The sequence below is a fragment of the Columba livia genome, chromosome 21 (genome assembly GCF_036013475.1).
Source record: "Columba livia isolate bColLiv1 breed racing homer chromosome 21, bColLiv1.pat.W.v2, whole genome shotgun sequence".
In the NCBI taxonomy this organism is placed as follows: Eukaryota; Metazoa; Chordata; class Aves; order Columbiformes; family Columbidae; genus Columba; species Columba livia.
The window spans coordinates 1,194,770-1,438,584 of record NC_088622.1 but is presented as its reverse complement, the minus strand read 5'-3'; the positions used below and the strand labels follow the sequence as shown (position 1 = coordinate 1,438,584).

Sequence of the window (243,815 nt, the reverse complement as noted above, 5' to 3'; positions counted from 1 at the left end):
TACCTCTGCTGAGCGTATACGAGATTCCCTCGGAGCAAAGCCTTTAACTCCCAAACGTAAATGTGATAACACAGAGTTGTGATGACTCCTAACGCCGGAGGTCAATGGTTTCAAACTCGTGTCCTGTAGTTTGTCAACCCCCATTTATCCTAGCCAGCACCGCACAAGAGCACAACACATAGATCTTCCAAAAATGTGTTCTGATCTTTCACCTACAAGAGATTAAAAATAGCCCAGAGTAAGAGCTTTTAGCATTTTGTCATAGCAATTTCTCCATCATGTATGATAGATAGCCAGCTACATGGGAAGAGAATGAACTGGGCCAGAGATCAGGTAACGAAGGAGCCTGAGTTACACCTCCAAGCAGGACGTGTCCTCGTGCTGGGGGTGCCCTCCGCTCAGCAGAACTCGGCGCAGACACCCAGCAGAGCAGCTCTGCCCACTGCCATTTCCATTCCAACCTCCTCACACTTGTGGGAGCTCAAGGGAGAGCCTCCAGTTCTGGTTTGGATTTTCCAATCTCCTAGCATGATCTTGGTCAGAATTCCCCTTTCAATTTGTATTTATATATATATATATAAATAAAGACAGGTGCTAACTTGGGCTATCCAACATAAGAGCTTCAGCCACTCGGATCTTCTCAAAAATCAGCTGCCTGAAGTGCCTCAAGTTACAAGCCAGAAAGTGAACATCCGAAACAAAACACCCTCCTCCCATAACCCTGCTGGACGACCCTGTTGTTAAGCCTCGCAGCTCTAACTTCTGGTGTCTTGTGGTGATCTTGCAGCAATGGGGTGCACATCACCATTAGCAAAGCACGTCACACCTCCTCACTACCAGTGAAGGAGAATCTTGACAGCAGACTGTCCTGACCCAGGGCTGCCAGGTGCTAATGGTTTCCTTCCAAAAAGAAAAATCAGGTTGGGATTTATACACATTCATTCTCACTAACCTCATTTCAGGCAGTTCTGACAATGTGTTAAGTATTTATTTTACTGTAAGTTTCTTGATTTTGTACCATCAACAATTCTGTGAGCTAAACGAGTAAGAAAGTGCCCCAAAACGTACTCGAGCATCAGCAGCCTCCAGCAGAGGAGATTCCTTCTGATTATGAACACTCACTAGCCGGGCGCGATAGTTGAAGAAGTACCACTAAACCCAAAGCAGCACTTAACTGCCTGAAGGAGAATCTGTTTTTCTAGTGTTATCAGTTGGTTTAATAAAAGTTGTTGTCTATTACTGTAAACTACACTTGACATGTATCTTTAGATCACCGCAGTCACAACTGCCAAAGAGGAATAGATGTCCGAAGTATTTATTCAGGAAACTAAAGCTTCCAAAGCTGCAGCTGCTTCCACATGAATTCAGAATGATGCACACTTTCCCAGCAGCTTATAAACACTGGAACATCTGTTTACCAGACACCTTTCTGACATCTTGCCTCCCTGAGCAGCGTGCTAAGATTTAGAGACATCATGGTAAATCTTGCAGAGGTGCTAAATAAACTGCACACACACAAAAAGGCAGAATAAAGCACAGGATTGCTCACAACCCTCCCCTCCTGGTCTCCAAAGACTCAGCAGCACAACAACCCAGGTATTTATCAAACACAAACAAAGCAGTAAAAGCAGACATTAAATCCTACTGGCAGCTGTGTCTCACAGACCCTCCTGCGCATGTCACGCAGCACAGGACACCCATGGGAGCTCCCAGAGGCTCCTGGGAGACAGAGAAGGTGGTTGGGGAGGGGGCAACACGCAGAACAACAAGCCAAAGGAAACCCGACAACGCTTTGTACCCAAGAGCTCGGGAAATGCTCGAGAAGCTAAGAATTCCTACACTCTCCAACAATCCAGGTCCCAATTTTTGAGTTTTCCAGAGAGGCTGGTTGCCCTTCTACTTCAGACTGATCTCAGAGCCCATTTTGTTAGAACATAAGTAGACACAGCATTGTATATTATACATATGTTAACGGCAAAACCGAAAACCATGTGCGAAGCCCTCAAGACAGCCCCTGTAACAGAGATCCGCAGCACAGGTCTTACTCACTCAGGTTACCCAGAGCAGCACTTCCTTCCAGAATCACGTGAAATTCAAAGTGGAGTTTCGGGTATGAATCAGAACGGACCAAAGGCTACCGAGTTTTACCCATTACTTCCAACTGGCTCCACTTTTTCAAAACACATTATCATCGCGGTCAGATTTCACCTTTGGACCAGGAAGCGACAGTCTGTCTGCTTCTCTTCCACCATCACAACCCTGACAACAACGTGAGGAAAAACATATTTCACGTTCGGACTAGACAATCTTTAAACTTCCAACACAACCCATTCTGTGATTCTATGCCACTCCTAGTATTTGTGTGTATGTCCTTCCATAGGCTTTTTTATTTGCCTCAGGGAATCACTTCCAGGGCCAAACTACCGTGGTCTTCACATGATGGTATCATGCGTTCATTTCGGTTTTGACGTGCTTATGTTATATTTATGTTATTTTAGCCTCGTGAATGGGCGTATGGAAGGAGAACAGCCTATGAGAAATGAACACAAAGGCCAGGATGCGTGGGTTAACTCAGATTTCACTGAACACGACGGCACCTTGGAGGGGCTGGGCAGGGGCGGCAGAGGCTCCGCAGTCCAGGTAATAACAGCACAGATTTCTGTGTGCTTGACACTGCAGTGTTTTCTGGCTAACGTAGTCACACCAGAAACTGTCTGCCACACAAAAAAGCTGCGATTTCACATCCTGCAGCACTGAGAGAGAACACACAAAAAACAGGTACAGCTGCTAAACTTCACACCAGAAGCCAATCCAAACAGAGGAAACACGGGTGATTCAAACCAGACACAAAAGCATCATTAAATGAAAAAGAAAATAAAGGAAAACGTGTTTATCACAATTCTACTGAAAGACATTTGCGATTTTTGTTACTTGTATTTTGGTACATTGCTGATTATTTACCTTTGGGCAGAATTTGGAGGATCAAACTGAGTGTGAGGTCCAGAGCCAGCCCCACGCCATTTCTGACGCAGAGTTATGTCAAACCAAGTGTCTGGAGAAAGGAAGGACCCGACTCTCCCAACACCACCCAGGCGAGCGCTGGCGATGCACCGCACCTCCCAGCACCAACAGCCAGCGTCGCCTCATTTTCTGCCAGTCATCGTAATACCTTCTTATCTGTATTCTCAAGACAAATCCCATATGCATCAGAGACCAAAGGGCTCTGACAAATTCCAGCTAACGTACAATAAACAGCTCAAGTGCAAAGGGGGATGATTTTCTGCCTCTGCTCACAAAGCTACAGAAGGTCTCACATCCCCCCGCGCCATGAGAATCCAGTGGATCCCAACAACGGAGGCCAAACAGCTCGTCCTCTCGTCCGTTCCTGCGCGTAGCCGCACATCGTACTAAGTTTCCATTTATAAGCAGTCTATATGGAGGCAATAAACCATTCACAGATGTTATAAACGTTTTACAGGTCAGGGTACTATACAGGCTAGGGTTAACAATTATTTACTAAAGCAGCTATTAATCATTTACGAAATACATATGAATTGAAACTCAGTATAAGTCATTACTACATATAACGACCTTTATCTGTGTGAGACTTGTGCTCCCATCAGCCATGAAGCAAGGTACTCTATCCAGGGAAATGCTTCTGGAAAAAAGAACACAGTTCTCCTCCCGTTCTGCCAAAGACCTGGTTTTATCTCTCGCAAGCAGCCGAAGTTGTGGGGACCCAAAGCCCTAAACCATCTGGCAGGAATCGCCAAGGCACGGGTTTGACTCGCTGTCACAGGACATGACCTACAACCACTGCCAACGTTCATGGGCCTTTTTCTCTTTCCCAAAGCAAACTCAATTACAAATTGCAAAAATCCTGCGGGGCCGAGTGTCTGTCACCTCTGCAAGAGCACACGGCGAGAATCCCCAGCTGCTGGTTGGCTGCCAGCCCCGTTACCTCCGGGACTACAGAAATATCGAGCACTTCAGTCGGGGGGCAAGAGAACGGGTGACCTAGTATTCCTTCCACTAAATTTACGCCTCGATTGCTAACTGCACAGGCCGTGTTAGCACTGAACACTGGTGTCACCTCTACAAGAGCCTTCTGAAATATTAACTGTCTCTGTTCCTTAAAAGCAACATTACTTTGTCCTGGTAACACTGTGCCCATTGATCGGGTTTTCCTGTGGATTTTTCTTCCTCAGCAGGAATGCAAATCATGTGCACTTTTGCCATATTTCAGTTACCCAGTACATAAGCGAACTGCAGTACGGCTGATTTGGTTAGAGTTTACAGTACAGTGTGTCTGCACTACAGCACTTTCTTCAGCACATTTTCCTCTGCCAATATTTTTCGTGATTCAAAACCACTTGTGTTACTACCGGGAAAACTGATACTTGCTCCTCTCCAACACCACCACCTGCATTAGGTGCACACTTCTCACGTTTAAGTATGCAACATCAAAACCCATTTCCATCCTGACAATTACATCCTTTCTGCTCCTGTACAGATACATACTTATATAAATCAGCCAACCTCCAGTTCTTATCTGAGTAAATGTTTAAGTATATTCTTAACAAAGCCAAAGAGTAAGGGCATTACCACTAAACGGGACTATTCACTTGCTTAAGCGTTTGCTGAAACGCTGTCCTGGATGGAGACGGTGTTGACCCACAGGGCAGACGAGTCTTTAACGTAACCCTGGAGATCCACGAGAGCGTCCAGGCGGCATTTGTGCGGTCTGATAAGCACTAATCTGATAAAGACTTCACCACGCAGGCTGCATGCGTCAATGAAGACAGTGTAGCAAGTGGATATTACAAGGATCCTGCTTATCTGGCTGAGAACAAATGAAAATTCATTCAAAGAACTTGGTGCTTTAGAGATAAAAGCCGGGAAGGTCTTGTAGGGTGGACACCAGAAGATGAGGTTATCACAACACCAGGCAGGCTTAAAAAAATCCCACCCCTTTATTATCGTGGCAATTAAAAGATAAAGTCACAGACTTTCAAAAGCTGTAGAGGTGTCTCTTCCAATTTAAATCATGGGACAGCAAAGCACTTACAAGTCTGAAAATCTGGATCCTAATGGCACTGATTTTGAAGTGCAATCAAATTTAGAATATACTTTTAAAAAAAATTGTCTGTTCCACATTAATTCTTCATGAGTTGTTGGAACAAATTAATCTGTAAATTTAGGTAATCAAGGGAAGCATCATAAGGAAAGCATGCTCTGTATTTCATATTGTCCCACACACGAACGGAGAGAACGCACACTGTAACCCAAAACGTGACGGTTCCTGACACGCTGCAGGAGACTGTTCCCATGTGCTCGGGAAGCCCGCACACAGCAAACCTACGAGCTGCCCTGGTGAAAGGTCCCTTCGAAAAATACCCGACTCAGTCTGCGAACAGGGACACTGCATTTATTCCAACAAAAACCCGAAGCTCTGAATGATCCTCATATGGACCCTTCTACTGGGATGCAATTCGGCTGTGACGCAGGAAAAGAACGTGAAATAATGCTCCATGTCTCTCTAAATTAAGCCACTGATGATTAGTTCTGAAGTTTCTCACAGAAGTATTTCCCTTCTCAGACACGTCAGGGCTAAAGGAAATTTTTAAAACCTCTTTCTTCTTCCTGTATCTTGACAACTTCCCTGTAACGAAGTCCAAACAGAAAGGGCTGCGTTCTCACCTAGTGAAACACCGCGCTGGCCAGTTTCATTTCCCCGCTCAAATGCCTGAATTCCCAGCCTTACAGAAGAATTGCAACTCTGAGCTAGACTCAGTGGTTTCAGTTCTCAGGAGGTTTGTTTCCCACAGCTGCTCTTCAGCCAAGCTGTGAATGAACCTGAAAATTCATCTGAAAAACCCTCTATGGTTTCTCATGCTTTCACAATTACATTATAGCTCTTTCATCAACATTTATCACCGCCCCCTGCAGGGAATTCCCCCGACACATGGGTAAAATTTACCTGGAAGGCTTGTAAACCTTGATAAGCATTTCATCTCAAACAATGCAAAAACTTGGTTTCAAATAAGCCTGGGAAATTTTCTTTTACAAGCTCAGTGATTTTGTTATGGAAGCTCTGACTTCTGAAGTTCTGCCCTGTGGGCTGGATTTGGAGCCCCCTGAGGCAACTGGGACTCGTGTTAATGTTCAGGGGCTGCAGACTTTCCAACTGCTAACACCCGCCACTCTGCCCGTGACCGGGTAGGAAAGAGCTGTGTGAGGTGAGCCTGGGGACAAGCACCCTCGGACCACGGGCTGGGGTATTGTGTATGAAATGCCAGATGAGCCGCTCTGGTTCTTCCCCGCTGCCAGACAGGAACAGGGTGTGCAGGTCTCGGTGCCAACAGTGCGACCTCACTCGACCAGTTTTATTGATACTAGTCCTCAGGTGATCACTGAGGTCACAGCATTTGCACATCAGAGTAACAGTCACCATGGGAACCAGTCAACTGGCATCTGCCTGATGTCTTCTTTAAAGGAGCTGGGAAGCTGCTTGCACTGGGGTAGGAGAACCCACACCCCCCCGTGCACAGCTCCCAGCGCCGGAGCCTTCACTGCTCTCAGCTCTCAACCACACATGCCGCCCCAGCTTCTCCCTGTTCCTGGTCCATCCTCTGTGCTAAATGCACCAGATGCTCCCATTCACCTCAGTCACTCGAGCCCATTTATTACCACTTCTTTGTTAGAGGGGTAAGATTGTACCAGAAACTAATACGGAGTCAACCCCCATTTTAATTCATATTGACAAATCAAACAAATTCTGAATTATTCAGAATGTGTAAGCACAATCTTGATCATCACCTTACTTATTATATGCAATATATTAAAAATATATCTTATAATTATATTGTCTTTAAATCTAGCTATTTCTAATCAGAGTAATACATTCAAACAATGGTAAAATGAAGATACAGAGTAACTGTTAGTTCCTGATGAACACATACAAAAAACACACCTGCAATCTATATATTGAACCCACACCTATTTCACGTGTGCATTTTCCGAACATAGAGGTGCCTGAACTTCACGTTAGCCACTACCATGCCTTTCCTGGACCCTCAAATAAGCAAAAAGGTGAACCTAAGACACTGTTTACAGGTTAGATTCAAACTGTAGTATTTTGTGGGTGGGAACTTCCTACTACCGATGATCATAGCTCTAAAAAAGTACATCTTTGATCTTCCTTTACAGCCAGCACATCACAAAATAATTAACATTGTTCAAAAGTGTATTACATATTCACACACACTGCTGCATAAAGTTCATGCCTGGGAACACCCGTTTAAATCACCGTAAGAATTCCTGCCTGATCAAAGGAAATTACTGAACACAGAATCAGCTAGAAAGACACCCAACGGAGTACAACTTAAAATAAACACCATGTAAACAACCTCCTGAAATACGTTCAGCGGTACTATCACATTCTTTAAAAGTAAGGATGACATGGAAAACAAAAAGGCAGGGGGAGGCGGATTTTAACTTAGTGTAACAGACACTTACACTAGTAAATTCAATGTGTGCAGGAATGTTCCCAAACGCCGAGTGCAGCTGACACAGAATGGCTCACGCCCAGATCAAAGCTCTCTCTTCAGTCTCTGAAACATGGACACTGCACGTAAACTACTTATTGGGAATGGTCTCCAACTTCAAGCCATACCTGGGAACAGTTTAGAAAAAGACTTGCTGGCATGGGCCAAAACGCTGCCAAGAGACATTCCGGCACTTCAGTAGTACAGGAGCGTGTTCCACGTTTGAGGAACATTCCTGGGAACATTCCCAGGCATCCTCCATTTTACCAGCACGGACCCAGCCGACCACTGCCAGCCGCTCACTAGAACAAAGCTGAGCTCCTGGGACACTACCTGCCGAGCAAAGAGCCCACGCAAACCAAACACAGGCTTTGTGGAGGCAGAAATGAGCACTGCAGTCAGCACCGCTTCCTAAAAGGGATTCCAGGTCCCGTCTGGAACAAGCACCAGAGTCCCCTGCTCGCCAGGCCTCTGTTCTACACCTTCCCACGGCCGCTGTCCTGGGGCAAACGATGCCAGCAGCACCGCAGACAGACAGACAGACAGACCATCTTCACTGGGGCATTTAAAAAGGGATCTCAAAGCACAAAACAACGCCAGCCGCAGTGAGAAACGTTACCAAGAGTCCCTGCTAGTGAAAGCACAAACAAACTAACGCTGAGGCTTCCCTTTTCCTGCTTTTCGCCTCTGTCACCCTCTTTTGGTCAGCACAAAGGTGTCATTTTAACAGAGAACCCACCTGCAGCTGCAGCACAGCTACGGCTGTGGGTCGTAACAAGAACTTCTGTGAAAACAGCCTAACGTTGACATTCAGAAAGGCAAAAAGAATGTGAGAAATCACTAGAAAGCGAAAACAAGCCAGATAGTGTTCTTACGTCACAGGGTAAACGTGTGAGTACGTCGCCATGTGGATTCAGTACTGCCCTCTTCCCCCCTTTAGGAAATCAACCAGTAGAAGAATTAGGGTACAGAAAACAGAGCAAAGGACCAGTAAAGACACAGAACAACTTCTATGCAGAGAGCAGTTCAGTAAACTGAGACTCCTCGCCACAGCACAAAAGTGAAGTGTGGGGTTTCTTGTTTGGTTGGTGTTTAACAATCCTTATAGGATTTGTTTAACAAATCATGCATTTGAAACTTATGCAAAAAAGCGCTATCAGAGAAATGTATTGAAAATAATTAATCTGACCACAAAACACTTTCTATATAGAAATATCTTTAAATGGCTTAAATATCTTGACAGTTATTTGAAACAATACAATTTTCATTTGCTTCCTTTGATTTCCAACTCCTGGTGTACTTGGATGGTATTTTTGAGAGTGTTTCCCCTCCACCTTCACCAGGCACAGCAATTCAGCTTGTCAGACGGGAAGCCAACAGTCCTACGACACGACCCGCGGGGGGCCTGACAAAACCCCCAAGTATCGTAACGGTAAAAATAAAAGAGCTGGCAAAATACCTCAGATTTGAAGAGGTGAAGAAACGTGAATGGCACGAGACGGACTGGAACAGCCGTACACATTTCAGCCCAAGATCTTAAAACTTCTGTCAAAATATTGCAGTGAAAACCCAACATTCGCCATGGAAAACAGCCATTTTCGGTGAAAATGCTATTTTATCAAAACTCTGTTTTCCATTAAGTGCAGTTTTGACAGAGATTTTTCAGCTACCCTTATTCAGTGTCACGCTCTGTGGTTGAAAACATGAGCAGGTTTTTCAGGCCATCTCTACAACTGCACAGATTCGCAGCGACTCGGTAAAGAAGGAAAACGGAAGAAAGAAAATCTAACTTAAGAGCAGCGTCTCTGTCCCTTCATATCACACACCTCCCTGGAAATTATTTTTACTTAACATTTAATAGAATACATGACAGGCTTGAGAACATTTGGGTACCGTATTTTACACAGCACTCATTCTTTAAGCTTCCCAAAATGTACTGAGATGGTCTGGGGACCCCGCAGCTGCTGCTGATCCTTGCCTAAGCTAGCACGCACTTAGGAACAAGGCTGAGCTCACCAGTAGTGAGGCAAAAGAGACACTATAGCTATGAGCTTCAACCAGCTTAGTCCCGGCCTTTGCCCGGGACTGCACAGTGAAGATGAACTGGTAGAGGCCTAGAGGACTCACAGCCAGTTTGCAAGATAGGCGGATGCCAGCAAAAAGAAGGCATTACCCGTATACAGAACATTTTGGACCTAAGGAAAACAAAAGGAAAACCAAGCCTGCAGGCAGGTCTCAGGAACGGAATACTCCCACACAACGGCTCTCTGAATAGAGCAACTGAAAAATGATGCAGGGAAACAGCAGCGTGTTTCCAAATCACAGAGATGCGCACACACAGGGGTTTTGCCAATTGTCTCTATGGAACCCCTAAATATCCACTGACATTACTATAAATCCTTCCTTCCTGCAAGCCAGCATTCCCCAGCCCGCTCCATCTCTCACTTCCCCCACAGAAATGACAGACTGACTCTAATCTCCCACCTGCATAAATCTCCTACAGACAACCACAAATATTTTAGCTATGCTGATTTATGGAAGCACAAGCAAGACTAAACCAGGAGATACATCCTCCATCCACAATGACTGATGGCTTGCTGCAAATCTTTCCATTTAAAGCGCTGTCACTTTTGCAGTTCCATAGAGAGAGTAAAAAAGGAATAAAATAACGTGCAGTAATGCAACTTACAACACGTCCTGGGCAAAAAAGAAAAAGCATTTGTGCAAACTTGGAAGAAATCAGGTTTCCTGAATAAAATCCTTGCTACTAATTGAAGAAATTCTGTTTGAGAGGGGATGTGAAAACAGCTGCAAGACCCCGCAGGCCTTCCTCCTCCCCCTCCAACCAGCCCATTTTCTGACTTCAACTGCCCATGGCAATCCTGATTTACAGCCGATGATTTTAACCAATGCTCTGCAGCTGATGCTGCCTGCTTGAGTACCCCAGTTTGAAAGAATGAGTGAATATGGGCATTCCCTCCTCAGATTCAACTACAGCAGCCTCCTGATTCCAGAACAGTTAACGGCAAAGTCCTTGAATTCAGTGGACTGAGTTTGAAGGCCACGAGGTGCAGGCAGCTCCCCGACCTCAGAGAATAACCATCCCAGACGGGGTTAGTCTGACAAGAACAAGATCAGGACCACTGAGTTTACCCACAGCAGACAAGCAAAAAGACACAGTGTGCGCAACAAGAGACCTGTCAGCACCTGGTTCAGCGTCTGTGCTGCGTGAGGGCCCCGCACAGGCAAGAGCTTCCAGAGGAGACCGAATTCATCGAGCCGCCCAGAGCAGAGCTGTTCTCAGGTTTGTGTTTTGCACAAGGACATCAACAGGGACAAATAACACTTGTGGAAACACGTTATTACTCCTCTGCTGAGCACTGACAGTCACAGTTTCAAAGAGCTGGGCTGAGATCTCAAGTCACAGAGAAGATAGAGCGGTTTCTGCATTCTTGGCTCCACTGACACCGTTTCCTGCTCCGCACCTTCCTTGCGGGTGCTGAGCCCTCCCCGCCAGCCTGTGCAAAGCCACGGTTCACCTGTTGCCACAAGCGTGTTAGTAGTGACACCCGACTCAACAGCTGGACGCTTCCTGCTCGACTGCAACTAATTGACCAGAAAGTACAGCCTTACAGCAGGATCGCCCATCATACTCCTTCTGTCCAAGTCCAAAATTTAATTGACTTACCAAAAATTCCGCTGGACACAAGCCATCTGTGTTCTCACCTCCTGGCTCCGAGACGTGAGCTGGAAAAAAAGAGAAAGAGGGATCGTTGGTTAACATGAAGAGAAACAGATACTTTATTTCTGTGGAATGCAGAGCAACACAGGCATATCTGAAATGTAACGCTTATTTTAGGGCATGTTACTTGTCTACATGGTCTATTATACAGAATTCTGGACTCAATTTCCTCCCCAGGCTCTGTGAATAATCACTTCCTTTCTCTACACTGTAACTTCCTCAGTCAGTAAAATGGGGAAAATTATACATACTATCCTTAGCAATGCATTTAATGGCAAATATTTATGTTATAGCTAATTGTGCAACATCATTAATAAAGGAGCAGAGCAGCTGCCAAGTATCTTGGGACATACTCCCATCCATTTCGCTGACAAGGTTCTACACGTTTGCTTTAGCTTTCTCATCCCACACTCACTAGTGAAACTTGAGGATACCTGTTCTACCAGGGAACTTTGCTTTCCCTGGCTGCGAAGAAACAAACAAACAAACACCAAAACAGTGCTAACATTGTGTCCTCATGTTTACCAGCTTCTAAATCCAACTCAAAGATATGAAAACAAAATCCTTATTTGAGAATTACAGAAAAACCCCAGGACTCCGTGCCAGACACTCCAGCAAGGCCCTAAGACTTCACTGCACATGGATTTTCGGTTAAGTGTCATCCGGATTCTGTTCTAAAAGTAACTTTGTAGATTGCTTGCAGATTTCCATAGGTCACCCACTTGAGGCAGTGAAATAACGCTTGTATTAAGCAGGATCTTAATAAGAAACAGTAGAAAAAGAGATTAAAAAAGATCCAATGAGGATTTTGAAAGGTTTGGCAGTGGGATACACTGATCATCAACATGAGGGCGGCAGAATGCTCCCCACCTTTCCATCTCTTACTATCTTCTAGCACAAAGAACTTCTCGGTTCATGCGTCAGACTGATAGAAAATGACTTGGACAATTCCGACAGCTATTTGTGTTTGTACCATCTAGAGGAGAAAATACTAATTTCTCCAATCTGTTCAATATGGCAGATGTTGCTGTTACGAACCAAGTGCCCATATAAGGGCACAGACGCGCCATACGGCTTGAAGTGACGCTCCCAGGGTGGTACTTTGTTCTTCGCATCTCCCAATCCATCCTGTCCATCCCTATGGCCGTACTGCGATAGTACGGTTGGGCTAATGCAAGAAATAAAAGGAAGGCAGAGACAAGCACAAATTTTAATTAATGTGCTCGCTGTGAAGTAGCTGCTGCCAGGAAAAAGTGAACAGAATTTTGGCTTAAATAGCCTAGACATCAAAGAACAGTTCCAAAGAGGTCAACGTAAAAAGCTGTGTGGTAGCAACTCAAGGGAAAAAATAGCAAGGTCTTAGCCAAACCATGAAACATCAAGGAAACGGAAAGGAAAAAAAAAAAATCTATTGCTTTTTTATTCCTGCTAGTCTTCTTTCGGACACATGGGCCATGATTTCAAATAATCATACGTAATACTACTAAAGCCTTGGGTTATGTGCGAACCCATACATGTTAGAACAACAGAAAACAGGTACACAAGATGACGATCCCTATGTGAGAAATTCATGTACTGTGTCCTGCTCTGGCAGCGGAGATCTAGGAACACAAAACGTGGAGCCCACACTCCTGGGCAATGCCCGCCTCGGCGCTCTCTGTGTCCCCCGCAGCCTGCGTGATCTCGCTGCTGCAGCCCCGACCCGGGTTCAGTGCCTGGACCGGGTGTGCTCCGCCTGACTCTTCAGTGCCTGGACCGGGTGTGCTCCGCCTGACTCCTCAGTGCCTGGACCGGGTGTGCTCCGCCTGACTCCTCAGTGCCTGGACCGGGTGTGCTCCGCCTGACTCCTCAGTGCCTGGACCGGGTGTGCTCCGCCTGACTCTTCAGTGCCTGGACCGGGTGTGCTCCGCCTGACTCCTCAGTGCCTGGACCGGGTGTGCTCCGCCTGACTCCTCAGTGCCTGGACCGGGTGTGCTCCGCCTGACTCTTCAGTGCCTGGACCGGGTGTGCTCCGCCTGACTCTTCAGTGCCTGGACCGGGTGTGCTCCGCCTGACTCCTCAGTGCCTGGACCGGGTGTGCTCCGCCTGACTCCTCAGTGCCTGGACCGGGTGTGCTCCGCCTGACTCCTCAGTGCCTGGACCGGGTGTGCTCCGCCTGACTCCTCAGTGCCTGGACCGGGTGTGCTCCGCCTGACTCCTCAGTGCCTGGACCGGGTGTGCTCCGCCTGACTCTTCAGTGCCTGGACCGGGTGTGCTCCGCCTGACTCCTCAGTGCCTGGACCGGGTGTGCTCCGCCTGACTCCTCAGTGCCTGGACCGGGTGTGCTCCGCCTGACTCTTCAGTGCCTGGACCGGGTGTGCTCCGCCTGACTCCTCAGTGCCTGGACCGGGTGTGCTCCGCCTGACTCCTCAGTGCCTGGACCGGGTGTGCTCCGCCTGACTCCTCAGTGCCTGGACCGGGTGTGCTCCGCCTGACTCCTCAGTGCCTGGACCGGGTGTGCTCCGCCTGACTCCTCAGTGCCTGGACCGGGTGTGCTCCGCCTGACTCCTCAGTGCCTGGACCGGGTGTGCTCCGCCTGACTCTTCAGTGCCTGGACCGGGTGTGCTCCGCCTGACTCTTCAGTGCCTGGACCGGGTGTGCTCCGCCTGACTCCTCAGTGCCTGGACCGGGTGTGCTCCGCCTGACTCCTCAGTGCCTGGACCGGGTGTGCTCCGCCTGACTCTTCAGTGCCTGGACTGGGTGTGCTCTGCCTGACTCCTCAGCGCGTTGTTCTTTTGCTGCCGGGTGCACTTCTCTCAGCATCCAATGTTTTTGGTTTTGCCTTTAAAAGCCGCAGGTGGAATGGAGAGGCTGGGAATATTTTTCATGCAGAGGAGAGGAAAATGCATTTCAAACCGAGCAAGAAAGCGGCCATTCCAAACACTAAGAGGAAAGGCTCGTGGAAGAAAACTGTGTATTTTGCACATGTAAGAAAACTCTGTCAAATTGAAGGAATCAATAACTTTGCAACCTGGAGTTTTACCCCCTGTCTGGGGACCAAGGACACCGCTGATCCGCCCCAGGTGTGGATTCTGCGTGCCGAGAAAGGCAGATTCGTTAAGTGTGCATCTGCCTGCTCCTCTCGCTGCCTGTTGCAGAACTGATGTTATCACGGGCAGACTTCAAAACTGCAAAGAACGTTCCTTAGAACACAGGGGTCAGATGGTTCTGATCAAAAGAAAATAAATCAAAAAAGCAAACAAATGCACTCAGAAAGCCAAGTTTCACCATGAAAGGCAAGAGGGTCTTTTTTTCTTTGCCTGCTATTGCCCTTATCCTTGAAATAATAGTTCTGGGAAGAAGATTTCACTAGATGCCATAAAAAAGCTGTGGCCAGCCTACAGAGCACGTTATCCAGAGGGAGGGGTGAGCTACTCTGGATGTTCTACCGAATGAAATGATTTAATAACATCAGCCAGCGTAGCTCACTCATATAAACTTTCATAAGCTTTAGCACTGCGTTTGACTCACTTGAGAATTCTTGACAGCTGTTAAGACACTTTCCAGCTATCCAGTTAGGGCAGAGGAACAGTACAATTCCAATAATTCATTTCAGAATTTGTCAGAAAATTAGAGAAAATTATCATGACTTTTTAAAGGAAAAGGTATTCTATCTGACACCTAAAATATTTCTTGAGGACTGGTATTAAGGAGATATTTGCACACGGCAGACAGGCTGCAGTCTGGCTAAGAACAAACCCCGGTGGGTCCCAGGGCTGATGGAAGTTGCTACTCGAGACACTCACAGGCAACTAGGAAGGTCTGTTGCAGGTTTTATTTTTGGCTTGGTTAAATGTGATATATAATCTTATCAGATGTGCTGCAGAGAGATAAAGCAGCATAGAACAGAGACAAGATCCAGGCTATTTAATGAAACACCTTCTGTTAAAAATTCAGCTACGTAAAAGGGCCGTATCCTGCACACTTCGACAGGCCCAAGCACAGGGCCTAACCAGCAAACAGTTATTTGTATTTATTGATGATTTTATCTAAGTACAAACCCCTTTTCTTGAACCAAACTCATTTTTGTTACTACTGCAATCACAAAGCCTGATGTAGCGCTTCGATCCCAGTTCTTGGCCTGTGTATTGTGGAAAAACGCAGTCTATTTCTCTGCAAGGTACGGCAACGCTGCATCATATTGTAAATGCCAAGAAAGGTGATGGTGCTGGGTCTGAGATAAAGGGAACGTGCTACTGTGCAGACGGCTAACGTGGAATTGCTCGCGGCAGGGCAGGAAATCATATCAAAGATCCCTCCGTGATCTTGGTGCCTCCCACACAATCCTCATCCTCCGCACTAATGCTCATGGAGCTGCACGGTGGCGACAGCTCCTGTGCTTGTCCGGTGGGACAAGGAACAACAGGCTTGAGCAGAATGGTCACGGATGTGAGCTGCTGATACTACGTGGTGAACTTGACCATTTTTCTAACATCTCTGCTCAAGAACAGTCAGCTGGTCTCTGTGCGGCCAAGATAACGAATCTCGCTCACAATGCAAGGCAAACAGAGGCATTCTGAAGAAAGAATGGTGAGATTTGAAGTCAAGATACATGTTTTTAAAGGTTGGGCCAAGTGGCATATGCCTGTCCGGTAATTCCTTCTGCCTTCATCTTCTGAACTGTGTAACAGCGTGTGACTAATATCAGTCCTCCCACTTCTCCAGCCTAGTCATTTCAGCTGATATTTTACAGCGTACCACACTGTGCTGACATGCCTCCACCCTCCGCCAGCTTTCCTGTTCTAGAGAGAGACACAGTGACTCACGCATCTCTCTTACTATTCAAGCCTTTTAAGCAAATTCAAATGCAAGTTTTAAAGGTGCTCTCTTGATTTGGGAATGCCTGGGCGGGGTTTTCTTTTTCTGTGTGTGCTGTTTCGTCAAATTATAAGTAATTTTCCAACCTCTGTGATGCTGAGACATTTTAATAATTCATGAACCTTTCTGACACTGTCAAATTGCAATTTGGAAATGTCAGAGGTACCCACCGGTATAGGCATTTGTTGATGCTTATGGGAAAGCAAAGAGAAAAAAGAAGGATGGCAGAATTAGGTTGCTAAATGCCTTGTCTGGCTTGCAGTGTATTTGACAGCCACCATTAAAAGCTGAGCTGGTGGAAAGAAGGAAGTGAAAAACCCGAAGTGAACGCATTTTAGACCTGATACCAACGCAACCCGCTTCAGAACGTCCTGAAGAGAAATACTGCAGATTGTTATTTAACTTCCAGCACATTTATGTCAGATTTAAATGCAAAGTATTTTATCACCAACTCTGGGCATCTTCAAGAGATAGATGTATGATAATTACAAAACCAAAGGTAGAGGAGCAATCAACCACAACTGCAAAACCAGGGAAGAAACAACAAAACTCTCGGGGAAACATGGAGTGAAAGTACATCTCTAAGTTTCACAAAACTTGAGCGACAGTGAAGGAGCAGGCTGCATTTCAAGAGTAGATGAAACGCCCATCAGGAAGCGGTCTGCCGGCAGCCCCTGCCTGCAGCGTCACCCAAACACAGCTCACCGCAACAGCAGGACACGCTACAGGAAAAAGAGCTGGATCCCTCCAAAGGCAGATCCTCAGCCCTTCTGGCTGCGCGGTCAAACTGAGCTCATCTGGGACCGGCTGTGGCCGTGCGGCCGTGAGGAAGCAGACGGGCTGACACTGCCGTTTTGGAGAGGTGTGTAATGCTTTCAGGGGTACGCCTGATCCTGGGGTACACGGGCCAGCTCTGCTGGAGGTGAACATGCACATGGCTGGAGGCCTGCTGAGCCTTCCTGCTCTAGACATTGTGCTTCCTCTACAACAACCCAAGGGCAGATTCTAATGGAATACTTCCAGTCAACCTCACCTCTTTGATTCGCTTCCCTAAGCTGCCCTGAGGAGCGGGGAAGGTGCGTCCTGAGCCAGACCCATCAGTCCAGGGCTGAGCGTGGGGTGAGCACCCGCAGCACGGCCGGGGCTCCTCGCACTCACTGCTCACTGAAGGGCGTCCTCTGCTTCGCCCTCGGCCTCCCCAACCGAACACCAAGCGCGGCTGAGGCTCCCTTCTAGGGACGGGCCTTCATACCCGGGCGGCTCTCTTTCCATGCACCGTTTCCCAACACAGCTGCCATCTTCCCTCCACCTGCAGGCCCCTCAGCAACACGAAACCCCCAGCAGACGCGAGAGCGACGTGGCTTGTGGCCGGGGGCTCACGCGCAGCTCCGGCCGCGTCTCCCCCAGACATGGCGGCCGCGCCGTGAACAGCCCGGCCCCGCAGCTGGGCCGGGGAGCGGCGGGACCCGCGCTGCGCTTGGGCTGCTGCCAAGGGCAAGGCCGGGGAGGAGGAGCGGAGCCGCTGCCGCCGGGGCTGCCCCTTCCCCGGGCCCCACGCTGGGGCTCGGCCCAGGCCAGCAGCGCGGAGCGACGGCCCCTTTAAGAGCCCCGGCGGCGCCCCCTGGCGGGCAACGCTTGTCCCGTGGCCCCGCCCGCCTGCCCCCGGTGTCGGGGCGGCCGGAGCCGCGGTCCCGCCGGCACCCGGAGCGCGGGCGGCGCCGCCGGCTCGGCCGCAGGCGGGCGGGGGAGCGGCGGGGGGCCGGGGCCGGGCCGGGGCCAGCGGCTCCTCCCGCCCGCAGCGGACGGGGCGGGGCGGCGGCCGCCCGGTGGTTTTTACAGCGGGCGGGTCCAACCCAGGGGTTTGATTCATTACAACCCCGCACAAATGGGTGCGGGTAAAAGAGCCGAGCCTGGAGAAGCTGGGGGCGAGGTCTCCCCCCTAGGACCGGTGTTTGCTTCAAGCTCAAGTCGCATCTTCGAGCACAGATACGGGGAGGGGGACTAAGGCTGTTTCCAAACAGCTTTGTGAAAAACTAGAACAAGCTCCCCCAAAAGCTCTTTGCAGTTACAGCAAGTGAAAAAACAGGAAAGCCTTTGCAGCTCAGTGTCACAGCCCCCGACGGGAATTCTGTCCCCCCACCCTGGATGTGCGCAGCCCCGCAGCTGCACCGGGAGCCCCCGGCCCTGCCCGGGCCCAGGGGCCAGCAGCCCCGGCGGGGCCACGAGCCCACATATGTCAGTGACTCACCAGGGCCTCCCCAATTCATTAGACCATTAACTCCTCTATAAAAAAAAAAAAAAAAGCCAATAGCAGTGCCTAAAAAATAAAGAAGGGCCACAAAAAGCCCCCAAGTGCATCAATACTCCCAGCCGGCATCCCCCTCCCCACAGGCCAAACTGTCTGAATGGGGAGGCAGCATTTTATCCCCCAGAGACCGCAGGCTGGGTTGCAAAGCCTGGTCCGAGGGCTGGCCGGGTGATGCGTCTCTCAGCTCAGAGGGGCGATGGAGGTCGATCTGACAGCTGCGAAGCCCCCAGGATTCCAGCCCCGCAGCGCGGGGAGCAGCGACAGACACGGCGATGCTCTGAATATCAATGAAGCTCTGCCCGGGAATAATGCTGAGGCAATCCGAATTGCACGTGTTCAGCTGGAAGGTTATCACTATCATTATAGTTATTAATTATTGTTATTATGACTTCTATTATTAAGACATAAAAGAAGGCAAAAGCTCCTCTAGGTCTCCCAGAAAAACAGATGAGCTCCCGGTTGTGACCCACAAACCGCTCTCTCCATTTCGTGCAACCGGATCGATGGACGTGGAGCTACAGAGGGTTAAGAAGATCCCGCACCATAAAAAAAGCTGGTGACTGCAGATCTAACAGCAGAATTCGGCCCTCGGTATCTATCAGATGGCAGTTTATTAGCTTAAAATAACAACATACGAGTCCCTGTCACTTGGTTTCTTGGGTGGGTGGCAATAAAACTGAACATCCTTTTCTGCCACTTGCAAATACAAATGATCTCATGTGAAAGCCAGTTTAGATTCTCTGCTTATTTTAACTTCTTTGGCTTCCTTGGGAAGTCCTGGGCAGTTGGTTCAAATACATTTAAAGTTGAAGTGAAATGCAGCACTTGTAAAAAAGAGAGAGGGACATTAAAAAGGAAAATGGCTTTCGTGCTCCTATTCAAAACTCTTTTTTTTTCCATTGGAGAGAAGAGAGGTCAATTAAAGCATTATACTAGAACCTGCTTACATAGCAAATTTATCCCTGAAATATAGATTTACAAGGGAAACTAAGCTCAGCGGCAACACCATCAATTCAGTCAGAAGAAGCAGGATTGTTTGGCTAAAACTATGGCAACTGCGCAGATACCAACATGCAATCCTGCTTTATTAAATCAAACCTCTAGTGAATCTGTTATCACCATAGTAACACTGTAGTTATTACATGGAAACATGTTGAACTACGGTTTGATATTAGCATCTGGTTAGCATCTGCACAGTTTCTTATTCACATTACTAAAATTATAATCCAGGCAGAGAAAAACTTAAGTAAGACTAGAGCTGTAAGGCCAAGTCCCAGTCTCAGGTGCACTATATTTAACATATAGGTCCATGATACATACCCTATATCTGGATTTACAATTAGGGTCTTGGTGTGGTATTCAGAGGTTAGTTTATGTATCTCCTAGGATGCAAATACACACACACTGGGTTTTGTAATAATATCCATGCAAAAAAACTGCAAAACCATATGATAATTGCAACTGACCTTCCCAGGAGCGCTCCCAAAGCAACCCGGCTCTGCAGAGCTGCTTCAAGCCTCCGAGCACTTTCAAACACAGCTTGTTTTATTCTTATTTATTTTAAGCCACCTGCCACAACATTTTTCCTGTCTTCTTCCTCCCACACACAGTGTGGCACTTTGTATTCAGGCCAGTGCCGTTTTGTGAATAAAGTTAGGAATTCTGCAATCTGAGAGAAGTGAGAGGTTTAAGGCCCAAAAATCTACACACAGTTGGGATGAGAAGTGGCTGAGTTACAGCACTAGAAAGAGACATTCCTGGATTTAAAAAAATCCCAAAACTCCAGAAAAATAATGGTTTTCTTTTGGGCTAGTACTAGGTTGGGATATATTATTCCCCCTCCCCAGAAGTTTGTATAAAACACAGCTACATTTCCTTTGCCCACATACTTAGACTCCCAGCAATCAAGTTTCTAGATTTATAGGCAGAAGATGGAAACTAGTAAATATTCTTCCAGTTACTAAAACAATTTCTTTTTTGCAGGATGTAGCCTACAGAAGATATAAACCAGAATGAAGTGCTGCACACTGTTCAACATACGCCTGTTCTCGCCTGGGCAGAGTCTGCTGATCTTTGCCATGCCCGACACAAGATGGAGAAGCAATTTCAAGTATGCTACAATTTTAAGAAAGTCAGTAAACTGAAACACTCATCTTCTCAATGTGTCTTTAGCGAAGTGAATGAAGTATCAGGAGCCAGTAGAAATAATCATGCAAGTAAAGCCTGTAATATCAAACTAATTATACAAATAACGGGGAAATGTGGTTTATAATTGTCACCCATGAGTTCGTTGCCTGTCTTCATTCTCCATGTTTTCCTTCTCGTTCACAAAACCGGGTGTGATGCCATGGGAGAAGGCAGCACAACACAGAAACACAATTTCTAGTACCAATTTGCTGCCTCAGACCCCACCATGTAAACCCAGGGATGATCCTCACCTGCACGGTCTGTGAAACCAACAGCTGGTTCCTGATCAGCTCCAATCACGCCCAACACCTGAGCTGCTCCAGCAACAGAGCAAACCATGCACCGCAGGACAGGCCGTGCCCTTTTCCCCCAATAGAAGATCTCATAAGCAAGAAAGCACAACTGGATATGACATCTAGATAAGAGATATTTCCAGTGCTTTTTCTCAGGAAAATAAACCCAAACCCCACACTTTCCAGAGACCGCATCTCTCACACAACTGGAATAGGTGGCATTTCGTTCCTCTGTCACCACAGAAATCTGTTACGCTACAGATTTCACTGTGTGTCATGTTGCAAAGGCAACATATGTGATCCCTGTATCATGCAGTTATTTCCATATGGATCACAAACCCATTTCTTTGAACGTACGTAGGCAAGATACATAAATTGAGTTAAACTGACTATGTGGACTAACTTGCTGCTTCCCTTGAAGGTATGTAATATAGATGCAGAACACATTACAGATAAACAGCTGGATTCCAGTGAGTGCTTTCTTAATATTCCACTTTTCAAGGAAACAAGAATGTTTTGACCAGGTTGCACCTATCCTCCACTTCTGTAAGGAGGTGGAGTACACAGCAAGTGGCGCACAGTTAAGTCCATAGCTTTTAGAATTGCTGCAGTATCTAAACCTGCAGATAACACTTAGATTCTCAAGAGCACACAGGTATCTACTTGCCACCATAAACAGTGGGCAGCAAGACATCCCGGTGGTCTCAAAAACCCTGCCAGATGTAGCAGCTTTTATAAAAGAGGCTAACACCTTCCAGTTAATACAGTCCTACGCATTTGCCAAGTAGGAATATATTTAAACAATTTTAAATGCTTTTTTGATTATGGCTGTCTGAGCTCAGACCCGTAAAAAGCCAACGCAAGCAGAGGTCGGACCTGGGCTGTGCTCAGGAGCTCTCCAGAAACTCACCTTACCCAACACACACAAACTCCCCACAAGGAAAACACAGCAGTGCAACCGTGGGGTGACGGGGGGCAGGGAGCTGGGGCTGAGCCCGCCCGGCTGCTCCACCGTGAACCCCACGTGCTGTGTGTTCACAGGGGTTTCGCAGCACAGCTCACACACGTTGGCTCCTCTACGGTTGCTTCTTTCTTGCCCTTTTTTAAAAAAAAACAAACCACAAACAAACAAAAACCCAGGATGGAAAGCACAACAAGGACCCACATACTGAGCAGCCACACCTCTAAAGGTAAAAATGATGCCTCATACATACCCCTGCTAAACAAAACGCTCCACCACGCCAGGACCAATCTCTTGCTGCACTTCTACTGCTCCTTTCTCCACTATTCAGTTCACCTTTCAGGGCAAACTGCTGCTTCCAAATGGCAACTTCATAAGCACCTGTGAGAGAACTTAATTGGAACTAATTATCTGTTGGTTGTCTGGGACCTGAGGAGTCGCAGCAGTTACTTCAATTGAGAAACACCTGGGGAGGGCGTTGCTTCTTTCCAGAAAAATGAACTAAGCTACTCCCTAAATGAAAGTTCTTAAAGAGATGGGACCTGTCAAATACAAGTCAGTATTATTGAGTGATTTATTATTACCATTAATAATCACATCTCTAATAGATGTGCTCACCAAAAATAGGTCTTGGATGTGATTACAGAACTGTTATCACCACAGACAAGGCAGATGCTGCCACTAAGATACATAAGTAAAGGGAATAAGGAGATATCAAGCAGCATCGGATAATTTTGAGCATGGGTCTAATTGGGAGTTATTTATCTACATGGAGAAACAAGGGAAGGCAGAGGTGAGAGGTTAAAGAAAGAAGGAAGCTTAGGAGAAAAGGCTGAGAGCTGGAGGAAACAGCTGAGAGCCCAAAGCAGAAAGAATTCAAAGAAAACTGCAGAAAATTCTCTGGTGATTTATAACTGTACAGTTCTCGTGCTGTGAAATAACGATAACTGAAATTAAGTCCTCTTTTGACACTACAGGACATTCCTTTGTGATGGAGATAAATCCCTGAAGAACTGTGAGGAGGAGCACGAGCCATGGTGAAATATTTCTGGTTCAGCTGAGAGTGAGCACATGGACTCTGCAATATACGTGGAGCACAGGTGCATTTTAACCAGGACTCCCAGGAGAGTTGCCTAAGGCCAGACTCTTGCTGTATATAAAGAATAGAAAAGAAATATGTTTTAGTAAAAGCAAAAGTAAATTTGGCTGGCCTGCTGCCTAATGGGAGAAAGAAAGAATACTACAGTTTTTCAGAAGCAGCTCTCCAGAGTCGGGTTCCATTGGTTACGCCTCCCTGCACACACACGCTTGGGAAGATGCCGGCCAGGTATTTATTTTCAGTGCTGTTGAAATACAAACACAAAGAAAGGACAAAGCAAAGCGGTTTACAGAGCGCAGGGCTCCAGCAGCAGCCCCGGCAGAGCCCGCGATGGGTGACATCAAGAAGCATTAATGCAGTATTTACACTTAGCGACTACGTTCTTAAACCAGTACAGCTCTGACCCCAGTGTCTGCAGAACCGAGCAGAAGACGACCAAAGGAGGAGACAGCGATGGTATTCGGCAGTGGAAAAAGTGCCAGGGAAAGGAATAAAACTGTGAATACATATTTAGGGCAGGAGTTGTTTTGCTGGAGGATGCCTGTTGATTTTGGCTGGATGACAATAAGGTCCAAGAGCCCCCGGGGACTCACTGAGCTGATGAGAGTTGAAGTCTTGGACTCTGTAGGGAGCTCTGAATCCTGCTGGATAGGACCCGAAAGGCCTGAGAGCCAGAAGCAGGGCTGTGTTTCATGGGAGGCCTCTTTATCCTGCCTCCTGTCTGTTGGGTAATTTCTATTAAAATCGGCAAAAAACTTCTGATAGAAACCTCACTGAGAGCAAGGAACAATGAGGAGGGGGAGAAAAGGACAATTTGAACAGCTTATATATGACTTTCCATAAAAACCATGGTTTTCCTTTCTGCATAACTTACACAAAGACCTTGAAGATGATAAATTAGGGGAGAGGGAATCAAAGATAATTTGCATAAAATGGAAACAGAAAAAAAAAGAACTCTACAGAATACATTATATTCCACTGCAAGGGAATGCACAGACCTGTTTCTGTAACCTTGGGAAGGAAGCCAAAGAGGACTAGAAATACACAGAAGGCTTTGAACAATTGATCTTACTGGGAGGTTACACTGGTACCTTTTATCCTCCCGGAACCCAGATGTTTCAGAAAATACCCAGAAGTGAAACACTTGTAGGTTTCTAGGAGAGCAAGTGGAGAATCGCTCTTGTCTTGCCCCTCCAGCCGTGTCCCCAGCTCCCAGTGACCCTGCTCCCCTCTTGTCTTACCCCTCCAGCCGTGTCCCCAGCTCCCAGTGACCCTGCTCCACTCTCGTCTTGCCCCTCCAGCCGTGTCCCCAGCCCCTGGTGACCCTGCTCCTCCTCTCATCAAACCGGGCCCAGGTGGACGTGCTTGGCTGCTGAAAAGGAGCATCCTGAGGAAGATGTTTGTGTCAAGGAACCGCTACTGGACAACACCATGTTTTACAAACAACCCTGTGACAATCTGAACTTTTCATACCTGCAGCACAGAGATGCTGGAAAGGGCTGCACTTCAGCGGCGGCCGATGCCTTTACGAATTTGGAGCTATGGCTTCAATTACATACGTGACATTATTGCTCCAGCTTTGCCCTCAGAAACCTCAAGCGCTGGATGCAGCCCCCAGTCTGCGCAGTGTTATAAACACTCCAAGATGTTTTATCTCCAACTGCTAGGAGGTTAGCGTCGCTCTGCCCTGTTAAGTACAATCCGATGTGCCTTCTTGAGACAGATTTCAGTGAAGAAAACCCCTCTGCCAGCCCCTGCCCCCTTCGACATAAAAACTGGAGCGTGGCTCTTTAAAACTGGCCTATTTAGGCCACAGATGCTAAATGAATTCAGCAGACAGACGGAGTAATGGAATGTCAGTGTTCCAGTCTGCTGCCTTCAAGCAATAGGGGTTTTTTATTATTAATTTCTCCTCTCATTTTCCAGCGCTGCCTCTGGGCTCCGTGCTTTCCATGCAGTATTCCTGTCAGTCTCGCTAACCCAATTTGGAAATAATTAAATTTTAAAATATTAAAGGGATTATAAATACTTCTCACCCCTCCCCCGCCCCATTCCCTTTTATACTGTCCCTCTAAAACTGCTGAATTTTGCTTCAGGACTTAAAATGCGTTACTGCAGAATGTGATTTGTTACTGCAGTTTCCTTTGCAAAGGCTGGAGAATATCCGAAGGGAAAAGAGCCCAGAGTTAATTCCAGTCAAAGGTGCCCAGGGGCTCTATGAGATGAAGAGCTTTCTGCCATTCTGCCATCTCGGAACCTGATCTCCCTCCCCTTTAAATTAATGTTAGGAATCTCACGTTCTTAGAAGAGAAAGATTTTTGGGTGACAAACAAGGGTGTAGTTTATCTCGGAACCGCTGAGGTTGAGCTCCAGCACGGTCAGTTCGCTCAGCACCGTGTTCTAATTGTTGCCTTTATTGTTTAAATAACAAACTTTTAGCTTACCTAGGTGTGCTCAGCTTTGGCGGTTGGTTGCATTTAGCCTCAAAGTAGGAGGAAAAATCTCATTAGGCCTCATCTAAAATCTGCAATAACTGATGCCAAAATTTTCAAGCTGGCTTAGCATCTGCACCAGAAGTCAGAATCCAACCCCCTGTGTTTTCTTCTCAACATCTGTGAGAAGTGTCCAGATTTTCCAGAGTTCAAACCCAAGGATCTCCCATTGAGAACAACACATAATATCCCCTCATTATGCCCTGCTTCTGGAGAATAATACAATTTCCCTGTTCACCTTATGCTGATGGATAAAGCCTGAAGCTCTGGTTGCTGAGTATCTGGACACTTACACAGGCTTATAGATTTTTATGGCTGGGAAGAACAGTCTGTCCTGTGTAGAGCATCTCAGACAGTAGAATCAGGTATTTTCTTCTCTTATATGTTCCACAAATAGATTGTATAGGTACACATTTACAAGTCCTGAAATGGAAGCTGAATTACTCTGATAATGTGCCTCCAGCTCTGACTGTTGGGATCTTTGAAAAGATGGCTCTCCGGGCTTAGAAAGGCAAAGTCTCACAATAGATGAAGGTTTCCTAACCCTCGGCCTTGCCCTTCTTTGGGTCCAACATGCTGTTATTATTTTAAAGCTCCATCTGGAATAGAGCCTACAAAAGAAAAGATGAGACCGTTACCAGCTCATCTATGCCATCTTTGTCCCACATTTCCAGCTTGAAAGCATTCTGTTGAGCTTCAGATCTTTCTGGGTCACCAGTGGTTTGTTTCCACAACTGTTCTCCAGGCCTCGTGGAGACTCAACCGCTCCCTTTTGTTCAGGGCTTCCGTTTCCTGCACGTTCTTCTCGTGGGTTGCACTCCCCAGCTCACACCACGTCTCGGATGGAAAACAAAGGGAACCCAGAGTGTCACACACCTCCTGTGTGGCACATGAGCCGAGGTTGCCGGAGCACGGGAATGGCGGTCCAGAACTTACACTTCGCCTGGAAATCAGCAGAATCCAATCGAATGCAGGTTCGTCTAATGATTCAGGTGCAAAACCCTGACACCGCTGAGAAAAGACATTCAAACAAACAAGGTCACTGGACTAGTCCAAGGACTCTGGAGACAATTAAGATGTGCAGAGGGCAGATTTGTGGTTTTTCACATCCAGAAAATGAAGTTATAGGACATGGAAATATTGTATGTTGAACAGGGCTTGGTCACTGTTCAAGATGTCGCTGAGAATTGATACATATAAAGATGTGTAAATGATAATTTATCCAAAGCTGAGTTAAAGTGCATTGCAGCTTGTAGCTTACACTGGAGCAAAACCTATTTGACTTTTTTCTCAGTTTTACAGTATAGAGGGAAGTAGTTGAATGTGGGCACCAGAACACAGAGGATGTAGCTCTGTTCCGCATTCGAGCAAAATCACCAGGTACTAGTGGGCAGGTCAAATGAACTGCGCCTCTAGAAAAGCCAGATACTGGAAATGTTATCCAGCCTTTCTGAAGATGATGCTTTTAGAAGTTTACCTTCCAAAAAATAACTTGCTTTGTGAGAGGATCCAAAGATACATTCTTTAGATTACTTGAATTTCTCAGTTCTTGTAGAATCAGCGCCTGTGTATGAATCACCCGTTACGCTGAATATTTAGGTCAGAACAAAGCGTGCATACTGACAACATGGGATGTAAAGCTAAGGGCATTCTATCAGTTTCTCTGTGACATGTTTTTCTTGGGGGTACCTCTAATTAGCAAATCTTCCTGCATTGCTTATTGTTTTTTGGGAATCGGTGTAGTCGGATGCTATGAAAATGGGGTTTGTAATCAGTGTAAATCCCGTGCAGTTTTCAGAACAATTGTATGGCATGATTTAGGAGAGAAGCCCTGGTTAAAATGGAAGTGAAGCGAGCGGCAGTGGGAGCACCGAGAGGACAGGAACACCACACTTACATTATTGCAGGATTCTGCAGTTGTAAAAGCACCAGCGAGTCTGTCTTGAAGGAAAGGGATTCCTCGCCTAGAGTCCCTGGTTAGGCGGATGACAGATACCCATTTTTTCTGCATCAGGCAAAGGAGGGATCCGTAATACAGGGAGCTATACTTGGGCTGAAGAAAAACGCTTTTAAAAGCTAGCAAGTGATGCCATACGTTTTCGTTCTGGAGCATGCTATGCAAAGATCTGGGGAGTCAGCTCCCACCAGCCATCTGGAGAGAGAAGTCACTCAAACTGAAGTGCTGAGCCTGCTGTGGTAGACAATCGGTGCCAGGGAAGCACTCACCACTCTCCCCCTGTCTGTTTTCCTGCCTTTTGCTGCAATAGAGCCTTAAAATAAAATAAGCTGGCTACCACTTCCCAAACAGCCGCTTCCCAACAGCCCAGCTTCCATCTGCAGATTGGCTTCATTCATCGGACACTGCCACAGAGAGACCTGCACGGAACGTCTGACCCACCGGGAAATGCCAGAGGAAGGAAATAACACGTGAATAAATCGCCTCTTCTGCACTGAGCTCCTCATGGCCCCGCGTTAAACCCCCATTGCTGTTCTATGTCTCCCCAATTCCTCCCCAGTGTTTAATGTCTCTTTTGACTCCTGTTAAAAGCTTCCCGGGGCTGAGATCTTGGGAACGCAGCAAGCGCGCTGGGTTTGCCTTATGAAAACCGACTTTAAGTGCCAGGGAGGGTTTAGCAGCTTTGAAATAAAAGGAACTTTCAACCATGTTGCCATAAATTGCTTTGTTGCCTGTAGTCAGCAAGAATCAGTTTGAAGACTCCTGGAGCCTGAGGGTATCAATTGCTTTGTTTTTTCCCTCTATCAAATCTGTCCTCCAGTGACTTGTGTGACACTGCGAGCTGCTCTGGGATGCTCAGCAGATGCTAAATGGGGCACAAGAGACGTATCAAGCCCCTTGGCATGTATATATTTTTAAATCAAATAGGCAGACATGGGCAAAAGAATCTGTGATGGTGAATCGAATGTTCCCAGCTTGCTCCGTTGTACAGTCAGCCTGGCTCCCCGTGGGACCAGACAGTCTCTGCGTGACTCAAGTCTAAATAGCTCGGGATCAAATGCTGTGAGCCTCGCTTGGTAAGTACCAGTTCCAGTGGGCTCACTGGGACAGCTTGTACTATAGCAGGTCATTTCATGGATGAAGACCTATGAAGAATATTCGTAGGGGGGAATAATCTAATGAGAATAGAATACTGGTTATATCAATTAGAGAAACAATTTGGTGTACATCAGCTGTGAAGAAAAAACAAGTAGGATATGGAGTGTTGTTTGCACAATAGCAGCTCCTAAACAGGAGAAGAAATACCGAGCAATTTAATAAGGCTGGGATGCTGAAAACCCTACCAAATAAAGGGGCTACTGGCGGCTTTTTCTCCTTTGAGCTTGTCTGCATGCACAGATTGCACTGAATCAGCCTCAGTGAGACAGGGATACTGGTAGCAGTCTTACCGATTGTAACTCTTCCTAAAAAGCAAATAGGAAAAAGACAAATGAAAGAAGATGAGCTCGCTTCACTTTACCAATTGACTGAATACACCTACCTAAAGGCGGGAGAATAAAGCCTATTGGGAACAAACCTCCGGTGCAAATGAAACTTATTTGTGAAAAAGAAGCTGACATAACTGAAACATAAATAATTAGCAATATGTATAGATGACATATTTGCTGTAAATTTTCACCTATGGAGAATGTTGTATGGAAAAACCGAAGCATTCGAAAAGCATAACTTATTTTTAAAATGTGGATCTCTGCAGCTGAAGTGTGGGAGCTGTTCGGCGAAGCACAGCCAAGGCCGGTGCAGCGATTCCAACGCTAATGCCGCAGCTGGGAGAGCTGGATTCACTCGCCTTTGGCAACACAGATCTTGCACATGAGCTCTGCCAACTGATTTGGCTTTCCAGGGTGGCAGATTCCTGTTTAAAACGCTGAAAGAACAATTCTCTCCTATTTACCAAGGATGAGGAGTTGGTAAATACATTACAGATTGTGAGACAGTCAGGCACTATAAGGGTGAGGATCATGAAAGGCCCTGACATGGGCTGGGAGTGTTACTTGCTTGAGAGCATGTGCTGAAGAAATGACAGACTAAGGTTATTGAGTCCAGTGTTCTGTGCCCTGATGCCACCAGAGACAATGTGCTTGGTGTGAAAAGTCTGAAAAGTCCAGTTTCGCATTCAGGTTTTTCACTATCAGTTAATATTTTCGGTTCTGGAGCTTGAACGTCAGTAGAGATCATATGCATTTCACTAGGAGAAATAATAGCTTATGCAGCTACAGCTATGCCAATAAACTCAGGGACAAATTACCTGCCTAGAACTTCACTCAAGTCAGTACAGCTATAGGAAACAGCTGCCCTAAAAGAGCAGTTCTTAGTAAAGAAACACCTGCTTGGAAGAACCTCATGGCTGTTGTTCCTTTTTCACTTCCACAACATCCTCATGGACGGGCATGGACTGTGTGCACTGGGTGAGGAACTGCAGGAGAGCAGCGCGGAGACAGCCCGGCTGCTGCTGCCGTGTCTGCCTGGCTCCACGGCTCGGAAACATGTGCAGCTCCGATTAATAAAACAGTGTGTACCGGTGGAACGACGCCAAATCGCTCCCATCTCTGCGCTTCCTCATTTCTCCCGTAGCGCTTGCCCTCCAAGCAGGAACAAAGATCTCCCCTGTCTGGTGCTGCCAGCCGTGGAAAGGGGCTGTGAATTATTCAGCATGTTACTTTGATGAAGGCAGCGCGTTGGGAAGTGCAACCACTAACCCAGCCCTTCTTCTTCCTCCCTCTTCCTCTTCCCCCAGCAGCCAGATGCCGGGTTCGTGGCCCAGGTGCGCACCCCCGGGAAGGCTCTGCCGTCCGTGTCGCGGCTGGCGGGAGATGGGCCTTGGTTTGTGTGTGACACACAATGAGATGGTGACAGCCAGAGCTGCTCGTTTCCTGCAGAAATGCCGCACGGGAGCCGTTGTCCTCAGCCCCGCGAGCGCAGCGCCAGGCGTCTGCCCAGGAAAAGGAGCTGCGACTAAACAGCGGGATCCCCACTGCTGTTGTGTACCCAGCGTTAGCACCGGACATTTAGGACACGGAGAGTTTAAGTGGAAAGAGAAACTCTGAAAAGTTTACAGGAAATGGAAGCATGGGGATGTTTAGTGTTTATGGAAGAACGAGCTGGGAAAATCCAGAAACTGCAAGTCACGGACAATTAAAACCTGCTTTAGGCTTTCCTCATGGTTGCCTTGTCTTAGCAGAACACTCACTGTTTCCCACATGTTCGCCATCCTCAGAGGGGTGTGCTCGATGCAGGGAGAGAGGAGGAAGGTCAGGAGTTTGCCATAAGCTGCTGCTTCATCTTTTCTCAGTTACAGAACCAGGGCTCGATGAGCTAAGTGGTCCTTAGGAGTTACGGATCTGAGAACTAGAGCAATAATCAAATCAGTGATCGCAGTTAATCTTTCTCCAGTGTTGGCCTTGTGTGGCTGTTTGCCTCCCCCAAGCAGGAGTCAGACACGGTGATTCGATCATGGTGGCCTTCAGGGTCCGGCCATGGCGGTTAATGGGGGCTCTGTGAGCAAAAAATGCACCATACAGCCTGTGTTAGTGTCTCATTTCCCCTCCTGAGCTGACAGAAGCATCAAGTGCACTTGTGCTCTGAGGTCTGTCCTGTATAAATATCCCCAGGAAATAAATAAATGCCAGTGCACTTGTGCATATCCCTCAGATATTCTTCTCCCCAGCTGCTGTGCTGACAGGACTTACTGGGAATCAGGCATTTCATCCTGGCTCCTGTTCTGCTGGAGGGAGATGGGAACAAGATGCTCCTGAGGCAGGGGAGGGAGGGCAGCAATTCGCTTACCAGAATATGGGTCTGTTCATTTACAGATGCACATACACACACACACACAACGCTATGTAGAAAACTGGAAACGAATTTGTTCTTGCGCTGAAACTGAAGGGGAAGAGCTGAAGACTGAAATCTTACTCGGGGGAAGAGCTGTGAGACAGTAGAGCGGAGAGTTTAGCACTAGGGTTTTAATTATCATCCAGATGGGTGCTGAGACTACATACCTGCTGTGAGGGGTGAAAGAGAAGGGGATTGTCGCAGTGATTCAGCTTTCCAGCAATTCTGGCCACTGTTAACAATTAAATGAAACCTATAAAATGGGGCTGACTCAATTATTCTGTATCAGTCTATTGATTCATGTCTGTCATGTGTGATCCCCTGCTCCACCCTGCAGTAAAACAGAGTTTAAAGCCCAGGACTAAATACACAACATCTGCTTGGCTGTGGTTACCTGCAGAGTCACCGAATTCTTGGGGCCTGACCCAGAGCTCTACAAATGCCATTAAGAGCACAATGAATTGAATAGGTATTTCTGAACATCATCAGAAGACACAAATCAGGCTTCTATTCTATATTCTGTGTATTTTGTGTCCTAGGTAAACTGAGTCACTTTTGGTTGCCTTGGTGACCTATCTAGAGAGCAAGAATTCTCACCTGTCTTTCTAGAGTTATGAATTAAATTACTGGAGCACACGCGTTCCTGCTCTTTCCCTGGACACAAAGTCACATCCCACCGAGTTCTCACATGGCTTTGGGTATTACACGCAGGGAATGCAAACGCTTTCTCCTGTGTCGAGCGTGCAGGATACGTGCACTGGGTGAGAACAGCCGGGTTTCAGGGATGCTCCTCCAAAGGGAGACAGACCTTCCCCATTTAGCTCCCCATTAATTATTGTCAGGTCATCTGGTTAAATCTCTAATAACAACAGACACACACAGTTAATTTCCATGGCAATCTGGATTCTGCTGTCAACATCAAATGCACTTGCCAGTGTTTATCACTCCCCATGGCCCTCAGACTAGGTCGAATTACCATTTTAGCTGGAATGTATTCCATCAATCAGAATCAATGGCGACTGCCCCATAAAACAGAGTTGTGTGGGCAGAGTTGTGTGGTAGCTCCAACGGAGATGGGAGATTCTGCACACTCAACGAGGCCTCGATGGAACCAGCGCACGGGTCCTGCATCTGCCTCTCGCTGTCCTTCCCGCGCACCATCACTCCCAATGCAAACGAATATCAAACTAGGGCCTCTCTTGGTTTCTTTTTGTATGTTGTCCTATATGAATGAAAAATGTAGTATAAACGCCAGGGAACAGCCTCTATGATATGATATACATCAATGCGATTTCATTGACCTGACATTATGATTTTTGCCAGAAGATCCCACTGCAATGCCTAAGCTGCAGCACAAGATCCCCTTTTCTTTATTCATTGTCCTTTCACTGGAACGTAGCCACGTCCTTCTTGGTGAAGAACTGACCCCAGCTCAAAGAGCGACTGCTGCCAGGAGAAAAGCACTTGGTTCCTGACCTCTCCGTCTTCCCGAGCCTGTCTTTACACAGGGATCTGTGTATTTTGTCTAGTGCTAATGAGCCGGCCTGTGTTATCTCTAATGTCATTTCCCAATTAAATTAACCCCAGACCGTGGGTGTGTGTTTGCATGGCGATAGTTAACGTTGGGAAGGAGGATGCCTTGGGCGCACACAAGAAACCTGCAAAGCTCCTCCGTTGGCTTTGGCTGCTGTGCTGACTGGCACCACCCCAGGGAGAGTGTGCCCGTGCATCACAAATCTGCTTTTTGGTTCCCCTTCCACCCACCCCTGAGCCGAGCTCTCTGCCAACTCAGCTTCTGTAGAAATCAAAGGGAAATATTCTCCCCCTCCTGTTTTTTTCTTTTCCTGAACAGATTGGATGTCATTATGTGCAGCTGAGCTTGCTGAGGGGGAGGAGGGGACAGGAGGAGCGGTGCAAGAAGAGACGGTTTTAGAGAAATGCTCGCAGTCCATCAGAGGGGGAAAACAGCCTCCAGCTACGCGGCACCAGCACTTCACACGCACGCTGATTTACTGGGGAAACCCAGAGCGCTTTAATATTTAAAAATTAAATAGAGAGTCAGGAACAAAAAAAGAACTAGAAGGGAAAGGATGTTGTCCCTGTTGGTGGAGCAGTGAGACCGACATCGCAGGGCTGCGATGGGGGAGCCCAATGTCAGAACATCTTCTCAGAGGTCTGACGTCTCGGGGGTGCTCAGGTGGGAATTTCTTGAGCACACGCAATCCTACAGACGTGAGTCCAGGTACAGACTGCACGAATAGTCCCGATCGGTACACAGAAAGGCTTCCAGCTCATCTCTTCATGAAGTGACTCCTCCCAGCCAAGTTCTTCACCATGCAGCCACTTGCCCGTCATTACCGAGGGGTTCACTAGGTGAGAAAGAGGGAAAAAGAAAGGGAAGGGGAAAGGAGAATGGGGAGGAAGAAAGAAGGGGGCAGGAGAGAGGGGGGGGGAGAGAAAAGGGAGAGAAAGGAGGAGTAAGAGAGGGAGAGAAAGAGGAGGGAATGGAGGAAGAGAGAGCGAGCCAGACAGTGAGGAAAGGAGGGGTGCGAGCCAAACGCATGGCATTCAAAAGAAGCAGCTTTCAAAAGCTTTGGCTGGGATGCAGATTTGCAGAATCTCTGGCCCCATAATTCCCTGGCACACGGAGCTTGCTGGAGGCATCAGTGTGCCCAAAGGGGGCTCGCAGAATAAACAGCAGATAAAGAAACCAACACCCACAACAGGCCTATGAATGAAAAATGAGGGCAAGGGAACCAGCTGTGCTGCCAGCTGCAGGTGACCCCATTGTGGAAGCTGCACATGATCGTGTCCACTAGTTCTGAAATAATCGGCACGGACAATAATAGCTGGGAGGAAGAATACATTCCCCAGCTATATTAAAGAGAAAGTAATTGCCCATCTCTCTGGCCAGCTGTATTTTAATCCAGAACTAAATTACGCTGAACATTCTGATAAACTTTTTATGTTACAGCATCTCCTAAAAACTCATTTGACACTACTAAAAAACACAGTTCTCATTTAAGTTGAAAGAGCCAGAAGGATGATTATCCACCGAGATTTGCCCAAGAGCACAGGGTCTGTGCCAGTATCAGGAACAGTCCAGATCTCCTCAAGTCTCGACCTGGAGCCCTAAGCAAACAGCTACGTTCTCCCAGTTTTTAGATGCTTGTTTAAATGAGCAAAGATCGCATGTGAGAAACAAGAAAGACCCCAACCCTGTAATTCAGTTCGTAGATGTGGTTCTCCAGTTAACAATTATCCTCAGCTTCAAGTACTTGGTACCGCAGCAGAGCAGTATCTTTCGCATCAGACCATAAAAATAAGGTAACAGTATTGAATAGATGCTATTGACTCCACTTTGCAGATGGGGAAACCAAGTCAGAGGGTGGAATAATTTCCTTCAGTGTTTCACAAAAAGTCAAAGGCAGAAGATGGAAACAGATGTTATACAGCTGTGTTATGTGCCACCAAACCAGAATTTTGCATTCACCAGTTTCACTGGCACTATTATGCAACCGAGGCTGAAAAAGGAATGTCTCAAAATGCACAAACATTCACTAATCACCATCTCCCAAACACATAGCGTGGCATGGCCAACTTTGGAATGAAATACAGCAGGTTTTTAGAAAGCAAGTTGCTTTACTAAAGATGCAGAGCAATGGAGGATCAAAGTCTGCTCAATCTTTAGAGAAGAAAATTATAAAGAATAATAAACCCACATGGGAATATGAAACAAAAGCAGTCGTTAAAAACTGCTTCTGAATTGGTAGGTTTTTGTGAGAGAGAGATAATTCCAGAGCTATTTGACAAAATCAATTCCAAGTGCAGTTCTTGTGGGTTGTGCAGAGAATGGAAATGGTCCAGCTCCGGCAGGGGCCTCGGTCCTTCCCAAAGCGCCGCACGTGTGCGCCGGGACGCGCTGCAGCTTGTCGCGGGGCACTGAAATAGCCAGGGATCGCGCACCGCCGAGTAACAGTCATTTGCTGCTACCAAAATAGTTTACAGTATTTAAAAAAAAAAAAAAGCTTAATCTAGAGATAGTTCTGTTGGCAGCAAAAATCGTCCTTGTGCCAAGAGAAAAATCATTTGCATCCCTGGTGTCAATGGTAATACTACCACGTTGCCTGAGCGCTCCGGGAGAGGCAGCCAGCCCAGCTCTGCTTTCAGCAAGAACATCTCCGAAAATAACACGGAGAAGAAAAGAAATCCACATCGCAACTGCATCAGTATCGAATCTGACATCAGCAGGTGATGAATCATCCTTTAGTAGAAGCATTTATCTAATGAGACGTAACTCCGGTGTTTGGGAATGGCGTTTTTCCTTCGTTCCAATGAACAGCCCTCAAAGAGTTAAGTTTTCAAGAATATGGTTGCCTTGGTATTATGCTCTCGGCTGTGATCAGCAATACGTAACAAAAATCAATACTTAAGTGGTTTTTTTAAAGTATTTCCCACTGTAAATGTGTAATTAATTAGCCTTCCCCTCCCCTCTGCTCGCACGTCCAGACCCGCGGGGACCCTCCCCGCTTCTTCCTATGGAGTTCAGACAGTGACTGGGAAGTGAATGATCCATCCAGCCGGAGGTGTAGCACGTCCATTAAGTGATGGACACTTTAAGCAGTCCCGCTGCTGTTCAAAGTTTAAAGAGAAAAGTAGAGCCCAACAGGAACATGGAAAGTTCTTGTCTCTTAAACCACTTGTTTGATCACACGAACCGCGCACGTTTTTGTGAATCAACCTACTTGAATGAAAAAGGAGCGTTTGTGAGAATGGCACATAAACAAGAGCACCTGTCACTCATTAAGAAAATACCGCGATTCTAAGCATTAGTTACAGCTTTTGTTCCAATGTGTCTAGTTGAATATTCTTTGTTGTGATGGTTAATTTTATGCACACTTTGCTGGAAATCCGTGGCAAGTGAATTTCATATTGACAATCACAGAAAATCATATGAAGATGAGTCCTGTTTAGTCCTCATTATCATTGTATCAGAGAACCTCATGCTAGAAATTATGTACAGCCAGTCAAAGAACAAATTAGCCACAATTAACAACACTTTGTAGCACTTCTGATTAGATCTCAAAGTGCTTCAAAGTCTTTAATTTTCTGGCTGTTTCTGCGGTATAAGGCAGTGCTGTTACTCCCATTTTACCGCTGGGGTTGTGCAGTACAGAACCGGGACCCGCACGGTTTGGGTGCCGTGTGCGCCGTGACCTGCCCGTCCAGTCATCCCAGCCGCGAACACGAGTACTGATTACGTGAAGTACCAAGTTGCCAGTACTTACAACTTCATTAGCAGTACCATCATATGTGCTGTTTCTCTTGAAGATGCAGCTGCTTGAATGTCATCTGAATACCTCAGCCTTTACGAAAAAGTGCTCTATTTTTAAAGTCATAATTATGCCACTCATGATTTTGAAGTACGGGCTTATGCCTTTATTAGTATAAGATTGGCAATACTGAACTTAAAAAAAGCCCAAATCCTGAAATACCTGGAGGTATTTTAAGCAAAGGCAAAGCCTGGAAGGAAGGAGTGGCAGGATTGTTCCCCCAGCTCTTGCACCATGGAGTCAATGGTACCCAGACTCGGGGACGAAGCTGCCGACGCTCCCAAGTCGGGGCACAGAGAAGCAGTAGCAAACAGCAGCAGAAACCATCACAATTCTGTGGGACGCTCATTACTCTGGGCTGCTTCAAGGCAAGCAAGTAGTCAAGGCTGCCCAAAGAAGTTCTGTGGGTTCTAGAGCAGGAGGCGTCAGTCTGGTAGAAAACAGAGGTCACTTACAGTGCCGTGTTCCCACCGCTGCGCAGGGAAATGTGTCCCTGGGTGTCCCCCAGCGCGGGTCAGCTCTGCGTCGCCACAGCGACATTCTGCCCCGCAATCGGTTCTACCCACACAAACCTCGCTGCAGAACCGAGCAGTTGATTCCTGCGACTCCTTTTTCGATCTAGATTTGAGTGGCATCGTCTTCTTGACGAGAAGCCCCACTTGCTTAGAGCGGAGTTTTCCTGATAGTTTTCTTTCTATGAATTCCTCCGTCAAAGGGCTGTCATAACAGACTGTTTGCCAATTTGAAATCCAACAGTTTGTCTGGTTTAAGTGTTAAAAATGTTGTCTTGGCAGTTGGGTTTTTTGGTGTTGGGTTTTTTTGTGGGTTTTTTTTTTTTTTTTGCATTAAGTGACTTGATTTTTTTTCTATTTTTTCTACTTTTCTTTCACTTCTAATAAACCCCAACACAACCCTTGCATTCAGGAAGCAATTTTTAACTATATAACCTCTGCAAAACTCAGCATGTTTTTGCTGAAACTTATGGCCATCACTGGTAAAATACAGCAAGTTGTTTTAAAGCGGGATTAAAAGAAAAGCAAGATAGATGTGTGTTTTAGTTAGCGAGAGAGAAAAATTTGAGCCTAAGAGCTGCCCCAGGCTCTAGTCTGTGAGACAGTGCTCTCCGTGACAACTCAGGTTGCTTTAAATGATCTTTTACCACTTCACCTTTTCACTCGCTACAGTCAGAGCAGCAGGAGCGTGTGCGCAGCTGCATCTGGGCGTCCTCAGCATCTGTGGAGGGTGTGGGCAGAGATTTCACGGGGAATGTTCCAGAGTCCTGGTTCCAAGTTCCGAGGATGGGTGATGACGGAGGCGCCCGTGCCTGCCCCCCCGGCAGCGCTGCGGGGGGTGACGCTGCCGTTCCGCTCACAGGGGGCTCTGCCCCTGCGATTTCTTTTTAAATGATTCATGACTCCCACTTCTCACTTCATCTGCCTTTGTTTTCCCGTGCGGCGCAATGTGTCTGATACATGGCAAACCGTGCTGTGCTAACGCCAGCCCTGGCAATGGTTGTACTTTCATGTCAAGGTAACGACGTCTGCAGAGACGGTACACTGATGTAAATGGACTTGGAGAGGGTTTGGATCCCACTTCTGTGGCCTTGTAAAACTGTACAAACCAGGAATACAAACAGCCTCCCCAATGAATCATTTTTCTTCGGTACATACTTTTTTTCCTCTTTCTTTTCCCAGTGTCCTGAGCTCAGCTTTAGCAATAGCCCTTCCTAGTACTTCACCAAATTCCTGCTTCTTGTGGTACTAAAATCCAGGTGGCAACCGGTAATTTTCTAGACCAGCTTTCATATGTCTTTACAAAGAATCAGCAGCCCCCAATAAGGATGGAAAAACTGAAGCAGAGAATTAGGAAACACCTTGGCTAAAAGCATTCAGCAGGCTAGCGGAAGAGCCAAGAATGAAACGATGATTCCCTGATGTTTAGCCTGATCCTCTCAATCGGGCTGCCTCACACTGAGAAGGTGCTCAACAATCAACCTTATTTATATATTTACCATTCATCTATGGCATGTTCTCACATCTTTTATTTTCATGCTAATTGTGTTGTGGATCTTCTCCACCCACCCCCCCGTTTCCTCCAGTACATTTGTTCTGCAGCTATTTGTGTAGAAACCAAGCAATTTCTGCTCCACCTGCTCATAAACACAATGAGAGAGGGAACAGCGTGTTCCAGCAGAGCCTCTGCCTTAGCAACAGTTCACAGCATCGCTGGGAAGGAACAGAGACCTTCTGGAGAGGAGGAGTGCCCTTCGTCTCCCGAAAAGCAGCAGCAGGCAAGTTCTGCCTTTAATTCTATTTCCTGCGAGCCCCCCCTTTCGCTGGAAGTGTTTGGTAGCTGTAATAAAGAATGCAAAACCTGAGCGCAGTTTGCCCCTCGCACTCCGTGAAGACAAAGTGGGGTTGGTGACTGAGCAGACCGTCTGCCACGCGGAACACGCAGGCCCACGCTGGAGCCCTCAGTTACAGAGGTAAATTATTTGCAGTGTCAATTATTTATTCTGTTTAGAGACCAAGCCCCTGGTCTCTCAATGTCTGGCAGGGCAGGTCTCCTACAGATGTACAAGGGGAAACAGAGTGTAGCCCACAGCCCTGCGCACCTTGGATTCCAGAACCTGAACGAACATACCACAAGGATGATATGATGCTGAGTTATATGAAAAGGTCAATAGTGACATAAAACAAACAAACAAAAAAGACAAAATATTTTTTTTCATTGTCTGGAGATCATATATTTCATTAAGCTGTCTGCCTAAATTAGAGAATTAAGGCTATTATCTGTCAAAGGATTTTGATGCCAAAGAAAAAGGTCTGGGCTCATAGCTCATCTAGTCATTATATGACTGGAAATATGGAGCAAAATATGGAAGAGGTAAGAGGAGATACAGAAAACCTCTGGCATGGAAGTGAGAGTGAAAAAGATTGTGGGAGAGCAGTGAACTTGCATGCATAAAGTCTTTAGCTGCTGAGATCCCTGACACAACACAGTGTCCTACAGCTGCGGAACACAAACAAGCAAAGGCTCTCTGAAGTCTGGCCACGGCACTTCCCACAGAGGGCAACCTGAACACATACAGCAGCGACAAAGACTCAACTGTCGCCTGACTCGCCGACTTGTACCCAGTCCGCGGTGTCACCCTGACTTGGGTGTGACACACAGACGCAGCGTGAAACAGCCCTCACTAGTCTCCCATGTAAAATCTGGTTTTGATGAGGTCCCTACGATCCGTGTGTGTTGCTGGGCTGCGAGTGGCACCGTGCCGGCTCACGGGGACATCGGGGCTGTCTCACGAGGACAGAGATGTCACAAGGATTCGCATGGGCAGCACACGGAGCTCAGCACGCGCCATGGTTCTGGAGGAAGTCCCTCCTCTGACGCATTGTCACCACCTGTCTCTCTACACTTGATGGCATCTGTTGGCATTTTTTATGTGCCAAAGCATTAATATCAGAACAGTGCGGGAAAGGGAGATACCAAGTTCTTGGGCAGGCAGAGATGCCAAACGCCGTGTCTGTACCGCCCCGGGGGACCAGGCTGTCCCCCCCAGAACCGGGGGACAGCAACTCGTGTTTGTCTACGGCGCCACCTAAAAAAATGGAGTGGCAGGCGATTCAAACAGTTTGCCACAAGGAATAGGGGAGAGGAAGGCAAATTATCTTAAAAGTAATAAAGAATGTAATGGCAGCATCAGGTACCAGATGGGTGGTAGAGAATTCCTTGACTTGTCCCCAAAGCGGGTAAAGCAGACGAGCTTTCCTGACATTGCTCAGCCAACCGTGAGGAACCACCAAGACGAGGCAGATGGCCATTCCATCGTGAACCGGGCTGGGCCTCGGCTGCCGCTGGGAACGGGTGCGGAGGGGCCAGTTACCGCACTCTGAACGGCGGCTTTTGTGATCCAGACAGCCATAAAGCTCATTTCACAGAGAGTGGCAAAATGTCAAGATAACAACAGGTTTTGATAAATATCCAAAATAAGTAACTATAAACTCGGGCAAATATCTTTAAAAAACAAAAAATAGAAAAAAGCGGAGCAAAGTGATGCCATATAGTTCAGAACAGGACTCTGTTACTTCTACAAAGGCACAGAGAAGATATTAATTAATGGCTTTAGTCACAGTACTGCTGTTGCTAGATGTTGAGACAAATGTGTAAACAGAGGAGCCCTGGGAATGTCGCAGTAATTTAAAGTACATAAACCTTCAAAGCACTGCCTGTGATAGAGTGATACATTGTCTTATAATTGGGCAATTGCTTTCATTCCATGATATAATTAGCACACAATTACGGTTATGTGAAAAATCGTTGCATCTCCCTCCCTTCCAATTTGTGCCTGCTTAATCTAAGTAGAGAATGTATCTTTTTTGCTGCATTACCATTAGGTTTGCTTTATCCTCACCGTTCAGCGGTGGTAACGCTGCCTTTCACCTGGCCAACGTAACCATCAAATACTCAAGACGGGAATTCAAATCATGCTATTTGTATAAAATATTTGCTCTTAGTATTTTTTCCACATCCTAAAAATACGTCTCCTGCTGCGACAACATAAAGTTAGGTGACTCATCGCACAAGCACCAGTAATCAGTGCAACAAAACTGCGGTAGAGTTTATACGGCATGTGCTCTCTTGTCACGGCTCTGCTAGAAAAGCCGGTTTTGGCTACAACATCTGTTCTGAGGGCCAGTGCTCAACCGGCAGCCGTTTGCTGTGAAGCAACGCGAAAAAATTTGGGGCTCCAAATGGCAGAAATCTCACTGATAGAGTGATTTCACGCTGTTTCTGCTGTCTCAGGCTGATACGGTACGAGGGGCAGCATGTGCCAGTTGGAAATAAGAGCTCCCAGGTTCCAGCAAAACCCTCCACAAAATGATCTTTCCTCCAAATGCAAATGTTTTCATAAGTCTTGTGAAAAGCATGTGTTTCTAAATCAACAAACTATGCCCAAGTTAGGGCACGTGCGTTATACCCTTGCTCAGTCATCCATAGGTACAAGACAATATTTAATGGTTAGGCTTCAGATCAGATCTTTACCGGCTGTGTGCTGAGGGTCCTGCAGGCTGTGGACCTCACCTCTCCAGCCGCCTCAGAAGGAATGGTTATCTTTAGATAACTGGTTGTCTTTAGCAGAACTGGCTGCATGGCTTGTAATCAAATCTTAAAGAAAAAAATTCCTAGTGCGTCTGTTTCTGCTGGGGAAGAGATGAATGCCAAGGCTCCTCGGGCTTTGCTGTGCAGGAAGGAGGGCCAGGTTATTACCTCATTATAGCGCAGAAGCTATGGATCCGTATCACGGTACTATGTGAGCCATTACTATCTCCTACTCTGGTTTTGGTACCATGGTCTCAATTCTAGATTTGTAGACCTTGGAATACTATTTTAAAAGTGAGGGTAAATGCTGCAGGACAAATACTGTGATCCATACTCAATCCATTCCTTCAAAGAAGTCCAGGGCAACTGGTTTGTATCCCAGCTGTTGAGCTGCCAGCTCTACTCTTCAGTTTTTACTGCCTGACCTCTTCAAGTCCTTAACGCTCATACAAGGACTGTCAGTCACAACAAAAGGGCTGCCTGATCCTTCTGTAGCCCAGGATCCCCCGATATTCCCCAAACTGTCCCCCAAACACACATATATCACCAGACACACCTTGTCTTCCTACAGCTTCCCACACGCATCCCCAAAGAGGGGAGCACAGACATAAATGTAAGGGGGGAAAATGCATTGCAGATGGAAAAGAACAACCACCACCACCTCTCACATTGTCTGTAGTCAGTCCTGGGGGAGATAACTTATCTATGGGAAAAGCTTTACAAACTCTAAGTAAACGAAGAAATATATTTTCATAACATTTGGGAGGAAGTGCATCTTAATGGAAAATAGCTAGAGAAAAATAATCGCAGCTAGTGAGCTGAAGGAACTATATTCTCACTGACGCGCAACAACAATAGAAGCTAATGCGAGTCGTTTGCAGAAGGAAAAGTGAATAGCTGCGGCATATTTGCAAAGAATGTGTGGCAGTTTCCCAAAGGCAGAGCTCCAAGGAACAGCAGCTGGGCCATGGGAAGGAGCTGGGCAGGAGGGAGGCGGAACAGCCCGTGGGACGCTGGCACCAGCGCTTCAAAGCGGCTCCTGCAATGAGAGGTGCCTGAGCCCAGAGGGGACACCAGGGGCTGCTGCCCCAGAACGCTACAAAAGACACACGTTTGCATGTTTTTAGCATGTTTTGAGCTGGCAAATTTACCCGTTATTAAACCAAAGTAGTGAATTAGATTTTATTAATAACTACTCTCCTGTTTTGATCAGAAAGCATTTACTTCAAATAGTAGTTTAAAAAAATCAAATCTTTCTAATTAGAACACGTTCCATCTGCGGAACATACATCCTACTGGCTTTGTACTTTGACCTTATTATCTGCAGCCGAGGACGGCCCATTGTTTGGTGCATCATCAGCCCTGCATCTTAGCAACACAGGGCGAAAAAGCTGAGTAAATAAGAAGGCATCCAAAATGCCATAGTAACATACCACTTATCCTGACGCTTGAAAAAGTTGCTTTCCATGTTTGGATTTGTCTAACGAAGGAAGCTGCCTCTGCCAAAAACATTTACAAAGTACATCCTAAATTTCGAAAAAAAAAGATTGATAAACTTATTTCTAGCCGAATGTAGATTTTAAGCAACACAAACCAAATTTCGCGTGGTTTTGTACTCAGGACCTCGGTGGTGGTGGTTTTGGTCACTCCTTAAAGAACATTTGGCTACAGCTCTAGGATTCCTCGTTTTTAAGGTTTTACTAAGGGGCTCAAAAATTGCAACAAATAGCTTAGAAAAGATAAAAATCATGTCACTCTACTTAGTGTAGTTATGGTGCAGTTCAGTACAATGTGATCATTGGTCTCCTGGGAATCGTTCCTCAAGTTCATACTGTGATATAGCATGAAATAAATCCGAGCCAACCATACAGTTCTAATTCCATCAATGGGTATGTTAATCTGATTAAAACGAGCTTGTTGGTAAGAACAGAAGTTACACTGGTGGGGGAGGAAAGAGGGGGTAGATTTAGTAAGGATTAGTAGAATCCACTTCCCATTCCCATCTACAGCTCTCTACACTACAGATCCAAGATCTGTGTTCAAATTACTGACAAGGTTACCAGCTGGAACTTTACATTCGATTCAATTATTTTATATTGTACCTTCAGGCTCCATTCCAAAGTGACTCTTAAAGAATAATCAGACTTATTCAATAGGCAATCAGAATGAAATTACTTTATGTAAGTACAACAAGGTTACAGACTTGGTGCAGTCTGTGTGTTATATGCTACTCATTTTCAGTGCTTTCAAATTCTTACTCTGATTATCTGTGATGTCCAGGCGTCAGCAACCAGGACAGGATTTCCTCACGGTGTCTTTTCTGTGGTAAAACTCCCAGAGAGACTCCCACGAGCACACGAATTGTTTCATCTTAGTCATACAAAAATTCTAACGTGGTTTTATGTATTAAAACCCTTCTAAAGCTCTCATGCACAACTATTCCCTTCAAAGGCCCTGGGACAGGCAGACCTAGAGCTTGATACGGTTATTTTGTCTAACCAAACTACAAGGATAATGAAAGATTATTAATGGTGTATCATTTTGATATAAAATCATTAACCTGCCTCTGCAGGGGCCACAAACAAGCTGAGCTGTTTCCAAAGACCTGGCCTGTCCTCCACACTGTGCTTTCCCTGCGCCAGCGCTGAAGAAACCGACTCATCTTCCTCGTACATCAGTCTTGGGCAATGCATCTTCAATGATCAACTCATTCTTCCTGTTGGGCCACTGGTCATCAGGTTTACTGACAGGGAAAGATCCACTTTCTCATCCGGCTGCTTGCCTGGCAAGGAGCTGGACAAAGCCGAGTCAGTGAACTGGAGAACGTGGTTCTTGGCTGTAGGATCTGCATGGGGGCTGGTGGATGGCGATGGTACAGACAAGGTTTGGTTGAGATAAGACCGAGCGTCACATCGTTTCACTGGAGAACGCAGCCATGCAACCCGCGATCCTCTCTGTCACGGTTCCAGAGCGCAGTTCACAATGCAACTGAGAATGAGAACGTTTTGCTGCACCTTCTGTGGCCCCAAAAGCTTGATTCCAGCTTTCCATCGCAAATCCACACTAAGTCAGTTCTTGGTCCTCTTGTACCAAATCACTTGGCTGCTGCTTCCGATTGTCATACCTGGTCTATAAAAGACACTTCTCCTTGCTTCTCTCTTTTAACAGCTATCTCAGAATTCCGTCTTTTGCCATTCAGCTACCTCCACAAAACAAAAAGTTAATGGCAACAACTTTCAAAACTGTGGATTTTAGGATTTTATGTATGCAAGCTGATTTAGCCGGAGAATAGCAACAAATGAGAAATGGCAATTAACTCTCCCAGAGTAAAGCCTGTTATTTCTCATGTTCTTCAACCCCCTCTCACAGAATGCTGTCAGAAAGAAGGCAGCTGATTCTAGCAAACAAGGCTACGCACTTCGTAATTCCACTCCACTGCAACCAAAACTCTGTAGGAAGAACATTTCAGTATAACTAATTAGCAAGCTCTGTGTCCTCATCCTTGTTAATTCAAGAGACACCTCTAAAAGGCTCCTTGGGGAGAGGTTCTACTGTTATAATTTTACCCCCCCGTTCCAGTCCGGACGTCTACTTCGAAGTTCCGCAAGGAATAATCCCCAGGAGCGCAAAGGGTGAATATCCAGGTGCTATTTGAGAGATTGCCCTTGTCTTCATAGTGGAATTTAGCACGTACACTAAATAATAGCTCAGGGTATAGAGAGTTGTTGGGAGTTCCTCCAAATCAATTATTTGCAAATTTCAAACCTTTAGAAACTTGTCCATCATTAATCTCAGAGATAATAATATCTGCTTGACGAAGATCACACCGACATCTGTGACTGTGTGCCTGGTGTGCCCTCACAGCTACTCGGAATAGAGCTATGAACACATTTGGGTAGGAAAGCAGAGCTTTGGTAACGCAGGGAACTTGTGTAAGCTTCAGGTCCCATGGGAGTTCTGGGGCCACCACCATCTACTGCCAAACAAGCCACATTCTCCCTTTTGCGCGGCGTTTATCTGCGCTATTGCAGGCAGCCCAGCCACCACAGCTCAGAAATAGTCATTCCCCTGCAAATTAGTTCACCTCATTTCATGGCCAAATCATTCACTCGTCAGTTTTCCCTTTGGCCTTCGCAGTTAATGGGATCTGCTATTAGTCAGTCCGGGGGGATTTCTTACTCCCATTAGGGAAAAAAAAACCACTCTGAATTCAAATGGAATTCATTTCCCTAAATATACAACCACACGTGGCCACTCTTTTGTTTGAGACCAGTAGATTTGGGAATGGTTTGAGTTGATTACAAATGAAAGATCACTTTAAAACTCAGAAGGAGAAACGCGCTGGTTTTCATTCAAGGACATCCCGAAAAGAAATACCTTCCGCCTTCTCCATTTTGTTGCTTTTATCCCTCCATCAGTATCACCAGTACCAGTGACCTTGTGGGAGTTATTTCAAAGTACTGAAGGAAGCCCTGGTCCAGGTTCCTTCTGCTTTCTCAGCACATCACCCCGAGGCTCCACCGAGAGCCCCGGCCCTGGGGCCGCCCATTCCAGCTGTGGAAATGTGACATTTGCCCTGCAGACAGAAGCCTCAAGGGCTCCGTTCAGTGGCGCAGCAGCCTGTGCTCTCCTGAGAAACCGCTACAATCCCTGGCCAAGAGATCCCCCCATTTTCAACCTTATATATATGCTTTTGAACTGTTTTATGAATCCGGCCCCACGTTTCATGCCAGGCATCTTGCCATGTGCCGTGTCTAGTTTATATAAACCTCTAGGGCTGGCTTTAATCTGCTTTCCCAGAGTCCCTAGGTCTGAAAACCTAGATACCAGGAAGAAAGAGGGGAAGAAAACAGAGAAGAGCAATCAAAGCACGGAGTGAGATCACTTCTGAAGATCGCAGTGAACACGGATCTGAGGGCTGATCCGGTTCCTCAGCTCAGGTGCTGGGGTCACCGGGGGCTGTTTTCCCCCTGCGATTGCGTAAACGAGGAAGCTGTTGACTCGCTCGGCGCTGCACAGACATATGTGCCTCATTAGCTGGATTCCTTGTATTGTTTCGGCTTGTCGCTGCTGGCTGGGAACATGCAGCCTTGAGCTGTTCCCGCTTTGAAAATGCACTTCTTTCTGCCCCGGATTATTGCCAAGCGGAGATTTAAGTACACTATTACTTTTATGGAGAACTATTAAGAGTTATTAGATCCCATTAGAGCAGACTATGCTCTTTAAAAAAAGAACCCTTTCCTTTATTTTTGAACAACCATTTATATTCATTTAAATCTGACAGAAAGTTTGTATCAACGCAAACACAGTTAATTATATCTTAAATCAGTGGGAATATTTCTTGTTTATTTTGAAAAAATGTTTTACTAGTCTCCCCTAAAGACCGTGTCGTACTTATGTGGCTTTAAAGTGACCGTCACGGGTGCTGGGGGCACCGGGGGTTCTGGCATGGATGCCATAAGGAGAGTCGGGGAAAAGGAATTGGAAATCGAACCCCAGCACAATCTGTACCTGTTTTTTATTAGGTTCGGATGAAGTCCCCAGCTCATGGACACTAAAATATCAAGGGGAATCTTTATATCAGTAGAAACAGGATCAGACGGTACATTACATTAAGAATATGACCTAATATTATTGGCAGAAGTCACTACCAGTAAGAACTGCACAGGGCACCCGCTCCTGGGTGGCTGTGACTGTTTAAGCCGGGGTGAATGCCTGGATTAATTGCGGGTCTGTTCCAAGTTTAGTTCACGCCTGCTCCTTTTGTTACAGTTTACATCCAGCTCTCTGAATTTCTGTGCATTAGTAATTTGTATCAAGCCGATTTCAAATAAATGAAGAAAACATCTCAAAGGAGTAAAGAAGTCTATGTGCTGACATTGTGTTTTCTGAAATACATCTGAGATTAGCTCTGACTTTATGCCTTCCCTTACAGCAGCACTTGTTTTAAGCAACGTTCTCAGCAGCCCAGACCTTTGCGTTCGATCTGCTTTAGCTGTAATTCGGATAACGCGCTTTGGGAAGAATGTGATGTCTTCCTGGAAAACTCTCAATTTTTCCTCCCTTCCCTTCCCCTCCTTTCCCTGACACACTGTGAGATGACTAAACGCTGCCACAGGAGGGAGAAAAACAAACAGGAAAGAATTAAAAGGGCCTCGGATAGGGCTGTGAAGCAAAAGGCATAAATTATCCGGCTCTCCCCCGCCGCCGAGCTCTCCTGCAGCCAGACACGCACGGCACCTCCCTCCCGGCGCAGCCCTGGCACGGCGCGCAGCCACGGCCGCTGCGGCGCGTTCCCCAGCAGAGCATCGCTTGGCACGGCTCGCACCAGAGTCCCTCCCGAAAGCCTGGGAAGAACCGAGCTGCACGGCCCAACGGTAGCGGAGAGGAGGGAGGGAGCGAGAGGGGGAGAAACACCTTTGTTACGTGGGGAACCGTGTTCGAAACGCACCTGGGAGCATAAAGCAAGTCCAGGGTTAGAGGTGATTGTTTGAAAACATATATGCTCCTGGAAAACTACCTGTAGGGATTTGTGCAGGAAAGAACGCTGTTCCTGTTTTTCAGGGGTTGGCTGCACGAAACAATCAGCCACACGAAAAGGCAAAGAGTGGAATTCTCACATACGTTGTTTGACTTTTTTTCATTATTGTTTTTAAGGCATGCTCTAAGGAAAGCGGTTGGAAGAACAGCAGTTATGCCTGAATCATAGCTTTCCTGCCTTAACTTGGTCCTGTCTTAACTCGGTCCTTTTGTGTTTGGTTTTTAGAGCCCTTAGGTTTTGTCTAGACTAGGAAAAAAAAAAAAGGTGTGTTTTTTCCTAGAATTATAGCTCAATTGAACTTGTTTAACTAAGCAAAAGCCAACACTTGAACATGGATCACGGTTTAGCAGCTTTAACTCAGTTCAAAAGGCGGAACAGGACTAAACTAGGTAAACTGTACCGACTCCTCCAGCTCTTCTCCTAGTTAGACAGCAGGCAGCAGACTGAAAACCTGAGGAAGCTGCGGAGCATTCGCAGGCTCCTCCTGCCGCGTTCCGCCCGAAGAACAGCAGACAGGAAGCTCAGCCTTGGTGGACCATTCAACCTTAATCTACCAACCCATCTGTCTAGATATGTGAATTTTTTATACTATATTTGGACATTAACTGATTGAAAAGCCACAGAATAAGTGATATTTTTCGAAGTGAACACGAACCATTCTGGTGCCACGGCTGAGACCCACTCGACGGCTGTGCGCTGGAGCCCTGGACTGGCGAACCGCCCCTCTCTTCCGCAGCAGGGACAAGGCACCGCACGAGCCTTTCCTCCACCGCTCATTCTCACATTGAAATCTCCTCTCGGGAAATGTACTAAGCAGATAATAATTCACTCTGCTTACGCCAGGAATTTTCCATTTTGAGTTGTATCTGTTGCTGGGTTTTGGCACTATTGAACTGTAAAGGGCAAATTTAAAAATAATTGAGCAACTGGCCTCCTGGATTGTAGTTTTGGGCTTTCCTGCAGAACACAAAAGCTTTCTGATTCAGAAAAACTCTTTGATTTCCAATGAAGCTTGCAGGTATCTGTTGTAGCTTGCAGATAAACTCTACACGGTTACCGGTGATCTTTCTTCTGCTGTTCTGTCTCTGCATTATATCAGTTTTCCAGTAAGGCCACCAAGTTGATTCGACTGCTTTATTGTGATCAGGTTTACACCCTTCTTTCTTTAGATCTTTCTTTGGCAGTTGCAGCTGCCTACACAGATAATTGCTCTTCATCTGTCCCCCAATGTACAACATAAATTTTTGATGGTTTAAGCTTCCAGTTCTTTACTTTCCTGAGTAGTGTGTGTGAGCTGAAAGGAACAACATCTGGACAGGTCAGTTCAGCAGGAGCGGTAGTTTACAGAAACTGGAACAAAAACTGGAATTACAGTCGTTCTTTTTTTCCAAGGGAAGAAGGGGAATGGAAATGGAAAAATGTCAGTGAAAAAAATATATAGGGCCCCAAATGGAGAGCTGAGGACGTCTGCAATGGGGAATCTGGGTGAGACAGCTGTGCTGAGCCTCACCTAAGGCTGCCCGAGCACCTCCCATGATGTCATATTTTGCTCTGATGGGCGATTAAATGAGTTTGTTGCTCCAGCCCTTGCTCCTGACACCTATTAAATCTGTAGTCTGGAGCTGTCAGGGAGCACAGCGTTGGACACCAACAGAACCCCTGTGGGCCTGGGGACCGGGACAGATCCTGCACAGCAGCTCTCTGCTCGGTTTTGGCTGGCTTTTCAGGATATTTTTCTTCTATGCGCATTCAAGGATTGGGTTAGAGAAACCAAGAAATAACCTGCTGTCCTCTGTGTGCACTGGTTAATGGCAGATGAAACGAGGAAAGCTGGGCCTACACTGTTCCTCTGCAGTCTTGCAGGAAATATCCCTCTTAATTTCAAAAGAACAGAGGAAAAAATATTTAATTCTACAATGTTTATATTATTAAAAGTCCACATAGAGGATTCATTCATATTTACAACAGTCACAAGAACTTGCAAATATTGTGTCTTTCATCCCAAAGTGACCCGCAGTTACCTGCTCTACCTCTGTACTGTAGACAACAGATCTTACACAACATTCCAAATCACGAGGTACTTGTAAGGCACAGCGCTTGCTGAATACAGATCCCACCTGCTTTTCTGGCAGCAGGCACTCGTAGGATCTTCTTAAGGATGCCAGAACCCTCGCGACAGGACGGAATTCAGGAAAGATCTTCTGGAAAACGGAGAGACCAAATAAAGTCTCTAAGCCTGGGCAAGTCAATAAACTGTCACAGTTGCCCAGGAGGAATTGGCTTGTCTTAGATAAACTTACAAAAGGCCCTGAAAAAACAGAACTTTATTTAATAGCAAAGATTAATTTTCTGACTTCAAAGTAGTAATACAGAGCTTGGCTAAGGTTTACTGCACAAGCAGTTTCCCCCCGAGCAATGATTTCAGAATCTGCCTTGTTTGAAGGCTGGCATTTGCTGCAGCTGCAGACCTGGAGTATTTTTGATCCCCTCTGAGTGCTGGAACACTATCCAACAATTAAACCGCAGCCCAGAAACAATCACACATCTGTTTGGAGGCAGGCTGCTCAGTGACTGCCACTCTCCTGCCAGCACAAACGCCGCAGCTGCTGAGCGATTCCTGTCTTTGGTGTGCGTGTCTACGTACGCGCTGCTTGTGGGGCGCTTGGTCCTGCAAGCAGTGGGATTTCGTATGCGTAAATCTGCTGCAGAGCATTTTTATTGCAATATATGAATGCACCCATAATCTATTTGTGGAAGTACTTTTGTTGATGTCAGCACACGTTTGTGCTTTTGGATGGACACCTATTCTCCACCTGATCTTCACATTTCGCCTTTGAACTCATCGGCTACTTGGGCCACAAGAGTTGCTGCCCATTATTGTTGGCCCAGGAAGGGAGATAAACTGCTGGAAGGAGTTGAGAATGGGAGTCAAAAGAACAGCTGGATCTGGCCCTGATGGAATCTCAGTCTCTCTAAAGCTAAAACCCCTCATTTCAAGAACCCTCTTGGGACTATGGCTGGGACTCTGAGGAGGATTTGACTCAAGGGCTTTGGGAATTGGGATGGGGTGAATACCGACGATAGGTCTGTCTTCCTGGAGGACAAATTACCCTTTCCTAAAAGCACTTACAGACTCCATGCAGGTAGCTGCTTTTGTCCTATTTTATTTATAGACTTCAAATAACCACAGGCTGTTGATAGCCAGGTGAAGCGCATGCAAATGGCATTCATTCCCCACAGGAACTGCCTCCCTATAAAACTAAGACCAGCTTTCTGAAAACGCCATTGTTCCCACTCCCAGCCAAATGACAGCTTGTGCTGCTCCCGCCAGCGCCCCCTGAGCCCCCAAGGTCCACAGAAAGCTGCGTTGCCATTTGTGGTGTCTTTGCCTACCTAGCAATAGATGAGTCACTGCAGCAAGTGCTAGCCACAGCCTGCTTGCTTGACAACATCAGTATCACAAGTGACAGAATCTGGGCCACCCACTGGCTCTATTTCTGGAGCATTCCTCTGTCTAGGAGAGAGCAGCTGGAGCTTTTTTGCTTTAGACCATTTATCAAATATCCTATTGCTGAAGTATAAGAACATGCCATTACAGGAAAGAAAGACTTGATGATCTTCCCACCAGGAGCCCCTCAGCTTAACTTATTGCTATAATCATCTATTCTCTTGTACCAGGCTTGTTTTTCTTTTCTCAATTTAAGCTGGGAAAGTTTATCAGAGGAGGCGCTGGTGCTGGGCAGAGGGTGGTCAGAGCACCAGTGTTCTGCTCTGCGCTGCTGCCCAGGTGCTGCAGCTTGCGCTCAGCCCCACTCGAGCTCTGCCCCTGCTCACAGCTGCAACAAGCTGCGTGGGCACGAACTGTGAAGCTCCCATAGGTGAAGGTGCCGCATTCTCAAGCCACACATTGCACAAGCTACATCTGCTTGCCCGGGGAGAACAGGACTGATCTGCAACATGCAACGCAATTTTCACCTGACTGTCTGAGAAGTGGAGGTTACCCAGATCTGGAGAGGTATTTGCCACGCGAAGTTTCATCTAGGCTGAAACCAGCAGCTTCCCAGCCTCTGTGCTGGGGCAGGGGGTGTCAGATCCTCACATCTGCCGTCCCCCCACAGCTGTGGCTGCTCGGGGATACCCACCCACCGCCCAGCTGCCCCTCCATTCACTGTCACTCAACACCCAGCTATTTCACAGGCCTCACTGGAAACAATAGGACCTTTCAGGAATGAAATCAGATCTCCACTCTGATAGGAGGGCAGCTGCCAGACACATGAAAGCTTCTGCTTGCTGTCTCCTCCTGGACTCGCAGGGTTCACATTCAAAGAAACGCAGTAAAACATCCACAGCCCCTTTGCAAGGGTCAGGGTTGCAAAGGAAATTCTAAATGTTCGGTACCCTGCAGAAAGATACACATAAATAGCTCACTAACAGTTTAGATGGATAGAGAAGAGGGATAAGTATACATGGAAATGATATAAAAAGAAAAAATAGACCAAGAAAGAGCATTGAACTTCACTGCTTTTTTGATCCCGAAAGAACACCCCATGCGCTTTATGAACTTGGGGTATCACTTCTCCCATTGCTGATATTTAGTCACCACTGAGGCAGAAGCTTTTATCAGTACCCAGTTACACTATTCACCAGCCTGAAAAAAGCACCGTGTTTGTGTAAATGCTGCTTCTTCCAGTACAACGTGCATCCTGCAGTTCACCCGACTGCGACTTTGCTGGTGGGGTAAGATTTTACTTCTGATAACAGAAGCAATTCTTTAGTTCTTGAGAAAAGGATTTGGGTTTTCAGTTCTGAAGCTCAAGAGCTCAATCCCACTTGTGACCCAAGGGCGGAGCTGTTACACAGGATCCCATCCCGGTTTCCATCGCTCCAGCGGTGATTGGTACCTCATACATCATATTGCCTTTACTAGAGAACTCACAGTTCCTCACAGTCCACACTTTAAACATGCGTTTGGAACAGGTAGGAAAGATGGATTACAGTGAGTGACGTGACAATTCCACTGTGACAAAATTTTAAGACAAAAAAGCTTAGAGAAAATAACTTAAAAGCAAAAAGAGAATATTTGCGAACTGTAAGAGCATTTAGTTATTGGGAAAACATGCAACATCACTAACAGTAGAGAATGATAAGTTAGTTAAAACCAAAGCCATTTATAAACCACCAGGGATGCAGAAGTAATCATACAGCTGATTCTGCAAAAAAGAACAGATAAGGAAACCAGAAATCACTACAAATTAGAGTTCAAAAGTGTAGAGAACTCATAACAGAAACAAGGAGAATAATGAACAGTACTTATCACCTATAACAGAAAAATGAGTTACTCTGTAAGGTTTATACAGAGGGTTTTTTTTTTCCCATTGTATTCAAGTACAGGCTTATATATTTGGAAACAATGAGGAACAGCAAAAGATGAGTTGTTGATGCAATACCAGTTCCACTTCCAGCACTACTATTGAATCGGAGGCAGGAATGAATAGAGGGAAATTACACAACACATGACAGTTTTTTCTGGTCTTAATATTCATATATCTATTAATTAGTAGGTAGCCAGGGTGACTATGCTGCTGCTGGCAAAAGTGCAGCTGCATGGTCGCTGGAAAACAGGCCGATCTCTGTACGCAACCAGTGCCAGTGTTCAGCACGCCTGCCCAAACCTCTGCTCATCCCTCTGCTTTCACCACTGCACTAAAGTCTGCTGAGCGGCACCGTGTTCTGGATCAGGGTTCATGCAACACCTCGGTTCTAATGAAAACTGAGCACAGCACTCTTATTTCATATACCCCGTCACGCATCTGAAATGTGGCAAGCTGTAGTAAGCCCACTCGCAAGAAAACATCCCTTTCCAAAACTGTTCATCTTTCCTTGTGACATGTTTTGGAACACAAATGTATCCAGAGGGGGTTTATTCAGCAATATGCTGTGTTCATGTAAGTGATCAAATTGGGGGTTTATTACAGTGGTACATGTGTTAACAATAATTCAAACTTTTATTCACCCTGTTTCACCAGCACAGCTGCTCTTGGTTTTCCCCACCCAGCGACACTTGGAGCACACGCAGATACACGTATGGATGACAGGGGGTGATGCTGCACATCGTTAGTGCAGAATTGGGCTTTTTCGTTTGCAATATTATCATAACAAGCTCATGGCTACACGCTTTCTGTCACTGTATTACATTCCAGATATGCTGGAATCAGCAAAATTAGAAGGCAGATCTGGTTTCTACATCTCACTTCTGATTAATTCTGGCACTAGAGACTGAGCACAATTAGAGCCTCCGGCTGATCCCGGTTCCAGCCGGTTGCGCGTCTGTCCCACCAGTGTGTCCAGTGAAGCTATTTAAGGGTCTGTATAAGTGAATGTACGTGTAAGTGAAGACAACAGGGACTTACTAAGTTTATTATTAACGTGGCTTATAAGTGATAAATATTTCCTGCAAAGTCCTAAATAAAACTCAAAATTTCATATATAATGCAAGACAAATTAACCACCAGCAACAGGATCTCTTTCTGTAAGTGCATGACCATGTATGTGAACACAGCAAGAAAGGGTTTAGCAAAGAACTATAAAACGAAATGGGATGATCACAGGAATGTTCAGGTATAGGATAAGAACGACCAACTCCTGACTTGGCAGTCAAATCCTTTAACCTATACAAGAAACACGCAGAAAGCATCACAGCATCAATACCCTCACAATACTCTATATTCATCTCACATACTGATGAAGGTACTTTAGGAAAGTCTTACCATTCGAAGACCCAATATCAGGATTTTCTGCCTATAACCCAGTGCTACTGCAAAATGACAAGTGACTAATGACCAGCTCTCTGATGGAATCTCATGAGAGGATCCACCCTCTTGCCCAGATTCCTATTAATCAAATATCTTCCCAATTGATTCTGTACCCAGATGATGATAAATGGGTCCTCTAGGTACAGACCTACACATTTGAGCTTCAGAGCCACATTTACTGCAGCAAAAGGCAAGGTACTAATTAATGTACAGTGGGTAAACGATGTCTGTCTGCAACGTATGAGTACTGCAGCAGCACAGCAAGATGCAGACACCACCCCTCCAGTGAAGAAGTTCTGAATGTTAGCCTGGGGTTAGGAGCAGAGTCTGCGCCTGATGCACACAGCGAGCTCACCTGCAGTACTCGCCGGATAAAGCACATGCCCTCCCACCAGCAGCTGAAGAGCTACGAACCCAGGCGAGAGCTGCAGAGCTCAGACGGAGTCCCACGGAGTCGGGTGAAATCACCACAAATGGGGAGAGCAGCGTGTGCTGGAGGAAAGGATGGAATTCATTACAAATGCAATGACAGTTCATACTCCTGACAATGAGCAACCAATAAAATTGAGGTTTTGTTTGTTCGTTTATTTGCTAGAAAGATCTTGTAAACACTGAAAATTGAGAAGTAGCTTAGTGACAAACTGGTAAATGCAACCTCTTTTACAAGGGAACACTAAAGCAGATTTTAAACATTTGGCACCTTATCAGAAGCCAGAGGAAGATTAACTATGTGAGGGAAAAATCAGGCCAAGAAACCAAAACCAGCTTTTCACAATGAAGAAAAGCCAAGGAGGAACTGAGTCTAAAAAGCACTTGGAAAGAAATGTTAAGATTGTTTCAACGTTAAGATTATTAGTTTTGTGCTATCTACATTCCAACAACTTTACATGCCAACCACCAAGAAGGCAAAATTCCGCAAAGCTGAGTCTGGGGCAGCAAAAATTCTGTGTGGCAAGAATATGCACTTGAGGACTGCACCAAAATGTAGCATGAAAACAACTTATCAAGAATTAGTACAGTATGTTGCACCCTGGAAATAACAACTACATAACCACAGCTAATGGAACGCTGGCTTCTGTCTCGTAGGGAAGGCACTGAAAGCTTGTTTAGACTGAACAAGACACTATTATTACACGGAGTCTGTGCGCTCTTGCTGTGGTACGTCGTACTCACGGGAACCGAAGCAAGGAAAGGCTTCCTTCTGCGTGCAACAAAGAGCAAAACATTCAGCACCACTTGATGTTATTAAAGAAGCTACAGCATTAGAAGTCTGGGTTTCCAGCTCTGTGTTCAACTCCAAATGTAACAAGTATATTCCATTTCCTACATTCCCATGGAATTCCAAAGCCCACAGACTCTTCACTCTATTTTAAACATTTGCGTTTTAAGTTAAAAAGCATTTGCCTTTCCCTTTGGTGCTGGATGATCCCCGCATCCCGCTCACACACGTTCCTGGAGGAGTTGTGATCGTGAGTAGAGTTTGGGACAGGCTGAGCTGCTGCAGGTTCTAAACTCGATCACTGTGTCCCCAGCACTGACCGGTGCAATAGCTTTTAGAGTCCCAAAGACAAACATGGTTCCTAGTAAAACCTTGCACTTGCTCTATTCCTCTAAGGAACTTTAAATTTTTCAGAGGACTAAGATGAGGCATTACGGAGACTTCAGACACACTTCACATAATAGGAAAAAGAGAAGTGAAGCCAAAACCTCCCTCTTTTTTCTGGCTGATCTCAAACCGTAGGAATTCCCCGATCACAAAATGCTCTGCTCTGGCTAAGGAAATGCTGCTGATTACAAAAAAAAGTTCCAGATGTTAACTGAAAGCAATTTCAAGACAAAAGGAAAGTGGAAGAGAGAAGGCATGTGAGGTGACCCCAGCCCGGGCAGCAAACCCAGCAGAGCCCTGTCCCCTCCTTGTCCCCTCCGCTGGGCCGCAGCCAAACGCTCCTCCTGCTCACGCTGGGCTGTTCGCCTTCCCCAGGACAACATTTCCACTTTAACCCCATCAGCTCTTTGTGTCCTTTCTGATCTGCATTATCAGCTAACCTGCAGAAATTCTCAGCTGCTGTTTACTTCCTCAGCCAGTTACCAAAACCAGAAAGTGCAGGCTTGGTCCTAAAGCCCAAATAATTTATTCAACAAAAAAAGCCATCTGCTCTTATTGTTATTACTAATATTTGCATTACAGAGTAATATGGATACAATTCAAGGGGAAAATATTGCATGTGTATTAGGAATTGAGGGCGTGTATCAAATTTGGGTTAATAATACTTCTTAAAAGCCAGAGATGGGCATGAAGATGCAATGAAAGCAAAGTCTGGTCTTCATTTAAAAGCCCAGTGAAGATGTGACCAGATGATATTAAGCAGAAAGATGACTTAAGCTTGTCACTGCTACAAAGCCACAAATAAATGTTCTGAAATCATGTTTTCTTTAGCATATCAAGGCAAATGTCTCTTTCCAAAGCAGAATCAGTTTCCAAAATTTCGGAACTTTTCTCCTCCTGCAGGTGTCCTTGTGTAATGTATTTTCTAAAGCATTTTTAAAGTTAAAAGTAATAAAAACTAATGGTGCTTTCTTGGCTATGGACATCAGAACAGTTATGAAAGAGCAATAAAGCAACCTTCCTCTTTCAGCTGCCAACAGCTCCAGAAACATGTTTGCTGGAACTCTGACCCCTTGCACAGAAAACATCAGAACAACTGCAACTTGATACAATTAACTGGTATTAGATTCAAAGTTTGTGAGGCCAACTGGCTTTTATGACATATTTCTTGGTACTTACATACTAAGGGAAACACTCCAAACTTTTGAAAACTATATTCCAGATAGGCTGTTAGCTCATTTTTTAAAGCAACTCCTTGTCCTGTCTGCAAAGAATGAAAAGCAGACAGAATTTCTCCTGCTGTACACCCAAGGAACTCTGCATCAGCTCTCCCTCAGAGCACATTAACAACGGCAATATTTGAAGTGTCATGGATAAAGCTTTCACTGCATTTCTCAAAATACAAGCACCACAGTTGTAACATTTCCCAATTCTTCAGTCCCTAGCTTAATATTGAGAGGCACATAAATCTCATGCTAAACCAGAAAGCCTTCAGCTACAGCCTGTTTCTGTATGACAGAAAAGGGGGGCATGGACCAGAGTAGTAACTGCAGCAGAAGGATGATGGTTCCAGACCATGAAGCTCCTAAGAGCGTAATTCCTCTGTGATGCTCCCCCTGCTTCCAAAGGGGACCCGCCGCCACCACCGCTCAGTGAAGGACACAGAAGGTTGAATTGGATCCCACCAACCTAAAGACCAGGAGAATTGTACAACGGGTGTTGCTGCTACTTACCACAGAGATTCAGCGACAAATGAAGTTGATCGGCTTCTGCTGGATACTCGGAGGATTGTTCACAATGATTTGGAAAACACAACCCAGCTGCTAATTCCCAAGGTACCTATACCACACCGCACTGGTGAGCCGGCTGGCGGCCGCAGCAGCAAAGTGAACTTCCCAGAGTGGAAGTGACGAGTTTATTCTGCTTCTGCTCCTGAAATACCTCACGAAGCAGTGTCCAGAGCTGTCACCCCAGCACCACCCGAGAGCAGGCATCGTGTCACCCTGCCGAGCACTCCTGCAACTGCCAGTCCACGAACAATCCGCTCAGTTTCTGCAACAGATGTGTCCACTCTGGTTGCAATTGTTTTCCGTGCTTTCAGCTTTTTCAGGATAAGTCCATATAGTTGAAAAATGTCAATTCATTTTCTGTGTTGCTACTTGATGTTGGTTTGTTTTGAAATAAATTGAAAGGAAGCCAAGGAAATTAGTAAAGCAATAATCTGAACGTAGTGTGGGAAACAATACCAAATACTTTGACAAACACAAAGTCATTTACCTCATTGGTATACACAGCCCCAAAGAGAAAAACGAGACACATCACTGCCTGGGGGTCATTATCTTGGGTACACTATTGCCACAGCATACAATTGCAAAGCTGCTAACAAGGTCAGATCTACATGCCTACTTCCATAAAGAATCTCTCTGTCCATCCACCTTATTGTCTCAGTTAATAAACTATTCAATGTTATAATGAAGTGTAAAAATTCCTCTCTTGCTACAGGCAGATTTTCAGCATGGCATGTCTGTGAGACAGGGTGCTGGAAAGACAATGCCAAGATCTCATTCACAGTCACTTAAAATTACAAGTTCAGAAGTACTCATGATTTACAAGAGAACAACTCCATATGCGGCAGATACCCCCATCACTGAAACACAACGATGTTGTCTTTATGCTCTTTTAATTTACCATGTAAATAATCACATAAACCTTTGTGACCATGATCAAAACTCACAACAAACAACCAGAGCAGAATCTTCACTTCGGTTTTGGCCAATGATTTGACTATTTACAGCATCCATCACAAAACTCGTACCTTACCATGGCAACCACGGCACCCGCGTGCTCCCACCAAGACACAGAAAAGCACTAACCAGGGCCACATCATGACTCTGGAACAATTTGTTTCCTGGTTTCCAAGCACAAATTCCTCATTGTTGATCATGATGGAACATTATTTATTGCTCTTGTGTTACATATTGGTCTCTTCATTTTCTTCATAGAAGCAGAAAAGGAAGGACAGTGGTGGTTATCTGTACTAGGAACCCTAATAAATAGAGGTTTGTATTTTGAAGCTCATGTTATACCCTGATCTCTACTAAAGTCAGCTCAACTACGCCAACAGAACCAGCTCCAGTCCTGGACATTCATCTTCAGCTATTTTTCTGTTTTCTCCTATTGTGTTGTTTCAACCTCAGGTTTTTGTTAGAGTTTTGCTTTTCTAATTCCAAACATATACTGAAGAATAGAACTGAAACATTTTTAATCTGCATCTCAAATCTCTGCAGAGACTATGTTGCTTTCTTCTAAAACGTTAGTAGTAAGAAGGCAATCATGACATGGATCTCTGTCCATTCTTTAGATCATTATAATTTTCAAAACCCTGACCCTGCAGGAAAACCCTTACAAGGGTGGCTGGGATGCAAAGACTGAATCCAACTTCCACTGCATTCAGTGGGAAGCATTCCATTGATTTCAGTGACAAGAGCCCTGGCTGGGGGGTTTGATCCTTTTTACTCGCTGGTGACTGTGAAAGAATCTTTGTTCTTGGTTTCAGTTTTCTCTGGAAAGATACGAGAGTTTGAAGGCAGATGTGGGAGCCTGGCCCAAGAAAGGGGGCATGGTCACTTCACGGACCACAAGTACCATAGTGGCCTGAAAAAGATAAGGGAAAGTTGGGAATTAAACATTTCAACTGGGGTAAAAATAAAGCAAAGCCTCCCCCAAACAAAACAGTTCCAGTACATAACCAGGGAGAAGTGACAATCATAACAAGTATTAAAACAAAGCACGAAAAAAATTACACACCTCCAATGCCAAATCCTGTTATATCTGCTAAATTGCAACTGGAAGACAAGTGTAATCACTGATCAGACAGCATGACGATTTGTGTTACCAAGTCGGACTATCATTTATTAGCATACGCAATAATTTCCCAAGACAATACACAGCTAAAATAGTAAAGACACCTCAATGGTAATTTGAAGAATGAGCTATGATAACATAGGATTTTCATAATACCTCGTATCTGTAGGACACTTTCTCTCAAAAGCTCTCAGGTAAACTGCACAATAGGCCACTCCTACAGGCCTATTCATATACATCAAGTTGGATGAACACCAATATACACACAACTGCCATGAAAAGCTGCCATAACTACACAAGACCAACACAAACAGGCCACCAAACCACTACAAGATTCGTAATAACAAAAAAGCTGCAAATAAAGTTCAACTGAGGGCTCCTAGAAAAATGGCCCTAGAATGGCCATGGACACCAGACGTACGAGCTCAGAACCTTCTAGAAAATAACAACACCCTTCAGAAAACAGACAGACAGACGAGAAGACAACCATCGGTCTGGGTTAGCGGATGGAAGGCTAAACGCAAAGTCATGGTGGTTGTGCAGTGCAGAGAGCCATGGCTGGGACGTCTGAAAATCCGAGCAGTATTGCCCAACGGAAGCAATTCTACAGGAACTCTGCCTTCCCCACAGAGCGATGGTGAAAAGCAAGAAACAGCACAACATCTCTGAAAGAAAAATTTTACGATACTACATGCATTGCATTGACACTAGGGAAGAACCCTAATTTACAGTCACTGTTAATAATATAACTTTCCCTTCAAAGAATTACTTTCACCTTATAAAGTCAAAGCTTGTAACCTTCTCAGTCTTTAATAGAGCCTACAACAATTACCGTGAGCACAGAGGATCTACAAATTGGAAGCCCTGTGCGATTATCTCTTTTTCCAACAGACTCTTTGGCCGATCATAAATAACAGTAAAATTATCATAAAAATTAATAGTACTACAGTTAAAGAAAATCATTATGTAAAGGTTTATGAATTTTGCAGCCATTAATAGACATAAGTTAATGAGCCATAGACTTTCCAGAATATGGTATCAGATATTTTTCCACCACTGAAACTTTCACAGTTCCAAACCCTTCAGAGGTCACCAACTTCAAAAATAGAATAGAAAGTTACTGCTTAATACTGCTGAGAATAAAAATGAATCAGAAGTATTATGGCAAGTATGCATGGCAACTTGGAGAGTCTAGTAAAACAAGAGAAGGAAATCTACCTTGTCAGCAACCTGGAATGAAGACAAAACTAGAACTTTCAAGATAAATAAGATGTATTTTGAACTCTGTATATTCTAAATTCAAATGTATGAGGATTCATTAATTGTAGTAGGCAATTCCCTTCTGAGAGGGATGGAGGGCTCAATCTGCAGAGCTGACCCTCATGGTAGGGAAGAGTGCAGTCTACTGGAGCTGGATCAGGGACATCACCAGGACGCTCCCCAACCTGGTGCACCCACCGGACTCCTACCTGCTGCTGATCTTCAGACAGCTGGGGAGGAAGCTGCGTCCCGCAGGCTGACGGGAATGAAAAAAGATTTCAAGGCCTTGGGACGGATGGTAAAAGAGTCTGGGGCTCAAGTGATTTTCTCTTCCCTCCTTCCAGTTTTGGGTGATGATATGGGTCCCTTCCAATCCCTAACATTCTGGGATTCTGTGTGATTCGTAGCTTTAAGCTAGAAGGGAAAATTACCATCAGGGTTTATCTTACAGACACCAAATAATGAAGAAATTACAATGCCCCTTGGAAACATGTTCCAAAAAAGGTTATTGTAAAGAATGTGCATTTAACAACAAAAAGATTTTTACCTTGTAATGTCTTAGAATTCTATACAGAGTGCTGATCCTTTTGTAGTTGGTATTCTTTGGATGTCACGTGCGATCTAAAGGTTAGAATAAATATATTGTTAGTACCAATAATGACACTTCCTTCCAGGCTGATGAGACAGTTGAAGACTCTTCCTCCTGTAAAATGTTTTGTACCATTCACTTTAACGCCAAATATTCAGCCACTTTCAAAACAATATAATAACAAGCTTTGGATCATTTAGGCTGCATTTTCAAAAGTATTCAGTATCCTGAAAGCCATCTCCATGGAGGAGATTGGATAGGAATGGTATTTTTAAAAGACAAATCAATTCGAGGTCAACTACTGAATGTTGGTGTTGCATTAGAATCATATACAAGTAAACAAAATAGTTTATATGACCTACTTACCTTGTTACGCTTAGAATTACAGTTTAAAAAAAAATCAGATACCACATCTTAAACATACTTATACATTCAAACTTTACATGTACATTTTTTAATGTTAAAACAGTGAAGACAAAAGAAAAATGGCATCACTTTAAAGGGGGAAAAAAAAAGATACATCCCAAGAGTCAAGTTAAAGATTCAGAAGTCAGGGCTAGGAGGGAAAAGGAAGATAAATAATTTAGCACTAAGTATAACTAAAGCCTGTCAGCCTGCCAGCTTGAGGAGAAATAAAAAGGTTTACAAGGATCCTGAGAGTTTTTACAGAACCTCTAGGGTTTTGAAAAGATAAATCCAGAACAAGGAAAGAGTTCTGAAGTATTCCGCATAAATAGGTTTTTAAAGACACAGATGAGACTGTGAGAATTATGGTATGGAAAGATTCCTGCAGCTCCAAACGAGCCTGTTCTGTGCTGCTGCTGGCCCTGCCCTGGCCAGCGGCACCACGGGCAGCTCTGTCCCTCTGCACCGCGGCTCACGGGACACCAAAACGCACCACCGGCGTTTCAAGTACCACGGATGCGCCTGCGCTTGGCATTACGTGTACAGACACTGCATAACATACACACGGCTATTCTTTTAAGATGAACCATATGTTTGTGCCTAAATACCAGTTCTGATTGCCTTTGAGTTGAGTCGTTTCTCTGTTTTGTAGTGTCAACATTCATGGCTTAATGTAAGTAGTTAAATAGCAAAACCTGCACCCATGTAAAAAAAAAATCCATATCATCATCACTTTTTACTTCAAACTAAGACGTAACCTTGTACTTCAATGCTCAGACAATGTTAACTGTAGGAGAATCACAGAAAGGAACCTAGTTCATTTAAGACATGAAGCAATTTTGAATTGCATTGATTACAGTGATCAGTCTATCACTTTAATGTCATCTCAGCCGGCATTTATTAAAAAGACATACATGTGACAACCCATTGATCCTTAACACTGAAGCAGAGATAAAAAGCCTATTTGCAAAGGAAAATTACTTCTTTAATTAGAAATGGAGTATCATTTTCTCTCTTCTTTGCTGGAACTTCAGCAGCCACAGATCAAATGTACCATGGGAGGGGTTGTAGAATCTGCCATGAAGTTTGATTTAAAAGTCTTCACAGTTAATCATTCAAAGTGGTACAAATGAGCACTTGAGATGGGAAAAGGGGCATTTCCAGCCGTACGCGGACACTCAGCCCACGAGCAGGAGCTGCTCCGCTTCCTGCTGGACTCTGCCACCAGACTGAGCCCCGAGGTCTTCCAGACCCGGAATTTAGAGTCTTTGTGCAGTATGTAACCTTTGGGGTTTACTTGAATTGCTGCCTACGAATAAACTACCAGTAACTCATCATCTAGTCATAAAAATAATTTAATTGGACTGTTACTAGAAATTTAATTGCCTTCACAGCATTTGTACGGCATTTGTTTATAAAACTGTAAATAATATTGCCCAAATTCATCTGAGTAAATATCCATTCCCTTAGAACACTTGACAAAAATCTGCATTCCTGTTTTAACTTTCCCCAAGGTACAAATTTAAACTTTCAGGTTGCAGATCTTTATTTTGCTATATACCCTCTTTATGGCAATACAAATTGTCACAGATGATGGCTGTTGAAGCACCTGAGTGCGTATTTCCAGCCACGGTGCAGGGAACAGGAGCGGTGCAAAAATTCCCTGTACAAGCTCTAAATATTTACCTCCCAAATATGTAGAAATGCAGGACTGGCAAATAATTTTTATCTTAAGACTTACCTGGTGAACGACTCAGCTGTTACCAATCAGTAAAAGCATTTCAATCTGACTGTGGCTATTTTACACAAGACAGAAATTCAGCCCAAATCTTGTCGCGCTGTTTGAAATAGGACCATACGACATAAGAACAGAAATGAAGTCTCGGCATCCAGAAGCATGGCTCTCCATACAGGACACAGCTGCTGTACAGAGAGGATGACTGATGTGAAAACATTAATGGATGGAACTCCTATCCGCTCCAGTTCCAGAACCTAGTGTAGGATGATGCTAATGTAATCTAATAATATCAGGATCAAAGATGAGTGGAATAAAACTTCCAATTTTAGATGCTCTTTATCTGCAGGTGTGAATGTATAATGAATTCTCACCACTGGCTCGCTATTAAAAATCCAATGATTTTGTACTCTATGACAGCAGTTTCTACAATTTTCTTTTGGCACAACCTGCTTGGAATGTATGACAAAGCAGCAGGGTGCCAGAACGTTTTTCTAAATTATCTACTTTGCAAGACAGCTTCCAAGTGTGACCCTGATGAATCTTAGCGTTACTCTTGGAATAGAATAAACATGAAATAAAGAGCCCACAACTTTACTTAAGCAGGCGTTTCTTTTACATACTACTTCACATCCACACCAAAGTATTCATTCCAATATGCAAAGCATTTTAAACCCAGCTTAAACTAAAAAACCATTATTGGGTGGGGTAGAATGGCACTATGCCTATTTTTGAACCCTGCTGTCTCGGACAAGTGTCGGGAATCATCTGGTGTCATCTCAACTACCGCGTTAGCTTTAATCCACTAGATTGCTCTTCCCATCCATTCCTTGTATGGAGCTCCCAGTTTCAATGGCAGGTTTTCCAGTGGACAAAGCCACGCTCCGGCAGACTCCACAGGTCAGGATTCAACAAGATTCAAGCTACAGAACAAAGATGACTCTCCATTTCAATTGAATATTGGGTCATTTTAATGGTACAGAGAGGTATTTCATTGCCATTTATAGCGATGATTCAGTGTTTAATTGGGAAGAAGCATTTATGTACAAAATCCACATCAAAAATGCAGAGGGGATCATCATACACCTCCAAAAATAGCTCCAAATTAAGGTAGATTCCAGCTGCAACACAAATTTTTGAGACGCTTCTCATTTTCTCATCCTAGCATGACATGCCTTGCTGCCAGCACCAAGGAACTGCCAGTGAGGGTTAGCAGAGTGCATCACCAAGGCTCCTGACGTACACGTACGAGTGAGGGAGAAACGAGCAGAGTTCACTGTGGTTTGTTCCCTCCTCCTTTCTCAGCCTAGGAACTCTTCCTCGTGCTGCGTTCTATTTATTATTTCTGCGTTGCATCAGGAGGGAAACATTCAAACGGAGTCAAAGGGATTAAAGCCTGAAGCTCTAGAGAAGTCTGATCACATCCGTCATATCCAGCTGTTTTCAATTCCAACACCTCACACCCGCTTTTATTTATTATTCCTGGGCTAGACAAGACAGGGCTCATTTTTTAATTTTTAAAAGACAGACACAAATCAGTCTATTCCTTTCCATTTCACCTCTGCAATAGCCCACCAAGACAACGTTAACACAAACCACTAACATGCTGAGGATCTCACCTAACGTGAAGCCAAAGACGGAGGCTGCGCAGCAACGTCTCATCTCCCAGCATGGTGACAACAGCCAAGTGGGACAGAAACAACCTGACAGTGGGGATATCCGGAGCAGCCAGACTGCCTCACCGAGGACTACGCTTTAAGTGAGCCTGAACTCCAGAAAACACAACAGAAAACCAAGGCATACAGGTGGCAGTGGAAGCCAACGGGAAAACAGCTGGTTGCTTTTGAAAATTTCACTCCCCATTACATCCTGCAAATGAAGACTGCAGAGAGCCAACCGAAAGGAAGAACAAGGCAATTCCTTGTTGGGCACAAGAGCAGATCTATGAAATACGTACTGCAGACGTTGCCTCGTATCTTTCTCTTCCAAGTAATCCCGGACCTGCAAACGTGTTCGACACAAAGCACGTGTTGATCTAACATGGATGGGGATCCCTCAACTCCTATGATTTTGAGCAAGTCATTTCATAGCTATATCCACCTCATTTTTTGAATCTGCCAAGTAGATGCAAAGTCTTCCCATGTCAAATGGAACAGTTCCTTAAGTTCATAAAACATCTGAAATTCTTGCACAAAATTTAGCACCGAAAGACCAAGTGTTACCATTTGTACCAGCAAATACATCAGGAGACGCTGAATACATTTGCTTTAAAACGCAACTCTGCCCTACTATCCTCTAAAAAATACAGGATGTTCCATAACAAGAATGAGCATCAGTTTGAATTCAAAACCAAACTGACTCATTACAATTTGGGTAGCATGTAATAAAACACACCTAGAGTTGCCGTGACAGTTTTTGGAAGAATAATGTACACTTCCTAGATAGACATCAAGGCAATTGCCCATGATACAACGTAGAAAAAAAGATTGTGTGGTTTGCAGTAGCATCAAGTCTCTATTCAAGTGTAAAAAATTAATTGACTCCATCTGTATCGGCCTAATGACTGATTAAATGACTAATCACGGAAGTCTTAATTAAAATCATTTTTCTGTAGAGAAGAGGATGGAGGGAGGAAGGCAATCATTAATGTGTTCTAATGTATGTCGGATTCCATTTGTGCCATTTACTAACAGCTATCAAGTGAGTAATTATGCACAAGGTCATTCTGTAAACTTTCTGCGTACATCAGACTGATTGGATTAGGGCTTGGTGCTCGGCTGGGCTCTGCCTGTGGCACAAGACAGATAATTAATATTGCTCAGAATAAATAACAAAGGAAGTTGACATCTCCTGTTCCATCCCCACAGCAGCCAACCCCGTCCATGACCGACGAACAACTTCCATCCATGGGTGGGTGAGTCCTGAACCTCATCCATGAAATCAAGCCCATCCTCAGCTACTCAACGTTCTCCATGAACTGACGGGGTCTCTGTCACACAGTGAGATTCTGCAACATGCCAGGAACTTTTCCAGCATGGATAAAGTGACCAGGCAATTAAAATAATTCATTCCAAGTAAAGCAAGACGCCAGTAGAAAATTAAAATATTATTTTAAGTTTTATTTGTCAGCCATCTGACTACTCTGATGCATAGTGACCTTTGCTACGGAAAAACAAGAAGCTGCTTCTTCCTCAGCAGCTGAAACCAATCTACTTAAACCAAAGTATTAAAAAGTACTGGAATAAAAACACGCATCTTAATATTAGACAAAACTTTCCACTTGCGTGTAACTCATACACAGGACCTACACTTTGTGAGGAAACTATTCTAAGTCAATCAATTCACAAAACACACCCCAAACATGTAAAGCTACAACAGCCAGCTTCATCCAGATTTCAGGTCAATAATACAATTAGTCTGAATTAATTATAACAAAAAATGTAGCCAAACTTGACACAGCTTACCACATACCTGAAGAAAAAATGACAACTAATCTCTGCAATAACTATCAGTGTTCCATTGGAAAGAAGTTCATTTTAGTAATAAAGGAAATGGAATTGACTGATAGATTTAAAACTAAATTCAGCTATTGTATAGATGTAATTCAAAGTTTTAAGGCAGCTCTCAAAGCTTAAAACCAGCGCTGAGACTCAAATGTGCCACTCTGAGCTTCTGGAGAATTAATGAATCTTAGTTTTCTCTTCTTTGAAGACACATACGTTTAAACAACCACAAGACCCATCACCACCAAACCAGAACACTCCAGAGTAAACAACATACCTATGGCACAGTAAACCTTGCAAAACCTGAAGATATTTTTACAGAACAGTTCAATAATATCTGCACTGTTCTGCTAATGCAAATGCAAACTTGCACAGCTACCTAAATTACAGGGTGGTGAGCCGCTCTTTAATCTTCCCAGAAATGTAGGAGTTCCTGTTTCAATCACTTGTATTGTTTGAAATGCACCAGATGACAATGGAGTGGCTGTCACTTCCAGGCAAAGGTGACAAATGACTCCACATACAACTTACTGTAGGGTTGAAGGAGTTACTAGACAGTGGGAGGTCAATGTACCAGACAGTTCAAGCACATTAAGTGACCTGTCTGAAACTCCAGCACCATCTTTTTTCTGTGTCATTATACAGGCTATTCCTGATCCTTGATTGTGTAAAATATTTAAAACAAAGTCAAGCATTTCAAGTACCTCTCAATGACCTGAAAAGGTACATCCCCTTCTCAGCACACAAACCCATCACATCAGAGCATAAAAGTCCAACTAAGCTTCACTGAAAGGCAGCCTTCTCTCTCTTTTTTACTTCAAGTATTTTACACCCCAGCTGCTATTCTAGATCCAGAAGTCTGGGAATTTGTGACACTAGAACACTTAATGGGATAATGCAAAATAGCTCCACACTAAGGGGTTGGAATGCACCCAAGCAAGGCCATTTAAAGAAAACCACGACAAAACAAAACCCATAACAGCCTACAGTAAATTCCCTGGTTATGCTGCAAAAATGGGGGAGACAGTTGCTGCATGTGGTAAATGAGCATTTTTGAAAGTGCTTTAAATAGCTGGGCATATCTGACTTCATAAGCCACTGCACATTGTCCTGCCTCTTCAGACATAAACGTGTCTTCTCATATTGGTTAAACGTGACTAAATGCTTTGTCTGCTACAGAGAAGCCACTGCAGATCAATAGGACCAGCTCTGACCATGACCGTGAGCCAGCACTGGGCCCTTGTGGCCAGGAAGCCAATGGTACCTGGGGTGGGTTAGAAGGGGGTGGTCAGTAGGTCAGAGAGGTTCTCCTGCCCCTCTGCTCTGCCCTGGGGAGACCACACCTGGAATCTTGTGTCCAGTTGTGGCCCCTCAGTTCCAGCAGGACAGGGAACTGCTGGAGAGAGTCCAGCGCAGCCACCAAGATGCTGGAGGGAGTGGAGCATCTCCCGTGTGAGGAAAGGCTGAGGGAGCTGGGGCTCTGGAGCTGGACAAGAGGACACTGAGGGGTGACCTCATTCATGGGGATCAATATGGAAAGGGGGAGTGTCAGGAGGATGGAGCCAGGCTTTTCTCAGTGACAACCAGTGATAGGACAAGGGGTAATGGGTTCAAACTGGAACACAAGAGGTTCCACTTAAACTTGAGAAGAAACTTCTTCCCAGTGAGGGTGGCAGAGCCTGGCCCAGGCTGCCCAGGGGGGTTGTGGAGTCTCCTTCTGTGCAGACATTCCAACCCGCCTGGACACCTTCCTGTGTCACCTCATCTGGGTGTTCCTGCTCCATGGGGGGGTTGCACTGGATGAGGTCCCTTCCAACCCCTGATATTCTGGGATTCTGTGATCAGACCCTGGCATCGCTGGGCCTGTTCATGTCAGCAAGTCCCATTATCGTTATTTTATGCTATTAGCTAAACTAGTGAAAATGGAGAATTAGTCATCGTGGCAGATTTGCTCAAGTCAGAATTTTAAAAAGCCTGTAACCTATTGTACGGTAAATAAATTAAAGCAAACACTGGAAAAGCTATCCATAAGCAGGCTACAATAAAAGTCACTTTTGTCACAACACAAATAATAGGAAAGGTAAAAAATACCTTTCTGTTACTGCTGCAACTGTCATTTGTCTCAGAGGATATCTCCATATTCATTTTGGCAGTTAAGAAATGCAAATTAGATCTCCCCTATTCTTCTATTTGTTTTGTACAGTGAGCACAATTTCTGCACGAACGTCCAACTGTATTTTCATCCTCTTTGTATCACAGCAACCTCATTTACCAGTCATTCTTTTCCATATGAAAAGATCTATAATGAGGAGTCTCTGTCACTGCCCTGCTCCTCTGAGTCAGGAGTTTTCATTTCCCCCTAATACTTGCTGCTGTAGCTGCAGTTTCATTGACTGTCATCTCATACCACAGCCTTGATGCAAGCACATCTGTGAAAAGACGCAGTATTTCTTTCAGAGTTGCATATCGATTAAACCTGATCATTTATTTACTATGTTCTCACATGGTACTTACAAAAAGGTTTATTCACAGAATCCCAGAATGTCAGGGATCGGAAGGGACCTCGAAAGCTCTCCAAATTGAAGGACTGAGAAATGCTGCTCTTGCAAACACAAGCCCATGTGATAAGGAAGTCAAAGCTGTATTGGCATACAACGTGAAAGGCAGTTATTATGGACAGGGGGCAGGCAGAAACAGGCAGGGCCAAGGGATGAGGTGGGCGAGGCGTGGGGTGTTGGAGACCCCCGCTCCGGGCCGGCAGCCCCCAAGCCCAGCGCAGGACGCTGACTCCACGTACCTGCCGCTGCCACTGGCTCCTGCAAGACTCAGCTGCTCAGCTTTCCCAGCGGAAATCCCACCGCTCAGCTTTCTGCTTCATTTCTACAGGAGGAGGGAAAAGACAAAAAGAAGTATTTCTGTAGTGCTTAAGGAAAGTGCCAAAGGTGGTGTGCCAGTATTTTCCCTTGCATCTGTAAGTTAAGAACAAATGCAAAATCATCAGTACTTGAACAGGGTGGATTTTGTTTTACATATATTAATATTCTCTCATGACTTCCTATTTACTTATTTCTGTAAACAGTCACTAAGCTATTTAACAGCGTCCTCCACGGTAACTCAAGCTAAATCATGAAAAAGATAAAAGCCAGAATGTACAACTCAATGGTCAAAAGAATTGATAATCAGAAGTTGTATCAAATTGTCTGATCTGAAACTCTTATAATAATATCCTAAGTGTAATACTTTATTCTAACTAGAATACCTTGTAGTAAGAAATCTCTAGTTGCGAATGCTGCAGTTATCTCCACAGTGCCATAACTTTATCATTATACGGCAAGATAAAAGTTAAGCCTTTACCTCCTCAAGGACATTAAATAACATCTTTCTCTCCATTAGCTCTTGCTGTAGCAGCAGTATTTATTCTCTGGGCAATGAATGAGTAGCACACTGCTCACAGAATAACTCCAGGTTCTTAATGCACTAACACTTTCAGAGAGGTTCCTGTGTCACTAAATTTAACCTTTTTTTTATTAATTGATAGCTCTTGTGCCACCCAGTTTCAAAGGAAACGTTCAACACTGAGCACAGGGCACTGTAGTCACAAGGCCAGCGTAACTGTCTCAGGGATGGGAAATCGAACTCATCTTCATCTATAAAGTCCTCCCACCTTTTCCAAGAGAGTCACTTGGAGAATTTTGCTCCCTTGTTTATTTAAGGGCCTCTTGAACACCAGTTGAAGTCCCACATTTAGATAAGCCATTTATTAACAAAATCTTCATGCCCATCTTTAGCTGAAATGATCTCCGAATAAGCAGCTGTTCAGAGACAGGTGTTTAAGATCAATGGTTTCAAGGCACCTGAGAGGATTTCACATTAGTCACCTCTAATCTTAAACATCTACTGCCACATCTCATTGGGAATGTGGCACAACGACGCATTAAACAGCAAAGGAGACAGACATTAAAAACTCCCTACCCAGACCCTACCTGAGGACCTTTGTAAATTCCAGTTTCACATGCTTTCCAAGTGAAGCTGAAGCACCTGAATCAGAGAATCACTCCTTCAATACTCCCTTCATGTTAATTTTAATTACAACAATTATTACTTTCAGCAAGACAAAGATCATGTGGCACCTTCAGGGCTAAGTGCCAGCAGGATGACTACAGAACCATTTGAGATAGGGCAGCTTGACCTCTCTGGGAGTGAAGTATCAATTAATTCTCTTTTTACAGCCAACTCAAATACAGCACACTAATCACTTGCGTAGGAGATGGAGCCAGAAGCTGGGGACAAGGGGGCGGTTGGGGAAAAGAAGGAAAATATACTGTCAGTGAACAACCCTCAGTAAAGATGACAATCCTACGGTTGCAGATGGAATGTTTATTAACATCCTGCAAACACTTATTAGCTGTTTATAGCAGGCTAAATGCTGGAATATCATCTTCATTTAAAGGAACTTCTTTAAAAATAGAGTTATTGGTCCTAAGGGTAAGAGACATTTCATGTAAAGGTGACCAGACACACTGCATTAGTCTTTAATGTTAGAGTCAATTCACCAAAGAGCTTTGTTCATTAAGGAAAATAAAACAGGAAAGGTGATCTATTCAGCAGAAAGCAAAATATATTTAACGTCTGTTAAATAAATTAATATAAACTCAAGTTACTGAGGACTATTTCACTACCATACTGATTCCAAAGAAAATTATCAACTGCAATATATCTACAATAACACACTAAACAGAATATCATGCAAAACATAAATTTGAACCTATTTCATTTTTAATTAAAAAACAACCCACCACAAAATCGTACAGCGAAGACTACAAAAAGCTGCTCTTTCTGATGGAAAATTTCCCTTCTTCCTCTGTACAGTAACTTCAGTTAACCAAAGATTTTTCTTGTGAGAATGACTCTCATCAATATCAGAGCATTCTGTGGAAACAAAGACTTCCCTTGGAGGGAGGGTTCACCAAACCCACTAAAATGATAATCATTTAATAAACGTAATGACTACCCTGAATTTAAAATATTTTCCCAGGCAGCACTTTAGCATATTGTGTATTCCAAACAAAGTGCTATTGCATAATCATTAACTCTGCACTGTGGAGATCCTAAGAGGAATATAATGAAGATCCTAGTAAAATAAAGAATACTAAGTTTTCTGATGCATAGAAAACATATACACACATGCACATTAAGATTACAGGCCAGGTTTAAGTTGGTTATAACGTAGTTCAGATGAGATGCAACGCTTTGAGGTGTGCAAAGGAAAATGCCATTATTTTATAGTGAGAAAAGACCAGCAGAAGTATCATCTGTCCAGTATCACGCGGATGATCTGGGCTCAACACAAAACCTTCTTCCTCCCAATCCCACGTCATGTTCCTTGGATTACCACACACCAAACAACTGCCTTTTCAGAAACTACTAGACAGAAATTCCTATAAACACGCAAAACCAAAGGGACTAACAGACATTTGAGAAAATACACAATAGCTGCTGAACCTTATAATCTGCCACTGTGAAGACTATTGTAAAACCGAGTACGTAAAACAGTCTTAGAAATTAGAGGAAAAATTCTTCCTCTTTTCTTTATTGTAAATATGATGTAAGGTTAGCTTCTAATATGGGATTCTTTTTAATGCTCTCAAATCCAATTTGAAAAGAATTGTTTGAGACGTATATGCTGCAGCCAGTCAGACAATCACAGTTCCGCAATTATCGGCACCTGCATTACAATTCACTGGATTTAAATTACCAAGGGGCCGTGGCAGATACCCTACTGACAACAATTAGCATGAAAATGTTCGACGGTTTAAAGCTGTGGGTGGGAATTACAAAAGGTTAACAGACTAAATATAAAAATCTTTTTGAATATAAAATCAATGCGCTTTGTTATCAAAATCTGGGTACTGTAATTTAACCAAAATAGGGTCTGGAGTATCTGGCAATCTTCCATATGTGTGAGCTTGGCTTTTAAGAAAAATGCCAAGCAGCCGATCTGAAAGTTTAAAACAAAACAAATCAAAGACCCCAAAAAGGGAAAGTATTTTATACATATTTTTTAAATTGTCTCAAGCTTAGCACAAAAGTGAACACCACTCTTATCAGGGCTCAGAATGGTCCTTTCATATGGTCAGAATCAAAATCCCAAATTACTTTATTGCATTATTTAAAGGGAACTATTTCAGTGGTCAAAATAAAGTAATGTAGCAGTTTCTGGACTCCGCTGGAGTTCAGGATCTCCTGTGGCAGGAGCAGGAGACAAGCAGAATTGCAACCCTGGATTTCAGCAAGGCAAACTTTGGCCTTTCCAGGCAATTGCTGGGGGAAATGCCATGGGCAAGGCTGCTTGAAGGTAAAGGGGCCCAAGATAGTTGATAGCTCCTCAGGCTACCTCTGTTGATGATGTCAAGAGGTTTAGCACTAGCGGCTTCAGCGGAGGAGGAGGAAACACGGCTGGGGAAGTGGGCTGTGAAGTCAGCTCACAAAGCTGACAAAATATAAACCAAATCATTTTAAGACTTGATCACGCAAACACAAATGTCAAAGGTAAAACTCCTATTGACTTCAGACATGAGCAGAATCAGGCCCTCAACAATGAATCAAAAATACAAATAGATTGTTCAGAGTCTTCAAGATTACAAAAAAAAAATCAAGTTAAAAAAACGCCAGCACCCCACAGTGCTGTTATCCCGTTGTTTAACACAGGTTCTGGCTGGTCAGCTGTCCAGAGTATTCCCCAATATAGTTCGAAATCAAGTATTTGGGGCTGGCGGTTTAGTTTTGTTACTTGCTGCTCCTTGCAGTAATGGACATGATCATCTAAGCAGCATAATGGGATTTTTTATAACAAAACCTTACTTAAGAAAAATCATTCTCACCACCTGTGAAAAACATTTCCTGCTTTTTCACCAAAACCACCACTAACATGCAAAGGACTGACCCGTGGCATTTGCTTTTCAGATATTCTCTCTTGGAAATACAAATGGTGAGTCAGTTGTTATGGTAACTAATTTTTTTTAAACTAACATATGACAGGCTGTGTATCATCTGATGCTGTTCCTGAATCAAGTTATACAATCATTTTTTGTCAAACAGTCTAAAAAGGGTTTCTTGGATACTCACAATGGTAAAATAAGAAGAGGATCAATTCATCCCTAATTGAGATACTTTTCTGAAGGGTCATTACATGTACTTTTGGTGGAACTCAGTGGAGGAGCCGACTAGGAGAGGTGCACTGCTGGACCTCATCCTCACTAACAAGGAGGGGCTGGTTGAAGCGGTAGAGGTTGAGGGCTGCCTTGGTTGCAGCGACCATGAGATGGTGGAGTTCAGGATCTCATGTGGCAGGAGCAGAGCAAGCAGAATTGCAACCCTGGATTTCAGCAAGGCAAACTTTGGCCTTTCCAGGCAATTGCTGGGGGAAATGCCATGGGCAAGGCTGCTTGAAGGTAAAGGGGCCCAAGATAGCTGGTCAGTGTTCAGGGACTGTTTCTACCAGGCACAAGATCAGAGCATCCCAACACATAGGAAGGCAACGAAGGGAGCCAGGAGACCTGCGTGGTTAAACAGGGAACTGCTGGGTATGCTCAAGTGGAAGAGGAGAGTTTCTAGACCATGGAAGGAGGGCCTGGCCACCTGGGGAGAATATGAGGCTGTTGTAGGGTGTAGGGAGGGGTGACCTCATTAATGTTTCCAGATATCTAAAGGGTGAGTGTCAGGAGGATGGAGCCAGGCTCTTCTGGTGATAACCAGTGACAGGACAAGGGGCAATGGGTTCAAAGGGAACACAAGAGGTTCCACTTAAATTTGACAAGGAACTTCTTCCCGGTGAGGGTGGCAGAGCCTGGCCCAGGCTGCCCAGGGGGTTGTGGAGTCTCCTTCTGTGCAGACATTCCAACCCGCCTGGACACCTTCCTGTGTAACCTCATCTGGGTGTTCCTGCTCCATGGGGGGATTGCACTGGATGAGCTTTCCAGGGCCCTTCAACCCCTGACATTCTGGGATTCTGTGAATAACCTTGACTTCCACAAAAATGCATTTAAAAAATATTTTAAAAACAATTAAGTTTTAGCAATAAACAGGAATACCATGCTTTCTTAATACAGAATGCCAGTGATTGCACTGCTGAGAAAAGGGAAAATTAAGTCTAAGTACCCAATGAACAGGAGTGGAACAAATTTTCTCTCTTCAAACATATCCTTACAGTAATCTGAAGAGAATACTTCCATGATTGTGTAGAGATTTCTTCAAGACCTATTCAATTCCTTATTGTTCAGCTACAGAGCCAGAAAAAAAAAGGCCTGTTAAAGTTAACATCTGCTAACTAATCATAAAACAGTCCATCACAACATTTTACAGGGTTTGAACATAGCTATGAATTTTGATTACTACCAACTTTGACCAGATTAAAGAAGCACTTAACTGCGAGACTTATGAAACCTACAAAAACTTCATAGGAAACGTTTCTAAAAATAAAAATTTTCATTCTGGGTTCTAATAAATATGACCTGGCATTACAAGTATATCTAATATTAAAGAAATAAACCAATCTGGTGAATTATATCTTTCTGATTTTGATTAAATAGTTCATTTTTAGGGTTAACATCCTACGGTAGAGATTCTGACATGCAAATATTCTTAAGATGGGCTGCTGCACAGATCTGTTCTTCCAAGTTCCATTTGATACGTTTTGCTACTTGACACCATGTGTACACGCATACATGCTGCATTTTGAGTTTTTGAGATCATTTCCTTTGAGGTGATACATTGATATTGCATAAGGCAATACAAAAATTTACTTATGAGCACCTCTTGACCAGCTGCACTCAAGTTGGAACTGCTATATCCCGTGTAAACAGCATAAACAGTCCCATCATGCACAAGTCAATTGGATTAGAAAAGCTTTCTATTAAGCCATTTCTGTTATGCCCTATGGTGAGATCCATTCCTGCTCTGTTCTTCACAAATTATAACCTACTGCACAATTATTTCCTATTGCCAGTGACGTAATTTAAACTAACTGGGATTACTCCCATACATCTGCATACTGTGCATGCACACAGTTTGTTTGGTTTGCTATGTTTCTAACTTTTAAATCCCAAAATACTTTAAAATTAAAAAGCCACATTATTAAAACCAAAAAACTCTCCCTCATTGCAGGTATAAGAATGCATTACAAGAACATTTGATACCTCACTGTAGTTCTGCATTTAAATGGAATGAACCGCTCCCTCCCTTCAGGAAAGGTCTCAGTCAAACAGAGAACTGTGCGCTCCAGGAGAACCGAGTGCTCAGAGGATGCTGAACACCATAGTCAGATCATATTAATCAAAAGAGGGATAACCAAAGCGTTATGTCAAAGACTCGTTAATAACTGGAGAGCATAAGGAATGTACGTACCAGCAGGGTAGCCATTGATCCACAGTCCATCACAGATGTCACCAGAACAATTCACCACAGCGCCCCGTTCACCGAATACGTCACTTCTCCACTGCCCCTTTAAACAGAAACACACACGGATTTTAAATTTCGACAACAGCACAGCTAAATTACAAAGAAGGGATTATTTCAACCAATTTTCAATAGCAAAGTGGGTGGTCCTCCATGCTTTTTATAAATACCCTTCCAACATTTGTGTGAAAAGTTGAATAGGAGACCACACAACAACCAAGGATTTTGTGGCATGCCTCTAAAGGGAAAAGGGGGGAGAATCAAACATTTCTTGCCCAAGGTTTGTTACTGTGGGATACTATTATGTGAGCTCCTTCAGTTCATATTACACTGCATTAAATTACATGGCAAGAATGAATAACTGCTTTGTCACGTACAGAATCACACATTATTTTGCTTTTTAAAGACTGTGAAAAGTGAAATAGAGTACCAAACTCAATTCCAAAGAGCTTCAGTTATTTAAATCCAGACTGCGTTTCACCCAAGATATACCCTTTACATAAAATAACAATTTAAAGATTCCCAAGGCTGCAAAGCCGAATACCACAGCAGGTTAGGTATGAGCCAATTAAAGCTTCTAGCAACATTAAGCCTGCACATGTAATTGTACAATTTATTACTACATCATGATGAAGGTGCAGTTTTTCTAGTATACCCTTTCTTAGTCAATGTACTACAATCTTGAGATGATTAGACCACAGCCAAAATTTTACTAACGTTAACTGAGAACAGAGTCAACCGAGTCTTCTTTGTGGTCCTACCCCAGGGGAGTTCAGGGAAATCTGCCAGGCATTTCACAGGTATTTGCTGACAGGACAGAAAACGTCATAATCAGGAATAGGGGTTGTTTTCAGAGGCAAGAAGAAAGGAATTATGCCACCTTTTTCAGAGGCTCCTTATCACTACCTGTAAAGGCATTGTGCTTGCTTTCAATCAACTCTGATGACTGCCTACTATTAATGTCACTCATTCTCTTCAGTAATTAAGCCACCTCTTTCGTAGATTCGCCTTTGTCTCTCTCTGGCACATTTCCTTGTCTAATCCTCTTTTCCAGATGGCATAAGGATGAAAGATAAGTGTTGCTAAAAGTTGCTTAGCAATGCAACACATGCAAGGTTTGGAAATGCTGACGTCCACATAAGCACTATCTATACATCACACATTTATGCAGAGAAACAAAGGCGTGAACAACCAGAGCGACATAGGGGCCTTCAGAAAAAGAGCTACCAGTGAGTACACAAAGGGGAGCTGGAAACAGGGAAAAAGAAAAAGCAGTGAGCTTCCAGTGATGGGCTGTATCACACTGTGGGGTTGGTTTGCTTGTGTTTGGCTTTGTTTTTAAACTGGAACAGGAAATTCTGCTTTAAACAAAACAAAATCCCTGAGTTCTAGCAAGGACCTGTATTTTCTGTGATTCAGAGACATACAAGGCAGCAAAACCACTGCAATCTGCTAATAGAGACCAAAACAGAAATAAAGAAGTTCATGATGATATAAATTTTGATGATTTTTATTCAGAAATGAACAACATTTTTAATGTTATTTACTCCCAACATTGGGTGTCAGGGCAAAGCGTTCAAAGACACCTGTTCATGAATATAGAAAAAGATGATGTAAGTGGGTCATTAGTACTTACCACTTTTTTCTATAACTCTGAGCAACCGAAATTCCAGTAATTTATATAAATTTGCATCGAAACTGAAATGGTGACTCTTCCAAACAGGTAACTCATGGCCTGGGGGGCAGGGGAACAAAAGCTGCAGGTGAAGGAGCCCAGGAGGCTTTTGCCACCTGTTCGGTGGGGCTAACAGGTGGATGCACCAGCAGGTCTTCCTCTGGGAAGGGAGACAAGACAGCGCTGCCAAAGCACGCAGAGCAGCAGCAACAGGGCCAGCGCGGAACACGGCATCTGCTTACGAGCAGCCAGAAATAAGGAACCATAGACAGGAAACACTTCCATGGAGAAAATGCATGTTTTACTTCATTAACCTCTGCAAATTTCATTCACCTGTCACTGTTTTCTTCCATTCTCAAATGTGTGCACATACAAATGCACTAAAAGCAGACAAGCCAGGCCACTGTGTATTTTTTTTTTAATTAGCAGCTTTCAGGGGCTTTGTTTTTCATATATTCCCTGGTGTTCAATCTCGCACCTCTTGACATTTTTACTCAATGTGAAATGCTTGCACTAAGCAATTGTCTTTTAATATAATTTTCTGCATAATATAAATACTATATATATATAAATACTAAATAAATCAACGAGATACTGTTGTCAGTACTATCAGGGTGGTTTTTCGGCCAGAGTATCTTGTTACTTTTGAGCACATATCCAGTGTAAACTTCAATATAGTACTAAATGCTTACAACCCTACCGAGATAGACCAGTTACTGAACAAGTGTAAACCTGAAGAGCTTACTAATTCAGTCACAAAACAGATGCTGGAGAGACACCCAGTGGCACGAAACTGCGTGTGCATATACGTGCACACAAATACATATATACATAAAATATCCTGTCTTCAATGTCTCAAGAAACGATATGCTAGATAATGGATAACTATTTTTCTGTCAGGTATACAACCAATTTACTTCTACAAGACACCATATTCCACGCGGTCACCCCTTATTTTCTGTCAGTCTTACAGATCATTGATTTAAGGGCTTAGAGTGGTGGAGAAGTCACTGACCTACAGAAAAATAAACAGAAAAAGGAGAAATCCTCTTCTGGAGCAAGTTACTTGGACAGATCTTTAAACAACTACTTTCTGCTCAGAACGCTGTGAGATAAATTCACTGAAACGTTCTCTTGGTATGCCATGCACAAGCTGAATAAACTATGCGCTATGGATGGGCAAGTTCTTTAAAACCTTTACCATTTCTGTCCAGAATTTGAAGAGCCCTTCATATAAGCACAAGCCTGCACGTGTGTGGACCTTTGAAGCACTGAGGCTGTTACCAAAAACTGATGATACATGTTTCTGGGTTCTACCATTAACACATTTAATTAACTTCCTGAGGTGCCTAGAAGTTAACCCAGCCTAAACTTAGACACCAACAGAAAAACCCGAAAACCACAATTCTCCAATGAACACCATGAAAGACTGGCAGCTTGAACTAAATCAGTTTGGCTGCTTATGATACATGTTTATATATATATATCAGAATTTAATGGATTTTTTCAATGGTGTGTAATTACAAGCTCACCTGTTGATACCCCGTATTGAGATCCATTCTCCATAATTTGTCCCTTGACAAACTTGCCCTCGTAATGACTTCCACCTTTAAAGAACATCTTGTCCTGACCTAGAAAATAGAATAATTGTTCCGACTCCTTTTATCAGACAAGTGTCCACCTCCATTTTCAGCTCAAGTCAAAAGCTGAAATTTTCTCATATTTTTCTCCTTTATATGACTGAATGTATACCTATGCACTGTTAGCAGCTTCAAAGGCTTTAAGCTTTCTTAAAGCTTACTATCTGTCTTTTACCATATTAAGGGTTTAAAGAGTACAAGTGATACTATTTCAAAAAGAAGATAAAACTGACAGGACTGTCACAAGCTCAGGTAACTTGTGCTCCTCAGGCTGCTGCCCTGAGAGCACCCAACGGGCCCCGGGCCCCCGCCCAGCCCCACCTGAGACCCCACACCCACCGGCGACACAGAAAACAACCGAAATCATTCAAATACACACACACCAGGCTGAATATTGAAAAAGTAGAAATGCCAAAGTAAAAGTGCTAATTTTACTTAGGGATACTTATTGCAAAATTGCAATGTAAACAACACTCATGTGAAGACCAATATATTACTTTGCTTACTATCTATGTTTACATTGTAATGGGAACACAGGCTCTTAAATATTTAAAGGTCACGATAAGCATTACAGACTACACAGAAACAGCCAGAGATAAAGCATTAGCGACCACGCTACCTTCGCATAAAACGAGAACTCCAGCACAACAAATAAAACAAACCCACAAGAGGAAAAGCGTTTGTATTTACATCAGCCTGAACACAGGAGCGCGGGTTGGCGGCTCTTCGCCTTAACGAGAGACGGGACTCGGCGGCCGGGGAGGCTCGTCCCGGCCGCTCCAGGCGCGGGGCCGGGCTGAGGCGGCAGCTGGACCGGCCCGGGACTGCCCATCACCTCACGGGCAGCGTGAGGGGACCCACGGGGGCACCAGCCCGGGACCGCCCGTCACCTCACGGGCAGCGAGAGGGTCCCACGGGGGCACCGGCCCGGGACTGCCCGTCACCTCACGGGCAGCGAAGGGGCCCCGCAGGAGCACCGGCCCGGGACCGCCCGTCACCTCCCACCCCGCGAGCCGGGCGCTACTGAGGGGAGAAGGACGGGGCCAGCCGCAGCCCCGCCCTCCACCTCGCGCAGGCACAGAGCGCGGCAACACCCTCCCGGCGCTCATTGGCTGTGCGGGAGCGAGGGGCGGGGCGTCACTGCGGGCGGCAGAGCGGGCTCGCACTAGGACCCGCACCCGGCGGCGGAACGCGGTTCTTCTGCCGGTAGCGCGGCACTGCCCGCAGCCGGGCCCGCAGCCGGGCCCGCAGCCGGGACCGCAGCGCTCGGGACCGCAGCGCTCCGGCCCGCCCTCACACCCGCCGCCACGCTTCTCCCTGCTCGGCGCCGCGGCAACGCCCATCCATTTCCTCCTCTGAGCCAATGGCGAGGCAGCGCCGAGCCTTAAACCCGCCCCTCTTGCCCCGGTAGCGGAAGGGGTTTTCTCCCCGCCCGTGACGCCATATTGGGTTTTGTGGAAGAGGGGGCGGGGAAGCGGAAGGACCCGGCTCGGCCGCCCGTGAGTAGCGGCGGCCCCGTGGGGCCGGACCGGACCGGACCGGGGCGGGGGGAACCGGTACCGCCGGCGGGCGGGGGCGGTGACGGTGACAGTGACAGAGACAGATCCCGGGCGGGCGGGGGCCCTGAGCTCCGGGAGCGCGGGGGCTTCTCCGGCCTCGGCCGTCGCGGCCCGGGCGCTACCCCCGGGGCTGCCGGAGCGCTCGGATCCCGCCGCCCGGGGCCGCTCCCGGTCCTGCTCACCCCAGCGGGCGCCCCGGGGCCTCTCGCTCGGGTCTCGGGCCGAACGGCGCCGCTTTGGTTGTCAGCGAAGTGCCTCGGTCGGCGCCCGGGGCGCGGGAGCTGCCGCTGCCCAGTCCCGAGGGTCTGACAGCCCGGGCCGCCCTGGTGCTGGGTGCAGTTAAACAGCGGCTTCTTTAGGACTAAAAAAACCCCAAACCAACAGTTTGCATAACTAGCGGGTTATTTTCCACTGTTTGCCCGTTGACCCTGTTGTCAATAAATTGCTTTAGCATGTTGTTGCTCCACAGAGATGTCTCCTGTGTCAGATAAGGAAACACGTATGAGCAGTAACGTGTTTTTGCTCGTCATGTGCTTCATTCGTATTTTAAATTTAAGAAAAATTTATATTGCGATCAGGCAGTTGTCTGAAAGTTCTGTGCGTTCCTGTATCTGATGATGTGAGGCGTGAGTTAAATGTCTTTGCTGCCCCGGGTCCTGTCATTGTTAAGAACTTAGAAATGCAGTGGTATTTTTAATGATGTTACCGTAACGTTTGCGGTAAAAGCCGCAATTGTTGATGTCCACGCGTTGGCCTAGTTGCTGTATTTCGATATAGAGAAAAATGTTGTGACATGGTTTAGTTTCAGCAGCAGTTTGTTCTGCTAGTGACAGACCATCCCACTGTGTATTAGTCTTGTGTGTCTTTCTGATTGTTTGCTTTACTGATGTGGCTGAAGGGTTGTTGTAATTCATTACACTGAGCACTGAGTGTTACATTATGAAAGAGGAATTGCTGTTGTTTAATTATTCCCTTGAGCCAATGAGATCTGACCTGTGCTTTTAACTGTAAACCGCCTTCAAAGCAAGGCCAAAAGCTGCTTTTCCTGATTATTGTCTGATTACAGATGTTCTTTCATTAAAGTCTGAACATGGCAAGAAATGTTAACTAAAATTTTAAGTTTGTCACGTGAAATACTTCAGTCTGTGCTGCTTAAACAGAGCCAGTGAGAGGTTTCTTTTCAGTAAAAGTGTCAGCTGGTTGTGTTTCCTGGTCTGCTATGGAAGAGCTGTTGTATTACAAAGAATCGTATGTAATCACACAGACCATAATTCTTACACCAAGCAAAATGCCCGCCCCAACGTAAACCGTCAGTAGCCTTAGAGACACGATTCTTCCCTTGATCTGCTCAGGTTAATGGGTACAACAGTGTCGTGTTTGGTTTGCTGTGGATGTATCTGTAAAATTAGGTGTGAGAATATGGAAGGTGTTACGTTCATGACCTTTAGAGAATTGCTATCTGATCAATAGGTTTGATATCGTTTTGTTGCAGCTTTATTCTTGAGGACATTTCAGAAAAACCCAAACTAAAGCACAAAATGATGCTCAGCTAATAATGCTGAGTAACTTCTCTCTTCTGCAGTGCAGCGAATGGGGAGAACAACAATTATCTCCTTTTGCCTGTACTGAAAAAGTCTCTATCTGTATTGTATGAATTTGTTTGATTTTTCTCTTTAGCTGTAGCTTGAATTAAAGTGGGCTGCAGCTCCTGAAGCCTTGTAATGAATCCCCTTCTCCTTTAAAATGTAGCAGGGCTCCTTTTTTTTCCAATTACGAGTTGTTCCATAGGATGTAGTTTTCAGATGTTTACATAAGAAATACCCACCTTTAAGGTTCTGTGCCTCCCCAGATTGCCCTTGGGCTCAGATTATTTTTTGCAGCCCGTGATTTAAGTTTTTCTGATTTAGTGATATTTCCTGTGTCTGTCTTACCACGTGGGGCTCCCGAGGTGTCGGTGCGGGGCCGAGGAACTCCCGCTGACCCGAGTCCTGCGGTCCCACCCACGCTGAGGACTCCAGGAAGTCATGGCAGGGATTGGTTTGGTGATGTGGCAAAGATGTTTCTGTTTAGAATCCATTTGATTTTGTTTGGTTTATATCTTGAACTGTAAAACTTGGTTGAGCTTAGCTGAAAAGAAAAATAAAGATCTTAAATTGGTAGCAGAAGCATGTCCTAAAAAATCATTCCCTTGGTTAATTTTTTTTACCCGAGTTCAAAATCCTGACCTTTTACTGTACAGCTTTACTCATGCATAAAACTTTCTGTGACTGCTCAGCTCTTTGTGTTCAGGAGACATAAACTCATTGAATAATTCTACTTGCCTTTGTAAAATATCCTGTTCTTTGCTTTCTTGACAGTTTCTTTTGGAAATCAATTTCTTTTGGAATAAACATCCTCTGTTTAAGAACAAAAATAGTTTGCTTCAAACGGGGCAATCCAAAGAGTCTCAATGGAAATGCTGGTTCACAGAATGTGTTGTAAAGCTTCACTGAGCTTAGACTTTTAAGCGTTACCTACGTCTCATGTTTTGTTTCCACAGCAACCATGTCAGAAGGGGACAGTATTGGTGAGTCTGTGCATGGAAAACCTTCTGTGGTCTACAGATTTTTCTCCAGACTCGGACAGGTTGGTTTTCCATAGGGTTTTCCCGGCTCTGTTAGAAGCCGGTCTCACTGCAGCTTTTTGATCTCATTACTCTTTGAATGAATTGTTGAAATGCTAACATCTCTGTGAAAGATTTCTTTTGAAGCCTTTTAAAAATAGGTAACAAATATTATAATATGCAGCTTTAATGGGATATTTAACGTGTGTATATCTGACATTACACAGTGGAAATATATGTTGTTATTGTCAAAAATGAGTGACTTCAGATTTCACATCAGATTCATCCTAAGGAAAGTAAACTTGCTTGAAATATTGTCAATTTAAATTGCTTTACAAAGCTCCAAGCGTTAGGGATTTTCTTTTGCCTTTGTAAAAATATAGAACTTGTCAAATGTTTGTCAGTATGCTTGTGTTTAACCAGTTTATTTGTAATAAAAAACACCAATGTTTCACATTACTCTCCTTCCCAAAATATTGTTCACGAATGCTCACTATTGCTAATGCTGCCCTGTAATAAACTTTATTCATTGTGCATCATGTATTCTACAGATGTACACTTTATGTTTCCTCCTAGATCTACCAGTCCTGGTTAGACAAATCTACTCCATATACTGCAGTGCGATGGATTGTAACTTTGGGCCTGAGTTTTATCTACATGATTAGAGTTTATTTACTGCAGGTAAGAGAACTGGATTTACTGCTGAAGTAGCTTTAGGTATCATTACTGTCCTGTGTCTTTTGTTAAGTGTTCTTGAAGTACAGTTTGCTTTGGAGTTACCTATGGTATCAGCACACGGCAGAAGGTAAATTGGTCTGAAGAACAAAGACATCTGTTGGTGTTAAACTCACAGCTTCAGGATGGAGACTGCGAATGCTTGAGGATTTTCATCTGATGGCACTAGAAAGTGGAAATACTCCATTAGTTCTGATTAAATTACATCATAAACCTCTGAAAACTCCTGCAATTAAGTTTTTGCTTTTATATTAAAGCCGTGTAACAGCTTAAAAATGCTAATAGATTCTTTTTGTCTTGTTTATTTGTATTGCAGTAAGTTTAGCCAGTATTTAGGTAGCTTTAAATGAAAACTGTTACATGTGGCATCTGTCAGTACACAAAAGAAAGAGATTCATAAAGGTGATTTCATCTTCTCACAGTCAGAGTGCTTATTTTATACAGTGAGAATTTTTAATATTTTTAACAAGGCCAGAAAACATTTGTGTTAATGTGAGGATGTGGAAAAGCGCTTCTCGAGGAAGCAAAAAAACAGGTAGTTTAATTGTGCTTGAAAAGTCAGTATCTGAAGATGGTTTTCAGGAAGACTTTAATCTCAGCTCTGTTTCCTCTGCCGCAGGGTTGGTACATTGTGACATATGCCTTGGGAATCTACCACCTAAATCTCTTCATAGCTTTCTTGTCGCCAAAGGTCGACCCCTCTTTAATGGAAGATTCAGGTATGATGACTAGTTCATGGTGCAATCATTTTGAACTTGTTCAAACTTCCAGCTCTTTTAGTCTGATACAGTCGTGTAAAGAAGGGCAATTTTAGCATGACGTTGTATTTCTGGACTTGCAAAACATCTGTACAACTTGACAGCAGGACTTACTGTAAAATTTATCTTTTTTCAGGACTTGAACATAGTCCATATTGTGTTAAGTTTCTGTGTTTTGAAAGGAGGTTTGTGTAACTTAAGTTCTCCCCATGGTAACTCAAGGGACCTGGCACTCATTTTCTTTTGGGAAATCAGTGTTAAGTTACATTAAAACAGCCAGAATCACAGAATCCCAGAATGTCAGGGGTTGAAGGGCCCTGGAAAGCTCATCCAGTGCAATCCCCCCATGGAGCAGGAACACCCAGATGAGGTGACGATGGCCAGCATCCCACCTGTGTGAGGTGTGAGCAGGTGCAAGATCTGCTCTACATGGTTGTGTAGCTTGAGGAGGAGATTGAGACGCTGAGGACCATCAGGGAGTGTGAAAAGGAAATCGAGTGGTGGAGTAACTCCCTGGCGTGCCACTCAGAGTCTCCAGGGGGATACCCCCCAAATGGTGACGAACCTGAGATGAAGGTGATGAAGACCTGAGACAGCCCCTGCCCTGTCACTGTCGGGCAGAGGTAGGGGACATGTCCTTTTCAGGAAAGACAGGCCAGCCAGGCGTGCTGGTGGAGTTGTTCTTTATGTGACAGAGCAACTACAATGTATTGAGTATTGTCCAGGCACGGATGAGGAGCGAGTTGAGAGTCTATGGGTGGAAGTTAAGGGGCAGGCTGGCAAGGGTGTTACTATTGTGGGTGTCTATTATAGGCCACCAGATCAGGGTGAGGAAGTTGATGAGGCCTCTACAGACAGCTGGGAGCAGCCTCCCAATCACAGGTTGTGGTTGTGGTGGGGGATTTTAACTTCCCTGATGTTTGCTGGAAGGACGACTCGGCTGGGCAGCCACAGTCCAGGAGGTTCCTCCAGTGCATTGACAAAAACTTTCTGATGCAAAGAGTGGAGGAGCGGACTAGGAGAGGTGCACTGCTGGACCTCATCCTCACTAACAAGGAGGGGCTGGTTGAAGCGGTAGAGGTTGAGGGCTGCCTTGGTTGCAGCGACCATGAGATGGTGAAGTTCAGGATCTCCTGTGGCAGGAGCAGAGCAAGCAGAATTGCAACCCTGGATTTCAGCCACTGCAACTGGAATCTACGTGCAAAAGTTTTTATTTTTTAAAAATCTAACAAGTAAAAAAAATCTGTAGTCTGAATAGTGTGGAAAATTAGTGTGATTAGTGTGAGGGGTTTATGGTGTGGGGTCTTTTTTTGTTTTGATTTTTTTTTCTAGATGATGGTCCTTCCTTACCTACAAGGCAAAATGAAGAATTTCGGCCTTTCATTAGAAGGCTCCCAGAGTTTAAATTCTGGTGAGTGGATCCGTCTGCCCACGCTCCATTTTTGAAAAATGTAACTATCTGCATCAAGCTGGTGGTAGCTGGGATTGAAGGATTAACTGTTAATATTATTTTTAAGGCACTCTGCCACTAAAGGAATCCTGGTTGCTATGGCATGCACGTTCTTCGAGGCTTTCAACGTTCCCGTTTTTTGGCCAATCCTTGTGATGTACTTCATTATGCTATTCTGTATCACAATGAAGAGGCAAATCAAGGTAACTTGCCAAGGATAGTAGTTTGTGATGTCAGAATGTACAGTACTGTTCCAAGTGGTATTTCATGTATTGCACACACTTCTGTTACCAGAGGAACTGCAACAGCTGATGTTCAAGTGTTGCATACTTGCAGCTTTGAGCAGTTTTTTTCCCGGACATGCAGAAGTTGTGAATTAAAGACGAAAGGGCAGTGAAGAATGAATAGCTCTGTGAAGCACTGATATCTCTCATCTCTCTCCAGTTTTCTCTGGTCCCCCAATCAATAATCTTCACTGTGCTGTGTACATTGTTGGGTGTCCCCAAATTTGAGATTGACAAGATGAGGCTCATACCCCTATTTAGATGGAAAGTCGCATATGATGAGCCATTTTATCACCTTTACAATACTGAAGAACTGTCTTTCTAGGGGACTTTGTAATTTACAATATGTATTATAAAACATGTTTGTAAATATTATGTAAGTTTCTTGCCTCAAAAATGGATCTTTTCTCTTTGCAGCACATGATAAAGTACAGATATATACCCTTCACGCACGGCAAGAGGAAATACAAAGGGAAAGAAGATGTGGGAAAGACCTTTGCAAGCTAGAAGATGCAATCAATCTGTTGACCAATTCTAACTAAAGGAACGATTTTGAGCCATTGTAACAATGCCTTTTTTCTTCATAAAAAATGATTAACAGAGTGGTGACAAAGCAGTTGAATTTTCATTTTAAGAGGATCTTGCTATTTTTATCTGAAATATTGGTTTCTTGAAGAAACTGGCATTCTAACCAAATTGCATTGAGTTTCTTATCTTTTGTAAGAAGTTGGAGAAACTTCGGCTAATCCCGTGGATTTGGGATAATGTATTTCTTTCAAGATCCGTTGCACTGGAGAGATTAATGGCCGAGAGTTGGACATTTTTACATAGTTCTCCTGCTCAATATCACCCTGCCTGAAGTGCTGTGCACATATGCGGAGGAGAAACGTCAGCTGGCACACGTGATGCTGTTTTCTGCTTCATGGCCGTGTGCTGTTTTCATAGAAAAATTCAGTAGACCTAGATAGATGCAGAACTTATGCCAATTTCCTAAATGCATGGTATTACTGAGTTATAATCAAACAAATATAGATAGGAATAAGAAATCTACTAAATTATGGGGTTTGCAATAGTGAGAAAGCACTCATGTAGCTTCAGAAGTAACTCATTTGTGTCGGGTTTTAATGCCAGTTTCACCATTACATCTCCCAGCAGATGCTAAAATTGGGCTTTTTCATGATGACTCAAAACTTTGTTCAAACTCTATCCCAATTTCCTCTGAGGACCTGGAATTATAAAAAATATATATTTTAATTGTTATTAGTTGGAGTTTCTTTCATACTTAAGGGTTTCTTGATTAATTTAAGCTGACTTTGTGCAGCCCCTTCAGAATATGCCCAAACTGGCCACAGCAGACAAACGGTGTGGGGTTTAACACAGCTTTTCATTTTCTATGGGGAAAAAGAAATCGGAGAGAAATGACCTGCATGTAAACTTTTTCATGTGATACAACTGCAGTTTTATCAAGTGACTTTTTAATTCCAAAATTTATTAAAGACAGTGTCCCCCTTTACTTGTTCTCTATCTTTATATACATGTATTGATCTAACCGTATTTATGGCTCCTTTCAGTAGCGGTTACCCTCAATTTATCTTCACACAATGCCTTTTTCAGCTCTCCAGGGAGCATTCACTTGCAGAAAGTAGGAAAATACGAGCTACTGGAAGATTCTGAATGGAAGTTGGCAGGACCTAATTGGAAAACGTAGGTAGGAACACCTTCCTCAGCTTTTGACAAATGAAGTTATTCTGGAGCTCTGGAATTCAGCTAGTCCTGGGAAAATGACAGGGATTTTAGTTCACGTTGACCTGTTCTTTCTTGTTTGTTTCATGAGCAGTGTGGAAACTAATAATGTCAAAATGGAAAGTTACGGAAACACAGTATCCAGAAAGGGCATTATAAAAGTACCAGGTATAGATGCTTGCAGTTTGTTCCCTAAAAATCTGAAAGCCCCAACTTGGTGCAGTTGTCTTCAGGTTTGCTGGAGTTTCTGAATGATGTGGGCAAATCAGGGAGAAAAATACCGTGTTTGTTATGTTTATTAATATTAAACTCAGCAACTGGGATGACTCCTGCTAAACAAGAAAGTGTTAACGACATCCATTGCAACTTAGACACTTGAACCGCCACTTCATGTCAAAACGTAGTGGCAGCTTGAGATTAATGCCTTCTCAGGTAGGAACACATGCTCTACGTTCAGTGAGATTAACAGTTTTCAGATATGGATTGTAGGTGATGTTGGAACAAGGGTACAGTGTTCTAGCTGACTCTCAGCGCACAGCAGCCAGACAAGCTTCATGGCATTTTGTTAAACTTCCTGTAAAACAGGAATGAAGTGGCACCTGGCACAGGCACTTACCAGTTTTAGAATCAAGTTTTTTCTTGGACTAACTCAAGCTGTATGACAACTTTATAAAGGGGTTGCGAGTTGAGGCTGCTGTCTTGAAACAGAATACATTTTTCCTTTACAGTTGGTAGTGACGCAGGTAGATCAGTTTCTGAGGATGAAACTTCTCTCTGCACAGTGGACATTCTGTCTATGAAAAGAAAATAAATTAGGTAACATGTACTGAACTGCTGTATTTAAAAGTTAAAAAAAAATTCAAATATAACTGTTCAGCTACTTCTAGAAGATAATCAGCACCCATAATTTTTTTTTCCCGGACCAGTTTGTGATAAGCTGAAAAGTGCTAACTGGATGGGTGGGTAGTACAGTTTCCGTTAGGCATAGTCATTGTATTCTAATAAAATATAGAGGTCCTGGTAAAGTCTTGTGTGGAGATTTCAGGTGAGAGAAACAGCCAGGCTGATGGGTATTTTCAAGCAGAAATGGTATCACGTTTACCCGTTGCAGTCCCCGTTTGTCCTGTGTACTTACTCGGGTGTTACACCACTCCGTGATGCACTCCCAGCAGAACAGGTGCCCGCAAGGTGTGGCTGTTGTATGTCTCCTTTCCTCCAAACACAAAGTGCAGCGGGAGTGGCGCCCACTAGATTTTTCCATCGTCGTATTTCTAATTAACATAGTTATATATTAATTTTATTTAGCCTGCTTGTAAGAAATACTTGATAACACAGTTCTAAAGTAAACCCCATCTTCAAGTGTTAACCTTTTTTGTGAAGACCCCAGAAACAAGAAAGCAAAGAATGAAATCTAAGAGATGCTTAACATCAAGGAATGCATCAAATACTACATCAGGTTCTAACTGAAGTCAAAGTGTGACTCCAGTCTTCTCCCTGTTCAGGAAAGCTATCACATTGCCCACCCCTGCTTCCACCCGATCCTACTAAGTAAAAATCATCGTACTTGTGATGAGCTAGGTTGCGGTGCAGTTTCCATTCCTGCCTTGCTCTCTGCTTCTGCTTGAAGCTGTACATCTGAACTCCGATTGTTAGAAGAAGATGGAAGAGTGAAATTATTCCTAGAAACTTGTAACTTGATCGAATACTCTGATCTTCTCCTTGTGGTCCTCCAAAATGCAGCTGCATAATTCACAGAAATAGAAATGTTTCGTTACTGCAGTTTGATGAATCTATACATGCTCTCCTCCCCAATATCAATTAACTCTTGATTTAGGTTTCTCGCTTCTGTCAAGAAAACCTGCAGTGCATTCACATATATTAGCCATAAGCTTTCAACCGCAGGAACTTATAACCCCTCTACACAGTATTAAAAGTTTCCCTCTCACCCAGTCTGCTCTGCCCATATTATAATCAGCCACAGCCAAATTCTATCTCCGTTTTACACACATGGCATCCCAAAGAGGCCAAAATGCTGCAGCTGACACCACCTTTAAACAAGAAATACATCCACTTACATATGTGATTCCTGCGATTCTTTTAGAGAGGTGATAAAAAGTGCCATTGATGTAGAATAGTGCCAGATGTAGTCGATGAAGCAAAGGTACGCTTTGCTTAAGAACATACACAATTTGTAAGACTGTTTTCTTCTGCTGCTCTGTCAGCTTCCCAACTTGTTTCTGTACCCAGTTTCGTATTAACGTCCTACTGGATGAGCCAAGCGCTGGGTTGCCCTGTGAGGTTCTGGACTCCTCAGCTTCTGTCTGCAGCTCGTGTTCCAGATGCGATAATCCCTTGTCCAAGCAATAGGGTACTACGGTATGAAGAGCAATGAAGACGGCCCGTCGAAGAAAAGCAGGTACCTTTTTCTTGGTTGAGTCAACTTGAACAATGTTAACATACTCTTCACCCAGAGTCTGGTAACCTGAATGATGTAACAGAAAACACGGTAAGACGGTGACCGCAATGTCATCCTCTGCGTGACAGGCTGCTCCGCTCAGAACACAACAGTTTTAGAAATAGTTGCATTTTTTTGTGTTGAATGAGGTGAACATTGTCTTTACATCTGCAGCAACAGGTTTAGGCTTAAAGCAGGGACACTTTTTAACAGTGTCATGCATCTCTTTTTTAAAAGAACATACGTCTGGGCTGATAAACTGCTGCACTTGAACTCAAACGTATGACAATTTAGTGGTTTTGTATTTAATAAAAGGCACTTACAAACAAAAACCACCTACACTAAAGAAAACCACTGTCAGGCGGTCTCATTGCAGTTGGTGGTTGCCAAGTTACAGCAGGTGCCTGGGATAGACAGCTCATTCTTCACTCTTGGGAGAAATGCCAGATCTGAGGTGACCAGGCCCCTTACCTGACAGAGTGGTGAGGACGAAATAGGCCACGTCAGAGAGCAGCTCGATCTCCCTCCTCCACTCCAGCCACTTCTTGGCACCTGAGGGATCGTTCCAGTCACTTGATGTGAAATTCAAACCGATTCCCCCCAGGCCCCCCAGCACCGCATTAACACCGCCGGCCCATCCCGAGCTCTGAGGGACCCGCTGTCCCCGCAGCCCCGCCCACCGGCGCACGGCGGCCCAGCCCCTCGGCGGGGCTCGGGCTGCGGAGAAGCCCCCACGGGAGGCGTTCCCACGGCGGGGAGTTACCCGCGAGCCCGTGCAGCGCGGAGCCGGCCCCGCTCCGCAGCCCACTCCGGTACAGCTCGTCCTTCTGCCCGCAGCGCACCAGCCGCGCCGGCCCCGCCGCCGCCATGACGGGCGGAAGGACACGCCCCTCTCCCCTCAGCGGGGCGGTGCTGAGGCTGCGCGCCGGGGGACGTAGGGACGTTGCGTCATCACGCACCGCCCACGGGGAGGGCGCGCGGCTGAGGAGACGCCTTGGAAAGGGCGGGAGCGGCCGAGGCCCCGGCCCGTCCCCTCCGCCCTGTGTGGGTTCCCGCCCGCTGCCGCCGTGCCCCTCGGTCCAGGCGGGGCCTCGTCCTTCTGCCGGGCTCCCTCCGCGCTCAGCAGCTCGGCCATGCCGCCCTGGCTGCGCCCCACAGCGCGCTGCTTAGCGCGGCCGCGGAGCAGGCGAGCCCGGCGGCGCAGGAGCCCGGGACGCGTCTGGCTGAGGTACATTGTGCGCTGGTAGAAGGTGGGGCTTGGCTACAACAGTGGCCCTTTTACCAGAGGTAGCATTCTGAAAATATTTGCTGCCTATATGCATCTTGAAGTCTGATACATTCATTTTTGTCAAAACACTTTTTTTTTTTAGCAGATTTTAACGTCCCATAGTTATAAATTAAGTTTTGCAACATGTTTAATTGAAGGGGAAGTTAAACAGTTCTGCAATGTAGTTGGTTTGTTTGAAAAACCTATTATACTTTCACTTAGATTAAAACAGATGTTTTCTAGAAGAGTTTATAGGCTAATATTGCAGGACTTTCTATGAAAATAATGGGAAGGTGTTGGAGCTTGTACTTTTTTTCTTCTCAGAAGGAAAGGGCACCTGCTGACAGGCATACACGCAGGTGAACTGCGTATTTGTCCTCTAGCCTTCAGTAGTCTGTTATTAGCAACACATCTTGTGACATCAAAGTTCTAATTTAACTGCACCAAAAGCTTTAAATTGAAAGCTGTGCTGAATCTTACACTTAAGTAATGCATTCCTATCCCCTCCCTCCTTTCTTCAGGTGCAACTTGAATTTTTATTTCCTAGTGTAGGGAAGGGTGTATAACAGAAGTGAAATCGCAGGTTGTTCCATCCGTAACTATAAAATCGATGCAATTAAGGAAGAACATTAGAACAGTAGAGGGAGCACCTGCATAAGAAAATATCCTATGTGAAATGGATATGGAATGTGAAATTTTCCCATCTAGTGTGCACTTCCCACACAGTGCAGCAAGTGCATCCTAATTGTAGTTTAACCTTCCTGCTGCCTGTGCTAGGAACTATTTCCTTTGTCTTGTGTCCTATAATTTCCTTCAGCAATGAAGAGGTTCATAATTCTTAACTCAATTGCACCTGAGGAAAGTGTATTAAGCTGAAAAAACACAGTAGCCATGCACCTTAGGGACCTGAGGTGCTAGTACCTTTCAAATGCTGCCTGCTAACCAGCTGAAAGTCTCCTGAATACCCTGTATTATGAGAGTTATTGGAGATTATTGGCCCACCAGGGTCCTTTACCAGTGTGATGGCTCAGCTGATACCGGGAGTGACATGGTAAAACACCCCGAAATTGATGTGGTTGATCCCTTCTTAAAATTTAGCTGCTGTGCTTTACTTAAGCTTTTGCAAGAAAATTTTCTGTGCAGAGTTTATTTCCATTGCTTGCTTCCCCACTTTTTCTTTACAACACACCTGATAAGGGAATGGGTTGCTTTGCTGACGTGAACACAAGGAAGTCCAAAATGAAAAACAAACTTGGTGCACAGTAATGATTAACTTTTCCTCTCACGAGTTGCTTGTCTGGGCGTTATTAAATATGATTTTACCTCTGCAGACCTGTTAGTATAGAAGAGGTTTGGAGTGCAGCTTTCAAGCACAGCAACAGGCAGATGTTTCAGTTTCCAACCTGAAGAACAGGTTCTGCAGATGTAAAAGGAACGAAGTGTCTGTTCGGGATTGTTACCACCCTCTGATTCCTTTTGCCTCCTCCCACTTTGAACTTGTTACCCTGGAGCTGAACTGTTTGAATAAGGACTGTAAAAGCTGCTTTGTGATCACGGAGCTGAGAGCCCTTAACATGTAAAAGGGAAGGGTGGAGCCTTCGCTCTCAGACTTTGGGGTTCCCTCCCCTCCTTTTTTTGTCACGCTTATGAAAGTTCTGATGCACCGTGCAAAGAAGCTCAGACAACTTGTCTGCACCGTCCAGAGAGAAGAGACAAAGGTGTGTGGCATTTTTATGCTTGGTTTTATTTTAATTTGCTACTTTCTCTTCCAGGAATCATTTTAGCGTACTTTTAACACTTTCGCTCACTCTTAGAAGTTAGCAACAAATTTTATAATATGCTGCCGGAGGAGTATATATGGCTTTATGACTGCAACAGTTTGCTATTACTTTTGCATTTCTGCATTTAAGTTCAGACTTTTCTAACCGGACAACTGCTCTCTTCAACACAAGAGACTAGTGCATTCATTCTGAAATGATAACCTGAGCCTTGAGCTCTCACAGGTATACTAAGCCAAAACTAAAACCGACTTGTGTAAGAGAAGTTGAACGTAAAATAAGCTTTAGATATTTAAATAAAGTATCAGATAAGTAATATAACCTGCCTGATTGTGTTACTGAACAGTTGGTAAGTGTTAACATGAAAGGGAAGATGCACATGACCCTTTGAAAGGGTATTGTTTGGCTGTTTTGGTCACTGTTTTGGGCTGTGGAAAAGGAATTTTCAGTTCTTTGCTGGTGTGAAAATGTGAGTTAGGATTGTGGAGATATGGCAAATAGTAAGGATGGCCAAATTGCTAGTACTGGTTATGCATCAAATGCCTCAAGCTCCAGAGTTTAGGTGTAGGTGGTCTTAAACATACCCCAGGTCCTAAGGGTCATAATGTCTAGAATCATGTTTTATTTCAAGGTAGAGGGAGGTTCAACTGTTAAAAAAAACAAAAAGATAGACGTACCATAAGATTCACTGCTGACTATGGCAAGTTTCAAATAAGAAATCAATGCCATCTTCAGAATCTAGCTCCAAGTTAAGTTGTTTTCTTATTATTCAAAAGAAGGTGGTCAAAGTTTTGTCTGTTAAGAGAGATTTTTGTGTTCTTACTGAGGGGGGTGGAAAACTTTGGGAGAATTCTTTTTGCCTGGTAAGATAAGGCATGAAGGAATTGTTTAGTCCAAATGAAGGACAGAGGGTTGTGAGGGAAGGTCGGTGACTGCTGATGAAATGCAGTAGTTATCAAGTGCGGGCAGGATTGCATGGTGTCGTAGTTACCGATGACCTCAGTACAGATGAATTAATGCTAACTTGTCTCTGAGCTCTTTGGTATCTTCAGTAGCTGGGCGCCTCGTTTTAGCTTGTCTGCTGCTGGGCACTGGGGGTCATTATACACGGACTAGAGACCATGACAGAGGATAGGTAAATTTGACATGGCACACCAGTTAGCAGTGGACTTTTTTTATAATAAGCAAAATATTTTATCGGGTCTACTTCTGTCATACATGCTTGTATAATATAAGCCTGTATAACTGAATCTTGAAACACTAGGGGGTTGCTGATTCTTGTATTTACTGACTATGCTGGAAAGATAAGCTCCTGGAATGTATTGAGTGTTGATCCTCAGCCCAAAGCATCTATCATTCCCATCACCTGTCTAAGGTGTGGCTTCCTGTCTAAAGACAGAGGAATTTTAATCTGAGAATTTTTTGTTAGTTTGTCTAATCCTTATGTTAGTCTTGGAAAGTGAATTGTTTTCTCTGATTGTCCTTGCAACTCCCTGAGATTCTCATCTTAAGAACCATGAGTCTTCTAGGGCCACTGCAAAATTTTTGAGTCATTCCTTTTGGTTGGTTTTTGTTCTGTAATTTATGCTGAATTAAAAGCTACTCCGTACTTATCCGTAATTGGCTGAGTGCATCTGTGTGAATGTTGTTGCAGGAAGTTCTTCACGCTGTGAGGGCTTGTTGATAACATTCACATGTTGTAAAAAGCTGTAGAGGTGAAAGGTTGAGATTATTTTTGTAAAAGAATCTTTAATCTTAGTTAGGAATAAAATATACAGATTCCTAAGTATAATTCAAAGGAGCCACCTTATTTGTGAATATCACTGGATTTTCTTCTTGTTAGTCCTGTTAATTTGTTTGGAGCTGAGAAAATGACTGTATAAATAAATATGAGTGGGTAATAGGATGAGGCTGAAGAAATTGTTTTTGGTTAAGACAGTGTCTCAGTTACTAAGGCTCGTCTGAATTTACTGCAATACGTTTGTCATGCACCAAGATCTCCGTTCTGCATTAGCTGTCTATAAAATGACCCGCTTCTTCCCATAATAGACTTTAATTGACTTCAGCACACGCCGATACCCAGTAAAATCATCGAACAGGCACCTGTAAAGCTACAGGCTGTGACAAATCTTCACTCATGCTTAGGCGAAGCTCTGACTTCCCTTCCTGTTGTTTTGCTCTACGTTACTGTCTGGCAGACTGTGTGTAAGGCTCTGCATTAATGAGAGAAATTTGGAGTGGAGATATCAAAATGAGCGAGTCTGATGCTTTGGCATTTTGAGAATCTTGGTTTCTGTTATTCTGCAGGAGGCATAATGGCTTAACAATGTCAGGATTTTGCTGCTAAACCTCTAGCTGCTTGAAGCTATCCTGCAGGCCTTTGGCTCTCATTTGTTAGAGCGCTCACTGTTTGATCTATCTGAGGTTTGATTTCCAGCAAGCATGAGGTAAATGTTAGATTAAGCACTGAAATAATTTTAGAAGTGCAGTTTCTCTATGTCCATGGACTGGGAAGCATTAGCTGAGTGACGTTTTGAGATCCATTTGAGTCAGAAATACAGCACACAACTTGAGAGATTGCTTTTGTATATGTGATTGTCATCTGGCCCTGCATTTCTTTATTGCATGTCACAGTCACACTTGTTTCCCTTTAATTAAGGAATGGCTCCTGGAGAATTTTCTGACATCTTCATAGTTGTCAGGGAGCTCTGAATTGCCTCAGAAATTAAAAGGGAAATCAGGTGGGAAGGTGAAGGAGCTTTACATGTTAACATTCCTGGGAGAGTGAAAGTGCTGCAAAAAGGATGTAGTTCCCATCCCCTCCAGGTCTTGTTTGCCGACGGCCATTACGCAGAAACTTGTGATACCACTTTTTCTGTTGAATCTCATGTTAAGAGGATGTCTTTTTGTATCTCTCCTTGCAGGACTAGTTACTATAAAGTAACTTAAAAGAAACTCCTCTGTGCCTCTTCTCCCCTTCAAGGTGCCCCCCTCCCAGCCTGTCATTCCAGATTTCCTAGTGCCCTTAGATGCTGGAACATATTTTCTCTAAGTTTTTTCTGTCTTTAACTGAAAACACCTAATTCTATTATCTTTACCTGAGGAAAAAAAAAAAAAGAGAGAGAGGAATGGAGCCTGAGGAAAGAAGGGAGGCGTGCTATTGGGGTGCCCAGCAGCAGCTGTTTAGCCTGCAGAGGAAACAGTGAAAGCCAAAGACCTTTGGGGTGTCTTGCGTGCTGATATGGGTTATGTGCTGCAATCATAGAATGTAATATATTCTACCTGATTTGCTGTGTCAAGGATATGACCACATTGGATTGTATGGAGGTGGCTGGCTGTGAGCAATGCTGGGGACAGGTTGTCAGAGGGCTGAAGTGGCCAGAAGGACTTGCACGAACTCCGCTGGCTTTGTGGCAAGTCTTTGGTAAAGACAGGGTTTACCAGTTATCACAATGCCTGCCTAGAGCTGGCCTTTGTGTGGACTGGGGGGCCAGAGGGTGTGTGTGGTTTTTGTTCACACTTAAAAACCACTTAGTGGATTTGGTGCTATACACCTTGGGTAGTGAGATTGCAGTCTATGATTTTGGTTTTGGATCACCTTTTGTTAAGTAACTTAAGAGTTGTTTTTGGCTCCTACTGTATAAAGTGACCCATCCCATGTCTTCCCATCCTGTGAGTTTACACAGATTCTGAACGAGATGAGGTTACTGAAGTAATGTTATTTATTGACTAACACAGGACTAAAGTCCATGGTAAGGTGGAGACCAAAGCAGGGCTGTACTTCGACATTTATTGGATTAGACCCTAGAGACTTGCTGCCATGTAGCAAGTCCATGACTTAGTGTTTGTGTCTGTCCCTGCTTCTGGACAAAATGAGGATGGATTGGGTGGTTCCCAGGCCCCTTCCTGCTAATGGGGAAGAGTTTCATTAATTTAAGAAATTAGTTTGGATGTTTGGAAAAAAAAAAATACAGCCTCTTTTGTAAGATGGCTGGAATAAGGTTGGTGTAGAGTGACCAAGACTACTGACAGAATTGAGAGAATTAATGTTATTAGTATTATAGATTTCTTGGTTACGAATGGTATCAGAGCCCACAATCTGCGTCTCCTCTCCAGTATGACTCACAAATTCCCATGTGCGGTGGAAGGTTTTCCAGCAGCCACTTCCCGTCTGCCTCCGAACAAGATCCTCCTCTCCCTGTGCCTTCTCTGAGGCTTTTGGTTTTTCATGGTCAATAGTATGAAACTTCCAAAGTGCTTCTGAGCCAAGCTATTGGGTGAGATCTAGAGCCTTGCTTAATTAAGTTCCCTTTGCTCTTCTACTAAAAGTTTCCAATTCACTCTTGCTAATAAGAAATGCAAATGTTCTTGAGAAGCAAGAGGCTGCTGTGTGCTGTGTTCCCATTGTCATTTCAGGTAGGTCTGGGAACTGGCTAGCACCACCTTATGATTATGAAACTGAGAGATTTTGACAACTCTGGTTAAATAGGAAAGGGGATAACAAACAAGTCTATCCCCGTCTATAGAAATAGTAGCAACTTTCAAGTTTTGTTTTGTAAAGTGAAGGCTAAAGTGTCATGGACAATATAAGCCTGAAATAAATTGTTTGTATTAAATAATAAGTCTCCTTACTTGCATAAGGAAAATTCAGTTACATCATTCAGCAAAAATGCAGGGCTCTCCTGCGTGTGCAGCGCTAGTTCAGGCTGTAAGCGGCAGGTGAAGAAAAGCTGACAAATGTTAAGTGTTCCTTTTAAGTGGGATGACTGCCTTCTGGGTGTAAAGTGAATGCATCAGGCTGCCAGACAGATATTCTGATGCCCTCTTTTCTTCAGTGACTTTCCTGTGCTTTCCCTTATTTTTTAACTGAATCGTTTGCCATAGAACTCTGTATCACATGCCAGTGTCTTCTGCGAGTGCTCTGTCCCCTGGGAAAAAGAATGTTGTATCACACCCTAAGGTGTGGGCTTACCCCCTGTTCCATAGCACTGCAGCAGACTTCTCTCATTTTCCAGTTGCTTTGGATGTGAGGCAACATGCCCGGGCGTGCAAGTTATCTCAAATGGAATTGCCCGGTGAATGGAGTTGCATTCTTTAAAATGAACAGCATGTGGTACTGAACCACAGTAGAGTTTAAAAGCAAACCCCAAGTCTCAAATTCAAATGCTTTAATATTAATATAATATTTAATATCTTATGGATCTGCTTTGTGATCAAACTATTGAGGTTTAAGTGATGACTTGCTGTTTTTATGTTTTGTCCACAGTATCAGCGTATCTGTTCTGGAAGGATATCAGAGCTTGTCTGAGTTCTGGAGGGTGCTACATGATACCCCCCTGAACACAAAAGCAGGTCTTTTCGGGTTAAGCTTTAAATATGACAGTGATATAAGAATTGCTGAAGGATTGTTAATGGTACATGAAGATTTTTTGTCTGTAGGTGATATCTATCCTGTCTCTAAGGTTTTAAGTCCTGCTTTTTAAGGGAATAGGGAACCTCACGGGTATGCTGGAGAGAAGGGAGGGGAAGAGAAGAGAAGTCTGAGGACCTGTACAGAACCTCTAAGAGGTGGGACTGAGTGAAGGAAGAATATATTTTACGTTAAAACAGAAGACATTTAGAGGTCGGCTGAGTCACAATATCTTCAATTTCAGATCAGAAAAAAAGAATAAAGAATGTGAATTCAACATGACTCAAGACAGGAAAATATTCAGTGAGCCACATCCTCATACAATGTGAAGTATTGCAGCTCATCTGCTTCCACTGAAATGATGCCAGTATGTGCCAGCATGAACATCTGTGCCCATTAAGTCTTCCTCACATGGATGTGTTATTTGGTATATAATGAGTCACGGTGATTGAACTTTCTACAAAGGAAATGACCTCTCAAAAAACCCCTAAAGCAAAGAGGTGAGAGAGTCTGGCAAAATAACTACCAACCAGTTCAACTTTCTGAAAAGGAAATGGATAGATCTTGTCTCAATGTTAAAACCGTTTCATCTGTCCTATGAGCTGTGGCTTCCTGGATTAATCTGGGGATTAAGCCCTTAATGTGCGTGTACCAGAAATGGCACTTTGTGGCTAGTGGCTATAAAATTGTGGTTAGGAGGAGAAGTTGCCCAGGTGACCAAAGCAGACAGATAACTCACCTGCTGCAAGGCAGTGCCTGTCAAACGTAGAAGTACTTGCCTGGAGTGTGCAATGGAGTAGCTCCAGAAATGCTGTTGAGTGCGGTTTTGGCTTTTTCAGTGGACATAGTTGATTTGAATCTGTCCGAAGTTCATAGTTTTGGCGTTCCTAGATGTGCTTTCTAATAAACGTATTCTTTGCCAAATGAATTTTGCTCACTGATATGCGAAAAATTATTTCAGGGCCACAGGATACCCAGTGAGATATGGCCTGTTTAAATGTGGAAACAAGTGATTTTAATGATACTGAGTTTCCACAGGATTAATATTGTCTGGTGCTACTGTCCCGTACATGAAGTTGCTGTACATCTGGCTCTGTGTATGGATATTACTTCATTGACTGACAAGCTCCCTCTCAACAGAGGAGATTTTGACAAGGTAGAGAATAGAGAAGGTGAAGCTTGGTCAAAAGGTAGTCATAGAGAGGAAATGTCTTCCCCAAGAGGCTGAATGAGGGACCAAAACAAAGAAGAGACGTACAACTTCAAACTGGCAGATGCTGTAACAGGGACATCTCTTAGTCATTTTTTGCTATGAATGTCTCAACTTCCCCTCTATTTCTACTTCCTGTAAATAATTAGGGATGCCTCACTGCCCTCTCTCTCTTAAAATAATGTCAAACTGGATCTGTGCTTTCACAACAAAACATGTTAGGGCAGTGTTTCAGAGCTCAACTTGTAATTACAAACTGAAGGAGACTCCCATGGAGTCAGTTACCAGCACAAGGTAGGATCCCAGTTTTCTCTTCTACCTTCTTTCTCTGAGGAAGGTATCTGTCAGAAAGTTTTGGCAAGGTGAGTCGTCTTTAGCCAGTGGGCAGGAGATGTGAGGAAAGGGAAGGAGGGTGCCAGGCAATGAGGAAGAGGTGCAGCATGGAGACAGTTGGTGGCCTGTAAGAGGAGAAAAGAACTTTAAAGGGCAGGACACAGAATTGACTGGACAAGCCAACATCACAGCAGCTAGTTCTCAAAGCTGTCCTTTGGGAATATAGCTGATATGTTCCCTTCTTATATAAAATGATCGAGGTAAGCATATGTGTGTATATCAAGTGTGTGTATATGTATATGTAGGAATTAAACCCAGCATGAGCAGTTTGGCTTCTGGAGAAGCTGCTGCTGGCAAAAGCATAGTTTTCTATGATGTCAGAAAATACTGGGGTGAAGGAAAGACGAGTCGGTGCCTTCTGTTGTATGAGGGGCTATCTGGGTGTAAGCAGCTGCGAGCTTAGTCCATTGTATGTCATTCTACCTGTGTTCCTATATGTCATCTAGCTATGTTCCTGTAGTGAATATTGTATAATGAAAAGTTAAAGCAATTTCCATTGTTTATAAAAAATGGTCTTCTCTAGGTTTGCAACATGCAAGAGGCCCTGGGAAGATGCGCTGAATGCTTGTAACTATTTTGCTCCTGGAAAGGACCATCACATCATTCTATCAAGACTGAGCTCAGCAGTAGTTCTTTCTCTGCATGGATACTATAAATTCTGTTCTTCAATGCATGGAATATGTGTCAGCAGAATTAAACCAGGACAGTCTCCTGAATGTGGAATTCCAGAGAAGGCACTTGCTGTGACTTCTGGAGTAAGCCAGCAACATCCTGAAATTCTTGATTTTTCTCAGTTCTAGTACTCGGCTGAATCTTTCTACAGATATCATTGAAACACTTTGTTTGACTTGGAGCAAGCACGGTTGCTAGGCTGCTCTGAAAGCCTGAAATGGCTCTGACATCTCCAAAATCTCTAGCAGGGGATTTGACACAAAGAGAACTCATGCTCCACGATGGAAACAGCTTCCATTTCCTCTCTGCAAACATCATCACAGTAGGTAAGTGAAAGGTTACCGTCCTTTAATCTGATAGCTTGGTATTGAAAAGACTTTTTTTTGGTCCCAACTTACTTTTATTTATTGAGATTTCATGTGGTGCCTCTGGTGTTCCTTACATTTGTTTGAGGGAATTGTGCTTGTATATTCCTCAGTCCTTTCTTTCTGTGTAGTTGGTATGATGACTAGAGTGTGGGTGAAGTTCATTTAAAATAAAAAACAAGGAGGAAAACAACAACAAACCAAAACCCCAAAGCAACAACAAAGAACACACGCCAAAAAAACCCACAACACCAAAACGGGCAAACAGTGTCACTACTCTGACCTCTGTTTGAACTGTTCCAGTCACTGGTGGCCTCTGTGAGACTATAAAAACCTCATATAGGCATTGAATTTTCATGTAACTGGTGACATTGATACTTGAATTAAATGGAGTGTTTTTGCACTGGGGAAACTGACTTCTACTCCCAAGTTAAGGAAAAATACAAATAGTACCCTCACCTAATGTGCCTTTTGTGGCTATAGATAATAATGGTATAGCAAAAAAAGGGGAACATGGCAAAACTCACAGGTTGGAAGGACATCATAAGAGTGCTCTTATTTACCAGACCTTCAAACAGCACAAGTTTACGTCTGTAACAAACTGGCTCTGAATCACTGTCTGAGTTGTGGCGTAACTGGGGTATGTACATTTCCCATAAAATCCCTTCTGATCTTCAACTGACTGTCTCATGGCAGGGAATGTTTCACTTGTTGGTTTGTTAAGTACGTGAAGTTTAAGATGTCTTCAAAGATGAGTAAGCATATTTGGAGGTACATGCCTATCTGCTTTTGAAACCACGGGTGATGTGCATATCATCCATGATCTGCTAACAAAGAATCATAACATTGGTGCCTTTACAGAAATAAATAGATGCAACGCAACTGCTTTCTCAAAGCAAAACATTTTGGGGCCACATATTTTAAAAATGTACATCAGTTTCATAGGATGAGACTGTCAAAACTGATTGCAACTTTTTTCCTTGATTCTTTTAAGTGCTTCTGGAAAACCTGTCTTGAAGCTGAGAAGAGCAGGATTTATAGTGCCTCGGGTTGTGGCTCTGTGCCATGATGCTGTCTGAATTGAGCTGAGAGATACTGAGCTCAAAGAATAACCATTGTTAGCTGGTTTTCTTTTTTTTGAGCGTTGACAGCTTGCACAGAGGAAAATCAGCTCTTCTCTTAGGAAGCTCTGGAGATGACAGATAGGATTTTGCATATCAGGTGTTGACTGGAGATTGGGTAGGAGGAATTGTGTAACTGATGTCTGTGGCAGATGAACGTGTGCTACAGGAGAGATCTGAAAGAGGAGGAGCTGGTTGATTTAGCCCAAGATTTTAATCAGAACTTCATGTATTCAACACAGGACTCTGAGGAAGTTTGCTCTAACACTGTTATGGTGTGCCAATAGAAAAGGATAAATATTTACAGAAATTGCTTCCTACCTCTCACCTGCAGACTGCCCCAACAATGATTAATTTTTTCTAGCTCTTTCTCATAAATTGGTTTGCAAGAGGCTTGAAAAAGAATAGTGCAGCAGTTTAGAGGTGAAATATTAATAGGTGTGTTATATCATTTGTGTGTTTCCTGACACTACAGAAGTAAGATAATATGTTCCAGTTATTGCTATATCATTTAAACTGGCTTTCAGGAAACTTTTTATCTGTAGTATGCATGTTAATTTGTTGCCTTCTGAACAAGAATTGTCTATTATATACTTCTATCCATAAAGCTCAATCAGTGGGCGTAGGTAGGACGAAGTGCAAAGAAATGGCAGAAATAGCTGGAGGGAGAGAAAGTCTTGGTTGTGCCTGGGCAGCACTTCCAGCATTCCAGTGCGAGTGGGTCTGAACCTGAACAAAAGCTGGTCTGCCGCTCAGGAATCCCTTTGCACACTTGTGCAGAACACCCACTTGAGCTTGTTCTTAAATTCCCTCCTTAACTCTTTGTGTGAGTCAGTTTAAATGCTGTGGAGTGCAGTAACAGCTCTTATCTTATTTTGTCTTTTTATTGTAATAAACGCTAAGTGACCTACACAGAAGTGATCGTAATACTGCTGAGCTGTTTTCTTGAGTAACCTGTGCTGTCAAATGTAACACTTCAGCTTTCTCATTTGGGTGAATATATCTGCAAGAATCTTTAAGGATGGATGGAGCTAGAGAGTTAAATCATTAGTTGGAATAAATCCATGCAGTTAAATAAATCCTCAATTGATTGTTTGGTCCCATTGTTTCATCAGTTGAGACGGTTTTCAAGAGCTGTTGCTTTTTCTGGAATAAGAACTCCGCTTTTCTGTGTAGGCTGTACATGGATGAGGAACAAGATTGCTGTGTAAAAAGGAAATCTGAGTGGAATGCAATTAACTTTTACAATTTTTGCTGTATAATGTGATTCAACCTTATTACAGCAGCATTGGGAAAGTCCAAAATCAAGGAGGTATATGGCAAATTTGGTAATCCTCTATTTTTCAAATATGTTCTGGCATGTATGGGCTCACTTTTTCCTTGTAATCTGATGAAAGAGTGTTGTGCACAGACATGCAAAATCCTGTTTGCTTAGATACCTGGTCCATCAGATTAGGCTGGAGAAGTACTTGAGATGGCCTTGAGCACGTGGGTCTGACACTGCCGGTCTGCATGAGCAGAGCCCTGTGCGGCACGGGGCACTGGATGGGCTTCGAACGTCCCTTCCAACCCAAACCATTTCGTGATATTTTATCTGAAGAACAGACATACAACTGCTATTATATGAATTGGCATCAGATGTCTGAAAGTGACCTGAATTAGCGCTAGGTTGCTGTGAAACTGCCCATCAGTTGAAGATAAAATGTGAACTGATATTGTGGTTCTGCTAGTTCTGCATGTATTGCTGAATGACTGGAGAATGGATGCTGGTTTGGGTTTGGTTTTTGTTGATGCAGTCCGATTCAAATCTGAAAAGACACACTGCATTAACAGTATTAATAATTAACACTATCGACTTCATTTGCGGAAGGGGCGTGGACATTGAGGCATTCAGAAGTGCTCTTTCTCTTGTATATCTGTTGCTGCCTGTCAAGATTTTAGTAGTATATAGTGGGAAATGGGACACTTCAAGCAGAATAAATAGTGCTGTTTGCACACACATTCCAGAGGGCAGGATAAGAATGTGCTAATACGATAGTCTGTCTGTATCGCTGTTGCCATCTGCTGGACAAATGCACGAATGCAAAGCTGGCATCGTGAGCACAAACAGAACTAAAAAGGAGAGGAGGCTTTGGAACAAGAAGTTATATTTTTATATATAACCACGGTTACTAGACAGTTCTTGTGAACAGTACAGTGACAGTGACAAAAACATGATGGGTCAATACGGCTCTTGTACTATGTATGACCAGTACTAGTCAGGCTTCCTATGAAAGAGAGAAATCACAGCAGACTGCACTGCGTGTGTGCTCGTATTTACATAGCCCTCAAACATTCCCTTAATCCTTGTCGAATGCAGGTTTGGAAAGTTTTAGGCTGCCTCAGAACCAGCCAAGTCTTGGGAAACGGGAGAGGTGCCTGAGGACTGGAGGAAAGCAAATGTCACTCCAGTCTTCAAAAAGGGCAAGAAGGAGGACCCAGGCAACTCTAGACCCGTCAGCCTCACCTCCATCCCTGGGAAAGTGATGGAATGACTTCTCCTTGGTGCCATCTCAAGGCATATCAAGGATAAGAGGGTCATTAGGGGCAGTCAGCATGGCTTCACCAAGGGGAAGTCGTGCTTGACCAACTTCATTGACTTCTATGAGGACATAACAAGATGGATGGATGATGGCAGAGCGGTGGACGTGATCTACCTTGACTTGAGTCAGGCATTTGACGCAGTCTCTCACAGCATCCTCACAGCTGAACTGAGGGAGTGCGGTCTGGATGAGCGGGTAGTGAGGTGACTGTGACCTGGCTGAAGGGAAGAAGCCAGAGAGTCGTGGTCAATGGGGTGGAGTCCAGTTGAGGCCTGGATCTAGTGCAGTGCCTCAGGGGGCAGTACTGGGGTCTGTATTATTCAATATATTCATCAATGATTGGGACGAGGGAATAGAGTGACTATCAGCAAGTTTGCTGATGACACCAAGCTGGGAGGAGTGGCTGAAGCCAGAAGCCAGAAGGCTGTGCTGCCATCCAAGCTTAAACTTCAAGAAATGGAGCTTAATGAAAGTTCAAAATAGCCGTTTTGTTAGAAGCACTAACATCCAGATCCATGATTGCAGAACAGGTTTCATTCCTACAAGGTAGTAGCAGAAATAAGGAATAGGTGGACAACAAAGTACTGTTTGAAGGTGGTGGGGGGAAAAGGTTGGTTTGTGCCTAATCCAAGATGCTGCCCTTCAGAGGAAAATGGTTAGTTAGGAAAATCTAGTTCTTCTGACTCGTTTTTCTCATGCAGCTGTAGGTGAAAATTTGCATTGGAGAGGTTTTACTGTGGGCAGGGATTAAAAAGCTAAATTCTTTCTTAAGAGATGCAAATATTTACCCAGCATATAGTACTCCCAGGAGAACACTAAACTTGTGAAAACCTTTGTAGTCCTGGTTGGTCGTACTGAACTGGCTATGGGGTGGTGTTACCAAAACTGTGTTTCTTCATTAGAACAGCTGGTTGAGAAAAGTGGAGCAAAATTGTCCTGTCTTATATGACTGTAAATTCACAGCAAAGGAACAAACGTGATTCTGTTCTGCTACCTTGAAAACTTAAGTGTTCAGGGATGAAGGTGAATTTGTTTTCTTTGCAAATGATTGTTCTGTTCTTTTTGGATGATCAGAGTTAGAGGTTTAAAATACTCTGCCTGAAGAAGCAGCAAGCATTAGTTGGTGGAGAATAAATCTCTGTTAGAGATCCCTAGAAGTTTTAGAATCCATGAGTGACTGGAGATAACAGTAAACTGAAAAAGTTCATGGCATTTGTGAGCCTTATTCACTCTGGCATAATTGAAAAGGGACACCTCATACGGTTGTAAGAAATCAGGGCTGTGGCGGTGTCCGTCTGTAGGCTCTTGTTAAGCAGCGGAAGAGAAAAGCTGAGGAAATGTTAGAAAAAGGAGCATGAGCATTAAACAGCTGTCACGAAGAATTCCCTGTTGCCTTAGAGGAACGGATGTTTCAGTGTCAACAGACACTAGAGGTACCAAGGAGGAGGTGTCAGTCAATTAAGAGTTAATTGTTCCAGCAAAAAGTAGTTTAGATAGAATCCTACCTCTTTTCTCTCCCCCGCTTCTTTGGGTGTTGTGTACAGTGAAGGAGCTTGTACCATCAGGAACTGACAGTGATTCCTCAGTGACTGAGCTGATAAACAGGATGAAATTTAAACTGCCTGCTCACGCGAACAGCAAGAGGCACTTGCAGAAGAGGGAGCGAGACGGAGGGAAAATGCTGACTGTTTTTACATCCTAATATAGGCAACTGATAAATAAATATTCTTATTCCTACAAGACAATGGCTTTAGGAAGCCCACCACAGAAGCACAGTAGGTGGATTTATTCTTTTTACTGTATACAGTAGAATTTTAACTACAGGATAAATGGTGCTGGTGCTTGTGGGCATAATTGTGTTTCAGTAGTACTTTGATAACATCACATTAAGCTTCATTTTTTCCCACTTGTCCAGAGCTATTTATTTAGCTACTTGACCCTGCTCATTTAGGGAATAATATTGTTTTAGACCTTATCAGCACACAGTCATTCCAAAAGCTCTTTTATCTCTAACCAATCATGTTTTATTAATTATGACCGTAGTATCTAGATGAATAAAAGGACTGTTAAGTAAATGAAAATCCATTCCACTTACTGTAAATATGTACTGGTTCAGGGAAATGGTAATGCTGAAGATAGAGCAATTTATAATTCTTTGACAAATTTGTTTACTTCAGAGCAGTTTCACAAGCTATAGACATTACGTTTAAGTGCACCTTGCAAACTTTGCTGATGGAGGAAATGAAGGTAGGCTTTTAAATAAGTGCGCTAAACTTTACGCATAGTTTCTTAATTTCATTAATAATTTCCATCTGGAATAGAATCCCTTGTGCTAACTGCCCCACAGTGCTGATGTACCTGCTTTCTCTCGGGGATTATGTGGTAGTTTTGCTCTTGTGGGTTATGCTGATCCGTTTTGATTGTGCAGTCACTCTTATCTCTGTGGTACATAGTTCATGTAAGCCATTAACGTGTTTAGATCTTGAATTTATTCTCCAGTGTTGTGTGGTGTTGGTGATTCTGTATATGCATGTTTTCTGACAACACATGTTTGTATAGAGGATGGTGTTACCTGTACCGTTATTCTGTTTGAGGATGAAGCTATCACATCTGCAATCATGGTTGTAACACCTCAGGTACCTGTGTGATGAGCCATTTTGAGTAGATAATTAGACAAGTAAATGACTGACAAGTAAATTACAGTGAACACGTGGAATGCATCTAACTGTTAAAAGCACCTGCAGACATTCAGATGCTGCACAAATCAGGTCCTCAAATGTTAAATGAGATTAGAGTTTAATCTAAACTCTATTGAACGACCACTTAACTGTCTTGCAGGCTGTAATGCTACCTTGTTTTTTCTGTGCCTGCAGAAACAGCGACCTTAGGGATATTCTTCCAGTGGAACAGTCCTGTTCTTGCACTTTTCTTCTCTCTGTGGGCTTTATATAACCTTCCCTTCTCTTCTAGCATGCATTTGCCACAGTAATATTGAGATGCTTATGATTAGTCCTCTGGTGGGAGGGGTTTTTAGTAGTAGCTTCTTGCAGGTATGTAGGATAAGGGTAAAGTCTGTATTCTCTGCACTGTGTATCATGGCTGTGATGTTCTGTAAATCTAGTTTTGGTATCAGAGTGACTTTGCCGGAGCCTGTGCTGCGTTCTTTACTGTCTGGTTTGGAACCTGATTTTCCTTCCTACTGTGAATTCAGGTGACTTGACCAGCTGTGCTGTGTGCAGTTTGCTCTTTACTTCTCAGTACAAGTTGACTGACTTCACATTACATCCTGGCTATGCAGATTTCCTACTTTTCCTCAAGCTTTATTCTGATAAATAATAAAAGTTGAGGTGTGAGGGAGTTGTGAAGGTCCCACGCTGTTTTTTGTTGCCAAACATGCAGCATAACAAGACAATTTGGAGACGAGATGGTGCAGTGGCAGATTGTTCCATTCATTTTTATGATGGAGAAATCAATGTTTTATCTGTGTTCAGCACCTGGACAAGTGGTGCTCATGCTCTCAGTGGATCAGACACTTTGGCAGGTGCCTGGAGGACACTGGCCTGCACTGGCATAGCTTTTTGCATTGACAGGACGAAACAGAAAGAAGTGCTGCCAAGCTCAGCCAGTTTACGTGGATGAAAGAAAAATTGGTTGTCTATATACTGTTGGGAGGAAATTCAGCGTGCCAGCTAATGATCAGATATCCTTAGTAATGCATCAGATTGTCTAAAACAAGTGCTTCCAGATAGTACTGGATACTTTGACTCCTTGGGTACAAAGTGTAATCAGATAAGGCATCCAAGGATGAAACTAATTCCCCTTTCCTTCTCTTCATTACACTAGAACACTTCCTTCATCCTTTGATCTGTTAAGCAAATTTTGACTCCCTTCAAATTCATTCAAACTTTGGTCTAACAAGCTTTAATTGGATGTTCCGGGAATGTACCTTGGTTGTCTTACATGGAGATACAGCCTAATGCAGTATGTTAATTCCCTTCTGCCCCTTTCCAAAGGTATTGTTTTGAAATACAGTTTTGCAGATGTAATTTAATGCAGATTCTTTTTGCCAGGAGCAGCAGTAAGGTCTCCACATAACTGAAACTATAAATTATTTGCACATGTGTTTAGAAATTTGCCATATAATGAACTACTAAAAATAACATTTGTGATCTTAATAGGTGTGGCTGTGGTTTGATAAGTTGGATACTGTCAGGGTTTGTCACTTGCCTTTATTCTACATTTCTGTAATTCTAAGTTTAGAAACTCCCTTGAGCAGCCATCCTTCACCTTTTGTTTTAATTGCAGGCTTTGTATTTTCAGCTTGCATCAGTCCTCTTGAACCAGAACACTCTGTTTGTGGAATTAACTGCCAATGTATTTCTGGTGAAAGTTATCAATTGTGACCTCCTGTCCCAGGTCAGACTGGTAAGATAGTGAAGACCTTTGATACCCGTGTGCTTCTAGCAAGTTTCTTCATTTGGGGTTTTATTCTTTGCATGCGTTTCTGGGTGAGCTTTCATGCCATTCCCCTGCTGTTTAGCCTTCATGTTCATAAGGGTTGAGTTCTAACCCTTTTAAAAAAATAAAACCCAGCTGGGGTCAGACCTGATAGTAAAGCTTTGATGCTTGCTGCTGGAGCACAGTGATTCAAAGTTTAGTCCCCCACAGTTCTCTCCCCTCAGAAGAGTCTCTTCATTTTTTCATACATTATTTAGCTGGTGATTTGAGTAACAGATGCGTATGGGGGGCATTCATAATTTATTACCAAGAATGAAGAAGCCATGGCCTGTGGACAGTGAGGAGAGACTAAACTCACTGGGGTGTTGGGGACGAGTTTCACTTATGGAAAGAGGAGACATTTTCAAGGCCATTGCTCACCTTTAAGCTCAGCTTTTAGCAACAAAGGCTGGACTGGGTATTTTGTGGTTCTAGTCTCTGACTGACAGCTGGGAGCAGGGGTGAGGAAAGGGGAGGCGAAGTAGCTTTTGGGTATGAAAGAGAGCTTAGGGCTTTAGCTGTGTAACACAGTTTAAATTCCACAACTCTCTGCATCTTGCAGAGAAACCTAATTTTTTTAAATCTCCACAGGCTTCTCAGAGACAGAAGATGCTAATTTTAGAAATGTGGCAGCTCATCTTCTTCCCCACCCCCTTCTACTTGATGCCAGAATGCTTAACAATCCAGTAAACAAGCTGTAGAGAAAAGGGGGAAAATCTCCCTGGCTGAGGATGTTGGCCTCTCGTCAGTGGCGTTTTTGGTGAGGGGCTTGTCCCCCTGCCCCGTGCATCTTGAGTTTGAAACCAATTTAAAAATAGCAGAGTAACAGTTGAACTGTCAGTAAAAGAAGTATTTAAAGGTGTAGGAACCAGGCTAGCAGTCTCTTTTCGCTGACCTCATTAATTCTGTGCCTGTACTCAGGATAGTCTAAATTAAAGCATTGCATAAGAAGAGCGCTAGGAAGTAAACAAGCCAGAAATTTTCAAGCAGGACTTCTGATATCTCATTTGGAGTGTTCGTTACTGAAAATCCGACACTGGAAATTGCACCCTTCTCCCCATACCACCTGCTTAGGGCGTTTAATATATGTATTACAAAAGGTAAAGTACGCTGGAATAACTTCTGCTTTGAAATGCCTTTTTACTGTGCAGAAAGGTGTGTTACTTCATCTTAATAAGTATCCAGAGTCCAACTTAGTGCAATTAATGAACGATGATTTCCACACTCCATACTGATTTCCTTGTGTAGCTGCATCCTTATCATCTGTACTAAAGTTGCAACCATCTAAATATGAGGCCTTATTGTGCAAATTGTTTTGTTCTCATTTTGGTAGCAGGTAGAGTGATCCAAGTGTGTTAGTTAGAATTTGACTGAAGGTTTTCTGTTAGACCTACACAAGATGCGTGTGTGTTTTCTATTTAGAGAATTTACTATTTTATAAGTGGGAAATGTGAGGCACTGAAGTGTTCATTACATTCAGAACACGTGGATAATAAATCTGTTTAAATTTAACATGCAACATAATTTCAAACACCCTCGAGTGTTTGGAAAGTTTAACAAAGCATGAATGCTTCATCTCCTTAGTGCTTATCCAGAGCAATGCGTTTATCTTTTTCGGTTTATTTGGAACAATGGAGCAGAGGGCACTGCAGCTGCTTTTTATATATGCAAACATCTGTTGTCTTCTGTTACTAATTAGTAATTGAGACCACCTCTCTATGCATTTCTCAGCCCTTCATGGCTCAACTGTCTGAAAACCGTATCTCCATTTGGAAATCCAGGCCATAGTTGTGACTGAATAAATCACAAGTTTTGATGTTGGGATTGGAATTGGCTCAGGATGGGTGTCACTTCCAAGGGCTACTTATGACATATATGACAAAACATGAGTAATATGTTCTCTCCTCTTCTGAAAAATGAGAAGACTAACTTGTTTCTTTGTTCCACTCCTGCCTTTGGAACACAACAAAGATGCAATTGATCATGAAGTGTGTCATTACCTCTTTATAAGGACAATTCATGTAGTTTGGGCAGCCATGATTCTCTTCTGGTCGTGGTTGTTTTGCACCTTTTCCATGGCTCTAATACCGCTGACATGGACTCTTGGAGGAAACAGAGCTCTGAGACAATAGATGTAGGTAAAAGTATGTCCAAAGCACTAATGTGACCAAGCCCAGGGAAGGGAGCTGTGAGCGTGCTCCCTTCCACTGCCGACAGAAGGAAAATGGAATAAAGGGATTTGCTAACCCACAGAATATTGGTTCAGTGAACTGGATTCCTACCTAAACTCCAGTATTGTGGATGCTTACAGTATAGTGTCAATTATTAGCATGATGCTCAGCTAAATGATATTTTTTGCAAACCTTTACTCATAGGGTTATTACGTGGCCAGCTCCTCACATTTATCATATTTCTCCCTTCCTGTCTCAGCAGCTGATCTCTCGCTGCCGTCCTTCCCGTGCTTTGTGTTCCATATTCCTGCCCGCTTGCCACTGACAGCCCAGCAGTGAGGTCCTGCTGAATGCTCACTGCGACCGTATCGTTAGTGAAGCTGGTCAATAATCCAGGATTTTACTAGTGACCTAATGTTAAATGTAAAAGCTGCTTGTGACCTTGTGAAGTGGGATTGAGGAGATCCATACACATAGCGAGGGTAAGTGAGCCTGTAGGCGCTGGGTACATGAATGATGTTGGTTTGTTCATCTACCTCAACAGTGAAAGGTAATGGACAGCACACAGTACCACAGCATCTTATTATACAAAAAGTGACAAAACATATTAATGCAAAGCATCTTGTTATTTGCAGCACATCAATGCCAGAAAAATGTCAGTACATTTTATCCTCTATTTTAGCTGAAAATGGAAAAGGTATTACCTCGCAAGCTGTGACAGTTTTGATAGGAAACTTCAAGTAAATTGTTATTTTGGTTGAACAGACTGTTGGTGTTTATTTTTCTGTTTTTTATCCCACAAAGATAATTGTATTGCGAGAAATCTGTCTTGGCACAGTGTGCTTGGGCTTATTTACATTTTTTTTCTGCAGAAAGCACATGCAAAGGTATCAAGGGGACCTGGGGAGTATTTCAAATTACAAAAAAAGAGGAAACAGTATTTCTGCTCTTAATTGTGCAACCGCATGGCATCGTCAGGTGCAAAACTGGAAACTTATCGTTTTACTGGATGTTGTTGAATTTACTGTCCGCTGAATAATAAAAGAATGGAAGGATCCTAGAGTTTGCTGATCTGATTGTGCAAGTCTTGGGAGCTGTCTGTAAACGTTTGGCAATAAAACCTTAATTTGAAACTTCCCAACTCTTCCTGTGTTAAAAGAATGGTGATTTTGTTCTCTGTCTAGCCACCTGCTGTTCTCTCCTGTGCTAAAGTACACTGGTAACTATGGGAACAAAAACTTAAGAACAGACACCCACGTGTGTTGAAGTTGATTTGTAGAAGGTCTTGAAGCGATGCCATGAACTGTGCGATATGGAGCTATCTGCTGTGGAGTTTGATGGCTTCAATGAGAGCAAAGTATTCTACTTTGATAAGTAACTTGGAATGCTCCTGGTATTGTGGCTGTTCCATTCTCCACTTTGTCGTAACTCCAGTCTGACGCTGTTGTGCTCATTTCCCTGTTGCCTTATTTTGGCCCCAGAAGTGGTAATGCTCCTCCCCTGTGCCGGGCAGTCACATCTGTTGTTATTGAAACCCAGCTTCCCTCATGTGCACAGGACGATGCTATGTCCTTCATAAATGTGTTCTACCTGGTAGGTTAATTTATTTAAATGAGACATGCAAGTCTAAATTGGATGGAAAACACTGAAGGAATACTGGATCCTGTGAGGATTTGCTGTGTGCATTCAGAATATATACAGCTGCTGCGTGTATTTTACTCTGAAAATACTCTAGTTTGTAACTTGCTTTTGGTGAGGACTGGAGTCTTTTAATAGCAATTCATTTACTGGCACATGAAAACTATGTTGCTTTCTGTGTAGAGAATTGTCCTTGATTATGCTTGAGTAAGTGGTGTATCAGTAGTCAAGCAGACTCTATATGAAATTATAATATCTTTCAAAAGCTTGAAGGATAATGACTGCCCGATCTCAACCTATTATGCATCTTATAATTTCTTTATATGTAAAAAATCATCCTGAGGAATGCAGGATCTTTGTGCCTTCTGCCGTTGCCACTGCCGTGTCCGTTATGTCAGCCTGAGATTGCACGGCGCGGTAGAGCAGCCGCAGTGTTTGCCCTGAAAAGCAAATGCCGTGGATGCAGTAGGAATAACCCAAATGTAATGTGGTGTAAATACATGATGTCCCAGGAGGCTCCTGGAATAAGTGCTCCTCAAGTGCTCCTGCACTGGGTTGCTCAGGAGATGATATCTCAGGAGACATCACTAATGTTGAAAGCAAGTAAGCAAATAGGATAATGCTTTGCTGAAAATAGAATTGAGCCAAATTCTGAAATCACTCCTTAGACGGTAAGAACAATGGGATTCGTGCCTAAATGAAAATTGAAGGGGTTTTGTGTCAGGTATTGCAAAGATCTTGATCTCACAGGGATGCTTTCTGATGCTTAAAATGCAAAGAAGAATGAAAACATGAGGAAAATCCAGCTGTAACAACTGGGAACTATGAATGAGACTCAACGTTTCTAGTCTGGAAAGACTGAATGGGGTGGGAGAAAGGTAATTGTAAGTGTTACACAGCACCTCACGTACACGCTTAAGTAGGTCAGGATTGCAGTGAGGTGTTACAAGGAGAACAGCACGTGGGGCTGACTCTGCTGGCTGCGCTGGGGATGGAGAGCGGCGGCGCCGCTGAATCGTGCGGGGAGAATGCCTGAGGGTTCTAGAGCAGAAACGCCGGGGACTGCGAGCAGGACGCTGTGGACCTTCTTACCCTGCCCCCATGCAGCCGTTTGCCTTTTCTCACTGAGAGAATTTTTTTTTCCATTCATTTATTAATCCTGCTTATTTAGATTTCAGGTTTCTCAAAGGCACAAATTGTCTTATCCTTTGTATTTCAGTGGTATGTAGGACAGGCAGGAACTGTTCCTGCTTCGAAATTTTAGGCAGCACCATCATATAAAGATACTGGAATTCTGCAGAATTCAGGCAGAACTCAGGAATCTGCATCTGCCTTCTTGTGTGTTGTGTTTTGGGACACAGCAAACAATAACGTGCATTGTGTGCTGGCTATTTTCTGTTAATTCTGCATTTATATTTCCTTGCAAGTTAAAAAGGAGGGAAATATATGGTCTTTGCCAAGAAAAGAAATGAGACAGAAGTCCAAAGAGAACAGCTATTTTTATCAGTAACTGTAGACTTTCTCAAGTTAAGCAAGTATGGGAGGACACTCTGACAATACGCAGGATGCTCTGCGACACAGGGGAGGCATTAAAATCAAAAATACTTTGTCTTCCTTCTGAAATGAAGTGGCACCCTATTGATGCTTGATGCCTACTGAATGAAGTACATCCCAGAGGAATTGAAAGTGAGTTTATTTCCTAGCATCCACAAGTTTTTCCTCCAGTTCTTTTTTGAAGGAGTGAAGCAAAATAAATCCATAGATTTATCTGAGAGTGGGGAAACAAAGAGTTAATAAGCGATTGTCCCAGGTGGCTGAACACTTGAGTTGCAGTGAAAGGCTGGTAACATTCATTGAGCTCTGTGCGGGTTTCTACCTGTCAGCAGCGCCTGATCTACTACTACACAGGGAATCAAAAATGAGCTGGCTCAGAGCAGGAGCAGCGAGCATCCTTAGGAGCCTTCTGGTGCTACATTAAAGACCAACGCGCAGTGTTATTTTTCTTATTATTCGAAAGAGTCTCCTGAAATATCAGTGATGTACATTTGGTCTTTGCTGCTTCCTCTGGCGTTTTGTTCACTTGATTCTCTCACTGGAATATGGATGATGCAAGCACCATCAAATGCCTCAGCCCAGATAAAGGTAAGGGGAAATTTTATTTTAACCACCTTTTGGAGGGTAATTAGTTTCACTGTAAAGAAAAGTATAGTTTACCGAGTTTGCTTGAATACTTGTTTTCTGTTATTCAAACTTAAATGCTGAAAACGCAGCATAAAACGTATAAAATATAGAAGTTGAAGGCAGCCTTTGCTGTACCATACCTTTGCCTCCTCTTACCACCAAACCTTAGATAATAGGTGCATGTCTCATAGCTTCTTCTTCCTGCATGGGGAGTGCAAAGAGTGCACCAGGTATGTTCATGTCCTTTTTCTGCTCATTTAAGGAGCTAGGCTGTCACCATAAGGAAAGGTTTTCTATTTTTAACCGTAGATGATCTGCTACCCACATTAGAAGAGAGAAAAGACTCCCATGCTGTTGTGAGTCAGCTGTATTGTTTTAATTCGTTTAAATCTGTGGTTTGCTTCTAGTTCGATACAGTTTCTTTATGCCCCTCAAACAAGAAGGGTGCACAGAATCATTTGGGGGGGAACGCGTCCCCGTGCAGTTACAGCCGGACTGGCTCAGCCCTCTCTCAGCTGCCTCGAGCTGGTACAGCTATGGGGCAGTTTTCTGCAATCTGAACTTGGAGGTCACACCTCCTGTACTTATGGCTTAAGACATTGTATTAATTCATGACCAATTCTCAAAAACCCAGTTTTTATTTTTTCTAAAAGCTTTATATTCTTGTCAATTTATTTGGTAAAAGCCCAGAGAGAGAAACCCTTACCTGTGATATATTTTAATTGAATCAAATGCATAGTTGCTTGTCTCTAGCATGTTGTATTTTGTGCCTTTCAGACATGTGGTTTGACAATAGTTATGCAACAAGTAAAGAAGTATACTTGTGTGTTCAGGAAAGCTGCTCAGTGTGCACCGGCTGCTGCTTGAGCACTTTCATGCCTTTGGGAAGGCAGAGCAGGAACCCTGGCTCCCTGTATTCTCAACGAGCAGGATACTTAATGTTCGTGAATATCTTGCCATATCTGTTGAAGGACACGTTCATAAAGTTCACTTTTCTTTTGTAACATTGGCTGAAAAAATAATATCTAGATTAAAACCTTACCAAAGTGGAAAAATGCTTGGATCTAACTTGGTGTTTAGGTGTTGAAACCAAACCTGGTGTCTATTAACTCTCATTTTGGCTCCTCTGTGTCTTTATTATTAGTGTACTAAAAGTAAGCTAAAGCAATTGGTGTTCATTCAGCAAACGAGAAGCTGCTGCAGACAGGTGTGGCTGTACCTGTGGAGCCAGTAATACTGCAGCAAATACTGCTCCAGTAACTGAAGAAGGATGTGAATGTGAAAATTATAGCAAATTGCCTTGGAGGAGTCTCACTATAGAGATTTTAACATCAGGTAGAAAATTCTTCTATTATAAGTAGAAATGGCCATTGCTTTTTCTGTAAGTTCTGGTAAGGATATTCATTATTAACAAGAACAATATCAAATCCAAGAATACTTCTAGTCTGGGACAGATTTAATGATTAGGAGAACTATGCAAATAAGGTTGGTAGATGAGTCTCAGTCTGCATCAGGTGACTAGGAGAACATCAACCAATATTTTCTATTGAGATTTGTTAAGAATGAAGCAGAAATGACGAGATGTATTTAGGCTTTGTCAATATTTATTTAAAGAGCAAAAAACTTAAAGCATATTTTAAAACTTGGCATAAGGGTCTATTTACCTGTGCCATATTGCCGACATAGAATCCAGAGATCTGGAAGCATGCAGGGTTTCAGTTAAGAAGATGCTAGAGAGAATGGTGACAAACTACGAGCAAATTTCTTTCTTGTTGCAAGGAAAGGAGGTGTTTTTCTTAAATCTTCATATGCTGTAAATCCCCAAGTTTTGGATTTGATAGATTGAAATGGTACAGTTTGATTGAAACATTTTCATTTAACATACTTGTATTGATTGCATTTTCTAACAGAAGTGTCTCAGGACTGAAAACCAAAATGTTTTTGCTTTGAAAATGTCGTGATGGGACAGCCCGAGTACTCCCAGAATCCCAGAACGTCAGGGGTTGGAAGGGACCTCCTCCATTGTCCTGCCTGCCTCTGGGGCCTCAGCGCTACGGGGCTCCTCACGACATCCTCCAGCGGAGTGGACAGAGACAAAGGAGGCATTTAGTAACTCTGCCTTCTCTGTATCTTCTGTCACCAGGGCACCCACCTCGTTCACCAGTGGGCCTACATTGCCTCTGCTGTTAGTTTTATCTGCCACGTATTGGAAAAAGCTCTTCCTGTTGTCCTTGATCCCTCTCGCCAGGTTTAATTCTAAGGAGGCCTTAGCTTTCCTAGTTGCCTCCCTACATCGTCTGACAACAGCCTCATATTCTCCCCAAGTGGCCAGCCCCTCCTTCCATGGTCTAGAAACTCTCCTCTTCCACTTGAGCATACCCAGCAGTTCCCTGTTTAACCACGCAGGTCTCCTGGCTCCCTTCGTTGCCTTCCTATGTGTTGGGATGCTCTGATCTTGTGCCCGGTAGGAACAGTCCCTGAACACTGACCAGCTATCTTGGGCCCCTTTACCTTCCAGCAGCCTTGCCCATGGGATTCCTCATCTAGTTTTTTTTTTTTTGCTGAAATCTGATGTACCCTTGTGGATTCATTTGTACTTTGAACAGTCAAGGTCCTCGAGGAAGGTACAGTGGAGCAGGCATTTTGTCTCCCAAAGTCTTTCTGACTTCCTACAGCAAGGCTCAGCTTCTAACTTCTGAAAACAGGTATGAGAGAGAGAGGCTCTTGCTTGAGGATCTCCCTGGAGAATCATCCCCGGAGCCGTTGCTGAGGCTCATCCGCGTCTGCAGTCAGTGCTGAGCCCGAGGGACGCTCAGCCCCTCCGCCTTTCTGCCAGACGGTGTCATTCCAACCCAGCTGCTGGAGGCACCTTGAAAACAAATGGTGTGATGGGGAGGAGCCGCTTTGCTTTCATTGATTTATCAGGAGGTTTAGGTTAGTTATAGTCAGGTCAGAGAATAAAAACTTGAGCAGAACTCAGTTGAAGCAGCTCATATATCCAGCTGCCTTTGCGGGAGTGCAGTGGAGTGAGAGGAGCAATGAGCATCAAGCATCTATTATGCAAAAGGCAGATCAGTGGGGGAGAGAAGCTTATTTTTGTCGTCAGAAAACACTTCAGGCTTGATTTCTTATTGACTTGCACCTTGTGCAGTCAATTGTACTTGTAAACAGTAATTGAAAAATGTTTCCGAAGCTCGGTTCTCACCTTGCGTCAGTGGAAGTACTTAGCAAATCCCCTTTTCTCAAGCAGAAACGATGACATAAAGTGCCTCCCTGCTTCGGAATAGGGATCTGAAATTTACTGCAATGCATATTCTGCTTTCCTTATGCAATTCTACCTGCTTGTTGCCAAAAAAGTAGGGTGCAGAGGAATGACCGTGAGTCTAAGGCTATTAAACGACGCTTGCTTCTTCCTCGTGCTTGTTAGTGAACGTATAGTGATTTGATGGAGAAAATTGGGCTCTGTGCATCCTCTTTTCTTGTCAGAAATTTTTGTTCTAATCCAAAGAGCAAATTTTGTCTGTTTTCCTGATGTGTTCAGACACGGTGGGAAGAGCAGTGATTCTGAACAGATTATCTGGTCTGTAGTTTTAATGCATTTCTTCCTGTGGCGGCGTCTTCTTTGATGTGAGTAAATTGGGTATTATTTATAATACAGAGTAAAAGATAAGAAGTCCAGTAGAAATAAGATGCAGTGAAATGCTGCTCATTCGGAATCATCACCCTTTTACACTAGAATGGATTCTTGGTTTTGTTAAGGTGACTGAAACTCTCCAGTCTGTCATGCAGCATCCCATTAGTGGAACTGAGGAGGGAGCCTGCACAAAGTAATGCCTCTGAAAAGAGCTTCTGTGGTCCTTAGCATGAACTGATGTTCTCAGCTGTATTCCTCAGCTGAATTATCAAGCAAATATCTTTTTAGGTTTTGTATAAATAATTTGATTGGAAAATTCTGCACAGGTTTTCATGGATGTAGGATAACGTTTTCCTTTTAACATTTATCTAGATGTGGGAGAATCAAGTGCACAGGGGAAATGAACACTGCAGAACAAATTAAAGGAATTTTTTCTTTATTCTCTTGTAATTAACCAAAATTGTCATATTTTTTAAATGTATATGACATGAAAGGAAAGTCTAGAAGAGTTCTGCATCTTTTACAGGCAGAATATATTAAAATTCACCCCAAATATGAAAGCAAAGTTTGAGTTAAAATCAGTTCATGGTGATGCATGACAGGAGCAGATGTCTTCTCTGAATCTCTTTCAGTCTGCCTTGTTTTCTTGTACCAGTTCTGCCTTGGATTTGTGAGTTCTTAGCGGTGTTTTCATGGGAGGAGTTCAATAATACCGATGGATTCCTTCCCTCCCAACCTGCCTTAATCTCCCTTTCCATGTTTATGACCCATGTCACTGAACAGATGGTAAAGTGCTGAAAGATCTTTAAATGTAAAGAGTTTAAGATCTTACCTCAATTAAGTGTATGGTGACATTTTCTTTACATTTCAGAAGCTGGAAACAAGGTGACCTTAGGGCAACATTTGTAGTCTTAAAATCTTTATTTTATGCTGATGATTTTCTCCAGTCACCAAAACTTCATGATTACAGCTTTGCAAGAAAAGAAGTTCAAGTAGTTTTTAAATCCTTTTTACTAAAGATATCTTGGAAATTGAATTTCCTTTCCAAAACCAGCATCAGAATTCGTATAGAATTTGTTAGCAGACTATTGTTATTATATTTCAGTTGTTGAAGGTTAAACCCATAGAAATATCTCAGAGATGGTGCATGTTTTAAGTGGAAAAAGGTTAATAATATTTCTACAGCTGCATTGATGAAACATGACACAAAAATCTTAATATGTTTATTAAAGAAAACTCTTCCTTTATGCAAAACCTGCTCGAAGGCTCAAAACAGAAAGCCATTTCTCAATTAAAATAATTGCATCATATTTTCAGATGAGCCCAAGAGAACTCAGCATCATGGAAGGAGTCCGGATGTTAGTGCTGCTGTTGCTAATGGGTCCCAGGTCCTTCCAGTATTCCTTCATGTGAATGAAGTAACTCAAGGGATTTCAGGATCAGTTCATTTTAATAATGCGACTTTCTGAACAGTTTTGGAAAGCCCTGGGAATCTGAATATTTGTGATTGCTCAGCTAGAGCAGCTGTCTCGGGGCTCACGCAGTGGGAATCCGCACTGGAAGGACGCGCCGGGACGCACAGCGTTCCAGCCAGGGCTGGTTCTCCTGCTGGAATCAGTGGCCATGTAAATGGAAGACGGATGTATTTCAGTCAGAACTCAAGTATATTCTGAGCCAGTGCAAAAACGAAGCTTTGGAGCCCGGTGGGTGAGGAGCAGAGGGCGGCGCATGGCCTGGCTGTGTGGCTGGGGTCCCGGCCGCAGGTCCCTGCGCTCAGCCTGCCGGCCAGATGGCCAGAGAGCCTGTAGCTCTGTGTCTGTGCCAAGCGGCGCTGCGGGGGGGATGCGAGAATTAAGGGAAAGGCAGCTTATATACAGTCGCAATGATGTTGGGGTCCAGCCTGTGCTCTGGCCTTTCTGAGCCTGTGAATGGGCAATTGAGTGAGCGCAGGAGATTCTGTTATGACTCTCCATGTACCCAAATTTTTACCTTCCTTGGAAGTTACCAAAACCATCGAAAATGGCTGTTTTAGTGAATTCTTAATATAACTAATGCAGACGTATGTAGTCGTTTGACAAAAATAGAAAATATAACAAATGTTGTCTACACTCAAGCAGCAACAACTGCCCATATCCCTCATCTCGGGAAGAGGTCGTGCCACAGGCAGCTTTGCATTCAGACACGGAGCAGGAGGGAACGTAGAGTGCCAGGGAAACCCAAAGGCAAGTGGCTCCGGCAGAGGAGAACCTGAAACTGCTCTCTCTTGGCTAGATCGCGCTGCTTTAGAGCTTTAGGAAGCAGCATTTCTGGGGGAAAGGGAAGAAACAGAAATCGCATGTCTAGAAGCAGTGACCGAGCATCATGAGTTTGGTTGATCATGTCAAACTTTCTATGTTCCTGCTGTTCACGTTCATGCTTCTGTATGTTGGGTTTGAACCTTTACTGCACTTCAGATGTATTTCCAAGCTCTATTTAGTCGTGCGTTTCAATGAGATTTCTTGTTATTTCCCTTAGAAACATCTCAGCCTTCAGAAGACAGTAACAGGCCTCACATGAAGATCTTAGCCTGGGGTGTCTGAGATGTATTATAGCTGTAACTGCAGTTCCTGCAGTTTTTCCAAGGCTTTTTGACTGGTGTTTACAGCTGAAAGTGCAAGGGGGAGGATAAAAGTCAGAGAGAGACAGTACAGATAAAAGGCAGTGTGCCAGGTGACATTTCTCCTTTTATTTTATGGCTTGTGTCGTGGGTTGGCAATAATTTTCTATTTATTCTGCAGCCATTAGGAGCAAGATTTCCCTGGATGGGAAGTGGGAAATAGCGATACCTGTATTGAAGTTAATACGTGTACCACTAATTGCTGCCCATGTGTTTCTGCGTATTTTGGAATCGGCCTCTTGTGATGAGGTTAGTTTGTTAATCTGGTAAACTGGGTCTGTAGTGCGTTCGCACAAGGATAACTGGACTGTATAGCTGGGAGGTTACCAGTCTAATCCGTGTGGATTTACAGGTCAGATACAGTGTCAGGTCTGTAATATTTCATGTCTCTGCGGATCAACATATTGAACTTTGAAAATCAGTTTGTTAAGCATACCTGAAGTGTTTTCTGTGGTATCTTCAACTGGGAGCCAGCTGTATCTGTGTGCTGTTCCCTGATAAGCTTCTTGCTACGCTGTGGGTCTCATTTACCCTTTGAGCTGCTGCTTTGGTTTGTCTTTGCTTGAATCCTGATGTGCAAAGGACAAAAGAGAGATCTGAGTCTGGCCTATATACTGAAATTTCCAGCATTAAAATTGCTAGTTCTGTCTTTTCTCCTTCAAAGGCTATTTGTCTCAGGAGAATCTCCACTTTGTTTGCTTTTTTCATCTTTCAAACTGTATGTATGTTGTGCTCCCATATCTTGTGCAATAACCTCTTTCTCTCTGTGGTGGTGTTTGGCTTTTCTGCTCTTCTTGAAGCAAATATCTTCTTTTGGAAGACTTTTGACATTCTAGCGTTGTTCCTCAAGTGTTCCGAGTTCCACTTTTAGCTAAGCCACAGCCCAGCCTGCAGACTCCAGCACTGTTGGTTTGCAGATCTTTTTGTGGCATGAAAAGCCTTGCTGCGCTCAGAGAACAATATGTTTTTAAAGCGCTGTGGAAAGAAGTCTTTAATCTGCGTGTTGTGTCAGGTGAGCAAGATTTTTCTGAGGATGTCAAGTGAGGCAAGAATAGAAACCCGGTTCAATAGGCTTATATCCTAAGTACTGAGCTCAGGATGCTTAAGAGCTGGGAGGGGGATTGTGTCACATTTAACCCTTTGTTATTTCCTGTTGCTTTCCCACACTGTTATCCAGTATTCAGCATAAGCAGTAAACAGAGGGGCTGTTTGAAAGATTTTATCTTTCTCTGTTTATGTGATCACGGTTTAGGAGACGTGAAGGATGGATCGATAGTGCCAGCTAAAAGGATTTAAGTTAACCTTCTATGGGTGGTCTTTGGATTAAAAATCTGACATTAACTTGAATGTTGAAACAGGTCTAGAACATTCAGTGCCAACTACTGTGATTTCGTTAGATGTACAACCTGGAGAACTGCAAGGAATCCTTCTGATCAGTGCTGCAAGGGAAAAAATGGAGCTGAACAGCCACAACACTTCTGGCTTGTTGCAGAAGTTTACCTTAACTGCATCTTCTTGTAACTGAGGGCTGTAAAGTTTAGTCCTATCTCCTCCCCGTGAGGTACAATGTTATTCTCCCCATGTAAGATCTTATTTCTGTAGCATGAACATTACCCACAAAGCTGTTTACTGATTTATTTAAGAAATTCAGAGAAGCACGGGGCAGAGCAAGTAATTTCACTCATATTTCTCGGGTCTCGTTCTGGACCATTTTATATCTTCCTCTGAAAAAAGGATTAGGATCTTTAGACCAGTATTTCATGGGTTCTTGCGTGCTGCGTAGCAGTTTTCTGTTGTACAGATATATGCTTCTTAGCATTTTACAGAAGAATTTCCTGCTCCTCTGATGTCAATTACTTTGCAGTCATCTCTAAATCGCTCTCGAGAGATGCCTTAGGAGAATGGGAGGCTGTTGCTGGAGTGTTTGAATAGAGAGCAGCCTGTGACAGGAGTGTCATTAGTGCCATTAGTGCCACTGTTGACCCTCAGTGCAGACCCACGTTGTTTTTAATTTGGAATTAATCTGTGGTTAAACTCTGGGAGAGGGGTTGTGTGATGGAATGGAAGGACTCTGGCCATAAGTGGTGAAATAAGCAACTTCTAATTGAGAGTGAATCATCTGTGGAGTTAACTACTCTAAAGCTTTTTCAAACTGTGAAAGGAGGAGTAGGAAGCACTTAATGAATGTGTTTTTAAACGTGCAATTCGTGCTTAGCCCATCAAGCTAGAAGCGTATTAGGCTCCTTGTGCAGATCACAGATGGCAGGAGCAATTGTACATTGTACTTAAAACTTAATGTACATTAAGAGGTTGTGATAACATAAATGACAGATTTCTGTGTTTAGAGTGTAATGGATGCATTTCAAATAGAACGAGGTAGTGACTTGATGCTCTTTAGAAATGAATCCTCACCGTTTATCTCTGCGGGTTTCCAGCGCCTCCCTGTCCTGGTTCCTGCGCAGGGTGTTGGGTGCAGTGGAGCGGCCGGTGCCCTAAGCAGGTGTCTTCGGGGCTCGTGTCGTTGCAGAGACGTTCCTCGCTGTGTTGTGAGGGGGAAGAGGCTGCTGGCAGAGGCGAAGGAGGAAGCACCGTTTTACTGGGTTTTGAACCTTCTTTGTTTTCCTTCAGCCGTAACGTGTCACCCAAATCCCTTGACTGGATAGGGCAGAACCGCGGCTTTAGGATTAGTGCGCATGATGGATTTAGGATTTCAAGCAAACATGTGTTGCTGTGTTTGCATTGTATCTAGCTTTTACTGCCTGGAGAGAAGTGTTCTTTCTTTTAGCAGGCATATATGTTAAAATACTGAGGAGAACCTTCTGAGAAAAGATGGAGACTGGTACAATGATGTTTTGAAGAGCTGTACAAGAAGAAAATGTGATTGATTTTTATTCCTTTGGACCTGGGAAGAGACCGAAGAGCGTTGAGCACCTGGAACGGTTCACAGAGAAAGGCAAGGGTGGCTCAGGAGGGCAGAGAGGCAATGGATTGTACTGCTAACTTTGCACTGATTTGCTGCAATGGATATTGTTGGTTGGTTTTGAGGAGCAATTAGTGCCCTCAGCAAGAGTGGGACTTGCAACTTTGTTAATAATCAAGTATATAAAAGGGGTACCTCTGTGCAGGAATTGCTGTCGGGAGGAGGAAGCAGCGTGGAGAAGCCAACAGCTGTAAATGGATAGAATGTCTTGGTGGATGCTTAGCAGCTGGTAGGAAAAACAGTAGAATCAGGAGGCCTTTCTGTCCAGCAATGGATTCCTGCCCGTGCCATCTTGCCTCACGGCCCTGGCCGTGTCCATCGTCCGTCACCTTTAAAATGCTGAACCGAAACCCACCCAGGCTTCAAAAATAGACATATCAGTGCATCACACAGAATAAAAAGGATTTTGTTGGGAATTTAATATTCTATATCTGGACAGGGGAGGAGCCTAAATTTACAGTGAAATGGCTCTGTAACAACCCGAAAAGTACCACTGGATTTTTAGAAATCTCCGATTATCGCTTTTTTTTTTATTTTTTGGATAACATTTTTACATTGAAATGTGTGCTACAGAATCCTGATCTCTACTAAGGCCTGCAGTGCTTGTGTTCAGTTCTGAAGCTGCCATTTGTCTCAGACATGGATGCCTCAAAATCTCCCTTGCTTCAGAATAAGTTCTCAGTGGCCCGTCTGGCTGAAGAGTTTTTCTGGGTTGGTGGCAGCATCGTAGCTTCTCCAAGATGGAAAATCGGCCACGTTGGTAAGATGCAGGCTGAGTACCTGCCGCTTATTGAACAAGATGGTATCCTCTAGAAAGCTTTTGTGTTTAAATCTTGTCTCGCAGTAGAGTAGAGGAAAGGCAAAGAAGGAGGAACTTAAGACACATAGTCCTACGTTGTTTCGCATGCTTGCTAGTGCAGTTCTTTTGGTCTTCAAGAACCTCTCGGTTAAAATTTGATTATTGATTTCTTTACATTCCTCGGGAAAAGTAAATGCAAAGTAGTATGCTTTGACATATGCAGACCTTTTGAAATTTTCTGTTGTATAGATAGAATCCATCTCCCTCTTCATACCCACAGTAAGGTGGGTTTGCTGTCTGTCAGGATTTGTACATCTCTTAACTCTGATATTTCCTGCAGTATTTGTAGTTTTCAGACTTTGAATCGAGAAGAATCTCTGTGTTCTTCCATCCTAGGTCACTGGGCTCTTGAGAGGTTGTTTTCTGAATACTGACATACGATGGCAAAACCCTTAAGCTTCACTAGCTGTCTGAGCTTCACAGCAGCCTTTCCTTAAATTCGTAATAAAACCAGCAAACGGTATTTGGAAGAGCGGTTGTTCTGCGCGTACAATGAGGATGCGTCTTGTCAGAATCTGTTAGCAGGGCAGAACTCGGCAGAGCTGGGACTGTGCTGTGACAGAGGGGCGGCTGGGCCGGAGCTGCGCGGCGTCGCCCCGACTTCGGACGTGGAGCTTTTGACAAAGCTGGTCCATGTGTAAAAATACCCAGTGACTCAATTCTTCTGACTTCTTTTCATCCTCACATGCTAAAATACTCCCACTCCTTCACACATTTACATCAAACCCAGAAAATCCTAGAAGACAATAACGCTACTGAATCCTAAATGATTAATTAACAGACGTTAGAACATCATTCTAACAGTAAGCAAGGAAGTTGGCTTTTTTATTTTCTTGTATCAGGACAAATTGTAGGGATATATGGTTTGTGAAGCTTTATTATATATTGCTGCTTTAAAATTCAGTTTTTCTGAGTTTGCTTATTAGGATTGTTCACATGCTGGGAGCAGCTTATCTGGGAATTTGTAGAACTGAGCTTCTGAACTTAAGGTGCTTATGAGAAAATTGATATGTTTTCTTCCTGTAAAGGCGATTGTAAAGGGGGCGAAGTCTGACTTATGGTATCACTTTGTTTCTCTCTTCAGTGGAAAGATGTATGAGTTCCATGCAAGCTGGTACCCAGATGATCAAACTGCGTGGCGGCTCCAAAGGGCTGGTCCGCTTCTATTACCTGGACGAGCACAAGTCGTGTATTCGCTGGAGACCTTCTCGAAAGAATGAGCGAGCCAAAAGTGAGTGTCAGCCTTTCTTCCGATTCCTCCCAGGGTCTTGCTGCCTTATAAATGAATGAGCGCAAAGGATTTGGTTCATTCACGGGAGATGAAGAAGAATGTTATACTTGAATTTAAAGGGCAGTAAATGATTTTATGTTTAATAGTTTATGAAGATTAAGTTGTTCTTGTTAGCTATGCAGGTTGCAGTAGTGTAGCATGTTGTAAATGAGTTGCAGACAAAACCCGTGTGGATTGGGGACCTTGCAGTGTGAGGTTTGGGCCCTTTCTCTACAGGATTTCTCTGCAGGTTAAATGCATCCTGCCCAGCTTTGGGCATGCACACAGTCATTAATGAGCTACGTGCTTTTGTCATTCTAGTTTCCATTGACTCTATTCAGGAGGTTTGCGAGGGGAAGCAATCAGAGATCTTTCAGCGCTATGCCGATGGCAGTTTTGATCCCAACTGCTGCTTCAGCATCTACTATGGAGACCATATGGAATCTCTTGACCTGGTATCTTCCAGTGGAGAGGAAGCACGAACCTGGATCACAGGGCTGAAATATCTGATGGCAGGGATCAGTGATGAAGACAGCCTCTCAAAGCGCCAGAGGACCAGAGACCAATATCCTTATCCTATCGGAGAGATTTCCAAGTGATGGAAAGCTATTGATAGCATAGGGATTCCTTCAGGTATTTGTTTGGCTAAATGTATGTGCTAGGCTCAAATCTTCAAAGCGGTTCCCAGTGCATTCCCTGTTTCCAGAGGCCGAGAGGAGTTCTTGAAGAGGATTGTTCTGGGCAAGATTTGGAGATGAATGACTAGAATGGACTGAAAAACACACATATATATTCTTTCATCTGTTACTCCCTATGCAAATCTGTCCATTTCATTTGGCTATACAGGCCAAAGTGTGATGCAACATTGCAGTTCGCTCCGAAGTTAGTTCTGTGCAGTAGTCTGGGTAAATAGCATGTGCTGCACGTTGAGCATAGCAAGTCTAGAAACTCTTACTGAAATAAGATCAGTAGAGCTGTATATTACCTTGAACTTTCTGTCATCCCCAGCCTCATATACAGTCTTTCCTGACATGAAAAAAATCACCTATACATAATGTTCGGTAATATCCCTTGATATTCCGTGTTGTCCCTTAACTCCTGTTCAATGTGGTTGAAGCAGACGTTTGATGAGGCAGATAAAAATGGTGACGGCAGCCTGAGTATCAGTGAAGTTCTGCAGCTAATGCACAAACTGAATGTGAACCTACCCCGGCAGAAAGTCAAGCAAATGTTTAAGGTAAGAAACGAAAATGTATTTTGTTTTCTAAAAGAACAAGGATTGAGCTGCTGGAGAATTAATGTGAAACCTAATAGGAGAGATGGTAAATACTTTGGCAGCTGGTTTGTTTCCACTCTGCTGAGAGATACTACACAGTTCATTTGGTAAATTGAAGCGAGCTCCAGAAACACATCATAGATAAATTGTTATTCATAGAAAAAGGCATTACACCAGGTACTTTCTGGTGTTACACAACATAAAGACGTGCTGTCTTCATTGCTGTAGACAGAACTCCTTCAAGCAGGGTTCCCTATGGAACAAAAAAGACCTTAAAAGTTAAAATGCACTAGCACATACATTTCAGAGGTTCAGTGCTGTTCAAAGTGTTCCTATGACAAGCACCAGCTCAATAAACCAGTCTGTTCTAGCAGGCTGTGGTGAGGAGCCATGTCAGGCAGCAGCAACCTGCATTTATTTTCAATATTGATTTTTCACATGCAGGAGTTTGCTTATTTAAAGTTTGTTCAGGCTGTTGCTGGGCAGTTTGGTATCTCATTGCTGAATCGTTTTGTAATGCAGGAGGCTGATACAGATGATAACCAGGGCACGCTGGGCTTTGATGAGTTCTGCGCCTTCTATAAGATGATGTCAACACGACGCGATTTGTACCTGCTAATGCTCACCTACAGCAACCACAAGGACTACCTGGATGCAGATGACCTGAGACGCTTCCTGGAGACTGAACAGAAGGTAGGACCTGGAGAGGTCGTGTAGCTTTCATCCTTGGGGTGTTTCAGGACCAGACTAGGTAACACACTCACTGCTGCGACCTTGTAGTTGACCCTGCTTTGGGCAGGATTTGGGGCTGGATGAGTTCCTGAGGTCCCTGAATGATCCTCTGCTCTTTCATCTAGAGACTTGTGGAAGATTCTGAAGTGAGGAAAAATAATTGGACAGCAAGATGCAGTCAGTGCAGGGACAAATGCATTGACTCGTCTTTGCCTTTTTCCTCTCATGATCTCTTTTGAAGCTGCATGCCTGTAAGTTATAAATCTCCATCAGTTTCAAAAGTTGCCTAAGAAATGAATGAATAAAAAAGCCACCTCTCTGGCAGTTATCTTTTTAGATGAGTGGCCTGTGTTTCCATTTCATTGGTCAATTGATCCTCCAGATGGTGAGAGGGAGATGAGCACTGGCCACAGGACACAAATCAGCTCAGCTGATCAGTGATGGGGACAACTCCTGCCTGTGGGGCTTCTCTGGTGCTGCCCTTTCTCGGGTGATATGTATAGGGAAAGCAAGTGTTCGTTCTGGGCGTTTGAAGCTGTACCAGAAAAACCTTCTGTTGTTCCAGATCTTATTTTCTGAACCCAGCAAACCTATCCAATATGGGCAAATAAAGGGGCTTTTTCCTTCTTCCTCTTTTACGTTTATTTACTAGGTTTTAAATTACTCCCAGAAAAGGCATTGATCTGGTAGCAGCTATGCTGGTGGTTTCATGTCCCCCCAAGCAAAGATTTAATGTAGCCAAAACAGTCATCAGCTTGGTCACTTTATTGGCAGTTCCCTCTGGTGACAAGGGCTGTGTTCTCATGGGTCACGTACAGAATCTGCTGGAAAAGATTTACCAGGCCACTCAGGACAGAATATTTAATAATAGTAGGGATAATAATTAGAGGGTACATGAACAGTAAATAGCAGGAATATTAAATAAGACTGTTAAAATTCAATTGTTAATACACTGCAAGGTAAAAAAAAACCTACGGCTTATCATAAATTGCCCTTTTTTATGAATGATAACATTTACAAACAAATGTTTCCCTTTGTACTCTTTCCTTTTTCAGCTGAGAATGCAGAGAAGCCTTGAAGTAGCAGATTTCCTCAAGGATCTTTCTGAGAGCATTATGTCCTGGTTCTATCTTACCCTGCTAGTAACTGAGTTTTCTGTCTGCTGCATAAAGATGAACCATTCTCTTATTTTAAACTAAAAACCCTTCAATAATGCAAACTAATCCTTTAATCCTGCAAGAGAAGAAATCCCATTGGTTTGTGACAAAGCTCGTTCTGTTTGGATGCTGTGTGTGCCTAATAATGCTAACCAGATTTGACCTACAAAGCAGAACTCTCTTTACTGGCTGTGATCAGGCGGCTGCCAATAGGACAGGAACTTTTCACAGCGCGCTCTGGTTCTTAATCGGATGTGACACTGATCGACGGGAGTGAGAATCTCACGGGGTGACTGGAAATCCGTAGTGCCGCTGTGGAGGATCTGGCCAGTTGTTAAACCGTATGCAGAGCAAAGAGCCAGCGGAAGCTGTGGTTGTTAGTTAGCATTTCATTTTTGCTACTTTCACAGATGACGAATGTGACTAAAGAACACTGCCTGGAAATCATCAGCAAGTTTGAACCGTGCCTGGAGAACAAGAAGGAGGGAGCTCTGGGGATTGATGGTAAGGTGGCTGGGGGAGCTTTTGTAGGGAAGAGGCAACTGTTCAAATGCTTATGCGAATATTGCATTCAATTGCAAAATCGAGAGTGATATAATTTTGCCATGTTGTACAGGGTATGCTTTTCAGTAGGGGGGGGGAGGGGGCCGTGTGGTGGTTGGTTTTGGTGGTTTTGAGTTTGGTTTGGTTTGTTTTTTTTAATATCTATTATTTGCTGAGGAACCTAAAAGGAAATTGGTACTCTTTGGAAGATCTTTTTCAAGGTCCATGTCATGAAGAAGCAGCAGTTGTTGCAGGTCAGCTGGGGCTGGATGTGTCTTTATTGGTGCTTTTTGAAAATACATTGCATCATTCTTGCAGGCATTTTCGGAAGTCCTTTAAGCTTTAGTGAGAGGAGTGATGTGATCCAGAGTAAACGTGCAGAGGGATGATAAGGAAATTTGTCTAGAAGCGTGCTTTCCTGGCCTCCGCTGACAAAGTCGCTAGAGATCTCCTGAAAGCAATAATCACAGTTGGGCATTGGGACAGTTGGGATGTAGTGGTGTTATTTATATATCTTACTTACATGTTCGTGAATGTAGAAATGAATTTTGTGGCTGGTTTTAGGAAGGCTACAGCAACACAAAGGACAAAACTGTATTATTTATGGTCTTGTTTGCTTACAGGTTTCACCAATTACATGCGGAGTCCATCAGGGGACATATTCAACCCAGAGCACTACCAAGTGAATCAGGACATGAGTTATCCGTTGAGTCACTATTTCATTACCTCTTCACACAATACCTACCTCATGGGAGATCAGCTGATGTCCCAGTCCCGGGTGGACATGTACGCCTGGGTGCTACAGTCTGGCTGTCGTTGCGTAGAAGGTAAGGATCAAAAAGGAATCATTGGTAGGCTCCATAGTTGTGTTTCTCCTCTGTGAAGGAACATAAAGAACAACAAAGTAATTTTGAACAAAGTAATTATGAACAAAGGTTCATGAAGAACAACAAAGTAATTTTGTCATTTAATAGGTACACTTCTTGAGCATGGAAATAAGGCAGAATTTTGAAGAGTACTCTTGTTAGAGGAAAAAGAAAATTGTTGTGGAGAGGATACTAACATTCAGTAGAATGTATCGGTGTATATGCTTTAGAGCCAAGTGTGTGGCAAACAAACTGGCAAACATGGCAGTGATATGCTACACATAAAAGGAAATCTGGTATTTCTGATAGTGAAGTAGGATTCTGTTATGGGAAACGAACTGATACCTGGGCTTGTTGGGTACATGTCTGGCTGGGTGGCTAAAGGGAACTGCAGGGTCTCGTAGTCTTGGTGGCCCCAAATGTTACTTGTCTGATAGGTGTCTTTGTTTTTGTTCTACAGTTGACTGCTGGGATGGGCCGGACGGTGAACCAATTGTCCACCATGGATACACTTTGACTTCCAAAATTCTTTTCAAAGATGTGATTGAAACTATCAACAAATATGCCTTTATCAAGAATGAGTATGTACAGTCTGCCAGCTTTTGAGTCTCAGGGCTATAAACAGACTTGTGGGTGCTTTCTTTCCCAGGAGAGGTTGTAGCCATGGCTGTTGGTAGGCTGCAAACTGCTAAGGAACCAGCTGCAGGCAAAGCTTGGGATTTAACTGTAGTCATCAGTTGGGAAGGTTTTGTCCTGCGGGCATTGTGTGGCTGAAAGCCTGTGGCTGTCAAAAATAACCTTTCATTTTGGAGAGATTAGTGGGATATCAGTTCCGTGTGCACACTGATTTATCCAACCCCTGTGGATTCTTTGGTGATGATGTCTGTTACAGAAATGGCTCGGACAGTAGTAACCCTTGTCTTAATGCTATAAAAGCAATTTGGAGTTGATGATACTTGCTTTTGTCTCTGCCAGGTACCCTGTTATCTTGTCAATTGAGAACCATTGCAGTGTCATTCAGCAGAAGAAGATGGCTCAGTATCTCACTGAAATTCTGGGAGACAAACTGGACCTGTCTTCTGTGCACAGCGATGATTCTACCAAGCTTCCTTCACCAGCAAGTCTTAAAGGAAAAATACTTGTTAAGGTGAAAACCTGCTTCGCTTGTTCCATCCCTCTTCTTGTTTGTGATGATTATGATTTCTGCCAGGTTATCACTTAAACAATTTTACAAAAAGCAGTCTTCAGGAACCTGGCACTTAAGGTTTTAACAGGTGTCTTCTCAGTCAATAAGGATGTGGTTGCGTGCTTTGAAGTTTTTTTTATGTGTGATGGCAAGAGCTGCATGCTGAACCTGCCTGTGTAATCCTTCTGTCTTCTAGGGGAAGAAACTTCCAGCCAACATCAGTGATGATGCAGAGGAGGGTGAAGTTTCTGATGAGGACAGTGCTGATGAGATTGATGATGACTGTAAACTAATGAATGGAGATGTAAGTTAAGCGGCCATTTGAATGTAAATGGATGTCAAGCCTTCCCATCCCAGTGAGAAGAAAACTTGCATGGGTTCTCTGGAATGCAGATGTGTCTAATCTTTGGGATACATCTCAAGTCTTTTAGGTTCTAAACCTTCCTGGGGACAGATTTGACAAAAATTTGTGGCAAAAGTTCTAGTGGTTGTGTTTCAAGTATGGAATTTTTTTGTTTTTCATATTTTAAATAGTAGTATCTCCATTATTTTCTATTGCATCAGTGTTGGTATTGGACAGCACAACGGAACAGATCAGACTTTTTACTAAATACGTGCTGCAGAACACAGCATATGTGAATGAGTTCAGTATGGGGAGGTATCTCAGTAATAACTATTTCTATGTTAGCACGTCCTTGGCTTCTAGCAGACGTTACATCTGAATAGCTCTGCTAACAGTTGGTCTTGGATTAATTAGAACTGTTTTAATTAGTTTCACTCTCATCACTTCAATCTGTTTATGCTTTAGATATAACATCTACTTCAGGGCTTCAGATTCTTCCATACCTTACCTTAAGTCTGATACTGAGCAGCAGGTAACTGCTTCACATTGTGCAAATCAAGAATCTTTTGTGTTTTCTTTTGTTTCTGCACATAAGATCTGAGTTTGCATTAATCCTTGCTGGAATTACTAAGGCTTATTAGATCTCTATCTAGTTTAATGATTCTGGTTTATTTGTAGGCATCTAGTAATAGGAAAAGAGTGGAGAATATAGCAAAGAAAAAACTCGACTCACTGATAAAAGAATCCAAAATCCGCGACTGTGAAGATCCGAACAATTTTACAGTTACCACTCTACCATCGTCTGGAAAGGCTGGACTAAAATCAGATAGTAAGAAGGTGAACACGTTTTACTGTACTTCACTTCCCTCAAGACCTGATCGTTGTTTTCTTTGTCTCTGTAGCTACACAGTACTTTATTTCATAACAAATAATGCTTGTTTTTTCAAAGGCAGATGTCTAAAGTTGGGCTTCTCTATCGGTTTTGAGACTCCCCAGTAAAGATAACTCAGTTTACCTGAGGTGTCTGCAGCTATTGTAGTGTTAATGAAACTCAAGAATGCTCAACACTTTGCTTAAAACAAGAGAGAGAGAGTCACACGATGAATTTTGTGGAGTCTCTTTGGCATTAGGTCCCTGTCTCCAGTGTAGGTTAGTTTAACTGGGATAATTCAACTCAAGAATAAGCAGGTAGCAAAACGTTCACCTGGGGTGTGGGAGATCCACGTTCAGGTCCCCAGTCAGACTTCGGTAGAACTGGGATTTGGAAGCTCTGTTTTCCATTCTTGGATGACTGCCCTGACCACCACAAATTTGGCTCTTTCAATATACAAGAAAATGTGTTCCCTTCTGTAATATTTTGTCATGACATCTTATGGAAACTTTGTATAAAAGTTATACAACTGCTTGTATAAAAGCTGTGTTATAGGCAAGAATACTTTTTGTATTTGTCATTCAGTAGAAGTTTCTGTTTAATTTGCTGATAATGAGATTTTAATTTTAGCTGGTTTTATGATTCGCACTTGATGCAGAGGGATAGTCTATTGCAGCTGAATAATGAAATATGACAGTCCTTCGAAATGTAAACCGAGATGCTGAACACCTCTTTCTCCAAAGTCCAATTACTTTTTCCAGTGACTTCAGAGAAAGGTGTTTTGCATTTTCATTTATTATGTTAGCTTGCTGAATAAATGATGTATTATTGGCTTCAGATTCATAGCTGAATTCATTCAGTTAATGGTGATACCAGGTGAACATCACTGTCAGATACACAAAGCTTTTTTTCCTTGCACACACAGCAACTGGAGCATGAAATGTACACATCAAATGCCTTTCCAACAGAAGGAATTTTATTTTCCATTATAAAAAGCTCATATGAAAGTTGGGCTTTTTTTCCTCAGTTCTATGTTCTGTGCATTTACATTTTATTTTCATTTTATACTAATGCTTTTTTTATAAAAATGTACTCAGCCCACAGACTACGCTTCGTGAACTTGAGGCAATATCATTTTAGAATTTGTAATAAGCCACAAAAAGCTTTGAAGATTGTTGCATGCAAAGGAGAAACATTGGAGATCTGCCAGTAATAAGCAGGTGTACTAACTAGGGATTGAAGCTAGATGAGAACTAAAAATCAGATTCTCAAAACTTTCTATGGCATGAGTTTTGTATGTGCTTTTAAGCCTAATGATTTACATAATCACAGGATGTTAGGGATTGTTATATTTCATTAAATTTTTCCCTGCCCAGCTCTCCAGCCTGTCCAGGTCTCTGATGGCAGCACAGCTTCCAGTGTCACCACTCCTCCCAGCTTGGTGTCACCAGCAAACTTGCTGACAGTCACTCTATTCCCTTGTACAAATCATTGATGAATATATTGAATAATGCAGGCCCCAGCACTGCCCCCTGAGGCACTGCACTAGATCCAGGCCTCAACTGGACTCCGCCCCACTGACCACGACTCTCTGGCTTCTTCCCTTCAGCCAGTTCGCAGTCACCTCACTCCCCGCTCATCCAGACCACACTCCCTCAGTTCAGCTGTGAGGATGCTGTGGAGACTGCGTCAAATGCCTGACTCAAGTCAAGGGAGATCACGTCCACCGCTCTGCCATCATCCATCCACTTCAAGAATCCTTTTGCATAGGTGTTAACCACAACAGTCTGGGAAACAAAGAACGTTTAAATATGCTGTAGCACTCAGGTCTGCTAAATTATTCTTTGTTTGGTTTCTTTAGAATAAACTCGAGGATGATGTGGAGTCTGGGGAAGACTTCAGTACCAACAAAAGGCACAGCCGGTCATTGATGGGCAGTTTTTCTAAACGCAAGGTGAGCCACTTGGTAGACCAGGTCTGCACTAAGTACTGTGTTCTTGGGTAGGTCTTTTCTTTGCACACAGTGTTAGAGAGGAATATCATAATTGCATTGTCTGTCAGAGGCTTGCTTGCTGTCAGACTGCTCACTGAATAGATAGGCTGGATAACTGGTTATAATTGTGCATAACAGATAGTTTCAATTTACATCAAGGTCTAAAAGTATCCAAGATCTAACCTGGAAAAAAAAAATTGCAGCTTTTATCTGCGGATTTATGATTCCTTTATAGAAACGCTCTGACCTCAGGCTGAGTCTTCCCAGTATGCATGCACATGACTCCGCAGTACTGAGTGTTACAAAAGCTGTCATTCTCTGTAAGCAACACACTCATTGGCCTAACGAAGCACAATTGGATCCAGCTGCTCAAACGTTGATCAGACAGTTGTGATATTACGGTTTTATTTCCTTGTGGCACAGAAAAAAGGAAGCAAATTGAAAAAGGCGACAAGTCTGGAAGAGGGTGAAGATGATTCGGATTCTCAAGGAAATTTAGCCAGGAGCTCTGTACATGGCAGCAGGTTTGTTAACAAGTGATTTGGCATTTTTTTTTCTAAAAAGAGATACCTACAGAAATGTACTCACTAAAAAGATGTGCTTCTGCTCTAGAAGCCAATTTGCTGAAGGCTGCAGGTGCGGGACAGGAATCTGGTATAAGGGTAGATCCGATGTCTGCCGCAAGATCATCAGAATGATCTCTTGGTGCCGTTCAGACTCATCAGCAAAGTACAGGGAACCTTGTCTGAATCCATTAAGGTGGATTTGCAGTGTATCAGGTCCCCAGCTTTTTTAAAAATTGTTTTATGATTTGCGAAGTGAAGTTGCATCAACATTCAGGTGATGATTTTGATATTTTCTTTTATAATTGCCTCTTTAAAAATCCTGACGTCGAAGTATGGCTGCTTTTGCTTCTGGCTTCAGAAATAAGAAATCAGATCAAGCAGTTCATGAGGTCACTTTGGAGATTTCTTTGGGAGATCAGTAGATGTGATGTTATTGATAACCCGAGCAAATGAGGAGGATCAGAGCATTAATTTCTCGCTATTTCTTTAGGATTTAAACAGGTTTTTTGTTAGTACTTGACCTGAGAAGTGAATATATATGTGAATAGATACTCCACCTTTTGGTCAAAACGATTTACGCACTCTATTTGTTTATATGTATTTTTAAATATGAAAGATAAAATTTACCCCTTAATTAATGGGAGATAAATTTGTTTTATCTTTCTAGGATGAACCGACAGAAGAAAACAATGAAGCTGTGCAGGGCACTCTCTGACCTGGTGAAATACACAAAGTCTGTTGGCATCCACGATGTTGAAACTGAAAGTAAGTTGAGCTAAAAATCTGCTGAAAGTAATTGCTGTACAAAGAAATGGGAAGATTTATGTTCCTACATATCTTGTTATTAAAGAGTTGTGTGACAGCTTCCATAAAGGAGAAAACATTCCTACAGGTAGTGGTACCCATGTAGTCTTTGCTAGCTTGTGTAGAAGCTGCTACACAACACCTGCATCGTGGGAAATGGCAGAGGGTGTAGTTGTGCTCTTGGGCAGAGTGGTCTGAGGAGCACTTCAAGTGTGGAGTTTAGATTTTCAAGTCAAATCTGTTGCCACCATCCATCTGTTGCTGGAGTATAAGGAAAAGCATCGTTCCCTCTGAGTGGAATGTATTCAAGTGATGCTTGATAGTTATAAGGAACTAGTGCTACGTAGTTTTGAATGCTTTATCTAGTTAATAAATAAATAAGATTACCTCTAATCTCCTCCTCTGTTCTTTATAGTCTCTTCCAGCTGGCAGGTCTCATCTTTCAGTGAAACAAAAGCCCACCAGATACTGCAGCAGAAGCCAGCACAGTATCTGCGTTTCAACCAGCAGCAGTTGTCCCGCATCTACCCATCATCGTATCGGGTGGACTCCAGCAACTACAATCCCCAGCCGTTCTGGAATGCTGGCTGCCAGCTTGGTGAGCAGAGTGAAAACTTGGGGGTTTTTCGTTTTATTTCAAGCAGGATGTTTTATAACAGGGGCTTTGGAATCACCCCTTAAAATACCATGAGTTCTCTGCTCATTGAGCTTTACTGACAATTGAGTTCTCCTTGTTACTGTGCGTTACCTAGATAGACTACCTCAAACATGTGTCTTCCGTGCAAGCAGTTGTCGATAAATGGAAATAAATGAACTTCTCAAATGCAGGAGGACTTCAGAGTTCAGACTCTCTTGGAGAGCTTATCTCTCTGAAGCTGCGATGTGTGTTATGTAGGACAATTCTTCTACAAACAAGAATGTTATTAGTGTACTCGGTAAATAATATCACTTTTTCTTTAAATAGTTGCACTAAACTACCAGTCAGAGGGAAGAATGTTGCAACTGAACCGGGCCAAATTTAGTGCCAATGGGAATTGTGGCTATGTCCTCAAACCAAACTGCATGTGTCAAGGTAAGAAAACCAGCAAAATAAATGGATTACTTATTGCATGAGAAGAGTGGGTGTGGATCCTTATTGTAGTTTGTCTAAAAATGTGTTTCTGATGGTAGAAGCAAATAAGCCAGAAGTTATCTCTAAGGTCATCCCCACTTCTTTCCCATTATGTGACTTCTCGTTCTTACAGGTGTCTTTAATCCAAATTCTGAAGACCCACTCCCTGGTCAATTGAAGAAACAGCTGGTTCTAAGAATTATCAGTGGTCAACAACTCCCCAAGCCACGTGATTCCATGTTGGGAGATAGAGGAGAGGTATGGGACAGCTAGTCATTGTTCTTCTGTGCTTGAGACAGTTTATTTCCGCATTGGCTGGGCTAAGGATGGGGATTTAACTTCCTGCAGTTTTCAGTATTTGTTACTTTGTGTTTTCCAGATCATAGATCCCTTTGTTGAAGTAGAAGTGATAGGCTTACCTGTTGACTGCTTCAAAGAACAAACCAGAGTAGTTGATGATAACGGTAAGATTATGTGGGGTTTTTTTTAGTTAGATCCAACTACGTTTCTTGTAAACTCTTGTGTCTCCTGCAGAAGTGTGTGGGAGCACTGCATTTTCCAGTAACAACGATCAAACTATTAGGAAAGCTAGAATGACGTTGCAGTTCAGGCATTCTTTACATAGGCAGCATTCTTTCTTCTTGCACCTGGTGAATGAAAAACCTAAAAGCTCATTTCTTCATTCCAAGGTTTTAACCCAATGTGGGAGGAAACGTTGGTGTTCACAGTCCACATGCCAGAGATTGCACTGATTCGGTTCCTTGTGTGGGATCACGATCCAATCGGGCGTGATTTTATTGGGCAAAGAACAATTGCGTTCAGCAGTATGATGCCAGGTAAGACGGAAATGCTGACATCCCAGCTCAGTTGGCTTGGGCTTTTTTCTGTGAGAACAGGAGCTGCAAATGCTGGGTTAATGTGAGCGCATGTGTCCGCTGCAGAATTTCTAGTTAGAGCAGGAGACTGGGAGTGTGGACTCTGAGTTCTCTACCTTGGTCCATTAATGATTTATACGATGATGAAAACTAAATCAATTAACTCTATGGGATGAGATTTTAAAAAAATGGTTCAGATTGTTAGGCAGGGTGGCTAAATATTGTGGACTCAAAAGGCTGGCATGCAGTATCTTTACTCCTGTTATCTCATACAGCTTTTTCTTCCATTTTCTTCCTGTCAGTTTTTGAAACACACTGGAGTTTTGGTCTTATAACTCTCAGTTTGGTTTGACAGCAGCAATATGTGACACGGGAAAAAACAGGAAACGGCTTTTTTATAAAATAAAGAGGATTAAAAAATGGCAGTAAAGTTTGTAAGTGGTGTGGCTGTCAGATAACTGAGTGTGGCGAGGTGATGCACAAGCCTGGATGCCTATTTAGAGGAGGAGCTGGGAAAATAGCGTTTAATTTATTTTGCTGTTTACAGAAGGGAAGTCTCTCGGTGCTCTTCTCCCAATCCTTTCAACTCCTTGTCAGCTCTGTTCGCTCTGTTTCAGGTTACCGACACGTGTACCTGGAGGGTATAGAAGAGGCGTCCATCTTTGTCCACGTGGCCATCAATGACATCTGTGGTAAGGTGAGTGCCGACTGCGGGGCACAGCACAGCTCCTGTACGGCAGCGCACCAGCGGGCTTTGTGTCGCACCAGGGAAGCCCCGTGGGTGAAGGTCCAAGCTATAACGTATTTGTTTAACTGCAGTAAGCTTCCTCTCCACGATTGTCATGGTAGCCTGAAACCGTTCTGAATATACATGGAGATAAAGGCAAGTCATAGAGAAAGTTAGAAAAAGAGATTCTTGCAGGGAGGGAGCCACAGGGGAAGGTTATTTCATTGCACTGTGCACACATTTATATAGATAAGTATGGTTGTGTCCAATACAACAAGTATTAGCTTGGAGAAGAGGAGACTGAGGGGTGACCTCATTAATGTTTACAGGTATCTAAAGAGTGAGTGTCAGGAGGATGAGCCAGGCTCTTCTTGGTGACAGCCAACGGTAGGACAAGGAGTAGTGGATTCAAACTGGAACACGGTGCCGTCAGAATCTCAAAGCCAGTTCATATCCACTTCCAATAAACTGATACTGTAATATCAGCACCGTGACAGGAGGAGGCGGCGTTGAACAGGCCGGGAGACCAAAGTTCCTTTTCTCGTGCTGTTCGTGTAAGGGGAATTAAAACTCTTCTTCAAAAGGAAAACAACATTTTTAATTGCTAGATTTTAATCAGAACTTCTATGGGATGAAACAGATAAACCCCAGGAAAGCTTTTTTTTTGTGTTTCTAGGAAGAAGGGCTGTTTCTGGAAAGAATGTAACTTTAGACACTTTAGGTCAGTTCCACACTGTGCACTGATGTGATGGAAATACAAGGATTTGGAAGGAGAGCTTGTACATGTTTCTTTTTAAAATAAAAGCTACTGAAAATGTGAAACAAATATTACACAGCCCTTTCTGTTTTGGTCTCTGAATTATGTTCTGCTTTGATTTTTCAGTTAACAGAAATTTGGGCAGAAAAGTCACCACAGTTGTCAGCCTGGTTTTACCCATCCTTTATTAATCCAGATACTCTAATGCAAGCATTAACCTTTTGGGGCTTTTTTCCTAAGTGTAGATATTCCACCTTCTCAGTAGCTTGATATTACTAAAGCAAAGTCTTTAGATTTTGTTTACACCTTAACTTGTGTTTAACTGAAATCTCTTTCTAGACTGTGCTATTTCCTGGAGACGCTTTTCTTTGTCTCTGTCTCTTCTGTAGTCTATTCACGTATCGCAGAATTTCTTGTGGTTTTCTAGCTGTGCGTATCTCTGAGATCCACCCTCACTGTTATTCTGCCTTTGCTCTGTCTGTTTGTGATTTCAGTGGGCTTCTCTATGTCCAAAATATCTACTTTTAGAAGCAGAGCGTTTTTAGCCGCCTTGAAGGTACCCCCTCCTGTCCCAGGGAGGTGCAGTGACCACCACCACACACCTGCATGCCTCTAACTAGTTGCTTCATTAGCATCAATGTTTCCTTATTAGCATTTTGAAGCTTTTTGACTCATGTAATGTGAATTGCGACATTTGACGGTCAGTTCTGTTGGGCCATTGATGAGCAGAGAGCCCTCCCTCTATGAAGCAGATCCAGGATAAGAGTCCTTCTGTACCCTCTTCTCTCTCTTCTTTGAGTCTCTGCTGTCTTTTCTCTGTACTATAATTCAAACCTTTCACATGGAAAAGAACATTAACAGTGAATTGTTCGCTAAATTGTGGGAAAACCTCTTGTGCTGTTTTTCAAGTCAGCTTTAAAGAATGAAATAGCTCTGTAAAAGCTGGACTAGAGCTGAAAGCACATGTTCTGGATCTCCGTCAAAATGGCTCTCTTTGTTTTTTCCTGAAAACTTTGTTTTTTCCCCTAAGTTAACCAGATTTGTCTTTGGGTTCTTGAATCACCGCACTGATTCAAGCAATAGTGCCCGGCTTAACGAAGATGCACCAAATAAGCTAGAATGATACCCGGGGCCCTGCACTTGCATCACCCATTCCATCAGTGCTTTGCTTTTATTTTTGTTGGATATTATTTTTGTGTGTGTGTATGGATGACAGTTTTTCTGAGTTTTGCAAGTATTTATGTTGTCTGATTTTTGTAGCAACGAATTCGTGTACTTGCCAACTTGTCTCAATTGGAGCACGGTGCTTTTTCCCCTTCGCTCCTTACCAAATGCAAGATCTTGTTTTGAAGCTTTCTGGTGAAAGTGAATCCAGACCGATCCAAGCAGACTGTTCAATCGTCTGACTCTCACATAAGGCTTATTAATATTTAAATTAAATTTTCTCTGACTTACATGGGAAAAATCAATCCCTACCTTCTTTATCTTATCCTGGATATAGTTTTAAAGACCATTTTAGGTCTCTTGTTAGTCATCTCCTCATACTGTATCTTGGCATGTAGTAACTAAACTTCAGTCAATTAGAGCCTGAAGTAATATTCTGAATGCCTTCACTGGGCTTTGTGTCAGACAAATAAACCTTGATCCCATATGCCAGATTGCACAGGACACTTAGGAATGAAAGCAGCTTTTCACCCAGACCTGCTGTACAGTACAGCGAATATCTGTCCACTAAGTCCTGCAAAACAAAATGAGAAATGTGTGAGCAAGCACTCAAATATTTTGGGCTGAAAGACAGACCATTGTAATTTAAAGTAGACATTTCTGTGCCATTGTTTGGCACTGCAGAAATGTGACCTCACATGGCATCACAGGGGAGAAATTGAACTGACAGCAAGTGCCAGCAAGCAGGGATGCTGGTCACATTTTGTAATGGGTTCTTACAGTGCATTTCAATCACAGGCTTATGTGCTCTATTTTTATTCACTCTTTATGCCACAGCTACTAAAGAGGGTCTGATCTAACTGGGAAGTAAAGGGAACAGAGGAGGAGAAGTAGATTAGAAGGGAAATGCCTCTTTCTCTGCTTTAAGTGATTTAGGTGTACAAGGCTCTATGAATAGGGCAAAACCAACATACCCTTCACCAGGCGTCAGCCTGCTGCTTTAAAAGTTGGCAAGTACACCTGGAATGTTCACAGGAATGCTGGAACTCTGTTTCACCAAAATGGGAATCAGTTGTATGATGGGGGGAGGTTTATGATGGTGAATATATGTTTAACACTTAATTAAGTACCGAAGTATATGAAGTACTGCATTATCACCCTGACTAACTTCACTTGTTTATAGTGTGTTTCTTCAGTGATGAAAACATACGTGAGTGTCTTTGGATAAGTTTGGTATGGTAGGAAATCATCAAAATGCAATCGGAGAGGTAGAAAGCAAAATATTTGTTCATTTGTTGTGCATGTAGTTCAAACAACAAACTCCCAGAAAGCTGTATTGCTAAAAAGGAAGCACTTGGACTTTAAAGAGTCTGAAATATGTGGCATTATGAATACCTTGAGCTTTGTGGCTTTGACAGTCACCAAGACACTCTCCAGCTTTCAGAGTTAGATCCTCATAGACTGAAGTACTTAAGTTTTTTTGCTTTCTTTTCAATATCTAATGCTTATGTCATAAGAAGCTATATGGTAGTAAGCAGATTATGATCAATCCAAAGACAAGCCTGGTTGGAAATTTTATCTAAAATCATAGTTAAGCAAAGATGACATGAGATTTTGCAAAGCTGCTGGTACTGATTTTTTTTCACTCTTAATCTCTGTCCTGTTACTGGTTTCATTCTCGTGCTGCTGGTAGGAATGTGGCAGGAGGCTCCATGTGTGCGCATATGTGGACTGGCCATTTGTATGTGAGGTCCTGTGCCCAAAGTAGAAGACTTGCCTTTTCTATTAAGGACTTCTTTTGTTTTTAATTTTCCAGGCCAAACAAGCTCTAGGTCTAAAAGGCCTGTTTCTCAGAAATCCAAAGCAGGCCTCTCTGGACAGTCATGCTGCTGGTCAGCTCCATCGCAAACATTCCTTTAGCAGCCACATCCTGAGACGGACGGCCAGCGCGCCCGCCAAAAGCCAGAAGAAGAGCAAGAAGGGCTTTCCTGAAATTGCTTTTGACACCAAAGACAACAGCTCTGAGGGGGCCGGTGAAGACGGTGAAGTGGATGCTGCCTCACAGCCTCGCTTCGAGCAAGAGCCAGAAAGTCCTTCTCTGTCACCAGCTCCCAGAGATGGTGCCAGTGGGGAGGTACCTGGCAAGGGGTTGAAAGGTAAGACCCACAGCTTTCGTAGCGCCAAAAGCCAGAGTTGTGCTCGAGGGGGTGCTGCTTTCAGTGAACCCCTGCAGAGGTCCAACAGGGTCCGGCTGCAGGAGCACCAGAGTGAGAAGCAAAGCGTCTTTGCGCGCTGCGCCATCAACAGCTCTGGTAGGATTGGAGTGGCCACCAACTGCATGAAATGCATGATTGGTTCCAAAGAAAGCCCAGATTTAGAGTGCAAGTGGAGTGACCATCCCAGCAGGCCTATTGTTAAAGATATACCTCACCAGGAGCAGTATAGCAGTGTAAGTGGAGAAGAGAGGTTAGAGCTCAAAACCTGGGTTGTGCGGGGCCAGCCCAGGCGGCAATCAGATTTGCAGTCTTGCAACAGCCCTGGAACTGCTGATGACCTAACAAGGAGCACCCAGTCTTTTGTGACCCCAGGGAAGAAAAGTGTTGAATCTAAATGTCACGGACTAAAGGCTCATACCCGGCCGCGCTGGCAGTGCCAGTCGGGTGGCAAGTATGGAAGCACTGTCAACTTGGTTGCAGCCAGCAATGGCTCTGTATCCTCCAACTCCAGCAGTCTAGAAAGTCTTGGAAGCCCAGAATTCCCCAAGCGCTGCTCTGAAACTTCTCGAAGGCAAGTGGGCACCCTACAGAGGGAAATGAACGCCTTGTTCGTTCAAAAATTGGAGGAAATTCGAAGTAAATCCCCTATATTCTTTACTGGTAAGACCAGATTTTCTTCACCCTTCTCCACCTTAGATCACATTGTTGTCTCAGCTTCTGCGTAGCGTCTTTACTTAGAAGCTCCTGTATGTTGTTTTGCTATCAAGAGCTCTTTTTCTTTATTTTTGGCACTGATAGAAAAATAGTTTGCATAAATATTTTTATTTTATTGTTTTCCTAGATGTGTCTGGTTTAGATGAGTCCTTTCCGTGCCTGCTCAACCATCTGCAGTAGTGAAGCTGTCAGTAGCCCATGAATGTTTGGATTGCTTGTTCAGGGTTTTTTGTTTCCTTGTTGTTTTTTTTTCATGAATGTGGTATGATACTAAGTAAATTTTAAGATCTAAACCAGAGCATGAAGTAGGGGTTGAATATGGGAAACCCATATTAACAAACAAGATTTTCATTATGGGTATTTGTGTTTCAGTGGGGGGGATATCCACATCAGAAATGATATCTAATGTGTACTCTGCAAACAACAAAACCCTCAAAGAACTTGCAAAATTATTGCTATCAGTTCAGGGATCAAGAGCCCACACTTCACAAACACAGCAGACCTGGTCCTAAATGTTTGAATCCCCAGTACGGAAACATTTATAGATGTTGTGGGTATGATTTGACTGTGACCTGAGGGCACAGTTGCGTAATATAATAGAAAGCAATGTGATGAGATGTTACTTGGCACCAGTGGAGCTGGGCGGACTGTGAACACCTCCAGGTGCAAAGTAAAATGTGTCCACTTAAAGGGAGGCCTTGAGCTACAGTGTTTTATAGCTGTTTCAGGCCAGGAATACACATATAGTCACTGGGAGCACAGGACTGTGCTTTACTCGTGAACTGTATGTTTGTACAGATGGAAAGGAGAACCAGAGGCAGTCAAAGTAGATATTTTAATAAGGAAACCGGCTTTTTTGTCTTCCTAATTTGGCAGGGAAGGGAGGGAAAGGAAGAGATTTTGACAAGTTTTTATCTGTTTCATGGAATTGTGAAGAGGAAGTAAAGAAATACAGCTGCTGTCTAGGGCTACAAGAGCTTCTCCTCAGATCCCTCACCCTCTCCCCCTTAGTTGTCCAAGGAATTTGGACATTGGTGGTTGAACTGTCAGGAGCAGTTCAGTGACTTTGCTTCTCGAGGTGTAATCCCTTTGTTAGTAACAGATTCTCACTGTCCACCTATAGTGGGCTTATTTGAAAGCCTCATACAGAAATTTACAATATCCTATTTGATCAATTTAATCTGGTTCAGTGTCTACAATTTTGCTTTATTTCTCTTTTTTTAATATATATTTTTTTACATATTTTTTCCAATATCTGCTTTGAGCTTTTGGGAAAAATATCAGGACAGTGGGAGGAGGAGGAAAGAAGTTTGCCACTTCCCATGACTTAAAATTAATCCAAAGCAGCAGAGCCCTTTCTGTGTCTAAATTATTGGCGTTAGGCTTTTCATAAGCTCTGAGTAGTGTGACATATGAAACCATTTCCCATTATCAGTGCCAGCTCCCCCGCCAGCCCCCCAAGTCACTAAATAAATATTGTGATATGCTTGAAATTTGATTAAATCCATCTGACTTCTCAAGCATGGAATCAGCAAACCTTTAAAATGGTGCAATAGTTGCTTGGGGGGCTGCTGCTGATCCAGCTTGCACAAACAGCACGCTTTGCCCAGCCGCCGGGAAACCAGGGAAACCAGGAGCCTTGGCCTAATACGGCTGCATCTCATAATTAACATTCTGCTGATGGGAAATGCCACAAAGATGGGACAGGAAGCTATAGTCTCTACTTGTCCTTTTTACGGCAACAGTATGACAGTTTCTAACATTTTGCCTTTTAAGCTTGGCTTAATGTGTGCTGATGGCTTGGGCAGGGGGAAGGAGAGCTTGTTAGTCTGATCAGCACTGGATTCCTGCCAATATTCCTCCAGCTACTGGAAATTCAGCTCTTCCCTTTTTACGCTCCCGGTTGATGTAACACAGGCCAGCGAAGCCCTGTTTCTGTTGGCAGCTTCTGGTCACTACGCTGGACTGGAAATGCTGGCGCTGAAAGGAAAGGCCCAGTAGTTCCTTGGCAGTTTTTGGTGATGTAGATGATTTTTTTCCATAGCATTAGGAAAGGGCTTTGGAGGAGTCTAGCTTCCATTCCTCAGTGCAGTGGAGTGCATTTCTTGAACAATACCAAATATTGCCTTTTATTCTTCTATGACAAAGTAACGAACTTAATACCCATCTGTTTATGGATTCTATTGAGTGCTCTGGTTGGTCAGAAATTCTTAGGATCCTACAAAAGTGTGTCTGTTTCCCTCCCCTCCCTCAGCACTAATTTATCCTGTTACCTGCACCTGCCTTCCCTCCATTAACTGGATTTTTCCTCTGTTCTGTCCTATTATTCCACATGCGCACTCCCTCTCTCTAGTTAAGAACTGAAAGGACAAGCAAGTCAAAGGTAACTGTCTGCTGAGTGTCACTGATTCGAGCACCCTGCTGCCTGTACTCCTGGGGTTTGCTTGTTTACTGCCTTATAATGAGCTGCTCCTGTTTCTTGAGGTCGTTGCCTGGCTTAGTTGTGCTTTGCTAGTTCTCGAGTGCATGTTTGCATTGTGGTTTGGAGACGTGGGAAGCAGTATTTTGGAATGACTGCTTTGGCTCTTAGGGTGCAGGTTATAAACACTGCAGATGGATGGAGCGTTTTCTTCAAGTACTTGGTGGCTGTTGTGATTCTCCATGTTTGAGTGCTGGAAGGAAGGAAAAGAGCAATTCAAGTGGTGCTGGATGGTGGAGGAAGAAAGGATTATGAGAGGGGATACAGGGTCAAAAAGAAAGTGGTGGGTACAGTTGTTTGAATAAGGTGATCAGAAAAGTAATATGGTGCTACTATGCATGGACTGAGATTTTTCGAAAGCAATGGGGCTTTGGGGCAGCTAAAACTGAATGAGCAGAAGTTTTTGCTGCCTTTAGCCAGGCATTTGAAATCATAAGTTATTTTAAAAACTGTTATTATTATATGCAACTACTACCTTAAAAAAAAAATGATACCACATAAAGAATAAATCTTCAGCTAAACTGCAATTTGTAATAGGTAATTAACCCTGTATCTGTTTTTTCTTCTCCTTGTCTTTTTCTGTCTCCCAAATAGATGTCTGCCATTTCTCCATACAGAGGTCAGTCACTTCTTTATGCAGCCTAGAAACGATCACTGAAGAGCCTGTTATTGCCAATGAAAACCATCACGCCGGCCTTTTCTTCCCTCGACCCGTTACTCCTTGCAGTGATTCTGAAGAAGGGTCTGTGTCTGATCATTCCTCCGAATCTCGATCAGAAGTGAGCAGCACGTCCAACCAGCCTCCAGAGTCTCTGCTCACTAGAGAACAAAGAACAAGCCTGGCTGCAGAAGACCACGTGCAGGTAGTCACGAGAGCAGCTGACACAAGTTTAGTAGGCCAAGAAGATGTGAGGACAAGCATGACAGGATGTCTCAGCAAAGAAAATGGTTGGACGCGGGCATGCAGTGAAGCCGAAGATCAGTGTGGACTGGCAGCACGTACTCCAAAAGCCTGGCTGGTGGCAGCAGCAGGTAAGACTGCTGGCCAACCTCTTGAAAACTGCCAGAAGCAAAGTGACAAACCAGGTCAGGTATTAATGGACATGAAAAGCACCATCGAATCCCAAGGCCAAAAACCTGGTGCAGCAGCTGAGCTACTGCAGCAAAACAACGTGATTAACAGCACACAGACAGCTTTGCCTTCAGACGCTTTCCAGAAAGCCCAGGCTGTGCAGGCTCTACCTGTTCCTGTATCTCAGACAAACTCTTACGTGTTAGTAAGAAGGCCAAAGAGTGAAGGACTGAAGATGTCGGACTCCTCAGCCTTAATAAAAGTTCCAAGTAGCCTGTCTCCAGCAGCAGAAGTGTACTTTGATGCCACTGTCAACGACCGGATCTGGAGCAAGCTAGACTGCAGCAGTCATCGTGACAGCATGTCTTCCTCTTCCAGCATGTCCTCCAACGACACTGTGATCGATCTCTCTCTGCCCAATCTAGCTCGCAAAAGCCTCCCGGATCTTGGCATCCGGCATGAAAATTTTGAGCCGCTTGCCATAAGAAAGGGTATGCGCCCCCGCTCTGCTACAGCATCCAGTAACGAGATGCCCATGGTGAGCAAGAGCAAATCCAATCCCAACCTGAGGTCTGGCCAGCTGCCAGCAGATGATTTGTGTCCCCGTCCTCTTGCCAGGAGTCCTCAAGATGCGTTCTCATCCATTCCTAGGAGGCACACCTGGAGCAGGCTGTACATGGAAAGTCTCAGACAGTCTTCTAACAAATCCAAAGCACAGGATATGGTTGGCAATAACCAGGCAAAATCCAAGAGTCTTGGAGACCTTACCTCTGATGATATTGTGTGCACTTTTGAAAGCAAATACCGTAGCATCAGCAGGAGTTTTGTCACGCGATCAATGCGGGAGCAGCGCCGCTCTTCGGGCCTGAGATCCTCCGTCAAATCCCAGGATGAACTGACCGAGCAGCTGAAGAAGCTGACGGCATTTCAGCAGGAAAACGACATCACGTCCCCGATCAGCCTCGATCCAGCCGAGTCTGAGGAGGAAGGGGAGAGCTTGGGCCTGCTGCGCAGGTCTTCGTCTCGCAGCCAGAGCAGGGTGCGGTACATCGCCAACCGCGCCAAGCAAGCGCAGGAGAGACAGCGGCTGCAGAGCCTGGGCCAGCTGGGCGCCAGCCCCATGGAGGAGCGCGGGAACCCCGAGGGAGCCTGCAGCGTTGCCAAAGCCCTTTGTATGGATTTAGCTTCTCCTGCCGCGTTTACACCCCAGCCTAAGAACCAAACTGAATATGACGCTGACACAGAAGTCTTCTTTATGCTGAAACTGTAATTCTGGGCAGCACTGAGGTGATGTTTACATTCCTGTTCAAACAAAGCGTAGTGACCTGAGAGGCACAAAATATCCTCACACGGCTCGGTGCTTCCTGGCCTTCCCTCGATCATAAGGGCACTTAACATCATGACTCCAAAAGAATAGTTGTGTTAAATTCGTCAGCAGTTTGTGGAAATAAAACAATCAAGTGAAATCAGAGACACATTTTTACAGTCCTAGTCATCTGACCCCCTTTTTTATTTTGAATACACTTTTCCCAGCCTCAGATTTGGCCTCCTTTGTGTGTGGCCCCTTCTTTCCATTTGCAAGTTGCTCTTTACTAATTTCAGTAATTGCTTCTTATAGTAGTTAAATCTCTACGTGATGTTAATGACAGCTAAGGTAAACTTTGCTCTTGCAAATTGTGGATCCATGAAAAGAGGCTGGATTTAAAATCATGCTCCCTGTTCTGCTTTCTTTTTTGGAAGATTTTGAGGCCTCTGAGGGTGTCTTCTCTGGGCAATAGTCAAAATTGCAGTGACACTGTTTCATTAGTTAATAATGTAGTAGATAAAGTCCATCTTCCATCATGGACCTGTTTATTTCAATGAAAATCTGTATTGTCTCCCTTGTGGAAGAAGAGCTCTCACTATGTTCCAAAGCAATGCTTTTTTAAACTAAGCTTGTTTATATATATATAACTATATATTATACATCTATGTGTATGCAAATGTCTGCACATATATGGACACATGCACACACTTAAACTGAACTGTGACTGTTCTTGTCTCAAAACATAATCTGTGGGAACAAGACAGGAGAGAGAAGGGAATTACTGAAACCAGACAGGAAATACCTTCTGACTTCAATTCAGAAATGGCTAAAAGCATGCTCGTCTTGTCTTGAAAACAGCACCGGCCCTGCTGTATGGTGTTTTAACAATGCTGCTGTACATAGCACTTTTGGGATGAATTTTACTATTTCTGTATTGCACTGCCATGCGAAAAAACTTTCAATGATATGTTTTAAAAAAAAAGATATTTAATTTTTTTAGATGGATATATTTAGAATTAAATACCAACCTAAACAGAATAATAATTTTTCCTCCCCATTTTTTTTACTTTTTCTTTTTAGGGATGTTCCCCACTCCCACCCCCAGTTATTGTGTCATTTATTATAGATGTACATTTTATCAGTGATGGAGAAGAATGTTTACTGAGATGCATTTTTAAGAGAAACAGAGGTTTAATTTTATTTCAGGCTGCAGAGGGTCCCTATTACTAGAGAGGATATTTTGCTTTTGTTTGTAATGATTCTTTTGTGTATATTGCAAAATCTAAACATTTGTTTGTAAAACCACCTTATGCTACTAAAATAAACATATTTAACCTTCCAGCTCGTGACTCTCTAGCTGTGACACAACACTTCTGTGCTGTCTAGAAGTTGGGTATACAAACGTGGTTAAATCTATCTGCCTGGTTTTAAAAATTGCCTAGTGGATGACATCTGATTTTACTCTTTTTCAGAGCGGTAGCGATTTCAGACCAGCTCAGGTTTTCGCAGGTGCTGGCAGAGCCGGGCGTTGTGTGGTGCGATGTGCAGCACGTGTGTTGTTCCCAGGTGGGCTCTTTGGCAGGCGGGGACTGCTGTGCAGGTGAACATGTTAGCAGAACTCACGTAATTAGTAGCTGAACAGACATAATCCAAGGCTGATCTATTCTGTTACAGCTCCCCAAGTAAGACAGACAGCGCTGTTTCATCATCAAGGTTGAGGAGACCACACAGCAGGCCAGCAGTAGTATGTTCTGAGTGTAGTATTCAGCTGTTGGACTAAACTGCTTCCAAACGCTGTTTTTTTGCTGGGTGCAGCCACCTCCTCTCGTTCCCCAAACCCAAAGCTGCCGTCCGAGCTGGCACGTTCTGCAGAAGCCGCTCAGCTGGCTCCTCCCTCTCTTTTCTCTTTAAAACAGCGAGTAGCGCCTGTGAAAATTCAGTGTTCCAGCAGCTTCATTGTGCCTGTTCATCAAGTTGCTTCCGCTGGTACCCAGGCAGACAAACGGAGCTGGGAGAGGCCGAAGGAGTTGCGGAGGTGAGATATTGCCTTCAGTCGCTGCTGTGGTGGTTCTGGGTGACAAGGATGGATGCCTGTGTGTGACAACCCTCTCCTTCCCCGCTGCCGGGTGTCCGTCCTTCCCACCGCGCTCCCCGTTCCGGAGCCTTCCTCCCGCACTGCGGGCAGAGGGCTGCTCGAGGAGTAACCTTGTCTTTTTGCTTTACAGTTTGAAAGACTGAAAACCTGAGGAGTGAAAGCTGATTCTAGCAAAGTAACTTTTTAAATCCTTGGTTTGGCTGTAAAGCCAGCGTGAGAAAATCTGGTGGTGCCTCCTCAGGTAGATGGTGAATGGTTATTGCGATGGTTAATGTAAACGGGATCTAAGGATCACTTTACACACGGGGAGGCACTAAAACCCTCTGCCCTCCTGTTACTTCTCTCTAACTTACTATGTTTGTCTTTAAATGACTCTAGTGCTAAATTAGAACTGGGGAAGTGTAGTAGCCTTTGCAAAAACTCTTTTTTGCACATATTTACACTCTGTTTGTTCTTTCAGACAGTCAGCAACCAGCATGTTAACAACTCTTGCTTTTCAAGGCGATGCAAGTGACATATTACCTGCTCTGATTAGCTATTTTTTGAAAGAGGGCAATTGAAATAAGATAGTTTTGTAGTATGTACCTGGAAATTGTTGTTTGAATTGGGCCTCTCCAGAGTAAGGTGCAGAAAATCCAGGGTTTTCACCCAGCTTTAACTGCTTGCCTTTCATCTCTAGCAGGAGTTTTCCTTTAGACAGTGGATACTTCTGCTCCGATGGCCACAGGTCTCCACTTCGTGTTCTGTGTGATCACAACCACGCTGCTCCTGAGAGAATCAAGCCAAGCAGGTGAGAAAAATGAGCCAAAAATGCTGGCTGCATCTAAATCTGGTTTTGTTCTTTACAGAGTGTTAATTCTTTCAATCTTTCACTGCTAGAGATTACAGGATTTTGTCTTAATCTAAGAATTTGCTTTTGAATTGCTTTTTAAGATACCAGCAGGTCCTGCCTTGTGACAGCTTGTGGCTGTGACTTTACCATGCTTAGGGAAGAAGAGGTGATTGGGGCTGGTGGCTCTGTAGACAGAGGGAACCCCACGTTCCCCGAGTTCTGCGGGGGCAGCAGCAGGAGCCTGGGTCCCGCTTTGCTTGCCCCAAGGAGCTGAGCTTGCTGGTGCACCTGCGCAGCACATGCTCTAGTTTTAATCCTGTTGTGTCTGCTTGGTGCTGTGTCCCAGACTCAGGCTAAGGAGTAGCTTGGCCTCACAAAATTACTGGAAGGTAAAAATTGGTTCTCTGTTCAGAGGGTTGGAAGAGCGACTTCTCTTCCTCTGCTGTCTCCTGTCCTTCTCACACACGCACCTCCTGCCTGCCCAGAGCTGGGATCGCGGGGCTGCGGCAGCAGCACTTCACACACTTTTGCGTCTGTGCTGAGGGCCACATTCTGAGAATTCTCTCCTCCTGAGTTTCCCAGTGTGCTCCAGAACCGTGATCCACCCGACCCCTCGCTGCCTCTTTAGTTCAGCCATCTCCTGGCACGGGACGCGAAGGCAAGGGGACTAGCCCAGAGAGGGATGATGGGCTAGAAAACTGGGGTGAGGTGGCGGGTTGTGAAGAGCGCTACGAGCTTTTTCTCCATAAGTTAGGCAGGGAGCTGGGCGCGCTCGGAGCAGAAGGCGTAAGGACAAGGCTGATTTGTGCAGCCACAGTCGCTTCCCGCTGCCACCGGCCTGTGGGGAACGAGAGGGATGAGCCTCTTTTTTCCTTTTTGCCTTATGTTTTTGTAACTCTCACAAAGGATTCTGACAAGGAAGACTTGGCTTCTGAGAAGTGTCACTGCCGTGAACTCTGAGTTAGTGCTGCAGCTTGGTTACTTATGGGCCTTTCAGGCGTTTGCACAATGGGGCTTTGAACCGCTGCATCCAGCGGCGCTGCGGGGGGCTGGAGGCCTCGGTGCAGCCTGTTTGCTTCCAAGAAACCACAGCAGGTCTTCCCAAAGGAGCCTCAAAAAGCTTTTACTGGCTTTAATGAGGTTCTAAAGGGAGACAAGAGAACTCCTTTGTGAAGATGTCCAGCTCCCGTGGAGAAGTGTGGTGGAGAGGGGAAAAAACAGGTTTTGTTTTACAATAATTTAGAGTTCAGCACAAGACCAGAAAATGCAAAACTGAAAAATGGATAATACATAATGAATGAATATGTTGCTATATTTAATGGGAAACTCGCAGCTTTTGCTTGAAAGAGTGAAGACACCCTAAATTTTGTTTTATCCAGAGGGATTTTTGGCTTTTGCACTGGGAATTCTTCGATTCCAAAGAGCAATGCTGTGCACATTCTAGAAAAAAATCCTGGGCAATCAGTATTGACACAACTGTGGTTTTAATTTTGTATCTGCATCATTATAGTTTATCAGTCTTGCAGCTGAGGCGGGACTGACTGAGGTTTTCTCCCGAGTATTATGAAAAGGGAAGCTTAATGCTGATGAACTTTTGGTTGTGTACGGGCCTTTTCCTTAGGGCTGTAGGCGAGGTTTTGCGGGAGTTTGGGGGAAATCGTGGTTGTGTGAGGCAGCGGGAGAGCTGGATTTTCACCTTGTCAGGGAGGGCGAGAGGGAACTAAAGCCGTTGATTCTGCAGAATTCCCATCCTCAGCGTGTGAATGACAGCCATAGTCTTTAAGTTACAATCAGAACCTTTTGTGGCTGTTTCTGCTCCTGTTTGTCACTAATTCTGTGCTGTGAACGGGGAAACCAACTTGGCAAAACTGCTGCAAGTCGCCTGCACTGGGAGCTTGTGAGTCAGGGGTAATTATTCTGTTTATTTAAGTGCAGTATGAAATCAGCACTTGAAACTTCACTTTTAAGGAGCTGCAAATATAAGCCCTGCAAGAACTCGTTTTTTTAACTCTTTCTTTTAGGTGCTGCGAGGAAGGACGATGCCGTGAGCAAGGTATGTTTGAGTGCATTGGTGCGGAGTTACTGATGAAGGCTGATGGGAAATCATCTCGAGTTGTGCGGCTCTGTGAGGCTGGAAGATGTACTGGTGAACTCAGCGTTCCACGAATCCGTGTTTCCTCTCCTCCTCCTCTCACGTTTCCCACTGTTCTATCTCCTGGAATTGCTCTCTAATGAGACCTTAATTAGCTGCTAATTTGTCAACAACATGAATTGATCTCTTTGGAAGACTGTGTGCACTGTGTATCTGAAGAATTGTGACAATATTTAAAGGGGTTTTTATTTGGACAAAGTATGCTGACAACACACAATGAAGTGAAATACGTGTGATTTATTCAGCACTGTTAGGGAACAGTGGTGGTGAGATAGCTGCAGCTTACAGGGGTGGTATTAAGTCTGGTTTAACACATGCACACCCACCCCGAGGTACAATGTAATAAGAGGAGCCACAGCTGGGACTTTGAAATTCCATTATTTCTTCTTTTTTGATTTGCAGGGCAGTGGCTCCAGGGGACCAGAAGAGGGTCTGCCAACACTGACTGTCACAACGATCCTGGTAAGGCAGTGACACAGCACTGACAGTGGCTGCGAGGCAGCTGGAATTACACTTGGCCTTCTTTTCCTCCACCCATATGTTTGCAGGTGGTTTTTTGGGCTGTCTGACACCGATATCCCTGTTCATCAGAGCACTGGCTCAGGGGTGCAGATGTGCACACTGCCTGTGGTTTGCACCAGGAGGATTCAAGGGCTGTGAAAGGCCCAAAACAGTTTAATTCACAATCAGTTGCACTGACTGGGGGAGAAGGCAATTGTATCTTTTTCCCTCAACATGCAGGAAGATCCTTATGTCATGTTGAGAGGTGCAGAACTGGAGGGCTACTGCATGGATCTGCTGAAAGCGCTCGCTGCGATGCTTCACTTCAGCTACCGGGTGAAGGTGGTGGGCGACGGGCAGTACGGTGCCGTCTCTTCCAGTGGCAACTGGACAGGGATGATTGGCGAAATTTTGAGACAGGTAATTTCTAACTTATGTTTTTGACAAACTGCTGCTCTAGAAAGAAAGAACAGTGCTGGCAGCTCTTGGACTCCATTAGAATTTGCTCAGGGACTGAGCAACATGGAGGCATCCTGCCTGTTGTCTAGAATTAATGAATAGTAAGACTTGTAGTTGGTTTTGGCCTACAAATACTGTGTGCAGCTCTCAGTCATGTAGGTGCTGCAGCCAGAAACAGAAAGGAACGTGCCTGCTGGTTTGTTAGACAAGACTGATGTGTGTTTAATCTCATCCCACAGGAAGCAGACATCGCGGTGGCTCCACTGACCGTCACGTCCGCGAGGGAGGAGGTGGTGTCCTTCACCACTCCGTTCCTGCAGACCGGGATTGGAATCTTGCTTCGCAAAGACACCATCTCGCAGGAGATGTCTTTCTTCCACTTCCTGGCTCCTTTCAGTAAGGAGACCTGGACTGGCCTTTTATTTGCTTATGTGCTGACCTGCTTCTGCCTCTTTCTTGTTGCCAGGTATAACTGAGTTTGTTTCACAGATTTTGTTCAAGTCAAGTGATTTCTCAGCTGTGAAGAGATCTCAGTTTTAAAGAAAGTACCAGGGTGCATTTTGCTTTGAGGAACGTTCTGTGCAGGTCCAGAACCAGGGCTGATAAAGCTGCCATGGAAGGAAGGGGCATTTCCAGGCTATCTGCTCTGCTGCAGTCACACTGCAGGACCGTTTCTGTTTTCCCCCTGAATATCTGCTTTTATCCTGTCGTTTTCCCGCAGACTGAGCCCCTGCGAGTGGAATGAGCCAAAGAACGAGGAGAACCACTTCACCTTCATGAACAGCCTGTGGTTTGGAGCAGGAGCTCTTGCGCTGCAAGGTGAGCCGGGGCCGTGGGGTGTTCAGCTGAGGGTAAATCCAGCTCCATCTGGAACGCCGCCTGCCGAGGGAAAAGCTGTTCCAGCAGGGACACTCGACAGCACTGAAACTCCCAGTCTGGGGTTTGATTAGAGACTTGTTGGAGCTGTGCAGATGGTTGGCTTCAGTTGGGGAATGCACATTTTTCTGGGGTGACAGCTGCCCTGTGGAATGTCAAGCTCACCACAGCACCGGTGCTTGTAGAGTGGAGTGGTGGTGGTTTCGGCCACTATTGATTCAATTCTGCGTTGCATGCAGTGTCAACACAGTTCAAACCAGCCATAGTGGGTCTTTTCAGGCTTGTGCATCAGCTGCAGGGCAAGTTTTGCAGTTTGGTCAAGTTATTATTGCAGTTATTTGAAAGGAAGTCTAACTCGGGCTCCTGGATGTAAAGTTCTTCAGCTCTGTCTCACCGTACGTCACCTCCCGTGTGTTTCATCGTGCAGGTGTCACCCCTCGTCCCAAAGCGCTCTCTGTGCGGGTCATCGCCGCAGTCTGGTGGCTCTTCACCATCGCGCTGCTGGCCGCCTACATCGCCAACTTCACCGCCCTGCTGAGCTCCGGCAGCGAGCAGCTGCCCGTCCAGACGTTCGAAGACCTCGTGAAGCAAAGAAAGCTGGAGTTTGGGACGCTGGAGGGCTCCTCTACTTTTTACTACTTCAAGGTGCAGAGAATTGAATTGTGCACATACACACAAGCTGTAGAACCGCTAAGCTGGGACCAAGTTGTCTAGTTTCTGCCTATACATCCTTACACCGCCTACCCTCATCACTGTAGACTCCATCCGTTTTCCTGTAATACTTCAAATAATGTGATTGTTGTCTGCTGTTTTGTTCATCTATTCTTCCACCTTTTCTCAGAGAGAAAAGTGTGCAGAGACCGATATTTTTATACTGTGTTCTCTCTTAAGAAAGTGGTGCTAGTCTTCAGGGGTATCGTTGTGTGCCTTGAATACAAGGACTGACGTAGGTCACTTCTGGGTACATTAACTGGATGCCTGCAGAGGTTGGTTTTGAAGGGGTATGGCTGGGAAATATTTAATACTTCTATCCCTGTATCACTGTGCATTAGAGAGGAATCTGTGCTAGCTGTGTGCCAGTTCTCAGGACAGAGGGCTCCAAGGGCAGTGCTTTAAGTATTCTTACTCTCCAAATTGTTTTGCAACTATTACGCATATATGCAGATTTTTTTTTTGGATGATCGATTTACCCTTCAGTTTGACACTTGGATTGTTTTGGGCTGCAGAACTCCAAGAATCCCATCCATCAGATGATCTACGAATATATGGACAAGAGACGAGACCACGTTTTAGTCAAAACCTACCAGGAAGCCGTTCAGCGCGTGATGGACTCGAACTACGCCTTCATCGGCGAGTCCATCTCGCAGGACCTCGCAGCCGCCAGGCACTGCAACCTGATCAGGGCCCCCGAAGTTATCGGAGCCAGAGGATTCGGCATCGCCACTGCCCAGGGTCAGTCACTGCAACCGTGCCTGTCTCGCTTCTCTGCTTGGATTTCACGGTCTGAACTCGCAGGTTGACAGAGCGAAAAGCCCCACACAGCTGAGTCCTGAGACCTGCCCGTGCTTTCTGCAGTCACACTAATAATCTGCACTGATTGGTAACCCCGCTCCCGCAGGGTTTTCATTCTGTAGCTGAACTATCACTAGTGCTCACTGACTCTTCCTCTGAGCTGTAATATGCAAAAAAACTGCAGCTCTCAGGGGCGTCATTGGTTCCTGTGCATTTTGTCTGAGTCCCAGTAATACTGAGCTCCCAGTGTCAGTGGGGCAGACAGTTTGTTCCCCCGTGGAGCACGACTGCTGCTATTTCTCAAAGTACTGTCACTCTGTCACTATTCTGCGAGTATTATCGTCCCTCTGTGGGTGGGACAGGAATGGCTGGTACCTAAGACAAGCCTTGGGCTTACGCTGCTGCGTTGTTTGCAGAACGGCCGCAGCCCCAGGTTACCCCACTGGGCAGCGTAGCAGCCGGTTGCATAATGATGTTACAGCGGCTCTGATCTCTCGCGTACTCTCCTCTCTCTCGTTGTGCCGCTGCCAGCATCCCGGTGGACTAAGCAGCTCTCCGTCGCTGTCCTCAAACTGCGCGAATCAGGCGACCTCGACTACTTGCGGAACAAGTGGTGGGAAAGCAGCTGCCTCCACAAGAGCCGGGAGCGCTGGAGTCCCCTGCAGCCGCAGGCCCTGGGCGGGCTGTTCCTCACGCTGGCCATCGGCCTCGCGCTGGGGGTGCTGGCCGCCGTGGCCGAGCTGTCCAACAAGAGCAGACGCGCCGCGGGACACGCCAAGGTAGGGACGGTCACCACCTCCCGTCCGCGTCCCTGCTGCTCAGCACGGACACGCCGCTCTGCGGAGCGATGCGTTCCGTAGCTTGGGCTTCAGTGGCCTGAACAGGGTAACAATAATAAAATAACTCCCTCTCCTCCCAAAAGTATGAAGGAGAAGCATTTACTGTAACTCCTGGGCAGCCAAACTGCATTCCAGTGTGCTGTGTACAGAGGCCAGGAAATCATCAATAACCAGTTTATTCTGAACTATGGCTGTTCTTCAGTCAGTTGACAAGCAGGAAAACGTGTAAATGGAAGCGCACCCATACCTGAGCGTGCAGCTCGGTGTTCTTGCTCTGCATCCCTGCCGCTGGCTGGGTTCTGCACACCTAAACCGTGGATCCTGTGATGCGGAACAACTCACCCCCTTGTTTCCTTCCCTTCTGTTTTTCAGAAATCTTGCTGCTCTGTTTTCACAGAAGAAATGTGCACTCGTCTTCGTATAAAAGAAAATGCAAGACAAAGCCAGGAGACTTCAGGGAGGGCTAATGCTTAAGGATTTTTAGCTTAAGGAATGGGCGTGTATTAGGTTTATACCGTATGTATTTCATAGGAACTACATCAGTGTAGAAACATGTTTTTCTGCAAGTCTAGAGAGTTAGTTTTCTAATGACACACACAGAGCACTTCTGGATTGGTGGTGGATACAGAAGAATATGTCGTGGTTTGGAAGCATTTACATTGAAAAGGGACAGAGTATAACTGTTAAAAACAAGGGGGATTAACGACTTGGTAAAATCAAGTTGAGATGGCCAAGGTGGTGGATCTGTGTTCACTGTGTAAGTACATGGATGCTGTAGGAGTAAGTGACTCCAGAGAGGTTAATTTGAAGCCTTCGCTTACTAATTTCAGTGTGAGGTACAATCCTGAAATGTAAAGCCGGGGTGACTGATGCACATGCTGGTTTGCAAAGGGTTAAATTGCTCCATTTACATACTGCACATCTGACGGAGGGAAAATGCAAATCCAGTCACTGGATATGGCTTTAACTGCCCCGCATGGACAGAGACTAATGCTGATCAGTACCAGCAGTAAAGAACCGGAGGTAACAAACTCCATGCCAGTGACAGGAAAATAGCCGAATAAAGCCCTGCACGTTCACTTTAAGGGTAATTTTGTGAGACTTGATTCACACAACCTGGCAGCAGAATTCCCCTCCAGCCATCAGCCAACCCAGGAGGGATGGACAGGAGTTCCCGCTGTTGGTGATGTGTGGGGCGGCTGCTGCTCCACAGTCCCAGATCACATCAGCTCTCTTTGAAACCCGGCTTAAGCAAGAAGGTGGATCAGTCCTTCCATCAAATTAACTGCAAAGAGCATGAAAGACTTTAGGTCAGCTTAAAAGCTGGCACGGAAAATGCAGCATCAGTCACTCAGCACTTTGAAAACTATTTGGTATGTGCCCGGTCAGTGCTGGCAGAGTAGGCAGAAATGTATAAAATAAGGTTTCATTGACATTTAAATATATTTCTATATGAATGTCTCACAGAACAAAAAAATAAATCTTTTCATCACAAATACTGCAGCATTAAAATAAACACTTACCAAAATAAACAATGAGTGATATACATATATATATTTGTGTGTGTATACTATAGAGTGAATCATATTGTTGCTTTTTAAGTCACAAAAGCACAATATAAATATGGAATTTCCTGTGAACTCTTTTCCCTGTTGTAATAAAAATACATTCTTTACAGTTAAAGTAAAACTAGTGCAAGTCCGTTCCGCTGCTCCTGTTCACCCAGCCGGCCCATCCGCATCATTTACATGGCACTTCATACTTGAAAATGACACTGAAAATCTTCCCTCCCAGCCGATCCGCGAGCCAGGAGTTCTTGATCACCGCCAGCTTGAGGCTCTCGCACTTGAGCGCCGCGTAGTAGTTGGTGTGGATGGCGCGGCCCATGCCCTCGATGATCACCAGGTCCGTCTTGCGCTCCCTGACCAGCACGGCCAAACCTTTGTCCAGGCGGCTGGAACGGGAGTGCGGGTTAGAAACGCCAGCGAAGGATGAGCTGATAAACACTTTGAATCAAAGCAAATGAGACTGAAATGCAGCTTGAAAAGCTTCATTAAATGCATGCGGAATTGCGATTTCCCAGAAAACACTGGCAAGTTCCATCTCCAATAGAGAAACTAATTAAAAAAGTGGTGACAGGAAATGCTTCTTATAGCCAAGTGGATTTCTTGGTCACATGCAGGATTTTACATCCTCCATAATGAAGCTGCTCATGCAACTGATAACCTCACATCCAATGTGATAACGTCACATCACAATCAGATGCCAAACAACTAGTGAGGCTTGAGCGATAGTACAAGGCTGTAAATCCAGTGGTTTTACAAAAGTGATTCGTATCAGAAAGGTGGCTGAGATAGCGCAGAGACACTCTAAACATCCCACCCGATGGAGACAAGTAACAAACTGGTACCTCAGATCCAGACACGGAGAACTCGAACCTGTCTGGACCAACAGCAGCTTCTCCTCCTTCAGAGCTGATCTTTAAACAAAGACAAAAGATTTTAGCAGCTGCCTCGGCAGGGTCAGGCAAATCCAGCCATAAGCTGGACAACAATGAGTATCTCGGTATTCTTTGCAAAGGCTTCTTTTTCCCGTTAGGATTTCACCCAGAAAATGTTTCCTTGAGCAAAAGGATTATTTAGTCAGCTCTGGATCCCCTACTGAGGATATGCAAAATATAGGTATTTTCCTCTATTCTTTTTAAAAATAAATAGAAAATTGATCTTTTAGTAGCTTGAGTGCTTATCAGGGAAGACACGGACAGGAAATATGGATGTTCAACAACAATCTGTTTTCTAAATTTTTCACCTTAACAAAATAAATGATCCACCTTCTCTTACTGCCAGGCTGCAGATTTCAGACACTAATCAACACAGTTAAATAGGAATGAAATATGTAACCAGGAACTTGCATCTTTGTGTACTGCACGGGATCTAACGAGGCTGGTAATCGCTTACTGGATCACTGGGTCCATGGCTGCGATGCGCTCGGCCACGATCAGGGACTCGCTGTAGGTGATGTCGTTCAGGGCAGGGCCAGAGTTACAAGCCAGTATCACCTGAGGGAAATACCGGGTGTGCTGATTAACGAGTCCACGCCCAGCGCCAGAGCTGCCGGTCTGTTTAAAATCACCAGTGCCCCCCTCGTTTTACAAAGGCAGGAATGCGAAGAAAGGCCGGCGCGTGGCCCTCGGTTCCCTCCTTTCCCGCCGCTCACCAGCTACGTCAGGTCTTTCGACATTCTACCCTCGCTCAGCGGCCGCGGGTCTGACACACTCGTTTTGCTTTCCTGCCTTTCAGCGTCTGCTTCCAGTCAGACTGAGTCCCAGGGCCTTGCCTTATTCCCAGTGTAGCCGTTAGGAGTCCCTGTACTGCTGGCAGGTGATTAACAAAGCTTCACCAATCACCAAACTCACACAGTGAACTCGCCATGAGGAGCACGTACCTCTGTCCCTCTGGAAAGGAGCTCTCTGACAAAAGGAAAGACTCCTAAAATTATGTCTATTCCACTGTTATCTGCGAAAATTAAGGCACATTTATGAGGGGGACCCTCCTGTAAGAGAAAAAAACAGTGTATTCAGGATGGAGTTCACAATTCATTTCAGTGCACAGTTTGTGTTATTTAGAATGACTCTAAGATCTCACATTTAAGTGACCGGCAATTTTTGGTATTTAACAGCAGCGTAACTCATCAGAACATCACGTAATGATTTGTAACAGTCCACGCGTACCAGACCTTCGGCTATCATTTCCAACAGAGATTTACCCAAAGAAACAAGAGCTTTTCAATTAACCTTCATTAAATAATAATAGAGATCACACAGGGCAAAAAAAGCTTTGCTAATTGATAGGTTAATTACTTTCAGCCAGCTCTTAGCTTGAAGTCATTTTCAGGCTGGCTACTCAGATGGAGAAACAACCCAAACACTGCATTTGGGCTCAAGTTCTCAACATGATGGGTCAAGTTGTATAGAAATAAGCACCCTGATAACGACGGGACACAATGTGGTCACTTTGGGGCAGCTCTGAAAGCAGCCGGGCTCCAGGCGCCGCAGCTTCTGAGGGAATTTAGCTGAGAAGCTCGGTAAGTAACGAAGCATCTGACTAATTCCTTTTACTCCTTTCTTTATGGCGAGGCTGCTGATTCGCTGGTACTGCGGTAACAGGATTTGTCTTGAGTTGTCTGAACAAAGTTCTGTTAAGTGTTTAGAAACTTAAGATTAATGAAGTGGTTTTGGGGTTAATGGATCTAATCAGTCGATGGTCAGTATCAAGCGGTGTCGTACCTTCAGTCGCTCCAGCCACTGACTGTAGGAATCTTCTAACCAGGGACGTTCTGTGTCACACACAAAATCACGTTAGTGTTTGTTTGAGACAAACAGTAATTCTGTACGTTATGAAAAACAAGAGGTGTGTCTTTCAGATGCTTAAGCATTAAAGCACTGGAGCTCAGGTTCTGAATGTTAAATGTGTAAATTCAAAGAGTTCCTGAGCTCTTAATTACAGGAATAGCTCAGTTACAGCAGTCTCGAGATGGGATTTTCACACTAAAGCAATGGAGCCATGCAAGGTGGCGTTTGTACGGACTCGCTGGGGATGGACGGTGTTGTACCGCCCAGGACACCGGCTCAGCAGGGTTACAACGGCTACAGAAACAGCAGGGGAAAGACATTCTGGATATTTGTGCAGCTAAGACTTCAGTTTGAGAAGTTTTCAGGTTTCAGGTCCTTTGGAACACGAGCAGGAACGCTGCACTGAAACTCTGCAGCCTGTATCGCAGAGTTCCCTGCCCGGGCAGCAGAACAGCCACAGAAACACTCACACTCCACTCGTTAACACGACATCCAGTCCCAACCACAACAAATCTCCACGTACCTTGTAGTTTTGACTTGGCTTCTTCAAATCCAAACTGTGGCTCAGATTCCAGAACCCTGTATAAGAAGGGAAATAAAGAATACGCAGTTAGGCGACTTCATCTCGCATAAATATCATGCGAACATTTCTTTAGCAGCTGGGCAGCAATGTTTTTGCATTGGTTACAATGGGGACTGGGGGTAGGTCCTATGACAGAGAAACAGATAGTCTGGGCTTACGTTAAAAACAACAGGCTCAGACCTACAGTAAATCACAGTTCTTAGACTAAAAGAAAAAGGCTTCAGCAGCACACAGATGTTTGCAGGCACTAGACTATGGGCAAAAAAGGGCATTTTTTGGTCTAAAGACGACCATAAAATGTAGTTGTGATTGAAAACAGATACATGGTAAAACAGTGCTTTAAGAAAGCGAGTTTGAAGTTTGGTTTACAGAAGCTTTTTAAAGTTGTACCTGTGTGGGGGGAAAAAAGAACTAAAATACCCGGTGCAGGTTTTACAAACTCCTGCTGTTGGCTCTTTGTGTTGTAAAACAGCCCCAGACGCTGAGGTGGTGATGAGGATCCATCCCCAGATGGCAGGTACGTGTTGCACCATTTGGGCAACGCTTTCCAGCCACATCTCCTCAACGTCCTTAAACCTCACACTAAGTTTAATGCACTTCTCTTGATCTAATCGGGAGGAAAACTCAAAGATGCAGAAGGGGAAGGAAGTGCTGCATGTCAGCTGTAAACTGGCCCTCTCCCGTGCTCTTGCGTCTGTATTATCAGCCTCACGGAAAGGAAGTTCTAGAACTACCAAAAATGTCCTCAAATGAACTCAGGGATCCTGACAGGATATAAGGAAAAAAGCTTTCCAAAGAGTTATAGAAATGTATGTTGCTCAAAAATAATTAGTATTTAGTCATCAAAAGAGACCACCCAGCCCAACTTCCAGCCCACTGAACAGACACTGTGATATCGGAACAATGGGAGGCTGCAGAAAAAGAGCACATTTCGATTCTAGGGACACAGTCCAACACGCACCCAAAGCAGCACCGGTAACAATGCTACGAGCAAAGCGGCCGCGCCAGCACAGCAAACACTGATTCACACAGCACAGGGGGCCTGCCAGATCTACAGGCTGGAAATAGAAACCTTCCTGCACCACAGCAACGCTCGTAAACAAACGACCAACGCTGGATTAAGGTGAAATACAAACTACAATTAGATTGGTGCACTTTGTTTAAAAAAGAACAATCAGATATTCTGTATCTTAAAAGGTGCTTTTAAAATATTTAACACCTACTCTGAGACTGCTTTTGCTCCCCAGTCAAAGACATTCCCCGCAAGAAGTCCTTTCACCAGAGCAAACTGCCTCTCCTCCCAGCCTAATGAATCCAAAGATTCGATTACGCTTTGAAAACATTTTAAGGCTATGCCATTTTCTTTCTGCTTTACCTGTAAGAAAGACATGAAACGTTGGATTTATAGACAAAAATGTCTTACCCATCACTGGCTGTCTCAGTCCCAAGACCACGTTCAAGCATTCTCCTCTACGTTCATGGCCTCTAATGGACCAACAAGTTACTGTTATCAGCATGCTTAATATCAACAAGATTAAAGTTCCCTGGGATTCTAAGAAAAAGCTTCATTAGTGCTAGGGCATGATCTGGAGCCCAGGAATTACTTTTCTTAATGAGTCAGAGGTGCACTAGGGCTTGAGCAGGGTGGGAATGGCAGAGAGGACACACAGAAGCCACCTGGCGGAGCCGCGACCCACCGCAGGCGGGAGCCCCAGGCCAGGGCTCACCCCAGACCTCCTACTCCAACTGGAGCAGGGGTTTTGAGTTGGCATCAAGAGTTTCATCATCCCAGGTGCTGAGAAGCTCTTGAACTTTTTTCCTCTGTTTCCTTCTCGCTGTTCCTCCTCAGGGAGAACCACCAGCTGGTTAGAACTGCCACAAGGTACCCAGTTCCTGATCCCTCCCCTGCAAACCGTTACTTATACAAAGTTCCAGAGTAGGGAAAAAGCGTCTTGAACTTACATGTTGTCCACCCTGTAAATTAAGAACCTACCTTTGAATAGGGGTCCGGAAAATTGAACTCGTTTAAACAGTGTTCCCTTGTATCCAAAAGACTTCGAACTGTTAAGGTACCATATGCACTTTAAAAAGGGAGAAGGAGGAAAAGAGATCAGCTACTTCAAACAGAAAACAGCTCTTTTCTGTTTCCTCTAAGTCACAGCACATCACACAAACACTTGAGCTACAAGTCTTTACATACCGTGTGTGCTAAACACTGTGACTAAGTTGAAAATCTACTACACAGTTTAATTAAATACAGAGCAAAGCCAGATACTTGAATTAACATGCTACCTTTTTTAATAACCACGTAACCATTTTTAATGATAATTTTTCTGCCGAGATATAATTTTTTCCATTAAATTCCAATATATGAAATCAGAAAGTTCTGTGCACAGGATGTGACGTTTGGCACATCAACTTGCTGAAGCCTTCAGCCTCCTCAGCCTGGGGCTGGCTCTGCCCCATCACCTGGTGGGCTCTCCGTGGGTTTTCATCAGCCGTTAACTGGCTCTGCCCAGCGGAAGCAGCAAGCGCTGACAAAGGGCAAACGAAGGCACTCACAAAGGCTGCTGTCTGAGCGTCTGCAGCTTATTCCAGTATTTCTGCCGGAACTTTTCAGCTCTCTCCGGCGCATCCACAGAGTCGGGCTGGCTGGCTGCAGCGCGCTTCGCCACCTGCCAGGGAAACGAGGCAGGACCAGGTTACCGAGTTCACGCATCCCCCATGTCAGTCTGAAATATAAGCCCTCCATCTGCTGCAGTGTTCATTAAGTGCCATTTAAGAAAGAAGATGCTTCAAAACACTTAAAAAATATATTAAAAAAATTTAAAAAGCATCACCGAAGCATCCTTCTGCCTTTGAGAGGACCGAGGGCTCCCGAGGAGAAGGGACAGTCGGGTGCCCCTGGTATGGGGGGAAAGAGGGACTGGCCTTACACACCACAGCTCTGACACACCAGGTGTGTTTTGCAGGGTAAACATGTTGGTCCACAGAGGATTTATCTGCCAAACATTTGCACCATTCACACGCACGACTGTTGGGTGACATTTACCCCATCCAGCGCCTCCTCAAAGCAGGTGAGCCAGTATTTTCTGGCCATGGCATCGTCTGTGAGGTCAACAGTGTCTGGAATATAGGTCGATGGGTCTTTCAGCAGGGGCAGGTTCACGAGTGGCCTCTCCAACCTGTCCATTTCAAGCATGTCAAACTAGGTGAAAAATGGAAGAGGTTTGTTAGAACTCACTCAGAAATTGATTCATAACAAACTAATCTTTTCACAGATTAAAGGGCTGACAAACAGATCATCACATCTGCATAAATACTTTTAAAAATCTGCCATATAATAGAGCTTAAAATTAGGTATTGTTTTTAATATACAGGCACAACCCACTAAATCCATCAAAGTATAGGAAACTAATTCCTGAAAACTGGGAGAGAAATCAACAATGGAGAACATTTAAACCAAACTGACATGAAAAACACCAATGTGCAGAGCGGCAAAAGGTGGTAAAACACAATGAGCTTTCCTATTCCAGCTTCTTTCCAAAAGCAATTCAATATATGCAGTATTAGAATATCTTAAGAACCTTAATGCATTTTCTGATTGCCAGTTTCACTGTGAAATCAGAATTACTATATTGTTGCTGTATTTAAGAGATGACTTGGCTCATGCTCTTCTGGCCAAGAATACATTTCTCTTTTCATAGAAAGTAAATAAACGCTGCTTAAAGACAGTGGAACATTTTCCCAGGCACTTAGTTCTAGACAAGACAAGCACATACTGTACCACTCCGTGTTCTCTGCAGAGGGTAAACATCAGGTGAGGTGCTCATGAGACCAGAACTCCCAGCATAATTCTCTCCCCAGCTATACTGGTTTGGATCTAGAAAAGAGAAAGACAAGAGAGAAACATAATCTGAAAATAAAACTGCAAATACCCCCATGAGCGAGGCTGGAGTCAGCATCCCCTCAGAGAAGCTGCTTCGCTCCAAAAGCCATTCTCCCTTGTCTTTGTAAATAAACACAACTTTTCCCTCGAAACCGCACCAGAAACGTTTAACCACTCTGTGAATCACCAAGCTCTAAAGAGCTTCAACCTCAACGAGACATAATAATAAGTCTTTTTAAGCCTCTTTCCTTGTAATTAAGGGCTATAACCAGCAGTTATAGCACTATCATTGATCATAGAGACCATTTCTTATTTCTAAATCTAGATCCATTATTAACCAAAGATAATTACATAACCCTTGAAGCACCATGTAAGTTTCATAGAAACACTGAACCTTTATGTAGAAACTTGTTTGAGTTAAAAAATAGTTTAATCAAGTTCAGATCTATAGTACATGGTGCAGAAGCAACATCTTTATTTCCTCAGTAGTTTGCTCCTTGCCCATATCTATAAAATGGGTATGAAAACAATCCCACATACATTATTCTGAGGTGTATTTGATATTTACTAAAGCTAAGTACCATTAAGCACCTCACTGTCTGTCCCAGTATAACTAACATACGGACTGGCTGCTAGTACTGCAACAAGAAAAAAAATAGCAGAAATCAACTAAAGCACCAAAGAATGCTGGACAGAAGTGTCTCGTCCTTCAGAAATGTCTGTGAGGCTTTTCACTCGCAAACAAACAGTTTTGAGATGCTGGTCTTCTCCAGTACATTAAACGAACTCGGGAGCTGGTCTCTTAAAGAGGGAGAAAGTTCTCAGAAACCCCGTTTCCCCAATTTGACTCAGTTAGGACTGCTCTCTGCAGAAATCCAGAAAAGAGCCAAATCCTGCTGGCTTCTCAAAGGTGAGCGAGAAAAACAGCGAGAAATTAAGATGTCTCTGCCAGAATATATAAAACCAAAGCCCAGCATCTGTATTTATTAGTGCCAAATGTATTTATTTAGGCAACAACTTACATGCAGCCTCTTAAGAGAAACTCGGACATTACACTGACATTTCAGAACACAGCAGATACAGAACATAGCAGGGCTGTACTTACTGTCTTGTTCAGCTCCTTTTAAAAATGCCCCAATGGCTCCCAGGTAGCCTTCATGTCTCAGGAACAATGCCTGAACCTCTCCCTGCCACAATATGAAACATTGCAATTGGATGGTCCCTGGTGGCTAACAGGTACTTCTTTGTCACTAGTTTTACACTTAAATTTAATAGACACAACTAGGAGATGGTAACAGTCATTTGTGCTACATGCTAACACATTCAGTAACTTTAGCAGCTGCAGGAGGAACTGCTTAACACATCATTGCACAGTTATTAAAGAGCTGGGGAGAAAAGGCCCGCGCGCGTGGCGTGTGCTCTGCGGCAGGGCTGCGCTGGGAAGGACACCGGCCCACCCATACTCAACTCCTCTTGCTTCAACAGCCTGCAAGTACAAGGTCATCAAATTCTGGGCCACCACCCTGAGCGTGTGCCACTGCGCATCCAACATATTCGAGACACTGCTCCCTACCGGTACTTCATCACACTGCTACTCAACATTTAATGTACAGACACTGTGTATTACCCACAGGCACACGTTTTCCCCCATCAAGTTTCTCAGTTTAATTGTTAATATGAAACAGGAACACTAGGGAGGGTAAGGCCAGGCTCCCTCCTACCGCAGGGTCCCGCAGCTTTCCCTAAGGGAAAAGGGGCAGCGAGAGATCCGCTGCGGTCCACGGTGACAATGGATTGGAGCCACCGATAAAGCTATTCTTGCAAGAAACTAGAGCTGGAGTTTTGGGATAGTTTTCTTGAAACCCAACAAAGTTTCACAGAAAGGGACTGCAATGGTGGAGAAAAGGGGAAAAAGGCAGCATACAGAACTGAGAAAAGATTAAAAAATTGTGTCATCTATTCTATAAAATTGCAAACACGCAGGAACTGATCTACCTGTAACAACCACTAAGTGAGCTTTTGGATTTTACTGTTTATCTAGTGAAAAATCTTCAGTATCTTCCACAGCTTCAAAACCGACAATGAACTAAAGGTTGGTTGTTTATTTCCACCCCCCTCTTTTTTTTCTTTTCCTCCCCCAAAACCAACCAACCAACCCACCCCCTCCCTGCTCCGGACTGCTAACTATGGCAGCACAATCCCACACTGCACAGCCTAGGGGGGGAAAGAAATAGGTGCGAGTCAGCAAGAGGAATTGAATAACAGTGGTAGCTATCTAAGAAAACAGTGACAACTCATTACTTGGCAGCTACAAGGCAGACTGTCAATCAAAAAATATAACAGAGACAGAGAAAGGGAGGGAGGGAGAGAGGCCAGACAGAACTCCCAAGCAATTCATGTTTATTTTACCCCTCCCACAACAGATCTTTATAGCTCTGCCTTACCTGCCTAAACAGCAGCCCTCTAAACTTACTTCATGTGCAAATTCATGTTTTAAAGTCTCCCAAAAACTTAGAAAGGTAACTAAATACGTGACTTTGCCATTAGGAAAATCTCTGTTTTCATTACCTTGGAGAAGAAGTTGATACTGTAGGTTATTGTGCGCATGGTAACAGGGTGACCCCGAATAAAGAATCCTCCAAAATATATTTTATCTAAGTTATGGATTTTGGCATAGAGGCAGGCAAGTTGACCAATGTCATTGCTGATCATATGTAGTAAGCTTTTTGCCATATCTTCTTTGGAAAATTCTTAAGGGAAAGAAACAGTAAAATAAATTAAACACAGCTGAAGAATGCTCAGATGGGCTGTACTCTTCTAACAGCCTACAGCTGGGGAAAACCATACCGAGTTCGACCAGTCTCTTTATGTGTGTAGAAGAAAGGTGTCCCCCCCACCAAAAAAAAGTACTTCAAACAACACTGAGTGTGCATTTGACTGAAGATACCAGGAAAAAAAACACTAAGCCTCTGTGAAATATTGCTTGAAAGAAACCTGCATGAAAGGCCAACAGCAAACGGCAAGAACCCCATTTCTTCTCTCTAGGAACCACTGATGATGGTTCATCCATCCATCTTGACCTGAGATGCGCTGCAAGCATTTTATTATAATACTGCAAATAAAGTCGCAAATCACAGCCATAGGTCCTCTTCTGGGCCAAGAAAGCCACAGGTATTTCCCACAGGAATGGATTAACTTTGCACTAACCAGACAGCTATTTTTGTTGTTTGCCTTGACTTACACAATCCCAAACTAAATCTGAATGCCTGCTTCTAAGGCTGTACCACAGAACATTTCTGCACAAGCAACAAATCCATGCTGACAGGAAATATAAACTATTAACTGTGCAGTAGATCTTGAGTAGATCTTTTATGTGCCAGTACCTTTATCGGCTGTAGTAGACTTCCCGAAGCTGCTGGCTATCAGATTCCCGCTTAGCCCCAGCGTCTGGTAGGCGCCTCCGTACACGTCCTTCACCAGCATGTCCACGTTTGTGTGCTGGCCCTTCGAAGCGAGTTGCAGCAATTCATCAAATTTCTGCGGATGAGAAGCAGTTACTCCAGCTTTCCCAACAGCCAGGGAGCCTCCCCAGAAACCCGGAGTTCTGCAGCATCTTTACTGACCAAATCCAGCGGTTTGCTTTGGCTTAGATTCAACCCAGCAAAAGATACACGATTTCTGATTACAAGGACTGTTGCTGAATTTCCCCTGAAAACTAGAACCAGGATATATAAAGGAGTTGGAAACCTCATCCATGTCTTATCTTGCAAGGAATTCAGAAACACAGTAACTAAGAGTAAACACAATTGTGTCTTCTTGATGCATAAGAAAAAAAATGTTTAAAAACCAAAAGACTAAGTCTGCCTTTACTGCTGCAGAAAAGAATTAATGGGCCTGAAATTACACCAATACTTAATTTATAAGTCTGTTAACCCTGATTCTTTTCTTCTACAAACTCAGAGAGAATTCAGAGCAGACATTGCCATGTTCTAAGATTTCTTTTTTTAAATGCATCAAGCAAAATACTGCAAGTATGGGTTTTCCCTTTGACATTTTCTTATTTGGCGCATATGTAACTCTAGCTTTTTCTACACTGCTGACATTTAGGAACACCTATTTAAGACACACGGATCTCGGACACAGGAAAAACCAGCATGATTTAAGACCTGAGTGAGGCAGAGCAGTACTAAATCAGGTCTTATTCTGGCAGATTACCAACCTGGGATTTAAGTGATGAACCCCTGAAACCATGAAGTGTAACAGAGAGTTAGAATTCCTCCTCTCTGCTCCCGGACACTGGCAGCAACTGGGCGCTCTCTGCTTCTGCAGATAATACTGCAGGAACCAGGCAGGTATTTCATGTTGAAGAGTACAGACAATTAACAGAACTACTATTTTACCACTGATGACCATCTTTTCTGTCCCTATACCGCTATCTTTTTGTATGTAAAACTACCTTTTATGCATCAGAAGCATTGAAAATATGAATGTAAGCCAAGGACTCAGCCTTGTTATCTAACAGTCTAGGACCACAAGCACCTAATGGAGAGTATCAAAATTGTCCTGAGCATCACAGACATTATTTAAAATAATTTCTTCTCCCTATATAGAGAGTCTGGCATTTCAACATTTCAAGCTTCCTCTTAGCATCTCACTTAATCCTACGGTCCTTAAAACTGACACTTCAGTACCTTCGTTTTTGTGAGCAGCGCTCCAAGACCCCAGAAGGTTCCGCCTCCGATTGAGCTCCCTCCAATCCATTCGAATTTGTCTTCTGTCTCTACCTGTCAATAAAAAAGGCAGATTTGTCTAGAAAGTCCTATTATAACCATAAACACACAGACATGAGAGCATATTGGGTTTTTTTAACAGTGAAATTAGTTTATGCAGAACTATTTAACTGTGTAAATATCAGGTGAGAAGGTCACCAGAGGTACATGTTCCACATACTGACACCACAAGCGGTTTCTGAAATTTAGATAGAAAATAGATACAGACCAGTGTACCAAAACAAACAAACAAATACTAAAAGTCACTCTGATCTGACAGAGTCCTCATCAGTTAACATAACTTCTCTAAACACCAAATTAAATATGATTAAAAAGACACTATGGTAGTGAATGCAAAAGCATTCATAGCTCCATAAGAAATGGAAGCAAAAGTAAAAAAAACCAAACCCTTCTAAACTTTGTATTACCCAGGAAGAAACGACTACAAATAGTAAGATTTTTCAGATCATCTTTAACAAATTCTACAACAAAACATTTTAACAACCACTCACCTTCACTATAGAAACCCCGGAGCCAATATTCACCAATAAATAAGGGAAAATATTTGGATGGTTCGTCTGAAATCGGAATTCTGTATCTGAATCTTTCTGGTATGCAAACACTTCATGGGGTATGTTCCTGAGCACAAAGTTGCATCCTTTAATTAGGCAGGTCATTACATCTTCTTTATCTACTCTGAGGGGAACGGGGAGGAAAAAAAACCCTTATGTAAACTTGACAGTTCTATTGATCAGCAAGTTTGATTTTAGAACAGTAGTTTTCAAAGACGTTACAAAAGGAGATAGTAACCCACACCTCGCAGTGAAAGTCCAGATCTCTAGAAACACAAAGCCTGCATGTCTGTCAATGATCTGTTCATCCAGCAGCCAGCACACAAGACTGCACACAAGAATAACAGGATTCACGACAGTACATATCTTGAGTATGGGGTCTGGGAACACGACACATAATTTAGATAAGATGGATGATGCAGTTAAGTCAGCTCTATTCCAGCAGAATTCAACAGTATGGCCAAAGCAGGGTACTGATAGCCAGGACAACATCCCTGAGGTGCTGCTGGTTGTGAGGTGAAAAGTAAAAGCCGTTACCACAATCATGTTTTTGGTTTGTTTTTGCTGTGTTCCTGTCTGTTGGCTCAATTCCTGCACCTCTACCGTGTCAGTTCACGATACTGTTATCTTTTTGCAGCTTCTGTTCACTAACAAGTCAGTTCAGCCTGGTCTGACCATGATGTGTGTGCGTGTTCCGCTGCTTCGCTCTTGCAGCACAGATGGTTTTTGAGGGGCAAAGTGAAAAAGCCTACTAAATTCCCACCAAAGAAGAAATACGCTCCTAAAACTAAGTTTAAACAGTTCCACTTACTTCAACCCCAATTTCTTCTCAATAAGATCTTTGAATTTATAGGCACCACCACCTGTAGCTTTGATGACTTTTGTCTCTGTATTGACAAGATGGTCTTTGATGAAATCTAGGCAGGTTTCAATGTAAGTGTTTTCAAATTTAATGAAGTGAAGTCGAGCTGTAATCTCCTCCTGGACCGATATTTCATACAAAGGTTCATTTTCTATGTCCTTTAAAAGAGAAAATAATTTCTTGTAGATTATTCAAAATCCTTCCTTGAGAAAGAAAGTTACAGACAAACTGCTGAACATCAATACTTGTGTATCCTTTGCCTTGAAACTGTGTTAATGCTATTAAAACCAGAACACGGACTGGCAATTTCAGCACTTCCAAGAAGGCCAGGAATGTAGCCAAGTTTGCCTGCGCATGGGCTGCACAACTCTGAAGCCCATTCAGTGAAGACAACAGGTTTGATGTGTCATCACATTAATTTAGATCTAGAGCTATATTAAGCCTGCAAAGCAAAAAATAATTGCCAAACCCATGCCAATGCCTAGTTTCCCCTGGAATATCGCAAAGGGTTATGAAGAGGAGCCACACACTCTTTTGAGCTGCACTATCAATGCTTAGGGGCGGCTCTGAGTCTCAGTGCACACCAGAATGGGTGTTTAAAATAAACATTTCAGTTGTGACAACTTAATTCAGAGTAACAGACATTACAGAAGGTCACATTTAAGCTATAAGAAAGTTCTAGACGAAATTTTATGTAGAAGAAGTTACTAGCTGGGTTTCAGATTAAATTTCTATTCTGCCATGAGAAGCCAGTCCCATACTTCACTCTTATGAGCCAATCGCATGCAAGTGGCTAATGAGGCGATTCTCACCTTTCCAGAATGATCAAAGGATCTCACTCTTGCCACTTTGTGCTGCACAGTTGAATAATAAGCCAACTTGGTTAATGAACCACCTGTTAATAAAAAGATGATGAGTTATGGCAAGTGAAAAATAATCAGCTAGTGCTTATAGCTTTGCTTTTGTAACAGTATTCTCATCTCTTTCATGGTGCTCAAACAAACAAGAAAATTTTTGCAACCTGTGGGAGAAAAATAGGTGGCTTTTCCCAGCAAAATTCAAGTGGGGTCAACTTAGGGCGACGACCGACAGATGCTTACAGTGACAAAAGCAACAAAGCTTTCCTGACCTTAGACCTTATCTCAGTGTACCTGACACTGTTTTCAAGTTTCTGGTAGACAAAATCCAAACTCTGTTCTGCCAGCTCAGTTCTCGAAGGTGAGGATGTTTTAAGCTTTGTGTTGGTTGTTTTTTTGTGTGTGGTGGTATGTGTTTATGGTTTTTTTTTTAAACAAACAAATGAAACTTGGTAGCTCTGCACTATGAGAAAAAGCTTTCTACCAAATCTCTAAGTAGAGGAATTGTTAAGCTTGTGGTGGAATGTCAAACTGTCTGTACAACACTGACAATGATACAGGTGCTTCAGCAATTAATCACCATAAATGGTGTGTGAAGGTGTGCTTTATACATTCTCCTCTTCCTCTCCTGGTTTTTGAAGACCTAATTCTGTTCAGAACACCAGCTGAGACATGTCACTAGGCTTTATAACTAATCCTAGAACTCTAATTCCGCTCTGACTCACTGGAAGGGCCAATTCCAGCTGTCACTTGAACAGACAGGAAATGAGTAGCTGCTGAAGGAGTTAATTGGACTTGTGGTATGACAAGACTGTATATTATGGTGTGTATGTTCACAGCAAATCCACACCACTCACAGCAGTGTTAACCACAGGACTAGTGGAGGCTGGTGCTAGTACCATATGGCACCATGGCTGAAAAACACTTGACTGCTGGTCTCTCCACTAAATAGTTCCACTGGTCTAGCAACTGCAAAACAGACACAAACTGTGTGAACTGGCATTTTTGGTTTTGCAGATCTCCACAGAACAGATGCTAATCCCTGCACAGGTGAGATCATTAACAGGCTTATCTCGGCCGTGTCCCAGCACGGCCTGCACACCAGCACAACTGCCGTGCTCAGGTGTCGCCCTGTGTGTCACCTTGTCCTTGGTGCAGGCTGTTGTACAGCCAGGAATGTTACGTTGTCGGGCTCACGCGTAGGACGCGGGGTGTTTCTGGGGGTGACTGAGGACGCGGGTGCTGTGCCAGGCCCCCAGCCCACGCCAAACCCCTCATCCCTGACGAGCCGCTGAACAGCAGCTTTCGCCGGGCCTCCTTCTCCTTCCAGGCCCGTGTGGAGAGCACGGAGCAGCACCCAGGTACGCGGGCCGGTGTGGGAGCCGCTCGGGCCTAGGCCGGGCCGGCCTCCTCCCGGCCGAGGTCGCTGCACAGCTCCGGGGGGGCGCGGCCCCAGCTGCTCGGGCCCCGCTCCCCTCCGGGCAGGACAGCTCGCTGCCCCCTCCGGGCGCTCCCCTCGGCTCGCCGGAGTTGCCTCGGCCGCCAAGGACACCCCCACGCTGTCCCCCCCGCGGCCCGTTACCCGCGGCCGGCACGCTGGGCCTTGTAGTGCCGCTCCCCGCCTCCGCCGCGCCAGGGCCGGGCGCCGGGACTCCCAGTCCCGTGGTGCCCCGCGCCGCCCCCCTGCCGCGGCGCCCGCCGGGAGCTGTAGTTCGCCTCCGCGGCCCCGCGCCGGACCGCGCCCCTCACGGGACTATATTTCCCAGCGTGCCCCGCGCCCCCCTCAGGCTGCCCGGCCCCGACGCGTCCCCTCAGCGGGCGAAAGGCGCCGCCCGTCCCTCGGCCGTCGCCCCCTGCCCGCCGGCCCCTTCGTCGCAGCGGATCCCGCCCGGTTACCGATGTCGATGGCGAAGCGCTTGGCGTTCTCCAGGTTCCGAAAGATTTCGTCGGGCGGGAGGGTGATGCTCTTGTCCAAACTGCCGTGACCGCCGCTACCTCGCCCGCCCCGCTCCGCCATTTTGAACGCGACCCACTCCTCGCCCGGCCTCATCGGTATGCAAATGTATGTGCATACATCTACATACTAAACGCGCCGCCGCATAGATTATGCGGATGAGGCGGGGCTGCCGGCGCGCCGGGGCGGGCGCGAGCGAAGCACGGGGGGCGGAGCGGAACGCGGGGCGGGCGGGAACCGGAGCGGATGGGCCGGGCCGGGACCCCCGGATTGGGGCACCGGGACCCTCGGGCTGCGGCTCCGGGATCCCCGGACAGTTCCCAGCCGGGTAAGCGGGAGGCGGAGCGGGGAGAGGACGGTGCCAGTGGTTCGGGAGCTGGGTTGCAGTGGGTGCGCTGGTGCTCGGTCGGCTCCGGCCCCGCTGCCGGCTGCGATCCCCGGAGTCGTCTTCTTATTCGTGCAAATAGCCAAGGGCAACGCTGCTTTGGCATCAGCCGCGTTGAGTCGTGTCGCACGAGTACATGTGCGCACACGTATGGAGCAGCTATTTGTGTTTCTCCCCTTTAGACAAAAAATTAGATCTAAATTCCTAACATTTGTGACTGTCTTGTGACTCAGGTACATGCCACAAGAACATAAAACATAACGCAAAGTGCCTTGGCAAGCCTCATCTAGGAGTCAAAAGTATGTTCTGTGTTTGGGAGTCAGGCATAGATTTCCCCGAGCTTGCCCTTGCTGTGACCTTTCTTCATGAGTCTCTTTGCTCGAAATTTCCACAGAACTTGTTGGTTAGACATGCCTTGATTTTTGTCTTGATTTTTCTCTGCTGTGGAAAATAGCATTGCAGGAGTTCCAGATGGGCACAAAACTGGTGGTGCAATTAAATACCCATTCTCTCTTTGCTTTACTGAAATCTTTGTCTCATGTCCTTTAACCCCAGGGACCACAGGGAAATCAGCTATGCAAACTACTCAAGAAATAATAACGTCCTGGATTTATTAACTAGATTTTTATTTATTTTTATGTTGTTAAAAGTTTCTGCAGCTTCTGAAGTTCCAGATAATTTCTGGCACAGTTTACACAATTGGTGCAGCTCACACATAACATGTCAACATCCTCCAAGGACAGCAATGAATTCACCTTCTCCCCCAGCAGTAGGGTACTAAAGAACAAACATAATTTGTACACCTGCCTTTCATGAAAGACTTAGATAAATATTTCTTGTAAAATCGACAACACAGCCGTAACTTTCTTTCCTATAAGGATATAAAAATGAGCTTTCGCCTTTATAAAAGGCAGACATATCCTGAACCTCACAAACAGTACTCTGATTTTGTGAGCAAGACATCCTGAGGAAATTCCTCTACTTAGTTTGAGTTATGGTTTAACCATTTTCAGAGCATGCTCAGTACAGTCTACAAATATTATAGAACCCATTATGGCATGCACAGGAACGCCAGCTTTTCAAACGTGTCCAGTTAGACCAGCTGCTCTGCTCAAGACTCCTCGGGCACCCGTGGCTGCAGCGCAGCCGGGCAGAACAGCTGGGACAACGGGGGACGCTGAGGAGTCTCAAATGGGGCAGGTCGAGGAAAGGGCTCCTCCCGAACAGACACGTTTGAAAATGCTAGCCTGAACATCTCAGAAGTTACTGCTTTCTCAACAGATGTACGCATACAACCTCCCTAAGGTTAAGAACAGTCGGTGTTCCTCTCTGAACAACTCCTCTCGCTCCTCCTAGCAGGAGGATTACATCTCACATTCTTTTAGAATAACTTTCTCTCCACATGGTGGGATCATTTCAGTCCTTCTGGAAGAAGGGGAGCAGACATCCAAGCATAGTAATGCTCTGCAAAAGGAAAATATTCTTCCCTACTCGTGAGAGGAGTGGGGGGGACTTGTACAGCAAGTCACGATCTCCTCTAGAATACAAGCAAATGTCCAGGAACCAGGGAATCGCGCTTTTGGCCTACCAAGGCCGCCAGAGGCTGCAGGAGGGTTTCAGTGCTGCTTGTTTTGCAGGAGGCTGGTGGGTGGTAGCAGGTGCAGAAGAAGAACCAGAGTCCTTAGGCGCTGCTTGTGACCTCTGGAAATGGTAGATGAGCTTCATCCGCGTTTCTGTGTTTGCTGAGTGGACAGACAGGAATTGCAGAGCTTCTTTGAGGCACCAGGCGTACCCTTCACAATAATCCTGCTGCAGGCTTCTGGCAGGCGCTGCAAAAGCTGAATGGTCAAAAGAAGAGAGAAGTGTTACACGGGGAGACTAAGGCTGGAGTTGTGCCTAAAAGTAAGGGCAGCCAGCGTGATGGGGATGTACTCACCTCGGCTGTATTTCAGGTAGCTGACGGTCATCTCCAGGATGTCGGCTTTCTCCAGCTTGGAGTTGGGCTGGTGCCTCTGGAACTCCTTCTCCAGGAGCAGTTTCAGCTGCTCGATGCTGCTGTTAATCCGATCGCGACGCAGTTTCTCTACTATGGGTTTCCTGAGCTGTAACACAGAACAGGGAGAGGACAGTTAGCAATGAGACTTTCCCTTTCCCGTCTCTATCAGCCCTTCTCGGCTCTTTGCCCTCGTGGTCGCGGAGGCAGCAGGTACTTACTCTGTTCTTCTCTTTGGGTGTGAGGATTTCCAGGGAGAGCGCACTGGGTGCCATTATCCCGGGTGCAGGTTTGAGCTCGGAGCTGGCTGGTTTGCAAGTGCAGAAGGCAGCCAGGAGCTCCTCTATTTATCCGCAGCGGCTGCATACAAGTGTATGGGTCCTACGCGACTTTGAGTTTCCCACAGTCGATAGCCAATCCATGTGAGCCCCAGGACAATAGAGAAAGCATCTATTACAGCATGGCAAATTGACTGTGAATTGCCTGGGGATAATACCCAGCTCCCAAAGGAGCAGGTGGACTGGGGAGCGTGTGACACAATAGGGCTTGGCATTACGGCGCTGGGGAAAGAACGTGGGAAAGCGTTTGCCGTCATTATAATCAAACTTCTGCCTGATGTTGGGTACGTCAACATCTCAATGTGCTGCCTTTTCCCAGGCTGTGGTAAAATTAAGCACAGAAGACTGATCCCAGGAAGCGATAATGCTCTGTCCCCAGGACCAAAAGAGGAGTTATAAAGGAAAAGATGGAGAATTAGAGGGACTAAAGCCTTTCATTGACATTAAACCATGCTTAGATGAATACAGTACCAGATAATTTTCAGGCAAATAGAGACTAAAATCAAGGCAAGGTCCCTTAAAACAATTTGTGTTGAGCAGTTAGCTTGAAATATTTTCCTCCCCATTGTTTAAATACTTAAAGTCCCTCTATAAGTTATATATGGAGCTCTTCCTTGCCTTTGTTTGGGTAATCAGGGCTTTCCTACGGCAGCCCGTGACATGTAATGATTATGATGCTTTTCCCAAACACATCCTATTTAATTTCATGCTACTTTGCAAATGCATCGCTCTCCCCTTGGTCCTGAGTCTCCACATAAAGCACCTAAACATATTTTCCCTTTACAGACAACTGAGATGCAGTGAAAGATCAGTTCTTGTCTGTTACTTTGCTTGCATTATCTCACCTGCAGAACGGAAATAGAGGTGCTGGGATATCCTGTGGCTGTTCAGCCCAAAGACATTTTACATTCAGATGAATCACTTAGAGTGTAACAATTTTAATTGTTGGTGGTTGTCAAAACCTGTAATTGATCAGGGAGTACAAGTCCTATTCAAAATCATTTCCTGAGTTATTTTGTCGGCTTGTAATGGGCAGTGTTACCCGCAGGCAGGGCAATCCCCGGCTGCAGGTACTTGTGCCGTTATTGGAGTTTGATGTCACGCGCGGGGCTTTGTGCATCTCTCGGGGGTCACAGGAGACAGAATGGACAGGGGGTCCTGCCATGCGCCGTGCAGGAAGGAATCTGCAGCAGCAGCGAGCACAGCGAGCTGGGAGGGAAGCTTTGACCCAGTTTTCAGTTCTGGAAATATGAAATGAGTGGTTTTCAATAACGCCATGCTATCCCCGGCACAATGCCCCTGCGCTCCAAAGGGCTAAACCAGCTCCCACTGATTAAAGCTTTATCCCTTCCTCCAAGTGCCGGGCAGATGGTGCAGCAGGCGTTGGCTTTCTTCTGGGGACCGCCGAGGCACGCTTCTTTTGTGGCCAGTTTAACACGGTGAATGGGGCGATGTGGGAAATCCTGGGAGCTGTGGGCTCGCACCATCTGATGTGGATGGTGGACCAGGCAACGCTGCCGGGCGGCCAGCGCTCAGGACAGCCGCGGGGCTCAGCAGATCCCCTTGCTCTCCCTGTCGGCTGAAGAGATGGCAAATCCTCAGTTCCGCCCGCGCCTGCTGCACCTACCCTCTGTACTCGTGATGGGCAAAGCAAATATTCCCCCCACCCCTGCTTGGTTTGATTATTAAGGCCTGAAAACTTAATGGCAACGATATTTCCCCACTGCTGATTCAGAATAATGAATTGTCTACTAGAATATATTCATGATGGAACTCGGTGCACTTTCTGCAAGGATTTTGGTGAGGAAAAATAATCCTGTGCTGTAGGAAGCCCAGTTGCTCTTTGTTGGAAGTCTGTAACTAGTTTGCTCAGTTTGGGCCCTTTTCAAGTTCAGCTTGTAGCGCAATAGTCTGTCCCACTGAAACCCAATTGTGATCCAAATCCTCGTTGCTGCCCCTCACGTCTGAGGAAGGAGTTTGTGCTTCCGAGTGTCACTGCAGAACCAGAAGGAAAGACTGATTGAGGCTCAGAAGTAGGGATTTCCCTGGTTTTGGAATGAAGGATTTAAAGGAACAAATCCTCAATATTGCTAAATGTATGGAGTTGATTAAACCATGTGACACAGTAATTCCCTTCTTTGGAGGATGTTGTGGAATCTGGACCCGCTGTGCAGAGATGACTCTTATGCTGTGGACGAAGAGACTTGCTTTCTTAATGAAGATGCAGTTTTCAAAATCACATGTGAAAACAGGGAGGTGCCTCCACTCTTGCTTGGTGTAGATGCTAAAGAGTATAAGGGGAAATAAATCTGCAAGCAATTGTTGAAGTCTGTGTTTGCAGACCTTGCGTGCCAGGCTGGAGGTGGCCCAGGAAATTCATGTGGGCCATGGAGCTTTCTGGTTTGTAGGTGGTGATTTTGGCCCAGGTGCAGACTTACTACGCACTCCGTTTTTACAACAACTGCTACTATGTGTATTACCAATCGCAGCTTTCTTGGCCCATCTGATACCTGGCTTTCTGTGGAGAGGAGCCCAGTGTATTGCAATGTATTGCAACAGGTCTGGAGCAAGGTGGGCGATGAGAGAAGAGTACAGAAAACCAGAATGTCATTGTCTGTGTTATGCAGATTTAAAAAACAGTGTTCCTGTATGTTTGGGGCTGTACTTGGAGCACACAACTTGATAGCTTAAAGCTTTCCCTTCTATACCACTGCTAGAGCATTTCCTACATTCACATCAGCCTGTCTCACAAATGCTATTGATGGTGTTTTTAAAGAAATAATTACAATTTTTATTTTTTCTGTGCCATCCTTAAATGGTTCAAAATCTTTCTGACAACCTCTCTCAAGACACCTATTTAGTGTCAAAGAGCATAACGTTCCCAAGTTTTAAAAGGGCTCTCGCATAATGCTGATCGATCAATGTGCTCCTTGGGAAAATAGCTCTCCAGATGGTCTATCGGGACAGGAATTGCTGGTCGTCACAATGCAGAGCCAAGAAGCGTCACTAATGTGGGCTGTTGTGAGGCACGCTTCCTTTGTGGTCCCTTTGAATGTCATAAATAGGGAAGAAAGTGTGGGAAACTCTGAGAAACTCAGGCCCACACTCTGAGGTTAATAGGGGCTTTGTCAGGAGAGTATTCCTGGGCTGTGGGATCAGCATAATGAACAACATCTCCCTGAAGGGTGGGAATGTGTCGGAGCAGGGGAGAGTCACCCCGGGGACAGAGGAGCAATAAGAAGCTTTGCAGTCAATTATTATAAGTGATAATAATTAATAAATTGTAAACATAACCTTTGCTGTGCCAAGACGGGTGAAACCGGAGGTCTGGCTTTTCGCTCTCAAGTAATTGGTAACTAAAGCCCAGAGGGGCAAGTCTTTGGCTGGTGAAAACCAGAAGTGATGCCTTTGCACCAGCCATGGATCTGACTCCCTGGAGCGAATGGAGGGTTTCTGGGGGGTTTGCTCTCTTCCCCCTGCCCAGAAAGCAGCCACTTGCTGTCTGTCTCCCCCTTACAGCTCTCTGCAAACAGCAGGGCTGAACCTCATGTCCACTGACAACTGAGCAGGGCTGACTTCCCCGCCTCAGTGTAAACGAGAATCAGACCTGTGGTTTGAATGACAGGAGCCGCATCTCTCCAGATTTATGCCAATATTGGTGGCAGGAGTTTGGGGCTTAGAATTCCGACTGAGATCCCACCTGAGTTGTCATTTCTATGGCCTGTTCTTGTGTTAGCCTAGAACTAGAGGGACTGGGTTTAAATCCGAGCCTTCAGTTTGTGCAGCTCTTCTTTGGTTTCCTTTTCTCTCTTCCGTTCGTGCCGTCAGTTTGACACAAACGGCAGCGGTGCTGCCAGCTGTGACACGCACAGCGTGCCGTACCGGGCTGGTAACGTCCCCGTCCTCATGGCAGCAGCAGAGATCTCCAGTTCTCCGGGCCGCGTCTGACCCTGGTCCCAGTCCCTGCGGTGCAGTCAGGTTGTCATGTGCTTTGGGGCGCATCGCATTTTGATTGAGCCCAAACTCCCCCAGACTTCCTATCTGCAAACTGCCTTAATTAGGCTTCATTTTAAAATGCACAAGCATGGATGAACAGCTTGAATTTTTCTGAGATTCAGAAGCTTGTACTAATTAACAAAGACAAGTTGAGCACAGCAAGGTGAAGTGACTTTTTCACAATTGCTAAGCAACCAGAAAATCCAGAAATATCTCTTTGAATTATTTAATAGTTCATTAGGAAGAACAAATCTATCTGCAGCACTGGTACCAGCCCCTGACGAATTGCAGAACTGTACCAAAACCCACCTTGTATTGCATTATCAGACAGATGGAGAACACTTAACCAGTTTGTGCATGCAGGGTAAAACAATAACCAAAATAATCCATGCAACTGTAATGGGGCAGAGCAATATGTTCTTGACCTGGCTAGCTGGCTTTTTGGTCCTTTCCATACGTTTAATCACAAATCAAGTGGGCTGGCCAGGTGCAGCCGGCGGTGCTTGAGTGCAGTTTGATCTCGTCAGCTTAGCGGACCTGAGTTTGCTTAGTCCTTTTTCAGCCTCTGTTTGCTACCAAAGTAGGTATACTTTTAGCCGTACGTGGGCAGATTTCACTTCAGTAAAGGATGTAATTCTGTTATTGCCTGACAGAATTTGTGTTTAGGTAACAGAAGGTGCTAAAATTAAAAGGCAACAAAATCTCATTTACCCCATTGCGGGTGGTTTCAAAGAAGAGGGCGAGATTCCCAAGCAGAGTCAGGTGCCAAACTCTTTGGAGGTTATTGGGAGTTTTGCATGTTGCTCCCTCCTAAGTGGACAGAAAGCATGAGACTGAACTCGGTTGGAAGGCAAATTAGTGGGGAATGGGGGAAAAGAAATGGGCTGTGAAATGAGTGATGTGCTGAAGCCTGAGTAGGTTGCTGTTAAGTATCTAGGTCTACATCTCACTTCGCTTTCACCTCCGTTTTAATTTTTGTTAACTTTTCCAGAGCTTGCTTCTTTGCGGGGTCTGAAATCCTGGTATGCCAAATGAATTTCACAAATAAAAACTGTACAGGAATGAAGGGCTCAGAAATAGGACATCTCCCAATAGTTTCCCCACTGCAGGAGGAGTCTGAATGTATTAGCCATTTTAATCATTTCAAACCGAAGGATTAATGACTAAAACCATTTTTATTGCATTGTACAGTGAAGACAAAGTTGGACATCACACAGGATGAATACATCACAACTTTATAAAAGCTTTTTAAGCACTTTAGCACATCTAGTGAGTGATTATAAGGTACTTACTGCTTCCCTTCCTCCCCCTTTTCTTTAAGGTATATCACAGGTATTTCCTTTACAAAAGGCAGCAATTATCCCTCAACTGAGAGTAGCACATACTGACATTAAAAGAATTTTCCCTAGAGCTGTTATCATAACTTTATGTAAGAAGGTATACTAAAAATAGCATAGATACTTCAGAAGAATCAGCATTTCTTATTAGCATCTTTCACTCAAAAGGTAAAGACTCAAGAGTCTTTATGATACAAAATACGTTCTTCCAAGTGCTCCTTCTTTAGGAAGGTTGATATGTTATCTGGAGACAATGGAGCACTTGAACCAGCGACCCCGGGAGTTAGTAGCAAGATTTCCAGTGACAGCCAGAGGCTCAGCAGCCTTGCCAAGCAAAAGTGTGATGGAAACTGAGGGGCATTGGCTCTCCAAGTCACCGCAGGGCTTGGTCCTTGACCAGGAGCCACCAGGAAAAGCAGCAAATCTGCTGCAAGATACGAACACATTCCTTCACTGTGAAGGGAAACTACTCAGCAACCCTCATTTCCTGTGACAGAAAAACAATAACTGACCGCCCCCTCCCACCTTTGGAAAGCAATGTTTCCTACTTTAAAGAGGAACTATGAAATCACAGGTCCCTCTAGTTTTTGTAGCAAAACAGAGCAATAAAGCACAGTTCAGCAGGTCTACCAGGGTCTCCAGATGGCAGGAGCAGCAACCAGAGTCTTCTGGGCAGGTGGCTTTGTGGCAAACGGACAGGGTGACAGCGGAGGGCTGCGCAGAGCAGGAGCGTGCGTGACACCTGCACCCATCTGAGCTTTGCAGAGGTGCTTGATGAGCTGCACCTGCGTCTCCTTCCTGGGCTCGTAGTAGGACAGAAAATGCATCGCTTCCTTGAGGCATCGCAGGTACCCGCTGTTGAAGTTCTGTTCTAGATTCTTGTGAATGAATGCTGGGAAAGAAAGAGAGAAAGAAGCAAGTGCAGAGCGTTAAGATCGTTACATGTTGATTCGTGCATTGTTTCTTTCAAGAACCCACATCCATGAGCCTTGCTCCTGTGACCAGACCTGGTGTGTTACAGAGGCCCATGGGGGAGCGGACTTTGTGGTGTGAAATACCTGCTCTGCACTCACTGGGGTCCTGCAGCTGGCTCTGCTGCTTCAGGTAGCTGACGGCCACCTCCAGGATGTCGGCTTTCTCCAGCTTGGAGTTGGGCTGGTGCCTCTGGAACTCCTTCTCCAGGAGCAGTTTCAGCTGCTCGATGCTGCTGTTAATCCGGTCACGGCGCATTTTCTCCACCACCGGCTTCCTCAGCTGCAAGAGAGACGGAGCAGATTGTTAAGGATTTTCTGAGACCTGACCTAATTTCCCCTTGTGATGCCCTCTAAACACGCGTTCAAAGATGCTTTCTTTGGTTAGGAGAGCTTTGCGATGCTGTCTATCTGTTCCCCACTCAATTTCATTTAAAAAAGTCTATATAGTCTTCTTTATCTCTCTTTAACTCGTTTGCCTTCCCCCAGACCTCTTTCTCCTTCATCTCATCTTTTCCCATGTAGTATTAATTTGACAGATGCAGCCCATTGTATAGAGCACGGACCAGCCTTTCCAATCCTGTCAAGGGCTCTACTTACTTTATTCTTTTCTTTTGGCAGCAGTTTCTCCTCCATGTGGCTCACGAGAGTGTTACTGGGAGCCATTCTCAGCGCTCTCAGCCCTGGGCACAGACCCCACGTTGGGCGCTGTGCTGAGCGTCAGACCATGCTCAGGCAGTTACCGCCCGCTCTATTTATACATTGGGGAGTTTCAACAAATACGTGAGGCTGGGGCTTGCTGGTGTTTCCCACAGCTGTTCGGCCAATCCAGGGACGCAGCTGAACAATAGAGGAGGCATCTATTAGTGCACGGTACATTGATTGCAAATGCCCCGGAGAGAATAACCTTCTGCCCACGCTGGCTGGTGGAGTGTGCGGCGGGGCTGCCGGGGCTGCCCGGGGAGCTGGGAAAGCACCGACCCTCCAGCTGGTTCTCTGGGATCAACCGCGTTCCCGAGGCCGCGCGTGTGCCCGTCACAGCGTGGCGTGGGGAGGCATGCTTTTGGGGGAGGGTGGGGAGGGAGGGGAGCGCTCTTAGTGTTAAAATCAACAGCACCAGGGACATCTCTCTGCTCTGTCTAGAGAGGGCACTTCACAGCCGTGGGTGTATTTGCGCTGGTTCATACGGTAGTTACACTTTTAATGGGTAAGCCAGAGTGTTAACAGTGTGAAGCAACAGATTTATTTGCATTATGTTTCTGAACACTGTGGAGAATCTGCAGTGAGGATGGTGGGATGCGGGATGGACAGGGTGAATAAATAGGGAATGGGAAGCAAGTGGAAATGGTAACCTGTGCCTCCCTTCTCACAGCAAGGTCTGTGAGCCCGGCATTGCCATTGCCTTCATTGGGACAGCCACGCACCTTTGAGCAGAACCGGGCCATGCCGAGTCACCCCTGCAGCTCTTGCTTTTCCCTTTTCTACTCTGTCTTTCATACAGACATTTACAATAATGTCAGTTAAGATGGGCTAAAGAACAGCATCAGATTCAACCCAGAAGCCCTAGGCCGTAGGAAGTCAGAGGCAGGTCGTGAATGGGATTTAGGAGCTGAGGCCCGTCTTCAGAGCTCAGCCAGGAGCTCGGCTCTGCTGCCGTCCCAGATTTCTGCTGCGCGCCGTTCTCACTCTGACCATGGAGCACCACCGCTGCAGCCCGCATCCGAGGGTCCGAGGCTGAGCCGCCTCCTGCTCCCCGTGCCCTGCGTGTGGCCAAGAATCTGGAAGTGGAAATGGTGGAGGGAAGCGTGCAGTGAGGGGAGAAAGCCAAAGAGAATTTCCTGCTTGGAAATCCCGAAGCCTGAGTTTAATGGGCACTTGACAGGGCAGAGGGAGGTGTCGCTGAAATAGTTCTGTGGTTTTCATTGTAGGGGCCTGAATGGGCTCAGCTCTTTGTGAAGGACAGATGTTGGCCTTGGAGCCCTTTATTCCCTGCATTGTGGGAAAGCCAGGAGACAGGACATCTCATGAACACTTTGAAGCGGTCAAAGGATTATGATACAAAATAAGACACAGCTCAGAGACCATGCCCTCGCTTTTGCCAGCTATAATACAGCGTTGCCTTTTTTCCTCCAAACGCTGGTGTCCTGTGTTATCCCTTCCCTAGCCAGCAATGGTGGCAGGCCGCAGAGCTGACAGGTAGGCATGTACCAACCTGGCTGCAGAGACTCTTTAGTGTCAAAAAACATCTTTTTCCCAGCTCTGGAGAAGCAGCCCTGACCTTTATTGCTGTATTATAACTGATAGCCAGATGGTCTTTTGGGAGTTGGATTCTTTCCCTTTCTATCATTCAGGCTCAAGCACCGTCACTAATGTCGTGAGTAGTTGCAAGGCACACTTCTATTGTCCCGACAAGAAATGTTATCAATAGGGGAAAAGTATGGGAAACGCAGAGAAATTCAAACCCACACAGCCTGGTGCTAATAACTCCTTTGTGGACCCTGCGCTTCTGTCAAGGCGCGATGAACTCGCATGGCTTTTCACCGAGCATGGCTGAAAAGCGCGTGTTTCACCTTGCAGGCAGGGGTTTCTTGGAGATCTGTCTTCACCAGGAGAAAGGGACAACACGGGGCAAGGGGACAGAGACCCGGGTTCGCGCAGGGTGGGCAGCAGAATACAGAGCTGCACTGGCTGACCCTGGGGCTGCGCTTTGCTTCACCGTGCCTCAGTTTGCCCGTCTTGCAGAGGAGTTTCTTTTCTCCCCATCTGTTGGGAGCCCGGCAGAGATGCATCTTCCCTGGGACACCCTTGTGTCACCGCAGCTGCCTGGAGAGCAGGGTTTGCAGGACATGTCCTGCCTGCAGCCTCGTCTCCAGCCGCCTTTCGGCCCTTCCCCAGGCCAGCCCGTGGCTGGCACTGCTGGAAAGGCTTATTGACATGGGTAAAATGCAGAGCTTTTTGAGAGCAAGCTCTGATCTTGCTTGCACAGGTAATGTGTGAGTGGCAGCATCACTGAGGAAGGCAGAAATTATCATCTTTGAATGCTTGATGAAACTTCTGGGTCTGTATGTTGTGCCACACACAGCTCACTATTGCTATCTGGCTGTGTCCTAATGTTTAAGATTCCTGGAATTTAGCACCATAAATCCCTTCAGCATCCTCATGCTCTTGTGACTCGCTCTGTGGAGGTTTCTTGCTAAGGTTTGGAAGGACAGGGTACTGCTGAGTTGAGGTGAACCCTATCAGTCCTTTGGTGGTTTTTAACTGAGGAGCCCCTGCTTACTTTGGTGGCACAAAGGTCCCTTCTCCCAGCCCCCAGGTGTCCCTACCCCCTACCAGCTGTGTGCAGGGGCTCTCAGTGATGTTACATTCTGCACAGTAAAGAGTTCACAAATTATTTGGCATGGGAGGCAACATATTAAAAATATTATCCCGCAAAACTTGCTATTGAGGATTGGCCTCTTGCGCTCTCACAAGCCAAGCGTAATTCTGCTGTGTGAACCAAGTGGAAGCGCAGTGAAATCTGCCTCGTTCAGGGGAAAAGGTTATGTTGTTATTAGACCTATTGTATAAAATATTTCATTAAATGTCATTAGCATGGCATTATCTTGCCTCCTTTAGCCATCAGAACCCTGGCAAAAAGGGGTCTTTTATTACCGTAAAGTACATTCTTCACAGGTTTAACCTTTTTTTTAATTAGTTTTTCTTTAGATCCAGAATGCTTACTATACTGCCATTCCCAGGTGCATAAGTGAAGGCAAGTGGACTTTGATCATTAGGAAACATATGAGACAATTTGATCTGCATTTTCAGGGTTGTTAGAGGCAAGAGCAATTTCTATAGCTGCTTGTTTGGGTGACCCTGAAATTGTCATGCACCAATAGCATAGTCTTTCTACAGTGAGTATGACAAATAATTAAAAATTAAGGAGAATTTATTATTTTTTGGCCCAGCTGAAATTCCCACAAGTCACCTCTCAGCACATTCAAGAGTGCACAAGAGGGATTTATTATTTCCTGGTATATTGACTCTGAAAGGTCTGGGGATTACAGCTGCTTTGCACATGAATGGCCGGAGTGTGTTGTACAAAGGGCCTGGTCTGTGGGATAATGGGGCTGGATGTGGGAAAGCGCTGACCCTGGGGAGAGCAGGCTGGTGCCTGATGGCAGGAATCAATTACGGCTCAAAGGAACACATTGCCCTGCCAGCAGCCTTCGGGGAGCCACCATGGGATGTGTTTGGCACCCTCCTCCCTCCAAAACCTGTGTCCACCGCAGAATATCTCCTATCCTTCTGCTTTCGCCAGGGGACTCGCCTGCACCTTGCTCTGCAATTAGGCCAGTCAGTGCTACGTTAGTTATGGTCTGTGTAACGTAACTGTTCCCATCTCAGCAGCTCTCAAATGCGACCAGACAAGGTTTGAGTTTTGCTCTAAAGTGCCCCGGATGCTGCTGAGCTCAGCGGGAGCACGTGCTCCCCAAAAGTCCTCGAAAATATGCAGACCCCATCAGTCGGTCCCCTGCCCGGCTCTGGCCAAGAAGAACAGCCTGTCGCTAACAATGGGGTGCAGGGAGCAAGCACAGAAGCTGCTGAGTTCGTGCACTTTCTGCATTGTTTTGGATGGGTTTTTTTGGAAGACGGTGGCTTTCAGTTCTTATGATGGGCTCAGCACCTCAGAGGATCTGGCATTACTGCCGGCCTTTAAAATGTCAATATTTGGGCTTTGAGAAACCAAGAAATGGGCTGAAAGTCATAAGGATTTAACAAAAACATTTTCACGTGTCTAAGAACAATGCAAGTCCTTTGAAGTACGATTCTGTTGAATAGATCATTAGGTATTTGCTGATCAAGGGTTTGAGTGCATCTTCCTTTTCAGCATTTCATGAGCTTGAACAAATTGTACTAAATAACCACTACTGAACTTGAGTGCAAAGGAGAACTTCTGCGGCCGCTTGCCTGGGGTGGTGTGGGACTGTGAGTGTGGCCCAGGCTGGTCAGCCAAAGTCTCCCACAAGCTATGGGGTTGGCTCCTTTTCAGAGATACCAAAGCTAGTTGAATCAAAAGTGTATACTGAGCATCTTTGCAAACCAGATGTCTCAAATAGCCGCCTGGCGGTAGAAGCACTGCAACCAGTAGGCTATTTGAAATACTGACATTTTGGTATTCTCCTGTCTGCCTTATTTTTCTTCCTTTGTAAAACATCACTAATAATATGTCCTTATCTCACAGAGGAGGTTGCTGAGAATTCATTAGCTGGTATTTGTAAAGCACTTTGAAAATGCAAAGCCAGTGCATTATTCCTAGTCTTCTGGATGCTTTCCATGTTATTAAAATCGGGATTTCAGAAAGGCTTATCGGGGATCAAAACAGCATCCCAAACTTGAAAGGAAGCACGACTGTTAAACCATCAACTGTGGCCTCCCCCTCCAGCCAGATGTTAAGCCCCAAAGAGCCGGAGTGGCACAAGGAATTACTTTCCCAAGTTCCCCCAGCTGGGCTGACAGGCCGTGATCAATGGTTTTCTCTCCAGTGAGTGCAATGCAGATGGTCTGCCCAGAGCAAGGGTTCTGTGGAGCACAAAGGGAAGTCAAACACCATTTCTAATTCAGCTTGTAGCATGGCACACTTCCTTTATCCTGCGCCTGAATGCCCTGAATGGGAGAGCAGTGTGGGAAACTGGAAGGAACTCCAAACTCACAGGGTCCGCGGGGCTGTAGGACACCCCTGTCCCCACACCACATCTGCCTGTGACAGACAGAGGGGAAAAGAGTGACAGAACGAAAAATCAGATTATAAAAACTTCATGAAGTGAAAAATAAACCCTGAGTGAATGGGGAAAACAGTGAAGGAAGGTGTGCAAACGGAAATTGTGCCAGGCTGAAACGGGGCGCTGCCAGCGGCAGAGCGAGCGTGGGCGAGGGACAGTGACAGGGACGGGAGCTGCAGGAGCAGAATCTTGCTCTCCCACCAGTAAGGCCAAAGAAAATCATCCCACTGAAGGTGGCAGAGGTGGTTTCGACCCACACTGAGGCTTCAGAGCCACGTATTCTGTTTGTCTTTAATTCCCCAGATTTGTTTAATATGTTTTGGGAAACACAGACCCCTGATATTAGCCAAGCTGCTCGTAAGCTTATGCAAACTGTTGCAAACAGATACAGAAGTGCCTCCAAACCCTGACTGGCCTGGCATGTTAATCTGAATTGCTGTTTGCTGGGGTTTAAATACAGGCCCGATTTCCTCCTGCCAGCTGGGAGATCTGCAGGTGAGGCGCGGGCTCCTTGCTGCACAGTGATGGGGAAAACATGACACCTGTGGGGCAGGAGGGTAGCAGGATACTTTTGTATGTAGAGCTATAGGAGCTGGGCTTGGTTTTAAAGAAAATTAGATCAGATCTTATACCAGTAATGCTATGGGGAGTCTTTGATCTTCATTAATACTCCTAAACTATTCTGTATTGCTTGGATGAGATAAATGGGATATAATAGAACAGATTCTCGTATTGGTGTTTGAAATGTGAAAATTCAGGCTCAAATTCTGCTGATTATGATTCTGATGAATTCCCCTGTAGGTGTAGAGGTAATTTATATTTACAGCAGTTTACCGATAGCTCTGGAGGTACGAAAGGTGCAGGATGAACCTAGCAGCCCGCTTCTCTCTTCGTGGAGTCCGAAGTTTCTGTTGGTTGCAGTGAGGATGCAAGAAAGGCCCTTAGCATTGGGCCCATTTTATTTCTGACCCCAGGGTGGTCTGTAGGACTCAGAGCTGACTGAGTCTCCTGCATTTTGCTGTCTTCCCTGTTCTCTGCTCAGAAGCGCCGCTCTGTCCCCGCTCCCAAGTGTTCCAGCTTTCTAAATGACTTCCTAACAGAAGGCTGTGGAAGGCTGTGGACCTCGGAGTTTCCCACACCATTTCTTAACGATATTCATCCCTGTCACAAAGGAAGTGTGCCTGACTACAAACTGCATTAGCAACGGTGCTTGGCTCTGCATTGTGTGCAGTGGGAAACTTTGCTCCCAAAAGGCCATCTGGGCAGCACACAGCAGAGGAGAAGCCACGAGCATCTCTCCAGACTTGGGAAAGCTCTTCCTAAAGAACGAACATCTGGCAGAGATTCGGCCGGAAGACTATCGCTAATGCCGTGTTTCAAACACATTATCCAAATGCAGCATCTTGGGATCCTAATAAGTTTTCTATGCAATACTGTGTATGTTTGGAACCAGAGCACAAGTGTGTCATTCAGAATTCATTATAGGGAGGAATTTTTGTTACCACTTTTCTGTAGGATTTCCAACCAAAGCAGAAGCAGAGTATCTACTTCCAGTAACTGAGCATCTAATTTGAGTAACTATTCCAAGATGGTCAGTAATTGGCTAAATTTTCCCCTCACAGACTGTGAATCCAAAGAGAAAATGAAAAGCTATTTTAAATACATGGATTTATTTCAGATGCTTTAAAATTCATGCTGTTCCTATAGCTACCTATTAGTGAGCTAATCTGGAAAATAGAAACTGTCTCTAGCAAAACTGCTAGTGGACCCTGCTGATCAGGGAATTGATACATTTCTTCTTCACATGCTTGATTAATGAGCTCAAGAGACAAGTTACTACTCAGGAGTTTCTGTTTCAGAGAATGTCCCAAGAGGGACGCACAGAGGGAAAGGTTGGTTTCGGAGGTGGCATTACACGGGCTCAGAGATAATCCACAGGCTTTGGGGAGAACATGTGAAATGGTGTCACAAAAGCTTTCCCACAACTTGACATAAAAGCCTCGGAGCTCAACAGCTGCTGCTCTGTAGGGAACGAGGGAGCCCATTCACCAGCAGCACAATGGGGCTGGACAGCGGATCCTGGAGGGGTCACGAGCCCTTACCTGGGCTGACGGGTGACGAGCTGCAGAGCGACAGGGAAACGAGTCCGTGTGTGTGTGTATTCACATTAAAAGATGTGTGACCACACACGTTTATATTAATATATACACGGACACGCACATATACTAGTGTAAACACAAACGGTATTTATATATTACAGTAAAAGATCCCCAAATATAAACCCTAAAATCACTTGACAGTAATTTATCTGATTACTGTTATTCCGGTAATGAATGTTGCAGAGGGAGATACTGATGCTCAGAGAGAAGCGAATTGATCTGATCATGTCAGAAACATAAGGTGCTTGAGAGTGTTCTAAGGAGGTGCCTAAGATATCAAGGGAAGAGAACAAAGATCGAAACAGAAAACGTTTTCAATAACTGTGTGTGCTTACAGTTAGATGTATTGATTTGCAGTAAGCCAAGCTGGAAAAGCTGATTTCTGTTTCACAGGGGCAAAACTAGTGTCACAGTCACCCGAGGGAGAACAACTGGCTCTGGCTTAGTGAGAAAACAAGGTCAGTGGATTTAAAGAAATTCTGCTCTTTATCTCAGGGGGCCAGAAACTGCCCGTGTGTGCGTGTGCGCTTGTGCACGCTGCAGCGTGTGCCGCCGTGCGAGCCTGGAGCAGAACGCAGCCCCACGCAGCAGGTCGTGCCCCGCGCGGGCAGCGACCTCCTCCTGCCTCCACGCCCTACGCCCACGGCTGCGGCCGGAACGCCAGTGATCCGCGGCATTAGTCAGCAGCCTTTTCCCATTGAAGGGCGGCTCTTTCCCAGCTCCTGACAGTAACTCTGATCCCAGGCTTTCAGGCAGCACACACTCCCCACCTGCTCATCTGGGAGAAGGTCATTATCCCCCGGCTATTCACTGCCAATGGAGCATGCAAGAATAGATGCTTCTCCCTTTGTGCGGCCATTCTCCCTCATTGGTTGTGGAGTGTGGGAAACTCCAGCAAGCCACAGACCCACAGACTCTCAGAGAGGCTGCACAGTATAAATATCGGGCAGGGAGAGCTTCCAGCCACACATTTCTCCTGGAATTCCACTCTGAGAGCTTCCTTTCTCAGGACAGATGGCTCCCAGCACTGTTTTCCTGGAGCCCGATAACCTGCTGACACCAAAGGAGAAAAACAAAGTAAGTCCAGGCACAGGAAGGCAGCTCCGAGCCGCGCTCTCAGCTGTTCCCATAGCAGTTTACAGCAGCGGAGAAACTGCTCCACATAGCTTAGGAACAGCGACAGGCAACAGTCCTGGGAAATGGCAGAGAGAAGATTCATCTAATAATAAGTCTCTTTTCCTTTGCTTTTTACAGCTGAGGAAGCCGGTGGTGGAGAAAATGCGCCGTGACCGGATTAACAGCAGCATCGAGCAGCTGAAACTGCTCCTGGAGAAGGAGTTCCAGAGGCACCAGCCCAACTCCAAGCTGGAGAAAGCCGACATCCTGGAGATGACCGTCAGCTACCTGAAGCAGCAGAGCCAGCTGCAGGTGAAGAGTGAGTATTGAGTCTTGTTTCGGTCTCTAGCTTGCTGCAAATCTGTGACAGCTTTATGAATCTAGCCATGAACAATTGCTCTAAGCTACCATTTCTTCCCCTTCCCTCTTCTCTTCCCTTCTCCAGCTGCAGGATCCTTCCATAAAAGCTCTCAGTTTGACTTCAGAGAGGGCTATTCTAGGTGTTTGCAAGAAGCTTTCCATTTCCTCTCTCTTCATAAAGTCCGGACTGAAACGCAGACCAAACTTTTAAGCCACTTCCAGAAGAGCCAGTTGGCTGCTCCGGAGGTCACCTTGTCCCCTGGGAACCCCAGCACCCTGAAGCAAGCGTCCCCCAAAGATACCAGTGCTCTCTGGAGACCCTGGTAGTCAGGGGAGTCCTTCCGCCATGGACCTTTGCCTTTTCCAGTCCAGAGGAAGGATCTGACAGCATTTGCTGGTCCAGCTCTGATCCTCTTTTCTGTAGGGAATTTTATTTCCCCTGTGTGTTTTATTTATGTGTGAAAAGAATGGCATAGTTTTGACTTTTGCGGGATCCTTTGGCAAAAGTTCAGGCGTTCTGCTGAGTGCTGTTGAAGCTGTGTGGACGCTGGTGTAGAAGCACACAGCATCCTGCCCAGTCGGGGCAAAGGTCTTCAAAATGGAGGGTATTTTTGTAAATGTTACGGTTGTGACGGACAAGAATTGCTGTAGGAGAGATTTCTCTAATATTGCTTGTACGAGCCATCAGCTTTGCTCTGGCTTGACTAGAGACACTTGTTTGCTCAGTCACTCCAGAAGGTAAATTTACTCCCCTTTCGTTCATGCACACTTGATTAAAATCAGTTTCCCTCTGCTTATAACTTGTACAGCATCAAAAACGGGTTTTGGTTTGGATCTTTCCCCAGTGGCCGTTCCACAGTCCTAGATGTAAAGTGTGGCAGATGGGCAGAAGCTAGGAAACTATGTGGAATATTTCTACTGTTTTGCTGCTTTTTTCGATTTAGAAAAAGAGTATGTTACTGCTTTATGTTAAAGAAATGGTAGTAGGTAAAAGGCTTAATTGGTCAATGTTACACATTTTGGGTGTAAGCTATGCTTTTTCTAGCATTTTCATTATAATAATGATTTTTGTGTGTATCGAGTGGTTTAATTCATGGTGGATCGTGTTTCTCCCGCTCCTGGGACAGCGCCATGGCTTCTGTGCATACTGCGTATGCGTCTGTGTTTGTAGAGAGCAATAAAATGCATTCGTGTGCAACTTCTGTCTGGGTCTGATGATACCGGTGAACTTGGACTTGTCAAACCCATTGGAGGGTGGGGTGGGGACAGTCCGACCTTCCCATCACACCAGCAGCCGCTGCCTCTTGTCTGTCGTGTCAAGTGAAATTTGAAACAGTGGAAAGAAGTGGTGACGTGTAGGAAACCGGGGCAGCTGCCGCACGGTGAGATCAGCTTATTTTGTCCATCCCAAATAGCTAGAAAAGTTAGCATGATCCCCTGAAAATCAAAGGAAACACTGAGCAAACTACAGACGACTTGTCTCAGTTTGCTCACCTGTTCCCTGAGGGGTTCGTTGCTCATCAGAGCCTTGGCAAAGCTCATCTCTTCGTGTCCTGCTGCGAGAAACGCTGCCCACTCATTTCAGAAACTAGCGAAGTATTGCTGCTTTTTTCTTCTCCAAAAATAGAGAGGAGAAAATCTGCATTTACATAAACTGCTTCCCTGCGGTGCTCGAGGAACCCACTTGAGCAACACTTTTAATATTCACCACAACAGCTGTTTTTAAATCCGCCTGTTCTTTCGGTAACGTAAACATCTGCTGACTAAAAGCCAGTTCAGTAACCCAGCTCCTCCAGGGCTGAAAAATAGACAAAAGGCGAGAGAAGGAGCTCGGACCAGCGTTAAGGGCAGAGTTTGGCATTTCTTGTTTAGGTCAGTAATTAATCAGGCAGGCAGCTGCAGGGTATTTTTTCAACAGCGGATTGTTTTCTGGTTAGTCTCGTGTGCTTTCGTGAACACAAACGCGGGCTCTGAGGCAGTTTGAACGCGGGTCTCCCCGGTGTGACCGGCCGGGGAAGGCGGCGCGGGCCCTGTCTCCCGCCGGCCGCCATCTTCTGGGGCAGAGCCCGCCCCCGAGCGCCCCTTCCCTTGCCCTTCTTTTCCCCTTCCTGCCCCGTTGTGCTTTCGCTTTCAGCCCGTGTTGTGGCGCTCGGCCCTGGGGTCCGTCCCGCCGCATGGGGCGGCCCCGGGGGAGGCGGCCCCGGGGGAGGCCCCTGGGGCGGGACCCTGCCCGGCGGACCATGCCCCTGGTGAGTGGGGCCCCTCGGGAACCCCTGGGAGGGGCGAGTCCTGACCCGGACCTGCTGGGGCTCCTGAGCCTGGGCCAGACTGAGGGGTGACTCATTAAAGGTTGTAAATATGGAAAGGGGGAGTGTCAGGAGGATGGAGCCAGGCTCTTCTCGGTGACAACCAGTGACAGGACAACGGGCAATGTGTGCAAACTGGAACACAGGAGGTTCCACTTAAATATGAGAAGAAACTTGTTCTCAGTGAGGGTGGCAGAGCCTGGCCCAGGCTGCCCAGGGGGGTTGTGGGGTCTCCTTCTGTGCAGACATTCCAACCCACCTGGACACCTTCCTGTGTCACCTCATCTGGGTGTTCCCTGGATGAGCGTTCGAGGTCCCTTCCAGCCCCTGACACCCTCTGATTCTGTGACATCGGTTCTTGTGTTTGTCCGAAGGTTCTTGCCGCCGTGCTCGTCACGCAGCTGGGCGGTGCGGAGGCCCTGGACTGCGGGCTGGGGGAATATCCCGCGGGCACGGAGTGCTGCCCCATGTGCGCTGCCGGTAGGTGACACCTCTCGCCATGGCGGCTGCCGAGGAGGCGCCTTCCCGCCTCCCCGGGGTCACCCTGCCCCAGTGCCAACAGCTGCACCCCGACGAGGGTCCCGCAACGCACAGTTGCAACAACACGCCAGAATATGATCCTATATTAATATATCCCAGCCCGCATTCACGCCACGCACCACAGCGCAAGGGCCTGTCCCTTCTCTGGGGCCCGTGGTACTTGATAATTTCACTGTTTCCCAGGCCTTTCAGTTTTGGTTTCTGCTTCAGAATCATCACTGCAATTGCTATTGGGATATTTCTGAGGTCCTTGCAGTTTATTTACAGGAGTTACGGGTGGTGTGATGTCAATGTTAGTTAGCTTTGCTAACGGAGCCACATTGGGGGGCTTGTTTCTGGTTTTTAGGATTTCGTGTTTTCAAGCATTGCACCGCCAATTCCAGCACAACATGCATTCCATGTGTTAATGACACATACACAGACCATCCCAATGGTCTAGAACAGTGCAGTCCGTGTAAGCTGTGTGATGAAGGTAAGGAGGATGCTAAAGAACCAGTTTAAATGTTCTCATGTAAATGCTGTGGGTGCAGATGGAAATTTCCCCTAGGAGCCAACCTGGTGCCAGAAGTAGCCTGTACGCACACGAGGAACACGGGGTGCGGCTGTCCGGCCGGGTTTTTCTGCAGTTCTGTTGGGACTCAAGACTGTGAACTGTGTCAGCGCTACACCATCTGCTTTCCTGGCAGTATGCTCAAAGAAAGGGGTAAGCCAACATAGCACCAGTAACACCAAAACAGAACTTTCTTGTCCTGACCCATTGTCAGAGCACCAGAGTATGGCCGAAAGCTTGCAGGATCCATAGAAATCCTAGAGGCTGAGTTGGTGGCGTGGCCAAGAATGCTTTGGTGTCTGCAAAGACAGAGCGTGCGAGATCTTGTGTGCAGTGAAGAGCCTGTGCAGCCGTCCCTTGGTCAGTTACAAAGGGTTGGCTGGGGCTCTCCTTAGCCGTAGGTACAGACAGAAATCCTGTTGTCTTCTCCTTCGCAGGCACAAAGACCACGGACAACGTGTGTGAAGCCTGCCCTCCTGGCACCTTCTCTACAGCCGACATGCCCTACGCTTGCACACCGTGGCCCAAGTAAGCAGCTCCTTCTCTTTATGGGCCTGGGACTATTCTCTGTAACTGTTGGGTCTGCATTTGCCGTCTTTGAAACAGCAGTTTCCTGCTTCCAGTAAGGCACCGAGTGTGCAATCCTGTTTCCATGTCCCACTCCTTTTTGGGATCAGCTGGGCTTCTCTATGAACTCAGTAACACGACAGATTTAGCCTTCAGCCTCTTGTGCCAACTTGTGGCTGCCCAGGAGGCTCTCAGAGCTCTGGTGAGCTGCTCGGGACTGTGAGGAGCAGCGCACTCCTGCGGGTACCGCGTGTCTGTGACACATCCCTTAGCTGCAGCAGAACAGGTGGGAGTTTGCCTCTGAGGAGAAGCAATTTGCATTTACAAGTGTGAAGATGAAGAGGTAAAAGTCAGCTCCTGCTTGGGTTACCCACCCAGTCAGGCTCTGAGTGCCCTGGGTGCGGAGATGTGGTGTTAAGAACAGCACAGCAGTTCTGCTGATGGGTTCTAAGAGCACAATTGTTTTTCTTCGCACCAGGCACAATGAGGGCGGCCCAGGACAAGGAGAGGGCGGCAATCCCAGCTCTGATTACGCTGTTGCCACAATTGCTTCTGTTGTTGCAATTGTGCTACTTGTTGCAGCTGGCTTTGCCTGTGTCTGGCAAAGGAGAAAACGGAAAGGTTTTGTGCCACGTAAGTACGAAACCATGTGTATAGAGGGCAAGATCACATGATTAGAAAAATCATTAGTATAAAGTTCACCTTACTGCAATTTGATGGGACTGTTCCATTTTCTTTGCAGCTGTGCAGGAACCTGGGGTGCGTATCTCTTCTTTCTTTATTTTTGGTAATATGTTGCAATCCAAAGTAGGTTTTTTGTTGGGTGTTTGTGTGTGCTCTGTGTTTATGTGTTCCATGGGCTCAGTGTGTACCGGAGCAGCTTGTGGATTCTGGGAGTGTCTGTGAGTTCAGAATCCCCAAGACCTTGCAGTATAAACTCATTTTATTTGATTCTCTTTCGCAGGCCTGGGATCTAGTCCCAAGGCCATTGCTGTCACCTGGCATTGTGTAAGAATGAATATTGAAGGGGATTTAGGAGATGGACGCCTACTAAAAATACAAGTCTGTCTTACGTTACTGTGTTCATTGATCTCTCCATGCTACAGTAGTACGGATCCCCTAAAAGTTCTGTTAATGCTTTGCACTGTGCAGACAGTGATAAGTTTCACAGGATGAACCTCGACTGGGGTCTGTAATTTGCACTTCTGATTGGAGAGGGATGTACAGCGGCAAAAGTCCGGCTGTTAGCAGTGAAACCAGCAGGCAACGCCAATAAGAGCTGACCCTTCTAACTCTTGTGTTTGCTTTTGACATGCTCTGAAGAGTGGACAGCAGGGTCAGACTTTGATGGGAAACAAGGATAACGGGGATCAAACAGCTGTTCCTGTGCAGGAACGTGGTGCCGGCCTTGAAGAAATCAGGCTTGAATAAGCCATTTTTGTTTGAACTGTTGTAAACGGCGGACATGGTAAAAAACAAAAAAACCAACCAAACAAAAAAATGCCGACAAAAACAGCCCAACCTTTTTAATGGAGGAGAATACAGCTTGAAAATGAAACATTGGATCTGGATCTGCAAAGGAGCCAAGGAAGTAGCCAAGTGGTGTCTTCTGCAGCGTCAGCGTTTGCAACAGTTGAGTGATGGAGGTTGCTCAGAACCGCCAGAGCTTGGAGCCTCTCGCCCCCTGCGTCCCGGCGTCGTGCAGCAGCGCCCGTGGCGAGCCTGGACTTTCTTACTTACCAACCGCGACACTTGGTGCACATGTAATTATTCCAATACACGTTTGTTAGTGGAAAAAAACATCTTTTTTCATTGTAAACATTCCATATAACTTCCAGATGCATTCCACATAACATTCCACATTTTCCAGATGCATTTTGTACAAATTTTTCTTCTTTATAGGAGAATATCGACAGGCAAAGGACTCTTGCAGAGCAAGAAACATGTAGCTTTTTCTAATGTAATGAATTACACCATTTCTGTCTTTTGCTGGTCACCTCTGCTCTGATCTGTGATCATGTACTACAATGAAACGTCCTACGTGAACATTGTACGTAGAAATAAAGTTTTTAGCGATGAAGACACGTGGAGCCTGGTTTGTCAGCAGGTGGCAGCATGGCAAAAGGAAAGGCGCGATTCCTCTGGTCCTGGAAAAGATGGAATCTGAATCCTGTTTTCCTAATTATGTGATAAAGCTTCTCTGATGCTTCATTGCCTGCGAGTCTGCAATGGAATCGGGTCTGCAGCACAGCACCTCTGGGTGCGATGTTCTCCGCGGGGCTGAAGTGTTTTTCTGCAGGAGCCTCTGATTTCTGTCCAGTTACGTGTGTTTGTCCGCTGCCCTGGTTGTGGATGGAGGTTTTGTTGTGTGGGGTGTTGGAGGGGCTGAAGTGGAGGCTGCTCAGCGGAGTCTCTGCCCGAGATGTACAAACACACGTTATACGTAACTTGGCTTCCAGAAGCTGTAAATGACAACAGAGGTTATTGTGTGAGTCATGATGCCGGAACAGATTGGACTGGTTTGGGCAGGGCAGCGTGCGTGTGGAGAACAGTTCATGTCCGAAAGTTTTGGGGACAGTTTCATTCTTACCTAACGCTAAATACATTATTTATCTGTGCAGGTGGAGAAAAAGATGGTCTTGTCCAGGGCTCTGCTCCTTGGAAAGTAACTGAAAAGTCATTACAACTTGGGCTGTGCTGGCACAGACACCAAGCGACAGATGGAAAGAGGCTTCTGCAGGTGGGAGGCGTAATAAACTTACATGAAAAATAATTTCCATGTGCTCTAGTAATAACTTGGAATAAAACCTCCCAGGCATATTTTAATTATCCCTTCAGCAGTTGCAGGTGCCAGAACGTCTAATGGCACATCTCCAGAGCTTCATCATTTTGCAGAGTAATTAAATTGTCAGCCACGCGAAGCTCCTCCACCTGACCTCTGCACCTCGTCGCTGGTCCCCTTGCCTGGCACATCCACCGTTGTCACCTCCCCGAGCTGTCCCCGCAGGCAGCGCCCGGCTGGCAATCTGCTGGCGGCAGGTCCATAGCCCCTCTGCTCGAGCTTGAAATACAAATAATGCAACTCTCGGGGCCAAAACTGTCCTCTGAGCATGGCAACAAAGGACAAGAACTTGTACTTTCAGAGGAGGATTATGTGCCTGTCTGACTGTCCCTACGACCACTCCTCATACCTGTGGTGTACCTGCTAAGTAAATATTACTGTAATATTTGTAGTCTACTTGTCGCTGTCACATCCCAGTGAAAACAGGTAACATCACCGCGTTACTGGGCACATCCTCGGGTGACTCTTCCTCTCTGATCTCCTGCTCTTGTTCTTGTGCGTGACTCTGACCTGTCCCACGACCAAGGGACGACTGGGCACTTTGTGGGCAAAGCACTTGTAGTTACTGTCTTGTTTCCTGTGGTTTCTGTGCTAGAAAGAACAGCATTTGCTACAAGAGTACTTGAAATTCACTATCAAGTGTTGGCAGTTTAAATTATTATCATTAAAATTGAATGCTTACTGAGGAAAGCCACCCAAAACTCTCTATAGTAAAATGCTTGCTGAATTGGCTACCATGTGTTGTTGTTTGTTTTTTTTTAATTAAAAATTAATAGTTGTTACATTTTCAAGTGTAAATACTGAAAAATAGCCTATGGCAAAATGAAAAGGCACAGGATTGAAAGACAGCTTGTTTCCATGGATACATGTTTGCTATTTGGCAAAAAGTATTTTATACACTTTCTACAAGAATAAGCATAATTTTAAATATATCTCTGGAGGGAGGGACTCCAGAATTTTAAGCAAAACAGCAGAATCTGTACTACTAAAAACGTGATCTTTCTATCTAGCAATGCCTCGCTTGAAGGCGACGTTACGGTTGTTCTTTGGAGGAAGTGGCGGCAGCAGGAGCGCAGCTTCACGGGACGTTACACAAGCTCGCTTGTGCCACAGCAAGACAACCAGCATCTCACAGCAAAGCAGCGGAAAAGGCGCGAGAGCTCAGAGCAGCCCCGACCCGATTTGGGAGAACGCGCTGGAAACTGCATCAGGAACCGGCAAACAGTGCAGTGAAACATCCCAAACAGGTTTGCTGAGTCGCAGACACATTAAAATTATTGTTCCTTTCTGAAAAATAGATAGATAGGTGTTTGTTGGTTTTGTTTTTTATTTAATTAGTCTTTGTAACTCTGATGTGGTATCTTCATAACAGTCAGGATGTCGTTTGAAACCATCGGTTCTGTTAAACAGTCACTTCTGTTCTGGAGCGTTTGAAATGGTCAGTTGTGTTAAACAGTCAGTTGTGTTCTGGAGCATCTGAAACAGTCAGTTCTGTTCTGGAGTGTTTGAAACGGTCAGTTCTGTTCTGGAGCGTTTGAACCCGTCAGTTGTGTTCTGGAACACACTGTGGCCCCCAGCACATCCCTGGTCCCCGAGGTCCCCGGGCGCTGCCCCGTGCCGCGGTACGAGCCGGAGCGCTGGAGTCTCCTCCGTTCTCACCGCAGCAGCTGCACCGTTCGCCGTGGCTGTGACTGAATGGGGAACATCCGGCACATCGTTGGCAAGAGCTGCTTGTTGTGTCACCAGAGCATCTGTCATTCTCGCCGGTGTTCTTTTTGGTTACCACACTCTGCACTTCTCGGCGGGGTGCATGGCTGTGCCTTTCTTACAGTGGAACGCCTCCGAGAACGCTTCAAAGTTCTGCAGAGATCCCATCACCCTAAACAAAGAGATTTAGAGTCTCATAACTCAATTACAGTCTCCAAATATGGGATAGTTTATGCAAGAAAAATAGAGCTAACATGACTAACGAAATGCTGAAACAAACAGAGCACAGAGCACATGGGTTCAGGTCCGTTCTCATAGACTGGCAAATGCACCGGGCCAGGTAAAGGAAAGTTCCCTTCAGTGCTGTCCTACAAGATATGGCAGAAATTCTGAAGGTTACTCAAGATTCATCTTTGCAGTGAGCCGCTCTGTCCTTTGTGCTGCGTTGGTGCAATGGGTTGAAGTGACAAGTAAGTTACCAACTAGTAAACCCGGTTGTGAAACCCACCTGTATTTCAGCGGGCTGTGAACATCGGTCTTGATTGACTGGCTGGCGTATTCTGGTCTGTAGGAACCACACCAAACCTAGAAAGGAGGGTTAACCATTAGCACCACGTAATTTCTACTCTCATGCAGCATGTAGTGCTGCATGCAGGTGTTCTCACCTGGGCGAAGTTGAGGAAGAAAAGCTGTTTGTGAGACAGGTTCAGTCCGGGCAGCTTTGGCTCCTTTGCTTCCCGTTCCAGCCACTTCAAGTAGGCCTAGAAAAGATCAGAGATTCAATTCCGAGAAGCAGCGGGACGGCCTGTCCAGGTGTTTTGAATGTTATTTTGCCGTAAGAGACTTTAGTCACAATGTATATGAACCCAACTTGTCTTCCTTTCTGTATGTTTGTAGCTTCCACTGACTTTGGGAATGTTATGAAGCAGAGCAACTGGGAAATAAAAGTGTTAAGTCCACAGTTCTATGGTGATGATTTTTGTTTCTTCAGGTAACTGCTCATAAAATAGCAGATAATAACCTTGCTCAGTGTTAAATCCATTACCTGTTATTGTTACACATTAATTGGCCAATTTTCTTTTTTTAGGTATATTGACACAATGGAGACAAGTTAATGTGTCCTCATGCTGCTTCATTTCAAACGTTCTGCTGCCTTCTCGTAGCTGCCGAGATAGTCCCAAAGCACACAGAACAGAAAGGCAGAGCTGGGGGTGAAACACAATCGGCACCACGGAACATCAGAGGCTTCTGTGTGCAGGCAGTTGTCACACAACACATCCCCTCCACAGCTGGAACAGCGTTCAGAACCAAGTACATGCTCACTTTAACAAAGCAATTAATTTTAATGGTATCCCTCAAAGTCAGAATTGTCAGTTGAGATTTCTGAGAACTCAGGATGTTCTTCTATGAACACCCTTCGCTGTTGCCGTATTCAAAACACCAGAGACAGAAGTTTCACCATGACGCCTAGCAGGATTATTTGTAGAAAAGAACATTCCAGGCTCACACCTGAGCCCCGCACAGAAAGAGCCTTTTGTGCTGATAAACGCTGTGTTCCTGTTCCCAAGGGCAGCTTGTAAACCGGAAGGATTAAAGATACCGGATTCCCCGAGTCTGGGGCTGAGTTCCCCAGCAGAGCAGAAGGTGACGCGCAAGGGTGTTTGTAACAGGCTGGTTTATAACCACAGCGTGGAGGTCGTGCTCTGACAGATCAGCTGCATTTCTCTCGTATTGAAAATGACTGTGCTTGCAGCAACTGTTTGAATTGGGAGGAAGCAGTGCTGAGGTCAGCAAGCCTTGCATTGTTATTCCGCTCCCTAGCTCCACGAGAAACAAGAGCAGCAAGGTACAAGGGACTTCTTTGTGTTATTTTCCTAAAGCTTAGAAAACATAAAGCAAGCTACAAAAGGAGCTGAGTGTCTAGAGACAGGTATTTTGGTAGATAGGATCTGCATCCCTCTTGGGAAAGGGATTATGGTATTTCCGCCTATTCTTTTCGCATCCTACCTGACGTGTCACTTCGGAGGCTGAAGATGAAAAGCGTGAGAGAAAGAAACTTGGAAAAAACAGTTGCTCTGCTTCATAACATCCCCAAACTGTGTTGCCAAGAAATGAGTGCTCTGTTGCCATGGGCCAAGCTGCTCCGAGTCGTAGCTGCTATTTTCAGCAGGAGAACACTGCATTTGTTCCCCCAGACACGAGTACGTGGAAGCGCTGTGGTACAGCAGCCCTACCTGGGACTGCATCTATGGGGAAAGGAGCTTCTACATGTATAATTGAGCCTTCAAGTTTTGAATATGGTAATAACATGTTAATTATACATCTTTTATGACAGAATAGGTAACCCCATTGCTGAATCCCAGGGGTAAAGTTAACTCACAGTAACATTGAAAGTTACCTTATAAGCCTGTCGGACTCCTCCATTGTCTGCAATATTTTCTCCCAATGTGCTTATTCCACTGACCTGTAAAAGAATCATAGTTTCCTCTCTGGTCAGTAACATGAGAAGCCAAAGAAGCACACGCTGCCGCACAGCCACACGTCACACACGGACAGCGAGCGCTGGGCCACAAGGAAGCCGGAGAGAACGAAAATTAAAACAAGAATAGGGTAAAAGCTGTGGATTAGAATAGCAAGAATCTATAGGAGTGTCATATGAACGAGTTCCGGGCTGCTGGCAGGACTGCCAAACCCAGCAGCAAACAGATTTCCCTCCCCTTGCACCAAACCCCTCTGGCACCACAGCGCCCGTGGCCCAGCTCCCCGCGCGCCCGCGACAGTGCTGGTGTGCACCAGGATCCCGCATTTACAAGAAACAACCGTCGTATCTTACTTCCAGAACAATTATCCCATAGTATATGGGGGTTTATGTTTATCATCTGTGGAGACTCTCCATTTACATTCAGTATTTTCCTGTAGCAAAAGGACAGTGGTGTGGAAATGGGTGTTACTTACGTTTTGTCCCCCGGCCAGCTCCCAGGTGTAGTTCCCGTACTGATAAACCATGCAACGAGACTGCTCCTTGAAATGCATCGCTGAGAAATTGCTCCACCAGTCAAACATATTTCCATCTTTATCAAAATTCCTACCTGCACGAAAATCCGAGAAAAAAGGAAAATGTGAGTGGCTGTTGGAGCAGCCACCCTTCCAGTGCAGCCCGTTTCTTTCCAACGTGTGCACAGATACTTCAGTCACAGCCACGTGTAACTTCAGTTTCTTACAGTGCCGTGAGTGCAGCTGAAAGAATAACATTTTCTCCGTTATCTCCTCACCGTTGTCATCAAAGCCATGAGTAATTTCATGCCCAATAACCATCCCGATCCCGCCGAAGTTCAGGGCTTGCGGTTGGTGTTTGCTGAAGAACGGCGGCTGCAGGATCCCAGCAGGAAAAACTGCAACGAGAGGGAGAAGCCGTGGGGCAGCTCTGGCTTTGCACACTTTGCAGACAGATTGTTTGCTCGGGTTATGGATCAGGAACATAAAGTATAAAATCATTAGAAACAACATCGTGCCTCCTCTTGTGAAATTGGTTCTCTCGATAAAAGGAAAATGACAAGCTAATCCAGGTTTAATTTAGCACATCTGCAACTACAATATCTCCTTGTTTGAGAACCAAGCATCGTTTACATTTCAACTTTAGCCTAACTGGGTCCAGCGTATGCTGCTGTAAGTCAAGAGCAAAACGTCTAGTAACTGTCTTTGGGAGATAAGTACAGTTTGTGTTTTAGAGCCATTTTATAGGGGAACTAATGGATATTTTATTGCTTTATTTGTGCTAAAGAAGGGTTAGCAACTATATGGTGATAACAACCGATACTTGGTGTGTAAAACATGCACCGTACTAATTCCTACAGACCAGCAAGTGCACATGGACTCAGTCTGGGGCAGCACAAGGTCTGAGCTTCAGTCAACCAGCAAAAACCTTCTGTAGAATCCATGGGATTTACTCTTCATCCCATGCACACGAGGTGAAAAACATATACACTTCTAGAGGAACTAAGACTGCAAGCAATTCATTCAAATAAGATACTTCTTAACAAGAGAGAAGTTGAAATTACATAGCAAGTATTTCATTTAGAGAGAAAAACCTTTTTGACTATATAGAAGGTCTCATGTGCACAATTTTGGGGAGAAATATATGACAGACTGCAGTAAAACAGTAGCAGGAAACTGAAAGTAGCATGGAAAATTATTTTCCTCAAACTAAAGCCAAGAAGAAAGAGGATTTAACTGACATCTACACTACTGTGAGTAGCTAAGCGTGGATTTTTGGCTTGCATATTCATCCTCAAGTTGCTTAAACCAGTTATTACTAATTCCATATTACTTATAAGAGCACAGTTGCAGAACCAGTCGTCTTTAAGACCCAAGTTCCCTGCCTGGCGAGCTGGCTCACAGCTGATTGCAATGGGCATCAGCCCACCCAGGATAAAAGGGAGCCCGAGCGCCCCTGAGGAGCCCTCAGGAGCTGAGGCAGCACCACCACGGCTGAAGCTCCTGGCTTTTACCTGTGATACCAGGTAAGTGGAAGCTACACAAACAGAAACCAGATCCATTTCTGGCCTTTGCCCTGTGAGCAGGATACAGTTGCTGTCTGGCCTAACAAAGGCATGGAATTTTCCTTTTACGGTATTTGGCAGTACTTGGATAGTACATCGTCTTGGTAGTCTGTGAATTTGATGAAGTGTGACTTGGTAGAGAGGACATGGTTCCTCTCCTCTTTGGGGTGCTTAGAATTCAGTAAAGACTCTGCAGCATCAGCCTGGACCTCTGGCCACCTGCAGCAGCTCAGAGATCAGAGTGTGGGGAGCCAGGCAGTTCCCAGTGGCTCAAGTCTAAAGGTCTTTGCTAAGAGCACAAAAGGTCAGCCTGGCTCCTCTGCAAGACCCAGAGCTGATGTTCTGTAGGCAGAAGCAGGTTTCTTTAGTCTGATCTGTCTCTTATCAAAACAATTCCAGTACCATCTGCACACATAGCAGATGGGAGAGCTGCCCGGGTGTTTATGGGGATGTGGAACATGAGCACAAACAGCCCAGAACACATTGAGTGTCCTCTGGCCGCTGAAGCTGGCACTCGTATAGCAGCACTTACAGTCTTACAAACATGCGGCTGCTCCAGTATAGAAACACCACCAGCCAAGCGCCGGATGGGGGAAGCTGAATATTCATCAACAAAGCAACTGCTTGAAAAGAACAGCCCAGCATTTCCATACGGCAGGTTTGCCGCTGGGCAGACTGGCACCCTTGTGTGCAAAAAATTGTTAATTAGTTCCACACCGTGGTGGAAAATTGTAAACCTACCTATCTGGTTCCGATTGGGGGAATAGAACGCGTTGACCACTGCAGCTCCAATTATCCATCTAAAAGTAAATGTCACGCATAAAGTTAGTAATGTTTTTAATTTTTTTAAGGTGTTCTTTTAATTGATTTATTCTTGTCAAAATAAAATGCAGGCTGCGTATAGGGAAAGGGCTGAGGTAGGGAGGAAGGGTGCCATTGAACATAGCTTTAAAAGAATACCAATACTAGGAAATAACTGGTGTCTCACCAGTTCTGTGTTGAGCAGCTTCAATGTAATACCTGAATGTGAAGCAGCATGATGAAGGTTCAGAGAGATTCTATGAGAACTGGATTTACTCGGGGAACTTACACATCTTGGTCAACTCTCTCTCGAAGCTTTTTCAGGCTCTTTTGGGCTCCAGCTCTCAGGTTTTCCAGGATGTTTTCAAAGTAACTGTGTTCACTGAAGTTTAACTAAAGAAACAGATATCAAAGTTGTACAGAAAGAGGAATGTCTTGTGCCACTGAGTATATCTTCTAAAGAATGTCTGGATTGCCAGGTATCAATAGTTAGCTCTTTGCATGCGTTTATTTATAAAATGTTTGAGACAAGCTTGTTTGCTATCCAGTCACTTGGAAATTACAGTTGCACAGGTGTAAATATTCCAACTGGCAAGAAAATACGTGCAGGCTTTTCTAGGGCGGTACTTATTGAGGTATGCACAGCATACTCACACTGGCGTATTCCTGATCGAGTTTTTCATTCTGGTCTTCCAAAATATAATCTGGATAGCCAATTTGTTCTTTAATCGCCATTGCCTAGAAGAGAAGAGTTTAATGTTTCCTCTAAACTGTGGATTTTAAGTTTCAATACGTATAATAGTTCACATTCTTTATTGCTATTGTCTGCCTGTTTGTGAGAAATGGGATGTTCAAATGCACCCCATTGTTAGTGAGCCTTTTTTTAACGTGGAACACACAGTTTCCTCATCCCCTGCAGACCCTGCGGCACCATCCAACAGGGACCAGGATTAACCCTCCTTTAGTGCCTTCTATTTTTTTTCTTGCTATTGAAACAGTGCTGATGGTCCTAAAGTCAATGCAAGGTCTGAAAAGGATGGCATTGGATTCGGTTGTCATTCTAGCTGATGCATCGGGTGCCATCTTTTCTCCTCGTTTATAACACTGTTCACAAGAGTAATTAAATGAAATAAAAATGCATGTGAGCTAACAAAGGATTAAAAGAAAATTGCAATAGGATGGTGAACATCCAAGTTTTTTCCTCTCATTTGTAGGGCAACTGGGAATAGTGATGCTACAAAATTCCACATATTTTCTATTCAGGACAGAATGTTGAAGCTCCTTGTTATCTCTGACCTTCTCACGAGCTTTCTCTTTGGATGCCTCATCCATCCACTGTAACTCATCTAAAGTCTCGATGAATGCTTCACGAATCTTATCTATTAAATCTCGGACCTGAAAGACAGGCAGTAAGAAATGAATAATTGACATGCTATTATTCTCAGGCACAGTTAAGGGTGAAAAGCCTCCTGCTGCAAGACAATGTCCTGAAGTTCTGTGCTCTAAAACATGGTACTCAGCATTTAACAGAGCATGACAAATGAGTTCTGACTCTTGGCTGATTGATATAATATCTTGAAGAGACACAACAGGCTGGGAGAGCGGAGGGAGGGGACCGGGCGCTGCAGACATTGTGCGTGTACAACAGTACGAAGGGTAAACTACATACCATCCTCTTGCTCTCACCAGCAAATGTCTCCCTGACGTACATGGCTCCCACCGCGTTCTCCATGTTGTTGTTGACGTAACTCACGCACTCCCTCCAGCGCGCTTCCTCCAGCGTGGTCCCATAGAGCGCCTGCCACCCAAAACACCACCGTGTTAATTCTGCCCACGCGGCGCTTCTAAATCATTGCCTGAAGAGAAGCTGAACCTGAGACAAAGGTTTCCATTGCTGTGGTTGCTCTTCTCTTAGATTTGTGTGGGGATTACATGACATAATAATGTCACTGTACTGACAAGGGCTTGGTGTGGTGACTGTGGGACTGTTCCAGTGCTTTACAGCCTCTAGGAAGAGAGGAAATACCTTCCTGTAGCTGGCCCGAGCATCCTTGAAGCGCCGGCTCAAGCTGCTGACTCGATCAATCACCAGGCGCCAAATGAGGTAGTTCTGGATGGTGCTGTGTGGGAAAGTGAAGCTGAGTTTAATCCCCGGGAAAAGCAACACTAGTGCAGACAGTGTTTTAATTTGGAGAGGAGATGAGAAAGCAAATGATGCTGCCTGTGCCCAAGTTTCAGAGCATCCGCAGGTGACTGTTCTTATCTAACAGTGTGTCCAGCTGTAGAGGCACCCACGCCAAGGCCTCTCCTACCATTCTGTTCAGAGATTAACTTTGTTTTCTTCCCATTTAACCTTTGCTAAACACATGAGCAGGTGCGACACCAAGTAACACAGCACTTTAGGAGCACAGAACTTTAGAAGACATTACCCATATTTTACAGTGAAGTGGTGCCATTTTTCCCAGAGAAGCTCTAGCAGAACTAGCAAGTGGGCCCAATAATTTATATTTTCACAACACTTCCTTGGCTTTTGTGTTGGTTCTGCTCCAGTTTCTTTACCTTGCTGAGTACTTGGAGAGAATTGCTTTCAGCTCTTGCAGATAGGGCATGCCATACACAACCACCTCTTCTTCTGGCTCAACCTGGACACTTACTGAAGACATGACACTTTGGATGAAGAAGGTCCAGTTAAATTCCTAGGCAGACAGAAACACACACACCAGTGCCAGGTGTTTAAGTGCTTTAGTAACTATCTGGACTTTCTACAGTCTACAGGACTGAATGCAGTTGTGTTGTACAGTAGAAAAATGCTTTTGAAGAGACTCTGAAGAATGGGAATGATTTGATACCTCTCTGTTGCATCACTGATAAATTCATAAAGCCATTTTCAATTGGCATGGTAATAAAAGAAGGCTGAAAGTAGTAGACTGCTCTTTAAACACTTACGTTCAACGCAAACTTTTCCTGCAGCTCTTTTAAGGTCATTTTGTTGTATAACAAGGTCACATCATGTCTTTCTTCTGCTGGGGTAGTTGCCTGAAGACATTCACAAGGTCATTACTAGAATCGACTGATACATTTTCTAAAGTTCAGCACAGGAACTCAGCCTCCCCCCATTCAATAATGTTTCAGTAATATGATGAGCCAAGAGGTTCCCTCTACCCTCTTCACAATGGAAGACTAAGCTGTTAGAGATTTTTGGGGCACTGTGGACCCCTACGAATGCAAGGCAACTGGCCCTGGTGCTGCCACAGTGTATTTTTACCAGGAGCTAGATTATCCTGCTTTAGGAAACTACCAAAAAATAAGTATGGCTAGGTCTAGAGCAGACACGGAAGCAGTGTATAGACTAGACATAACTGTAGACCAAAGCTCTGATTTCTGGGCTGCTCGTGGCACACGTTGTGCTCCCCCTGCTTGCTTCTAGGCCTTTTCTGCTGCTGCCCGAAAGAGCCAGAGACTCTCATTGGTCCCCCCAACATCCAGAGAAGCTTTTGATTTCTGTACTCACGTTTGCAATCTCTGTTTCAAGCTCCATAACCTTTGCCATTTCCTCTTGGACAAAGGAATCATCTTTAGACATATTCTTGTCTTCCCGGATCATTTTGGCAATGCTGATCATGAACTGCAGGTAAGCTTCCCTCACCTGCACACGAAGCAGAGCACGTGTGTAGCGTTGTGAAGAAAAGGGTTGCTGTCATTTCTCCTTCTCCAAACCATTCTTTTTGCTATTTTAGCTTCACAGTGCGCTGTAGAAAAGTCTGCGCCAGGGGTCACAGCCTCTGCCTGTGTCTCCAATGCAACCCTCCCTGTGCCATTTTTCTTGTCTATTTGTTTTTAGCTATAATAGATACTACTGCAATACGCAGGATCTCAGCTCATCCTGGAATACCGTACAGTGCAGTTGCCAGTCTCAAGATACACAGTGAACGCAACACTTCCCTGTGCAATGCAACTCTTTGGCATTCTGAGTTAGAATTACGACTGGAGCAAAGAGAAAGCTCCGTGCTTTGAGTTACGCTACGGGAACAGTGATCCCTACCAGCCAGAATACCAGGGTAAACATGGATGGTTTAACCTTGCTGAAAGTAATACCATCAGTCTTCTAAACTCTGTTTTTACTGTCTGAAAGGAAAGCTCTGTCTCGATGGTTCCCAGTGATACCTTTGCTTTGTCTCTAATAACAGGGTACGGCTGTGATTTATGCCTCAGAATGGACCTTGAAAAGATATCTGGCTGCTGAGGGAGTACCGATCTCTGATGCAGGAAAGCTTAATACCACCTATTCTTGCATACTTTTCTTCCTCCATAGACCTTGGAAACTAGATAAATACAGTAACTGTTGTGAAACTGAGTCTGGGCACTCACACGATGATGATTTTTGTTTTTAGTCTGAATGCTGAGGCTTTAATCAGGCCAGACTCCCACAGGCCTCAGTAGGAGTTTTGCCAAAAGATGCTGGACTAAGCACAGGGGGAGTTTGGGTCATCAGAGTTTGGTTCATTGTCTGTGGGCAGTGAGCTGTTAAATAGCAAATAAAAAGAGGTTGTGTCTCTGTCTTATTCAATAACATTAAAGGCGCAGCCTTAGCCCTTCTTCTTTATAGCTTCAAATTAAAACTGTATCAAGCACTACTGGTTTTCTTTTGCTCATTTAGGATCATCTATGTACTGTACCTGATTTCTACCTCCTACTAGTCAGTCTAAGTCTGGCTCCCATGCAGTGATGTATAAATATCCCTCTTTTTTACTGTAACTACCGCTATATAGGTGAAACTTACAGAACAGAGCCCTGGTTCCAGCAGACATCTGTGCTCCCAACACAGCTACGTGGAGATCGTTTTGTATCATGAGGTGGATTAACAGGAGTTGGCAGTTTATAGAGCTGCCCAGAAGGTGTGGGAACGATCTCGTAAAAACCTCACAGGATTATGTTTTAGACTACATTATACATGAGGCTTTAGAAGAAGATATAAGCAAATCTATCCATCAAAATGTTAAGCTATGAAACACAATGATTTTATTTTCCCGTAACCTTCTCATCTGTATGAACTGGCCAGTTCTGGGGAGGCTTGATATTTACACAGTTGTTCAGTCCTTTTGTAAACTTTACAAAACTTTGGCACAATTAGGAGTAAATGAATGTCACAGTCTAATTCTGATTGTAACACAACGTGAAGAATCACATATTTGAGGTTGCCGAAAAACAGGGATAAGTACTAAAGTTGTTTTAGTAGCACACAGTAAATAAATTACAAGGAATACTTACTCTTTGATAGTTGCCTCCGTTAAAGTAGTAATCCCTGGATGGCATTCCCAAACTTGGCTGGTCAATCTGAAGGAGATCAGATAAATGTCTTTAGTTAGTGATGAACAGGAGCTGGTGGCATGACTTTAGTCTCTGGATTCCTAGATAAGGACAGGGCGGGTTCCTGGTGCGGGTTGTTAACCAAAATCTTTCAGTAACCCCTGAGATCTAAGAATAATTTGAAGCAACTTAGAAAAGCTGCTTGACTTGAGGGCTCGACTTCATGCAGAAGCATATGTAAATGAACTCTGAAATATTATTTAATGTATAAAAAACATGGTTTCCTGCTATATATTAAACCTCATAATCATTTTGCAAGTCACAAGAATTTACAACTCATAAGTGCTGCAAATCAGCAAAGGTTAATTGAACCTTTAACTGAAACAAAAACTATGCTACCAACAGATGTTTCCCCCTGTGACTCTAAGACAGATCTGCCACTCGGGGTACAGAACTGCTGCAAACGTTTTGCCAGTATCGTGCATACCCACCAACTTACGGAAAGCTAATGTGTATGCGCTATAAATAACTATCTATTATGATTATGGCAATAATTCCTTGCAAATTTTTCTTACATAAATGATGTGTCTACTGGAATCGCGGTCATCATTCCATACAAACATGTCAATAAGGACACGTTTGTTAAATCTGGAGTTCATTATGGAGAGTTTTTCTTCCATGCTCCAATTTGGCTCTGGGAGATGAAAGGGAAAATATCCATTATTAATCAATATGTATCAGGACTGATTAAGTTGTACAGTTTGCAAGCTTATTGCTGAAATTATTCAGAACCAGCAGATAATTCTGACCTAACAGTACTGAGCTCTTTTGGGCACAGCACTACCTTTGGTCGTCTTCCAGTCTGCAGAAGCCACTGGCCAGTCTCCAACCATCGTTAAGGCCTCGAGCAGAGGCAAAGAGTCTCGTTGCTCTATAAGACCTGAGAGAAGAAACACAAATACAATATTGTTTTCATAGAAAAAATGAAGAAAAGCAGGTAATAGGCCTAACAGTTTAAATATGGAACGGAATTTGTCATAGCAGAGACTCACTCTCATTCATGCATGACTTGTAAAGTATTTTAGCTTTCTGAAATGCTTCTCTGTCCCCTTGGTCTGAAGTCTCCAGCACACCTGGGGAAGGAAATGGTGCAGTGAGGTTTTTTTGCCCTGGAGAGCTTTGATCTTCTCATAGAAATCACTGAGAATTCAGGGCGGCGACAAATACTTGTTCAATCTCAGTGAAACTGGAGTGCTCTCTAAAGGAGCTATTAATGGAAAAAGTGTCAGGAGGAAGGGCCTGTGTGCAGCTTGTCCTGCTCCTTTTGAAGCTGGTACCAAATCACCTTTGGCTGATTTTTAGAGGGAACAGGATGTTCCCACAAAATGGATGTAGTAAGAAATGTAGAGATTAAAGGACTAGAGGAAAAAAATCACAATCAAGTCTTCTCTGGCAGTTTATTTCTCTGTATAAAGTGCAGTAAATAACATCTGAAACTAAACAGTGGTGCATAACCAAGGACAGAGCAGCCTCATTCCTACCTTTTAGGATGATCTCCAGCTCGTCTCTCAGGATGTCAAAAATGCTGTATCTGGAGCTGGTTTCTGGGATGATGTGCCGGTTCAGCCAGCCCCCACAGGCATACTGGTAGAAATCCTTGCAAGGGTCAGTTGTTGGGTCCATATTCTGAATTATTCTAGCAGCTAGGTACCAAAATCGGAGAGTTAAATTCCACAGACTGCTCAGTAACCTCTGGGGCTGCCCCAGACTGTCAAGAAGCTGCTTGGCAAGGAGGCACATAGAGTAGCCCCATGTGTAGAAAGTGTTCTCTCAGAGAGAGTTGGGTCTAAGGGAATTCTCATTACATTTCACAGACCTAGACCGCGCTGGTCAACCCACATCCTTGTGGCTCGGACCAGAGCACTCTTGGCCACACTGGCACAACTTTCCTGTGCTACTTCCTCGTGAATGATGCTCCTGGTGACAGAGCAAGCACACAATGGGGCTTCTGCTCGGTGTTTACACACGGAGCTGTGTTTGAGGATGGCTTTGCTTGCTGCCTTTGACAGTAACAGTAATGCATAGCTAGCCTGAGGGGAAACTTAATTCCTTTTCAACCTCCTCAGTCTTAAAGCCTGAACTAGTGTTTGTTCAGGCTGGGTAGAACTAACGTGTAAAACATCAGCTCTATAAACCCATCCTCACCTGCGGTGACACATCCAGGTGTGGTACACACGCTGCCTGAGCCGGGGCCGTAGCGAGTGCCTGCAGGGAGCGAGTGACAAAGCACATGGAATTAGCTGGTTTGGAAAGAAACTGCTACCAGTGTTGCTCACAGCAGCTCAGCCCTGGTGACAGCCACATTTTTAAACTTTAGTTTGCACTCCTTACACTAGGATGCTTGCAGAAAAGAGTTACTAAAAAATATCCTCCCAGTGAAGTGTTTTACATGAGAGCAAACAAGATTACAGTAATTCAGATAGAAATAAAACAGTAGGGGAGAAAAGAGGGCTTTGAAGTTCATCAGTGGAAGCAACATAAAAAGCCCCCACTGTGACTGGGCATGTGGCGCCCAGGGCTGAGCCGGGAGCCGCGCGCTGCGTGGGAGCGGATCCGCAGCAGAGCGGCCGCGGCCCATCGCAGGCAGAGAACGCCCAGCTGAGCGTGGGGAGAGCAAAACGCGGGACACAATGTGAGCTTCACACGCAGGGGGGCAGCTCTTCTCTTCTCTCTTCTGTACTGGATGAAGCGAAGACAAAATTTTGGAGTGTCCTAAACTCTCTAATAATTTTTTAAAATTAAGAAAATCTAAAGACCAGCGTATTTCCATGAAAAAGTCCTTTTGGGGAAAAGAAACTAGTAGTTCAAAGGCATATGGAAATTTTCCATAAAGGAGAAACAGCAACAGGCAAGGTGAGAAAGAGGGAACTGTGCTACAAGCGTGCTGTGTTTCTCTCATTGTTTCTCAGTGACAGGCAGGACCCAAATGAAGCTTTTTTGTTTGTTTTTTTTTTTTTTTTTTTTTAAATCAAAGCTTCTCTCTTTAATATAACCCGACAATGTCGAACTTCAGTTTCCGGAACCCAACTGCTTTCAACAAGATTCTAACTGCCCACAATAAAAAAGCCCTTGTGACTGTGAAAATGTAATTGAGCCGTATAAGCAGGGAAGCCAAACCTCGGTTTGCACACTCGGGGCTCTGCAGCTCTGCCACCAAACCGGATAATTGGAAATGGCTGGTGAGGGGCTCTCAGTTTACTTCTAAAAGTGGCTCCTTTGTTTTTCTATCAATTATCTTTTATGCCTCAGTCCCACTCCTGACAAAGAAGCCAGCCAACCTGACTCCGTATGAGAGATGAGCAGCACCGCCCGGCTTGTTTCCACAATACATTCGTTGGGTCTTTGCTCACTTGACTGAGGCTCTGTCTGCTGCACCTCTTAAACTCCAAATAACTAGAAACATAACAAAGTCTATGACTTTATTTTCTCAAACGACTTTGCTAAAAACACCCACCTAAGTTTTAATTTCGGTAAATATTTTTCTCCCTGGGGATGGCGCACTCTGGAACAATTAGAGCCACAGCTGATCTCAGGCTGTTGAGTGTGAGTTTTACCTTTCAGCACCTCTTCTGTTGTGCCCATCTCTGCAGCATGCTGCACTGCAGCCTGCCTTTGCTCTTACACGGTGAATTGTTTGCAACAAATAATGTAATTGCCCAACTGAGCTTGTCTTCCTCCGAGAGGACTGTCTCTACCACATGTGTCTTCAAATGGACTCCATAACACAGGGGTTGGTTTTTATTCCACCTTTCTTATGATTTCTTGCCTATAGTTTATCTATAAGCATGGCCGAGACAGAATTTCATGCGAGAATGGAGGTGACAAAGAGGAGGCAGGTGCTGCTAGCAGTCATGTTGGTTGCTTCATGGGCTTTTTAAATAGGACTTGGCGTTTGGTGTGCTAGTGGAAAGACTTGGTTTTGAGAGTAAGCGTGCTCTGCAGTTCAAACGTGTCTGCCCCACTGCCGGGGTCCTGGCACGGCGTCTGCACAAAGTCACAGAACCCAGCCGCACCTGGAGATCAAATTGCCTGATGTAGTATTAGGAAAAAAGGTCTACTTTTCCTCAGCAGCACAGTGGCCTTCGCATTGCGATAAGCGACCTCCCCTTTAGATCTGCTAAGCAGCTGTTGCTTTCTAACTCCTGGCAATAAATCTTCCCCTCTAAAATAGCGCAATGTTTTTTTTACCTTTGTCAAAACACTGCTGAATTCGATAAAATGCATGGAATTAATTAAAGACATAGAATCTTACATCACATAATTTTAAAGTGAAATCAAATCCAACATAACCCTCTCTTTGCATGAGCCTGGAAAAAGGCAGAGACAGCCAAGTCCCTCACAGGGGTGACTTCACTGTCCCCCTGTATTTTTGTTTTCATTTAGCTCTGCAAAAAGACTTTGATGTTGTTTGCAGAGCGAGGAGAAGAATTATTGCTGGGTTCCTTACCTCTGCTGCTGGCATACAGGATCACCAGGGCGACCAGCGCGCAGGTCATGAGGAGCAGCAGCACCGCCAGAGTGATTGCCACAAAGCTCCAGGATTTCTTCCCAGATTTTGTTGATTTTTCCACAATATCCATTTGACTTTCTGATTTCCCCATTATCGTAACTCTAAATTGAGGAGGGGAAGGTAAAAAAGAATTAACAGCACAGCTAAATCAATACAGGGATAAAAGCGTGACAAATCAGGGAGAAAAAGGAAGCGGAATGAAAGCAAAGATAAAGAAAACTTCCAAATTATTACATGTATTTGTCCATTTGATTGTCCACAGATTTGCCAACCTCATTCTCCATCTCCCGTGCCCAGCAGACCGGCCGTGCTCGGGGGCTGCTCTGGGTGCCACCGCCCCGGGCTCTTGGAGGTGCAGGGGCAGGACTTCAGGAGCTGGTTTTGGGGCAGATGGAAAAGTCTCCTGAGCAGGTTGGGCAGCTCCTTTCTCCCAAATGGGGAGGAGGGGGATGCTGCCTCTTCCACTCCCACTTCAGAAGTGTCTTGCTGTTTTGAAGAATTTCCCTCTTCTTCTGTGCATGAGAGTAGGTTTGCAGAGCTCTGTTAACAGCAGCAGAATCCAACAAGAGATCCTTCCAGGTGCGAGTCTCTTTGAGTTGTGTCTGCTCCGTCCTCGGCAGAGAGGAAGGGTTTGGAAAGCAAAATGCTCCTAGAACATGTGTCAGCTCCCAGGTCTGCAGGAGTCTGGGACCTCCAGCCCCTCGGTCTCCTCCGAGCCATGCTCAAAGTTGGGAGCTCGGCGCTGCGCGGTTCCCAGCTGCAGGCGAAGCTCCTGAGCAGCGGCAGGAGGAGGAGCAGGGGCTGCATCACGGCAGCGGGCAGGGCCGGCCGCTCGAGCCGCCGCTGCCGCTTCCCAGGGGTTTTGCCGGCTTTCCCAAAATCTGGCGCCGGGTTATTTGGCTGCTGTGCTCACAGAGGAGCGTGAGGACAGGGAAATGCAAACCCATCAGGACCCTCTGGCTCTGAGAGCGCTGGCAGCTTTTGGGTGCCTGTATGGGAACAGCGTCTGGTTGGAAAACACACCCATTCAGAGATTATTGCAGGCTATGCACAGGATTTTTATGCTACTGCTTAGAAATCTATCTGATAACAACTGGAAAGACAATAAAAGCAAAGACAGAATAGGTGTGTGATTTCCCTTGGGTTTTCATTTTATTCTTTTCCAGAACTGACTTTGCAAGGAGAAGCAGGTTTTGGGTATTTTCTTTTTTGCTGTTTTCTCTCCCCTGCAGGCTGGTTTATCGAGCTGGTGCCAAAGTCCACACTATACAGGTTTTCAGGTTGGTACCTCTCTCGACCCGAGTGCTCCAGCAGCACTCCCCGTTCCGTGTGTTCAGAGCAGGGGTTTCTTTGCAGCAGTTCTGTTTACTGAGAACGTATGCACAGAGTGTTCAAGAATGCGGACACAGACCTGTTTCTGTGAATGGGGCAGGGAACAACGAATGCCACTTTCTTCTGCCAGGAGTCCCAGCCTCCTCTTGTAGTCAGTATTCTGCCTCAAAACCCCCAGCAGAGCCTGCCTTTCTTTTCAGTCATGTTATCTTTGGCTTCTGTCAAGTGTGAAGGCAGCTATTCTCATCCCACCCTCTGAAGAGGAGGATAAGAACACAAAGATCTGAAAGAAAAGGAGGGAGTTGCAGATCCTGGGTGTCCATATGCGAAAAGCAGCTGCAGAAGGGAAGGTTACTTTAAGGACAAGGCTTTACATTTAATGATAAGTCAAGCAATCCCTCATTTCAGTTTGCAGCTAACAAGAGGACATTGCTGTTTGTACTGGGCTACTTTGAAGAGATTTTTTCCTGTTTTGATTGCTTTGTAACTAAAGCAGGTTCTTATGTTTCTGGAATTCGGATTCGTAATGAGCTTGCAGTGGCAGGATTGCACTTTTTAAAAAGCCTCAAATTACAGATTTTTACACTTGCATCCTGGAGGGGTGGGGACTGAGTGGCAAATCTGGATGACCGGCTCCTTTGGGAAAGCTCACCTGAACCAGGATTTATAATGCATGTCTGAAATGGTCAGATTTACTATCAACGACACTAGTTCTGTTTAGTAACCAAGCCACTCTGCATTATTCCAGTATCATCAAATGTTAGTAAATGTCTTTGACCTCAGTTTCCTCGGTCTAAGCAGTTGCTTTCTGAAGAGCAAAAGGAGTATTTAAGAACTGGTGATAGAAATGAGTCTGGTGTACACATCTGCCCTAAACAGAGATGACAACCTGAAGCTACAGGGTGACATTAACAGAACAAAGCAGCAAACAGCCCAGCCCTCAGTAAATCAGCACAGTGAATGACTCCAGGACAATGGCTGGATGCTGCCCTTTGATTTATTGCAGCAGGGATGCAGAGCAGAGAGGATAACTCATTGTGCTCAAGAATAATGGGCTTGTCTTCGAGAGCCAGAGTAACCCTGTTATCTGTCCACTAGCATGAAAAATAATTTAAAAACAATCAGTACTCAAATATCCTCTTATAGCTGGTTGGCTACCAGATGTGTGCCGTGTAAATAACTCCTAGTACTTGTACATCCAAACCAGATTAGAATTGGGAAAATCTTGAAGTTTAGGTTGTGTTTCAAAACTCTTCACTCACCTTTTTGAGATAACGATGTCTTGAACATCATAATCTGAAAAAAACGCCAGATACTATCAGTATGAGGTATAAAAGGTATGCGATGATTTCTGCAATATGTTTCTAAATGCATGCATTTTGCATAGAAAAGCAGGTAAAAATGTGAAGTTGGCTTACCTCTGTCTCGTGGAGATTGCTTTTCAGCTGCAGAGCTCAGGTGGCTGGTGTAGTTTCTGGAATGTGATTGGAATGGTTACATTTTCGGGTGGTCAGAAGCACACACCTATTGTTATCACCAGCACTGATGTCTGTAGAGGCGCCCCCGGCAGCGGTCCTGCACGGCACTGAGCCTGCACCTCCCTCCCTCCGCCCCTGCACACACACAGGTGCTGAGAGTGCCCGAGGGATCAAATGTTCTGCTCAGAGGCTCATCAGGGAGAATTAACCCTTCCCACCGTATTTGTATCAGTCAACTTTATACCTAGACTGGAAATCAGCTTGTGCAGCGAGCATGAGCAATGCCGTCCTTCAGTGGACAAGATGATTCCCCAGCTTGTTGGCATTTAGAAAAGTCTCTCCTGCTGCAGTTCTCAGATTACTGATGTGCTTTACTACTTTTCCATGAAATTTTTCAAGTATCTGTGGCAGGCAGACTTCTGGAAGGCAGCGTCTCATTTTCCATACACTTAATTTCAGTACAGTAACGAATATTGTCTTTATATTTTTAATGACAACATTTTAAAATTATATGAACGTGACTTGGGTATATTTTTGAATTATTTTGCTGTATGGTAAGATGAATTACAAACAAAATGAATTTAAGATACTTTACTTGAAATTATTTTCAGCTATGGAGCACGTAACAATTCCTGCTGTTATATCTTACAAGTGACAGATGACAGTTCCAGCCTGGGCTGTTCTATGAGAAATGTTTTGTGGACAGGAGTTGCCCTAAGCATGTGCTGAAGCTGTGTTGAATCAGGTCTCGGATGCCAAACCCACCAGCAGTTGCAGTCAATTAGAAGTTTCCCTGTTGAGAAGTGGTTTGGGCCTTTCAGAATGACACAGTTTATTCTCAGCTGTCAGTTCCGTGGCATTTCCTTCTACAGCTCCACCTGATGTGCGATTATATCGCAGTTCATCAGGCAGGTTTATGAGGAGGCTTAATTGGATTGCATTAGCTGGCATTTAAGCCATCCAAAACAGCTGAGAAAGCAATCAATTAAAACATCCAAACACATCAATGATGTAGACACGGGGCAATTTATGTAGATGGCTAATTACCTGTTTTCTCTGCTAAGTACATTTTATTGCCCAAGAATGGACAAATGATGCATGAGAAGAAAAGAAACTGCTTTGCAAAAATACTGTTGGAAAGGTTGCAAAAGAAAAGCCCACCAAGCCAACAAACCACCAAAAAAGAAAATGGCAAGGTATAAATGGTTCTATTGTTAAAACTCTGAACTAAAAGAACAAATCCTACGCAGTTACCAGGACTGAGGTGCGCCTAATATTGCAAGATTTTAATGTGACTTTTAGAGAGTGTTACCAACGTTTGAATGACTTATAATATGACATCTGAGGTTTCTCAGCAATCAAGATGTTCCATGAGATGGTAATTTGAAGTGGGAAAATACTAATCACCATCGGTGTTCCATTTCACCCACTACTGGTCTGGATGTGGCTCCCCTGTGCCTGCACGTGCCACCCACGCACCCCGCACGGGACACCCAGCAGATCTGCAGACTGACCTGGAGAAGACAGTACGAGTGACGGGCAGAACAAAATAGGAAGGGAATGGAATCATTAACATCCTCCTGTGCTCCAGCTCCCCTCCTACACTCCCCCTCTGGCTTTGCGGCTGCATTTTCTCATTACTGTGATGCAGTTCAGGAATGAGACACACAAACTTATTATCAGAAACTGTTCTTAATTTCCTTTAGAGTCTGTGGGGAGATCCTCATACTGATTTATCCTCTGTAACTCTTGACTTTTTGGAATCATGGAGGGAACACACAAATACAAAACGGATAAGGTTGGGTGGTAAGACAACTGAAGTCGCAGCTAATCTGGCGGTTAAACTCAGCTTTGCATCCCACGCAGAACAAGCACTCAGTGGTTCTCAGGAACAGCAAGCGGGCTCGTCGAGGTCTCAAGTAGGTTTTGGCCATGCATCCTATGTCCAAAATAAGCTTTGGAAAGGAAAGTAATTGAAAATTAAATAGGTGCATGGGTCTTAGATGTGGAGGTTACACATCTGTAGCAAGGTGTACATGAAAAAGTCGTTTCTGGAACCCACAGCAGGAGAAAGAGCTTTGGAGTGCTGTGCCTTCTGAATAATGAGCCGCTTTCCTGAAGGTGCCATTGAGTAACAGCCGGCTGAACCAACAGATTCCAACACAGACCGGTTTACTGCAGAATGACTGAAACAGCCAAGACTCCAAAGGCTGTAATGCCAGTGATAATTTCATGTAACACATTAAATTAATGGTGACAGCGACTCCTTAGAGCCCTGGCAAATTGGAAATTGCTTGATGCAGAAGCAGTACAATGATAACATGGTTAATCTTCTGCAGGGAAATGGTAGTAAAAGAAATGGCTTTTAGATTAGCTGTCATTAAAGTGAAACATCTGCCTCTGCAAGTCAAGTGGAATGTCCTCACTTCTGCACACAGAAACTCATTAAAGTTCCTGGGTTTGCGTGGCTGTGAGCCAGAGCCAAGTTTCCACTAGGATCTAAATCTGGGATGCACAGAGAATGAGCCTGGGAGTCGGGAAGATGACTTCCCAGGCCATATGTCAGCTTCGAAAATGCTTTCGATCAGTTGCTGAAGTTGGCTCATGTGTTTAGATTCTCTTAGTACCCGGGAGCACATAACTAACTGAAATGGGAAAAATAAATAGGAGTGACATGACCTTTATAGGAAATAAAACCTTTCGAGACCACAAAGGTTTGGAGTTCAGCCCCATCTGAACTCTGAGAAAAAGCTTACAGTTGATTATTTAATTCCAAACAATTTGCCATCCTTTCTAAGCTGCTCTTTGGCTGCTGGACTGCAGAGCAGGAGGTCAGGAAACTTTCCTCGTGTAATTGCATTTGTGGTGCAAATATTCTCACATCTGATTTTCCTTTTATAGTCTTGTAAGGAGCGTTGAATACTCCGCAGAGGCAAGACCGGCAGGTAATTGTTTGTGTAGAACATTCTCAATCATGATTTCAAAGTTTCCTTTCATTTCTCATTACCTGGTGACTCTGTGCGACAAGGTGGTCTTTCTGCAATTATTACAGCCTGACCGGTGTGGTACTGAGGTTGCAGAATACTTTAAAGGGACAAAATTCTTGGGGAGCAGAGAAATACTTGGTAGTGTCTGTATATAGCTCAGAGCCGAATAAACTACAGATACTTAATCTCTCCTTGGGATGAATGTAGCTTCAGGCTGGCTTACAAACCAACAGGTATCCAGTTCCACTACTGACATAGGTTATCAGGCCCTGTTCTCTTCTTGATTACATCAGTGCTGAATTCTTCACGGTTATCGAACATTTCCAGCAGCATGCCATAAGAATATGTCCTAAAGCACATTGCACAAGGGACTTTCAAGGAGCAAGTGTTCCAAGAGAGTTCCTTTTCTAAATAACTGACCCATTGGCTGGATGCACAGAATGAGAGATGGGTCTCAGAGCAGTTGGAAATAGCTCCACTATCTTGGTGAATTGCAGCTTAACATTAAAGAAACATACAGAAATGACCACTGCATTTTTTTTTCTATCCAGATTCTTCAATCTGGAAGAAGTGGAAACAATATCCTGTTAGAAAATGGCATGTATGTAACCGAGTAGGTGATTCAGTGGAGTGGTCCCAGACCCTGACATGGGTAGCACAACAGATAAGAATGAGATTTATCAGCCTGGAGGGGAGGGAGATGTTTGCTGATAAATACTGAGAGATTTCTGCTGCATAACTATTTCTGGCAGGGGAGACTGGGCTGAAGGGAAAGCAGCCAGTGCTCGCTCCCCCGGGAGAACGAGCCTGATTGCTGGGATAACTTGTTTAACATAGCAGCAGTCTGGCCAGAGCCCGACTCGAGCGCACTGATCCTATTAAAACATCTTAAATGGTCTTTGTGGCCTCACTAGTGCTGACTGAAGGACCACAATTAGCCTGAGTTATAACCAAAGCCAGTGATGGTCTGTTAGAAACGCTGGGTACTCAGGATGGCTCCTTCCCCGCAATCTGCAGCGGGTTTTGGGTTGGTTTTTTGTTTGGTTTGGATGATCCCGTCTTTTGGCAAAGCGCAGTGTAACCGAGTGAATGTGAACGTGCAGGTACAGGGCGGGTTTGGCCGCGAGCTGGGTGGGCTGGGCAGTACTTGGAATAGATGGGTCAGATGAAATCTTGTCTGCTCCCCAGGACTCCAGGAAACGAGTGTCAGAACGGGATGTGGCAAGTGTGAAATTGTGCTAGGCGTGCATAATGCTGCTAATCAAACCCCTCTCGCTGTGACTAATCACAAAGATCTATTTGATATTCCAAGAAATTAGTTGGAAGAGCAAGCACGCAACGGAGAAATAAGGACCAAATCAGGAGCTTAGCCACAGGCAAAGAATCTTTGATCACAGGGGTTTAGTGGGCACAGAAAGAGGATGGAGAAGATAAAGGACACAAAAATGCTGATGAGAACAGTCAGGATCTGCTGAGAGAAGCAGCTGCTGCTCTAGACCATGAGGAACAGACAGAAAGTTCTGGGCCTTCCTGGGGCTTCAAGAAACAGCAGCTATAGACATCTGAAAACAAATTTCCTTAGCATAACTCTTTGGGCTTTAAGGAAATCTCAGTTCACTAGAAATTACGTAGTAAAATTCAGAAAGGTGGTACTGCTGCTCTCAGCAGAGAGGCTACGAATCCAGTGTGGACTGTTTTCCTCTCTTTTAGTTTAAACCCTGATACTTTCTTCATACAGTTTTTGTACTGCTATTATTCCTTCCTGTCAGCACAGATTAGTGGGAAGAGAACCAGAGTATAGTTACTCCTTTCAGCTTGCAAATGTAGCTAACAGTTGTTTAAGGATATCATTTCATGCTTAGAAAGAAATTATCCTGTAGCGTCTTGATGGCAGTCAGGAGCATGAAGCCCTCACCAGTGTCACCAGGATTAAACTCAGAGTAACTTTTCTTGAATTTGGAAGCAAAGAAGCCCACTCTTACCTGTGCTCTTAGGGAGGGAAACAGGAGCATGCAGAGAAGGAAAAAAGATGCAAGAGTACAGATGGTATCATTGCCTACTGGGCTGATGGCATGGCTGCAGAATGAACTTTCTGGAATGCTGCCTTTCAGAAAACAATGTGACAAGAGAGAAAATGTTCCATTTCCCTTTCATCCTAATCAAAGCAGGAGAGCGGTTCTCAGTATTGCTTTAATCTTTGTTTTCAATAGTAGTTTATATTTTTCCTCACGGTTTTATTATTGCACTCCAAAAACACCGGGAGGAATTCACTTGGAGCAGTCAAAACAAATATACAGTCTGTTGGTTTGGGCCCCACCTCATCGTTTCCTTTTTGCACAGCTGCTTCCAAATTAAGCTATAGGCTCCCTTTGCACAGCAGAAGCACCAAACCACGCAGAAATGGGGTAGATCAGCAGTATCTCTGTGGAGATGCTGATTCGCGGGCTGGCCAGCACGGATGTGGAAGAACAAGCGAGAATCACTGCAGAGCAATCACTTATTGTCCTGGCTGTCACCTTCAGCCTCCTGCCGGCACATTGATCACTCCTCCATTAGCTCATGCTCCTGTGCTGGCTTTTGTGCACAACTGTCCGGGAGCGTGAAAGATGATATTTAGAGGGCTCTTGTAGGATTATCTCCATGGCTCTGCACCGGCAAACTGAGACACGGCGGGCTGGAAATCCAAGGTGAAATCTGGAGTATTGCCACCTGCGTGTCCCAGATAACAGGGTATCGGTCACTAGGTTGGATGTTTCATCTCTGTTGAGTCTCATCCTTCATATTATCAGTGTTCCCTGGGACAGAAAAACAGTTTACTGGGCATGTGTACCACTCTGCTCCCCTACGTTGGTGCCGATCACTGCAGATACACTAGATGGTGACGGGGCAGCTCCTTCCATTCAGGAGTGGGTCATCCGAGTGGTGTAACGCGCGTGGGCCCTTGCAAACACATTACAAATGTTACTTTTGACCGATGTTTTTGACTGGCCCATAAAAAAGGCTACTTAATTGAGTGGTGTGTGTTCAAGCTAATCAAATAAACAGCAAGAAAATCCATGGCTATTATTCATAAACTGCAAGTTGAGTGTTTTCCTTCACTATGACTGGAACCCCTGTGTGAGAGTTAGTTGAGTTCAGCCAAACAAAACACTTTCTTCACAAGGGTGAGTTTACATACATCCATGGTAATTTTAAAGAATGCTGAATATTGCAATTTGCCTTCTTCTGATAGCTCTCTTTTTTGTTTCACTGCCATGTTCAGTGCCATGTCCATTGTGCATTTGTCATGGGCTTCTCAACTTCGCTTATTCTTGCAGCTTCACAAACAAACGAGAAAGCAATCAGACACTGACAAATGTCCAGATGAATTAATGTATGCTACAGCTTGATGCCTCTCGTTTAAGTCTTGTTTTCAGCTTTTTAAGTTCAGTATTTTTATCAATTTTCAGACCATAGTCTGTGATTTTCCAGGCCTCTTCGTAACGCTGCATTTCAAAATTATGTTGTGCAACCTTATGAAATGTTCTGGTTAAAATTTCCCTGCCAGGGCCATTCATGATGCTGCACAACGCTATGGATTGGTCTAACTGCAGTGCCTCGATGTACTGTTTCACCGCGGCTTCCTCCTCAGCCGCCGCCAGCAGCAGGCGGCCCTTTGCGCAGTGGTCCTCCACGCGTGTTTTCAGGCTGTTACAGCCGTGCTTCTGGATCACTTTCTCCATATCTTTTAAAGCTCTGTCATACTTTTTCAGGTGCGTAAGGCACGCAGCTCTCCGTCGGAGATACCTTGGATTATCTTTGCTTGTCAAGGCAGCCAGGGTGTAATAACCAAGGGCCTTCTCATAGTGATGTCCTTTCATCAGCGTATTTCCTTCTTGGGCTGCTACCTGTGGACAGAAAGTTAGTTAACATCAGATACTAAGAGTGAAAAAAAGACTGGCCACAGATAGACACAGGCACTGTTGAAATTGCATCTGGTTGGAGAACATATAATTGGCATACTTTTAGCATGCAGATATAAAAACCTTGGATCAATGGGCACTTGCTGTTACCTCAAGAGTTTCTGAACCCCTTGTCTTTGTTTCTGCACGTTTTGCTGAAACTTTGTCAGAACATTTCTTCTGGAGCTGTTGCCATTCCTTAAGCGATGATACGTGAACCGAAAACTGAAATTGCTTGTGAAACCAGATTCCTGCCATGGTCTGTTCTAACAGGAGATTATATGGAAACTGTCTCTTCTGTCAATAGATGGTCAGCCCCACAAATACCTGCGTGTGCTAACAAGGTTGGTGTCTACTGAAGTTTACCCAAGCTATAGGAAAAGGTGGCCAACTGATGGCTTTGCTAACCATTAATCTCAAGTGCAAGTGAACGATCTGCTCTTATCTGCAGGGAAAAACAACATGAAAATAGAGAAGGCAGAAAGAGCCACATAATGTTTAGGTTCATAAAGGTCAATAAGGAAAACTCCATTAGAACTATTTGCCTCAAATGGATTTCTCATTATTTCCCCTTATTGGTAATAAACAAAGCTTTTAACATGCTGCAGCAGAGTGAATATCTAAGTTATAAACAAGGCTGCCACCAGCAGCTTCGTCGTACAGAAGGCTGAGCCGAACAAGCTGAGGCTCCAAGCACAGCATAAGCGTTTTCCTTGGTCTTCTTCCGTGGGACGCAGTTTGGAACGAGTCTCTCCCTCGCTACCCGCAGACCCTACTTGGGGCCCACGTGCCGGGAAGGGATGTGCAATGGCAACTTCTGCCTCGGGCCGTATAGCGTGCGTGTAACCTTTGACGTAAGGCAACTCCAGGGTTGAAGCTGCACCCGTGGCAAGCAAACTCCCTTCCGCTGACCTTTCGCAGTTTAATAAATCTTTCAGATTTCTGTTCCCATGTGGCTCTCCCACTTGTTTACAAATTTTGTAGCATGGAACCCCTTAGACTATAAATAATGGCAGAATTTTATTGCTTTGTTTTTCATGAAAAAAGTCAGTACATCAAGGAGCTCTCCTTCCTCCACCCTTTCCTATTCAGCTTATGCAGAATTATTTTTAGCTTTCCAGCCTAGACTCCAGGATAATGATGACACATGTTGATGATGCCTGTAATCTGCTGTGCGTGGAGTGCTGAGACCAAGGACCAGCATAAACCACCAAACTCTTCTTTGCTTCATTCTCCTTTTTTGTGACATGGGGAGGCAGCAGCAGTAACACCCTCCCTGGGGTGCAGTCAGGAGCCATGGCCAAGTTAAGCCATTATTGGGTTTTTTGGAACTAATTTTGTCTCCAGGCTTTTTAATTTTCACTGACATCTTCCTTGCACACACAAACTGAAATAACCTTGCAAGCAAAAGGAAACGCTACTGGAAAATCCTCTGAGACACCAGGCAGGTGAATTAACCAACTCCTACCCCAGCAAAATATACTTAACCCCTTGCAACAAAATACACATAAAAACCATCTGTGATTCCAGGCTTAATAGTGATAAAAGTAATTACACCCAGTAAGTCTTTGAAGATAAGACAATATGGAAAAACTCCCAGGTCCAAAATGTTTACTCAGCTGAACAAAAGCACAAGGTTAAAGATCAAAACCAAAATTACTCTATTTTACTTCCACCACTGGTATTGAGTCCCAGGGAAATTCAGCTCTAAAACATCTCCATTTATAGCCACCTCCTTAGGGCCTCCATAGACACATTCTTGATGGTACCTTTACCAGCTTTATATAGTAAGAGATTACAAATTGGCTGTAAAATCTTCAAACTCTTTCCCATAAGAGTGAACTTTTTACATTATTCAGAAGAGAGGGGCTCTTTTCTCTGTAATGGGGTATATCTAGGGAGTGGTAAATTAATACTTGTTTACTTATATCCTCCTGCTGTTTTGCTAAAATACATACAAAGTGCTCCTCTCAAGATGCATTAAGTATATCAGCATGTTATTTGTTTTAGAACCTGGGAAAATGCATAACAATATAGCTTCTCACCAGGGTGCACATAATCCACAAATTGAATAAAAGGAAGCAAACTGATTCTCAGAACACGGAGCTTCTGGGTAATCAGAACTGCAGATGCCTGAGTGAATGTTAAAACTCCTCACTACCAATCTGACCTTGTCCTGGCTTATTATCAGAGATGCTTTCTCAGAGCTGGATGCACTTTGGGGGAGAAAACTGAAAAACATACAGAAAAATACATACTTGGGTGGACTAGAGTGATGTGTCATCTTTGTGGCAAATAGTTTTAGCTAAGAAAACCAATGCCAACCTCAAAGGCTAGTAATTTTATAAAAATATGAATATACTTAAATTTCTAAATGTTACACAAATGAGCAAAAAGGATTGAAGCATTTAATGTGACGGAATCAGAACCTTCAGCTTCATTTCATCAAGAAAATGAACTAAACATGAATTCCCCCTCCCCAGCAGCCAGCCCTGAGCCCCACGGAACTCCTACAGAGCACAATACCAGCAATGATCTTGGGCAATCTCCAGCTGCTGCTTCTCGCATCCCCTGCATTTTGGCGCTGGGATTAAACACGTCTCATGCAAGGGGGACCAACAAGAAATTCCCCCAGGTGGTAAGGAGTGGTAACAATGAATGATGAGAGACTGAATCGAGGTCACTGCAACGAAAGAAGTTTGGATTCAACTCCCTCATCTGGCTGGAGGAAGAAGCCAATTTGTTCCTGGTTCGTGTGATAAACGGTGTTCCCACACACTTCTGTTCGAGACATGGCAGGGAAAGTCTCTGCAGCCTAATTTTGCTTCCCATTTCTTTCCCCACTGACTCCACAAATGCATCATCAAAAGAAGATGGTACCTGAGAGAGATGCTGCTGTTGTTTGGCGTCTATGAAGTTCAGGAGAAAGCCCAGCTCCCTTTCGTCTTTCTTAGCTAGGATGCTGAAGGAGTGAGCTGCCACCGGCACGTTCCTCTTCCTCAGCTGCAGCACGGCCAGTCTTGCACGAGCCAAGTCGTCAGCAGGAGGGTGGCCAAATGCCTCTCGAAGGTGAGCAAGGGCCTCTTCATACCTTCCTGTTGGTTAACACCAGTACAAGCTATACATATATATATATATATATAAAACTTATTCCACATGGAGAAAGACATCAAGAAAACTTACTAAAGCAGAATTTAGGTAGCCTGTCTGCATTTAAGAGTATGAATTACTTCATAACCTTTCCCAAAACATCTGCAAACTTCTCTTGAAAGTACTATACGATAATACACTTGGCATTTAACATTCACTTTTAATGCACTGCTCATTCACTTAATCTGCTGAGCTACGTAAAAGAACGGGAACTTACCACTTGCAATCAAAACATCTGTGTAGAAGATGTGATATTGTGAATCCTTGCAAATTTTAATGAGTGCTTTTGCAATCATGAGAAGGTCTCTGAGGGTTTCTCTTGAAAGGTCTTTAGTAGCAACAAGCTCAGTTAACATGGTCCTGCCATGCTGAAGAAGCCATTGAGTGATCAGCCCTTGGGCTTCACGCTTCAAAGACAGGATTGCTGGGATCACTACTCCTGCCTCCGCCTTCAGTGCCGAGATCAAATCTTGCACTGCCTCCTATGTAAAAACAAGACCAAAAAATGAAACGGTAGTGATAACTGTGTACTGCTAATTTGTTCTGTCAGTGCATGGTAGTGACAGGGAATAAGATCTATGACTAAGGTTCGGTCTTCCTTTCTCTAGACTTGGGAAAGCAAATCAGTCACGTCAAGTGGACCACTTATACATCCAGCCAAAACGAGAGCTTTTGCTGACCAAATTCTGTGAGAAACTTTGGATTTCAGTGAGTCCATCACAAAGCCTGTGGTACCTTACACTAATATTGCTCGATACTCTCAGAAAAATCACCTGCAAATGAATATAGTGATAATACCTTCTGCTGCTTGAGAGCAAGGTAAATGAATCCTCGGCCACTCAGAGCTTGCACGTTCCTCGGGTCTTCCTTCAGGATGGCATTAAAATCAAAAATAGCAGTTTTCTTCTGACCGAGGCGCCCATAACATCCAGCCCTGATGAGAAGGCAATCTTCAGCATAACCACCTGCAGGAGAGAAACACAGCCATGCTCACTGGCAAGGCCTCCAGTCTGCTGCTCTAACCTGGGCTGCTTTCTAATAAGTGTTTCCAAAATCAACACACATATAGCTGACAATGAAAATCATGGTCCATTCATTCACTGCTTGCAGCACATGTATTTTTCTGCCATCCACATGCCCCTTCCTTTGAAGGCAATTTTGATAAGGATTAAGTTTGCCCAGGGTTGCAATCAATAACTGTGGCATCCCAATACTGGATGATAAATCATCAGTGCCACTGTAAAATATTTTTGATAGGAAGGTCAGCAAAAGCAGCGTCTGGCGCAGCTGCTGGCAGAGACCAGCCAGCAGACAGGCTTCTAGCAATTCTTTTACAGTAATGAGGCTTTTTCTCCCTTCTGATATGCTCCAAAACTTCTGTATCAAAGGTTGTTATTGCTCTGGAGCACTATCCATTGGCTCCTCTAAAGACAATATCTACTTCTCAACAAGCATCTGTTCTAGCAGGTGGGGAGTTGATAAGCTGGATGCATGGTTTGTGAAATGGAACTATCTCAAAGCAATTAACAGGGTTTCTTCCATTTTCATAAACAAATCTCAATGCTGCTGTCATAATATTTTCTCAGAATGAAAGGCAAATTTCCATACAAACATGGTTTTACTTGGAACATGCCAGAAGCATTTCCATGTAGCTCTCATGTCTTTCTAGATCAACTTCATTTTTGGGGGGAAACATTTCCAAAAATAATTGTCCAACCTAGCAGCTGGAGAACAGGGTCTGAAGGTAAACCTGCTGTCAGTATCTTGATGAGCTTACCTGCAGCAATGATGGCAAAGGAGAGGTAGGCAATGGCCTCTTTGATGTCAGCATCCCCCTGTTTGCTCTTCAGGATGGTCAGCGCTCTGAAATGGCAGTGAGTCTGCATCAGCTTCCGGTCTTCATCCTTGAAAATGTCCATGATTGGCAGGAGGCAGGAGGTATCTCCCATTCTGATCACTTTCTTCAGCAGCTTAGCAATGTGACAGAAAAAGGCAGAGAGAAAGATTGGCATGAAAAGATAAATTAAGTCATGTTAAAGCTGGAAATACTGCTGTCTGGTGAGACAAGCAGGATTTCAGCCAGTGCTTCCCCACTGCCTCCTCCTGGAGAAGAATCTTGCCTGACCTACCAGTATCTTTGCCTCCATTCACTAGAGTGAGAATCACCAAGCGCTATTTTACCACATTTCCTAAGGAAAAGAATGAAAAGGTGTTTCCTTCAGCAGAGCAAATGTGCTCAGCGGGTACCCAACATTCAAACCTGAGCCAGAGAAGCCAGGACAAGAACCAAGTTATCTTGATGCACCAAACGCATTCACTACGCTTCTTAGTTTCCCTACTTTTATTAATAGATAACAGTGTCTGGGTGCTGACAGGCATGTGGGCCAAAAACACTTTGAAGAGAGTTTTTCAGTGACACATATGCTCCATCTAGAACTTGTAGCAGAAGCTGCAGATAGGAATCCAGTTTCCAAGGGCAACATATGGACTCTCATAAAGTCCTGCCATTCATTAATAGCCTTCCCAAAGGCAGCAAATTATACAAAACTTGATTTTTTCATAGGGAGTAGTGAAGTGGTGACAATAGAAGCTCTCTTTTTAGGACTTGAAGAGTTTCTATGAGATTTTTTAAAATGCAATAGTTCCCTCTGATGGCAGAACCTGGTAATTCAGGTTTGTAATCCCTGGTAGGAGAATCAACATGTTGGAGTCGCTTTCATAGTTTCAAGCACAAGTCATTAGTCACTACAGAAAGCAAGCTGCAGACTGGTAGTTGAGCTTCTGCCTTTGGTTGTTCCTCACCCCTCATCCTCTGTGCCAGCCAAGTGCTCCTTACCTGGTTTCCATCGTAGATGAAACCTTTCTTCAGTTGCAGCAGTGCGAGTCTAGCCAGGACGGGAGAGCTCTGGGGGGTTCTGGAGAGTGCCAGTGAGAGGAGCTTGTGAGCTGCTTCTACACAGCCCATCTGGTAAAGGGCATCAGCACAAAGGAGCCCTGATGCTTCATCAGAGGCGTCCAGCTCCACCAAGAGAGAAGCCAGCTGGTAAATCCCAGGGGCGTCTCTGCAGGGAAAAAAAATAAAGAAAAAGGAATCTTAGGCCAGTTGGTATATCACGGATTAACTTCCATAGAAAGATAGAGTTGATTTGGCTACATGGATCTTATCGCATTCTGACATGCCAGCAAAACACTATTTTGCTGGAATAAACACACCTATGCAGTTTTGTTTAAATCTGTTACGTTAATCAGAAGCTTTATAGGGTCTATATCTTACTCTCAGTTATATAAAGCAAGTACCCCCTCTACTACTCAAACTGCTCTCGTTCTCTTAGGAATCTGTTTCTTTTTCTGCCCACGGGCTGAACTGCCACTCAGGTACCTCTTCTTCTGGAGCATCTTCTGTCCTTCTTCTTGGAGAACTTTCAGCAGCAGTCCTCTTTGGTTCCAAGGCACATAGGACTTGATTGTGAAGATAGTTTCTTCCAGCTTTAACTGGCAAGCTGTGATATAATCGAGGGTTGCCAAGTAATGGTTGCCACCAGAAATCCGGATAAGTCCACGCCCACACAAGGCTTTAATACAGCTGTTAGGATGTGGGGAATCGTGCTCAATGACCTTTTGAAAGTCCTGCAGGGCTTGCTGATGGTCATGAGCGTGGAGGGAGCAGAACCCTCGCAATGCTAAGAGGGTGTTGTAGTAAGTTTTCTCCTCTGCTGCCAAGAGGTGGTCACAGATATCCAGGGCAGCTCTGATGTGCCCACGCAGGAGGTGGCAGTCTGCTAGCCGAACACTGAGCTCACGTTTGGAGCCTGGGGAGATCTGAAGGAGAAACTGGACTGTCTGGATGACAGAAGCAAGCAGTTCAGTACCATGATTGCCTCTGAGTTCAGTCCGAGCACGCACGGCCTCCCTGTATGCTGCAAACTTTGCCTCCAGGACAGTTCTAGCCTGCTCTTCTATCCTCTCAGTGTCATGTGCTGAGAAACGCTCTTCAAAGTGTTTCATTGCCTGGGCCGGAGCTGCTGCAAAGGCTTCTGCTAAATCCTGTATCGTTTCCTGCATCCGTCCGCCCAAGCAAAAATACGCAGCAGCTCGTTCCAAGAGCGGACCCACAGCTTTCTCATCTCCGAGATGAGTATCAGCCGAGAATTCCTTGAGGGCCTTGCTACAAGGGGTCTCCAGTTTACATTCTGAGGACACCACACTGTTGGGACTTAGGGTGGAAAGAAAGGCAGCAGCTATTCCCACACTGAGGGAGATAACGGCCAGGTTCTCGCTCTGAATCTTGGGAATCTGATTCTTGCCTTGGCACCACATCTCCAGGGTGGCTGTGACTTTCTCCCAGAGCTCTTTGTGCAAGGAGTTCACTTTCTGTGTGGCTGTGGCAGCACTGCAGCTGAAGGCAGCCATGTAGAAAGCAGTGGCTGTAGGTAACTCCTCCTGGGCGAGATGGTGGTCTCCTTCCCTGCAGAGCAGTGCAGCAAGCTCCTGAGGTGACATTTTCTGCACTCGATCTTCACCAAGCAGTGTGCAATGCAGCTAGTGCCTACAAAACAGAAAATCAGCAACGTCAGGGGCTGTGGAGCACAGGTTTTTTGCTTGGGGGGGCAGTTTTCCAATTGACAGACACAAGCAAGCCTAGGGCCTGTGAAAAGCCAGCGTTTTGTCACTGACAGGCTGAGCAAAGTCATGAGAAGAAACCTTACAGAGGTTCTTAGTCCTGGAAAGCAGCCACAGGACCTGGTCAGTGCTCCCCGTCCAGGACATGGGGCTGGGCAGCCTACGGGCTTTGTCCTCCCTGGCTGCGATGTCACTTGGATAAATTTTTAATCGTCAGACAGCACATTAATGCTGGTGGTGGACAAGGAGAAGACAGAATAGCACCTTGATACTTTGCCCATTCCTTGCCTTTCCTCCTTTGCCTTGGATCAGCAGGAAAGGGAGAAGAAAATTTGCACCTTCTCCGTGTTTCTACCCCCGGAATCGGTGGGAAAGACGAGGTTTAGCGCAAAGCCCAGAGCCCCACACCCCTGCGGCCTCCCCGCCGCGCTATGGGCCCTGGGGAGCGCGGGGGTCCCGCGGAGGAACACAAATACCTGAGCGCGGCGGCGGGAAAGCGGCCGGGCCGACCTGAGGCACCGGGGCTGCGGGGGCGGCAGCGCGGCCTGCGCCTGCCGGGGGCTGCTGAGGCGAGGCGAGGCGGGAGGAGGCGAGCTGAGGTGAGACGAGACGAGACGAGGCGAGGCAGCCGGGGACGGGACGGATTGCTGGGTCGGGCAGCCGGTTGCCTGGAGACCGCAAACACTGCCCGGCTTCGCGGCCGGGGAGCGGGGCCTGGAGGAGAGCGGGCCCGCCCGGCCCCTCAGCGCGTGGTCGTGCTCCGGAGGGGCCGCGCCCGGGCCCCGCGGCCCCCGCGCCGGTGCGAGGCTTCGCGGTTCGGCTGGGCGGCTCCGCGGGTGCTCGGGCTGTCCTTCCCTCCTTCCCTGGTCCTGTCCTTCCCTCCTTCCCTGGTCCTGTCTTTCCCTCCTTCCCTGGTCCTGTCTTTCCCTCCTTCCCTGGTCCTGTCTTTCCCTCCTGCCCTGGTCCTGTCCTTCCCTCCTGCCCTCGTCCAGCTGCCGGCGCCGCGCAGGACACCGTTACCTCAGGAAAAGTAAACCCGGCCCCGTGACCCTCGGTCGGACGAGATAAAGTGAATTAGTTACCCAAAGCAGCGAACTCTGTGCTGCAGCTTACGTTTGAAACTTGTTTTTTAATAGTAAACAATGTTTTTGGTGGTAAATCAGTTGTGGTTTTAGGAGTGTTTAGGCCGATGATGTTCCTTTAAGCCAGGGCCGTTTCTGAACTCCAGCTCTTTATCCGTGTTCTTTGACATTCAAAAAAGAAAACCTTCTATGGTTAATAGAGATTTTTTGACATTTTATTAAGAGTTTGCCCATTACTTTGATTTGATTACTCTCACTTTAATTACCCTAATTAGCCATCGAGATATAATTTAGCATTGCTGTCACATTAGGCCACAGGTGATATTACCAAGAAGGACCTGAGGGCATAAAAAGAAACAGTTCTGAAATAGAAATCCCATTACAAGGAGCTGGGCCGCTCCAATGCCTCTGCCTGTTTGCTCCTCCACTGAGGATCGAGCGCAGCTTGTGGGAATAGAAGCCAGACCTGTGCCTCCAATGGATTGCGGCCCAGGCTGCAAAAATCATTACCCATAATTTGACTTCGCTGCATGACTGAGTGGTGTGGAACTTGCTTCCAGCCACGTTTTGCCTTGTAGATACGAAGAGAACGTGGAGGATGCCGGTATTTTCCATTTGTCATTTCTAACATAGAGTCCTGGTTCAGATAGGAATCCAGTGCATATGTGGATGGTTTAAGGGGTGTTGTAACAATCTATATGAACAAGAAAAGTAGCAGCAACGTGAAGAAATTATTTTGTTGACTTAAGTCAACAGGTGGTGTAAATACATCCAATTTTAAGTTGTGTGTCAAACTTAAGCTTAGATTAATTTAGGTTCCTAGCTTGGGTCCTTAAGAAAGCAGAGGATCGGCATCTACAAGAGCTCAGTGCTGATGGCAGAGTGTGTTTGTGGTGGAAAGGACTGCGGCCTGGTGTCGTACCCGAGGTGTATGAGTAGAGCCTGGTGTGAAGACCTGTTGTAAGTGGGGGAACCAGCAACATAACTTGGAGGTCCAGGCTCCCCACATTTTTCTCAGGCCAGCAGACAATTTGCTGTTTGCCCCATGGGGCAGATATGGCAAGCCTTGATTCTAACAAAAACACAGAGAGGGGGGGAAAAGGTGTGGAGATGTTTATTTAAGCATTAAATATTAAGCATGCTACACGCTAATTAAATATTAAGTATCCTACAGTAGCTCCGCATGATGTCTCTGACTCCTGATAAATTTTTAAAGGGAGGTGGGTTGGGAGGGAGTAAACAGGACAAGTGGAGGGCTTTGCAAAGCAGGAGATGCTCGAACACCTGACTGCAATAACCCTTTTCAAAGAGACATGGCTGCGAAACCTTGCACTTATTTCTTTTAACAGCTCTCAGTGCCTGCAACACGTGTAAGAAGTCCCTCCCTTCAGGGCTTTTAAATGCTGGGTGTAGTTAGGATTGAGAGTCAGAAACCATTAATACACACACTTGCTACAGAAAATTTGGCTTTAAAAAGTAGAGAAAGAACTTTTCTTTGATAGAAAGGGGTATAATGGATGGGGCATTAGTAACTTGAAAATATCTTTGATTGATTTGACTAACACGCTTCACTCTGAGCTGTACCTGTGTTGGAGAGCAGACACCAAATTCTGCTCTCCTTCAGGCTGGTGTAACACGCAGGCTGGGGAGCGAAGGCAGTTTGTGTTAAATTATACAGGCTGGGTGACTGAATGCCCGCAATGCTGAAGTCAGGAAGCTCTGGTGATGTACTAAGCTGCTAAGCCACGCGGTGAAATTTCATCCCTCGGCGTATTTAGTCCCACAGGTGCAGTCTGCCGGGAGGGTTAGACTGCCGGTGACTCTGCTCTCAAGCTGAGTTGGGATATTCTTGTCTGGTGAAGGAATCTGCACCCCGGTACTGTGTCCCCATGAGCACAGCTGCGCCTGTTCCTTTGGGTTAGAACAGCAGATTTCCAATGGAGACGTCTAATCTTTGTTATTGACAGATCTACTTCCTAACATTGTCTGGTAGGAAAGTGTACACAAAATGTTTCTTTTCAGAATGTTCAGGTTCTCAGCCAGCCTTTTCTGTGCTGTTCTGTGTACAATGTGACAGACTGCTGCTTGGTCAAACCTTTCTGCACCTCAGATAATCACAGAGCTATAACACGTCCTAGGGAAACGATAAGGTGATTAAATCGGTGTTTGAAACAAGCTCTGAAACATGTGGGTGAAAGGTGGGATAGGTCAGAGAAGTTTTAGCCTTGTAATTTTGTAGTCTGACCCCATTACTCTGGATCTGGTTGAGTATAATAAAATTTACACCTTTGCTTAAGCTTCTTGGTAAGTCCTCGAGGAAGTGACTACCTTAACTTTTCACTTGGCTTTGCTGGGCTTAAATATAAATGTATTAACACGTCAAACGTCTTAGCGCTCCCTGAATGCATAAAGGTATATGGTCACAGAAATCCTAAATGATCTCTTTTTATTGGACTGTTTTCGTCTATGTTCATCCCAACAGAATGATCAGGCAAGGATAGTCCCTGGTATGAACTGATGGGCTGGGTCTCAGAAGGGATCTCCCAGCACTGCTGTAGTATGAAGAATAACAAACTGTGAGGTACGAGAAAAGGAGGGTGTTACAACATCTCGGTAGATCTGCTGCCAGCCCAAATTAAACACAGTGTTAACCAGCCCACTTCATTCTTCCTCTCTGAATATTGAAACTTACGGCTTTTATCTCCTCTCATCGCTTCCCTACTTAACAACATTTTCTTATCTCTGCTTGTCAAGGGATAACTTATTCAGTTACACGAAGTTTCCAACTCGTGTTGGTTTGAACTAAGTTTATCAACCAGCCATGGAAACATTAATCACCCAGAAAAATAGCACACAGTGAAATGACTTTTCAAAATGTCGTTGGTATAATTATCATCTTGGCCATTACATTAAATGCCACCATTTATAACTGTTATGTTTAAGTATGCAAACAGTAATTAACTTGGTAATGAACTGAGGACCCCTGTGCCTCTCTTCCCTTAGCTAATTTGCATGTTAATTATCATTAGCAACCAGGGAAACAAGTTATAAACAGCTTAATTAGCAGCTTAATCATTTTTACAAGAAAACGTGCTGCACTTTGATACACGAGCAAGAGTTAGATTAATGAAGTCAGATGAGCCCGTTTGTCGGTGCTGTTCTTGCCGCAGCGCCGTGCTGGGGCAGTGGGGATCACGGGCCGCGCACACGCGTGTGCACACTCGTGTTTCAGGTGCCCGTGCTGTGTTTTACGAGCAGGTGTTGTTTCTGCAGGAGGCTCTGTCGGCGTTTCGAGAGAAACGGCCCTTCTGTGGCTGGTGCCAAATAGTCACATTAAACAGACACCAGGAAAGCCAAAACATGAGCGTGATCCACCAGAGTGCCATGAGGCGAGTTTGGATACCAGTCCTCCTTTAGTCCTGTTGTTTCTAGGCCCTCTTTGCTGTGATTTGATTCTGAAGTTTATAAGAAAGAAAAATGTGGTTTTTCTCTTTTTTTTTTTTTTTTTGTTCTTTCCTTTTTGGCAGAAAGTTTCTCATGATTTAATGGAAAATTTAGGTACTATTTATTTTTTTTTCAAGTTATCATATTTCCATTCCCCAGTATACATTACAATAAACAATAGCTAGCTCACATGCATTTTTAAAGGTGGTGGGCTTTTTATTTTTAAGACTTTTTTCATTTCATTCAGAAGTTAAATGGAGAGCTGGAATCAGATCTTATTACCACAAAGGACATAATGATTAAAGGAAGGAAAATCTGGATAGGAAGGCGCGATGCTGCCTGTGGTTTCTCGCTGGTGTTGCCCGGTATGTCTGCTGGCGGCAGGTTGGGTTTCTGTGCGCGTACTGGGATCCTCGCGGGGTGAGCCGTCCAGCTCAGGCGCACCCTGCGCTTGTACAATGGAGGAAATGTCAGTCTGAGAATTATTCCACGTTAGTTTGCCAAGTGCACTTCTCCTTTGTTCAAGAATTGATCATTTGATGAAAGGCAATAGGAATTTTGTCATAACATGAGAACACATTGTCCAGGGAGGTTGCGGAATGTCTGTCACCAGAGGTTTGAGGAATGGGTT

General features: G+C 44.7%; 11 protein-coding genes and 2 long non-coding RNA genes across 41 annotated transcripts; 6 read left to right on the top strand and 7 right to left on the bottom strand.

Moving 5' to 3' along the window:
• Positions 1 to 38,588: 38,588 nt before the first annotated feature.
• Positions 38,589 to 47,620, top strand: LOC135575945 (uncharacterized). Its single transcript, XR_010467408.1, has 2 exons — positions 38,589 to 39,149; positions 44,340 to 47,620. It is a non-coding gene; the product is annotated as an uncharacterized LOC135575945 (long non-coding RNA).
• A 2,592-nt stretch (positions 47,621 to 50,212) lies between these two features.
• Positions 50,213 to 81,980, bottom strand: LOC102089086 (uncharacterized). Of its 8 annotated transcripts, none has more exons than XR_010467401.1 (8): positions 81,541 to 81,980; positions 80,743 to 80,841; positions 77,485 to 77,581; positions 70,880 to 70,962; positions 62,398 to 62,471; positions 58,460 to 60,380; positions 55,476 to 55,612; positions 50,615 to 52,707 (listed from the first exon to the last, which is right to left on the bottom strand). It is a non-coding gene; the product is annotated as an uncharacterized LOC102089086 (long non-coding RNA). The 8 variants fall into 8 exon arrangements; XR_002408723.2 differs by lacking the exon at positions 50,615 to 52,707 and adding an exon at positions 52,716 to 53,518; XR_010467404.1 differs by lacking the exons at positions 50,615 to 52,707; positions 55,476 to 55,612 and adding an exon at positions 50,213 to 50,509.
• A 68-nt stretch (positions 81,981 to 82,048) lies between these two features.
• Positions 82,049 to 89,751, top strand: RER1 (retention in endoplasmic reticulum sorting receptor 1). The gene is made up of 7 exons (XM_065037464.1): positions 82,049 to 82,349; positions 84,949 to 85,034; positions 85,588 to 85,692; positions 86,366 to 86,465; positions 87,837 to 87,915; positions 88,022 to 88,157; positions 88,656 to 89,751. Exons 2-7 carry the CDS (start codon positions 84,954 to 84,956, stop codon positions 88,743 to 88,745), a joined length of 591 nt encoding a protein of 196 aa, XP_064893536.1. The 5' UTR covers positions 82,049 to 82,349; positions 84,949 to 84,953; the 3' UTR covers positions 88,746 to 89,751.
• PEX10 (peroxisomal biogenesis factor 10) lies at positions 83,822 to 93,354 on the bottom strand. Of its 4 annotated transcripts, none has more exons than XR_010467398.1 (8): positions 93,200 to 93,354; positions 92,908 to 92,988; positions 92,057 to 92,463; positions 91,546 to 91,721; positions 91,117 to 91,252; positions 90,598 to 90,775; positions 85,792 to 85,911; positions 83,822 to 84,536 (listed from the first exon to the last, which is right to left on the bottom strand). XR_010467398.1 is itself a non-coding variant. In XM_065037458.1 (6 exons), exons 1-6 carry the CDS (start codon positions 93,303 to 93,305, stop codon positions 90,704 to 90,706), a joined length of 978 nt encoding a protein of 325 aa, XP_064893530.1. In that variant the 5' UTR covers positions 93,306 to 93,354; the 3' UTR covers positions 90,260 to 90,703. The 4 variants fall into 4 exon arrangements, 2 of the variants coding, with proteins under 2 accessions (XP_064893530.1, XP_064893531.1); XR_010467399.1 differs by having other exon boundaries at positions 90,598 to 90,771; XM_065037458.1 differs by lacking the exons at positions 83,822 to 84,536; positions 85,792 to 85,911 and having other exon boundaries at positions 90,260 to 90,775.
• Positions 93,355 to 116,865: 23,511 nt separating this feature from the next.
• PLCH2 (phospholipase C eta 2) lies at positions 116,866 to 153,219 on the top strand. The gene is made up of 22 exons (XM_065037366.1): positions 116,866 to 117,682; positions 128,935 to 129,081; positions 129,442 to 129,685; positions 130,228 to 130,357; positions 130,919 to 131,089; positions 132,696 to 132,789; positions 133,452 to 133,655; positions 134,155 to 134,275; positions 134,670 to 134,841; positions 135,077 to 135,184; positions 135,902 to 136,060; positions 137,956 to 138,048; positions 138,511 to 138,611; positions 139,321 to 139,418; positions 139,873 to 140,055; positions 140,422 to 140,529; positions 140,702 to 140,826; positions 140,948 to 141,032; positions 141,258 to 141,404; positions 142,061 to 142,140; positions 145,908 to 146,247; positions 150,095 to 153,219. Exons 1-22 carry the CDS (start codon positions 117,640 to 117,642, stop codon positions 151,840 to 151,842), a joined length of 4,701 nt encoding a protein of 1,566 aa, XP_064893438.1. The 5' UTR covers positions 116,866 to 117,639; the 3' UTR covers positions 151,843 to 153,219.
• A 62-nt stretch (positions 153,220 to 153,281) lies between these two features.
• Positions 153,282 to 162,696, top strand: LOC102089528 (probable glutamate receptor). 8 transcript variants are annotated; one of them, XM_065037412.1, is made up of 13 exons: positions 153,282 to 153,444; positions 153,553 to 153,622; positions 153,795 to 153,913; positions 154,656 to 154,763; positions 156,827 to 156,858; positions 157,360 to 157,419; positions 157,699 to 157,878; positions 158,157 to 158,313; positions 158,639 to 158,736; positions 159,221 to 159,438; positions 160,020 to 160,245; positions 160,837 to 161,084; positions 161,517 to 162,696. In XM_065037412.1, the coding sequence occupies exons 1-13, from the start codon at positions 153,419 to 153,421 to the stop codon at positions 161,616 to 161,618; spliced, it is 1,644 nt and encodes a 547-aa protein (XP_064893484.1). In that variant the 5' UTR covers positions 153,282 to 153,418; the 3' UTR covers positions 161,619 to 162,696. The 8 variants fall into 8 exon arrangements, with proteins under 8 accessions (XP_064893484.1, XP_064893483.1, XP_064893485.1 ...); XM_065037411.1 differs by having other exon boundaries at positions 154,653 to 154,763; XM_065037413.1 differs by lacking the exons at positions 153,282 to 153,444; positions 153,553 to 153,622 and adding an exon at positions 154,104 to 154,214 and having other exon boundaries at positions 153,779 to 153,913; positions 158,157 to 158,383.
• Positions 162,684 to 179,126, bottom strand: PANK4 (pantothenate kinase 4 (inactive)). The gene is made up of 19 exons (XM_065037390.1): positions 178,924 to 179,126; positions 176,983 to 177,065; positions 176,120 to 176,328; positions 175,249 to 175,432; positions 174,659 to 174,751; positions 173,351 to 173,504; positions 172,536 to 172,717; positions 171,073 to 171,154; positions 169,861 to 169,961; positions 169,131 to 169,286; positions 168,641 to 168,753; positions 168,072 to 168,159; positions 167,302 to 167,453; positions 166,019 to 166,074; positions 165,430 to 165,479; positions 164,589 to 164,696; positions 164,102 to 164,202; positions 163,555 to 163,623; positions 162,684 to 163,098 (listed from the first exon to the last, which is right to left on the bottom strand). The coding sequence occupies exons 1-19, from the start codon at positions 179,075 to 179,077 to the stop codon at positions 162,885 to 162,887; spliced, it is 2,349 nt and encodes a 782-aa protein (XP_064893462.1). The 5' UTR covers positions 179,078 to 179,126; the 3' UTR covers positions 162,684 to 162,884.
• On the top strand, positions 178,895 to 198,599 carry LOC102089714 (transcription factor HES-5). Of its 2 annotated transcripts, none has more exons than XM_065037475.1 (3): positions 178,895 to 179,079; positions 197,180 to 197,360; positions 197,487 to 198,599. In XM_065037475.1, the coding sequence occupies exons 2-3, from the start codon at positions 197,204 to 197,206 to the stop codon at positions 197,726 to 197,728; spliced, it is 399 nt and encodes a 132-aa protein (XP_064893547.1). In that variant the 5' UTR covers positions 178,895 to 179,079; positions 197,180 to 197,203; the 3' UTR covers positions 197,729 to 198,599. The 2 variants fall into 2 exon arrangements, with proteins under 2 accessions (XP_064893547.1, XP_005514383.2); XM_005514326.3 differs by lacking the exon at positions 178,895 to 179,079 and adding an exon at positions 196,380 to 197,002.
• HES5 (hes family bHLH transcription factor 5) lies at positions 179,976 to 182,370 on the bottom strand. Its single transcript, XM_065037476.1, has 3 exons — positions 181,581 to 182,370; positions 181,303 to 181,468; positions 179,976 to 181,204 (listed from the first exon to the last, which is right to left on the bottom strand). Exons 1-3 carry the CDS (start codon positions 181,632 to 181,634, stop codon positions 180,951 to 180,953), a joined length of 474 nt encoding a protein of 157 aa, XP_064893548.1. The 5' UTR covers positions 181,635 to 182,370; the 3' UTR covers positions 179,976 to 180,950.
• Positions 186,850 to 188,963, bottom strand: LOC102098987 (transcription factor HES-5). Of its 2 annotated transcripts, none has more exons than XM_065037474.1 (3): positions 188,602 to 188,963; positions 188,089 to 188,284; positions 186,850 to 187,922 (listed from the first exon to the last, which is right to left on the bottom strand). In XM_065037474.1, the coding sequence occupies exons 1-3, from the start codon at positions 188,665 to 188,667 to the stop codon at positions 187,657 to 187,659; spliced, it is 528 nt and encodes a 175-aa protein (XP_064893546.1). In that variant the 5' UTR covers positions 188,668 to 188,963; the 3' UTR covers positions 186,850 to 187,656. The 2 variants fall into 2 exon arrangements, with proteins under 2 accessions (XP_064893546.1, XP_064893545.1); XM_065037473.1 differs by having other exon boundaries at positions 188,104 to 188,284; positions 188,602 to 188,760.
• A 141-nt stretch (positions 198,600 to 198,740) lies between the features above and the next one.
• TNFRSF14 (TNF receptor superfamily member 14) lies at positions 198,741 to 203,448 on the top strand. 3 transcript variants are annotated; one of them, XM_005514327.3, is made up of 8 exons: positions 198,741 to 199,650; positions 200,082 to 200,187; positions 200,594 to 200,719; positions 200,795 to 200,950; positions 201,235 to 201,325; positions 201,843 to 201,997; positions 202,107 to 202,123; positions 202,688 to 203,448. In XM_005514327.3, the coding sequence occupies exons 1-8, from the start codon at positions 199,576 to 199,578 to the stop codon at positions 202,793 to 202,795; spliced, it is 834 nt and encodes a 277-aa protein (XP_005514384.3). In that variant the 5' UTR covers positions 198,741 to 199,575; the 3' UTR covers positions 202,796 to 203,448. The 3 variants fall into 3 exon arrangements, with proteins under 3 accessions (XP_005514384.3, XP_021137627.2, XP_064893534.1); XM_021281952.2 differs by lacking the exon at positions 200,594 to 200,719; XM_065037462.1 differs by lacking the exon at positions 202,107 to 202,123.
• Positions 203,449 to 204,945: 1,497 nt separating this feature from the next.
• On the bottom strand, positions 204,946 to 224,144 carry MMEL1 (membrane metalloendopeptidase like 1). Of its 8 annotated transcripts, none has more exons than XM_065037384.1 (24): positions 223,901 to 224,136; positions 221,385 to 222,765; positions 221,088 to 221,251; positions 218,786 to 218,845; positions 218,122 to 218,283; positions 217,633 to 217,713; positions 217,425 to 217,520; positions 217,156 to 217,274; positions 216,542 to 216,607; positions 214,785 to 214,919; positions 214,220 to 214,309; positions 213,833 to 213,969; positions 213,300 to 213,393; positions 212,943 to 213,071; positions 212,570 to 212,668; positions 211,928 to 212,011; positions 211,563 to 211,666; positions 211,214 to 211,272; positions 209,135 to 209,305; positions 208,869 to 209,002; positions 208,312 to 208,377; positions 206,579 to 206,674; positions 206,422 to 206,498; positions 204,946 to 206,085 (listed from the first exon to the last, which is right to left on the bottom strand). In XM_065037384.1, the coding sequence occupies exons 2-24, from the start codon at positions 221,432 to 221,434 to the stop codon at positions 205,986 to 205,988; spliced, it is 2,373 nt and encodes a 790-aa protein (XP_064893456.1). In that variant the 5' UTR covers positions 221,435 to 222,765; positions 223,901 to 224,136; the 3' UTR covers positions 204,946 to 205,985. The 8 variants fall into 8 exon arrangements, with proteins under 8 accessions (XP_064893456.1, XP_064893460.1, XP_013226581.2 ...); XM_065037388.1 differs by having other exon boundaries at positions 209,186 to 209,305; positions 221,423 to 222,765; positions 223,901 to 224,127; XM_013371127.3 differs by having other exon boundaries at positions 209,186 to 209,305; positions 223,901 to 224,120.
• Positions 224,145 to 224,560: 416 nt separating this feature from the next.
• TTC34 (tetratricopeptide repeat domain 34) lies at positions 224,561 to 239,235 on the bottom strand. The gene is made up of 8 exons (XM_065037381.1): positions 239,135 to 239,235; positions 237,418 to 238,584; positions 236,875 to 237,100; positions 235,816 to 236,008; positions 234,837 to 235,003; positions 234,256 to 234,520; positions 233,769 to 233,983; positions 224,561 to 230,834 (listed from the first exon to the last, which is right to left on the bottom strand). Exons 2-8 carry the CDS (start codon positions 238,536 to 238,538, stop codon positions 230,316 to 230,318), a joined length of 2,706 nt encoding a protein of 901 aa, XP_064893453.1. The 5' UTR covers positions 238,539 to 238,584; positions 239,135 to 239,235; the 3' UTR covers positions 224,561 to 230,315.
• Between the last annotated feature and the right edge of the window lie 4,580 nt (positions 239,236 to 243,815).

Bases quoted from the DNA above. Each gene is read 5' to 3' on its own strand.
- RER1 (XM_065037464.1), top strand. From the start codon at position 84,954: ATGTCAGAAGGGGACAGTATTGGTGAGTCTGTGCATGGAAAACCTTCT. The intron at 86,466-87,836 runs GTATGATGACTA...TTTTTTTTCTAG, and splicing joins CTCTTTAATGGAAGATTCAG to ATGATGGTCCTTCCTTACCT. The intron at 87,916-88,021 runs GTGAGTGGATCC...ATTATTTTTAAG, and splicing joins CTCCCAGAGTTTAAATTCTG to GCACTCTGCCACTAAAGGAA.
- PEX10 (XM_065037458.1), bottom strand. From the start codon at position 93,305: ATGGCGGCGGCGGGGCCGGCGCGGCTGGTGCGCTGCGGGCAGAAGGAC. The intron at 92,464-92,907 runs GTAAGGGGCCTG...TACATCATTCAG, and splicing joins CGTCCTCACCACTCTGTCAG to GTTACCAGACTCTGGGTGAA. The intron at 90,776-91,116 runs GTAAGTACACAG...TTCTTTTCATAG, and splicing joins CGGAGTGGTGTAACACCCGA to ACAGAATGTCCACTGTGCAG.
- PLCH2 (XM_065037366.1), top strand. From the start codon at position 117,640: ATGGATGATGCAAGCACCATCAAATGCCTCAGCCCAGATAAAG. The intron at 130,358-130,918 runs GTAAGAAACGAA...TTTGTAATGCAG, and splicing joins AAGTCAAGCAAATGTTTAAG to GAGGCTGATACAGATGATAA. The intron at 136,061-137,955 runs GTGAACACGTTT...TGGTTTCTTTAG, and splicing joins TAAAATCAGATAGTAAGAAG to AATAAACTCGAGGATGATGT.
- LOC102089528 (XM_065037411.1), top strand. From the start codon at position 153,419: ATGTGCAGCACGTGTGTTGTTCCCAG. The intron at 157,879-158,156 runs GTAATTTCTAAC...CTCATCCCACAG, and splicing joins TTGGCGAAATTTTGAGACAG to GAAGCAGACATCGCGGTGGC. The intron at 160,246-160,836 runs GTCAGTCACTGC...TGCCGCTGCCAG, and splicing joins CGGCATCGCCACTGCCCAGG to CATCCCGGTGGACTAAGCAG.
- PANK4 (XM_065037390.1), bottom strand. From the start codon at position 179,077: ATGAGGCCGGGCGAGGAGTGGGTCGCGTTCAAAATGGCGGAGCGGGGC. The intron at 177,066-178,923 runs GTAACCGGGCGG...TTTTATTAACAG, and splicing joins GCGCTTCGCCATCGACATCG to GTGGTTCATTAACCAAGTTG. The intron at 166,075-167,301 runs GTAGGTGTTAAA...CTTCTTATACAG, and splicing joins GGAGCAAAAGCAGTCTCAGA to GGTTCTGGAATCTGAGCCAC.
- HES5 (XM_065037476.1), bottom strand. From the start codon at position 181,634: ATGGCACCCAGTGCGCTCTCCCTGGAAATCCTCACACCCAAAGAGAAG. The intron at 181,469-181,580 runs GTAAGTACCTGC...TCTGTGTTACAG, and splicing joins CACCCAAAGAGAAGAACAGA to CTCAGGAAACCCATAGTAGA. The intron at 181,205-181,302 runs GTGAGTACATCC...TTGACCATTCAG, and splicing joins CTACCTGAAATACAGCCGAG to CTTTTGCAGCGCCTGCCAGA.
- LOC102098987 (XM_065037474.1), bottom strand. From the start codon at position 188,667: ATGGCTCCCAGTAACACTCTCGTGAGCCACATGGAGGAGAAACTGCTG. The intron at 188,285-188,601 runs GTAAGTAGAGCC...TCTCTCTTGCAG, and splicing joins TGCCAAAAGAAAAGAATAAA to CTGAGGAAGCCGGTGGTGGA. The intron at 187,923-188,088 runs GTATTTCACACC...TTTCTTTCCCAG, and splicing joins CCCCAGTGAGTGCAGAGCAG to CATTCATTCACAAGAATCTA.
- LOC102089714 (XM_005514326.3), top strand. From the start codon at position 196,940: ATGGCTCCCAGCACTGTTTTCCTGGAGCCCGATAACCTGCTGACACCA. The intron at 197,003-197,179 runs GTAAGTCCAGGC...TGCTTTTTACAG, and splicing joins CACCAAAGGAGAAAAACAAA to CTGAGGAAGCCGGTGGTGGA. The intron at 197,361-197,486 runs GTGAGTATTGAG...TCCCTTCTCCAG, and splicing joins GAGCCAGCTGCAGGTGAAGA to CTGCAGGATCCTTCCATAAA.
- TNFRSF14 (XM_005514327.3), top strand. From the start codon at position 199,576: ATGGGGCGGCCCCGGGGGAGGCGGCCCCGGGGGAGGCCCCTGGGGCGG. The intron at 200,951-201,234 runs GTAAGCCAACAT...TCTCCTTCGCAG, and splicing joins CAGTATGCTCAAAGAAAGGG to GCACAAAGACCACGGACAAC. The intron at 201,326-201,842 runs GTAAGCAGCTCC...TCTTCGCACCAG, and splicing joins GCTTGCACACCGTGGCCCAA to GCACAATGAGGGCGGCCCAG.
- MMEL1 (XM_065037383.1), bottom strand. From the start codon at position 221,434: ATGGAGAATGAGGTTGGCAAATCTGTGGACAATCAAATGGACAAATAC. The intron at 217,275-217,424 runs GTAGTGCTGTGC...TTCATCTCCCAG, and splicing joins AGACTGGAAGACGACCAAAG to AGCCAAATTGGAGCATGGAA. The intron at 209,003-209,134 runs GTAAGAAACTGA...ATTTTCGTGCAG, and splicing joins TCAGCTGCACTCACGGCACT to GTAGGAATTTTGATAAAGAT.
- TTC34 (XM_065037381.1), bottom strand. From the start codon at position 238,538: ATGTCACCTCAGGAGCTTGCTGCACTGCTCTGCAGGGAAGGAGACCAC. The intron at 237,101-237,417 runs GTACCTGAGTGG...TTTTCCCTGCAG, and splicing joins AAGATGCTCCAGAAGAAGAG to AGACGCCCCTGGGATTTACC. The intron at 233,984-234,255 runs GTAAGTTCCCGT...GTTAACCAACAG, and splicing joins AGATGTTTTGATTGCAAGTG to GAAGGTATGAAGAGGCCCTT.